Consider the following 288,358-nt stretch of genomic DNA (forward strand, 5'->3'; position numbering starts at 1 on the left):
AACTTCTTATATACGGAGCATCAAGTCTCTCTTCAGGAACTCCGTCTCGATTCAGTGGCAGTAGATCTGGTTCTCAGTACACTTTAACCATCAGTGGGTTTCAGTCTGAAGATGTTGGAGATTGTTGCTATTTGGGCTGTCGTTGTAGTCGGATGTTTAAACAGTGATTTATAGCAGTACAAGAACCTCCTTCAGTCTGGTTAAAGGCTGCAGGTGCAGTGTGCTGGACTGTGATGAGAATAACTAATCCACTAACACAAGAATCATCAACCACAAACGCACTGAATAAAACTAAAACTAAAGAAGTATACAACTACGTTTATAATGATTCAACCTTTATATTTATCATTAAATATGAGCAAAAGTTCATGAGCACGTCTTTTTTTAAGTGTAATGACAGAAACTGATGTTTATGTATTTAGTTACCTTCATAAATGGCATTTTTTATAAAAGTTATAAATGATCATAGATATAGAATAAAAGGTTAAAACATTAGTGATTTTTCATGAACTGGGATTTTATTTTGTGATGCAGACTTGTTTTTTATAGCATGATTTCAAAGCACAACATGAACAAGCAAATGAAATCTGCATGCATAACAATAGAGAGTCAAATGTTTGCAGAAAAATATGAACAAACAAAACCTGTAGCTTCATCAAACACATCATGCAGACAGGAAGTGTTGCTGAAGCTCTACTCTTAGCAGTGGTCAGGGTCCAGGGTTTGAGTGACGGGGCTCTGTCCACTCAGACTGGCCTCACAGCTCACTGAGCCCGCTTTCTCCACTGGTCTGCAGAGAGGCTCAGGGTGCTGCTCCAGCTGTAGCGACCGTCTATCCCCAAGCTTATTGAAACCCCTGGGGATGCTCTGTTTGTCTTCCTCTTTGGATGAAGGGAGGACTGTGAGGGTGGGCCTCAACACACCCACTGGAGGGGAGAAGAGCAACCACAGACATAAGAATAAGTCCTGGAAACAGTGGGGTTTGAGCTTAGACCCAACGCTCTCTAACAAGCAGCTGACTGAAGCCTTAGGCTTCACTGAACTCCCACCCATAAGCAAAACTGCAACTAACTTTACATCTTCTGAACGTTCAGGCACAGGCCATTTGAAAGCAGTGTGCCTGTCCCACAATCCCCTGGGCTCCACTGGCTTTGAGCTGGTGTTAAAGACTCTGCCCCTCCACTGCCTCACACATGTGGACCTGTCAGCCGTATACAGAGGGCCTGCTGATTACCCGGCACTGGAACACCTCGCCAAAGTCCTGTCACAGGTGTGCATGCAAAAATCATGCAATGTCATTTATTGTCGAAAGATATAACTACACAGCAAATCCAGCATGTCCAAATTAACACTGTCGGATTTGATTTCAACACTATTAAAGTGTCTATATGGGTCCACACCAGAGAGTGTTAATTTAACTCTTTTTGGAGAGTTGGTACGTTAACTCTGATTTAGTGTTAAACACCAAATCTGTCTGGAGTTGATAATTTAACACTTGGTGTTAAGAGTTTATATATTAACTCTCAAAGAGTATTTTAGTTTAACTACGTAAGAGTTATCTTCTAATTCATTCTAAAAAATGGGAATTTTACTGTTCTGAACTTCTAGAAATTTCTTTTGGAAATAAACATTTACTAAAAAGACGCAATGGTTTTTGAAAAACATTTATTCTGAACTGTGCACCACAATTTCAAAACATTTTCTGAAAGATGTAACAGTATACATGTTCTCACTTTCATTAGAATTTTGTTTATCAAAAGGTCTGACATGGTAAATGCAAATAACAGCATTCTCATCACTTATTTCTTCAATACAATATGCATGTCCTTCATTCATCCCTTTGTGGAACTTCAACGCACTTCTGCTCTCCCCCATATTCCATCTTCACAAGCATATCCTGTGCGGAGATTGAATAAAAATTAGTTGACACTAATTAATGGCACAAATAATCCAGTAAACAATTGCAGCACAGTAAAAAAAAAAAAAAGGAATCCTCTTTGAGCCATTACTTGTGTAAAGTATTTTCCCAAAAGACAAAGACACAGGCAACAGGTAATACTGAACTAAATGTAAAACCTCAACCTTTTTCATTTTTACCTAAACCGTGTGCACAAAACTCTGGAGGGATCTATGCTAACTTAGAATCCAGTCAGGACGTCTGCTACTGCTGTTTGCTCGTTTTTTTTTAATTTTTTTATTTTTTTTTATGGGCGATCGTTTTCAGGCTTCAAGTAGCACCATTATACCAACATTTCACATTCTAGACATTGTTTTAGGTGTATTTGACCAAAAGTTTGACTGAAAATTCACATGCAAGCTTTTTTCAAGGCTGTGGTATTTGCCCGCAAACAATACCTTTCAGCTAGCTAAAACAGAATATTATGCTATCAGCGAGCAACATGGCTAATGCCTTTCACACAGCTTTGTCTCAACTCCAAAGAGCCACAGAAGTAAAAGCTCATAATAATAATTGAAACAATCTTTGAAAAAATGACTTACCAAGCATGGCAAACAACTCAAATATGTAGAGCAAAATGTTCTGAAACGGCTTCACTTCAGCTTCGATTGGAGCCGTGCTGGGGGTGGAGTCTGTGAATTTACTCTGTTGGTGTCATAGCCCCTCTAGGAGTTCAGAGTTAAGAGGTCAAGAGTTAATGTTTCCATTTTAACACCTCCAGATTTGACAGAGAAACACTCATTTTTAACACTCGATTTTAACTACTATCATTTTACACCTCAGAGTTACATTAAAAGAATGTGACTCTGCTTAGAGTAAAATTAACTCTACTTTTGCAAGGAGACTATTAACACCAAAAAATTTAACACTTTTGAATTTGCTGTGTATGCAATCAGGTTAAGACTTTTGTTTTTTTGCAGGACGAGTGCTCTCTGACCCACCTCAGCCTGCTGCAAATGGGCTGACAGACAGCAGCGTAGCTACCTTGGCGAGGTTTGTGTGTGAGGGCGTCATTTCTACGGCTCAGTTATTACGGCTTTGCCTTTGTTTAAATTGTCACTCTTTACTGGCCTGTTGGACTTTTTATTATAATTTCACAGGTGCCTCTCGTCGTGTCCCACACTGGTGAGTCTGAATCTGTCAGGAAATCTGTCTGTTACATCAGCGGGACTTCACAACATCCTGGCGTCTGTCAGAGAGGCCCGTCGACCACTGACACTTCTAAACCTCGAAGGTATGCATATGTGTGAACTTGGAGATACTCCATGGACATGGAGTTTCACACTAATTCACAATTTGGATTTCTTTGATGTTTTTATCACCTGTGCAAAGTTGTACTTGGCAACAGTTTGTTTCTTGCTATCAGTCTGTTTCCTTTTGACACATTTCTAAGTTTGAACATTTAGTATGTATGCACAGAGGTGTTACATGGTGAGTACACACACAGACATTACAATATAGAAGTGTGGTTTAAAGATAAAAAAAAAAAGATTAGTTGTGAATTAATTTTCCATTTTATGGGGCAGAAAACATTGCTGGATGCTAGCTAATTGGCTACATTTGGATGTCAAATATTTATAGGGGGGGAAATGGACATTATGGATATGAAATAAAATGTTTCTTTGTTGCTTAACCTGCAGGTTGTCAGGTCTCTGGCCCTTGGGAGAGTCAAGATCTGGACAGTTTGTCAGAATTGGTCCAGGATATCCGTCTTTGCTCTCAGGCCCTCAACAAGCTGGACCGACAGACCTTGAAGCAGCGATGGGACAGGACTCAGTCACACGGACACTTTCTCGACCGAAACTCCAAGTGCCTCCTCTCTGCCACCTCCACTTGAGGGTTGCAGGTGTGTTCATAATAAATAATTAATAATGAATTATTAATTTCATAATAATTCATAATAAAAGTGGTCATTTTTATAAACATTTTGTTTAATGAGGCTACACCAAAAAGAAACAAGATAAAAACAAAATAGAGTGACATGGTGTCCACCAACAGTCTGTTGATAGCTTGTGTTTTATGCATTTTTCTCTGCCTTATTTATACATGTAAAGCTCTGTATCTGTATAAAGAGTCTGTGTTAGTGTGTGAGAGGCAGTGTTGGGAAGGTTAATTTTAAAATGTATTCCATTACAGAATACAGAATACATGCCCCAAAATGTATTCTGTAACCTATTCCGTTACGTTACTCAATGACAGTAACGTATTCTGAATACTTTGGATTACTTAATATATTGTGGCGAGTTCAGACAAGGAGGAGACGGAGGTATCGTTTGGTCTTGCTTCCCGTGAGCTAGCCAGGGAGCACAGCCGTTTATAACATTTGCAGAAGAACACACTGCCACTAGCTAACTGCTCAGCGTGGCAACCACAACACACATAGGGCGCCCTCTGACCCCGGAAGGACACACCGTCGCAGCGAGAGGGCGTCACCCGTCACCATGGCAACATACACAAAACATAACTGTACAAGCAGAACCCCGAACAGCCCTGACCCGCTACAATATTATCATGCTTTTTACAACAACGTGAATGTACTATTGCTGTGTGATTTATTACTATTACTGAAGGTCCGCGACTCCGAACTGTAGTAAAGGGACCTCTGACTAATGCTGGGCTCACACTGTGCGATTTTTGGCCCATTTTGAGCTGATTTTTGAGTCGTGCGATCGTTTTGGCGATCGGCCCGATTTTGGCCTTCATCGTGCGTCGTGCATCGTGTAGTATACGTGGGGTAACGAGAAGCGATTGACACCTCACGACCAGCTCCCGATCATCAATCGCTTGGTCGTGAGGGTGTCACCGCAGTTTGCCACACTGCGCACGCGCAAACACAAATGTCAGCGAAAAAGACGGCGTAGCACGGCAGTGCAGCGTGTGATCTGGACACAAGCGAGGGAGGCACAACCTGTAGAACCATCCGAGCCCTTTCGATGTGGCCTCACAAAATTATCACGACCACAACAACCGTGAAAATAGTTGGATCGACACTGCTGCTCAATCACAGCTGCCTGACCAATGTTTTTCATTAGCAATTTAGCAAAGTTGATGGTGGTGGTGTGTCTGTGTGAGTGAAAGACGGAGAGGGAGAGCGAGCGACAGAATTTATGTTATAACCTTCATTTTTATGGACGCACAGTGTGAGCACTCAGGTCGCATCAGAGCATCGGGCCGTATAGTGTGAGACCCTGCATCGTGACCTATGAACTTCTAACCCCTGCGAGTCAATTGTACAGTGTGAGCAGGAGCTGAATCGCGCGACTGAAAAAATCGCACAGTGTAAGCCCAGCATAATACGGCGGGGTCCCTGTCGGCTGGTAGCCGAAAAATAGCTCTACTTTGTTGTGTGGGTCAACTTTTCTTGCGACAGACAGAGAGAGGCGTTGAAAGGCTGCTCCAACGGAACTTGTTGTTTTCGGAGGAAAACACGAACACAGTGTACAGTCGAGTCTTAATAGCTTATGTTAACCATTCCTCGCCGTCAGTCCCCTGACCGTGGTCGGGAGACACGAGGGGAGATGCTTCCTCCAGGGCCGAAGTTTGTCCTCCTTCGGGGTTAACTCCCTTCACTTTTGTGGAGTAGTGAGGCAGACAGAAATCAGCCGAGGCACCGGAGAGTACTGAAGAGATGAGGCTTTAATAACAGTACTGCACACTTTGGAAACACACTGCATAGCCTGTAGCCCGTTAGAACGCTGCTCCCGGTCGCCCTCTACCCATGACACACTCTCTCACTCTCTTTTTCCTCTTTCGCTCCCCGCGTTTCCTTCACGCGCATGCTCACACACACATTACATACACTCCTTACTGCACCCAGTCACACACAAGACAGCAATTCCTGCAACACTACCCCCACTCTAGATGGCAATTAAACAATAATTCCACTCCAGCATTGTAATGCATAAATTTTAAAATTTCTGTGATTGTTCGGTGTTGTCGAGGGTGTGTGTGGGACAAAACGATTCGGTGAGGGGCTAGCTGCAGGTGCATGCTCAGCAACAGTCTCATCTCTGTCTTTTTCTCTGACGACCGCACCATAACAGACGCCTACCCGCTGCCCCGCATCCAGGACACGCTGGAAACACTCTCAACTGCCAGATGGTTCAGCACATTAGACCTCGCATCTGGCTACTGGCAGGTTGAGCTGACGCCTAGAGCACGCAGGGCCGCCGCTTTCTGCACTAGGACAGGCCTCTTTGAGTGGAACGTCATGCCATTTGGACTATGCAATGCCCCGGCAACGTTCCAGCGGCTGATGGACCGCGTCCTGGCTGGCATGCAGTGGGAGACCTGCCTGGTCTACTTGGACGACATCATCGTGCTGGCTAAGGACGTGTCGGGGATGCTGCAACGGCTTGGCCAGGTATTCTATAGACTTCAACAAGCTAACTTGAAACTGAAACCTGCCAAATGCTGCCTCTTTCGCCGCGAAGTTGCTTATCTTGGCCATGTGGTATCCGAGCATGGTGTGGCTACCGACCCCAGCAAAGTTCAAAAGGTTCAGATGTGGCCCACACCTACGTCCATCCAGGAGGTCAGACGCTTCATCGGCCTGGCCTCATATTACCGCCGGTTTGTGAAAGATTTTGCCTCTATAGCCGAACCTCTGCACAACCTGACCAAGAAGAATGCACATTTTCAGTGGCATGCTGAGCACCAAGCAGCTTTCGACAAGCTGAAGTGTCGACTCACCTCTGCCCCTGTTCTTGGCTATCCACTTGACCATGGAGAAATGACACTAGACACTGATGCCAGCGACACTGGCATCGGCGCGGTGCTGTCACAGATGCAACAGGGCGTGGAACGTGTGCTGGCATATGGCAGTCGTAAGCTATCAAGAACTGAACAAAACTACTGCACCACACGACGTGAACTACTAGCCGTCGTGGATTTCACGTCCCACTTTCGCCAGTATCTCCTTGGACAGCCTTTCAAAGTGCGCACAGACCACAGCAGTCTACGGTGGCTAACAAAAATGAAAGAGCCAGAGGGACAATTAGCTCGATGGCTCGAGAAGCTTGCCGAGTACAACTTTGAGATCATCCACCGTCCAGGTCGAGTGCACACCAATGCTGATAGCCTCTCCAGAAGACCCTGTCGCCAGTCTTGTCCATGCAGAGTGCAGGACCCCCCCAAGCATCTCGGGGGGACCAGTCATCAGGCAGTTCAATGCGAGTTGGACTCTGACACCAGCTCCCTGTTGCTGAGTCCGGTGAGGGTGGAGGGACAACCGGCTACTACAGCGGTGTGTCTAGTGGGGGTAAGTCATAACACCACCACACCAGAAACAAAGACTTTAGACCAAACTGCTCTTACAAAGTCAGACATTTTATGTCAAAACACTCCTATCAACACAGTACGGTGGCTGGGAAGTGCAAAGCGCAACAAATTAAAAAACGGCAACAAATTAAAAATCCACAACAAATTAAAAAACGGCAACAAATTAAAAAACGGCAACAAATAAAAAATTCACAACAAATTAAAAAACCGCAACAAATTAAAAAACCGCAACAAATTAAAAATCCACAACAAATTAAAAAACCACAACAAATTAAAAATCCACAACAAATTAAAAATCCACAACAAATTAAAAAACCGCAACAAATTAAAAATCCACAACAAATTAAAAATCCTTGACGGAAAGGGATTGTCTGAAATACCGGAAGTGGAGAGTGATGTCACGAGAGGGGGCGTGGCCAGAATTTTTGGTTGAGGCGCCATGTTTCTCGGCCGAACAAAGCGCTAGCGAAAGAGGAGCAAAAGTACACGGATAACACCAGTTATGGTTCGTACTTGCTGTGCGGTCGGTTGTAAAGTTAGATCGCACGACCGGCAAGGGAATAAGGTTGAAAATGGTTTATCTTTTCATTCTTTCCCCACCTGGAAGCAACATGAGGCAGCTCATGTATCGGATGTTACCAAAAGAAGGCGTCTAGTCTGGATAGCAGCTGTGAGACCAGCTGATATCCAGTTCGATTCCATCTCCAAATATCTGTTGGTGTGCTCCAGACATTTTCATTCCGGTAAGTTATAGATATGTTCATATCACTCTTTATCGGTCTTTTAAGTCTGACATCACTAGCCGTGTCTTGGCTCAAACTCCCAAGAGCACCTGCAGGTCCATAAATCACACGATCACTGTGGCATCACTGAGTGTTGAAAAACTATCTAAAGTCTTTCATCTGTAATAAAATGATCAGCGTTCTGCTCTACCATGTGTAACAATTGAGTTTATCATCCAGGCATCCATGAAGACGAAATTAGCAGGAAGTTAGCTCGCTAGATTCCATCTAAATACAATATAGCATGTCCTAACTGAGGGATTTTGGAAACAAAGTCAAACGTACAGCTCTGCTATCACTTCCAACATAAATGAAGACAGAAAACTAAACAGCAGTGACGTTTGTAGGGTACTGAAGTTTGGCTAGCTGGTGTAAAACGATGTGCTACGTGACCGTTAGCGGCACAGCTATGTTAGCATAATATAAACACTAACTTTTCCCACTTAATAAAAGTTATCGTGAGGATTCTCGGTGGTCAGGAACAACGGCGCTTCGTGTCCATCCCGTGTAGATGTTAGTGAAAAATAACCCCCCTCTTAATTCATCCTGACCAAACTGGTTTCATAAAAGGTAGGCACTCATCAACAAATACACGTAGATTACTTAATTTGATAGACTACTCATACAGTAAAAACCTAGAAACTACAATATTCTCTTTAGACGCAGAAAAAGCATTTGACAGAGTTAACTGGAAATTTCTATTTGCAACTTTACACAAATTTGGTTTTGGATCCTCTTTCATAAACTGGTTAAAAATATTATATAATTCCCCAACAGCTTGTGTTAGAACAAATGACCAGACATCCTCCAGCTTCTGTCTCTTGAGGGGCACCAGGCAGGGATGCCCACTCTCCCCTTCACTATTTGCAATTTTTATTGAACCACTAGCAGCAGCAATTAGACAGAATTCAGTAATTAAGGGCATAAAATGCAAGAACGTGGAACATAAAATCAGCCTTTATGCGGATGATGTGTTACTCTTTCTCCAAAATTCACAAACCAATATCTCTGGGGTGATTGAATTGATAAACTCTTTTGCAAGAATATCAGATTACTCAATTAACTGGTCAAAATCTACAGTCCTACCGATTAATTGCTCCTTCCATAATTCCTCTTCTACACCACTGCAATCGGGAAATATAAAATATTTAGGTATTAATGTTTCTCCCAAGCTTGCAGATCTAACTAAATTAAACCATATCCCACTTTTAAAGAAGGTAGAAGATGATCTGGCTAGATGGAAATGTCTACCCATATCACTCATGGGAAGGGTTGCCGCTATAAAAATGATGGTCTTACCAAAAATAAATTATTTATTCTCAATGATCCCAACTAAACCGCCACAAGATTGGTTCAGATCTCTAGATTCATGTATGTCCAAATTCCTTTGGAAAAATAAACCCCCACGTATAAGCTTAAAAACACTACAAAAGACCAAGGATAAAGGAGGACTAGAACTGCCTAACTTTCAGCACTACTTCTTAGCCAACAGGCTTCAGTTTATCTCAGGATGGCTAAAACATACCCTCTTAGATGAACCTTGGCTAGATGTAGAACAAGCACTCTGCAATAATCTAGAGATCTCAGACCTACCATTTATCAGCTCAAACATCCAACGACATGAATGCTTTAAAAGCATCAACATCAGCTCTTCTCTGACAGCATGGTGGGAGTTTCTAAAATTGACGGCGTCTTCATTAATCCCATGCAAACGTACACCTATCTGGAACAACCCTGACATATTACAAAACAATAATATGATAAACTTTTCAGATTGGAGTGATAAAGGAATCAAATATTTAGAACATATACTAGAAGGAACAGAATTTATTTCATTTGACGGACTAGTTACACAATATGGGATCAACAAGAAAAGATTTTTAGAATATCAACAAATTAAATCCATAGTAAAAAAGAAATTTAAACCGGGTCAAGTTGAACTACAAACACCACCAAGTGTGGTTCAATTTCTTACTCTTAAACCCCCCAAATTACTATCCAAAATATACAGAATGCTTTCTAAAACAGATGAATCAATATCACTTCCTACTGCAAAATGGGAAGCGGATTTATCAGTTAACTTAGACCTAAACTTCTGGTCTCAGATTTGCTTAAAAACCTTTCATCTAATTAGAAATCCCAGTCTTCAATTAATTCAATACAAAATATTACATAGAGTGCACTATACAGGTCATCGGATGTTCAAGATGGGCTTTTCGTCTACCAACAACTGCTCACACTGCCAAACCAATTCACCGGACAATTATATCCACGCTCTTTGGTTCTGTCCACCAGTTCAGAAGTTTTGGCGCGAGATATGTGAAGACTTATCGAAGTGTCTGAAATGTAACATTCCAACTTCCCCCTTAGTGTGTTTGTTGGGCAGCTTAGATAATGTCACTTCAGAAAAGAATATCGCCCATATGGTTTTCACTGCCCTATGCATAGCCAAGAAAACAGTCCTCATGAACTGGAAAAATAAAAATAATCTTAATTCTAACCAAAATAGAAATTATCTATTAGATTACATTAGTCTTGATACAGCCTCTGCCACCACATCAGATCAATTGCTCTGGGCTCCTTTGATCAGCTCCATCACCTAGTGGGGGTGGGGGGTCATAGTTTGGTCCCGCCTTCACTGTTGTGATTGGTGTGGGGGTAGGGACAGGCTTAGGGCGTCGGGGGGTTCCCTGGAGGCATCTTCCTTGGGGGGATCAACCCGGGGTAGCGGTCATGTCCGGTTAGGGGCTCTGTTGGCTCTCAGGTGACTGTTTCCTCGCGGCTGCGTGCAGCGGGGCTAGGGGAGGGTCTGTGCTGACGGACGTGGGTTACTGACCTGGTAGCCTGGCTGCCCCTGGGTGGGTCCGGGATGGGCGTGAGGTTCTGGGGGCGCTCCGTCTCTGGGCTGGGACCCGGACCGGGCCTCGGGGGCTTGGGTCCTGGTTGGTGTGTTGCCGGGGTTGTGGGCGGGTGGGTGCATGGGGGCCCAGCCCTGGAGCAGGGTGCCGCCGGTGCGTCGAGCCACCTGGGGGGCTCTTCAACTGGTGGGGGAGATTGTCACATCTTGCAGGAGCTTTCCTCTCCTCAGGAGCTCCCTCTGCAGGAGGGGGAGATACAGGAGAGGTGGAGGAAGATCTCAGCCTGGGTGTTTATTGTCTTATGTAGTCTGGAAGATGAGTGGATGGTGGGGTGGGTGCAGTTTTCTCTGTGGTGGGGTTGGGTGGACTGTCCCGGGCTCTGTGGGGCCGGGCGGCGCTGCTGCACTGGGCCCGGTCTGGATGGGCCTGGGCCCCCTTTCCCTGGCGGGTCGCGGAGTATGGGGGTGCCTACTGGGGTCAGCGGGGGAGCTGGCCCCAGGGAGGGGTCACTTGCCCCTCCCTTCCTTCCCTCCCCATCTCCAGCTGCCTCCCTCTTCCCGCTCCACCACAACCACCCACACATGCAGGGCCTTGGAGTAGGGGTATGTCACCAGGGTGCAGAGGAGGCTACCCCCCCCCCCCCCCCCCCCCTCTGTCCCCTTCTGGCTGCCTCTGCCTCAATTTTATCCCACAACTTAGACATTCACATTACTCACACTCTCATTACACATACATATAGGATCTTGGGGGTGGGCACGATACACGGAGTCCAAAGTACCATCAGGGTGTACACCCCACCCCTGGCATCGTTGCCCACCTCTCAATTTTAAATACACGTAGACATTGAGGGCTAGCAGGAGGGACCATGCGCTTACCTGCTGCTCTCTGGCAGGTAGCTCCAAGCCCTCCTGGGTTTTAAATGCACCTTAGAACACACATGCATCAACATTACAATGAGCGGGTGGAGGGAGGTTTGGAGTCTTCTCTCACCCCCATTCTCTGCGACCTGCTGGAGCGGGGGGGCTAGGACTAGGAGGAGGAGTTGGCCGTCTGACTGCGGTCTGGAGTGTGGAGCCTTCCTGCTGCTGCGGAGTCGGGGCGGTCTGCCTCCCCCCACCGCAGGGAAAAGGGAAACACCACCTGGGTCTGGGTGCAGTTCCCCCCTCCAGGGGCGGGGGCACCTAGACCCGGTTTGTAGAGTACGCTTGGGGAGTGTGATCGTGTGTACAACGTCTCTTTATGTCTGTCTCCACGTTGGTTGAGTGTGGAGTAAGTGCATATGAGAGCATGAGGGTGGGAATGGATGTTTGTATCTGTGTGTGCCTGTATGTCTGTGTCTATATGTCAGGTTGGGTGTCAGGCGCCACCTCTCTGGGGACATCTCAGGCCCTCCAAGGTTTGGAGGCCTATCTCCCCCTACCACCACTTCCCCTGCCAGTGGCGGACTCCCTCAGACATCGGTGCGTTGGTGGTTCTTTGTGTCCGGGGATGGGCGTCCAGGTACACACCAGCTCACTCCTTGGTGGCCGCTTATCGGGGCCTGGAGCCTGGGGCTCGCTCGGGCCACTTCGGAGGTGGGGTGCCCCCGGCCTCTTGGCCTGGGGCTCGGTCACTCAGGCGCAGCTGGCTGCCGGCGGAGCTCACGGGCACGTCACTGCAACCCCCCCTGGCTTCTGCTCTGCGGCTGCTGAGTGAGCCCTCATCTGGGACTCTCCTCAGCTCTTTCCGGGACAGTGGCGCAGCTGCCCCTCTGTTGGTCTTCCTTGGTCTCTTGTGTTCTGGGGGCCTCTGGATGTCTGGAGTTTTGATCTCCTCCACACCTGCTTCACGCCCTGGAGGACGGGGCTGTGGCCCCCCCACACCCTCTAGCAGATTATTACATGAAGGAACCTTTTAAAAAACAAAAAACAAGCGCGTCCATGCTCACAGGTGTACACACGGGTGATCACACCCACAAACTACACCCTTTTTGGCTCCTACCTCAAAGCACACTGTGTTCTGTTGATCTTATGTGCTGCACAATAATGTTTAACATTTAGTATTTACTGTCATATTCCCATATATCATTGTGATGTTGTTTATTCTATTACTCTTGTTCTCTTCTGCTTGCTTTCTTTTTTCTTTCTCAGCAGGTGATCCAGGTGATTGATATATGCATTTTTTTTTCTCTGCCCGTTCTGTTGGTTTTTGTCTTTTGCCCTTCTCCCCCGTCCCTCTTCTCAGCTGTTTCTCTTTCCCTCTTTCTTTCTCCCCTTCTTTCCCCCAGTCAAGTCTGTCCCGTATTCAGTAAGTGAAAATAAAATAAACAATAAAAGGTGAATCAAATGGACCATTACGGCAAGGCTGGGATGGTCAGTTTGGTAAAGTAAATCCGTTGGGCATCTTTCTTTGCCTTTAGACAACAATTCTGATGGCAAAAGAGCCAAACGGGACAGGCAAAAAAAAAAAAAAAAAAAAAAAGAAACTGTTGGGAAGACAACATGAACATTTTACTTATACTGTATAATCTGCAGATTCTGACAGAAATCTGCATATCCTTTGAAGCACCGCTCCTCTCTAAAATGGCAATAAGGAGGCCATATGTAAATAACAAAATAATTTAAGGCAAAGTCTGAAACAAATCTTTATATTTAAGGGGCATCAGTCAAACAATACTGTTTGGTCTGGGTCTAAACAGAGCGTGTTGTGTGTGACATCTGCTTTTGCATATGTGGGCCACTTTGAGGGTTCACAAAGGAGCGTGTTTGCTGTCACATTTTATTTGTAGTGTGAACAAGCAGACAAAAAAATCGGAATTGAGCATTAAGACCTGTAGTGTGAACGTAGCCATAGTGAGTAGAGTGCATTGATGTGACATTGTTCTGAAGGATTTAGTTATTCTCAGTGGTTAAAGAAATTGCAATTATTTATTCATATTTATTAGAAATAATCCTAATTACATATCTTGCTTCCGTGTTTGTGTCCTGTGTCACAAAAATACATTTTTTACTATAATACATTGATTAATGACCTGCAGAATCTCCTTATCATATTACGTGTCCATAATTGTCACCTAAAGTCAAACTTTATGCTTTCTCCATAAAGTGATTACATACTTTAGTTTCATTTTCTGAAGTCAGGTTTCTGAAAGAGAACAGGCAGATTTGGAATATAACATGCAGCGTTCTATAGATGGATACATAAAAAAAATGGAAAATTACATGTATGTGCTAACTTTCTAAACACTTTGTTACATTTATGATAAATGGATTTGAAAGTAGATAAAACACATTTATGTTGGCCTTGGCTCATTAGTCTTTGTCTTTAAATTAACTTGTAACTTGTATGTTTCAGGTACTGCACTCTCAAAGACTGAATGAACCAGCATTGCAGCCATGGGTCATTGTGAGCATCACAGGGAAGGTTGAAGCTGCCCACTGCACCTGTATGGCCGGAGTCGTGGAGACCTGCAGCCATGTCGCTGTTCTTCTTTTTAAAGTAGAAGCAACAATGCGGATCTGTGGCACAAGGGCTGTTACAGATGAACCTGCATACTGGGTTTTGCTGGGTAATATGACCAAGATACAGCCAGAGGTTGGCCATAAGATAGACTTCTCCTCTTCAGCTGCCCAAAAACTGCTCTGGATCAAAACATAAACAGACCATCCGTATTGAAAGGTAAAAGGAGCCGTCCTCAAAACAGAAAAATCCCACCTGCTACTGTGGAGGAGTTGTCACTGCTATTGGATACTTTGCTGGAGCACAGTAAAGCTGTGGGTTGTGGGAATGACCCATAATGTTTTCTATAAGGGTCTAGATTTATGCCTGAAGTGCACTGCCATGTAAATAATTTGCATTTACTGAATATGTACTGACTGAGTACCACTGTTCAAAAGTTCAATAAAGAAACAAACTAATTTTTGCCTCTTTTTTATTATAGAATATCACATCAGTTACAATGTAGAATCCATGTCATTTATAGTTTATAAAAGACAAAATGTTTACACAAAATCATGACAGCATTTACACGATATCACCCACTACTAACACTACTTAATTTACTATCAATTACTTCAATTTATCTTCTGAAAAATTACCGCTATTTATACAGCACAAGACTTAAGAATATTTAACAGGAGCAAGTTTCATTTTCCCCTGGTTTTACTACCACACTGTTCATCAAAACGGCAGCAAACCTTCACCATCTTATCCAGAAGGGTCACCTCTTCACCCTCACATGGAAGAAGTATTGGCATGGTGGTATGTTTGAAGCAGGTCCCTTGTGTAGCGCTGGAACCCAGTCACGATGTTTCATCCATTTCATTGGCTGGTCTGCTGCAATAATGCCAAATAATTAGCAAGTCTATAAATAGCACGTAGTTCTGCAAAATCACTCATTAGGATGTTTTTTTTTTCTAATTTGCTATGACCTCAGAGTGCATCGAAAAGAAAACTAATAGGCTATCTGGTCTTTAAGTGGTGGCATGACAAATCCTGCTTCCAGGCCTAAAGTAGTCTGCGTTTAATATGGATTTTGTGTTGTTAACATGTTTAATGTTTTGTATTGTCTTCTATTTAATCTCAAAAAACTCCTAAAAACAGTCAGTGATCACTGTTGGCTTCCCACTGCTTCTATCACCACTAATCATTTGAAAGCTCAGTTTTTAAAACCTTACGATGTAGCTACAGCCCAGCCCATGCAGCAGTATATGAATGACTAATCCTATTCATCCTTGTGGATGGATTATCTCAGTTGTTCTCCTGGCTGGAGTTTGGTCCGTTTACAGCATCCTGCGATGCGATTACATTTGTTTCTGACCACCGAGAATCCTCACGATAACTTTTATTAAGTGGAAAAAGTTAGTGTTTATATTATGCTAACATAGCTGTGCCGCTAACGGTCACGTAGCACATCGTTTTACACCAGCTAGCCAAACTTCAGTACCCTACAAACGTCACTGCTGTTTAGTTTTCTGTCTTCATTTATGTTGGAAGTGATAGCAGAGCTGTACGTTTGACTTTGTTTCCAAAATCCCTCAGTTAACACATGCTATATTGTATTTAGATGGAATCTAGCGAGCTAACTTCCTGCTAATTTCGTCTTCATGGATGCCTGGATGATAAACTCAATTGTTACACATGGTAGAGCAGAACGCTGATCATTTTATTACAGATGAAAGACTTTAGATAGTTTTTCAACACTCAGTGATGCCACAGTGATCGTGTGATTTATGGACCTGCAGGTGCTCTTGGGAGTTTGAGCCAAGACACGGCTAGTGATGTCAGACTTAAAAGACCGATAAAGAGTGATATGAACATATCTATAACTTACCGGAATGAAAATGTCTGGAGCACACCAACAGATATTTGGAGATGGAATCGAACTGGATATCAGCTGGTCTCACAGCTGCTATCCAGACTAGACGCCTTCTTTTGGTAACATCCGATACATGAGCTGCCTCATGTTGCTTCCAGGTGGGGAAAGAATGAAAAGATAAACCATTTTCAACCTTATTCCCTTGCCGGTCGTGCGATCTAACTTTACAACCGACCGCACAGCAAGTACGAACCATAACTGGTGTTATCCGTGTACTTTCGCTCCTCTTTCGCTAGCGCTTTGTTCGGCCCAGAAACATGGCGCCTCAACCAAAAATACTGGCCACGCCCCCTCTCGTGACATCACTCTCCACTTCCGGTATTTCAGACAATCCCTTTCCGTCAAGGATTTTTAATTTGTTGCGGTTTTTTAATTTGTTGTGGTTTTTTAATTTGTTGTGGATTTTTAATTTGTTGTGGTTTTTTAATTTGTTGTGGATTTTTAATTTGTTGCGGTTTTTTAATTTGTTGTGGATTTTTAATTTGTTGTGGTTTTTTAATTTGTTGTGGATTTTTAATTTGTTGCGGTTTTTTAATTTGTTGTGGTTTTTTAATTTGTTGTGGATTTTTAATTTGTTGTGGTTTTTTAATTTGTTGTGGATTTTTAATTTGTTGCCGTTTTTTAATTTGTTGCGCTTTGCACTTCCCAGCCACCGTAACACAGACATCTCAGAACAGACAATTCACACTAGAACAGACATATCACACCAGAACATGTCCACTAATACACACACTGTAAAGCTGACTGAGAAAGTATATGTGGCTAAAACCCTTGATACTGCTTCTCTGTTTCATGGTTGGACCATGGGGGAGCTGAGCCAAGCCCAGGACGCTGATGCAGACATTGCACCCATACGCGCCTGGATGGAGGCCAGCAGTGAGCGCCCCCCATGGACTATTGTTTCACCATGCAGCCCAGCAACTAAGACATACTGGGCTCAATGGAAACGGCTCTACTTCAGAGATGGAGTTCTGGTCCGTCGCTTCTACTGCCTTGACGAGACCCAGTTCTATCCCCAAATCGTACTGCCACGTAAGCTACAACCAGAAGTGATGGGCCAGATGCACGAAGGGCCAGTGGGTGGACATTTTGGTGTCGAGAGGACTGTGGCCAGACTACGAACCCGATTCTATTGGTATCACATGAGGGAAGACGTCGCTCTTTGGTGCCGTACTTGTACCAGCTGTGCATCCAGGGCCCGACCCCAGAAGACACCGCAAGCTCCGATGGGAACTGTCCGGGTAGGAGCCCCAATGGAGCGCGTTGCGCTGGACATTATGGGACCACTGAATGAGACAGAGCGCAGAAACCGATATGTGCTTGTGATACAAGACTACTTTACAAAGTGGACTGAAGCCTTTCCTATCCCAGATGAACGGGCTGCAACCGTTGCCGAGGTCGTTGCGTCTGAGTGGGTGTGCCGCTACGGGATACCTCAAGCACTACACAGTGATCAGGGACGCAATTTTGAATCTGATGTGTTCCAAGGGGTGTGCAGTTTGTTTGGCATAGATAAGACTCATACAACGCCATTCCGACCCCAGTCAGATGGCCAGGTTGAACGTTTCAATGCCACTCTCCAGAAGATCCTGGCCTCCACAGCAGAGCGTTGTCATTGGGACTGGGACCTGATGATCCCGTACGCTGTTATGGCCTACAGGGCGACCAAACACAGTGCTACAGGTTTCACCCCGAACTTCATGATGTTTGGCCGAGAACTGAGTGAGCCAGTGGACCTTGTCGCAGGTCTACCTCCTGATCCAGGCAATCAACCCTCAGTTCCAGAGTATGTGCGGCAAATGCGTGAGCGGCTGGAGCTGGCCCACCTCATCGCCAGGGAAGCCCTGGGTGAGTCAGTCAAGCGCGCAAAAAGGCAATATGACAAGAACTGTTGCCACACACAGTATAAGACTGGAGATCCTGTGTGGTATCTCATCAAAGGAACACGTCACGTCAAGAACAAGGTCAGAAAGTTCCTCCCATCGTATGAAGGACCATTCTTTGTCCTGGGACAATTGGATGACCTAGTTTATCGGATCCAGAAGAACCCAAGGTCTAAAGTGAAAGTTGTCCACCATGACCAGCTAAAGCATTATCGCTGCCGCGAGCCACTGGACAATACCTGGGTCCTTGATCAGGCTCATCAGTGGTCCCCTACAGAGGTCCCACCACCAGCTTTAGAAGATGACCCAGCAGACCGTGATCTGGGTCTGCACAGTCTGTTCTCTACTGCAACTGGCAATGGCCCCAGCTCCTCTCAGCCTTCTGTCTCAGTTGCAGCTGATCCCGCTCTGGTTGTGGTTGTCCCATCGTCCCCTTCCCATGTAGACCATGAGAATGGTGGGGGTGTGGTGGGTGAGCCAGACCACCCGGGCCAGCAGTTTCAGCGACCAACTCGTCGGCGCAGAGCTCCAGACCGGTATGGAGTGTGGATCACTTAACTTGGTTTACCTACCATGGACAGTTCCAAGTAGGACTGAAGATTCGGTTCAAGTTTAAATCGTTTCAGCCTCCTATACTGTTAGCTACAATGGTTTAAAAGAGTTATATATATTTTTTTCATTGTTCCAGTGTTTACATTTTTAAAAAAAAGTATCTGAAGGACCTACGGGGTTATCTACATGCACTTATCCATTTGTATTTGTGCCTTCCTAGATGCTAGGATAAGTTGGTTATTCCCGGTCGCCATGTAATAGTTACAATTGTGTAATTTCTTTTCTACTTAACAGCACTTGAAATGCTTTATTTTGCACATGTATGTACACCTTACTTGAGCCAACCTCTTTGTCACTGAAGTGCACTCGTTGATACTATACCTCACCTTATATGCGGTAATGGCTAACACTTTTATCTCCTGTGGGCTCCAAGTGGTAAAGGGGATTGTGTACCAGTTTTATGCATTACAATGCTGGAGTGGAATTATTGTTTAATTGCCATCCAGAGTGGGGGTAGTGTTGCAGGAATTGCTGTCTTGTGTGTGACTTTGTACTGGCTTCGGTTTGGTAGTAGAGCACCTCTTCACCGAAAAGGATGATGCGGCGTTTGCCAAAATCAAGACGTGCTTCAGCTTGAGTGAGGAAGGGATGCCCAAGCAGCATCTCATTTCCTGCTATATCTGCCACCAAGAAATCAACATCCACCTGTCGATTGTTGATATTGACAGGTATCTGGGCTTCACCTAGCACCGGCACGTCCCCAGGTCCCACACCAAGCAAGGTCTCAACAACTGAGGGCTGTAGTGGTGGTCTCACGTCTGGGTGGATGGAGTTGTAGTAGGGCAGCGGCAGCACGCTCCTCCGGGCTCCACTGTCCAAAACAGCACATACCTCCACTTCGTAGAGGCGCATGGGGATACTCATTTCTTGGCTTTGGCACTTAAGGTGGAGCACAGTGGGTTTTGGGCTGTCCCAAGGGCTACTGTTCAATGTTAAGGCCTTGGTGGTTTTGTGAGGGGAAGGGCACTGCTTTTGGACATGGCCCCAACCTTGACAGTTATGGCAGCGAACCCCACTCCTTTTAAAATTTCTGTGATTGTTCGGTGTTGTCGAGGGTGTGTGTGGGACAAAACGATTCGGTGAGGGGCTAGCTGCAGGTGCATGCTCAGCAACAGTCTCATCTCTGTCTTTTTCTCTGACGACGGCAGCTCGGGGCCGGCGTTCAGCTGCGTTACGGGCTCCTTGCTGCATGGCACTGGTTACATAAGATGCAGCCCTTTTAGTGGTTTCGTGTCGGTGGGCTATTTCGTATGCGCAGGCAAGTGTGGCTGGGTGCCTCTCTAGCAACTTCTGTACTATTTCTGCATCACCCAGCCCATTGGTGAAAACTTCAACAGCTATAGAGTCTTGTTCAATCTCTGCTCTATTACCATATGCAACAGCCACTTTCCCATAAATGTCATCTCTGAAAACATGCAGGGCCTCACCAGGTTTACGCACTCGCTGCCTCAGTTCTACAGCAACAGCAGCTGCATGGTCAGAAGAAGGGCCATATGCAGTTTCCAGTTCGTCCACCAGGCGGCGGTAATCCCATTTGGATGAGCGGGGATTTCTGTGGATAATGGCCCCTGCTGCTCCAACTAGGCAGAATTTAAGCTGAGTTGTCATTGTTTTTTCTGACCAATAGTTGGCTTCAGCGCAGCTCTCAAACCTGTGCAGAAATTCCTTCCACGGTGTGGTGCCGTCATATTGGCCCGGACGTAGGGTGGGGACTCTCTCTCTAGTGTCACCGTCCTCTTCACTGTCAGATGGGGGCTGACGGGGCACACAGCGGGTCTTGCCTGGTTTCGAGCGGGGTTTATGCTGTGCAGTGATTTCCCCATAGCTAATGGCTTCATTAAGGCTACTGGAAGGCATACATTGCATGGGTGTATTTAACATTGCGTTAAACTGAGCCGGTGTGCTGTGTACAAAACTGTCCATGTGAGCGGAGGAAAATGGGTTTGAGTCTGGATAGTGGATTTTCATTTGGGGAGTAGGAGCTGGATAATAGTTCATGCTGCTGCCTGTGTTTCTCTCACGGCCGTAGCTGCGGCATTCAGCATCAACGAAGGGATTCGTGCGGGAAAACTGCGGCCGGGCAGGACCATCGGGCGGCGCGAATACACACTCTCCATTAGCGTGTGTGTTAGCACAACTTTCGGCACACAGGAATGGGTTCATATGTTCACATTTAGTCACAGCTCTGTCTCTGTTAGCTTCCCTAATGCTCGCGGCACCCTCGGAGACACTGGTCAGCGATATGAACGGGTTGGAGTAATTGGTCTCAAGTCCGTACTTTTCACGAGAATGGCGAGCAGCGGCCATCGCGAGTTAGCTTAGCTGCGGGCTAATACACTTGTAATTACAGTCACTCGGCTTTATCGTTAGCCGCTTTAGCCTGTCGGTTTTTCTCTGTGCTCACCACTTCTGTAGCAACGTGAGAGGGTCCCTTCGTGGTCGCCAGTGTTAACCATTCCTCGCCGTCAGTCCCCTGACCGTGGTCGGGAGACACGAGGGGAGATGCTTCCTCCAGGGCCGAAGTTTGTCCTCCTTCGGGGTTAACTCCCTTCACTTTTGTGGAGTAGTGAGGCAGACAGAAATCAGCCGAGGCACCGGAGAGTACTGAAGAGATGAGGCTTTAATAACAGTACTGCACACTTTGGAAACACACTGCATAGCCTGTAGCCCGTTAGAACGCTGCTCCCGGTCGCCCTCTACCCATGACACACTCTCTCACTCTCTTTTTTTCTCTTTCGCTCCCCGCGTTTCCTTCACGCGCATGCTCACACACAAATTACATACACTCCTTACTGCACCCAGTCACACACAAGACAGCAATTCCTGCAACACTTACTTACAACTGGGCTCGTCAGGCTCTTCTTGGCTGCAGTGGTTATTATTATATTTACATGCTTCCAGCTCCCGTTTTTGCTCGATGACTGCTCGTACCTTTCCACTCCCCTTTTTCTCCCTCCTAGCGCTCACAGACACATAACGTGTATGGCAGTCCATTCTCCCAGCAGCACGGACTACACTGAACATGATGCTACATTCTTTAGAGCTATGCTTGTAGCATTCTGCCTGTTAGCTTAGCACAACAACAACAACAACGAAAAGGCGCTCTCTCACCCAGGAAACACACAGTCGCAGAGAGAGAGAGCGTCGCCCTGTAACCATGGCAACCGTAACGCTGCCGCCTGGAACAAAAGAACGTAGCTGTCAAACAAAACCCAAACAGTCCTGACCCGCGACAAAATGAAACAGGAAAGTACCCCAGTGTATTCCATTTATTTCAACAAAGTAACTGTATTCTGAATACCACCTTTTTAAACGGTAACTGTAACGGAATACAGTTACTCATATTTTGTATTCTAAATACGTAACGGCGGTACATGTATTCCGTTACTCCCCAACACTGGTGAGAGGTTTTGTGTCACAATGGTCCTGTTTTGTAGGATTTGATAAAAAAAACCCCAAACACAATTAAAGTAACCGACAATGCTATACGTTGACATCGTTCTTTCACTGTAAGACTCAGCAGGCTATGGTGAATAATCACAGTGATTTTCAGGTCTCTTAAGAAATCTATCTAGGAGCTATGACAGTGTAAAGACACCCTGCATTTTTAAATGTGCGGCGACATTTGAATGAGGCGCGTACCAGCAGAGGGAGCCAACGCACCACAAATGGTACACAGCCACAGATGCGCTTTGTGCAATGTATTTGTGACATGCAGGAGTGTCCGCAAAGAAATGTGGATAAGTTGAAAATCAAAAGCTAAAGAGCTCATTCTTGCACTGTTTTGATCAGAGCACTCGTGGGAATGTTCAAGTGTTGAGAATTTGTAATTATAAAGTGAATTAGGGAAAGATATTAGATACTGCCACTGGCTAGATTTCAACCCGGGTCTCTGGCTCCCAAAGCGCGTTCTCCATAATATATTTCAAGCGTTTACCACAACTGAGAGGTGAAAATTGCTGTTTCTTCGTGTTACAAAATGTTCTGTAACTCCAAAAGTACACGGGCTGTCGACATCATTCTTTCACTGCAACAATCAGCATGCTTTAATAAAAATTAAAAAAAATCAAGGCGGTTTTCAGGTCTCTAAAGAAAAATATATCTAGAAGATATGACGAGTTGAAAACGCCTCTGTTACAGAATTTCAGCTGTCATTTTCACTCAAATCTCCATATACTTTGTATGTGGACATTTTTTTTAACTGTGTTGCTTCGAGGCCATTTGCGAGAAAACGGCAACTCCTACAATGATGACAGTGCCATTTTGTGAAAGGCAAGAAAAATACCTATGTTTTGATGTATAATTTGTGTTAATGAAGGCAAAATTGAGCGTTTGTTTGGACATGAAGAAAAGCGTGTTTGGCGGTCCATAGCAACCATAACAACCAATATTGATTGAGGGAAAAGTGATTTTCAGACAGCGGTAAAAGGCAGAGAGAACCCATCCAAGCAAGCATAGCAGGTGAATTTCAGAGCCAGGGATTTTTTTTTTTAAATTTTTTTTATTCAGCACACTTCCCCAATTAATGGTCTGCATGGGATTCGAGCCACTGCCCTCTGAGGCAGTGGTATATTTAAAGTCCACACCGTGCACAGCCACACTTGCAGTAACGGAAATGTAACGGAGTTAGAAGTTAGCAGAGAGTTAGCTCGCTAGTTTCCATCTAAATATAATATACCAGGTTCTGACTGAGGGATTTCTAAAACAAATTAAAAGGCACAGCTCTGCTATCACTTCGGACATACATGAAGACAGGAAAGTAAGCAGCAGTGATGTTTGTAGGGTTACTGAAGTTTGGCTAGCTGGTATATAGTGATGTGCTATGTGACTAGCGAAACAGCTATGTTAGCATAACATTAACACCGTGATGAAGGGGAGCTTTGACGTAATGAGAAGCTTTGAAGTAAGGATAATGAAACTTTGAGAAAAAGACAGTACTGAGATAAAAGTAACATGAGATGTTATGAGGAAATAGGAGAGAAAAGAGACCAATGTGGGGCAGCACGGTGGCACGGTGGTTAGCACTGTTGCCGCACAGCAAGAAGGTCCTGAGTTCAATTCCAACACCAGGCCGGGGTCTTTCTGTGTGGAGTTTGCATGTTCTCCCCGTGTTTGCGTGGGTTCTCTCCGGGTACTCCGGCTTCCTCCCACCGTCCAAAGACATGCAGCTTGTGGGGATAGGTTAATTGGATAACCCAAATTGTCACTAGGTATGAATGTGAGTGCGAATGGTTGTTTGTCCCTGTGTGTTAGCCTTGCGACAGACTGGCGACCTGTCCAGGGTGTACCCCGCCTCTCGCCCTATGACAGCTGGGATAGGCTCCAGCGCCCCCCGCGACCCTGAAAAGGATAAGCGGAAGTGAATGGATGGATGGATGGAAGAGACCAATGTGTGATTAAAGAATAAGAGAATATAAGAGTTATTGGTCAGTTTATGGTTCAATAAGTGTTTGGTCACAAAGTTGAAAAACGTCCTCCTTAGTAAAGACGTTTACTAAGATTTTACTCAGGTGGCGCTGCTGACATTTGTGGCCTCAGGAATAGCTATGATCAGAAGATCATTTTGAGATACACTTGTTTGTGAGTAAAAAGAGTAATTTCGGACGAGGAAGTCCGACAGAAAACACCTGGTGCGGTCAGGATGTTTAAGTGACACAGAATTTCAGAAAATCAAGTCAGAAATGGTTTTGTGGCTCTTGGTAAACTGATTTTGAAGGAAAATCAGTGTTTATTGTGCTGAAGTAACAGATCCAGTGCGGTCTGAAGGGAAGAATCAGCTGTACAATTCTGAGTGTGCAGCGTTGTTGATATTAACAGATCCGGCGTGGTCTGAGGAAAAGAAATAAATCGGTGAATGAAAGAATGAAAAAAGAAAAAAGAAAAAGAAAAAGAAAAGCTAAGAAACTGTAAAATGCTAAAACATGAATTATGAGATTTTGGCAATATATTTAGAACAACAATAGAGGCGCAATGTCTGTTACCAAAAGTATGAAGTAAGCTTACCAACCAAAGTGCTGTTTTAATCCAGATATTAAAAATGCAGAATTATATTTTCTTTATATTTTCCTCCATTACATAAAAAGTCAGTGGTATCATTAAAGTTTGTATAATGTATAATAGTATTAGTTCAAACTATTTTTCTTCTGACTTTGCGTCCCTCGTTGCTGAGAACATAGAAATGATTTCCATAGAGAGGAGGCTTTGCATCATCAGCTGATCCTCCAGAGAACTGAGAAGGTTTATAGTCCTGTGACTTCAACACTGCAGGACTCACATCTGTCAGTCAACACAGCAGAAAGCACAACCACCATGACTCTCATCACCATCCTCATCTGGACGCTGACCTGCTGCTGTTTTACAGGTTCATTCACTCAGCAACATTTCAAACATGATGTGCTGCTTTTTCTCTCATTGATTTCTGCTGATAAATGAATGATTTGTTTCTGTCTGCAGGATGCAGCGGTCAGGTGACTGTGACTCAACCTCCAGTAGTGACATTTACTCCTGGATCTACTGTCACCCTGACCTGTAGGACCAACCAAGCTGTTGGTGGCTGTGGTGCTGGTCAGTGTATGTTCTGGTATCAACAGAAATCTGGACAAACTCCAAAGCTCCTAATTCGACATGTAAGCATAAGTCATTCAGGAACACCATCTCGATTTAGTGGCAGTGGAAGCAGATCTGACTTCTCTATGACCATTAGTGGAGTTCAGGCTGAAGATGCAGCAGTTTACTACTGTAAGAGTGTGCATAGCGGGCCAGTGTTCACACAATGATTTGTAGTCATACAAAAACCTCCTTTAGTCAGACTGCAGAGACTCTGAGCTGTGACTGCAGCTGCTGAAGTAGGAGAGACTCTGACACAGACCAGTGAACACAGAGCAGACATTAACCTCACCAAGCACTAAATAAAGAAATTAATTTAAACACGTCATGTCTATTGAGGCATTTCGAAATAAGAATTTTAAAAACATCTGCTGTGATCAAGTCATTTTCTGTTAACATTACATTACTTGAATAATTACATTACATTCACATGAAGAGTTTTGCTGTTTGTATAAACAGGTGAAGCATAAATGTTTATATTTATATTCGTATTAAGCTACTTGGTAATGATAAAAAAACAATCTGTTTTAAGATTTTTATCATTGTATGTTGCCACCTGTATAATGAATAAAAAACACTGATTTTCTCTTGATCATTGTCAAAATAATGAATCTACAGTTGGGATTTTTTTTATTTCAACACATTTATATCTGAAAGACCAAAGATAATCTTATTCATCATTAAAAGCTGTATTTGCAGTAATAATCATACTATTACCATTTAACAACATCCATACCCACCAGCTAAGTTACATATCACCCTCTAAGTTGATGTTGCCAACTCTGTACAGCAGTGCTGTTTGTTCCAACCTTACAACTCATATTGCTAAGAGTAGCAGGTTGCTTATCTCACACTCAACTCCTGTCTTGACGGTTTATCATCACTGGGGGAGCAAAGAGCCCTGCTGGAGGTGAGAGCAGAGACAAATGAGGACTTTGTTAGTTCAGCTTAGAATAAACACTGAAAATTGATGTGAGGTTTGTCCACCTCTCTCCAAAACTTTCAAATTTCATTTGCATTTTTCTCATGTTTTTTTTTGTTACTTAAGTGCTTTTGTAGAAGAGCGGATTTGAAGGTATAAAATGTCTCTAATCTATTTCTGCTCATCTTTAAAATGCAGCATTGCTGAGTCACAGAGAGCTGCTTGGAGGAGGAGAGAGCAGAGACACATGAGGAGCCTGTTGTGTCAGTTTAGAGTAAAAACAGGAAACAAGTCAAACATTTGCCCATAACCACAGCAAGATTCATTAATAGTTCATTAATATTAAGATAGTTGTTCATGTTGCTGGAAGCCAGCAGGAGAAGTTTTTGACAAGTTGTGGTTCTCACAAAAATCACATGACTGACTATCATTACTGTCAACCTAATGTACGAAAGGAAAAATTCATGTGGTAGGTTAAAGGATCCTGAGGCTACATATGTTTAATTATTTTTATGTTATTCCAGCATCCTTTCTAAGTCTAATAGATAAAATGAACGATAATAAAATTAGATGAATAAATAAATAATTATTTTTATGTCTTACTACTCCTCAGATTTTAAGATTTTCTAATGGACTCACACAGAAAACCTCATTAGGAGGATTTTTCCAATAACTCTGTCATGTTGGGTTTTCTGAGTTGCTGCAGATTATTACTGTCTGTGTTGGCATGATGGTGGAGTGTTCACACAGTAATTTATAGCTTTACAAAACACATCGTTCACTTTGACTGAAGGCTGCAGGTGCAGATTGTTAATGAAGAGACTGATGAGAATAATTGGTCCACTAAAGACAACCAGAGTCATCAAGCAGAAACACAATGAATGAAAGAAATTAAATCAAGTCATGGATTTTAGATGCAGCATTTACTTGAATTTAAATATTTATGTAACTTATGTAAGTTTTTGTTCATGAATAAATTTAACAAACCAGGTAAAAAAATGTTTTCCAAATATGCAACTATTTTTCTAAAGTTGCAAAACCTGCACTTTATACAAAGGAATTGAAGGGAAATGAAAAGTGACCTCACAGTTCTACTTATGAGCCTTATTAATGTTCATCAATTTTCTTTTGTGAGCTGAATAAAAACCTTATTGTCTGCAAAGATGTTTTAATTAACATGAATGTAACACAGTGTTAAAGTGAACGCAGCGAACTGTTGATTTATTTTGGTGTTAAGTTTTGCCAGACATCATCTATTAATATAGATTTATAAAAGTTCTGATACTTGAGACTAAATGTCTTGTTGCTGCAGTTATATTCTTGATAGATTTGTGTACATATAACCACTGATGAGTTTGGTTCCTCCACAAAAAGTCCACCACAGTGATTCAAAGTCATTAAGTGGCTGAACAAACACCTGCTGGACTCTGAACAAGCATCTAACCACTTTTTTCGAATAAAGCTAACATTTTACAACCTCTGTGTTGAAAAAAAAGAGGTTACTACCCAATCATTTTCATTTCTTTTCAAAATGTTTCTATACTAATTCTTAATATTTATTTAATATTTCTTTATGTTATAAAAATGACTTTGAATCCTGATAAAAATGCAAAATCATGGGTTAAAAATGAAAACAAGAGAACTACGAATGTATTAATATTTGTTGACAGAAAAACAGAAACTGTATGTGTGCCAACCAAAGTGCCATTTTAATTCAGATGAAAAAAAAAAGGGATTTATTCATTCATTGTTCATTCAGGATCTTAAAAATGTGATAATAATAATGAAATAATACAAATGATGTAATAATAAGAATGATGTAATAATAATTAATGTAAATCTAAATAATATTGTCCTTCAGAGAAATCGTTTTGTAGTCCTGAAGATGGAGAAGTTTACTCTTGCAGAGCGACTGGGACTGTCTGTGGTCATGATGGTTGAACCTCCAACCACTTTCCCAGCTTAGCCTCAGAGTGCTGCTGCTACTGTAGCAGCCGCTCTTCTCCTCTGTACTCGTCAGGACTTGCATTGTCACATCTGGGGATCCCAGGCCCTGCTGGAGAGGAGAGCCTAGTCTGGATGCTGACCTGCTGCCTGTAATTATTAGCCTTTTTCAGGCTCTTCTCCACAGGACGCCTGTCTTTTTCAGGGACAATCTTCATCCACAAATTCATAAAGTCCTTGTGAAGGGTCAGTTTCTTCATGATTGTTCGCCCATGGTACCTGTGGAAGATTACAGTTGTCATTAATTTTCATTAATTGTGTAAACTCACAGAAAATAAATTTGATGCACTTCAAACCCATTTAAACCCATTTAAAAGTACCCACCTGGCTTCAGGTGCAGCATCCCCTGCCATTCTAGAGGCAGCAATTAGAAACCTTTCAGTGAAGCTTCCTGCTTTCAGGATGACGGCTGCTCCAAGTTTGTCAGTTGTGCAGGTGTTGAGCCGTGCTATTCCTCACTGCGACACAGCGATGGCTGAGCAAGGACAATATTAGACACACAACTCAGTGAACATGATCTCTCTTTCATGTCTTCTAATAAAATCACTACAGCTTCTTCTCTCCTCTTACGTCAGTCCTGTGTTAAACAGAGCGCTCAGAATCCGTCCATGGCTGCAATTTTCCACCATGGCATCAAGCGCCAGATTGACCTCCTGATGAAGAAAGTTGTTGTTGGTCTGTGCAAGCTTCAGCAATAGAGCTCGGCCTGTTGCTTCAACTTCTGGGTCCATTGTTTTCTGGAGCTGAATGTAGAGCTCATCGATGGCATGTATGGCTTCACAGGCTATTGCTGAGCGTTGGTTTTTCACCTAAAATGTGAGTGAAAATCATCAGTTGAGGCTGTAGTATGCACTTGAAGGGAAACTAGCTGCATGAAACACATATAAGAAACATAAAGTGTGCAATACCTCCTCAATGAGGACCAGACACACTTCATGCAGTTTAGTCTTCAGGATGTCCGAGTGGTGCTTTGCCAGAGACTGAATAGTTTGCAACCCCTGTCTTTTCTTAATCCTGTATTTACACAACACAACATTGAACACGACTTCAGGAACACCACAAATAACACAGCCACATTATGCAGCACTGTTTCTGTGCAGTATTTAATGTCTCCTTACTACGTTTCTTACCAGTCGTCTGAAGACAGCAGACTAAAGCTGTGGGACAGGCTCTCTACAGGTGTAGCTAGAGGCGGGAGTTTGACCCTGCCCTCTCTTGGATTATTCTGACTGCACTGACTGTCTGCTTTCTTGTCTGATAATCAACAAGGTTAGTAAAAAGAAACGGTACTTTCTTCTAATTCGAAGCATTGTACATGATGCAGTGATTAATTGTTCATTAAAATCTTTTTAAATAATCTCTTAATTTAAAGTTTGATTATTCAGCATCTTCTACAGTTACTGAGGAAAACCACTTACTGTCTATAGGGACGACTTTTGCACGGCACAGCAACGTCCCAAGCCGAGGTCCTCGTTTTTGCGGTATGGGAACTGTTGGAGGTTTTGGAGTCAAAGGCTTTACTGCAGTAAATGTTTTGGTTGGTACTGTGTGTCCAGGTGAGGTTACAATCCCATCCTGGAAATGCTGCAGTTTTTCCAAAATAGGCCCAAATTTGTCTTTAACTGTCAAGACTCTTATTTCACGAATGACCTTCGTGTCTGTTTAGACAAAAAAATAACTAAATAACTACAAATTGACATCTTACTAAAAAAAACAACAACAATAAACATTTTTCTTCCTGATTTTTGTTTTTCTTCAAAAAAGCATATAAAATGAATGGACAGCAAGAATATGTGTAATTTAGCATTAAAATAGATAATCTACAGTCTCAAATTTTAAAATCTAAACTAACTGATTAACAGCAGGTGTAACCACTAAAGAAAAGCATCACCTTTGAACCGAATTTCTTATATACTGAAAATGAAATCTCTTCTCAGGAACCTTTTCTCGATTCAGTAGAAGTAGATCTGGTTCTCAGTCTTAACCATCAGTGGGTTTCAGTCTGAAGATGTTGGAGATTGTTACTATTTGGGCTGTCGTTGTAGTCGGATGTTTAAACAGTGATTTATAGCAGTACAGGAACCTCCTTCAGTCTGATTAAAGGCTGCAGGTGCAGCGTGCTGGACTGTGATGAGAATAACTGATCCACTAACACAAGACTCATCAACCACAAACACACTGAATAAAAATAAAACTAAAGAAGTATACAACTGTGTTTATAGTGATTCAACCTTTATATTTATCATTAAATATGAGTAAAAGTTCATGACCACGTTTTTTAAGTGTAATGTTTACATATTTGTTGGGGACTTGTAGTAAACTACAAGCACAATCAATCATCCATGAACTCAAAGCTGTTCTGTGGTTACTGACACTTTAATTTTTTTTAGTAGAAATCCATAAATCATTATTTGAAAAAAGTCATTTTCAAAATAAAAACAATAAAGAAATAAATCCACAAACACTTTGTTTGACAATTAAGGCTTGAAAATAACCTGAAATATCTTAATTGGAAAATACTAAAAAGATATGAATTAACATTTAAGAGAAATTTAAAAATATCCACATTTCTACATAAAATTAGATATTTGTAAAACTGAATGAGTTTCTAGGGAAGTTATCTGGCAGACTGTGAGATCAACTTTGTTTCATAAATAATGAAAATGATCAACAACGATCACTGGACTTGATCAAATATCTTTTCAAAATTTTATAAAATATTTTGCAAATGTCCAAAAAGTTGATTCTCTTGATCTGGACGTAGTGTTTTGTGGGAGAAATGTTTCGTCACTCATCCAAGTGCAAATGGTCGTAGTTGGGAAAAGAAAACATTTCTCCCCCAGTCAGACTGCAGAGACAACTGAGCTGTTACAGCAGGAACTGACTGCAGCTGCTGAAGAGGAAGAAAAACAGTTCAGTGAAGACAAAGCTGACACAAAGTCATGTTCTGCACACATTTTCTGAAAAGAAAAACAAAAGTTGGCTGTAGGAACGGCATTGGTCAGCTGGTGAGTTGTGCCAAGTTTCCTCCACGCATGATGTCTGGGATTCAGGTTAAAGCGTTCTTTATTTCATCAGACCAGAGAATTTAGTTTCTCATGGTCTGAGATTCCTTCAGGTGCATTTTTCTGGGGAATCACTATCATCGTGTTATTGGCCAGCTTCACGTCTAAGGCCCTTCTACCCTGATGTCTGAAAGACTCATGGTGGTTTCAGTTCTTCAATATTTGGGAGAATGGAGGCCACTGTGCTCTTTGAGACGTTCAATGCTGCAGAAGTTTTTCTGTACCCTTCCTCACAAAGAGACTGTAACATACAAAATGTGGAAAAAAGGTTTTGACCTCCTAGGTGAAGAACTGAACACAAAAGAAAGGTGTTCACAGTAAGTCAGTGCAAAGACAGTAAACAGAAGTGTGAACAAGGACAAAAAACCCACAATGAAAACATGACAAAACATACAAAGTATAAAATAACCACAAAAAGCCCACATTTATACAAAAATTGCAAAATGGCATAAAACTATATAAGGAAATGCAAATAACCAAACAAGCCAAATTATACAAACACACTATAAAGAAATACATCAAATGCAAAAGGCACAAAATAAGACACAGTCATACAAAACATGTTCAAACAGAAATTATTTTTTTAAAATTAAAATTGATCAGAAGGAAAAAAAATGTGCCCTGCATGGATGTGCAGTCTGCTTTTTGGATCCATGTATAAGAGTCAATTTCATGTGTGTTCTCTTATTTTGACATAAGAGGGCACTATTTGTACAACAGCAATGTACAATATCCACCCAGACTTCATAGGTGCAGGTGTGTGCTCACTGACCCATGCATTAATTTGAATATCTGTCGTGCACCCTGAATGCAAAATAGTTTTCTATAGTTTCAGTATCATATAGAAATGTTTGTCCTTGTGTAAAATGACAATTTTTAATATTTTGCTGGGTGGACAGCTGTCTATACGTGTATAAGCCCGTCTCTCTGAGCTGCACAGCCAGCACAGAAATCTGTAATTACCTCAACTCAGTACTGACAAAATAAGTTAGTGTCTGTTTATTAGATCTTTGTTGTTTCAGCAGAATCAGATCCATACTTGAATTAACACTAACAATCAGTGGAGTTTAGGCTGAAGATCTAGATTACTACTGTGTTGAAACCGATGTGTGAGAACAAGCACATTGGTACAGTTAAAACTAATATCAAATTAAACTGGTTAGGGATTGATGTGCTGCAGCGATGATCTCTTGGAGGAGATTAGAGACAGCACTCCAGAATACTGATTTTTTGGGGGGATTAGATTAACCAGGGGTCCCCAATCCCAGTCCACGAGGGCTGGTGTCCCTGCAGGTTTTAGATCTCACCCTGGGTCAACACACCTGAATCACATGATTAGTTCATTACCAGGCCTCTGGAGAACTTCAAGACATGTTGAGGAGGGAATTTATCCATTTAAGCTATGATAGATCAAGGACATATCTTAAACCTGCAGGGACACCGGCCCTCGTGGACTGGGATTGGGGACCCCGCCATAGACAGAGACCTGACTTTAAAATTAAACATGCAGTAACATATACAACCTGCTAGATTAGTAGTTAGTATGTTAAAGAAAAACACGTTTTACCTCACAGTCTGAGGATTTGGTCTTTTTGAGCTTCAATAATTATTATCAGATGAGTTTACAATCAAACAGCTCTGTGAGGTTTAAGCAAAATGCCAACATCATCATGTTAATGCAATAATAATGCAGTTATTTTCAGGAATTCAAAAAGCATCTGAAACTGAAGAGTGTGTTATAAAAAAATATAAAATATTAAAATATGTTACTCATTCTTTCTCAGTAAAATTTGGGGTCATCAAAGTAACGGCAATACAGTCTGAGAAAAAAATAGCTGCGTGGAGGAAATTAGAGGACAAGTCAAGTTTTTTATTTATTAATTTTTTTCAGAGAAGATACAGTTCATCTGTACATGGTTCAAAATATCAAATACCTGAGTTATGGCTTTTACTATGGAGCATAAACCCCCTTTCTCAGGGCTTTAGAGAGCTGTACAGGACTAAACTATTTAGAGAATTGAGTAATGTTAGACCAGCTTGTTATTCATTCCTTTAAACCACTATTCATATATTTCTTTTTTTCAAAATAAAGTTCAGTTTGTAAGAATAATCAAAATCAATCAGTGTCTTTAGTGTCAGATGTATGACAGTAGGGGAACCATGCAGCTGTTAATGAGCAAATATAATGAAAAGTTGAACGATCCTCTCCTCACATGACCTCTGTGTTTTCTGTTTCATTGGGAGAGGTGGGTGGTTTCCTCCTACAGTGTGTTTTGCACACTTTCATGCATCACTGCTCCTCACAGTTTAAGTTCTGCTGTCACACATGCTCTCATGCACTTCCACTGAAAACTGAGTCAGGATGGTGTTTCCAATGTTGGTTCTTTTGTTAGGCTTTCTGAGTCAGGGTGAGAGATTAAAAAAAAACTAATAATAATATTTCAGGAGAATGTTGTTTGGTGAAATTTACTCAGCTTGTTTTATGAGTACATTCATTCTGAAGTTTTTGGTGAATAAAAATACATTTTAAAATGTTTTTCCTTTCATTTCAGAGTCATTTGCCAATAATTTTCTGACTCAGACTGATGAAGTCAAGTCTGTCAGTCTTGGTGGGACTGTGACCATCAGCGCCAAAGGAAGTTCAGATATTGGTGCTGATCTCAGTTGGTACCTTCAGAAACCTGGAGAGACACCCAAACTACTTATATACAGAGAATCAACTCTCTTCTCAGGAACTCCGTCTCGATTCAGTGGCAGCAGATCTGGTTCTCAGTACACTTTAACCATCAGTGGGTTTCAGGCTGAAGATGCTGGAGATTATTACTGTCTGGGCTACCATGGTAGTGGAGTGTTCACACAGTGATTTAGAGCTGTACAAAAACCTCCTTCAGTCTGGCTGAAGGCTGCAGGTGCAGAGTGACAGACTGCAATAACTGATCAACTCGACACCACAAAAGCAAAAACACAAAGAATCTAAACAAAACTGAAGAAATACACAGCTTTGTTTATTAAAAGAAATACTTAAATATATCTCAATGAACAAAACATCATGTGCAGGTCTGTTAGGTGCCCCGATAGAAACTAATATGTATAAAGAAATATTTCTGTATTTTTATATTTACATACATAAATGTATAAATGTAAATGTATAAATATCTAAGAGAAATATGGAGGTTTGATCAAGTATTTCTATGCAAAGTAATGGAAAAACAATAACACAAAAGTGATTTTTCACAAGCTGCGATGTTATTTTGTGATATAGACTTGTTTTCTCTTTCTCACAGCATGGTTTTAAAGCACAATATAATATAAATAGCTGATGAATTCTGCATTTAGATTAATAGAGTCAAACGTCTGCAGAAATATCGCAACAGAGGAGACATGTAGCTTCATCAAAGTATAAAAAGCTTCACAGGCATGAAATATTGTTAATATATAATAATATAACTTAAATTTGTTGATGATTTTTAGTCATTTTCATAATTTTATTTGGACTATTACCAATTGAAAGACAAAAGATTGTCAAATGAAATAAAGCTATATCAGCAAAAAGAAAAAAGAAAAACACAGAAACTAAAATGTTTCTAAAACATGAATTATGAGATTTTGGCAATATACTTTGGACAGCAATAGAGGTGTAATGTGTACCAATAGTGTGAAGTAAGCTTACTAACCAAAGTGCTGTTTTGATCCAGATATTAAAAATGCTGAATTATTTTTCTGTATATTTTACTCTATTCCATAAGACGTCAGTGGTATCATTCAAGTTTTATGTATAATAGTATTAATCCAAACAATTTTTCTTCTGACTTTGCGTCCCTTCTTGCCTTCAGTGTTTTGAGAGCAGAGAAATGATTTCCATAGAGAGGAGGCTTTGCATCATCAGCTGATCCTCCAGAGAACTGAGAAGGTTTATAGTCCTGTGAGTTCAACACTGCAGGACTCACATCTGTCAGTCAACACAGCAGAAAGCACAACCACCATGACTCTCATCACCATCCTCATCTGGACGCTGACCTGCTGCTGTTTTACAGGTTCATTCACTCAGCAACATTTCAAACATGATGTGCTGCTTTTTCTCTCATTGATTTCTGCTGATAAATGAATGATTTGTTTTTGTCTGCAGGATGCAGCGGTCAGGTGACTGTGACTCAACCTCCAGTACTGACATCTACTCCTGGAAACACTGTCACTCTGACCTGTAGGACCAGCCAAGCTGTTGGTGGCTGTAGTTACGGCCAGTGTATGTTCTGGTATCAACAGAAATCTGGGCAAATTACAAAGCTCCTAATTCGACATGTAAGCATAAGACATTCAGGAACACCAACTCGATTTAGTGGCAGTGGAAGCAGCTCTGACTTCTCTATGACCATCAGTGGAGTTCAGGCTGAAGATGCAGCAGTTTACTACTGTAAGAGTTACCACTACATAAACAGTGCTTATGTGTTCACACAGTGATTTGTAGTCATACAAAAACCTCCCTCAGTCAGACTGCAGAGACACTGAGCTGTTATAGCATGAACTGAGTACAGCTGCTGAAGAGGAAGAAACTGTGACACAGACCAGTGAACACAGATAGATTTGTTTTGGGGTGATTTTAGAAAGGAATTTAAAAAAATCCACAAAGTTACTTTGTCATTGCATTTCCAACTATTTACATGAAGAGTTGGCAAATTATACAAACAGATCAGATTTCTCTTTATATTTATATTCCCATTAAGCTTCTTGATGATTATAAAGCAAAATGATCTGATTTTTCAATACTGTATGAACTCACGTGTATAAACAAAACAAAACAAAAGAAAAACAAGAACAATTTCCTCAACAGTCAAACTATTGACTCTCCACAACACGTTGGTTGAAACCATACGATTTCTACTGATTTATATCAAAGACCAAAAACATTATTAGCAATAATAATCACATTAATTAAAAAAACTGGTAGCTTCATTTACAGTGCATAAGGAAAGTACCCACAGTACTTGTTTTGTATTGTGCCACATTACAGCCTTATTCCAAAATTGAATTAAGTCTTCGATGTCAAAATTCTACACAAAACACTCCATTATAACAAAATGACAAAATGTATACTTGTAATTCTTACTAATTTATTCTAAAAAAAGAAACGGCCTTTACCATGACACTCAAAATTTAGGTCAGGTGCATCACGTTTCAAAAGATAATCTGGTAGATGTTTCTACAACTTGGAGTGTGTGGAGGCAGATTTCTTTTCTCATGTATTAATCACATATTTAATCATATCACATTAGTTATAGTAATATCACTTTCTGACTTTACTGTAGTAAGAACACTCCTGTCACCAGTTTGCATGCATGTGGAATGTTAACACAGTGAGACCATTGTAATGGGAAATGTTAAACAGATAGTGGGACTCCTCCTTATCAGGGATGTAAATCTTTAGGTGACGGCCAAGCAGAAAACCAGGTCATAATTCTCTCTGTGAGGGAGGGGGTATAGCCCCCCCATGAGAGGGGCCAACATGAGTTTGTGGAATATTCTTTTCTGTGTCTCTGTATGTAAGATGTAAGGGCGGTGGCTACAATTCAGAGATGATCCTAGTGTTTCACTGGGATGCTCTCTCCAAATTGCAATGTGTTTATTAAACCCACTTCACATCAAGCTCACTGGGTGTGTTGCAGGTTGTTGTTAAATTTTCCATAACAAGTGCAACTGTGGTAAATTTAGTTGATTGGACATGATTTGGGTGTTGCAGCATAGGCTGCGAATTCTTGTTATATATTTTTTTCAGTTTTAAACAAAAGCTTTTTTTCCTCCACATTGTCATTAAATACATAGAAGGAGCAATCAGGGAATGGACCACAGGAGGGAAACACAGCTGGGGCAAATTAGACCTGACGAGACAAGGAAACGTAAACTGAACACACTAAGATAACAACAGACCTTCAAAGTAAAACAGGAAACACATGACAGTCACGCAAAAACAAAACACTGACAACACCGAAACGTAACACATCATAGCTAAAACAACTAAATTTGGAACCACCAGGACTCTTCGTACAGCAGGCTTCCTGACCAAGAACCTGATAGAGCTTTGTCAGAGGCTATGGAGAGAGAACCACCTTCTACGGCACTCCACCAATCAGGCAAGTACAGCAGAGCGGTCAGATGACTGGTGTGAAGGTTCATCTTCCAACAGGACAATGACCCTAAGAACACAGCCAAGATAACAGGAGTCGCTTCGGAACCACTCTATGAAGCTCCTTGAGTGTCCCAGCCAGAGCCATACTTGAACCTGACTGAATATGTCTGAAGGGATCTGAAAATGGTTGTGCACTGACAGTAGTGATCCAAATTCACTGAACTTGAGGGGAAGAATTTGAGAAACTTTAAAAAAATACTACATCATTACAGAAAAAAAGTAGTGAGCAAAGGCTGTGAATATTTATACATGTCATATTTGCCTTTTTTATTTCATTTTTTAATGCAATTTAATGCAGCCTTTTCTCTCTTCATCATTATGGGGTATTGCTTAGGATTTTAAGGTGAAAATGACAAAAATATGGAACTGAAGCACTGAATACTTTCCAGATGCACTCTGACTCTCCAAGTTGTTGTTGGCAACAGTATAGTAGTGTTGTACCCTGCACACTGGCTCATGTAGAGAGACGGGACTTCCTGTGTTCATTTTGGATGCCCCTGCAACTACCCTCACAGCATAGCTTTTTAATAAGTTTTATTAAAAGGGATTCACTCAAAGAAAGAGTTAGACCACTGTTTCAACCAAACCAAAAACAACCACAACCTAAAATATCCTGGGAAAAGAAAACAAGATACTTAACCAAGTTTCTGGTTTACTTCTGCTGCCAGCACAGACCAGATACTCAGTAGGCGCTCAACACCCAAAGCTGGCCCACTCGCTGAGTCAGCAGTGCTTCACTGGCTTCTATAGTTCTGGGTAGCTGATTGCTGAATGAATACAGTAGTGCACTGGTTCCTCAGGAGAAATGGGTGGCAGCTGAGCTCCTGGAAGAGACTGGGCACACCCACACAACACACAAACTGCTAGAGCTGTAACAAGGAGAAATGGGTAAAAAGCTGGACAGCCTTTCACTCGAGAGTAATAAAGTCCAACCACACGAAGATTTAAAGTACAGCGATATTAAGATAAAACCCATTATTCCAGCATTCTGTCTGAATTTATGTGTGACAAAGAGGAGAAAAAACATTTTTTCACATCAGGACTTTGGACAGTATGTTTTGCCATGTTGCTGCTTATTTTACCATTAGGAAGAAGACAAAAGACAAAAGTGAAACTGTATCAAGGAGAAAAAACACAAAAATAATATGTCAGCTCAATCACATGAACATTCATAATACCTACCCTTTCTACTTTACAAGAACAGATGTGTGTTTGCCTCCTTAAATGTGTTTTGCATGATTTTTATGCCTCATTGCTTCTCAGAGTTTAAGTTTTTCTGTCACTGAGTGTTCATTCACTCACACTGAAAAGTACAGCAAAATGATGTTTTCTATAACTCAGATTGTGATGTTGGATTTTCTGACTCAGGGCGTGAGACTTCAAATGTGAAAATTATATTGTTAGAACAATAAAATTGTCATGTTTTAACCTCATATAGCTCTATATTTCTTTTGCCAAAGCCGTTCTAGATGATGAAGAATTTTGTTTAAGACTGAGTTTAGTGTTTTCCCATGTGATCAGTCTGAACCTGCTCATTGTGTGCCACCACCTGTTTGTAGAACAACCAAGCTAGTTAACGAAGAGACTTAGCTTCCCTTTAAAAAAACACCTGCAGAAACAGCTGCTCCAGTTGGAGCCTCCTGGAGGCTGGGTTTTTTGTGAGTTTTTTCCAAAGACTGTGGTGCTTCTCCTTGTTAAAAAAACAGGTACGGGTTTGATAAAGCATTTATATTTGATAAAGTATTGTGAAAAGGACCAAAGAAAAGTGATTTTTCTTAAGCTGTGATTTTATTTTGTGATTTAGACTTTTTTTTTTTTACAGCACGGTTTTAAAGAACAACATGGATAATAATAGCTGCTCAAATTAGCATGCACATCAATAGAGAGTCAAATGTTTGCAGAGATATTGCAAGAACAGAAACATGTAGCTTCATCAAAATATAAAACACATCATATGCAGACAGGAAATGTTGCTGAAGCTCTACTCTGAGCAGTGGTCAGGGTCCAGGGTTTGAGTGACGGGGCTCTGTCCACTCAGACTGGCCTCACAGCTCACTGAGCCCGCCTTCCTCCACTGGTCTGCGGAGAGGCTCAGGGTGCTGCTCCAGCTGTAGCGGCCGTCTGTCCCCAAGACCTCCAGGCTGGTTGACACCCCTGAGGATGTGCTGGTGCTCCCCACCTTCCAGCCCAAATTCCAGTTTGAGGGGAATCCCCCGGTTGCCAAACACACCACAGTGGCACTACTCTGTTTGTCTTCGTCTTTGGAGGGAGGGAGGACTGTGAGGGTGGGCCTCATCACACCCGCTGGAGGAGAAAAGGTTGAAGATAATCGAGAAAAGAGATACAAATGTACAAACATCTGAATAAATATATAGTCAGTGATTATTGATCAAATCTTTTTTTTATCATGTAGTTAATAACTTGAACCTGTGATTATTTTCATATTTGAAACTGACAAAGCTAAAGCACTCATGAGAATACAGTTAAAACTTCACATCTGTTTCTTTCACTTCCTTTAAACTTAATTTCAAATTGATCAGCCATGAATAAAAACTTGATGTAAGTATACTTAGTAAAAAAAATTTAAGTCGACAAAACATAATTCAATATTTGTTTTTACTTTAAATAAGTAAAAATACATTTTAATTTAAAGTGAGCTAAAACTTCACTATCACAGATTTTAATATTTTAACCGGATAATATTTAAAGAAGCAAAAAACAACCAAAAGAACATTAAAAATTGTTTTCTGTAAATTCAGTTCTTTAAAAGACTGAATGAATATTGATTGAAGAAAAGTTTATTATAAAATTATGACATTGAGTTAATAATAATAATAATCATTGAATTTGATCAAAGTTCTGTTTAATATATTTTAAAAAAATGCTTAATAAATACTACATTTTATAAAAATGACAAATTTCTGGTACTTACAGCCAACGATGAGTTTGGTTCCTCCGCCAAATGTGTACCACAGTGATACAAACTCATTAAGTGGCCGTACAAAAACCTCCTGCACTCCGAACAAACCTCTAACCACTGAAAATTAACCTTTTTGTCATGTAAAACATCACAGTACAACTGATTACATGTAGAAAATGATTTAACTAAAGTGACTTAAAATAATTTAATGAATTCAAATCATAATTATCATAATTGTATTTTTACTAAGAACTGAAAGACAAAACTTAATTTTCACATAAACCTATAGCTATTTTAAAAACAAACAAACACACACACACAAAACTGCTTAAAACAGCAAACAGAAAAACACTTTAAAAATCATGAATTCAGAAATTATGACAATATAATTTTAAAAAAGCTATACAGGTATATTGTATTTGTTGAAACCAAAATCAAAAAGTAAACATACAAACCAGAGTGCCATTTTAATCCAGGTGGTAAAAATACGTAAATCTTTCCAATATATTTTCCTCTATTACATAAAATTATTAATGGTATTAATTCAAACAATTTTTCTTCTGATTCTGTGCCCCACATTGCCCTCAGTGTGTTGAGAGCAGAGAAATGATTTCCATAGAGAGGAGGCTTTGCATCATCAGCTGATCCTCCAGAGAACTGAGAAGGTTTATAGTCCTGTGACTTCAACACTGCAGGACTCACATCTGTCAGTCAACACAGCAGAAAGCACAACCACCATGACTCTCATCACCATCCTCATCTGGACGCTGACCTGCTGCTGTTTTACAGGTTCATTCACTCAGCAACATTTCAAACATGATGTGCTGCTTTTTCTCTCATTGATTTCTGCTGATAAATGAATGATTTGTTTTTGTCTGCAGGATGCAGCGGTCAGGTGACTGTGACTCAACCTCCAGTACTGACATCTACTCCTGGAAACACTGTCACTCTGACCTGTAGGACCAGCCAAGCTGTTTACAGATGGTCTGATGGTGATGAGGGTATGTTCTGGTATCAACAGAAATCTGGACAGACTCCAAAGCTCCTAATAAGACACGCGAAAAAGCTTGAGTCAGGAACACCAACTCGATTTAGTGGCAGTGGAAGCAGCTCTGACTTCTCTATGACCATCAGTGGAGTTCAGGCTGAAGATGCAGCAGTTTATTATTGTCAGAGTTACCACAGCGGTGGGGTGTTCACACAGTGATTTGTAGTCGTACAAAAACCTCCCTCAGTCAGACTGCAGAGACACTGAGCTGTTACAGCAGGAACTGACTGCAGCTGTTGAAGAGGAAGAAACTCTGACACAGACCAGTGAACACAGTAACCTCACCAACTCACAGTTTTGTTTCTTTTTTACATTTCCCTAATAATCACATTGCATTAAGACTTTGTTTGTTTTTTTATTTTTTTTTAAGCTTTATATTCCCAATATCTTCCCATGAAGGCCATGAAGATCATTAAAGCTTGATCGAAGCTTTAACTTGTTGTTGTCAACACTTTTTAGCAGTGATCTCTCTCACACAAAGTTTTCTTCAAAAATCATATTGATCAGAGCAGCAGGCGTGTTCCTTTTCCCAGTGTGAGTTCATGCCCAGCCTCTCTGATCTTTGCATTACCACAGATCTACTTTCAACCAATTCTCATGGCTTTGCGTCGGAGTGCTGTTGTATCAGTAGTTCTGTCAGTACAAAACCTGAAGTACCAAAAGGACAAGCTGTGGTTATCGCAATAAGCTCATGTTTACTATCGTGGGTGTCAGTCTGTCATATGTAAGGAATCATGATCTCATCATCAGATCATGATGAGATTGGACTTAATAACCTTTCCTGCACTGGACACCAGGTTCCTTCTTTGGTTTTTGGGTTATGTCATGTGGATAAAACATGTGCATGTGACAAAACGAAAAAAGAAGTTTAATAGATCATAACAAGTTTAGGTAGTATGTTTTGCCAGCACACCAAAGCCATGTTCCTGTTTTTTTTTCTTAAAAAAATTTTGATTTTCAGCAGATGAAAACACTATGTCACTGTACTGTTTTGGCCTCCGGCGCTGTCGGCCTCCGGGTCGGCCCCCCGAACTTGTCCGGTTGGGCCTTTTTGGACACTGCATGCATCTTGGGTCCTTCTTCCAACTCCACACGGCTCGCCTCGGCAGCCGTGACACTTTCCCTGTCATTGGTTATAATGATATGCCCGATTGGTGTATATACAGAACTTCTTAGAGTGCTTTTGCGCGCGCATATATATATATATATATGCCCAAAAAGCGGCCTGGCAGATGACCGACGATGTGGAGGTGGTAGTAGGGAACCTGAAGGCTGCGTTGCCCCCGCAGCACCAGGCGAGGCGGAGGCTGGACCAGACGAGGCGACACCAAAGCTGAACCAGGCGAAGCTGATGAGGACGCTGAAGCTGGACCGGACGCTGATGAGGGCGCTGAAGCTGGACCGGACGCTGATGAGGGCGCTGAAGCTGGACCGGACGCTGATGAGGGCGCTGAAGCTGGACCGGACGCTGATGAGGGCGCTGAAGCTGGACCGGACGCTGATGAGGGCGCTGAAGCTGGACCGGACGCTGATGAGGCAGCAGCTGGCGAGGATGATGAGGCTGCAGCTGGCGAGGATGATGAGGCTGCAGCTGGCGACTGGACAGGCTCCTCGGGCCCTCCAGCTGACGAGGCAGGAAGCTGGCTAGGTTCTCCTGAACCTCCAGCTGACAAGTCTTGGGGCTGGACGGGCTCCTCGGGCCCCCCAGCGAAAACAGTCTCAGAACCAGTGGGCACTGGAGCCCCTGGCACACACAGGACAGAACCAGCAGGTGTGGGGACCTCTGGCAGGGACAGAACAGAACCAGCAGGCGCAGTGGCCCCTGGCAAACACATAGCAGGCTGCAGCTGCCCAGAGCATTGACTCTGCTCAGGCAGTGACAGCCGGGTGCAGTCCTCAGCTGGGTTCCTAGCCTCCAGGGGTCCAGAGTGGGCTGAGGGCTGAAACTCAGCCTCTGGGGAGGCCCTGGAGTGTGTCACAGTCTCTGAACTGGCCAGCTTTTTAGGAATGATTACATTATCATTAGGTTTGTCTCTCTGCTTAGAACAAACAGATGAAACAGTTCCTTTCAGATTGATTTGACTGAGCTTGTTGTACCGGAGTAGCAAGTGACACAGGATGCAGGGCTAGTGGCTGCTGAACAGGAGGCTGAACTGAGGGTGACTGAAACAATGGTTGGGATGATGACGGTGGTGGAACTGGAGACTGAGCTGGAGGCCGGGCGGCTACCTGAGCTTGAGGCCGGGCGGCTACCTGAGCTTGAGGCCGGGCGGCTACCTGAGCTTGAGGCCGGGCGGCTACCTGAGCTTGAGGTTGCAGTTCAAAAGAATAAACAGTCCTGGTATTATCAGAGCTGGTGTTAATTGTCTCTGGGATATATGCCACAGTTTTAGCAGACCCTGGGTTAGCTGACATGGGTTTAACAGGTTCAGAAGAAACAGAAGAACAACAGCCCTTTGCTTTCACTGAAGTCTTAAAAATGCCAACCTGGGAGAGATCAGTTACCACGAAGGTAGGTAAGCTTTGCGAATCAGCTCCCACTGACACACCCCGAACAACCCCAGAAGAAAAAGTCTCAAAGTTCAAATCGGAGCTGTTATCCTTTTTACTCACCACAGTCGGCCGCTCTGATATCCCAGGGTCCGACTGTGGCGAGGGGCGTCGACGGCTTGAGTGCCGTTTCCCATTTGAAGGCTGGACCGACGGGCCGGGCAGAACACTCTCCGTTGGGTCAGGGAGGGAAGCATGAGTTGCAGGGTGGGTGGTAGCAAGGGGGAGAAGATGAAGCTCGTTCAGAACAAAATTCTGTGTGAGCGGGTGAAGTGAGCTGAGCAACCAGGGGAGACCAGAAACTAAGCGCTGTAGCCGAACAGCTATGCCTTGGCGGAATTCTCTCGCCTCATGCTCCAGCCATAAGTTAATGAATTTGTCTACCGAGTAAATAATGTCCTCCCGGAGCTCCTCGGGCGGGTTGACTGCTGCTGGGTCCATAGTGGCCGGTTCGTACTGTCACGGCTGCCGAGGCGAGCCGTGTGGAGTTGGAAGAAGGACCCAAGATGCAGGCAGTGGATGAAATGCTAGTGAGGTTTATTAACAAAGGTGTAGTGGCAAACAAGCAGTGGGGCATGACAAATAACTGAAGACACCTAAACTGGGAGAACTAAAAATAACAGACCTGGGAGCATACGACAAAGGGATGAGACGCAGACAAGGAACAGGACACCGTAGGACACCGTAGGACACCGTAGGACACCGTAGGACACCGTAGGACACCGTAGGACACCGTAGGACACCGTAGGACACCGTAGGACACCGTAGGACACAGGGTAACGCAGACTGACACGAAGTAACACAGACAAACCAGCAACAGGCAGGAGAACTCACAGGGCTTAAATACACACACCAGTAATCAGGGGATGAGAGACAGGAGGGCAACACGGCTGGGAGGAATCAGAGCTGACGGGACAGGGGAAACGTAACTGAACACACTCACATCAGACAGAGACCTTCACAATAAAACAGGAAACTAACAGACAGAGAACCAGACAGGACACTGAACTTGACAGGCGGACTCATAAGTAGACACAATAACACCATGGACAGACAGAAGGAACACAGAGAAGTGGGAGCAGGCAGGCAAAGAACAGAAACCTAACAAATGGCAAAATCACAACAGAATACATACTCGGAATGAACAAAAGCATAAGGAAACACAAAACACTGAGTCCTCAGACTCAGGACCATGACAGAAAGCGAATAACACTGATTATCTCTTCTTCTTATCTTACCTCACAATTTGTTGTGTATGTGGCTGTATAGCCACAGACCAGTCAGGGTGCCCACCACTATAAGCGCCAACAATGGGCATCCGAATGTGGTCTGAGAAATCACATGTTCTTTTAAATAACATGTGTGTGCATTGCTTAACTGGAGAACACCAGGCACCAGGATGCACTATAGGAGGAAGTGTGATCTGTTTGGGAAACCTTGGGTCCTGGCATCCATGTGGATTCTACTTTGGCACTTACCACCTACCTGAGCATTGTTGCAGGCTTTTCGTAGAAATGATATTCCCTATTCGCTGTGGCCTCTTTCAGCAGGATAATGTGTTCTCCTGCAAAGCAAAAGTGGTTCAGAAATGGTTTGAGGAGCACAACAATGAGTTTGCAGTGTTGACTTTGTCTCCAAATTCTCCAGATTTCAATCCCATCAAAACATGTGTGAGATGCGCTGGACAAACAAGTCTGATCCATGGATGTCCCACCTTACAACTTACAGGAATTGAATGATACAGCAGGACACTTTCAGAGCTCGAATGGAGTCCATGTCTCAACTGTTCAGGGCTGTTTCACCAGCAAAAAATGGGACCAACCAATATCAGGCAAGTTTTTTTCCTGATTGATGTAGTCCTGCTGAAGACAATTCCAGGTCTATATTAAAGGGCAGGAAGAATAAGTCTGAGTTACAGCAGGATGATTATGTTAGTTTAAACGAATCAACACCCCCAAGAATCCTTGAGGGGGGCGGTGTGGCAGCAATTTTCCACACCAGCTTATTAACCAACCACAGACCAAGACAGAGTTTTAATTCAATTCAATTCAATTCAATTCAGTTCAATTTTATTTATATAGCACCAAATCACAACAAAAGTCGCCTCAAGGCGCTTCATAGATACAGAGAAAAACCCAACAATCATATGACCCCCTATGAGCAAGCACTTTGGCGACAGTGGGAAGGGAAAACTCCCTTTTAACAGGAAGAAACCTCCGGCAGAACCAGGCTCAGGGAGGGGCGGGGCCATCTGCTGCGACCGGTTGGGGTGAGAGAAGGAAAACAGGATAAAAGACATGCTGTGGAAGAGAGACAGAGATTAATAACAGATATGATTCAATGCAGAGAGGTCTATTAATACATAGTGAGTGAGAAAGGTGACTGGAAAGGAAAAACTCAATGCATCATGGGAATCCCCCAGCAGCCTACGTCTATTGCAGCATAACCAAGGGAGGATTCAAGGTCACCTGGTCCAGCCCTAACTATATGCTTTAGCAAAAAGGAAAGTTTTAAGCCTAATCTTAAAAGTAGAGATAGTGTCTGTCTCCCGAATCCAAACTGGAAGCTGGTTCCACAGAAGTAGGGGCCTGATGATTTCAAAGCCTGATGCTTAAACATGTTCACCCGGGCTGGAAAACCCCCCAAAAACAGTCTTATTTGTTCACATCTATCATCCACCTGGGCCTTACACAGAGTTTCTGTCTGATTTCTCAGACTTTTTATCTGATTTAGTGCTCAGCTCAGATAAAATAATTATTGTCGGTGATTTTAACATCCATGTAGAAGCTAAAAATGACAGCCTCAACAAGACATTTAATCTGTCATTAGACTCAATTGGCTTCTCTCAAAATGTAAAAGAACCCACCCACCACTTTAATCACACTCTAGATCTAGTTTTAACATATGGCATAGAAACTGAACATTTAACAGTGTTTCCTGAAAACCTTATCTTTTCTAATCCTTTTCTAAGTACAATATTTGATTACACAGCAGTGGAGAGTAGACTTTATCCCAGTAGATGTCTTTCTGAAAGTGCTGTAACTAAATTTAAGGATATAATTCACTCACTGTTATCATCTTCAATGCCCTGTACCAACACTGAGCAGAGCAGCTATCTGAACACTGCTCCAACAGAGGTCGATCATCTTGTTAATAATTTTGCCTCCTCACTAAGTATGACACTGGTTACTGTAGCTCATGAGAAAAAGAGATCCTCAAATTAAAAGTACTTGACTCTATGGTATAACTCTCAAACACACACCTTAAAGCAGATAACTTGTAAACTGGAGACGAAATGGCGTATAACAAAGAAGATCATCATCATCAGGCTGACAAAAAGTCAGAGCGCTGTTGACTCAACCGTTCCTTTAACGTTAACTAGTAATGACTTCAAGAACTTCTTCACAAATAAAATTTGAACCATTAGAGAAAAAAATACTCATAATCGTCTCACAGATGTAACATTATCTACAGCTACTTTCAGTACCATTAATATTCATATAGAGTCTTTTTCTCCAGTTGGTCTTTCTGAGTTAACTTCAGTAACTGCTTCCTCAAACCATCAACGTGTCTTTTAGACCCCATTCCTACAAGACTGCGCAAAGAAGTCCTGCCATTAATTAATGCTTCAATCTTAAACATGATCAACCTGTCTCTAGTAATCGGCTATGTACCACTGGCCTTCAAGCTGGCAGTAGTTAAACACTTACTTAAAAAGCCTTCTCTTGACCCAGCCGTCTTTGCTAATTAGTCTCAGCTTTCTTTCATCTCAAAAATCCTTGAAAGAGTAGTTGTCAAACAGCTAACAGATCATCTGCAGAGGAATGACTTATTTGAAGAGTTTCAGTCATGTTTCAGAGCTCATCACAGCACAGAAACAGAATCTGCTTATAGCCTCCAGTGTTAGAGAGTAATGGAATACATGTACCGGCATCACATATTTAATACAAAATCTGAGTAAATGTATTTTGTTACAGTTACCATTTAAATAGGTGTCCCTCACGCCAACCGGTTGCGGCAGATGGCTATGGCGGGTTTTTTTGTGCCTCTGTTCTGAGCGCACATAAAGAAAACTTGCAAGTGCAAATGTTGCATTTTGAGGAGAAAATGATTTTGAGCGAAGAAAAGTTTAATTTGAGCGAACAAAATTCATTGTTGTGTGCAAGAAATGTATTTCAGTGTTTGCTATTATCCATATACACACATAATAACAGCCCCTCTCTTGCTCAGATCTCTGCTGTGTCCTCACAGACATCTGCAGACCTAAAAGCTAAACAACCTGAAACATGGAAACATAGCTGGAGAGACTCTGGGGAAGAGGAACAGGATGACCAACAGGCATGATACACAGAATGATACGCAGACACTCCCACGAAGAACAGAGGTAACCACGCACTAAATATACACACAAGGTAACAAGAAAATGGCAGACAGGAGGGAGACACAGCTGAACCTAATTAGACAAGACAACAGTGAAGCAAAACCCAAAACACTGAACACTGGACGTGCGTGTTTTAAAAGAGGTAAAAGAGGAAATACAAGACAGAAAGTCACAATTCCCAGAATAAAACTTAAAACAAAAACAGAAAACACTGAGTCGCAGTGTAACTGCTGAAGCTCTACTCTGAGCAGTGGTCAGGGTCAAGTGATGTTTCCAGTAACTCAGGTTATAATGTTTGGCTTTCTGAGTCAGGATGAGAGTTGTTTTATTTGTTTGTTTTTAATTCTGTTTGTGCTGTTCATGTTTCGCTGATTTAACCTGATACATTTTCTGTTTTTTCCTCAAGATTCACATCATTTTAGTCCTCATGTCATGGTCTGGAGTCTGCGACTCCATGTTTATGTTTAGTTTATTAGTGTTCTGTGGTTTTGGTTGCCTTGGGTGTTTGTACTCCTCTGTTTCATGGTTCATGTTCCTATGTTCTGTGTCCCCCAGTCTGTGTTACGTTGGTGGGTTATGTCATTGCGTGTATGTGTTTCCTGTTTTATTGTGAAGGTCTGCGTCTTATGTGAGTGTTTTCAGTTTGCCTCCCTAGTCTCGTCACGTAATCACTCCCAGCTGTGTTCCCCACCTGTGTGTAATCTCCCTGTGTTCTCTGAGTGTATTTAAGTTGTGTCTTCTGTCATGGTAGTTGCTGGTTCGTCTGTGTTGTTTCCCCTCGGTCTCCCTGCGTCTCTCCGTATGTATTTCCCCGGACCTCCCTGCATCCTCGTTTCTGGTTTGTCTTGTTAGTTTACCCAGTTTAGGTTTCATGTTTTGCCACCATTGCTGTTTGTACTTACCCACCCCTGTAAATAAACACTCACCTGCAGCAGAGCTGACGCCTTTTTGGTCCTTTCTACAATTCCACACGGCTTGCCCCGGCAAACCGTGACACCTCATTTCAAAGTTTTTTGCCAAAAGTTTTCTAACTCTGAAGAAAAGCCAAATGGCTGCTCTCTGGGACTCTAAGTGTTTTAAGCCAAGCCTGTCAGGCACTGTGACCATTAGTGCCACAGGGAGTTGCTGGACTTAGTTAGTACCTTTAGAAACCTGGACAGCCTCCCAAACTCAGGAACTCCATCTTGACTCCAAGGCAGTAGATCTGGTTCTCAGTACACTTTATCCATCCGTGATCTTCAGGCAGTAGATGCTGGAGATTATTACTGTCTGGGTTATCATGATAGTGAAGTGTTTACACAATGATTCATGGCTGTATAAAAAATTCCTTCACTTTAGCTGAAGGCTGCAGGTGTAGAGTTTTCAACTGCAATCAGAATAACTAGAATAACCACTTAAACACAACACAAGTGTACCCCCCCACCCCCAACCTACAGACTTCATTTCAGCCACAGTGAAAGTTTTAAAAAGCTAAACGGGATAATAAGTGAACAATCAGCAATTTCCCATCAGCTCAAAAGTATTTTTCATTAAGGCCATTTCAACTTCAGTTTAATAAATAACCACACAGCAAATTCAAAAGTGTTAAATTTTTTGGTGTTAATAGTCTTCTTGCAAAAGTAGAGTTAATTTTACTCTAAGCAGAGTCACATTCTTTTAATGTAACTCTGAGGTGTAAAATGATAGTAGTTAAAATCGAGTGTTAAAAATGAGTGTTTCTCTGTCAAATCTGGAGGTGTTAAAATGGAAACATTAACTCTTGACCTCTTAACTCTGAACTCCTACAGGGGTTATGACACCAACAGAGTAAATTCACAGACTCCGCCCCCAGCACGGCTCCAATCGAAGCTGAAGTGAAGCCGTTTCAGAACATTTTGCTCTACATATTTGAGTTGTTTGCCATGCTTGGTAAGTCATTTTTTCAAAGATTGTTTCAATTATTATTATGAGCTTTTACTTCTGTGGCTCTTTGGAGTTGAGACAAAGCTGTGTGAAAGGCATTAGCCATGTTGCTCGGTGATAGCATAATATTCTGTTTTAACTAGCTGAAAGGTATTGTTTGCGGGCAAATACCACAGCCTTGAAAAAAAGCTTGCATGTGAATTTTCAGTCAAATCTTTGGTCAAATACACCTAAAACAATGTCTAGAATGTGAAATGTTGGTATAATGGTGCTACTTGAAGCCTGAAAACGATCGCCCATAATAAAAAAAAACGAGCAAACAGCAGTAGCTGACGTCCTGACTGGATTCTACGTTAGCATAGATCCCTCCAGAGTTTTGTGCACACGGTTTAGGTAAAAATGAAAAAGTTTTACATTTAGTTCAGTATTACCTGGCTCAAAGAGGATTCCTTTTTTTTTTACTGTGCTGCAATTGTTTACTGGATTATTTGTGCCATTAATTAGTGTCAACTAATTTTTATTCGATCTCCGCACAGGATATGCTTGTGAAGATGGAATATGGGGGAGAGCAGAAGTGCGTTGAAGTTCCACAAAGTGATGAATGAAGGACATGCATATTGTATTGAAGAAATAAGTGATGAGAATGCTGTTATTTGCATTTACCATGTCAGACCTTTTGATAAACAAAATTCTAATGAAAGTGAGAACATGTACACTGTTACATCTTTCAGAAAATGTTTTGAAATTGTGGTGCACAGTTCAGAATAAATGTTTTTCAAAAACCATTGCATCTTTTTAGTAAATGTTTATTTCCAAAAGAAATTTCTAGAAGTTCAGAACAGTAAAATTCCCGCTTTTTAGAATGAATTAGAAGAAATACTCTTTGAGAGTTAATATATAAACTCTTAACACCAAGTGTTAAATTATCAACTCCAGACAGATTTGGTGTTTAACACTAAATCAGAGTTAACGTACCAACTCTCCAAAAAGAGTTAAATTAACACTCTCTGGTGTGGACCCATATAGACACTTTAATAGTGTTGAAATCAAATCCGACAGTGTTAATTTGGACATGCTGGATTTGCTGTGCACTGATGAACACTGATCCTGCTGTTTGTTAGAAAAATTCCAAACATCCCTGATCTTTTGGTACTGCAAAAATTGAAAAATATCTAAACAGTGTGAAGCTCTATAAGTATTTCTATTGATTCTGATCCTGTAATGAACTACTGAGATGATGGTCACTGATAACAGTGTTGACAGATTATATCACTTTGCATCTAGCAATCCCCCCAACCCGCCACTCCCCCCAGCTCTCTCTCTTTCTCTCTCTCTCTCTCTCTCTCTCACACACACACACACACACACACACACACACACACACACACACACACACACACAGGTATTTGTTTGTAGGTTCTGTTTTGAATGCTTGCTGCGCTTCACTGATCCTAAACCAGTTTAAGAAGAACCAGCGGGAAACATCTGTGCAGAGTCTCTGACAGTGAGATTTATCATAATGATGATGATGTTACTGACTTCACTGCTCATCACAATCATGCTCAGACTTCAAGGTGATGAGTGATGTGGTTCTGTGTATTCTCTGTTATGTTGTACTTTACATCACACTGTCATTTTAACAAAGTAACATATTTTAATTTCCAGGATCAGATGCCAGTTCATCTGTGACTCAGTCTCCTGTGTTTAAAGCTGCTGCTTTGGGGGAGACAGTCTCTCTGAGCTGTACAGCCAGTAAAGGAGTTGGCAATGATCTCAGCTGGTATCTACAGAAACCTGGACAGCCTCCCAAACTGCTGTTTTACAAAATCAGCAGACGCCAATCTGGTACTCCGAGTCATTTCAGCAGCAGTGGATCTGAGCCTGAGTTCACTCTCACAATCAATGGAGTTCAGGCTGCAGATGCAGGAGATTACTACTGTATGGGAGCATATGTAGGACAGTGCACACAGTGTTACAGAGTCGTACAAAAACCTCCCTCAGTTACTATTTGCAGTGTTGCAGCTGTGAGCTTCTGATACAGACTCTGACATGCATCACTGGTTCACTGAGTCCACTTTCAGAGGTGGAAACTAAAATATGTATTCATTCCTGATCACATTATTAAGAGTATTTTAAATTAAGTAACACTGTTTAGAATTTGCAACATATTATGCTTATCTCACTAAATTTTGTATTAATTCTAATTTGCTGTGGATAATAAGGTAATATGAAAATCCTTTGTTTATACAGTACATTTTAAATCACAAAGTTATAGGGTGCTTCACATTTTAAATAAAATCAACTTATAAGAAATAAGTTTTCATATCACAGCATACATAAATACATATTTAAAACTAATTGGTGACAACAAAGGTCAAAATTAAACCGCCACATGATCGGGATAACTAAAACTAGCAAAAATTGCAGAAAAATGTATTTGGTTAATTTTATTAATTTGATTAGTAAAATTTTAATATTAATTCTACAGTTTGCCAGAAGGCCACAAAGGGAAGCAAGAGAAGATCTGGTGTTCTTTGATGATACTTTGAGTCAGATTTTTGCAGTATTAATTCCTTGAGAAAACAAGACTGGATGGGCTTGGAGGCTCAAAATTCAAGTCTTAGTCAAAAAACTTGCACAGAAAATTTATCTAGTCATCAAAACCAAATATTGAACCCAGACCCTGTACACAGTTTTTAACTTAATCATCTACTTTGATTTGAACTTAACAATGATTGCATTCCATACATGAAAATGTTGTTTGTATTTGTTTTTTCAGTTTCCTACTAGAGGGTTGGAATCAGGTGTTAAAGTTGGATTTGGGAGGTGGGAAGTTCAGCTGTAGCAGGGCAGCAGCGACTTTACATTTTGCAATATAAGACAATGTTACATTCATGATGGAAATTTTCCAACTCTTCACCAGTATAAAGCTGGATTTTAGCAATCGCCGACTTTGCACACAGATAAGCTTTTAAAAGCTTCTCCCCAAGAACAAAATAAAAGTGATTTTTCTTAAGCTGTGATTTTATTTTGTGATATTTGCTTTTTTTACACCATGGTTTTAAAAGAACAACATGGACATATTAACTGACAAACTTATCATGCACATCAATAGAAAGTCAAACGTTTGCAGAAATATCGCAACAGCAGAAACATGTAGCTTCATCAAACTATAAAACACATCATATGCAGACAGGAAGTGTTGCTGAAGTTCTACTCTGAGCAGTGGTCAGGGTCCAGGGTTTGAGTGACGGGGCTCTGTCCACTCAGACTGGCCTCACAGCTCACTGAGCCCGCCTTCTTCCACTGGTCTGCAGAGAGGCTCAGGGTGCTGCTCCAGCTGTAGTGGCCGTCTGTCCCCAGGACCTCCAGGCTGCTTGACACACCTGAGGATGTGCTGGTGCCCCCCACCTTCCAGCCCAAATTCCAGTTTGAGGTGAAGCCCGTGGTGGCCAAACACACCACAGTGGCACTACTGTGTTTGTCTTCCTCTTTGGAGGGAGGGAGGACTGTGAGGGTGGGCCTCACCACACCCACTGGAGGAGAAAAGGTTGAAGACAAGCAAAAAAAGAGATACAAATGTACAAACATCTGAATAAATATATATTTAGTGATTACTGATCAAACCTTTATTATTTCATAGTGTGTTACAGTTAATAACTTGACCTTGTGATCATTTTCTTATGTGTTGTTTAAATTAGAGACTGCACTTGTGACAGAACAATAAATATATTTTATTTCGGTTATGTAAGTAATGTAAGTACAAAACAAACTTGAGGTAGGCCTAAACTTATTTTCAGAATAATTAAATCTGAGACTTTGTTTCATTGTAAGATTATAACAGTGATGGCAATATAATTGTTTGTTGTTCAGCAGAACAGTGTCCAGTATGTTGGCTGTTATACTTTGTTGCATTTGAAAATAAAAGTTGGGCTGATTTTAACATCATTACAAAAAGTGTTGTTAATTATTTTTAATCATATTCAGGTTACCACAAATAGTTTTTTTCATTTAGTTGAAATTGAAATGTTTGTCAGTAGGTAAACAATTAGTATTGTACAGTCAGAAATATCAAGTTATTCTTAATACTGTAGACTTGCAATGAATAAGTTGTCCTAACATCTTAAAAGGCCAGATGCAGCCCTGCCATTTTCATCTCCTCCCAGACTTGATTTTTCATGTGTTAGGCAAACAGGTTAATTTATAGTACACAACACTGAAATTATAGAACAATTATATTTATAAATAAGACAGAATGCTTAGTAATATGGATCACTGCAAGCTTTATTGGCAAAAGTATGAATCATTAATATGGCAGTTATTAGACACAAGCACATCCAGCTGCTACACATGTCACTGTGTAAGTTACTGTTATCAAACAACTTCATCTGCAAACTTTCAAACTCATATTGATCAGAGCAATTCAATTCAAATCAATTCAATTTTATTTATATAGCGCCAAATCACAACAAAAGTTGCCTCAAGGCGCTTCATAGATACAGAGAAAAACCCAACAATCAGAGCAGCAGGGATGTATCTCCTGCTCCCCCACACTAAGCTCCTGTCCTGGACTTCAGCAGCCCCTCTAGCCCTCACACCGGTTCTTGTGGAAGGACTTGGCCTGCCAGTGGTCATGATGGTTCACCCTGCAGGAGAACACCTCTGCGTTCATCCAGTTGTCTTGGCTCAGCATCAGGGTGCTGCTGCTACTGTAGCGACTACTCTTCTCTTCTTCTAAGCTGTTCAGGACCCCCTCTGTCACCTCTGTGCCATCTACTTCTCATCTCACTTCAGCTCCCTGAGGAGAGTAGCCGGTCAGCAGGCAGGCCAGAGTGACTGGGCCTCCAGAGAGCTTCTCAGAGGAGGGTTGGAGCAGAGAGACTGAGGGTCTGACCATGGGGCCAGCTGGAGGAAAGATCACAGACACACAACAATAGATTAACCTCTACTGCAGGACAGATAGCTGACACAAGACAGTTATGATCCATGACAGAGATTAACAGGCCTGTGGGTTAACTGTATGATGATATTGTGATAAAACAAGGTAGAGAACTAAGAAACTGGAGGATGTAACATTTTAAGAAAGTATAAATAATTAGTGACTGTGCTGCTGCATTTGTTTTCATGATGAGTGTACAGGAAAAGTTTGTCATCTGTTTGTTTCACTTCCTTTTCATCACATCAGACTAACGAACTGTAAACTCAACCGTTAAAGTGCATCTGTATGAAAACTAATTCATTTAGTCTACAGCATAAAATGTTATATCCAACATGGTGCCAAACATTTCAGTGCCATCATCATAAGTCATCAGATCATATTTTCAGTGACAGACAGCTGAGCATTACACAGTTATGATACATGACAGAGATTAACAGCATTGTGGATTAACTGTGTGCATGACACTGTGATCAGACTGAGGAAAGGAGGTTAATAAAAATGTGTTTTCACACTCAATTAAAATCTTTGTTAAAGTTACAATGATAGTAAATGTCTTGTTGTTACAGTTATATTCTTGATGGAAAACAAACAGAGCTGGATTTTGTCATCTGTTTGTTTCACTTCCTTTTTACTACATTATACTGATAAGCTATTAACTCAGAGATGAAACTGTTAATCTGTAATCAAATAAAAGATATTTAAGGCAACAATATTTTTGATCCTGCTGACTGTTTGTATAAATAACTAAAAATCATTTTGCTATATTTTTAATCTCAGATTTTGTGAAAAATTATTTATTAACTAAAAAAAATATTTAAATTTTCAGTACTATATAAACATTTAGTCATGATACTGTATTATAGATTCACACTTTCTGATACCAAGTTTTCAATAACAGCTACTATGACTAAACACGATCGGGCGATCGTGGCTCGAGAGTTGGGAGCTCGCCTTGTAATCGGAAGGTTGCCGGTTCGAGCCCCGGCTTAGACAGTCTCGGTCGTTGTGTCCTTGGGCAAGACACTTCACCCGTTGCCTACTGGTGGTGGTCAGAGGGCCTGGTGGCGCCAGTGTCCGGCAGCCTTGCCTCTGTCAGTGCGCCCCAGGGTGGCTGTGGCTACAATGTAGCTTGCCATCACCAGTGTGTGAATGTGTGCGTGAATGGGTGGATGACTGGATATGTAAAGCACTTTGGGGTCCTTAGGGACTAGTAAAGCGCTATATAAATACAGACCATTTACCATTTACCATATATACATCAAGTAAAACACCCAGAATAAAATTGAATACACAATGTTTAAATACACTCTGATGACATATTTCAAATAGTAATAGTGTAGTATTATGTAGTAATATGAGGGGATTTAGATACTTACAGTGAATGATGAGTTTGGTTCCTCCACCAAAAGTCCACCACAGTGATACAAACTCATTAAGTGGCCGTACAAAAACCTCCTGCACTCTGATCAAGCCTCTAAACGCTGGAAATTAACTTTTTTCTTTATTAAAACTTGTGAATTAACTTCAAAATTTACAAAATTAAAAAGCATTTACTATCAAAGACATTTAACTTTTTCTTAAACAATTTATGATCATTTTTATAGTTTTTCTTCTGCTGGTTGATCCAAAAAAGTTAAATATATAGTTGCCAACAACTGTGGCAGATGTTAAAAAAACCGCTGTCATCTTTTCTGATCTATTTGTCGGTATTCTGTCAGAATCATAATTATTTCATAACAATTCATTTTGATATCAAAAGTATTTCTTCTCACATTGTTTTGTTGTGTGTTGAGAGCAGAGAAATCATTTCCATAGAGAGGAGGCTTTGCATCATCAGCTGATCCTCCAGAGAACTGAGAAGGTTTATAGTCCTGTGACTTCAACACTGCAGGACTCACATCTGTCAGTCAACACAGCAGAAAGCACAACCACCATGACTCTCATCACCATCCTCATCTGGACGCTGACCTGCTGCTGTTTTACAGGTTCATTCACTCAGCAACATTTCCAACATGATGTGCTGCTTTTTCTCTCATTGATTTCTGCTGATAAATGAATGATTTGTTTCTGTCTGCAGGATGCAGCGGTCAGGTGACTGTGACTCAACCTCCAGTAGTGACATCTGCTCCTGGAAACACTGTCACTCTGACCTGTAGGACCAGCCAAGCTGTTTACAGATGGGGTGATGGTCAGTGTATGTTCTGGTATCAACAGAAATCTGGACAGACTCCAAAGCTCCTAATAAAATATGTAAAAACGCTTCAGTCAGGAACACCAACTCGATTTAGTGGCAGTGGAAGCAGCTCTGACTTCTCTATGACCATCAGTGGAGTTCAGGCTGAAGATGCAGCAGTTTATTATTGTAAGAGTCGACATTACATAAACAGTGCTTGGGTGTTCACACAGTGATTTGTAGTCGTACAAAAACCTCCCTCAGTCAGACTGCAGAGACACTGAGCTGTTACAGCAGGAACTGACTGCAGCTGCTGAAGAGGAAGAAACTCTGAAAAAGACCAGTGAACACAGAGCTGACAGTAACCTCACCAAGCACTAAATCTCACACAGATAGATTTGTTTGGGGGTGTTTTTAGAAAAAGGAATAAAAAAAATCCACAAAGTTACTTTGTCATTGCATTTCCAACTGTATTTATATGAAGAGTTGTCAAATTATACAAACAGATCAGATGTTTCTTTATATTTATATTCCCATTAAGCTTCTTGATGATTATAAAACAAAATGATCCGAGTTTTTAAATACTGTATGATCCCACATCTATAATGATTTAAAAACAAACAAACAAAACAAAACAGAAAGAAGAGCAATTTCTTCAGCAGTCACACTATTGATTCTCCACAAAACGTTGGTTGAAACAATATGATTTCTACTGATTTATATCAAAGACCAAAAACATTATTAGCAATAATAATCACATGAATAAAAAAAACTGGTGGCTTCATTTACAGTGCATAAGGAAAGTATCTACAGTACTTTAATTGTTCTGTAATGTGTCACATTATAGCCTTATTCCAAAGCTGAATTAAGTCTTCGATGTTAAAATTCTACACAAAACACTCCATTATAACAAAATGACAAAATGTATACTTGCAATTCTTACTAATTTATTCTAAAAAAAGAAACGGCCTTTACCATGACACTCAAAATTTAGGTCAGGTGCATCACGTTTCAAAAGATAATCTGGTAGATGTTTCTACAACTTGGAGTGTGTGGAGGCAGATTTCTTTTCTCATGTATTAATCACATATTTAATCATATCACATTAGTTATAGTAATATCACTTTCTGACTTTACTGTAGTAAGAACACTCCTGTCACCAGTTTGCATGCATGTGGAATGTTAACACAGTGAGACCATTGTAATGGGAAATGTTAAACAGATAGTGGGACTCCTCCTTATCAGGGATGTAAATCTTTAGGTGACGGCCAAGCAGAAAACCAGGTCATAATTCTCTCTGTGAGGGAGGGGGTATAGCCCCCCCCATGAGAGGGGCCAACATGAGTTTGTGGAATATTCTTTTCTGTGTCTCTGTATGTAAGATGTAAGGGCGGTGGCTACAATTCAGAGATGATCCTAGTGTTTCACTGGGATGCTCTCTCCAAATTGCAATGTGTTTATTAAACCCACTTCACATCAAGCTCACTGGGTGTGTTGCAGGTTGTTGTTAAATTTTCCATAACAAGTGTATCTGTGATAAATTTAGTTGATTGGACATGATTTGGGTGTTGCAGCATAGGCTGCGAATTCTTGTTATATATTTTTTTTCAGTTTCAAACAAAAGCTTTTTTTCCTCCACATTGTCATTAAAGAATATTGTTTCCTTGTTATACAAAGAGACAGTTCCAGACGTTCTTGTTCTAGGGGTGCTTGAAATTTCACACAATATTGAAAGTCCCAATGAGAAGAATTTACTCCATCATAGCTAAAACAACTAAACTTGGAACCACCAGGACTCTTCGTACAGCAGGCTGCCTGACCAAGAACCTGATAGAGCTTTGTCAGAGGCTATGGAGAGAGAACCACCTTCTACAGCACTTGACCAATCATGCCTGTATAACAGAGCAGTCAGATGACTGGTGTGAAGGTTCATCTTCCAACAGGACAATGACCCTAAGAACACAGCCAAGATAACATGAGCCAGAGCCCAGGCTTGAACCTGACTGAATATGTCTGAAGGGATCTGAAAATGGTTGTGCACTGACAGTAGTGATCCAAATTGACTGAACTTGAGGGGAAGAATTTGAGAAACTTTTAAACAATACTACATCATTACAGAAAAAGAGTAGTGAGCAAAGGCTGTGAATATTTATACATGTCATATTTGTTTTTATTGTTTTATTTTTTTAATGCAATTTAATGCAGCCTTTTCTCTCTTCATCATTATGGGGTATTGCTTAGGATTTTAAGGTGAAAATGACAAAAATATGGAACTGAAGCACTGAATACTTTCCAGATGCACTCTGACTCTCCAAGTTGTTGTTGGCAACAGTATAGTAGTGTTGTACCCTGCACACTGGCTCATGTAGAGAGACGCGACTTCCTGTGTTCATTTTGGATGCCCCTGCAACTACCCTCACAGCATAGCTTTTTAATAAGTTTTATTAAAAGGGATTCACTCAAAGAAAGAGTTAGACCACTGTTTCAACCAAACCAAAAACAACCACAACCTAAAATATCCTGGGAAAAGAAAACAAGATACTTAACCAAGTTACAGGTTTACTTCTGCTGCCAGCACAGACCAGATACTCAGTAGGTGCTCAACACCCAAAGCTGGCCCACTCGCTGAGTCAGCAGTGCTTCACTGGCTTCTATAGTTCTGGGTAGCTGATTGCTGAATGAATACAGTAGTGCACTGGTTCCTCAGGAGAAATGGGTGGCAGCTGAGCTCCTGGAAGAGACTGGGCACACCCACACAACACACAAACTGCTAGAGCTGTAACAAGGAGAAATAGGTAAAAAGCTGGACAGCCTTTCACTCGAGAGTAATAAAGTCCAACCACACGAAGATTTAAAGTACAGCGATATTAAGATAAAACCCATTATTCCAGCATTCTGTCTGAATTTATGTGTGACAAAGAGGAGAAAAAAACATTTTTTCACATCAGGATTTTGGACAGTATTTTTTACCATGTTGCTGCTTATTTTACCATTAGGAAGAAGACAAAAGACAAAAGTGAAACTGTATCAAGGAGAAAAAACACAAAAATAATATGTCAGCTCAATCACATGAACATTCATGATATCTACCCTTTCTGCTTTACAAGAACAGATGTATGTTTGCCTCCTTAAATGTGTTTTGCATGATTTTTATGCCTCATTGCTTCTCAGAGTTTAAGTTTTTCTGTCACTGAGTGTCTGAACTGTTCATTCACTCACACTGAAAAGTACAGCAAAATGATGTTTTCTATAACTCAGATTGTGATGTTGGATTTTCTTTTTTTTTTTTTTACTGGAGGAAAGAGGGGGAGAAAGAAAGAGGGAAAGAGAAACAGCTGAGAAGAGGGACGGGGGAGAAGGGCAAAAAACAAAAACCAACAGAATGGGCAGGGGAAAAAAAAAAAAAAAAAAAAGGAAAGAAAAAAAAATGCATATATCAATCACCTGGATCACCTGTTGAGAAAGAAAAAAGAAAACAAGCAGAAGAGAACAAGAGTAATAGAATAAACAACATCACAATGATATATGGGAATATGACAGTAAATACTAAATGTTAAACATTATTGTGCAGCACATAAGATCAACAGAACACAGTGTGCTTTGAGGTAGGAGCCAAAAAGGGTGTAGTTTGTGGGTGTGATCACCCGTGTGTACACCTGTGAGCATGGACGCGCTTGTTTTTTGTTTTTTTTAAAAAGGTTCCTTCATGTAATGATCTGCTAGAGGGTGTGGGGGGGGCCACAGCCCCGTCCTCCAGGGCATGAAGCAGGTATGGAGGAGATCAAAACTCCAGACATCCAGAGGCCCCCAGAACACAAGAGACCAAGGAAGACTAACAGAGGGGCAGCCGCGCCACTGTCCCAGAAAGAGCTGAGGAGAGTCCCAGATGAGGGCTCACTCAGCAGCCGCGGAGCAGAAGCCAGGGGGAGTTGCAGTGACGCGCCCGTGAGCTCCGCCGGCAGCCAGCCGTGCCTGAGTGACCGAGCCCCAGGCCGAGAGGCCGGGGGCACCCCACCTCCGAAGTGGCCCGAGCGAGCCCCAGGCTCCAGGCCCCGATAAGCGGCCGCCAAGGAGTGAGCCGGTGTGTACCTGGACGCTCATCCCCAGACACAAAGAACCACCAACGCACCGATGTCTGAGGGAGTCCGCCACTGGCAGGGGAAGTGGTGGTGGGGGGAGATAGACCTCCAAACCTTGGAGGGCCATGTTGGATTTTCTGACTCAGGGCGTGAGACTTCAAATGTGAAAATTATATTGTTAGAACAATAAAATTGTCATGTTTTAACCTCATATAGCTCTATATTTCTTTTGCCAAAGCCGTTCTAGATGATGAAGAATTTTGTTTAAGACTGAGTTTAGTGTTTTCCCATGTGATCAGTCTGAACCTGCTCATTGTGTGCCACCACCTGTTTGTAGAACAACCAAGCTAGTTAACGAAGAGACTTAGCTTCCCTTTAAAAAAACACCTGCAGAAACGGCTGCTCCAGTTGGAGCCTCCTGGAGGCTGGGCTTTTTGTGAGTTTTTTCCAAAGACTGTGGTGCTTTTCCCTGTTTAAAAGACTGGTACGAGTTTGATAAAGCATTTATATTTGATAAAGTATTGTGAAAAGGACCAAAGAAAAGTGATTTTTCTTAAGCTGTGATTTTATTTTGTGATTTAGACTTTTTTTACAGCACGTTTTTAAAGAACAACATGGATAATAATAGCTGCTCAAATTAGCATGCACATCAATAGAGAGTCAAATGTTTGCAGAGATATTGCAAGAACAGAAACATGTAGCTTCATCAAACTATAAAACACATCATATGCAGACAGGAAGTGTTGCTGAAGCTCTACTCTGAGCAGTGGTCAGGGTCCAGGGTTTGAGTGACGGGGCTCTGTCCACTCAGACTGGCCTCACAGCTCACTGAGCCCGCCTTCCTCCACTGGTCTGCGGAGAGGCTCAGGGTGCTGCTCCAGCTGTAGCGGCCGTCTGTCCCCAAGACCTCCAGGCTGGTTGAAACCCCTGAGGATGTGCTGGTGCTCCCCACCTTCCAGCCCACATTCCAGTTTGAGGGGAAACCCCCGGTGGCCAAACACACCACAGTGGCACTACTCTGTTTGTCTTCCTCTTTGGAGGGAGGGAGGACTGTGAGGGTGGGCCTCACCACACCCGCTGGAGGAGAAAAGGTTGAAGATAACCGAAAAATGAGATACAAAGGTGTAAACATGGGAATAAATATATTGTCAGTGATTATTTTTTTATGAGGTGTTACAGTTAATAACTTGACCCTGTGATCATTTTCTTGTTTAAAACTTTTTGTTCTTTTTTGACCGCAAAGCTCAAGCACTCATGAGAATACAGTTAAAACTTCACATCTGTTTCTTTCACTTCCTTTAAACTTAATTTAAAATTGATCAACCATGAACAAAAAAGATCTAAAGTATTTTTTTTTGCTAACAGAAGTTCACAAAACACCAGTCAATATTTGTTTTTATTTTAAAATTCATAAGTAAAAATACATTTTAAATCAAAGTGAGCTAAAACAAAGTGAGCTGAAACACATTTTAATATTGTAACCAGATAATATATAACGAAGCAAAAATTACCAAAAAGAACATTAAAAAATCTTTTTTAAAAAAATTCACTTCTTTCACAGACTGAATGAATTTTGATTGAAGAGAAGTTTCTTCCAAAATTGTGACATCAATTTAATAATAATCACTGAATTTGAACACAATTCTGTTTAGTAGATTTATTTATTTTTAAAAAAGCTTAATAAATACCACATTTTTCAAAATTAGAAATTTCTGGTACTTACAGCCAACGATGAGTTTGGTTCCTCCACCAAAAGTCCACCACAGTGATACAAACTGATTAAGTGGCCGTACAAAAACCTCCTGCACTCTGAACAAACCTCTAACCACTGAAAATGAACCTTTTTGTCATGTAAAACATCACAGTACAACTGATTAAATACAGATGATTTAACTAAAGTGATTTAAAATTATTTAATGAATTTAAGTCATGATTATCTTAATTGTATTTTTAGTATTAAGAACTGAAAGATAAAACTTAACTTTCACATTACACATATGTATTTAAAAAACACACAGAAAACTGTTTTAACACAGCAACCAGAAAGGCTTCAAAAAATAATGTATTATGAGACTATGACAATATACTTAACAAATATACAGGTATACTGTATTTGTTAATAGCAGAATGAAAAAGTAAGCATACAAACCAGAGTGCCATTTTAATCCAGGTGTACAAAGTATGTAATAATGTTTCCAAATATATGGTATATATGTTCCTCTGTTCTATAAAATCGTTAATGTATTAGTTCAAACAATTTTTCTTTTGATTTTGTGTCACAAAGTTTCCTTCAGTATGTTGAGAGCAGAGAAATCATTTCCATAGAGAGGAGGCTTTGCATCATCAGCTGATCCTCCAGAGAACTGAGAAGGTTTATAGTCCTGTGACTTCAACACTGCAGGACTCACATCTGTCAGTCAACACAGCAGAAAGCACAACCACCATGACTCTCATCACCATCCTCATCTGGACGCTGACCTGCTGCTGTTTTACAGGTTCATTCACTCAGCAACATTTCAAACATGATGTGCTGCTTTTTCTCTCATTGATTTCTGCTGATAAATGAATGATTTGTTTTTGTCTGCAGGATGCAGCGGTCAGGTGACTGTGACTCAACCTCCAGTAGTGACATCTACTCCTGGAAACACTGTGACTCTGACCTGTAGGACCAGCCAAGCTGTTTACAGATGGGGTGATGGTAGTGAGGGTATGTACTGGTATCAACAGAAATCTGGACAGACTCCAAAGCTCCTAATAAAATATGTAAAAACACTCCAGTCAGGAACACCATCTCGATTTAGTGGCAGTGGAAGCAGCTCTGACTTCTCTATGACCATCAGTGGAGTTCAGGCTGAAGATGCAGCAGTTTATTATTGTCAGAGTTACCACTACATAAACAGTGCTAATGTGTTCACACAGTGATTTGTAGTCGTACAAAAACCTCCCTCAGTCAGACTGCAGAGACACTGAGCTGTTACAGCAGGAACTGAGTACAGCTGCTGAAGCTGAAGCGACACAGAACGCAAGGCTGAGGAGCGCAAAAAAAACAAAAACAAACCCCCCACTAATATCATTAATCACTTCATACAGATTCATACGGAGTGTAAAGAACCTAAAGACATCAAATTATTTTATCTTCACATATAATCACCACAAATAAAACATTATGTAATATATAATATAATATAACATTTATTATATCAAATATCACCACGTACAATGGAATGACATACATTTTTTCTTTTGCATTTCACACTATATTGTTGGATAGATTCGTTTCAAAATAGTTTTCAAAATAACAATCTTTTGGTGTACTGTGTATTTTTGTCAAAAAAATCAAATAAAGAAACAATAACAAATGTATTTCTTAAAAGAACACAAAAATCATTTTACTCATAATCTACTCAAATCTCATAACTTTCAAAGATTAATGCTCATGTTCTATCAGCTCAGAGATTTTAACACTAAGATGCCAAAAATTTAACAGAGTTTCAATGATACTGTTATATGGTGATTTTATCACATTTGACCTCTGATCTCACTTTTACATTTCACATCTGTCTTTCTATCCAACTTCAAAAAGCATTATATCTTTACAAAAAGCTTTGTAAAGAGAAACAGAAGGAAATTCAAATATACTCTGGTATGATCTTATTATAATAAGCTCGAGTTATTTATGTCCAATTATATACAAACAATTAACTTTGTATGCTTTGAATTTAAACAGTAATAAAAAATAATCATCATAAATACTATACCCTTAATTGTAAATAGTCCCAAGTAAGTGAGCTGCCTTCTGCCTCTTGCCTTCTTATTATTATTTTTTGTGTTTGACACAAATTTTCCATCCTGATTAGGGTTAGGGTCTGTCTGTGAAGGTTCTCAGTCATCCAGGTCATCGTAGTCTTAGGAGCTTGGAAAAGGAGCTTGACAGTCAGTTCAGGCTGATGATGCAGGAGAATAATGTTGTATGGGAGTGCATGAAGACCCAGTGTTTACGCACAGATAATATATGTTATATAATAAAAAAATACTTTTACTAAGAACTGTAATCAAAATTAAAGATGTACATAGCCAGGGAAAATTAAGCAATCAGAAAATGTTTGAAATATTAGAAAATGCTAAACTATAAAAATATGTTTTCACCAGAGTTTTAAAAAACACTCACAGAATCAGCCAAGCTCATTCAACTTTTAGGTGCTACAATCTGAAAAGTGTCAAAACAGAAACAGATCAGATGATGGTACAAAGTGGGTCCTATAACAAGGTCATAGCAGTACAAACAGGACACCATGGAACTGCAAGGCTTTACATATGAGTAGAAGAATAATTGACTGACATCTCCAACGTTAATTGAGTATTACATGTGATGCAGTTCTTTTATTTTGAAGTCAGTTAAAACAAAACAAAAAAAATCAACCAACCAATCTTATTGTTAGAAATGAATCTCTTTAGAAGGAAATTGTGCTTTAAAATTAAACTTTTTATGCAAACTTTCATTAGAATTGAGTAAATTTGCCTGCTTACATATTTGATTCTGATTTCATAATGCCTCAGTGGTTTTTGTAAATATATTAAAACACGTGGGGTTATGTTCTCTAGTCCTTTGTGTCATTTTGTTGTAAACAGAATAATGAAATGTCTGAATACTGTCTTCCTTCTCATCATTGAAGAAAGACAAAAAAGTTTTATAATATTCTGGATAACTGCAAGCTTTATTGACACAAACATGAATCATTAATATGACAAGTACAATCACAACCAGCTGCTGAGCTGCACATGTCGCTCTTTAGCTTGTTGTTCTTGTCAACACTTTACATCAGTGTCGTTCTCTCACACACAAAGCTTTATTTCCTTCTACAAACAAAAACACATATAGATTACAGAGGCAGGTGTCTTTCTCCTGCTCCCCACACACCCGGCTCCTGTCCTGGGCTTCAGTAACTCCTCTAGCCTTCACACCAGCTCCTGCTCAGGGACTGGGACTGTGTGTGGCCATGATGGATGACCTTGCAGGAGTAAAGCTCTCCCTTCAACCAGCTTTTCTGGCTCAAGGTCAGGGTGCTGCTGCTATTGTAGCGATCACTCTTCTTCTCCTCTGAGCTGGTCAGGACCCCTTCTGTCACCTCTCTGCCGTCCACCTCCCATCTCACCTCGGCTCCCTCTGGAGAGTAGCCGGTCAACAGGCAGGCCAGTGTGGTGGTGCACCCAGAGAGATCCTCAGGGGAGGGTTGAAGCAGAGAGACTGAGGGTCTGACCATGGGGCCAGCTGGAAGGGAGAGCAGGAACACACAAGGAGCAGATTAACTTCTGCTGTAGGACAGAGAGCTGAACATTACACAGTTATGATACATGACAGAGATTAACAGCATCGTGGAAGAAATGGAAAAATAACAATTACAAATAATGACAAAGTTGGAATTTTACATTTAAAGTTGGAATTTTCCCCTAGGTTACACATCTTTTTTTCTAAACCTGCCATAAAAGTAATTATATTGTACAGCATCTAGTTCCTACATTTATTTTCTTAACTGAAAAAAATGAACCGTCTGTACAGACTGCCATCTGTTTGTTTCACTTCAGTTTTACTACCTCAAAGTACTGAACCATAAACTCGCGATGGAACCGTTAAATTGCATCTAAATAAAACTCTTTTATTTTTAAGCCAAGAATGTAAAACCTGTTTATCCAGCTAACTGTTTGTACAAATACATAAAATCAAAGCTTCCTCGTGCTATTTTCAGCCTCAGATTTTGTGAAAAAATATTTATTCACAGATAAATACAAAAAAAACTTAATTAAAATAGATTTATTCAAAATATAATTTTAATTTTCAGTACTATATAAACATTCAGTTATGATACTGTATTATATATTCACACTTTCTGATACCAAGTTTTCAATAACAGCTACTATGACTAAATCCAACCATGTACACATCATGTAAAACACCCAGAATATAATTTAACACACAATGTTTAAATACATTCTGATGACATATTCAAAATAGTAATAGTATAATATTTTGTGTTAATGAGAAGATTTAGATACTTACAGTGAATGATGAGTTTGGTTCCTCCACCAAAAGTGTACCACAGTGATACAAACTCATTAAGCGGCCGTACAAAAACCTCCCACACTCTGATCAAGCCTCTAAACGCTGGAAATTAACTACTTTCCCCAGTAAACTTCACAGTTTAGAAAATATTTATCATAAAAGTGTTTGTGTTCAATTGACTTTCTTTAAAAAAAAAAAAATTAAGGATTGTTTTAATATTTTTCTTGATTAAAAAAGTAAAATCTACGCTTTCCAACCAACCTGCCATTTTAATCCAGATGTTAAAAAGAATCGCTTTTCTGAAGTATTTTCCAGTGTTTTGTTAGAATCATAATCATGTCATAATAATTTATTGTTGCTTCTCACATTTCTTTGTTGTGTGTTGAGAGCAGAGAAATGATTTCCATAGAGAGGAGGCTTTGCATCATCAGCTGATCCTCCAGAGAACTGAGAAGGTTTATAGTCCTGTGACTTCAACACTGCAGGACTCACATCTGTCAGTCAACACAGCAGAAAGCACAACCACCATGACTCTCATCACCATCCTCATCTGGACGCTGACCTGCTGCTGTTTTACAGGTTCATTCACTCAGCAACATTTCAAACATGATGTGCTGCTTTTTCTCTCATTGATTTCTGCTGATAAATGAATGATTTGTTTTTGTCTGCAGGATGCAGCGGTCAGGTGACTGTGACTCAACCTCCAGTACTGACATCTACTCCTGGATCCACTGTCACTCTGACCTGTAGGACCAGCCAAGCTGTTGCTACCTGTGATGGTGAACAGTGTATGTCCTGGTATCAACATAAATCTGAACAGACCACAAAGCTTCTAATAAAACAGGGGAACAAAATTCAGTCAGGAACACCAACTCGATTTAGTGGCAGTGGAAGCAGCTCTGACTTTTCTATGACCATCAGTGGAGTTCAGGGTGAAGATGCAGCAGTTTATTACTGCATGAGTATCCATGTGATAAACAGTGCTAATGTGTTCACACAGTGATTTGTAGTCGTACAAAAACCTCCCTCAGTCAGACTGCAGAGAAACTGAGCTGTTATAGCAGGAACTGAGTACAGCTGCTGAAGAGGAAGAAACTCTGACACAGACCACAGAGCTGACAGTAACCTCACCAAGCACTAAACAAAGAATTAAATTGAGACATTACATGTCTATTGTGGCATTTTGAAAAAAGGATTTTAAAATGATCTGCTGTAATCAAGTCATTTTCTGTTACATCACATTACTTGACTGTATTTACATCAAGAGTTTTGCTGTTTCTATAAACAGATGACTCATAAATGTTTACATTTATGTTCATATTAAGCTTCTTGATGATGATGAAAAGATATTTTCTGCCAAAAAGATCCCATCTTTACCAAAAAATATTTTTTGATACCCTTTTAAAGCTTTTGGGAAAATATTCAGTTCACCAATGAGACAAAAGTTGAACTTTTAGCCAGTTTGCAAGGCAGTAAAACTAAAACAGCATTTTATCAAAAGCACCATACCAATAGTCAAATACAATGATGGTAGTGTGATGGTCTACTTGCAGCTGGTTTGCTGCTTCAGGATCTGGATTAAATGCCATAGTTGATGATTTCTGCTCTCTGCAAGAAAATCCTGAAGAAGAATGCCCAGCCATTAGTCTGTGCCCAACAGCTCAAGAGCATTCAGATTATGCAACAGGACAATGATCCTAAACACTCCAGCAAGTCCACCTCTGAACAGTTAAGAAAAATTTTAAAAAGAATATTTTTGCAGTGGCCAAGTCAAAATCTGGACTTAAATCCAGTTAAGATGCTTTGCTATGACCTTAAACCAGTCATCCATGCTTGAAAACCCTGCAGTGAAGCTTAATTAAAACAAACTGCAAAGAAGAGTTGGTAGAAATTCCTCCACAGAAAGACACATTGCCAGATATCGCAAACACTTGATTGCTGCCAAGGGTGACACAACCAGTTGTTAGGTTTAGGGTGAAATTACTCTTTTACAGAGGACCATGTCAGTTTGGATAACTTTTAAACGAAATCACCATTTAAAAAATGCATTTTTAATATAGCTGGGTTATATCTTGATGCAATATCAATCATCCAGGTAAGAAAATCCCAATAATCTGATTCTGTTCATCTCAGTGTTTGGTGATGTGAAACACGTTAGTGTTACTTCTCAGGATCTTTTTCTTAATTCACTGGTAGTAGATCTGGTTCACAATCAGTGTTGGGTGTAACGCGTTACTAAGTAACGTGTTACTGCATTTAAATTACTTTTCCACTGAAAAAGTAGAGTAACTAATTACTGTTCATTTTTAGGTATTTTAAATACAGTTACTTACAATGTACTTGCGTTACATTGTTAAATAACTAAACTCGCTGAAAATCATTATTTAATTTCAATAATTTATCTTCTAAAGGTAAAAATAAACTCTGCCGCTTTAACATCGCTGTAGTGCAGCTGTACGTCATTTTGCGCCAGTTTGCCGCATAGTCGTATTCTACAGTGGAAGATGTCGGACTCGGCTGAAGTGAGTGTGGTGTTTCGACAGAAGAACGGAGACGGCTTGGTTTGTAATGGAACGTATATATATTCAGCAGTAGTTCGCCATTTTACATCTCTACATACACTTTACTTCTTCTCTCCTTCCATCATTCTTAGTCACAGAGCCCCCTACTGGTAACTGAGTATATGTTCATATTCAGTCCCCCTTGTACAGCAACCCTTCACCATCTTAGCAGTGTATGTAAACACAACATCTCTCCTCATTCTTACAGAATTCTACTACCTCAGTATTACTTACTTAGCATGGCAACATTACTATTTGCACAGAACATTATCAGTAGTAAACTTTGCAACCAGACAGCATTTCAATACCTATTTCACTTATAACATTACTGGGTGTTTGAACTATACCCGTGATCTTAACATACCAATCTTGTTATGGTGCCTAAATCGTCCTTTATAATGAATACTTTTACATTTAAGGTTACTGTAGTAACTTAACAACCTTAAGTCACAAAACTCACAAATAAATCACAGTAAATCAATCCTCTATTATACTTGGACCTCAGAACTAGCAGTATGGAACTTAACATTAGCACCCAACAGCTCAAGCGTGTTATTTTCCCACTTTTTTCTAAACTCATTTCATTACATAATCCTTGGTCCAAGCTGGTAACTGTCTCGGTCTGTTAGGAACAGAAGGTCTTTTAGGAGTTTCTCTTGTGTTATTTTCAACCCCGTCATCAGCCTGCAACGGCTCAGCATTCTCTGCGCGGCAGAGTGAGAGACGGGCTGCATTCCATCTCTTTCCATCACTCAAGATGAAGGTGCTCAGTCCAGTCTGTTGCTGCACTGACAGTGGATCAGTGAACTGTCTCTCTCCCTTCTCCACTCGGAAAGGTTTACGTATCCGCACCCTGTCACCGACCACAAGCTGGGGAGGTTTTGCCCCCCTCTTAGCATCAGTGTAGCGTTTACTCTTACGTTGCTGGTGAGAGACTCTGGCCCTGCATTGGTCATACTGTCCTGTGTCTTTGGGAAACGGCAGGACATTTAGCTTTGTTCTCATGGGTCTCCCTCTGAGAAGCTGGAACGGAGCTGCTCCAGTCGTTGCATGAGCTGTAGCACGGTAATTCTGTAGCATCTCTGTCACGGCGGGCTTCCACAGCTTCTGGGACACCTGTGCAGCCTGAACACAGTCCTTCAGTACTCTGTTGAATCTTTCAACACACCCGTTCGCTTGAGGGTGATACACACTTGTTCTGATGTGCTTAATGCTCCTTTCCTTCAGGAAATCAGCAAAGGCAGATGAAGTGAATTGTGGTCCATTATCTGTGGTAAGCTCACAAGGGTTTCCCTCCCGTGCAAAAACTGAAGACAAGAACCTAATCACAGTGTCTGTAGTAGCTGATGAAGTAAAGGCTACTTCTGGCCATTTGCTGAAGTAATCGACCAGTGTGATGGCAAACCTGCAGTCCTGCGACCCGCGGTCAAAAGGTCCAACAATGTCAACGGCCACATGCTGAAAGGGACCATCTGGGAACTGAACCGGCTGTAGGGGAGCAGGAGCAGTTTTGGCCGTTTTGTCACACAATTGACAGACTGAACACGACGACAGAATCGCATGGACTTGAGTATCCATGCATGGCCACCAGTAAAGCTCTCTGAGCCGCTGCTTTGTGCGAACTATGCCCTGGTGACCTTCGTGTGCGAGGCATATCACCTTTTCCCGCAGGGACCTTGGGACCACCAGACGTGTCCCCCGGAAAACCAATGGCGACTCCACAGCAAGTTCATGTCGCACCAGGAAATACGGCTGCATCTCAGGTGGGAGAGACCTTTTCACCTTGGGCCAGCCTGAGCGGATAACCTGTCGCAGCAGAGAAAGGTCAGGGCAGTCCTCACATTCAGCTTTAAAATCCGTCAACGGTGTCGCTGTCAAGAGAGGAGAAACTTCAGCTATCTCCAAGAGAAGGTCTTTTTCAGCATCAATGTCAGTGTTGGAGTACGTCAGGGGAACCCGTGAGAGGCAGTCTGCGATAACATTCTGAACACCAGGACGGTACTGCACATCATACTGAAAACACATCAACCTTGCAGACCATCGTGCGATTCTCATGCCCGCTCTGTTCATACCTTTGGTGCTGAGAAGGGTAGTAAGAGCTTGGTGGTCAGTACGAAGCGTGAATCTGCGGCCCCATACATATGTACGCCATCTTTCCACCGCCCAGACACAGGCTAACGCCTCCTTTTCTGTGGTGGAGTACTTTCTTTCAGCAGGAGACAGTGTTCGGGAGGCGAACGCCACAACCCGCTCCACTTGATCTGGATGTAACTGTGTCAACACAGCGCCTAGCCCATAGTCTGATGCGTCTGTGGTGACAAAAGCAGGTAAGTCAGGGTCATAGACGGCAAGTGCGGGACTTTCCAGAAGGAGTTTTTTCAGGTTACTGAAGCTCTCATGTGCTGCCTCGTTCCACTGGAGTTCAACTTTCATGTCTGTTTTCAGCAACTGTCGCAGTGGCTCCACCAGTGTAGCATAATCTGGAATAAATTTACTGAACCAGGATGACAAACCCAGGAACGAGCGCAATGCAGCCATATCCTTTGGAGCAGGAGCCTCAGCAATAGCAGTCAGGTGATGTTGGCTTGGACGTAGGCCTTCCTTTGAGATTACATGGCCCAGGAATGTAATGTGTGACTGGCAGAAGGAACTTTTCCCAGCGTTAATCTGCAGGCCGACATCCCTGAGACGTTGGAGAACAGCTTGCAGGCGTGAATCATGCACCTCCTTTGATGTCCCGTAGACGATGATGTCATCCAAGTAGTTGCGAACACCAGGCAGATCTTTCAGGACCGTTTGCATCATTTTCTGGAAAGCCGAAGGTGCTGATGCTAGGCCAAATGGGACACGTGTGAACTGGAACAGTCCCTCATGAGTGATGAAAGCAGTCAGCTTGCGGCTCTCCGGATGCAAAGGTAATTGGTGGTATGCTGAGCTGAGGTCAATCTGGCTGTAGTGAGTGGCACCCGCCAAGTCAGAAAACAGATCCTCCATATGAGGAAGAGGATGGCAGTCAGCAATGATGCTCTTATTGGGTTCACGAAGGTCAACACACAGTCTCAACTCCTTTTTGCACTTTCTGGCCACAACCAAAGGACTCACCCACTCAGCTGCATCGATCCTTCCAATTATGCCAGCTTTGAGTAAGCGAGAGAGTTCTGCTGACACCTCTGTACGTACACTTAATGGCAGGCGTCTCAGCTTTTGGCGTACAGGCTGCACATTGTTGTTTACCTGTACTTTATGGATGAACCCTTTAACACATCCAAGTTGAGCTGGTGGAACAGGATCAACATTGTACACAGCAGACTTCTGGTTAGACGAATCCGGCTCATCTGCAGTTTCATCCTGAATACGGTCCACTTTGCCTCCGACGATGCAGACGTTCAGTGCTCTAATGAGGTCGAGGCCTAATAGCGGGGAACCAGCTTTGACAATGTAGAAGGAAGCAGGAACTTTTTCATTCTGTGCATGCAGCGCAACTGATGCAGGCAGACAACCCATCACAGCCAACTCATCTTTAGCACAAGTAACTAGTTTGACTTTAGGTCGCACCAGTGAACAGTCTGCAAAATACTGTCTGTAGATAGTTTCTGGCAGAATAGACACAGAAGCTCCAGTGTCTACTATCAGCTCTACTGTCTTAGAGCCACCTTGTACAGTTTCAATGTCGACAGTGCAGGTAAGCTTATCTTGAATAGCTGCCATCCTTTTAGCATCTTGCACGCACAGTACTGCCAATTCTGGAACCACTACTTCTCTCACTTCACTGACTGATGACTTACATACCTTGGCAAAATGTCCCTTTTTCCCGCAGTTATTGCATTTTGAAGAAGCAGCCGGGCAGTTTTTATCATTAGCTAAGTGCTTGTGAGAACCACACCTGAAGCACTTCCGCTGCTGCTGCTTTGAACCTCCCCGTTTGCGTTGGTCTGGAGTGCAGCCTTTAGCGGGGCGAGGTCCTCTCCTCTGGTGAGAGTGGGAATTTGCCGCGTCGACTGTCTGAACAGGCGCGGTCGGACACGAGCCGGGTGTGGAGAGTAGAGTAGCGTTTTTGACTGCTGCTTCCACCTGGCTCGCAATAGTTAGAGCCTTATCCAGTGTGAGGTCATCCTCCAGCAACAGTTTGTCTTTCACAACGCTGAGATGAGCATTGGAGATCAACTGATCTCTTATCATTTCACTTTCCATTTGTCCAAAGTTACAAGATGAAGCTAATGCTCTCAGAGCCACCACATACTGAGAAACAGTCTCATCCGCTCGTTGAATACGCTGTCTGAATGTATGACGGCACGCCACGACATTCACTTTCGGCACAAAGTGCTTCTCCAGTGCGCTCATGGTGTCAGCATATGTATCACCTTGCTCCGGTAACGTGTAGAATAACCGCTGTCCCTCCGGGCCCAAGCAGTGTAGCAAAACAGCGCGTTTCCTAGCATCCGGCCATGCGTCTCCCGTGGCATTGATTACTAGCATGTAATTGTCGAATATTTTCCGCCATGTAGTAAATGGAATCGGCGGCTCACCCACATGTGGAAGAAAAGATGGTGGACTCGGAACTGATGCACTCATCCTCGTCGCCAATTTGTGGTGTTTCGACAGAAGAACGGAGACGGCTTGGTTTGTAATGGAACGTATATATATTCAGCAGTAGTTCGCCATTTTACATCTCTACATACACTTTACTTCTTCTCTCCTTCCATCATTCTTAGTCACAGAGCCCCCTACTGGTAACTGGCTGTAGTGAGTGGCACCCGCCAAGTCAGAAAACAGATCCTCCATATGAGGAAGAGGATGGCAGTCAGCAAAAAACCTGGGTGTTATTTTTGACTCTGAGCTTGGTTTTATCCCACATATTAAACATGTAACCAAAATTGGATTTTATCATCTAAAAAATATAGCCAGAGTCCGCCCTATTCTCTCTCGGGCCAACACGGAGATGCTGATGCATGCTTTTATTACCAGTCGCATTGATTACTGTAATGCCCTGCTCTCTGGTCTTCCTAAGAAGAATATTTCAACTTTACAACTCTTGCAAAACTCGGCAGCTCGTGTGCTGACGAAGACCAGAGGGCGGGCCCACATTACACCGGTTTTAGAATCGCTGCACTGGCTCCCCGTGTGTTTCAGGATCGATTTTAAAGTTCTTTTATTGGTTTTTAAATGTCTTAATGGTCTTGGGCCTTCTTATCTCTCAGATCTGCTTTTACCATACGAACCCTCGCGGACCCTGAGGTCCTCTGGTACTGGCCTTTTGATTGTCCCTAAAGTCAGGACACATACTCACGGAGAGGCAGCGTTTCAGTGGTATGGTCCTCGTCTGTGGAACAGCCTGCCGGAGGAGCTCAGGGCCGCAGAGAACGTACATGTTTTTAAGAACAGGCTCAAGACCCACCTTTTTAATTTAGCTTTTACTTAGCGTTTATTTATTTTATGCTTATTTATTCTATCCTGTTATTCTATTATTAATTTAGGATTTACCTAATATTTGTTTGATTTTATTCTTATTCATTTTTTAATCTTCTTATTCTATTTATATTTATATTGTATCCTGTTCTTATTTATTTTATCATTTTACCCTATATATATTGTATTGCGTCATATCTCCAGTGTTTCCTCGGAGGGCGCTCTCTGCACCGGGGCTGTTATTGACCGTGGCTGCTGGGTCTCTGGGGTCCTCTCAGCCTGGCTGGGGGGCTCCTTTGCCTCCCTCCTGCTGTGTGCCCAGCCTGGAGGCTGCGGTCTGTGACCGGCTCCCGGTGCAGACGGCTCCCTGTTATAGTGTTTCCTCACTTGGCTCATGCGAGCCCAGCCCAATTTTTACTCTTTAAGTGTGCGCGTGTGTGTATGTGTGTGTGGGTGGGGGGATATATGTGTATTGAGAGTGTGGGGAGTGAGTTGGAGGGTGGGGTGGGCTGCTTTTAACTATGTAAAGCACTTTGTGCTACATTTTCTCTGTATGAAAAGTGCTTTATAAATAAAGATTGATTGATTGATTGAACTGAGTATATGTTCATATTCAGTCCCCCTTGTACAGCAACCCTTCACCATCTTAGCAGTGTATGTAAACACAACAGTGAGGGCCTGTTTTATGAAATGGAAATATTCCCGTCACTTCACTTTTCTAAAACAAGCAGACAAGAACATTACGGTAATATGTAAGCTATGTCCTGGGGAGAAAAAACTTATCGGCCGCTGTCAATAGCACGAGTAATCTGCTGAAGCACACGGCAGCAGAGATAAAGCCTTCTGAGTGAGCCATCTTCATCATCCATGGATAACACCGCGGCAACTCCTGCTAAGCAGACAAAACTTGATTTCACTTCAGCAACACAGAAAGTGTCTGAAGGTGAGCTTAAGAAAATGATTGCAGGCTACGTTGTGGAAGAGATGCTACCGCTGCGTACTGTAGAGTCTCCGTCTTTTAGGTGCATATTAAACAAAATACCTGTGTGTGGCAAAAAAGCAGCACTGCATGATCGAAAAACGTTTTCTACTTACTTAGATAAGTGTTATGCTGACATGTAAATGGAGCTAAAAGAGACATTCGAGAGTTTGGAATATATTTCCACGACTGCTGACATTTGGACCAGCCATAACAAAAGTTTTCTCGGAATGACGGCACACTGGATTGATCCTTCTACTTTTGTACGAGGACATGCAGCGCTAGCATGTAAAAGAGTTCGAGGGAGACACACATATGATGTCATCGGCAATGAAATCGAGCAAGTACATTCGGCTTATGGACTGAACTCTAAAGTGACAGACAACGGGTCCAATTTTATCAAAGCTTTTAGAATGTTCCAAAAATCAGACTCTGATGAGGAATCGGAAGAAGATGAAGAGGTGACATTTACTGATGTTGAGCAGACCCTCTCCACAGAATCTGAAGGACAGTTTTCTCTCCCTCCACACTTAAGGTGTGCATCACACACACTGAACTTAATTTTTCATGATGTTGAGAAATGGCTTCAAGCAAATGAGGCAAAATTCATCTACAGAAGTGCAACTTCAAAGTGTTCTGCAATGTGGACAAAAGCAAACTGTTCTTCTGTTGCTTCAGAGTTGGTAGATAATTTTTTCAAGAAAAAACTCACAGTACCTGTTTCAACACGATGGAATTCATTTCACGACGCTCTGTCCAGGATCACTGACATTCCCCTTGCTGAATTAAATACTGTCTACACTCAGTTTGGAGTCAAATGCTTCACTGATCGGGAGTATCTGTTCCTAAAGGAGTATTGTATCGTGCTGAAGCCACTCACTGTTGCACTAGACATATTGCAAGGAGAAGAGAACTGCTATTTTGGAATCCTTCTTCCAACTCTGGAGATTCTAGTGTCCAGGACGCTGGCACTACAGGACGAGCTTAAGCTGACAGCATCCCTCCCTGATATCATTGTTAAGGTAATCTATATATAGCCTTACCCTAAAATAAATTTTTGTTTTATTTATCATGCCCTTATGTGAAGTGTCTGATGTATTTTTTTCTCATAGGCGATCAAGGTGCGCTTTTCCTCAATGATGGACAATAAAGAAGCTCTCCTGGCTGCAGTCACTTTGCCTAAATTTAAGTTACGCTGGATCAGAGAAGAAGAGAAAAAAGACATGGTTAGGGCAATGCTTACTATAGAGTGCCGTGGGTTGTCTCTTGAAGACCAACAACCTGCTCAAGATCACAAGAACCCTGCTAACTCCACTGATGACTTTTTTTCATTTGAGGAGGACGACTGTACCTACTCTGCTGAAACAGAGGTGATGGAATATTTGAAATCTGCTGGGTCTGAGCTGGGTGTTCTTAGCCAGTTTCCCAGGATTAAGGCCATTTCACTGAGGTACAACACAGCCACACCATCAAGCGCACCAGTCGAAAGGCTTTTTAGCCTCGGCAATCTTGTGCTTGCACCCAGAAGGAACAGACTGTCAAGTGAACACTTTGAGAGACTTACATTAATGAGATACAACAACTTTTTCAAAAACAACACAGCTAAGTAGTACAAAAAATGTTTTGGAAAACATGAGTGCATACAGCATGCAGGAAATATGGTGCTCATTGGTTTGAGGAAGTTTCAGAGGAATTCTGTTTGTTAACCAAAGTTCAGAGTTAACTTCACTTTGTTGAATCACATGACATGATTACATACATTATGTATGAATATGTTGCTCATTGCTTTGAAAATGTAAAAATTTTAATGTTTACTGCGTGAAATATGTCATGTATAACATTTCTTAAGTTAAGCTGTTTTGTTATTCAGATATGTTGCAGAAAAATATATTTGTTATTCTGGAATTGTGTTTCTTAGCTAAAGAAAGTTACATTCCTTACTAAAAAATGTAATTATTAAAGAATGTTTTTTTTATAGAATGTAATAAAGATGATTCAGGAAGCAAAAAGGCTAAACTATTTCATGTTGACTCGTATTTTTTTTTAAATTATTTATTATTTAAAGAGTTTAATTTCTATTGTTTGTCCACTCAAGGTTTATGGGGATTTTAATAAGTATTTAGTTAAATTACTTATTGAGTAATTAAGTTACTTTTCAGACACAGTAATTAGATAAGTACTTTAAATACAATATTGATTAAGTAATTAGTAATAGTAATTAATTACTTTTTTAAAGTAACTTACCCAACACTGTTCACAATACACTTGAACCATCAGTGGTATTCAGGCTGAAGATGCTGAGTATTACTGTCTGGACTTTCATGGTGTTGGAGTGTTTACACAGTAACTTAGAGTTCCTCTAAATTTTCAGTGTGAAGGCTGCAGGGGCAGAGTGTTGGTGAAGAGACTGTGATAAGATTAACTGGCCCGCAGAACACAACGAGATCAAGCACAAACACAATGAATCTAAATGAACTGGAACAAATTCATAGTTGCATTTACTTTTCATTTGTATCACCGTAATTATTGTGTTTTCAAGTACATGACTGTTTTTAATATAAGTCATTTGAGAGTGGCAGGAGGGAGAGGAAGGAGAGTAGGGCAAGAAAAAAAGAGTTAAAGTGAAAGCTGGTAAAAAAGTAAATAAGATAATAGTTATTTGATTACAAATCTTCAGGGTCCAGACACAGTTTTTCTCAAAACACATCGGGTAACGGGTGTGGATCCAGATGTCAACTTTCAGGTTCCTGGGTTTAGTGTCCGACCATATTGGGTGCCAAATGTCAATCTGCGAGACCCACAACCCTTATATAGGACGTCTGGTTCTGCTCTCTGTTAAAAAAGTTCTAACCTCTGATCCTTCTGAATGAACCAGCTTACATGGCAAAAATTAGCAGGTTAAGAGCCTAAATTTATTGTTAACAAAGAGAATTCACATTCACATATATGGATCCACTGTCACTTTGACCTGTAAGGCCAGCAAAGCTGTTCTAAGGCGGTCTAGTGGTGAAGAGCAGATATACTGGTATCAACAGAAATCTGGAAAGACTCCAAAGGTCCTGATAAAATATGCAAAAACACTTCAGTCAGGAACACCATCTCAATTTAGTGGCAGTGGAAGCAGCTCTGACTTCTCTATGACCATCAGTGGAGTTCAGCCTGAACTCAGCGGAGTTCAGGCTGAAGATACAGCAGTTTACTACTGCTGCAATGCACAATTTCCACTCGGACTCCATTGGTGCAGGTGTATGCTCACTGACCCATGCATTAATTTGAATATCTGTCATGCACCCTGGATGCAAAATAGTTTTTTATAGTTTCAGTATCAGAAATTTTTGTCCTTCTGTGGTGGTATTATGCTGTGGTGTGCTGGGGGAGCAGCACAGCAAAGAAGGACTCGTCCAGGCTGGAAAAACTAATCAGGAAGGCTGGCTCTGTGGCCGGCATGAAGCTGGACACTCTGGTGACAGTGACAAAAAAGGACACTAAAGAAACTGTTGGACATTATGGACAATGCTGGGCATTCTCTGCACACGGTCCTAAATAATCAGAAGAGCCTATTCAGCGACAGGTTGCTTCTCCCAAAGTCAAGAACCAACAGACTTAAAAACTCCTTTGTCCCACACGCCATCAAACTGTTTAACTCCTCATTGGAGGAGAGAGGGTGGAGAAACAGCAGGACAAAGGAGGGTGGGAACAACTGAGCTGTAGTGCTTTTTTTCACTGTGCAATATTTGCAATATTTTTTTCTTATATTCGACTGTGCAATAATCACTGTGCAATAGACTCACTCAAATGTGCAATCCACTGGTAATCTGATTTATCCCTATTATATATTCTGTATTTATAGTATTTATATATAAAGTAAGTATACAAACCAGAGTGCCATTTTAATCCAGGTGTTAAAAATATGTAAATTTGTTTCCTATATATTTTTCTCTATTCCATAAAATTAAAGGTATAATTTCAAAACAATTATTGTTTTGATTTTGTGCCACAAAGTTTCTTTCAGTGTGTTGAGAGCAGAGAAATGATTTCCATAGAGAGGAGGCTTTGCATCGTCAGCTGATCCTCCAGAGAACTGAGAAGGTTTATAGTCCTGTGACTTCAACACTGCAGGACTCACATCTGTCAGTCAACACAGCAGAAAGCACAACCACCATGACTCTCATCACCATCCTCATCTGGACGCTGACCTGCTGCTGTTTTACAGGTTCATTCACTCAGCAACATTTCAAACATGATGTGCTGCTTTTTCTCTCATTGATTTCTGCTGATAAATGAATGATTTGTTTTTGTCTGCAGGATGCAGCGGTCAGGTGACTGTGACTCAACCTCCAGTAGTGACATTTACTCCTGGATCCACTGTCACTCTGACCTGTAGGACCAACCCAGCAACATATTCCAACTGTGGTGATAGTCGTCAGTGTATGGCCTGGTATCAGCAGAAATCTGGACAGACACCAAAACTTCTAATAAAGCAAGTGAGCATAAGTCATTCAGGAACGCCAACTCGATTTAATGGCAGTGGAAGCAGTTCTGACTTCTCTATGACCATCAGTGGAGTTCAGGCTGAAGATGCAGCAGTTTACTACTGTCAGAGTGTTCATAACATAGACAGTACTTGGTTGTTCACACAGTGATTTGTAGTCATACAAAAACCTCCCTCAGTCAGACTGCAGAGACACTGAGCTGTTGCAGCAGGGACTGACTGCAGCTGCTGAAAAAGGAGAGACTGCTGACACAGACCACTGAACACGCAGCTGATAGTAACCTAACCAACACTCCCAAAGTTGATTCTGTTCATCTGGACGTAGCCTTTCAGTGGGACAACTGACTTCTTCACTCTCAGCTGACTGCAGCTTTTTATTCATTCATTTGCATAATGAATGAAACTAGCACCACTGGCGAACAATGTGCTGTGAGGTCTGTTTATTGATCATTAATATGCAAATTGTCATGACCATTGATCAACAGCCAGTGATCAAAGACCATAAATCCATGATCAATGACCACTGCTCTATGGCCATGAGTACCATACACAGAGAATTGGGGAATGGCTGCAATCACAGCACTGTAAGATGATGAAAGATGTACCCTTAGGCTCCCTCCTCAATCCAGAGATGGCTTTTCCCTTTCACGTAAATGGATTCTGTGACTCCACGCTCAAACCAGCATTCATCCCTGTTCAAGATGTGTACATCTTCATCCACTGGCCTGAAGAGTTAGGTCTTCTGTGTTGTGCCATCTGCTTGATATGATGTTCTTCTGCTTCCCTGGCCCCTGTATCTTTGGGGATGATGTTCTCTGATGTGTTGTAGTGTCCCGATCACACCCATTTTGTGCTCCAGTGGATGATGAGAGTCAGACCTTAAATGCTGATCCGTATGCGTTGGTTTACAGTACACATCAGCTTCTAAATGTCTCCCATTACTGATGGAAATCTTACAGTCTAAGAAGGCCAACCTGTCATTTTTCATATCCTCCCTTGTAAACTTGATGTATTGGTCCAACGAGTTAATGTGATCCGTGAATTCTGGTGCGTCCTGCGATTTGATTTTCACCCAGGTGTCATCCTGTGATATAAGGTCCGATCAATAGCATTGCCTTGTTCTAACTGCTTCAGACAATCTATCACCCTCTTCCTGTAACCACATCCTGGGTCTCGTTTCAGGGACTCATTGGTATTTTGTCCTTTTTCTGGAACAAAATACAGCATTGTTATACATTGTGTTTGAAAATGTAATTTGTCTCAGTTGACAATATTAACTCAGTGACCACTTTTTCATTTTGACTCTACAAAAGGGGGAGGGGGGGGGGGGGGGGGGGGGGGGTTACAACCTTATCTCCTCTTACGGTGTCACCTAAAGATTGCTTTAGATGAGAACTAAAGGTTTCACCACCAGTTAAATTAGCCAGAGCCCAGACTTGAACCTGATTGAATATCTCTGAAGGGATCTGAAAATAGTCTATAGCACACAGGAGTATTAGGTTATTATGTACATGTTGTTAAGTTGTCTTCTGGCAACCAATGACTTGAAACAAATGAGCATGCTTTGTTTGCACTGTGCAACAGCACGACAAAACATTACCTGTCCTTTATTAACTGCACAAGAAGTGGTGGTCATTAGCCGCTAGCTATTTGGGTAAAGCTGTCATGGGACTTTAGCTCTTTCCACTGTTTTAGGGAACTAAATATTTCTTTTTAAAGTAAGTTACAGGACTTTGACCTTCCTGGAGGGCTTTTATTTTGTTAAAATCTATCTAATATGCATATCCACATAATTGTGGATTATTATAATTATGATATTCACAAAAAACACACTGTATTGTAAAGAAAATACATTAAGAAACAAATTAGATTAGATTTTTATTTCAAATATGGCAAAAACTGCAACAAAAGGAGCCATGTGAGGCTGCTAAAGGCAACAGCTGGATGAAAAAGAGTACAGGCAACAATAACACATGTACCAGTTGTTACATTGCAGAGGTATTCAAATATAAACACAATAATAAACACAATTGCAATGATTTGGTTCTACATTTTTCTATCATTAAATTATTATGGATTAGGTGCAAAAGCTGTTAATTGCAGATACTTAAATAATAGATTAAGCAACAGCAAATTGTGCCTTGTTTTCAGATGGAGAGCAAGTGGAGAGTGATAGATCAGATGAAGATGAGGTGGAAGGAGGAAGAGAGGCAAAGAGTGATTCACAGGCAGAGCCTAGTTTATTTCCCACTCTTTTTTCAATCCGTTGCCTTGTGGTTCCAAGCGCTGTCACCAATCTTTACATTTTATTATCATCTCATAACACTTGTTTTATCAGCTACCATCTCTCCTATGGACTTTTTTATGTCTGCAGTCTCAAATCAACACAGCCCTTCCCACCAGCACTATCAGCAGCAGGAGCAGCAGCAACCCATCAACAGCAACATTGTACCCCATCAAGTAAAACATAGGCTATGTTTGCTTTGCATTGTCCCCACCTGATGACAGTGATATAGTATGATGCAATTCCATGTTAGATGCTTGATAAATGTGTGTTTTCTCAGCCTGGTCCCTTTTAACTTTAAGCACCCGCCCCTTTAAATATCTCTGCACATACTCCTTATAAAGGTTGGGGAAACCTGCAGTCAGCCTACATAGAAGTAGTCACTGGTATGGGTGACGAAACGTTGCTCCCACTGTAAATGCTACGCCCAGATGAACAGAATGAACTTTTGGGATTTCCTTAACTGGATGATTGAGCATACATGAAGACATCTATGACTCCAAGTTTACAGCAGTGTTGTACCCTGCACACTGGCTCTTGTAGATAGACTGGGACTGCCTAAGGTCATGAGAGATGACCCTGTAACTACTCTCCCAGCATAGCCTCCGGGTGCTGCTGCTTTAGTAGTACCGTATGTCTTCTTCTCTTAAGACTTAAGTGATCAAGAGGAACCCCTCTATCACATCAACTGGCCCACAACCCCTGCTAGTGTTTAGAGCAGAGAAACAGAGTAAACTGAGAAAATCAAAGTTTTCTTTAAAAAGATACTAACTCAAAGAAAGGGCTAGACCACTGTTTGAACTGAAAACCAAAAAACAACCACAACCTGCAATTTGCTGCCAGCAAATACCAGATACTCACTGGGAGCTCAACACATCTCTCCATTAATACAGGCAGACTACACCACTAACACTCATCACCCAAGGCTAGCCCATTCACTGAGTCAGTGGCACTTCACTGCCTTTATACTTCTGGTGGCTGATTGCTAAATGAATGCAGTTGCGCACAGGCTCCTCAGGAGAAATGGGTAGCAGCTGAGCTCCTGGAAGAGACTGGGCACACCCACACAACCTTTCACTAGAGTAATAAAATCCAACCACACAAAGAGTTAAAGTGCAGTGGTATTAAGATATTGGCTATTTTGCTGTAAAGTGGAAGTGGAAGAAAAAAAATTAAGATATAAAAAGAGAAGTCCTTTTTAAAATAAGTCCATGATATTTTGATAAATATGAGTGTCAACCTAGCATGTGAAGAAAAAATTCAGGCAATGGGTCAAATGCCACTAAGTACAGTCTAAGTTTAACTCGGGAATTTATATTCCTTTGTGAAACCCATTATTCCAGCATTCAATCTAAATCTATATGTGACAAAGAGGAGAATTTTTTTTCTCAAGGCTTTGGACAGTATGCTTTGCCATGTTGCTGCTTGTTTTGCCATTAGGAAGAAAACGAAAGTGAAATTCTGCCATGAAGAAAAAACACTTTTCCAAAAAGAATATATCAGCTCAATCACGTAATTATCAATAATATCTACTTTTCTGAATTACAAGAACAGATGTGTGGTTGCCGCCTAAATGTGTTTTGCATGATTTTTATGCCTCACTGCTTCTCAGAGTTTAAGTTCTTCTGTCACTGTTCTGAACTGTTCATTCACTCACACTGAAAACTGCATTAAGTCGATGTTTTCAATAACTCTGATTGTGATGTTGGGTTTCTGACTCATTTTTTTATTCTGTTATGCTGTCAGAGTTTTTCTGATTTAAAATGACGTATTTTGGGATGTTTTTTTCTTAAGATTGAAATCAATTAAATTTTCATTTGCCAGTCATTTGCCAGCAATGTTCTTACTCAAACTGATAAACTAAATCTGTCAGTCTTGGAGGGACTGTGACCATCACTGCACAAGGAGTTCAAATATTAGTGCTATTCTAAGCTGATACCTTCAGAAACCTGGACAGCCTCCCAAACTTCTAATAAGATAAGATAAGATAAGATAACCTTTATTAGTCCCACACGTGGGAAATTTGTTTTGTCACAGCAGGAAGTGGACAGTGCAAAAGTTATGACGCAAAAATTAGAATACAATAAGAATAAATACAGTACACAGCTGTACAGAATAGAATAAAATAATATACTATATACAGTAGAATAAAATAGAATAAAAATATACAATAAGATAAAAATAGAATACGAATGCTATATACAACTGAGTAAAAATACAACGATGCCAGGAAAGATTATTGCACTTAGTGTTATTGCACATGTGTGGATGTGTGTGTTTGTTCAGTTAAAGTCTTTGTTGTGGAGTCTGACAGCAGTGGGGAGGAAAGACCTGCGAAATCTCTCCGTCCCACACCGTGGGTGCCGCAGTCTCCCACTGAAGGAGCTGCTCAGTGCTGTCACAGTCTGCTGCATATACTAGACGATACATTTCTACTCAGGAACTCTGTTTCAGTTTAGAGGCTGTAGATCTGGTTCTCAATAGACTTTATCCATCAGCGATGCTGGAGACTATTACTGTCTGATAGTGGAGAGTTCACACTGTGATTTACAGTTCAGTCTGGCTGAAGGCTGCAGGTGCAGAGCTTTCAACTGACATGAGAATATAGGTATTTGTTTGCAGGTTGTGTTTTGAATGCTTGCTGCGCTTCACTGATCCTAAAAATGTTTAAGAAGAACCAGTGAGGCACGTCTGTGCAGAGTGAGATTTATCATAATGATGATGATGTTACTGACTTCACTGCTCATCACAATCGTGCTCAGACTTCAAGGTGATGAGTGATGTGGTTCTGTTATATTCTCTGTTATGTTGTACTTTACATCACACTGTCATTTTAACAAAGTAACATATTTTAATTTCCAGGATCAGATGCCAGTTCATCTGTGACTCAGTCTCCTGTGTTTAAAGCTGCTGCTTTGGGGGAGACGGTCTCTCTGAGCTGTACAGCCAGTAAAGGAGTTGACAATGATCTCAGCTGGTATCTACAGAAACCTGGACAGCCTCCCAAACTGCTGTTTTACCAAATCAGCAGCCGTGAATCTGATACTCCGAGTCATTTCAGCAGCAGTGGATCTGAGCCTGAGTTCACTTTGACAATCAATGGAGTTCAGGCTGCAGATGCAGGAGATTACTACTGTATGGGACTGTATAGAGGCCCAGAGTTCACACAGTGATACAGAGTCATACAAAAACCTCCCTCAGTTACTATTTGCAGTGTTGCAGCTGTGAGCTTCTGATACAGACTCTGACATGCATCACTGGTTCACTGAGTTCACTTTCAGAGGTGGAAAATAAAATATTTACGCATTCCTGATCACATTATTGAGAAGATTTTAAATGAAGTAACACTGTTTAGAATCTGTAACATATAATGCTTGTCTCACAACATTTCATGAAAAGGCTTTAAATTTGATTAATAAAATGTTAATATTAATTCTACAGTTGGCCAAAAAGCCACAAAGGGAGGCAAGAGAACATGTGGTGTTCTTTGATAATACTTTGAGTTAGATTTTTGCAGTATTAATTACTTGAGAAAACAAGACTGGATGGGCTTAGAGGTTCAAAATTCAAGTCTTAGTCAAAACCAAATATTGAACCCAGACCCTGTACACAGTTTTTAACTTAAATAAAAATCACATACTTTGATTTGAATCAAACAATGATTGCATTTCATGCATGAAAATGTTGTTTTATCAGTTTCCTACCACAGGGTTGTAATCTGGTGTTAAAGTTGTATTTGGGAGGTGGGAAATTCAGCTGTAGTGGGGCAGCAGAGACTCAGCTACATTTTGCAATTTATAAGACCATGTTACATTCATAATGGCAGTTTTCCAACTCCTCACCAGTATAAAGCTGGATTTTAGTTGGTATCTTTATCTTTTGTTTCAAAGGTCAATGATGATCGCTGACTTTGCACACAAATAAACTTTTAAAAGCTTCTCCCCAAGCACAAAACAAAAGCGATTTTTCATAAGCTGTGATTTTATTTTGTGTTTTTACTTTTTTTACACCATATTTTTAAAGTCAACATGGATAATATTAGCTGATAAACTTAGCATGCACATCATTAGAAAGTCAAATGTTTGCAGAAATATCGCAACAGCAGAAACATGTAGCTTCATCAAACTATAAAAGACATCATATGCAGACAGGAAGTGTTGCTGAAGCTCTACTCTGAGCAGTGGTCAGGGTCCAGGGTTTGAGTGACGGGGCTCTGTCCACTCAGACTGGCCTCACAGCTCACTGAGCCCACCTTCCTCCTCTGGTCTGCAGAGAGGCTCAGGGTGCTGCTCCAGCTGTAGCGGCCATCTGTCCCCAAGACTTCCAGGCTGGTTAAAACCCCTGAGGATGTGCTGGTGCTCCCCACCTTCCAGCCCAGCTTCCAGTTTGAGGGGAAACCCCCGGTGGCCAAACACACCACAGTGGCACTACTCTGTTTGTCTTCCTCTTTGGATGGACAGTGAGGGTGGGCCTCACCACACCCACTCTGAACAAACCTCTAACCCCTGAAAATGAACCTTTTCTTATTTAAAACATCACAGTACACCTGATTAAATGCAGAAGAATATTTACCTAAAGTGACTTAAAATTATTTAATGAATTTAAATCGTGATTATCATAATTGTATCTTTAGTTATACGAACCGAAAGACAAAACGTAATTTTCACATCACACATATTTATTTAAATATAAAGAACACTGTTTAACACAGCAACTAGAAAGGATTCAAAAAATAATGAATTATGAGACTATGACAATATAATTAACAACTATACAGATATATTGTATTTGTTGATAGCAAAATCAAAAAGTAAACATGCAAACCAGAGTGCCATTTTAATCCAGGTGTTAAAAATATGTAAATGTTTCCAACATATTTTCGTCTATTCCATAAAATCATTAATGGTATTAATCTAAACAATTTTTCTCTTTTTTTTTGTGCCCCAAAGTTTCCTTCAGTGTGTTGAGAGCAGAGAAATGATTTCTATAGAGAGGAGGCTTTGCATCATCAGCTGATCCTCCAGAGAACTGAGAAGGTTTATAGTCCTGTGAGTTCAACACTGCAGGACTCACATCTGTCAGTCAACACAGCAGAAAGCACAACCACCATGACTCTCATCACCATCCTCATCTGGACGCTGACCTGCTGCTGTTTTACAGGTTCATTCACTCAGCAACATTTCAAACATGATGTGCTGCTTTTTCTCTCATTGACTTCTGCTGATAAATGAATGATTTGTTTTTGTCTGCAGGATGCAGCGGTCAGGTGACTGTGACTCAACCTCCAGTACTGACATCTACTCCTGGATCCACTGTCACTCTGACCTGTAGGACCAGCCAAGCTGTTTACAGAAATTCTAATGGTGATTTTATATTCTGGTATCAACAGAAATCTGGACAGACTCCAAAGCTCCTAATAAGATTTGCAAAAAAGCTTGAGTCAGGAACACCATCTCGATTTAGTGGCAGTGGAAGCAGCTCTGACTTCTCTATGTGTGAGGGGCTGCTAGCCCGGCTATGTAGGGGTAGAGGGGCGCACAGGCTGCCTTGAACGACTAGCGGGTGGTGGGATCTAAGTCCGTAACCCCCTCTAGCACAATTGACCCGGACGCTTACTTCAGTAAGAATGGGGTTAGTTACCTGGCAACAGTAGGCACAAAAGGAAGACTCCAGGCCCGGACCTGCAATGATAGCAGCGCCTGCACACGGAATACTAGCACGGTCCCACTTAACTCCGTTGTCCTGTGCCTAACCAAATAACTCGGGTGCCCCTACTCCAAGGCAACCTGGGTCGGACAAAAGCATTCAACAACGACTTTTTAAACCACGCGGCTCCTTTTATTTATCTGGAGAGCCCTCAAAAAAAAAACCAAACTTGGTTAACAATGTCCACAGGGCCCTGGAGAGCAAAGGGAAAACAGCAAAGAACCTCCCCAGGACCAAAGAAATGAAAGAAATAAAATGAGGTAAAATAAATCGAAACAGACTGGTGAGACCCAGTGTTGGGAGTCCTCGACTCCGCACAACCCACCCTAGTCACAGGAAAAACACTCACAACACAGCAGAACAGTAAAAGTTAACACAGCAATTATCCTGTCTAAAATGGTTGACACAGTCTCATCGCATCATTTACAATGTCCGACACACCAAAGGAACATTTCCAGTCTTTACAGTTTAATCCAGTAAATTGTCTCTGGGGTGGGACGGACAGATAGTTCTAGGGGTAGGTGCCGTTAACCGGAGTTACAGTCTGCTAGGCTGTCCAGAACTTCCACAGCCGGAATAGAATGTCCATTCTCCGGTCCACATCAAAACAAGGAAATAAAACACAGAAACTGTACCTTTGCCCCTCCTGAAATGGAGCGTAATGAACCCACGGGTAGGTGAAGCTTTTACATACAGCCAGCTGAAGCAGGGTGAACAACTGGAGCGTCGTCTGGGTGGCAGGGTACTCCAAACACCGCCGACGTCGGGGCCCAAGATGGCGGTCCCGCGGGCTATCGGATCTACGGCAGTCCCCAGGCCGTGCAAAGCGAGGCCGCCCAATTCCCCTCCCAGGAACTCGCTGGTCCTTCGTCAGACAGCCAGCCGTGCTGTCTCGCTTTCTAAACGTTCTTCGCCGCCAAACTCTACCGGTAACGCCGGGAAACTGAGGCAGATTGGAGGGGAGCGGCCGCTAGCCTTAGCTCTCGATTAGGGTTGCCAACTCCCTGAAAAATAAATAAGGGACACCTCGTGGCCAGGGCCGGGCAACCCAGTTCACCCTTCCCAGTGTGGTGAATTTTGTAGCTCTTTTTTCCATCCATCCATCCATCCATTCGCTTCCGCTTATCGTTTTCAGGGTCGCGGGGGGCGCTGGAGCCTATCCCAGCTATCATAGGGCGAGAGGCAGGATAGCTTTTTTTTTTTTTTTTTCTCTGTGTGTGTGAAATTATTTTTTGACCATTTGACTTGAATTTGATTTAAGCAGATGCATATTCTTTGTGATATGACCATATGGGAAACAAGTGATCATTTAGCCATTTATTTTTAGCTCAAAATGACAACATTAACACAGTAATAATCAAAGTGTTTTTATTGAGTTTTCAGAAAGCATATCATTCATACAGAAAAGCTCGAACTCAAGTCCTACAACACAGTGTAAGACAAAACTATACCCAGACAGAGAAAAGAGAGAGAAAAAAAAAAGGGGGGGGGGGGGGAGTTGCCAGTTATGGAGTAGACGGAAACTCATCTTCAAAATAGGAAATGAAAGGCTGCCAGACCTTAAAGAATTTCTTGGTGTTGCCCTGTATAGTAAATCTGAGATGTTCTAATTTGAGGTGTGCCATCACCTCCTCCACCCAGTGTTTATGGGATGGCGGTGTTGCCTTTATCCAGTTGAATAGAATCAATCTCCTAGCCAACAATGAGGTGAATGCTATTGCCTTCCTCTGAGAGGCTGTTAGTTGAGTTTCCCTCGGTGCCACACCAAAGATGGCTGTCAGAGGCATTGGTTCCATATCTTTATTATAAATGAATGAGAATGTTCTAAAGATGTTAGCCCAAAAGTCTTTCAGCCTGGAACAAGACCAGAACATGTGGCATAAGTTGGCTGGCACCTGTTTACATCTGGGGCAGGTCGGATCGGCCCCCTGGTACATTCTTGCCAGTTTCTCCCTTGACAAGTGGAGTCTGTGTAACACCTTGAACTGTATCAATCCGTGTCTTACATATACAGAAGCAGAGTGTACTAGATCTACAGCCCCTCCCCAGTCAACCTCTGAAATGTCCAGCCCCAATTCTTCCTCCCATTTCCTTCTTACATTGTCCAGGGAGGGGGAAGCCACATTCTCAATATTTGCATATAGTGTGGAGATTGTCCCCTTAGCAGTCGGATCTGTGTCCATCAGCTCGTCTATCCATCCGCTTTGTGGAAGCTCGAGGGAGGGGCAGATAGGAGGGCGTTTCTGTTTTTAAAATGTGATCTGAATTGAGTCCAAATTTTCAAAGAATTAGATACCACCGGGTTGTTTGTGTAAAGATGTTTGCTCAAGGGTAGAGGAGCGCAGACCAGGGAGCGCAGGGACACTGGGCTAGAGACATACCTTTCCATATGAACCCATATTGGGGTTTCATCCTCATCTAACTCTTTGACCCAAAATAACAACTTATGTATATTAGCAGCAAAATAATAGTGCATATAGTTCGGCAGAGCCAGGCCTCCCTCTTCTTTCTGTCTCTCAAGAAACTCCCTTCTTATCCTGGGGACTGTTTTTTTCCAAATAAAGGCAGACGTACATTTGTTCAATTCCTTAAAAAATGATTTAGGAATGAAAATCGGTATCGTCTGGAAATAAATATATTCATGGCATTATATTCATTTTAACAGAATTTACCTTCCCTGCTAATGATAAGGGGAGCGATGCCCACCTTTCCATATCCAATTTTGCTTTGTCCAGTGCAACTTTAAAGTTATAGTCCAGTAAATCTTTATACTTACTAGTTACATTAACACCTAAATATCTGAATCTATCCATTGTATTGCAAAGGGATAGGCCCGGAAAGAAAGTTTCCTCGCCTGTTTATTAATGGGGAAAAGAACACTTTTGTCTAAATTAATTTTATAGCCCGACACCCTCCCAAAATCTTTGATAATACCAAGGGCCACCGGGATACTAATGGCAGGGTTTGACAGGAAAAGGAGGAGATCGTCAGCATATAAGGACAGCCTATGGTTTTGTGTCCCCCTTTGTATCCCTACCAATTCAGCAGCCTGTCTCAGCATCATCGCAAGGGGTTCAATTGCCACATCAAAGAGCAGGGGTGACAAAGGGCACCCCTGTCTTGTTCCCCGGAATAGAGAGAAGGGTTCAGATATGATATTATTCGTTCTCACCATAACCTGGGGGCTCGAATAAATTATTTTAATCCACGAGCAAAATGTTGGACCAAAGCCGAATCTCTCGAGGGCCATAAATAGATAGTAATACTCTATTCTATCGAAGGCTTTGTGTTATCTTCAGCAGTATATACTACATTGAACAGACGGCGGAGATTGCTGGAGAGTTGTCTACCTGCAACAAACCCTGTCTGATCAGGATGTATTATCTTACTTATAACAAGCTCAATTCTAGCTGCCAGTACTTTGGTCAGTATTTTATAATCACATCCAAGTAAACTTACTGGGCGATATGACTCACATTTAAGTGGGTCCTTATTCTTCTTAAGGAGTACAGAGATCAAGGCCTGTGACATTGTTTGGGGCAGAGCTTTTTTATCAAGAACTTCCTTAAATACTCTGCAAAGCAAGGGAATCAGTGCGGGAGCAAATGTTCTATAAAACTCACTTGGGTACCCATCAGGGCCCGGCGCTTTTCCTGTCTTCATACTCCGAATTGCTTTGTCTATCTCCGTGGCAGATATGGGTCCCTCTAACCGATCTCTATCTGCTGCCTCTAGTGGTGGTATTTCAAGGTTTTCAAAAAATTCTTCACTCGGTCCCTATCATTTATTTCTGAGGTATACAAGTCCTCATAAAAAGATTTAAATTGATTGTTAATCCCCTTCTGATCTATAATTTTATTACCCACATTATCTCCTATCTCTACTATCATACCAGCAGTAAAACAGGTCTCTTTCTTAAACAGAAGCCTGTCATGCTTAACTATTGAGAATAAGTAAATCTTTCTTTAAAAGAACTCTGTCCTGCTTAACTTAAAATTATATAAATTAATAGAAAACAATAGAACGAAAAATATTCTTGTAACTGTGCACATATAGTGCATTTAGTACAATTGGCTTCAGTTGAGGTATTATTTCAGCTTTTCTAATGCTAATCAGCTGCTCCTGTTTGTAAACCCACTTGTTCCCATGATTACGCATCATAACTCATCATCATTATTAATCTATGTATTACTTTTATGTATTAGTGATCTATTTGTTGTAATCATCTATCCTTGCAGTTGTTTATTACACAAAATAAATTATATTATCACACTTCTGGCCACATAGCGCTGATATTCACCGCACATGCCCATATTAACCTTAACCAGAGGGTTTAAACAACAAACCAGTGTTTACATACCATATCTGCTTCTGCCGTGGCCTGGTGGACAAAAAATTGGTTAAGGGTTCCCCGAGCTTTCACGCCCCGATCATGTTCTTCATGTGCCCACCACTAGAAGCATGCCTATGGAAAAAGTGCGCCGGCACACAGTGCAGTGCGCTTTAAAGGTGTTATCGTGCATTTTCCCAGCCAGGTGTTTCCCTTTTCCCGCCTTTTTTTTTTTTCTTTTTCTGAGGGGAACAAACATTGCTGCTCTAATGCTGGGCTTACACTGTGCGATTTTTGGCCCATTTTGAGCCGATTTTTGAGTCGTGCGACCGATTTGGTGATCGGCCCGATTTTGGCCTTCATCGTGCATCGTGTAGTATACGTGGGGTAACGAGACACGATTAACACCTCACGACCAGCTCCCGATCATCCGAGCCTTTTCGATGTGGCCTCACAAAATTATCACGACCACAACAACCGTGAAAATAGTTGGATTTACATTGCTGCTCAATCACAGCTGCCTGATCATGTTTTTCATTAGCAATTTAGCAAAGTCGATGGTGGTGGTGTGTCTGTGTGAGTGAAAGACAGAGGGAGAGAGAGAGGCAGATTTTCTGTTATAACCTTCATTTTATGGAGGCACAGTGTGAGCACTCAGGTCGCATCAGAGCATCGGGCGGTATAGTGTGAGACCTGCATCGTGACCTACCAACTTCTAACCCCTGCGAGTCAATCGTGCAGTTTGAGCAGGAGCTGAATAACGTGACTGGAAAAAAATCGCACAGTGTCTGCCCAGCTTTAGGTGTACTGTCGTCCGAGACTTGCACTGCAGTGTCGGCGTTTGTTTCCCTGTTGGCCATGCTTGTTGTTGTGGTCGTCTGTTGTCTTCCGGTATTTTCTCCGTAAGCGACCTTTCCTCGACCAATGAGATGAGCGGTAATCTGAATTGTCATACTCGAATTGTCATAAGTGTGCTGTCAGCTCATTGGTCACAAAGCAGGAGAGGGGCTGGGAATTATGTTTTCCAACAAAGCGTTAATTCCATTAACATTTATAGACTACTTTTGATTCTCACTGTATTACGGGACAAAGTGCGTCCCTTATTAGCTCAATACGGGACGTTTACTTTTGTTTCTAAATACGGGACGATTCCGTTTTTTAAGGGACGGTTGGCAACCCTACTCTCGATTAGCCCCTCTGCTAGCGCTATCTCCGCCGACACTTCGCCCCGACGTTACACCCGTAAGGCCGCTGTAGCCGGAGTCAGAGTGCATACACGGACGGAAACCCAGCCTAGACTCGCTGCGGTACCGTGTACTGTCTCGCTAACCTCCCGTTTATACTTTGTTCGGGTCTCTCCCTGACCGCGGCCCTTTCCTAGCGTCTTCTCTCGTCCGGACACGTGTGCTTTGTTTTGCTCCGCTCGTCTTCGCTCTCACTGCGCATGCCCGTCCTCTTCACGCTAGGTCACTTCCTCTTGGCTGCTTCAGGCTGTAAACAACCCCGTGACCGTTTTCTAAGGGTCGTAAATATGTGCCCTCACATATGACCATCAGTGGAGTTCAGGCTGAAGATGCAGCAGTTTACTACTGTCAGAGTTACCACTACATAAACAGTGCTAATGTATTCACACAGTGATTTGTAGTCATACAAAAATCTCCCTCAGTCAGACTGCAGAGACACTGAGCTGTTACAGCAGGAACTGAGTACAGCAGCTGTTGAAAAAGACACTGAACACAGAGCTGACAGTAACCTCACCAAGCACTAAATACAAATTTACATCTGTATATGAGATGTATTTTGGGGATCATTTTTATTTATTATTTTAGGTTTAGGTTTACAGATCATTAAGCTTTCAAAGGATGCTTTGGCATGTTCCTGCTTTTCTTTCCCATGAGAAAACAGAAAAAAGCTGCTTGCTTTCATGGAAAAAAAAAATTGTTTTTGTTTTTTTTCCAAATAAAGCTGAATGAGAAAAGGATCAGCTTACACATTATATGTACCTGTTCTGTTTCACAACAACAGATGTGTGTTTGCCTATATTTCAAATCAGTTCCATGTCTCTCTCTTATGTCTCTGGTGTCTCTGTTGTAATGCAGGACCGAACCCAGCAGTGACCAAGGTTAGCACAAACCGTTCTACAGCAGGCCAACAGAATTCATCAGTGTGAACTGAAACACAACACTGCAAACTATCCAATATCTTATTTAAAAACTGATTGAAAAATAATAATAATATAATTATAATATAATTAGAACCCTACGTATAAGCTTTGCATTTCTAGTTACTCAAATGACGCTTGCTAAGCAGCCAACAATGAGTTTGGTTCCTCCACCAAAAGTCCATCACAGTGATACAAACTCATCAAGTGGCCGTACAAAAACCTCCTGCACTGTGAACAAACCTCTAACCACTGAAAATGAACCTTTTTTTCATGTAAAACATCACAGTACAACTTATTAAATACAGAAGATGATTACACTAAAGTGAATTAACATTATTCAATTAATTCAAATTATAATTATCATAACTGTATTTTTAGTATTAAGAACTGAAAGACAAAACTTCAATTTCACAAAAAACACACGTACACAAAACTGTTTAAAACAGCAAAGAGAAACGTTTCAAGAAATATTAATTCTGAAACTATGACAAAATAATAAAAACAGTTTTACAGGTATATTGTATTTGTTGATAGCAAAATCAAAAGTAAGTATACAAACCAGCCATTTTAATCCAGGTGTTAAAATATATATAGCTATGTTTTTCTCTATTCCATAAAATCATTAAAGGTATTAGTTCAAAACAATTTTTCTTTTGATTTTGTGTCCCCACGTTGCCTTCAGTGTGTTGAGAGCAGAGAAATGATTTCCATAGAGAGGAGGCTTTGCATCATCAGCTGATCCTCCAGAACTGAGAAGGTTTATAGTCCTGTGACTTCAACACTGCAGGACTCACATCTGTCAGTCAACACAGCAGAAAGCACAACCACCATGACTCTCATCACCATCCTCATCTGGACGCTGACCTGCTGCTGTTTTACAGGTTCATTCACTCAGCAACATTTCAAACATGATGTGCTGCTTTTTCTCTCATTGATTTCTGCTGATAAATGAATGATTTGTTTTTGTCTGCAGGATGCAGCGGTCAGGTGACTGTGACTCAACCTCCAGTAGTGACATCTACTCCTGGAAACACTGTCACTCTGACCTGTAGGACCAACCCAAAAGTTTATACTTGGACAGATGGAGATAGTGAAGTAGCTTGGTATCAGCAGAAATCTGGAGCAGCTCCAAAGTTGGTCATTTACTTGGGTACAAAACCCACAAGTGAATTTTCTTCTCGATTCTCTGGCCGAGGAGATGGAGTGGACGCAGCAATGACCATCAGTGGAGTTCAGGCAGAAGATGCAGCAGTTTACTACTGTCAGAGTGCTCATCAAATAAACAGTGCTTATGTGTTCACACAGTGATTTGTAGTCATACAAAAACCTCCATCAGTCAGACTGCAGAGACACTGAGCTGTTACAGCAGGAACTGACTGCAGCTGCTGAAGAGGAAGAAACTCTGACACAGACCACTGAACACAGTAACTTCACCAAGCACTAAATACTCATCTACACTTCTTTGGGGGAAATTTTTAAACATCTGGTTACACCAATTCACAGTTTTCTTGTTACATTCCCCTAATAGTTACATTACATTCAGATTTTATTGTTTGTTTTTGTATTTTTTAAGCTTTATATTCCCAATATCATCCCATGAAGATCATTAAAGCTTGAACGAAGCTTTAACTTGTTGTTGTCTGCACTTTTTAGCAGTGTTCTCTCCCACACAAAGTTTTCTTCAAAAATCATATTGATCATATTGTTCGTTTTACTTTTCCCACTGTGAGTTCATGCCCAGCTTCTCTGATCTTTGCATTACTACAGATCTACTTTCAACCAATTCTCTTGGCTAAGCCTTGGAGTGCTGCTGTATCAATAGTTCTGTCAGTACAACACCTGAAGTACCAAAAGGACAACCTGTGGTTATCGCAATAAGCTCATGTTGACTATTGTGGGTGTCAGTCTGTAATATGTAAGGAATCATGATCTCGTCATCAGATCATGATGAGATTGGACTTAATAACCTTTCCTGCACTGGACATCAGGTTCCTTCTTTGGTTTTTTGGGTTACGTCATGTGGATAAAACATGTGCATGTGACAAAACGAAAAAAGAAGTTTAATAGATCATAACAAGTTTAGGTAGTATGTTTTGCCAGCACACCAAAGCCATGTTCCTGTTTGGGTTTTTTTCCTAAAACAACTTGATTGATTGTCAGCAGATGAAAACACTGTAATGTCACTTTTTTCATTTAGTGCGACTGCATTTGCAGCCATCACACACACAGGCAGACATTATTTACTTGCTATGCAAAAGGACTGTAAGAAGTTCTGTATATACACCAATCAGGCATATCATTATAACCAATGACAGGGAAAGTGAATAACACTGATTATTTCTCCTTATCTTATCTCACAGTTTGTTGTGTGTGTGGCTGCATAGCCACAGACCAGTCAGGGTGCCCACCACTAAAAGCACCAAGAATGGGCATCCGAATGTGGTCTGATTAATCACATGTTCTTTTAAATAACATGTGTGTGCATTGCTTAACTGGAGAACACCAGGTATCAGGATGCACTATAGGAGGAAACCTTGGGTCCTGCCATCCATGTGGATTCTACTTTGGCGCGTTGTTGCAGGCTTTTCGTAGAAATGATTTTCCCTATTCGCTGTGGCCTCTTTCAGCAGGATAATGTGTTCTCCTGCAAAGCAAAAGTGGTTCAGAAATGGTTTGAGGAGCACAACAATAAGTTTGCAGTGTTGACTTTGTCTCCAAATTCTCCAGATTTCAATCCCATCGAAACATGTGTGAGATGCGCTGGACAAACAAGTCTGATCCATGGATGAGAGTTTTTTTTTATTTGTTTATTTTTAATTCTGTTTGTGCTGCTCATGTTTCTCTGATTTAACCTGATACATTTTCTGTTTTTTTTCTCAAGATTCACATCATTTTAGTTCTCATTTCAAAGTAATTTGCCAATAGTTTTCTAACTCTGTTAAGCCAAGCCTGTAAGGGACTGTGACCGTCAGCACCACAGGGAGTTGCTGGACTTAGTACCTTTAGAAACCTGGACAGCCTCCCAAACTCAGGAACTCCATCTTGACTCCAAGGCAGTAGATCTGGTTCTCAGTACACTTTATCCACCAGTGATCTTCAGGCAGTAGATGCTGCAGATTATTACTGTCTGGGTTACCATGGTAGTGAAGTGTTGCTGGAGTCACCAGCAACAGCATAGCTAAACGGGTGAGATAGCCCTATCTCACCCTGGGTCAACACACCTGAATCAAATGATTAGTTCAGTACCAGGCCTCTGGAGAACTTCAAGACATGTTGAGGAGGTAATTTAGCAATTTAAATCAGCTGTGTTGGATCAAGGACACATCTAAAACCTGCAGGACACCGGCCCTTGAGGCCTGGAGTTCGACACCTGTGACCTAAATCAATGACAATCATTCAGGCAGTAATGCCTGGACTGGAAACAAGCCATCCTTAAAATATTACAACATTCCAGCTCCTGTGTTGAAATGAAAAACAAATGTGTTGTTTAAATTAGAGACTGCACTTGTGACAGAACAATAAATATATTTTATTTCGGTTATATAACAAACTTGAGGTAGGCCTAAACTTATTTTCAGAATAATTAAATCTGAGACTTTGTTTCATTGTAAGATTATAACAGTGATGGCAATATAATTGTTTGTTGTTCAGCAGAACAGTGTCCAGTATGTTGGCTGTTATACTTTGTTGTGTTTGAAAATAAAAGTTGGGCTGATTTTAACATCATTACAAAAAGTGTTAATTATTTTTATCATATTCAGGTTACCACAAATTGTATTTTTTCATTTAGTTGAACTTGAAATGTTTGTCAGTAGGTAAACAATTAGTATTGTACAGTCAGAAACACCAAGTTATTCTTAATACTGCAGACTTGCAATGAATAAGTTGTCCTAACATCTTAAATAAGCTTTACTTAGTTTTTTTGAGTTCTGTGAACTAATTAGATTTTACAGTGCTAGGGAGGTGACAGCTAAGCAGAAAACGAGGTCATAATTCTCTATGTGAGGGAGGGGGTTTAAGGATGGGGCTGATGGTGTATTTTTCCGCAAGAGTAAAATTTGGAGATATTGTCATCCTGCTAAAAGATATAAATACACGACCACAAGCTTCTTTCAGCTTTTCCATTAATTTCAAAAGATGAACACATATTTGATTTGTCCCAGATGTTCAGGCCAGATGCAGCCCTGCCATTTTCATCTCCTCCCAGACTTGATTTTTCATGTATTAGGCAAACAGGTTAATTTATAGTACACAACACTGAAATTATAGAACAATTATATTTAAAAATAAGACAGAATGCTTAGTAATATGGATCACTACAAGCTTTATTGGCAAAAGTATGAATCATTAATATGGCAGTTATTAGGCACACTCACATCCAGCTGCTACACATGTCACTGTGTAAGTTGCTGTTATCAAATAACTTCATCTGCAAACTTTCAAACTCATATTGATTAGAGCAGCAGGGATGTATCTCCTGCTCCCCCACACTAAGCTCCTGTCCTGGACTTCAGCAGCCCCTCTAGCCCTCACACCGGTTCTTGCGGAAGGACTTGGCCTGCCGGTGGTCATGATGGTTCACCCTGCAGGAGAACACCTCTGCATTCATCCAGTTCTCTTGGCTCAGCATCAGGGTGCTGCTGCTGCTGTAGCTACTACTCTTCTCTTCTCTTCTTCTAAGCTGTTCAGGACCCCCTCTGTCACCTCTGTGCCATCTACTTCCCATCTCACTTCAGCTCCCTGAGGAGAGTAGCCGGTCAGCAGGCAGGCCAGTGTGACTGGGCCTCCAGAGAGCTTCTCAGAGGAGGGTTGGAGCAGAGAGACTGAGGGTCTGACCATGGGGCCAGCTGGAGGAAAGATCACAGACACACAACGATAGATTAACCTCTACTGCAGGACAGATAGCTGACATGAGACAGTTATGATCCATGATAGAGATTAACAAGCCTGTGGATTAACTGTATGATGATATTGTGATATAACAGAGGAGAGAAACTTAGAAATTGGAGGATAAAAGGTTTTAAAAAAGTATAAATAATTAGTGAACGTACCGCTGTATTTGTTGTCATGATGATAAAATAGAGATGTGTACAGGAAATATTAAAGTTTGTCATCTGTTTGTTTCACTTCCTTTTCATCACATCAGACTAACGAACTGTAAACTCAACCGTTAAAGTGCATCTGTACGAAAACTAATTCATTTAGTCAACAGCATAAAATGTTATATCCAACATGGTGCCAAACATTTCAGTGGAAGTCATCATATCATATTTTCACTAACAGCTTTACACAGTTATGATACATGACAGACATTAACAGCACTGTGGATTAACTGTGCGCATGACACTGTGATCAGAGGAGAGGAGGTAATAAATAGGAGAACCTAACACTTTAATTCTTGATGGAAAACAAACAGAGCTGGACTTTGTCATCTGTTTGTTTCACTTCCTTTTTACTACATCAGACCAATAAACTATAAACTCAGCGATGAAATCATTAATCTGCAAATAATCAAATGATCTTTAAGACATGAACGATATTATGCTGCTAACTGTTTATATAAATAAATAAAATCAAAGATTCCTTTTGCTATATTTTCAGTCTCAGATTTTGTGAAAAAAATATTTATTCACAGATAAATACAAAAAAACCTTTACTTAAAGCAGATTAACTCAATACATTTCAATTTTCAGTACTATATAAACACAATATATAAACATGATATACTGTATACTGATATGATAATACTGTATTATATATTTAAACTCTTCTGATACCAAGTTTTCAGTATCAGCCACTATGACCAAACCCAATCACATCCCGTGGACCACTGTGAGCAACAGCAGATGTGTGCACCGTGGTCACGCCAGCATCAAATCCATCCAAGTTACATGGTTTATACCTGGTACACCTATCCTATCACAACGTATTATTGTTCATACTGTTGAATGCACAAGGCATTCAGATTCATATCTGAATATGAAAATATATATATTTTTTTATATTTGTGGAATTAATCCAGAAAGATTTCAGTTGAAATAATTTGATTTCATCCAGAGAATATCTAGTTCAAAACCATGCAAATTACCATGATGGCACTTCGGTCCATTACACTGGAAACAGACATGTCACCCAGAGTGTAAAACAAACTAGTTACTGACGGGTATACAAAACAGACTTTAAATAGAAGAACCAATTTAATTCCACACATACTGTTAAGTGATTCAGAGCTGTGCTTACCAGTGGACGAATGGGATTCCAATTGAAGACGAGTCCAGAGAATCACCAGTTCATACGTACACACACACACACACACACACACACACACACACACACACACACACACACACACACACACACACACGTACAGGTCAAACCAAGGGTACATAACAGAGGTGGGACCAAGTCATTGTTTTGCAAGTCTCAAGTAAGTCTCAAGTCTTTATCCTCAAGTCTCAAGTCAAGTCTCAAGTAATGTCAGGCAAGTCAGAGTCGAGTCTCAAGTCACTGGTGTAAAAGTCCGAGTCAAGTCACAAGTCTGAAATTTTGAATTTCAAGTCCTTTCGAGTCTTTAAAAAAAAAAAAACAACGAAAAAATAATGTTGCAGTTATATGCTAAATGTAAATATTAGACCATGTAATTTTAAAATCTGTGTTTTTCTCAACACATGACAAAATAGTGAACTTAGAAAATATACACAAATTGTGAAATTGCACCTCTTTAAAATGCAGCTCAATTAAACCTAGCTCCAAGAATAATTTTCACCGACAGTTCTGAGATAAGCTGCATGTCATTCTTGGATGCGGTTGTAGGACCGGCTTTAAAACCGCATGACAAAAATATCATACACATTAAAAAAAACTGTATCACCAACGTAGCCTGGACAACATTTGCTAGTTAGATGAAGTCAGCTATCTCATCTTAGCATATTTATATGCATATTTATAATTATACGGTTCTTGGAGTGAGTGCATACACTCATGAAGTTTAGTAACTTCAGGTCACTGCAACAAGCCCAGGTACAGTTTACCGACGGATGGGTGCAGGACCTTGAAATGCACCGTGTAGAAAGTAAAGACCATCGTACGTATCATAAGTTTACCAGTCTCACAAATCGTCATCATAAATACACATTCCTTAACCGTTTATTAATAGGACCGTTGAGCTCAACGGTAATTAATTAGTAGTGGAAATAATTTCTGGTAGCATCACAGAAATGTAGCAGTGACAATAATATTGTATGCTGTAATCGTACTGGGCAATTAGTGATACAAAAAACCTGTTTTATCCTGTGAATAAAAGTATATGTTTTTGTCAATGTACCATAATAACAGAAGCGAAACGCAATATTGTGTCAGGACAATTCACTATTTATGCACAATAAATAAAGGAGCATAGCGCGACAATTTCTGTTCAGCGCCAGACTTACTTGTAACCTATATCACCAATTATGTTAAGAAAAATGACGTATTAACTACTAAAAAACACTGACCTTCGTGTAAATGCTTGGAGCAGACTAACCTGTGAGCTGGAGTGTTCTGGGACGTTATATTTGATCTTTGAATGGCTGCAATCCAGGCCATCCGTCGCGTCTTTGTTACTTCGGAAACATGGCTCGAACAATTTCTCTTCAACGACGTAATCCGATAACAACCGATCTCTTTACCCGTCGGCTTCCCGTGGCTGTCATGCGACCGGCTATTGCAGTTAATAATACAACGGCTTCTTGACATTTTTGTGTTTCTTTTTATCGCTGTGATTTCAATTGAAAGCCTGCGTGCGCTAGTACCTCTTGCCACGAATTCCCAGAATCCTTTGCGGTTCTACCCGTGAATGACGTCACATTTTCAATCTCTATATAATATGCGTGTTAAATTTTATATTTGGGGTAAAATATCAAGTCTTTTCAAGTAAACCGGTTCAAGTCCAATTCAAGTCCCAAGTCATTGGTGTAAAAGTCCAAGTCAAGTCACAAGTCTTAGAACATTTTTTCAAGTCAAGTCTAAAGTCATAAAATTAATGACTCGAGTCTGACTCGAGTCCAAGTCATGTGACTCGAGTCCACACCTCTGGTACATAAGTAATCACAGCGTTAACCCTACTGCAGAAATACACTGGTGATCTGCAGCTAATAACAGGGCCTCCTTCCAGTGATGAAACAAAATTAAGAATTGACAAATCAATCATGTATCAGAAGTCAAACATGCAGACACCAAATAAATTAAATCCTCAGTTTAGAGCAGTTGACCTATTTATTAGTACTGTCCACCAGGACAAAGACAAGTGAGCTTCTGGAAAGCCTGTCTGCCTGCCTGCAGAGGGACATAACAGGCTTTCATATAAACCATATACGTCTCAAACACTATTATAAAAAAGGCGACTTAAAAACCAGAGTAATGCACAAAGATCAAACATTGCAGGTCACCGCGAAATTCAAGTCAAGTCTTCTTGGGGACACAATGTTCCTGCTTTTCCGGGCCATCAGGGGAAAACCCCCAAAAGTGATTGATATTGTGAAGACTAACATTTTTTTTCTAGCTAAAGCTCAGTGATTGTGAGCAGGTGATAAACTGCCAACTCTACCTTTTCTGCTTCACATGAACAGATGTGTGTTTGCCTCCTTAAATGTGTTTTGCATGATTTTATGCCTCACTGCTCCTCAGAGTTTAAGTTCTTCTGCTACTGAGGGTCTGAACTGTTCGTTCACTCACACTGAAAACTGCATCAGGATGATTTTTCCAATAACTCTGATTATTATGTTCAGTTTTCTGAGTCAGGGTGAGAGATTTTTATTTTTGTTTTATTTTTTAATTCTGTCTGTGCTGTTCATGTTTCTCTGATTTAAAAAGATCAATTTGTTGTTTTTCATTTCTCAAGACTAAAATCACTTTATTTTTCATTTCAGAGTCGTTTGCCAATAATTTTCTGACTCAAACAGATAAAGCCAAGTCTGTCCATCTTGAGGGGACCGTGACCATCAGTGCCACAGGGAGTTCAGATATTGGTGCTGATCTCAGTTGGTACCTTCAGAAACCTGGACAGCCTCCCAAACTTCTTATATACTGGGCATCAAATCGCTTCTCAGGAACTCCGTCTCGTTTCAGTGGCAGTAGATCTGGTTCTCAATACACTTTATCCATTAGTGATATTCAAGCTGAAGATGCTGGAGATTATTACTGTCTGGGCTTCCATAGTGATAGCACATTCACACAGTGGTTTATAGCTGTACAAAAACCTCCTTCAGTCTGGCTGAAGGCTGCAGCTGCAGAGTGTAGGAGAATATCTGGCTCACTAAACACAACATGAATCATCAACCACAAACACAATATATCTAAACAAAACTACACAGCTTTGTAGTTTTAACTCAAATATATATATTTGCTACAGCCTCTAATTGTTTGGCTTAAAGGAACCCAGCATTTAAAACTGCTGCCATTTAATTCCCTTTTAATAATCGTAACATAGTTATTCACAAAGGACAGACTGTAACAGAAAGATGACTATGAACCAACCATGCAATGGGCCATTAGATTCAGTCTACTCCCATGAACAAGTTCTAGAAAACTAGAATAATAGGTGTAGGATATCTAAGTCGATCAGCAACAGTAGAAAAGTTTTTACAGAAACCCACAATGCCCAAAAACTAATGCAGCTCACGCCTGGATGAGGGCTGGATATGGCACACATTTTAACATTGGATACCCTTCCTGATGCACCCTCATTCAGGGATTTGTGCTATACACAGTCTTGAGCTACACTGTGGTACAACTATAAATCATACAGCCAATATATTAAACCACATTAAACCAACCACAAATTGTTGTTAATACTTTACAGGTGTGTTATCTCATGCACAAAGTTTTAGCTTCATTTCAAATATGAAAACCCACATTGATCAGCACATTAACTGTGTAATGATACTGTGGTCAGAGAGATTGAAGTGAGAAATTGGAGTATCCATCCATCCATCCATCCATCTTCATCCGCTTTATCCGGAGCCGGGTCGCGGGGGCAGCAGCCTAAGCAAAGAGGCCCAGACCTCCCTCTCCCCAGCCACCTCCTCCAGCTTATCCGGGGGAACACCAAGGCGTTCCCAGGCCAGCAGAGAGATATAATCTCTCCAGCGTGTCCTGGGTCTGCCCCGGGGCCTCCTCCCGGTGGGACATGCCTGGAACACCTCATTGGAGTATACTGTGATAATATACACCAAATGTGTTGTTACATCTACTTTTGTGATGAAAACAAAATGAGTACAGGAAAAGTTAAACTTTCACATCTGTTTGTTTCACTTCCTTTTTGCTACTTAAGACTGACGAACTGTAAATTCCTTTAAAGTGCATCTGTATGAAAATTCATTTTTTCAGTCTAAGAGCCTGAATGTCAAAGATTTCAGTCAGAATCCTCAGATAAATTCAGTGTCAGACAGCTAAACACTAGACAGCTATAATATATATTAATAGTGTGAATGACACTATGATAAGACAGAGTAGAGGAGGTCACAAATAGGATAAAGAACATAAAACTTTAAAAATATCTAAAAATTGTATTTCCACATTTACAGTCAATTTAAACTTTAAATCTGTGTGTCAGCTGGATGCTGCCTGTGACCTCCACTCTGCATACTGGCTGCTACATAGGGAGTGGGATTGCAGGAGTATAACTCTTCTTCTTCTTCTCAGCCTCAGGGTGCTGCTGCTGTAGCAGATGTGTGTTTGTCTCCATAAATGTGTTTTGCATTCCTATGCCTCACTGCTCCTCAGAGTTTAAATTCTGAGAGTCACTGAGAGTCTGAACTGTTCGTTCACTCAAACTGAAAACTGCATCATGATGATGTTTCCAACAACTCTGGTTGTCATATTCGGTTTTCTGAGTCAAGGTGAGAGACTTTATTTTTTGTTCAAGTTACTCTGACTCTAACTGGTATATTTTATGTTGCTCTCTTGTCTTTATTTCAGAGTCATTTGCCAACAATTTTCTGTCTCAGCCTGATAAAGCCAAGTCTGTCATTCTGGGAAGTACTGTGACCATCAGTGCCACAGGAAGTACAAATATTGATAATGCTATAAGCTGGTACCTTCAGAAACCTGGACAGCCTCCCAAACTTCTTATATACTACACATCAAATCGCTTCTCAGGAACTCCATCTCGTTTCAGTGGCAGTAGATCTGGTTCTCAGTACACTTTATCCATCAGTGATATTCAGGCGGAAGATGTTGGAGATTATTACTGTGTGGGCTACCATTATGATGGCACGTTCACACAGTGAATTATAGCTGTACAAAAACCTCCTTCATTCTGCCTGAAAGATGCAGGTGCAGAGTGTTGGACTGCAATGAGAATGACTGGTCCACTAAACACAACACAAGCATCCCCCCACCTCAAAATGTACAACACATACAGTACATTAACACAGTAGTGACAACAAAGGTCAAATGTTCTGGATAAATAAACCAATCTGAAAATGGTTGAAATGATAATTTCTGAATTTACTGGATGATACTTTAAGTTTGAATTGCAAAAAACGAATTACATAAAAAACACAATTGCTGGAACTGTTCACGAAACATCAACAGAAAATACTTTTAAAAATGAATATTGATCTCAGACCCTTTGCACAATGTACATGAAGTCTGAGTTAGCGAATCAATCAATCTATTTGATGCTGTTCATGATTATTCAGATGGAGGCACCAGCAGAAATCTAGAGAGGCTGCAAAGCTCTGCATAAAATATGCACACAAAAAACCCTTCCACTTCTAATTTTCTTTACCACTATGTAATGCCACCTGTATTATGAGTGCAGATCTGATCATTTTTAAAAGTATTATATTTTCACCAACTATTTTTGGAAATTTTTTTAAGAGTCTATTTAGGGCTGCTCCTACTTGTGGCCAGTGGCATTAATGTGTACACAGTTCTATGAAATCCAAAATCCAAAACACTTTAATAATATTGTCTTGAATACTGAGAGGAAGGAAAATAAAAAACAACATAATCAATTCATTTCAATGTTGAAACATTAATACTGATGGCAAGAGAAGGATGGTGTACAGGCTTGGTATGCCCATATACTGAGGGTGTGCTGTCTGGCAGAGACCTCAGTCAGTAAGATCTTGACAATAATCCAAGGGAAGCTGGGGATTTTAAATATGAATGGACCCTTTTGGGTAGTTCATTGTAGAACTCCTATCATAGACATGGTGTTAAGTCCCAAAAGGTTGATTCTGTTCATCTGGACGTAACATTTTCAGTGGGAGAAACGTTTCATCACTCATCCAAGTGACTTATTCAGTCTCAGCTGACTGAAAGTTTCCCCAACCTTGTAAAACAGTACATTCGCACAATGACTGAAACTAGGCCACTGAATGAACTATGGGCTGTGAGGTCAGTTCCTTGATCATTAATGATCATTAAGATTTACTTACCTGGCTGATGGAGAGCATGCATCAAGACACATGGTGTTAAGCACTTTTCACAACCAGCTGCTGAGATGAAATCGATATATCAGTCTCTAAGTTAATGTTGTCAGCACTCTCACACAAAAGCTTTGGTTTCTTCGACAGACTTTAAACCTATTATTGCTCATGCTCTCCACACTGTGAGCTCCTGTCCTGGACTTCAGAAAGCCCCTCCACTGTGCACACTGGCTCTTGCTGAGATTCTGGGGGATGATGAGTAAACTGACCCAGGACTATGACAGAATCAAAGTTGCATGATAACCTGATTACCTGAGTTTTAAGTTTAGACTTGAAGGAATTAGGTTGTGCATTGCCCTCTTCTTTTTTAAAAACACACCAAAAATGTCAGTATTTTTATATTTTCTACATTTCTAATGTCAGTCCTCCAAGAAGAGGAGTTTAGAAGTTTTAAAATATCTGTAATTGTCTGTCCTTTTGGTATACAACAAAATAAATGCCAGCATCCATCCATCTATTCGCTTCCGCTTATCCTTTTCAGGGTCGCGGGGGGTGCTGGAGCCTATCCCAGCTGTCATAGGGCGAGAGGCAGGGTACACCCTGGACAGGTTGCCAGTCTGTCGCAGGGCCAACACACAGGGACAGACAACCATTCACACTCACATTCACTCGCACATTCACACCTAGTGGCAATTTGGATTATCCAATTAACCTATCCCCACAAGCTGCATGTCTTTGGACGGTGGGAGGAAGCCGGAGTACCCGGAGGGAACCCACGCAAACATGGGGAGAACATGCAAACTCCAGCATTATCTGAGCCAAATAGAGATGTTTGGATGTGGATATATCAGAGACACAATGGGACCCTGTTGGAACAGTTAAACTGGAAACAAGTAAAAAGTTTGCCGACCTTCAGTGCAAAAACAGTAAGCCATAGGAAGATTCAAAGTTCAGATTGTTGTTTATGTGTATCTAAGACAGTACAAAACCCAAGGCAGGAAAAGTTGTGGTTATCACAACAATCACGATTGGCTATCATTAGTATCAAACTATTGGCCTATGAGAGGGAAATTCATGTGGCAGGTTAAATGATACTGAATATGTTTATTTTCTTCTTGGCTGGGAACCATGTTGGCTTTTCTGAATTGGAGATGATAGTTTTAAAAAAACAAAAATGTCTTTCAGTCTTTCACTGAAGGCTGTAGGTCCAGAGTGTCGATGAAGAGACTGTGATGAGAATGTCCATTAAACACAACACAAAAAGAGTCATCAAGCAGAAGCACAAAGAATAATAAAAAGTGAAACTCATGGTTTTTACATGAAGGATTAACTTACATTTATCTCATAAGAATTATTGTGCAAGAAATATATATTGCAATGACAACCTTGTGCAATAACCTGTAATTTTCTTACATACTTCAGCCAAAATTAGCTTGCTATTTTTTAATAACAATGGTATTACTGCAGATTCTGAAAATGATATTTTGAATATGAAACAAAAAACAAAAATGATTTTTCATGAGCTGTGATTTTATTTTGTGATGAAGACTTTTTTTTCTTTACAGCATGATTTTAAAGCACAATATGGAAAAGATTAGCTGATGAAATCTGCATGCACATCAACAAGAGTCAAACATCTGCAGAAATATCACAACAGAGGAAACATGTAGCTTCATCAAATTATAAAACACATCATTTGCAGACAGGAAGTGTTGCTGAAGCTCTACTCTGAGCACTGGTCAGTGTTCAAGGTTTGAGTGACGGGGCTCTGTCCACTCAGACTGGCCTCACAGCTCACTGAGCCCGCCTTCTTCCACTGGTCTACAGAGAGGCTCAGGGTGCTGCTCCAGCTGTAGCGGCCGTCTGTCCCCAAGACCTCGAGGCTGGTTGAAACCCCTGAGGATGTGCTGGTGCCCCCCATCTTCCAGTCCAGTGTCCAGTTTGAGGGGAAGCCCCCGGTGGCCAGACACACCACAGTGGCACTACTCTTCTTCTCCTCCTCTTTGGAGGGAGGGAGGATGGTCAAGGTGGGCTGCACCACACCCACTGGAGAAGAGAAATGGGAAGTAGAGAGGGGAAAGGCGTTTACAAAAAAGTTACAATTAAAGCAGGTAAAAACAAGTAGATGAAGCTAAAATAGTAAAAGTAAAATCTTTAAATTATTTTCACAATGTTTTACAGTTAACAACTCATCCCCGTCTTATCCCAGAAATGTTATTCTGTTCATCTGGATGTAGCATTTTCAGTGTGAGAAGCATTTCATCATTCATTCATCCAAATGATTTCTTCAGTTTATTGCAGGTTTCCCCAACCTTAGAAACAGTACATTTGCTTAAAGCATCTTACAATACTGTTATTGCAATTATTCCCCGACTTTCTGCAAATGATTCTCATGGCACTGATCAATGGCAATGACAAGTTGTATATTAATGTTTGTGAAACTGACCTCCTGGCCCATTGTTAGTCAGTGTTGCTGGTCATTATGAAAATGGATTCGTGACAAAATATTTCCCCCACTGAAAACTCTACGTCCAGATGAACAGAATTAACTTTCTTGGATTTCCCTACCTAGATAATTGAGCATGCATCAAGACAACCCTGTGACAATTTCTTAAAGTTAAAGTGACAAAATTAAGACACTTGGGTGACTACGGTAAAAACATTGCCATCTGTTTCTTTCACTTCCTTTAAACTACTTTTGAAATAAATGAACCATAAACACAAAGATGATCTGCATTTACTGATGAATTCAGTTTATATTTTTAGAAGTCTATAAATACACTTTTCAAGTAACAGTTACTTTCAAAATTTAAAAAAAAGATGTTACGTTAAATATTATTCTTTGGTGTTACAGTTTGAAAGAGTTGTAATTCCTATGAACATTTTCATAAGAAAATGCTAAAACAAAATTAGGTCATATTAAAGAGAAATGTAAAAATATAGACAATATATACAATCTATCCATTCGTTCTCTTTCTCTTATCCAGAATATGAAAAGAAAGAGAATGTAATTACATTTTCAGTAAATTAAAATACTGGTAGCAATGAATGAGCGTTGAGCTCAGTCAAGTTCAGAAATTAACTTTGTTTTATAAATCATAAAAATGATCAACAACAATCACTGAACTTATCATATGTCTCTTCAGCATTTTATGAAACACGTTTTAAATGGTTCTATCTGTGCAAAGTAAAAATTTATAGTACTTACAGTCAACGATTAGTTTGGTCCCTCCGCCAAAAGTGTACCACAGTGATACAAACTCATTAAGTGGCCGTACAAAAACCTCCTGAACATGAAACTCATTGCTCAAAATCACTTTCATGTTCAGAATCACTCAATACTTTCTTATAAATGACCAAAATGCATACCTTATGTTATATTAAAGTTTTTAATGACATGGTTTAGAAATTATTATTATTTTTTTTTTATGTATTTACCAATTTTGTTAGTTCTACATTTCTACAGCTGAAAATGACTGAACTGCAATTGAAAAGTGTCATATTCTCACGTCTAAGTAAATTGAAACACAAACAATTGTTGAAATAAAATTAACATCATGCCATAAAATCCTATTAATCTTCAATATGTCCTGTAAGCAACTTAAATCCAGGGGAAAAAATTTATAAAATACAGAATGGAACAAAACTTTACCTGCTCTTCTTTTGCTCTAATCTTTTGTTATAATCCATTATCATCATATTTAGTGTAAATCTATGAAGAGTTTCTTCTCATTATTTGTAACTTGTCTTCTGTGTGCTGAGACTAGAAAAAATAGTTTCTATAGAGGGGAAGGTTTGCATCTTCAGCTGATCCTCCAGAGAACTGAGAAGGTTTATAGTCCTGTGAGTTCAACACTGCAGGACTCACATCTGTCAGTCAACACAGCAGAAAGCACAAACACCATGACTCTCATCACCATCCTCATCTGGACGCTGGCCTGTGTCAGAAGTCAGGATTATTTAGAAGTCAGCCAAAACCTAATATAACTCAATGTTTTTGCTATTTCAGTGACCACTGATATATCTGAGGGAACATTTCAGTTATTAGTATTTGTATGTACAAGACTAGTGTTGGGCAAGTTACTTTGAAAAAGTTATTAATTTTGGTACTAATTACTTCTTCAAAAAAGTTACAAGATTCTAAAAGTAATTAATTACTAGGAAAAGTAACTATTGTGTTACTTATAAAAAAAAATGTTTAACCCTCTGGGTTCCAGGGTATAACTGGCCGTTTTTGACTACTTTTAATTTTACCTCCACATTTCACCTCTAAAAACTATTTACTTTGCCTTGTTTGGTATCATTCTTTTCAGCACAACCTCACGTGTCTGAATTTACAGTTATGTTTTCATTGACGTACTGTATTAGCACAACTAATCTAAAATCAGACAAAAAACATAAACTCTGAGTAGAAAAGTTATATTTTTTACTGTAACAACCACAAACACACTAAATGTCACAAATCTCTCACATCTCAAAACTCGCTCACGCTGTCTCTTTTTTCTGCTCTTTCTTTCTCTCTCTCTCTATCTCACCACCACTCCTAAAATTTCCCCCTCTTCCTAAACAAGCAAATGTCATGTTGCCATATCATTTTTTTGATTGGTCGACATTGTACATTTTTCCACCAACATGAAAGTGGTGTTTTTTTGTTTTTTTTGTTTTTTGGTCATAAGCAGAGAGTGCTTGCTAGCGCTGCCCTTGGAGATTAAACGTGACGAAAGTATTTAGGAAAAAACACCGCGAATATATTGTTATCGTGACGCTGGTTTTACAGGGCACTGGTATATAGTACCTTGTTGCTTTGTCATCTTGAAGTGGTCACGTGATTGGTTTAGTAGTACTACTTTATTCTTCCTCAGTAAAACAGCAGCACTCATGTAATTGTTTTGCCCACCTAGCTCCAATTGACGATTATCTCAGATGGTATCTCCAGAAACCTGGACAGCCTCCCAAACTGCTTTTTCAAAATCAGCAGCCGTGAATCTGATACTCTGAGTCATTTCAGCAGCAGTGGATCTGAGCCTTCAGGCTGATGATGCAGGAGATTACTGCTGTATGGAGTGTATGACAACCCTTTATCATGCGCATATTGATAGAGAGCCATACAAAAACCTCCCTTAGTTACTGTCAGTGCTGCAGCTGTGACATGGATGCCTGGTTCATTGAGTCTTCTTGAATCTTTTCTCTCCCCCTTTCCTTTTGCTATTTCTCCAGTTTCTTCTCTTATCTTTTGCCAATCTTTTGCTTTACCCTGTGTCTGGTCTAATATCCACAAGACAATGATATGATTAAACAATACAAAGTAAATAAGTAAAACAAAAACATTAACAAAATGAGCCTACGGCGAGTCTATGGTGGCCCACTTGGGGCAGCAAATATGATTAGCACAACAAAGCATTCAGACCATAATTCTGCTGGACAGGTTAAGAAAATTCCCTGTGTAAATTTATTGGCTTCTTTGTACATGTGGCTGCTGAGTTCTGCAGACACAGGCTATTGAAATTATGCACAAATGCTTGAGTGAAATTGCGTGAGCAATTTTTAAGGAATGGCCTACCAAAATTACTACCATAGTGCATTAATGATTCAGTCAGAAGGTTAAAAAGAAAGCGAAAAAAGAACTGCATGCCTCGCTTGCCTCAGAGTTCATGATTCAACAATAAGAAGGAGACTGGCATCCATGGGAGAGTTCCTAGGCAAAAGGCCGCCAAAAAGAATTCAACAGCTCATCTTTACCAAAAAAACACTTTTATGATACCCTTTTAAAACTGTTGGGAAAATATTCTGTTGACTGATGAGACAATAGTTGAACTTCTGCTCTCTGTTAAAAAAGTTCTAACCTCTGATCCTATAAGTCTTACTCAGTAGGTAGTGCAGAGGTCAGGATGTGGATGAGGGGATTCGCCCTAGTGTCTTTCCTGTTTGCTCTGATATGAAGAAACCTGAGTATCTTTGAAGGTCAAATCTTAACACCATCGTCACACCTGTTATGGCAGCTCCCCTCTAGATCATGGCACTTCTTGTTTCTGGGAGCCTGGACAGCAGGCTCCAAGGAAGGATTTTTTTAATAAGGCTAGGGAAACCAGCAAGAGCAATTTTCACTAATAAAGAATAAAGCTCAGACATTTATCTTTACTGTTTCATTAAAGGTTAAAAAGCAAATGTCATAAACTTAGACTTTAAGTGCAGGAAATTTTATTACGGCGATTTAGCAGGAGAAACATAAAATCAAAATCATGTATTAATGATCACAAAACAATAATCGCTTAAACAATTAAACAGTAACTTAAATTACACTTATCTAACTAATCTACTCTGAACTAATGGTCAGTTTGTTTTTATCTTTGGTGAAGAGGGTTGGAGAAATGATGAGCAAAAATGAGTTGATGACAATCACCCAGCAGGAAAGCAGCTAGGCATCCAGTGGAAATGTGATGTACATCAAGATTATTCTGAGCTGGTCAGCAGGCAGGCCAGTGTGACTGGGCCTCCAAAGAGCTTCTCAGAGGAGGGTTGAAGCAGAGAGACTGAGGGTCTGACCATGGGGCCAGCTGGAGGGAAGATCACAGACACAAAAGATGTAGATGGTTTCAGTCATTATGCAAATATACTGTGTATAAGATTGGGGAAACCTGCTGAGACGGAAGAAGTCACTTGAATGAGTGACGAAACGTTTCTCCTACTGAAAACGCTACGTCCAGATGAACAGAATCGACCTTTGGAGAAGAAGTAGATTAACTTCTACTGTAGGACAGATAGCTGACACGACATAGTTATGATACATGACAGAGATTAACAGGCCTGTGGATTAACTGTATGATGATATTTTGATAAAACAGAGCACAGAAACCGAGAAATCGGTGGATATTAGGCTTTAACAAAGAATAAATAATTGGTGAATGTGCTGCTGTATTTGTTTTCTTGATGATATAATTGAAATGTGTACAGGAAATGTTAAAGTTTGTCATCTGTTTGTTTCACTTCCTTTTCATCACATCAGACTAACGAACTGCATCTGTATGAAAACTAATTCATTTAGTCAACAGCATAAAATGTTATATCCAACATGGTGCCAAACATTTCAGTGAAACTGGATTAACTCAAAAAATTATTTAAATTTTCAGTACTGTATAACCATTCAGTCATGATACTGTATTATATATTCACACTTTCTAATACCAAGTTTTCAATAACAGCTACTACTAAACCCAATCATATATACATGATGTAAAACACCCAGAATAAAATTCCTTCACACATTGTTTTGTTGTGTGTTGAGAGCAGAGAAATCATTTCCATAGAGAGGAGGCTTTGCATCATCAGCTGATCCTCCAGAGAACTGAGAAGGTTTATAGTCCTGTGACTTCAACACTGCAGGACTCACATCTGTCAGTCAACACAGCAGAAAGCACAACCACCATGACTCTCATCACCATCCTCATCTGGACGCTGACCTGCTGCTGTTTTACAGGTTCATTCACTCAGCAACATTTCCAACATGATGTGCTGCTTTTTCTCTCATTGATTTCTGCTGATAAATGAATGCTTTGTTTTTGTCTGCAGGATGCAGCGGTCAGGTGACTGTGACTCAACCTCCAGTAGTGACATCTACTCCTGGATCCAATGTCACTCTGACCTGTAGGACCAGCCAAGCTGTTTACAGATTTAATGATGGTGATGATGCTATGTACTGGTATCAGCAGAAATCTGGACAGGCTCCAAAGCTCCTAATAAAATATGCAAAAACGCTTCAGTCAGGAACACCAACTCGATTTAGTGGCAGTGGAAGCAGCTCTGACTTCTTTATGACCATCAGTGGAGTTCAGACTGAAGATGCAGCAGTTTATTACTGTAAGAGTCAAAATTACATAAACAGTGCTTGGGTGTTCACACAGTGATTTGTAGTCGTACAAAAACCTCCCTCAGTCAGACTGCAGAGACACTGAGCTGTTACAGCAGGAACTGACTGCAGCTGCTGAATAGGAAGAAACTCTGACACAGACCACTGAACACAGTAACCTCACCAAGCACTAAATACTCATCGACACTTCTTTGGGGGAATTTTGAAATAAGGATTTATTTTTAAACATCTGGTTCCACCGATTCACACTTTTCTTGTTTCCTTTTTACATTCCCCTAATAGTCACATTGCATTAAGACTTTGTTGTTTGTTTGTTTGTTTGTTTGTTTGTTTGTTTGTTTATATTTTTTAAGCTTTATATTCCCAATATCGTCCCATGAAGGCCATGAAAATCATTAAAGCTTGATCGAAGCTTTAACTTGTTGTTGTCTGCACTTTTTAGCAGTGTTCTCTCTCACACAAAGTTTTCTTCAAAAATGATATTGATCATATTGTTCGTTTTACTTTTCCCACTGTGAGTTCATTCCCAGCCTCTCTGATCTTTGCATTACCACAGATCTACTTTCAACCAATTCTCTTGGCTTTGTGTCAGAGTGCTGCTGTATCAGTAGTTCTACAAAACCTGAGGACAAGCTGTGGTTATCGCAATAAGCTCATGTTGACTATCGTGGGTGTGAGTCTGTCATATGTAAGGAATCATGATCTCGTCATCAGCAGATCTTGATGAGATTGGACTTAATAACCTTTCCTGCACTGAACACCAGGTTCCTTCTTTGGTTTTTTGGGTTACATCAGGTGGATAAAAACATGTGCATGTGACAAAAAGAAAAAAGACGTTTAATAGATCATAACAAGTTTAGGTAGTATGTTTTGCCAGCACACCAAAGCCATGTTCCTGTTTTTTTTCTAAAAAATTTAAATTTTCAGCAGATGAAAACACTGTAATGTCACTTTTTTCTTTTCCATATATATATATATATTTTTTTCATTTAGTGTGACTGCATTTGCAGCCATCACACACACAGGCAGACATTATTTACTTGCTATGCAAAAGGACTGTAAGAAGTTCTGTATTCTGTATACACCAATCAGGCATATCATTATAACCAATGACAGGGGAAGTGATTGATTGATTGATTGATTGATATACCTTTATTAGTCCCACAAGGGGAAATTTCATAAGGCTGCCGAACTATTGCACGCAATGGCGGCGCCATCTTACCCTCAGACCATACATACATTACACAAAACATCACATGGGGAAGACAGGTCAGAGAGGTATAACAATGGAAAATGCACCACATGAGGAAAGATAAGGAGAAAAAAATAACTCCCCCCAGACTGAGCTCCAACAGGGAGATCAGTTTGAGAACAGAAAAAAACACCTCTGCACATAGCACATGAAAAAACTCTTAATACACCAAAGAAACAAGACAAGCAACAGGGGTGGGTAAAGGGTGAGAGACAGCCAATGTAGACAGTACATCCGGGCCTGCGTGCGCTGGTGTCTTTGATCCACCGTCAGCTTCGGAAGGGAATAAGCGTCGAAGGCGTTTGGAAAGGGAGGGGGGATGAGTGTGTGCATATCAGTGTATATGTATGTGTGTGCGTGTCCAGAGTTCAGCTGAGACAGTGTCCTTCGCCCTGGTAGGCTAAGTAAACAGTCTTCCAGCCAACCCAGGTGGCCTTGCATGGAATGGGAAGAAACAGACTAAAAACAGTCGTTATCAGGGTGTTGCTGTCAGCTCCAGCCTTGAGATCGCAGCTGGCGCCAAAGGGGTATCCGCATAAGTGATGGTGGTTTTTACTTTAGTGCGAACAGCTCATATTAATTTCAAAGCAGTTCTACAGTCCAACACTGGTCTCTCAATCTCCCGTTGGAGAGCCGCGAGTGAATAACACTGATTATTTCTCCTTATCTTATCTCACAGTTTGTTGTGTGTGTGGCTGCATAGTCACAGACCAGTCAGGGTGCCCACCACTAAAAGCGCCAACAATGGGCAAGCGAATGTTGTCTGATTAATCACATGTTCTTTTAAATAACATGTGTGTGCATTGCTTAACTGAAGAACACCAGGTACCAGGATGCACTGTAGGAGGAAGTGTAATCTGTTTGGGAAACCTTGGGTCCTGCCATCCATGTGGATTCTACTTTGGCACTTACCCCCTACCGAAGCGTTGTTGCAGGCTTTTCGTAGAAATTATATTAATTCGCTGTGGCCTCTTTCAGCAGGATAATGTGTTCTCCTGCCAAGCAAAAGTGGTTCAGAAATGGTTTGAGGAGCACAACAATGAGTTTGCAGTGTTGACTTTGTCTCCAAATCCCACAGATTTCAATCCCATCGAAACATGTGTGAGATGTGCTGCACAAACAATTCTGATCCATGGATGCCCCAACTTACAGGAATTGAATGATACAGCAGGACACTTTCAGAGATCTAATGGAGTCCATGTTTCAACTGTTCAGGGCTGTTTTAGCAGCAAAAATGAGACCAACCAATATCAGGCAAGTTTTTTGCCTGATTGATGTAGTCGGTGATTTTAACATCCATGTAGAAGCTAAAAATGACAAACTCAACAAGGCATTTAATCTGTCATTAGACTCAATTGGCTTCTCTCAAAATGTAAAAGAACCCACCCACCACTTTAATCACACTCTAGATCTTGTTTTAACATGTGGCATAGAAACTGAACATTTAACAGTGTTTCCTGAAAACCTTATCTTGTCTAATCCTGTTCTAAGTACAATAATTGATTACACAGCAGTGGAGAGTAGACTTCATCACAGTAGATGTCTTTCTGAAAGTGCTGTAACTAAATTTAAGAATATAATTCATTCACTGTTATCATCTTCAATGCCCTGTACCAACATAGAGCAGAGCAGCTACCTGAACACTGCTCCAACAGAGGTCGATCATCTTGTTAATAATTTTGCCTCCTCACTAAGTATGACTCTGGTTACTGTAGCTCATGTGAAAAAGAGATCCTCAAATCAAAAGTACTTGACTCTGTGGTATAACTCTCAAACACGCACCTTAAAGCAGATAACTTATAAGCTGGAGACGAAATGGCGTAAAACAAAGTTAGAAGACTGCATTATAAGAAAGCCCTCTGTAAAGCTAGAACATCTTTCTATTCATCACTGATTAAAGAAAATAAGAACAACCCAAGGTTTCTCTTCAGCACTGTAGCCAGGCTGACAAAAAATCAGAGCGCTGTTGACTCAACCGTTCCTTTAATGTTAACTAGTAATGACTTCATGAACTTCTTCACAAATAAAATTTGAACCATTAGAGAGAAAAAATACTCATAATCATCTCACAGATGTAACATTATCTACAGCAACTTTCAGTGCCATTAATATTCATATAGAGTCTTTTTCTGCAGTTGGTCTTTCTGAGTTAACTTCAGTAACTGCTTCCTCAAACCATCAACGTGTCTTTTAGACCCCATTCCTACAAGACTGCGCAAAGAAGTCCTGCCATTAATTAATGCTTCAATCTTAAACATGATCAACCTGTCTCTAGTAATCGGCTATGTGCCACAGGCCTTCAAGCTGGCAGTAATTAAACAGTTACTTAAAAAGCCTTCTCTTGACCCAGCAGTCTTAGCTAATTAGTCTTAGCTTTCTTTCATGTCAAACATTCTTGAAAGAGTAGTTGTCAAACAGCTAACAGATCATCTGCAGAGGAATGGCTTATTTGAAGAGTTTCAGTCATGTTTCAGAGCTCATCACAGCACAGAAACAGAATCTTCTTATAGCCTCCAGTGTTGGGGAGTAACGGAATACATGTAACGGCAACGAAGAACAGAGGTAACCACGCACTAAATATAATAATAATAATGATAATGGATTGGATTTATATAGCGCTTTTCAAGGCACCCAAAGCGCTTTACAATGCCACTATTCATTCACTCTCGCATTCACACACTTGTGGAGGCAAGCTACGGTTTGTATACACACAAAAGTAACAAGAAAATGGCAGACAGGAGGGAGACACAGCTGACCCTAATTAGACAAGACAACAGTGATGCAAAACCCAAAACACTGAACACTGGACGTGGGTGTTTTAAAAGAGGTAAAAGAGGAAATACAAGACAGAAAGCCACAATTCCCAGAATAAAACTTAAAACAAAAACAGAAAACACTGGGTCGCAGTGTAACTGCTGAAGCTCTACTCTGAGCAGTGGTCAGGGTCAAGTGATGTTTCCAGTAACTCAGGTTATAATGTTTGGCTTTCTGAGTCAAGGTGAGAGTTGTTTTATTTGTTTGTTTTTAATTCTGTTTGTGCTTCTCATGTTTCTCTGATTTAACCTGATACATTTTCTGTTGTTTTTTCCTCAAGATTCACATCATTTTAGTCCTCATTTCAAAGTCATTTGCCAAAAGTTTTCTAACTCTGTTAAGCCAAGCCTGTAAGGGACTGTGACCGTCAGCACCACAGGGAGTTGCTGGACTTGGTACCTTTAGAAACCTGGACAGCCTCCCAAACTCAGGAACTCCATCTTGACTCCAAGGCAGTAGATCTGGTTCTCAGTACACTTTATCCACCAGTGATCTTCAGGCAGTAGATGCTGCAGATTATTACTGTGGGTTACCATGGTAGTGAAGTGTTTACACAATGATTCATGGCTGCATAAAAAATTTCTTCACTTTGGCTGAAGGCTGCGGGTGTAGAGTTTTCAACTGCAATGAGAATAACTAGTCTCTCTCTCTCTCTCTCTCACACACACACACACACGCACGCACACACACACACACACACACACACACAGGTATTTGTTTGTAGGTTCTGTTTTGAATGCTTGCTGCGCTTCACTGATCCTAAACCAGTTTAAGAAGAACCAGCGGGAAACATCTGTGCAGAGTCTCTGACAGTGAGATTTATCATAATGATGATGATGTTACTGACTTCACTGCTGATCACAATCATGCTCAGACTTCAAGGTGATGAGTGATGTGGTTCTGTTATATTCTCTGTTATGTTGTACTTTACATCACACTGTCATTTTAACAAAGTAACATATTTTAATTTCCAGGATCAGATGCCAGTTCATCTGTGACTCAGTCTCCTGTGTTTAAAGCTGCTGCTTTGGGGGAGACGGTCTCTCTGAGCTGTACAGCCAGTAAAGGAGTTGATGATGATCTCAGCTGGTATCTACAGAAACCTGGACAGCCTCCCAAACTGCTGTTTTACAAAATCAGCAGACGCCAATCTGGTACTCCGAGTCATTTCAGCAGCAGTGGATCTGAGCCTGAGTTCACTTTGACAATCAATGGAGTTCAGGCTGCAGATGCAGGAGATTACTACTGTATGGGAAGATATAGAGGCCCAGAGTTCACACAGTGATACAGAGTCGTACAAAAACCTCCCTCAGTTACTATTTGCAGTGTTGCAGCTGTGAGCTTCTGATACAGACTCTGACATGCATCACTGGTTCACTGAGTTCACTTTCAGAGGTGGAAACTAAAATATGTATTCATTCCTGATCACATCATTAAGAAGATTTTAAATTAAGTAACACTGTTTAGAATCTGCAACATATTATGCTTATCTCACTACATTTTGTATTACTTCTAATTTGCTGTGGATAATAAGGTAATATGAAAATAATTTTGTTTATACAGTACATTTTAAATCACAAAGTTATAGGGTGCTTCACATTTTAAATAAAATCAAATTATAAGAAATACTTTTTTATATCACAGCATACATAAATACATATTTAAAACTAATTGGTGACAACAAGGTCAAAATTAAACCGCCACATGATCGGGATAACGAAAACTAGCAAAAATTGCAGAAAAATGTATTTGGTTAATTTTATTAATTTGATTAGTAAAATTTTAATATTAATTCTACAGTTTGCCAGAAGGCCACGTAGGGAAGCAAGAGAACATGTGTTGTTCTTTGATGATACTTTGAGTCAGATTTTTGCAGTATTAATTCCTTGAGAAAACCAGACTGGATGGGCTTAGAGGCTCAAAATCCAAGTCTTAGTCAAAAAACTTGCACAGAAAATTCATCTAGTCATCAAAACCAAATATTGAACCCAGACCCTGTACACAGTTTTTAACTTAATCAGCTACTTTGATTTGAACTTAACAATGATTGCATTCCATACATGAAAATGTTGTTTGTATTTGTTTTTTCAGTTTCCTACCACAGGGTTGGAATCAGGTGTTAAAGTTGGATTTGGGAGGTGGAAAGTTCAGCTGTAGCAGGGCAGCAGCGACTTTACATTTTGCAACATATAAGACCATATTACATTCGTGATGGAAAATTTTCCAACTCTTCACCAGTATAAAGCTGGATTTTAGTTGGTATCTTTATCTTTTGTTTCAAAGGTCAACAGCAATCGCTGACTTTGCACACAAATAAGCCTTTAAAAGCTTCTCCCCAAGAACAAAACAAAAGTGATTTTTCTTAAGCTGTGATTTTATTTTGTGATTTTTACTTTTATTACACCCTTTTTTAAAGTCGACATGGATAATATTAGCTGATAAACTTAGCATGCACATCATTAGAAAGTCAAATGTTTGCAGAAATATCGCAACAGCAGAAACATATAAAACACATCATATGCAGAAAGGAAGTGTTGCTGAAGCTCTACTCTGAGCAGTGGTCAGGGTCCAGGGTTTGAGTGACGGGGCTCTGTCCACTCAGACTGGCCTCACAGCTCACTGAGCCCGCCTTCTTCCACTGGTCTGCGGAGAGGCTCAGGGTGCTGCTCCAGCTGTAGCGGCCGTCTGTCCCCAAGACTTCCAGGCTGGTTGAAACCCCTGAGGATGTGCTGGTGCTCCCCACCTTCCAGCCCAAATTCCAGTTTGAGGGGAAGCCCCCGGTGGCCAAACACACCACAGTGGCACTACTCTGTTTGTCTTCCTCTTTGGATGGAGGGAGGACAGTGAGGGTGGGCCTCACCACACCCGCTGGAGGAGAAAAGGTTGAAGATAACCGAAAAAAGAGATACAAATGTACAAACATAGGAATAAATATATATTTAGTGATTATTGATCAAACCTTTATTATTTCAGTATGTTTTACAGTTAATAACTTGACCCTGTGATAATTTTCTTATTTGAAACTGACAAAGCTAAAGCACTCATGAGAATACAGTTAAAACTTCACATCTGTTTCTTTCACTTCCTTTAAACTTCATTTAAAATTGATCAACCATGAACACAAAATTGATCTAAATATACTGAGTTAATTTCCTTTTTCTAATATAAGTCGACAAAACATAATTCAATATTTGTTTTTATTTTATAATTCCTGAGTAAAAATACATTTTAAATCAAAGTCAGCTAAAACGTCACTATCACAGATTTTATTATTGTAACCGGATAATATTTAAAGTGAAATGAACCCAAAAAACCATCAAAATTTGTTTTCTGTAAGTTCAGTTCCTTAAAAGACCGAATCAATATTGATTTAAGAAAAGTTCTTCCAAAATGTTGCCATGACATTAATAATAATCACTGAATTTAATTAAAGTTCTGTTTAATAGATTGATTTAAATGCTTAATAAATACTATGTTTATCAAAAATGACAAATTTCTGGTACTTACAGCCAACGATGAGTTTGGTTCCTCCACCAAAAGTGTACCACGGTGATACAAACTCATTAAGTGGCCGTACAAAAACCTCCTGCACTCTGAACAAACCTCTAACCACTGAAAATGAACCTTTTTTTCAAGTAAAACATCACAGTACACCTGATTAAATGCAGAAGATGATTTGACTAAAGTGACTTAAAATTATTTAATGAATTTAAATCATAATTGTCATTACTGTATTTTGAGTATTAAGAACTGAACGACAAAACGGAATTTTCACATTACACATATAAATTTTTTAAAACACACAAAACACTGTTTAAAACAGCAACCAGAAATGCCTCAAAAAAGCATGAATTGTGAAACTATGACAATATACTTAAGAACGTTATACAGGTATATTGTATTTATGATATCAAAATCAAAAATGAGCATACAGACCAGAGTGCCATTTTAATCCAGGTGTTAAAAATACGTAAATATGTTTCCAAATATGTTTTTCTCTATGGCATAAAATTATTAATGGTATTAATTCAATCAATTATTCTTCTGACTTTGTGCCTACGTTGCCTTCAGTGTGTTGAGAGCAGAGAAATGATTTCCATAGAGAGGAGGCTTTGCATCATCAGCTGATCCTCCAGAGAACTGAGAAGGTTTATAGTCCTGTGAGTTCAACACTGCAGGACTCACATCTGTCAGTCAACACAGCAGAAAGCACAACCACCATGACTCTCATCACCATCCTCATCTGGACGCTGACCTGCTGCTGTTTTACAGGTTCATTCACTCAGCAACATTTCAAACATGATGTGCTGCTTTTTCTCTCATTGATTTCTGCTGATAAATGAATGATTTGTTTCTGTCTGCAGGATGCAGCGGTCAGGTGACTGTGACTCAACCTCCAGTAGTGACATCTACTCCTGGATCCACTGTCACTCTGACCTGTAGGACCAGCCAAGATGTTTACAGAGATTCTGATGATGATGATTATGTATTCTGGTATCAGCAGAAGTCTGAACAGACTCCAAAGCTCTTAATAAAATGGGCAAAAACACTTGAGTCAGGAACACCATCTCGATTTAGTGGCAGTGGAAGCAGCTCTGACTTCTCTATGACCATCAGTGGAGTTCAGGCTGAAGATGCAGCAGTTTACTACTGTCAGAGTTACCATGAAATAAACAGTGCTGATGTGTTCACACAGTGATTTGTACTCGTACAAAAACCTCCCTCAGTCAGACTGCAGAGACACTGAGCTGTTACAGCAAGAACTGACTGCAGCTAAGAAGAGGAAGAAACTGACACAGACCAGTGAACACAGTAACTTCACCAAGCACTAAATACTCATCAACACTTCTTCGGGGGAATTTTGAAATAAGGATTTTTTTTAAACATCTGGTTCCACCGATTCACACTTTTCTTGTTTCTTTTTTACATTCCCCTAATAGTCACATTGCATTAAGACTTTGTTGTTTGTTTGTTTATATTTTTTAAGCTTTATATTCCCAATATCGTCCCATGAAAATCATTAAAGCTTGATCGAAGGTTTAACTTGTTGTTGTCTGCACTTTTTAGCAGTGATCTCTCTCACACAAAGTTTTCTTCAAAAATCATATTGATCATATTGTTCGTTTCACTTTTCCCACTGTGAGTTCATGCCCAGCTTCTCTGATCTTTGCATTACCACAGATCTACTTTCAACCAATTCTCTTGGCTAAGCCTTGGAGTGCTGTTGTATCAGTAGTTCTGTCAGTACAAAACCTAAAGTACCAAAAGGACAACCTGTGGTTATCGCAATAAGCTCATGTTGACTATCGTGGGTGTGAGTCTGTCATATATAAGGAATCATGATCTCATCATCAGATCATGATGAGATTGGACTTAATAACCTTTCCTGCACTGGACATCAGGTTCCTTCTTTGGTTTTTTGGGTTACATCAGGTGGATAAAAACATGTGCATGTGACAAAAAAAAAAAAGACATTTAATAGATCATAACAAGTTTAGGTAGTATGTTTTGCCAGCACACCAAAGCCATGTTCCTGTTTTTTTTTCTAAAAAATTTTGATTTTCAGCAGATGAAAACACTGTAATGTCACTTTTTTCTTTTCCATATATATATATATATTTTTTTCATTTAGTGTGACTGCATTTGCAGCCATCACACACACAGGCAGACATTATTTACTTGCTATGCAAAAGGACTGTAAGAAGTTCTGTATTCTGTATACACCAATCAGGCATATCATTATAACCAATGACAGGGGAAGTGATTGATTGATTGATTGATTGATTGATTGATTGATTGATTGATTGATATACCTTTATTAGTCCCACAAGGGGAAATTTCATAAGGCTGCCGAACTATTGCACGCAATGGCGGCGCCATCTTACCCTCCGACCATACATACATTACACAAAACATCACATGGGGAAGACAGGTCAGAGAGGTGTAACAATGGAAAATGCACCACATGAGGAAAGATAAGGAGAAAAAAATAACTCCCCCCAGACTGAGCTCCAACAGGGAGATCAGTTTGAGAACAGAAAAAAACACCTCTGCACATAGCACATGAAAAAACTCTTAATACACCAAAGAAACAAGACAAGCAACAGGGGTGGGTAAAGGGTGAGAGACAGCCAAATTAGACAGTACATCCGGGCCTGCATGCGCTGGTCTCCTTGATCTACCGTCAGCATCAGAAGGGAATAAGCGTCGAAGGCGTTTGGAAAGGGAGGGGGGATGAGTGTGTGCATATCAGTGTATATGTATGTGTGTGCGTGTCCAGAGTTCAGCTGAGACAGTGTCCTTCGCCCTGGTAGGCTAAGTAAACAGTCTTCCAGCCAACCCAGGTGGCCTTGCATGGAATGGGAAGAAACAGACTAAAAACAGTCGTTATCAGGGTGTTGTTGTTCAGCTCCAGCCTTGAGACCGCAGCTGGCGCCAAAGGGGTATCCGCATAAGTGATGGTGGTTTTTACTTTAGTGCGAACAGCTCATATTAATTTCAAAGCAGTTCTACAGTCCAACACTGGTCTCTCAATCTCCCGTTGGAGAGCCGCGAGTGAGTAACACTGATTATTTCTCCTTATCTTATCTCACAGTTTGTTGTGTGTGTGGCTGCATAGTCACAGACCAGTCAGGGTGCCCACCACTAAAAGCGCCAACAATGGGCATGCGAATGTTGTCTGATTAATCACATGTTCTTTTAAATAACATGTGTGTGCATTGCTTAACTGAAGAACACCAGGTACCAGGATGCACTGTAGGAGGAAGTGTGATCTGTTTGGGAAACCTTGGGTCCTGCCATCCATGTGGATTCTACTTTGGCACTTACCCCCTACCGAAGCGTTGTTGCAGGCTTTTCGTAGAAATTATATTTATTCGCTGTGGCCTCTTTCAGCAGGATAATGTGTTCTCCTGCCAAGCAAAAGTGGTTCAGAAATGGTTTGAGGAGCACAACAATGAGTTTGCAGTGTTGACTTTGTCTCCAAATCCCACAGATTTCAATCCCATCGAAACATGTGTGAGATGCGCTGCACAAACAATTCTGATCCATGGATGCCCCACCTTACAACTTACAGGAATTGAATGATACAGCAGGAAACTTTCAGAGATCTAATGGAGTCCATGTTTCAACTGTTCAGGGCTGTTTTAGCAGCTAAAATGAGACCAACAAATAGCAGATAGGTTTTTTTCCTGATTGATGTAGTCCTGCTGAAGACAATTCCAGGTCTATATTAAAGGGCAGGAAGAATAAGTCTGAGTTACAGCAGGATGATTATGTTAGTTTAAATGAATCAACACCTCCAAGAAACCTCGAAGGCGGAGGTGTGCCAGCAATTTATCACACCAGCTTATTAACCAACCACAGACCAAGACAGAGTTTTAATTCATTTCAAAGCCTGATGCTTAAACATGTTTTATTTATTGAATTTTATTGTTTTATTTATATTTTGATATTGCTAGGGATGATGCAATGATCGGGGACCATTCTTCATTTCGTTGTTCTCGTGACAATGACAATAAAGTTTCTGATTCTGATTCTGATTCACCCGGGCTGGAAAACCCCCCAAAAACAGTCTTATTTGTTCACATCTATCATCCACCTGGGCCTTACACAGAGTTTCTGTCTGATTTCTCAGACTTTTTATCTGATTTAGTGCTCAGCTCAGATAAAATAATTATTGTCGGTGATTTTAACATCCATGTAGAAGCTAAAAATGACAAACTCAACAAGGCATTTAATCTGTCATTAGACTCAATTGGCTTCTCTCAAAATGTAAAAGAACCCACCCACCACTTTAATCACACTCTAGATCTTGTTTTAACATGTGGCATAGAAACTGAACATTTAACAGTGTTTCCTGAAAACCTTATCTGGTCTAATCCTGTTCTAAGTACAATAATTGATTACACAGCAGTGGAGAGTAGACTTCATCACAGTAGATGTCTTTCTGAAAGTGCTGTAACTAAATTTAAGAATATAATTCACTCACTGTTATCATCTTCAATGCCCTGTACCAACATAGAGCAGGGCAGCTACCTGAACACTGCTCCAACAGAGGTCGATCATCTTGTTAACAATTTTGCCTCCTCACTAAGTATGACTCTGGTTACTGTAGCTCATGTGAAAAAGAGATCCTCAAATCAAAAGTACTTGACTCTGTGGTATAACTCTCAAACACGCACCTTAAAGCAGATAACTTATAAGCTGGAGACGAAATGGTGTAAAACAAAGTTAGAAGATCATCTTTTTGCTTTAGTTTGCTGCATTATAAGAAAGCCCTATGTAAAGCTAGAACATCTTTCTATTCATCACTGATTAAAGAAAATAAGAACAACCCAAGGTTTCTCTTCAGCACTGTAGCCATGCTGACAAAAAAATCAGAGCGCTGTTGACTCAACCGTTCCTTTAATGTTAACTAGTAATGACTTCATGAACTTCTTCACAAATAAAATTTGAACCATTAGAGAGAAAAAATACTCATAATCGTCTCACAGATGTAACATTATCTACAGCAACTTTCAGTGCCATTAATATTCATATAGAGTCTTTTTCTCCAGTTGGTCTTTCTGAGTTAACTTCAGTAACTGCTTCCTCAAACCATCAACGTGTCTTTTAGACCCCATTCCTACAAGACTGCGCAAAGAAGTCCTGCCATTAATTAATGCTTCAATCTTAAACATGATCAACCTGTCTCTAGTAATCGGCTATGTACCACAGGCCTTCAAGCTGGCAGTAGTTAAACACTTACTTAAAAAGCCTTCTCTTGACCCAGCAGTCTTAGCTAATTAGTCTTAGCTTTCTTTCATGTCAAACATTCTTGAAAGAGTAGTTGTCAAAAAGCTAACAGATCATCTGCAGAGGAATGGCTTATTTGAAGAGTTTCAGTCATGTTTCAGAGCTCATCACAGCACAGAAACAGAATCTGCTTATAGCCTCCAGTGTTGGGGAGTAATGCAATACATGTACCGGCAACGAAGAACAGAGGTAACCACGCACTAAATATACACACAAGGTAACAAGAAAATGGCAGACAGGAGGGAGACACAGCTGAACCTAATTAGACAAGACAACAGTGAAGCAAAACCCAAAACACTGAACACTGGACGTGGGTGTTTTAAAAGAGGTAAAAGAGGAAATACAAGACAGAAAGCCACAATTCCCAGAATAAAACTTAAAACAAAAACAGAAAACACTGCTGAAGCTCTACTCTGAGCAGTGGTCAGGGTCAAGTGATGTTTCCAGTAACTCAGGTTATAATGTTTGGCTTTCTGAGTCAAGGTGAGAGTTGTTTTATTTGATTGTTTTTAATTCTGTTTGTGCTGCTCATGTTTCTCTGATTTAACCTGATACATTTTCTGTTGTTTTTTCCTCAAGATTCACATCATTTTAGTCCTCATTTCAAAGTCATTTGCCAAAAGTTTTCTGACTCTGTTAAGCCAAGCCTGTCAGGCACTGTGACCATCAGTACCACAGGGAGTTGCTGGACTTGGTACCTTTAGAAACCTGGACAGCCTCCCAAACTCAGGAACTCCATCTTGACTCCAAGGCAGTAGATCTGGTTCTCAGTACACTTTATCCACCAGTGATCTTCAGGCAGTAGATGCTGCAGATTATTACTGTGGGTTACCATGGTAGTGAAGTGTTTACACAATGATTCATGGCTGCATAAAAAATTTCTTCACTTTGGCTGAAGGCTGCGGGTGTAGAGTTTTTTTAACTGCAATGAGAATAACTAGTCTCTCTCTCTCTCTCTCTCTCTCTCTCTCTCTCTCTCTCTCTCTCTCTCTCTCTCTCTCTCTCTCTCTCTCTCTCTCTCTCTCTCTCACACACACACACACACACACACACACACATACAAAAACAGGTATTTGTTTGTAGGTTCTGTTTTGAATGCTTGCTGTGCTTCACTGATCCTAAACCAGTTTAAGAAGAACCAGCATCTGTGCAGAGTCTCTGACAGTGAGATTTATCATAATGATGATGATGTTACTGACTTCACTGCTGATCACAATCATGCTCAGACTTCAAGGTGATGAGTGATGTGGTTCTGTTATATTCTCTGTTATGTTGTACTTTACATCACACTGTCATTTTAACAAAGTAACATATTTTAATTTCCAGGATCAGATGCCAGTTCATCTGTGACTCAGTCTCCTGTGTTTAAAGCTGCTGCTTTGGGGGAGACGGTCTCTCTGAGCTGTACAGCCAGTGAAGGAGTTGATGATGATCTCAGCTGGTATCTACAGAAACCTGGACAGCCTCCCAAACTGCTGTTTTACAAAATCAGCAGCCGTGAATCTGATACTCCGAGTCATTTCAGCAGCAGTGGATCTGAGCCTGAGTTCACTCTCACAATCAATGGAGTTCAGGCTGCAGATGCAGGAGATTACTACTGTATGGGAGCATATGTAGGACAGTGCACACAGTGATACAGAGTCGTACAAAAACCTCCCTCAGTTACTATTTGCAGTGTTGCAGCTGTGAGCTTCTGATACAGACTCTGACATGCATCACTGGTTCACTGAGTCCACTTTCAGAGGTGGAAACTAAAATATGTATTCATTCCTGATCACATCATTAAGAAGATTTTAAATTAAGTAACACTGTTTAGAATCTGCAACATATTATCCTTATTCCACTACATTTTGTATTTGCTGTTGATAATATGGTAATATGAAAATAATTTTGTTTATACAGTACATTTTAAATCACAAAGTTATAGGGTGCTTCACATTTTAAATAAAATCAAATTATAAGAAATACTTTTTTATATCACAGCATACATAAATACATATTTAAAACTAATTGGTGACAACAAAGGTCAAAATTAAACCGCCACATGATCGGGATAACGAAAACTAGCAAAAATTGCAGAAAAATGTATTTGGTTAATTTTATTAATTTGATTAGTAAAATTTTAATATTAATTCTACAGTTTGCCAGAAGGCCACGAAGGGATGCAAGAGAACATGTGTTGTTCTTTGATGATACTTTGAGTCAGATTTTTGCAGTATTAATTCCTTGAGAAAACCAGACTGGATTGGCTTAGAGGCTCAAAATCCAAGTCTTAGTCAAAAAACTTGCACAGAAAATTCATCTAGTCATCAAAACCAAATATTGAACCCAGACCCTGTACACAGTTTTTAACTTAATCAGCTACTTTGATTTGAACTTAACAATGATTGCATTCCATACATGAAAATGTTGTTTGTATTTGTTTTTTCAGTTTCCTACCACAGGGTTGGAATCAGGTGTTAAAGTTGGATTTGGGAGGTGGAAAGTTCAGCTGTAGCAGGGCAGCAGCGACTTTACATTTTGCAACATATAAGACCATATTACATTCGTGATGGAAAATTTTCCAACTCTTCACCAGTATAAAGCTGGATTTTAGTTGGTATCTTTATCTTTTGTTTCAAAGGTCAACAGCAATCGCTGACTTTGCACACAAATAAGCTTTTAAAAGCTTCTCCCCAAGAACAAAACAAAAGTGATTTTTCTTAAGCTGTGATTTTATTTTGTGATTTTTACTTTTATTACACCCTTTTTTAAAGTCGACATGGATAATATTAGCTGATAAACTTAGCATGCACATCATTAGAAAGTCAAATGTTTGCAGAAATATCGCAACAGCAGAAACATATAAAACACATCATATGCAGACAGGAAGTGTTGCTGAAGCTCTACTATGAGCAGTGGTCAGGGTCCAGGGTTTGAGTGACGGGGCTCTGTCCACTCAGACTGGCCTCACAGCTCACTGAGCCCGCCTTCTTCCACTGGTCTGCGGAGAGGCTCAGGGTGCTGCTCCAGCTGTAGCGGCCGTCTGTCCCCAAGACTTCCAGGCTGGTTGAAACCCCTGAGGATGTGCTGGTGCTCCCCACCTTCCAGCCCAAATTCCAGTTTGAGGGGAAGCCCCCGGTGGCCAAACACACCACAGTGGCACTACTCTGTTTGTCTTCCTCTTTGGATGGAGGGAGGACAGTGAGGGTGGGCCTCACCACACCCGCTGGAGGAGAAAAGGTTGAAGATAACCGAAAAAAGAGATACAAATGTACAAACATAGGAATAAATATATATTTAGTGATTATTGATCAAACCTTTATTATTTCATGATGTTTTACAGTTAATAACTTGACCCTGTGATAATTTTCTTATTTGAAACTGACAAAGCTAAAGCACTCATGAGAATACAGTTAAAACTTCACATCTGTTTCTTTCACTTCCTTTAAACTTCATTTAAAATTGATCAACCATGAACACAAAATTGATCTAAATATACTGAGTTAATTTCCTTTTTCTAATATAAGTCGACAAAACATAATTCAATATTTGTTTTTATTTTATAATTCCTGAGTAAAAATACATTTTAAATCAAAGTCAGCTAAAACGTCACTATCACAGATTTTATTATTGTAACCGGATAATATTTAAAGTGAAATGAACCCAAAAAACCATCAAAATTTGTTTTCTGTAAGTTCAGTTCCTTAAAAGACCGAATGAATATTGATTAAAGAAAAGTTTCTTCCAAAATGTTGCCATGACATTAATAATAATCACTGAATTTAATCGAAGTTCTGTTTAATAGATTGATTTAAATGCTTAATAAATACTATGTTTATCAAAAATTACGAATTTCTGGTACTTACAGCCAACGATGAGTTTGGTTCCTCCACCAAAAGTCCACCACAGTGATACAAACTCATTAAGTGGCCGTACAAAAACCTCCTGCACTCTGAACAAACCTCTAACCACTGAAAATGAACCTTTTTTTCAAGTAAAACATCACAGTACACCTGATTAAATGCAGAAGATGATTTGACTAAAGTGACTTAAAATTATTTAATGAATTTAAATCATAATTGTCATTACTGTATTTTGAGTATTAAGAACTGAACGACAAAACGGAATTTTCACATTACACATATAAATTTTTTAAAACACACAAAACACTGTTTAAAACAGCAACGAGAAATGCCTCAAAAAAGCATGAATTGTGAAACTATGACAATATACTTAAGAACGTTATACAGGTATATTGTATTTATGATATCAAAATCAAAAATGAGCATACAGACCAGAGTGCCATTTTAATCCAGGTGTTAAAAATACATAAATATGTTTCCAAATATGTTTTTCTCTATGGCATAAAATTATTAATGGTATTAATTCAATCAATTATTCTTCTGACTTTGTGCCTACGTTGCCCTCAGTGTGTTGAGAGCAGAGAAATCATTTCCATAGAGAGGAGGCTTTGCATCATCAGCTGATCCTCCAGAGAACTGAGAAGGTTTATAGTCCTGTGACTTCAACACTGCAGGACTCACATCTGTCAGTCAACACAGCAGAAAGCACAACCACCATGACTCTCATCACCATCCTCATCTGGACGCTGACCTGCTGCTGTTTTACAGGTTCATTCACTCAGCAACATTTCAAACATGATGTGCTGCTTTTTCTCTCATTGATTTCTGCTGACAAATGAATGATTTGTTTTTGTCTGCAGGAAGCAGCGGTCAGGTGACTGTGACTCAACCTCCAGTAGTGACATTTACTCCTTCAAACACTGTCACTCTGACCTGTAGGACCAACCGAGCTGTTTACAGATGGTCTGATGGTGATGAGAGTATGTTCTGGTATCAACAGAAGTCTGGACAGACTCCAAAGCTCCTGATAAGATATGCAAAAAAGCTTGAGGCAGGAACACCATCTCGATTTAGTGGCAGTGGAAGCAGCTCTGACTTCTCTATGACCATCAGTGGAGTTCAGACTGAAGATGCAGCAGTTTACTACTGTCAGAGTTTACATGAAATAAACAGTGCTTGGGTGTTCACACAGTGATTTGTACTCGTACAAAAACCTCCCTCAGTCAGACTGCAGAGAAACTGAGCTGTTACAGCAGAAACTGACTGCAGCTGCTGAAGAGGAAGAAACTCTGACACAGACCAGTGAACACAGAGCTGACAGTAACCTCACCAAGCACTAAATACTCATCTACACTTCTTTTGGGGAATTCTGAAATATTCACTCCCTTTTATCATCTTCAATGCCCTGTACCAACATAGAGCAGAGCAGCTACCTGAACACTGCTCTAACAGAGGTCGATCATCTTGTTAATAATTTTGCCTCCTCACTAAGTATGACTCTGGTTACTGTAGCTCATGAGAAAAAGAGATCCTCAAATCAAAAGTACTTGACTCTGTGGTATAACTCTCAAACACGCACCTTAAAGCAGATAACTTATAAGCTGGAGACAAAATGGCGTAAAACAAAGTTAGAAGATCATCTTTTAGCTTTAGTTTGCTGCATTATAAGAAAGCCCTCTGTAAAGCTAGAACATCTTTCTATTCATCACTGATTAAAGAAAATAAGAACAACCCAAGGTTTCTCTTCAGCACTGTAGCCAGGCTGACAAAAAATCAGAGCTCTTTTGACTCAACCGTTCCTTTAATGTTAACTAGAAATGACTTCATGAACTTCTTCACAAATAAAATTTGAACCATTAGAGAAAAAATACTCATAATCGTCTCACAGATGTAACATTATCTACAGCAACTTTCAGTGCCATTAATATTCATATAGAGTCTTTTTCTCCAGTTGGTCTTTCTGAGTTAACTTCAGTAACTGCTTCCTCAAACCATCAACGTGTCTTTTAGACCCCATTCCTACAAGACTGCGCAAAGAAGTCCTGCCATTAATTAATGCTTCAATCTTAAACATGATCAACCTGTCTCTAGTAATCGGCTATGTACCACAGGCCTTCAAGCTGGCAGTAGTTAAACAGTTACTTAAAAAGCCTTCTCTTGACCCAGCAGTCTTAGCTAATTAGTCTTAGCTTTCTTTCATGTCAAACATTCTTGAAAGAGTAGTTGTCAAACAGCTAACAGATCATCTGCAGAGGAATGGCTTATTTGAAGAGTTTCAGTCATGTTTCAGAGCTCATCACAGCACAGAAACAGAATCTGCTTATAGCCTCCAGTGTTGGGGAGTAACGGAATACATGTACCGGCAACGAAGAACAGAGATAACCACGCACTAAATATACACACAAAAGTAACAAGAAAATGGCAGACAGGAGGGAGACACAGCTGAACCTAATTAGACAAGACAACAGTGATGCAAAACCCAAAACACTGAACACTGGACATGGGTGTTTTAAAAGAGGTAAAAGAGGAAATACAAGACAGAAAGTCACAATTCCCAGAATAAAACTTAAAACAAAAACAGAAAACACTGGGTCGCAGTGTAACTGCTGAAGCGCTACTCTGAGCAGTGGTCAGGGTCAAGTGATGTTTCCAGTAACTCAGGTTATAATGTTTGGCTTTCTGAGTCAAGGTGAGAGTTTTTTTATTTGTTTGTTTTTAATTCTGTTTGTGCTGCTCATGTATCTCTGATTTAACCTGATACATTTTCTGTTGTTTTTTCCTCAAGATTCACATCATTTTAGTCCTCATTTCAAAGTCATTTGCCAAAAGTTTTCTAACTCTGTTAAGCCAAGCCTGTAAGGGACTGTGACCATCAGCACCACAGGGAGTTGCTGGACTTAGTACCTTTAGAAACCTGGACAGCCTCCCAAACTCAGGAACTCCATCTTGACTCCAAGGCAGTAGGTCTGGTTCTCAGTACACTTTATCCACCAGTGATCTTCAGGCAGTAGATGCTGCAGATTATTACTGTGGGTTACCATGGTAGTGAAGTGTTTACACAATGATTCATGGCTGCATAAAAAATTTCTTCACTTTGGCTGAAGGCTGCGGGTGTAGAGTTTTCAACTGCAATGAGAATAACTAGTCTCTCTCTCTCTCTCTCTCTCTCACACACACACACGCACGCACGCACACACATGCGCGCGCACACACACACACACACACACACACACACACACACACACACACACACACACACACACACACACAAACAGGTATTTGTTTGTAGGTTCTGTTTTGAATGCTTGCTGCGCTTCACTGATCCTAAACCAGTTTAAGAAGAACCACCGGGAAACATCTGTGCAGAGTCTCTGACAGTGAGATTTATCATAATGATGATGATGTTACTGACTTCACTGCTCATCACAATCATGCTCAGACTTCAAGGTGATGAGTGATGTGGTTCTGTTATATTCTCTGTTATGTTGTACTTTACATCACACTGTCATTTTAACAAAGTAACATATTTTAATTTCCAGGATCAGATGCCAGTTCATCTGTGACTCAGTCTCCTGTGTTTAAAGCTGCTGCTGTGGGACAGACGGTCTCTCTGAGCTGTACAGCCAGTAAAGGAGTTGATAATGATCTCAGCTGGTATCTACAGAAACCTGGACAGCCTCCCAAACTGCTGTTTTACAAAATCAGCAGCCGTGAATCTGGTACTCCGAGTCATTTCAGCAGCAGTGGATCTGAGCCTGAGTTCACTTTGACAATCAATGGAGTTCAGGCTGCAGATGCAGGAGATTACTACTGTATGGGAGCATATACAGGCCCAGAGTTCACACAGTGATACAGAGTCGTACAAAAACCTCCCTCAGTTACTATTTGCAGTGTTGCAGCTGTGAGCTTCTGATACAGACTCTGACATGCATCACTGGTTCACTGAGTCCACTTTCAGAGGTGGAAACTAAAATATGTATTCATTCCTGATCACATCATTAAGAAGATTTTAAATTAAGTAACACTGTTTAGAATCTGCAACATATTATGCTTATCTCACTACATTTTGTATTACTTCTAATTTGCTGTGGATAATAAGGTAATATGAAAATAATTTTGTTTATACAGTACATTTTAAATCACAAAGTTATAGGGTGCTTCACATTTTAAATAAAATCAAATTATAAGAAATACTTTTTTATATCACAGCATACATAAATACATATTTAAAACTAATTGGTGACAACAAGGTCAAAATTAAACCGCCACATGATCAGGATAACGAAAACTAGCAAAAATTGCAGAAAAATGTATTTGGTTAATTTTATTAATTTGATTAGTAAAATTTTAATATTAATTCTACAGTTTGCCAGAAGGCCACGAAGGGAAGCAAGAGAACATGTGTTGTTCTTTGATGATACTTTGAGTCAGATTTTTGCAGTATTAATTCCTTGAGAAAACCAGACTGGATGGGCTTAGAGGCTCAAAATCCAAGTCTTAGTCAAAAAACTTGCACAGAAAATTCATCTAGTCATCAAAACCAAATATTGAACCCAGACCCTGTACACAGTTTTTAACTTAATCAGCTACTTTGATTTGAACTAAACAATGATTGCATTCCATACATGAAAATGTTGTTTGTATTTGTTTTTTCAGTTTCCTACCACAGGGTTGGAATCAGGTGTTAAAGTTGGATTTGGGAGGTGGAAAGTTCAGCTGTAGCAGGGCAGCAGCGACTTTACATTTTGCAACATATAAGACCATATTACATTCGTGATGGAAAATTTTCCAACTCTTCACCAGTATAAAGCTGGATTTTAGTTGGTATCTTTATCTTTTGTTTCAAAGGTCAACAGCAATCGCTGACTTTGCACACAAATAAGCCTTTAAAAGCTTCTCCCCAAGAACAAAACAAAAGTGATTTTTCTTAAGCTGTGATTTTATTTTGTGATTTTTACTTTTATTACACCCTTTTTTAAAGTCGACATGGATAATATTAGCTGATAAACTTAGCATGCACATCATTAGAAAGTCAAATGTTTGCAGAAATATCGCAACAGCAGAAACATGTAGCTTCATCAAAATATAAAACACATCATATGCAGACAGGAAGTGTTGCTGAAGCTCTACTCTGAGCAGTGGTCAGGGTCCAGGCTTTGAATGACGGGGCTCTGTCCACTCAGGCTGGCCTCACAGCTCACTGAGCCCGCCTTCTTCCACTGGTCTGCAGAGAGGCTCAGGGTGCTGCTCCAGCTGTAGCGGCCATCTGTCCCCAAGACCTCCAGGCTGGTTGAAACCCCTGAGGATGTGCTGGTGCTCCCCACCTTCCAGCCCAGCTTCCAGTTTGAGGGGAAGCCCCCGGTGGCCAAACACACCACAGTGGCACTACTCTGTTTGTCTTCCTCTTTGGAGGGAGGGAGGACAGTGAGGGTGGGCCTCACCACACCCGCTGGAGGAGAAAAGGTTGAAGATAACCGAAAAAAGAGATACAAATGTACAAACATAGGAATAAATATATATTTAGTGATTACTGATCAAACCTTTATTATTTCATGATGTTTTACAGTTAATAACTTGACCCTGTGATAATTTTCTTATTTGAAACTGACAAAGCTAAAGCACTCATGAGAATACAGTTAAAACTTCACATCTGTTTCTTTCACTTCCTTTAAACTTCATTTAAAATTGATCAACCATGAACACAAAATTGATCTAAATATACTGAGTTAATTTCTTTTTTCTAATATAAGTCGACAAAACATAATTCAATATTTGTTTTTATTTTATAATTCATGAGTAAAAATACATTTTAAATCAAAGTCAGCTAAAACGTCATTATCACAGATTTTATTATTGTAACCGGATAATATTTAAAGTGAAATGAACCCAAAAAACCATCAAAATTTGTTTTCTGTAAGTTCAGTTCCTTAAAAGACTGAATGAATATTGATTTAAGAAAAGTTTCTTTCAAAATGTTGCCATGACATTAATAATAATCATTGAATTTAATCAAAGTTCTGTTTAATAGATTGATTTAAATGCTTAATAAATACTATGTTTATCAAAAATTACGAATTTCTGGTACTTACAGCCAACGATGAGTTTGGTTCCTCCACCAAAAGTCCTCCACAGTGATACAAACTCATTAAGTGGCCGTACAAAAACCTCCTGCACTCTGAACAAACCTCTAACCACTGAAAATGAACCTTTTTTTCAAGTAAAACATCACAGTACACCTGATTAAATGCAGAAGATGATTTGACTAAAGTGACTTAAAATTATTTAATGAATTTAAATCATAATTGTCATTACTGTATTTTGAGTATTAAGAACTGAACGACAAAACGGAATTTTCACATTACACATATAAATTTTTTAAAACACACAAAACACTGTTTAAAACAGCAACGAGAAATACCTCAAAAAAGCATGAATTGTGAAACTATGACAATATACTTAAGAACGTTATACAGGTATATTGTATTTATGATATCAAAATCAAAAATGAGCATACAGACCAGAGTGCCATTTTAATCCAGGTGTTAAAAATACGTAAATATGTTTCCAAATATGTTTTTCTCTATGGCATAAAATTATTAATGGTATTAATTCAATCAATTATTCTTCTGACTTTGTGCCTACGTTGCCTTCAGTGTGTTGAGAGCAGAGAAATGATTTCCATAGAGAGGAGGCTTTGCATCATCAGCTGATCCTCCAGAGAACTGAGAAGGTTTATAGTCCTGTGACTTCAACACTGCAGGACTCACATCTGTCAGTCAACACAGCAGAAAGCACAACCACCATGACTCTCATCACCATCCTCATCTGGACGCTGACCTGCTGCTGTTTTACAGGTTCATTCACTCAGCAACATTTCAAACATGATGTGCTGCTTTTTCTCTCATTGATTTCTGCTGATAAATGAATGATTTGTTTTTGTCTGCAGGAAGCAGCGGTCAGGTGACTGTGACTCAACCTCCAGTAGTGACATTTACTCCTGGAAACACTGTCACTCTGACCTGTAGGACCAGCCAAGCTGTTTACAGATTTGATGATGGTGATGATGCTATGTACTGGTATCAGCAGAAATCTGGACAGGCTCCAAAGCTCCTAATAGAATATGCAAAAACGCTTCAGTCAGGAACACCAACTCGATTTAGTGGCAGTGGAAGCAGCTCTGACTTCTCTATGACCATCAGTGGAGTTCATGCTGAAGATGCAGCAGTTTACTACTGTCAGAGTTACCATGAAATAAACAGTGCTGATGTGTTCACACAGTGATTTGTAGTCGTACAAAAACCTCCCTCAGTCAGACTGCAGAGACACTGAGCTGTTACAGCAGGAACTGACTGCAGCTGCTGAAGAGGAAGAAACTCTGACACAGACCAGTGAACACAGTAACCTCACCAAGCACTAAAAACTCATCTACACTTCTTTTGGGGAATTCTGAAATATTCACTCTCTTTTATCATCTTCAATACCCTTTACCAACATAGAGCAGAGCAGCTATCTGAACGCTGCTCCAACAGAGGTCGATCATCTTGTTAATAATTTTGCCTCCTCACTAAGTATGACTCTGGTTACTGTAGCTCATGTGAAAAAGAGATCCTCAAATCAAAAGTACTTGACTCTGTGGTATAACTCTCAAACACGCACCTTAAAGCAGATAACTTATAAGCTGGAGACAAAATGGCGTAAAACAAAGTTAGAAGATCATCTTTTTGCTTTAGTTTGCTGCATTATAAGAAAGCCCTCTGTAAAGCTAGAACATCTTTCTATTCATCACTGATTAAAGAAAATAAGAACAACCCAAGGTTTCTCTTCAGCACTGTAGCCAGGCTGACAAAAAATCAGAGCTCTTTTGACTCAACCGTTCCTTTAATGTTAACTAGAAATGACTTCATGAACTTCTTCACAAATAAAATTTGAACCATTAGAGAAAAAATACTCATAATTGTCTCACAGATGTAACATTATCTACAGCAACTTTCAGTGCCATTAATATTCATATAGAGTCTTTTTCTCCAGTTGGTCTTTCTGAGTTAACTTCAGTAACTGCTTCCTCAAACCATCAACGTGTCTTTTAGACCCCATTCCTACAAGACTGCGCAAAGAAGTCCTGCCATTAATTAATGCTTCAATCTTAAACATGATCAACCTGTCTCTAGTAATCGGCTATGTACCACAGACCTTCAAGCTGGCAGTAGTTAAACAGTTACTTAAAAAGCCTTCTCTTGACCCAGCAGTCTTAGCTAATTAGTCTTAGCTTTCTTTCATGTCAAACATTCTTGAAAGAGTAGTTGTCAAACAGCTAACAGATCATCTGCAGAGGAATGGTTTATTTGAAGAGTTTCAGTCATGTTTCAGAGCTCATCACAGCACAGAAACAGAATCTGCTTATAGCCTCCAGTGTTGGGGAGTAACGGAATACATGTACCGGCAACGAAGAACAGAGGTAACCACGCACTAAATATACACACAAGGTAACAAGAAAATGGCAGACAGGAGGGAGACACAGCTGAACCTAATTAGACAAGACAACAGTGAAGCAAAACCCAAAACACTGAACACTGGACATGGGTGTTTTAAAAGAGGTAAAAGAGGAAATACAAGACAGAAAGTCACAATTCCCAGAATAAAACTTAAAACAAAAACAGAAAACACTGGGTCGCAGTGTAACTGCTGAAGCTCTATTCTGAGCAGTGGTCAGGGTCAAGTGATGTTTCCAGTAACTCAGGTTATAATGTTTGGCTTTCTGAGTCAAGGTGAGAGTTTTTTTATTTGTTTGTTTTTAATTCTGTTTGTGCTGCTCATCTTTCTCTGATTTAACCTGATACATTTTCTGTTGTTTTTTCCTCAAGATTCACATCATTTTAGTCCTCATTTCAAAGTCATTTGCCAAAAGTTTTCTAACTCTGTTAAGCCAAGCCTGTAAGGGACTGTGACTGTGAGCTTCTGATACAGACTCTGACATGCATCATTGGTTCACTGAGTCCACTTTCAGAGGTGGAAACTAAAATATGTATTCATTCCTGATCACATCATTAAGAAGATTTTAAATTAAGTAACACTGTTTAGAATCTGCAACATATTATGCTTATCTCACTACATTTTGTATTACTTCTAATTTGCTGTTGATAATAAGGTAATATGAAAATAATTTTGTTTATACAGTACATTTTAAATCACAAAGTTATAGGGTGCTTCACATTTTAAATAAAATCAAATTATAAGAAATACTTTTTTATATCACAGCATACATAAATACATATTTAAAACTAATTGGTGACAACAAGGTCAAAATTAAACCGCCACATGATCGGGATAACGAAAACTAGCAAAAATTGCAGAAAAATGTATTTGGTTAATTTTATTAATTTGATTAGTAAAATTTTAATATTAATTCTACAGTTTGCCAGAAGGCCACGAAGGGAAGCAAGAGAACATGTGTTGTTCTTTGATGATACTTTGAGTCAGATTTTTGCAGTATTAATTCCTTGAGAAAACCAGACTGGATGGGCTTAGAGGCTCAAAATCCAAGTCTTAGTCAAAAAACTTGCACAGAAAATTCATCTAGTCATCAAAACCAAATATTGAACCCAGACCCTGTACACAGTTTTTAACTTAATCAGCTACTTTGATTTGAACTTAACAATGATTGCATTCCATACATGAACATGTTGTTTGTATTTGTTTTTTCAGTTTCCTACCAGAGGGTTGGAATCAGGTGTTAAAGTTGGATTTGGGAGGTGGAAAGTTCAGCTGTAGCAGGGCAGCAGCGACTTTACATTTTGCAACATATAAGACCATATTACATTCGTGATGGAAAATTTTCCAACTCTTCACCAGTATAAAGCTGGATTTTAGTTGGTATCTTTATCTTTTGTTTCAAAGGTCAACAGCAATCGCTGACTTTGCACACAAATAAGCCTTTAAAAGCTTCTCCCCAAGAACAAAACAAAAGTGATTTTTCTTAAGCTGTGATTTTATTTTGTGATTTTTACTTTTATTACACCCTTTTTTAAAGTCGACATGGATAATATTAGCTGATAAACTTAGCATGCACATCATTAGAAAGTCAAATGTTTGCAGAAATATCGCAACAGCAGAAACATATAAAACACATCATATGCAGACAGGAAGTGTTGCTGAAGCTCTACTATGAGCAGTGGTCAGGGTCCAGGGTTTGAGTGACGGGGCTCTGTCCACTCAGACTGGCCTCACAGCTCACTGAGCCCGCCTTCTTCCACTGGTCTGCGGAGAGGCTCAGGGTGCTGCTCCAGCTGTAGCGGCCGTCTGTCCCCAAGACTTCCAGGCTGGTTGAAACCCCTGAGGATGTGCTGGTGCTCCCCACCTTCCAGCCCAAATTCCAGTTTGAGGGGAAGCCCCCGGTGGCCAAACACACCACAGTGGCACTACTCTGTTTGTCTTCCTCTTTGGATGGAGGGAGGACTGTGAGGGTGGGTCTCACCACACCCGCTGGAGGAGAAAAGGTTGAAGAGAACCAAAAAAAGAGATACAAATGTACAAACATAGGAATAAATATATATTTAGTGATTATTGATCAAACCTTTATTATTTCATGATGTTTTACAGTTAATAACTTGACCCTGTGATAATTTTCTTATTTGAAACTGACAAAGCTAAAGCACTCATGAGAATACAGTTAAAACTTCACATCTGTTTCTTTCACTTCCTTTAAACTTCATTTAAAATTGATCAACCATGAACACAAAATTGATCTAAATATACTGAGTTAATTTCCTTTTTCTAATATAAGTCGACAAAACATAATTCAATATTTGTTTTTATTTTATAATTCCTGAGTAAAAATACATTTTAAATCAAAGTCAGCTAAAACGTCACTATCACAGATTTTATTATTGTAACCGGATAATATTTAAAGTGAAATGAACCCAAAAAACCATCAAAATTTGTTTTCTGTAAGTTCAGTTCCTTAAAAGACTGAATGAATATTGATTTAAGAAAAGTTTCTTTCAAAATGTTGCCATGACATTAATAATAATCACTGAATTTAATTAAAGTTCTGTTTAATAGATTGATTTAAATGCTTAATAAATACTATGTTTATCAAAAATTACGAATTTCTGGTACTTACAGCCAACGATGAGTTTGGTTCCTCCACCAAAAGTGTTCCACAGTGATACAAACTGATTAAGTGGCCGTACAAAAACCTCCTGCACTCTGAACAAACCTCTAACCACTGAAAATGAACCTTTTTTTCAAGTAAAACATCACAGTACACCTGATTAAATGCAGAAGATGATTTGACTAAAGTGACTTAAAATTATTTAATGAATTTAAATCATAATTGTCATTACTGTATTTTGAGTATTAAGAACTGAACGACAAAACGGAATTTTCACATTACACATATAAATTTTTTAAAACACACAAAACACTGTTTAAAACAGCAACCAGAAATGCCTCAAAAAAGCATGAATTGTGAAACTATGACAATATACTTAAGAACGTTATACAGGTATATTGTATTTATGATATCAAAATCAAAAATGAGCATACAGACCAGAGTGCCATTTTAATCCAGGTGTTAAAAATACGTAAATATGTTTCCAAATATGTTTTTCTCTATGGCATAAAATTATTAATGGTATTAATTCAATCAATTATTCTTCTGACTTTGTGCCTACGTTGCCTTCAGTGTGTTGAGAGCAGAGAAATCATTTCCATAGAGAGGAGGCTTTGCATCATCAGCTGATCCTCCAGAGAACTGAGAAGGTTTATAGTCCTGTGACTTCAACACTGCAGGACTCACATCTGTCAGTCAACACAGCAGAAAGCACAACCACCATGACTCTCATCACCATCCTCATCTGGACGCTGACCTGCTGCTGTTTTACAGGTTCATTCACTCAGCAACATTTCAAACATGATGTGCTGCTTTTTCTCTCATTGATTTCTGCTGACAAATGAATGATTTGTTTTTGTCTGCAGGAAGCAGCGGTCAAGTGACTGTGACTCAACCTCCAGTAGTGACATTTACTCCTGGAAACACTGTCACTCTGACCTGTAGGACCAGCCAAGCTGTTTACAGATTTGATGATGGTGATGATGCTATGTACTGGTATCAGCAGAAATCTGGACAGGCTCCAAAGCTCCTAATAAAATATGCAAAAACGCTTCAGTCAGGAACACCAACTCGATTTAGTGGCAGTGGAAGCAGCTCTGACTTCTCTATGACCATCAGTGGAGTTCATGCTGAAGATGCAGCAGTTTACTACTGTCAGAGTTACCATGAAATAAACAGTGCTGATGTGTTCACACAGTAATTTGTAGTCGTACAAAAACCTCCCTCAGTCAGACTGCAGAGACACTGAGCTGTTACAGCAGGAACTGACTGCAGCTGCTGAAGAGGAAGAAACTCTGACACAGACCAGTGAACACAGTAACCTCACCAAGCACTAAAAACTCATCTACACTTCTTTTGGGGAATTCTGAAATATTCACTCTCTTTTATCATCTTCAATACCCTTTACCAACATAGAGCAGAGCAGCTACCTGAACACTGCTCCAACAGAGGTCGATCATCTTGTTAATAATTTTGCCTCCTCACTAAGTATGACTCTGGTTACTGTAGCTCATGTGAAAAAGAGATCCTCAAATCAAAAGTACTTGACTCTGTGGTATAACTCTCAAACACGCACCTTAAAGCAGATAACTTATAAGCTGGAGACAAAATGGCGTAAAACAAAGTTAGAAGATCATCTTTTTGCTTTAGTTTGCTGCATTATAAGAAAGCCCTCTGTAAAGCTAGAACATCTTTCTATTCATCACTGATTAAAGAAAATAAGAACAACCCAAGGTTTCTCTTCAGCACTGTAGCCATGCTGACAAAAAATCAGAGCTCTTTTGACTCAACCGTTCCTTTAATGTTAACTAGAAATGACTTCATGAACTTCTTCACAAATAAAATTTGAACCATTAGAGAAAAAATACTCATAATCGTCTCACAGATGTAACATTATCTACAGCAACTTTCAGTGCCATTAATATTCATATAGAGTCTTTTTCTCCAGTTGGTCTTTCTGAGTTAACTTCAGTAACTGCTTCCTCAAACCATCAACGTGTCTTTTAGACCCCATTCCTACAAGACTGCGCAAAGAAGTCCTGCCATTAATTAATGCTTCAATCTTAAACATGATCAACCTGTCTCTAGTAATCGGCTATGTACCACAGGCCTTCAAGCTGGCAGTAGTTAAACAGTTACTTAAAAAGCCTTCTCTTGACCCAGCAGTCTTAGCTAATTAGTCTTAGCTTTCTTTCATGTCAAACATTCTTGAAAGAGTAGTTGTCAAACAGCTAACAGATCATCTGCAGAGGAATGGCTTATTTGAAGAGTTTCAGTCATGTTTCAGAGCTCATCACAGCACAGAAACAGAATCTGCTTATAGCCTCCAGTGTTGGGGAGTGTTACAGGAAAAATGATTCTATGTTTCTTTACCTTCTTTTAAATGTACAAAGATGCCCTTTGTCTATGGTTAGATTAGTTTAGAATTATCCTTTTAGACTTTCCCAGCAGACATATTGTTTTGGGACATATTGTTTTAGATTGTTTTATCTCTCACAGCTTTCTCCCAGCTCTCTGCTGACGAGACTAGCGCCACATATGGAGTTGTTTATTTTATCTGTTTATTATTTTTCTTATCCTGTTCTCACTGTCTTTTCTATAAAAAGTGCCAAGCCTCTGTTCACGACGTGAGTTGTTCTCAGCAGCTCACCCGTGTACACGTTTAGCAAAGAAAGTAACTTTGTCTCATTGTGTCTTTATTTCTCCTGGGTTTTTTACAGAGTTTTCCCCCAACAGGGAGTAACGGAATACATGTACCGGCAACGAAGAACAGAGGTAACCACGCACTAAATATACACACAAAAGTAACAAGAAAATGGCAGACAGGAGGGAGACACAGCTGAACCTAATTAGACAAGACAACAGTGATGTAAACCCAAAACACTGAACACTGGACGTGGGTGTTTTAAAAGAGGTAAAAGAGGAAATACAAGACAGAAAGCCACAATTCCCAGAATAAAACTTAAAACAAAAACAGAAAACACTGGGTCGCAGTGTAACTGCTGAAGCTCTACTCTGAGCAGTGGTCAGGGTCAAGTGATGTTTCCAGTAACTCAGGTTATAATGTTTGGCTTTCTGAGTCAAGGTGAGAGTTTTTTTATTTGTTTGTTTTTAATTCTGTTTGTGCTGCTCATCTTTCTCTGATTTAACCTGATACATTTTCTGTTGTTTTTTCCTCAAGATTCACATCATTTTAGTCCTCATTTCAAAGTCATTTGCCAAAAGTTTTCTAACTCTGTTAAGCCAAGCCTGTAAGGGACTGTGACCGTCAGCACCACAGGGAGTTGCTGGACTTAGTACCTTTAGAAACCTGGACAGCCTTCCAAACTCAGGAACTCCATCTTGACTCCAAGGCAGTAGGTCTGGTTCTCAGTACACTTTATCCATCAGTGATCTTCAGGCAGTAGATGCTGCAGATTATTACTGTGGGTTACCATGGTAGTGAAGTGTTTACACAATGATTCATGGCTGCATAAAAAATTTCTTCACTTTGGCTGAAGGCTGCGGGTGTAGAGTTTTCAACTGCAATGAGAATAACTAGTCTCTCTCTCTCTCTCTCTCACACACACACGCACGCACGCACACACACACACACACACACACACACACACACAAACAGGTATTTGTTTGTAGGTTCTGTTTTGAATGCTTGCTGCGCTTCACTGATCCTAAACCAGTTTAAGAAGAACCACCGGGAAACATCTGTGCAGAGTCTCTGACAGTGAGATTTATCATAATGATGATGATGTTACTGACTTCACTGCTCATCACAATCATGCTCAGACTTCAAGGTGATGAGTGATGTGGTTCTGTTATATTCTCTGTTATGTTGTACTTTACATCACACTGTCATTTTAACAAAGTAACATATTTTAATTTCCAGGATCAGATGCCAGTTCATCTGTGACTCAGTCTCCTGTGTTTACAGTTTTTTACAGACGCTAGGACACATTTCGCAATACTTAGGTCACGTTTGCAAAACTCCTCACACAGTGAGCACAACAGAAGTCTATGTGGGCTAAACTGAGGACCAGTTATCATTGTTTTGGCACAAAATGCATTCAATGACTACATCTCTCAAATTTCATGAATCATCTTCTCACTCAGACACAACAACTGCCAAAAACCTTTGTACGTACAGGACATTTTGCATGTGCTTACATACTGTTTTCAAAACTGTTAAACTCATGGTCAAAACAATAACACAATGCAAAACTTGAAAAGACAGCAAAATCCAACAGCAATATTTTATTGAAACATATTTTCACTCTAAAAATGCAGTTTAACCAGCCACAGCTGATTCTCATTGTAGATGAACATCTACACGGGTGTTACTCCTTCACTTTTTCAACTCCTTCAATTCTGGCAGCCAGAAGATTCTTTCCTAGGTGTATTGCCCTAGATGACATAAGATGTGATGTGGATGAGAACCTGTGGCCAAATGGAGGAGACCGAGTAGATTAGCATTACTATTGTATGTGTATCAGTGGATGGTGTGTATACAAATCCTTGTATTTTGGGATTACTGGTGGTGGTCAGAGGGCCCGGTGGCGCCAGTGTCCGGCAGCCTCGCCTCTGTCAGTGCGCCCCAGGGTGGCTGTGGCTACAATGTAGCTGCCATCACCAGTGTGTGAATGTGTGCGTGAATGGGTGGATGACTGAATGTAGTGTGAAGCGCTTTGGGGTCCTTAGGGACTAGACAAGCGCTATACAAATGCAGGCCATTTACTTAGTGCAAAAACATAAAAATACATAAACAAATATTAACGAATTCTGCATGATGTCTGATTCATTCCAGTAACATATATTGAAATCATAAACAGAGATGTGTCCTTGTTTTACACAGGAAAACACTATGTAATGCTACATGTTGTTAGTGTTTTTTAGGTCATTGTTTTGTGGGTGACAAAGTGTGTTTGTCGGCTGTCAACCTTTGCTAGTGTTCTGGAGGAATGTGTTTATTTGAGACCTGAATGAAGTGTTTTGGTAGTTGTAGTGCATTTTGAATGTGAAATGAACTGCTTTGCCAAGCTGAGGGTCAGTTAGGAGAATTGTGTGAAGAGTTTTGCAAAAGTGACCTAAGTATTGAGAAATGTGTCCTAGCGTCTGTAAAAAACTGTAAAGCTGCTGCTTTGGGGGAGACGGTCTCTCTGAGCTGTACAGCCGGTAAAGGAGTTGATGATGATCTCAGCTGGTATCTACAGAAACCTGGACAGCCTCCCAAACTGCTGTTTTACGGAATCAGCAGCCGTGAATATGGTACTCCGAGTCATTTCAGCAGCAGTGGATCTGAGCCTGAGTTCACTTTGACAATCAATGGAGTTCAGGCTGCAGATGCAGGAGATTACTACTGTATGGGACTGTATGACGGCCCAGAGTTCACACAGTGATACAGAGTCGTACAAAAACCTCCCTCAGTTACTATTTGCAGTGTTGCAGCTGTGAGCTTCTGATACAGACTCTGACATGCATCACTGGTTCACTGAGTCCACTTTCAGAGATGGAAACTAAAATATGTATTCATTCCTGATCACATCATTAAGAAGATTTTAAATTAAGTAACACTGTTTAGAATCTGCAACATATTATGCTTATCTCACTACATTTTGTATTACTTCTAATTTGCTGTGGATAATAAGGTAATATGAAAATAATTTTGTTCATACAATACATTTTACAGTTTTTTCTGATTGCTTAAGCACATGTTATGTAACTATTGGCTAATTTAGCAAAACTCTACACACAAATAAAACAACCTGTCACCCAATTATCCAAACATTTTAGTTCCCTTGCAAAAGCAAACACAGCTAGATTAACTCTTCACACCTTTGTAAAAATGGTGTTTCCGTATCAAACAGTACACACAAGCCATCATCTACTAAGCACACAATGCGCCAACTGCACACCGATGGTATGAATACAAAACACATCTGGCGTTTGCCTTCCCTGTGCACAAGGTAGGCTATGTCAGTTTGAGCTCATACTTCTGTCATAGATCCATAAGCATGGAGGGATCCAAACTTCAAGTACTGGTGTTTATTCAAACACATCAAAACAAACACAAGTGTTTATTTCCAAGTATAGGATTATTTGCAATTGCCATAATGACTATATGGGTTACGTGGTCTGCAGTGAACATGCTTCCTCTGCCCCCTCCTCGTCTTCCTCTTGCTCCTCCTTGTCCTTGTCGTCCTCTTCATCCTACTTCTTCACCTCCACGTCCTCTTCCTCGGCCTCCTCTACTTCTCACTCTTTCTGCTCCCACCATTGTACTCCGCACACACAGCTTACCTGTATTATAGTGCTTAGGCTGATTGCAAAGTGAACGAATTATCTAAGAAAGTTTTCACATGTGAAAGTGTGCCAGACAGTTGGCAAATTAGTGTTAATGATAGCCATACATGTGTATACTTTTGCTAGGAGTGTGTTGGAAATTTGGAAATTGAGTGTTGTGCAGTGAATTGTGCCTACAGTCTTGCAAAGTGTGTGTTACAAAATTGCAAACTGAGTGCAAAGCAGTTTTTGTGCTTTTAGTTTTGCACACTCAGTGAGTGGTTTTGCTATACGTCTGACTAGTTTTAGAAATTGTGCTACAGGAATCACAGTTAGTGTTTAGGCATTCGGTAAAAACTGTAAATCACAAAGTTATAGGGTGCTTCACATTTTAAATAAAATCAAATTATAAGAAATACTTTTTTATATCACAGCATACATAAATACATATTTAAAACTAATTGGTGACAACAAAGGTCAAAATTAAACCGCCACATGATCGGGATAACGAAAACTAGCAAAAATTGCAGAAAAATGTATTTAGTTAATTTTATTAATTTGATTAGTAAAATTTTAATATTAATTCTACAGTTTGCCAGAAGGCCACGAAGGGAAGCAAGAGAACATGTGTTGTTCTTTGATGATACTTTGAGTCAGATTTTTGCAGTATTAATTCCTTGAGAAAACCAGACTGGATGGGCTTAGAGGCTCAAAATCCAAGTCTTAGTCAAAAAACTTGCACAGAAAATTCATCTAGTCATCAAAACCAAATATTGAACCCAGACCCTGTACACAGTTTTTAACTTAATCAGCTACTTTGATTTGAACTTAACAATGATTGCATTCCATACATGAACATGTTGTTTGTATTTGTTTTTTCAGTTTCCTACCACAGGGTTGGAATCAGGTGTTAAAGTTGGATTTGGGAGGTGGAAAGTTCAGCTGTAGCAGGGCAGCAGCGACTTTACATTTTGCAACATATAAGACCATATTACATTCGTGATGGAAAATTTTCCAACTCTTCACCAGTATAAAGCTGGATTTTAGTTGGTATCTTTATCTTTTGTTTCAAAGGTCAACAGCAATCGCTGACTTTGCACACAAATAAGCCTTTAAAAGCTTCTCCCCAAGAACAAAACAAAAGTGATTTTTCTTAAGCTGTGATTTTATTTTGTGATTTTTACTTTTATTACACCCTTTTTTAAAGTCAACATGGATAATATTAGCTGATAAACTTAGCATGCACATCATTAGAAAGTCAAATGTTTGCAGAAATATCGCAACAGCAGAAACATGTAGCTTCATCAAAATATAAAACACATCATATGCAGACAGGAAGTGTTGCTGAAGCTCTACTCTGAGCAGTGGTCAGGGTCCAGGGTTTGAGTGACGGGGCTCTGTCCACTCAGACTGGCCTCACAGCTCACTGAGCCCGCCTTCTTCCACTGGTCTGCAGAGAGGCTCAGGGTGCTGCTCCAGCTGTAGCGGCCGTCTGTCCCCAAGACCTCCAGGCTGGTTGAAACCCCTGAGGATGTGCTGGTGCTCCCCACCTTCCAGCCCAAATTCCAGTTTGAGGGGAAGCCCCCGGTGGCCAAACACACCACAGTGGCACTACTCTGTTTGTCTTCCTCTTTGGATGGAGGGAGGACAGTGAGGGTGGGCCTCACCACACCCGCTGGAGGAGAAAAGGTTGAAGATAACCGAAAAAAGAGATACAAATGTACAAACATAGGAATAAATATATATTTAGTGATTATTGATCAAACCTTTATTATTTCATGATGTTTTACAGTTAATAACTTGACCCTGTGATAATTTTCTTATTTGAAACTGACAAAGCTAAAGCACTCATGAGAATACAGTTAAAACTTCACATCTGTTTCTTTCACTTCCTTTAAACTTCATTTGAAATTGATCAACCATGAACACAAAATTGATCTAAATATACTGAGTTAATTTCTTTTTTCTAACATAAGTCGACAAAACATAATTCAATATTTGTTTTTATTTTATAATTCCTGAGTAAAAATACATTTTAAATCAAAGTCAGCTAAAACGTCACTATCACAGATTTTATTATTGTAACCGGATAATATTTAAAGTGAAATGAACCCAAAAAACCATCAAAATTTGTTTTCTGTAAGTTCAGTTCCTTAAAAGACCGAATGAATATTGATTTTAGAAAAGTTTATTCCAAACTGTTGCCATGACATTAATAATAATCACTGAATTTAATCAAAGTTCTGTTTAATAGATTGATTTAAATGCTTAATAAATACTATGTTTATCAAAAATTATGAATTTCTGGTACTTACAGCCAACGATGAGTTTGGTTCCTCCACCAAAAGTGTTCCACAGTGATACAAACTGATTAAGTGGCCGTACAAAAACCTCCTGCACTCTGAACAAACCTCTAACCACTGAAAATGAACCTTTTTTTCAAGTAAAACATCACAGTACACCTGATTAAATGCAGAAGACGATTTGACTAAAGTGACTTAAAATTATTTAATGAATTTAAATCATAATTGTCATTACTGTATTTTGAGTATTAAGAACTGAACGACAAAACGGAATTTTCACATTACACATATAAATTTTTTAAAACACACAAAACACTGTTTAAAACAGCAACCAGAAATGCCTCAAAAAAGCATGAATTGTGAAACTATGACAATATACTTAAGAACGTTATACAGGTATATTGTATTTATGATATCAAAATCAAAAATGAGCATACAGACCAGAGTGCCATTTTAATCCAGGTGTTAAAAATACGTAAATATGTTTCCAAATATGTTTTTCTCTATGGCATAAAATTATTAATGGTATTAATTCAATCAATTATTCTTCTGACTTTGTGCCTACGTTGCCCTCAGTGTGTTGAGAGCAGAGAAATCATTTCCATAGAGAGGAGGCTTTGCATCATCAGCTGATCCTCCAGAGAACTGAGAAGGTTTATAGTCCTGTGACTTCAACACTGCAGGACTCACATCTGTCAGTCAACACAGCAGAAAGCACAACCACCATGACTCTCATCACCATCCTCATCTGGACGCTGACCTGCTGCTGTTTTACAGGTTCATTCACTCAGCAACATTTCAAACATGATGTGCTGCTTTTTCTCTCATTGATTTCTGCTGATAAATGAATGATTTGTTTTTGTCTGCAGGATGCAGCGGTCAGGTGACTGTGACTCAACCTCCAGTACTGACATCTGCTCCTGGATCCACTGTCACTCTGACCTGTAGGACCAGCCAAGATGTTTACAGAGATTCTGATGATGATGATGCTATGTACTGGTATCAACAGAAATCTGGACAGACTCCAAAGCTCCTAATAAAATATGTAAAAACGCTTCAGTCAGGAACACCAACTCGATTTAGTGGCAGTGGAAGCAGCTCTGACTTCTCTATGACCATCAGTGGAGTTCAGACTGAAGATGCAGCAGTTTACTACTGTCAGAGTGCCCATGAAATAAACAGTGCTTATGTGTTCACACAGTGATTTGTACTCGTACAAAAACCTCCCTCAGTCAGACTGCAGAGACACTGAGCTGTTACAGCAGGAACTGACTGCAGCTGCTGAAGAGGAAGAAACTCTGACACAGACCACTGAACACAGAGCTGACAGTAACCTCACCAAGCACTAAATACTCATCTACACTTCTTTTGGGGAATTCTGAAATATTCACTCCCTTTTATCATTTTCAATGCCCTGTACCAACATAGAGCAGAGCAGCTACCTGAACACTGCTCCAACAGAGGTCGATCATCTTGTTAATAATTTTGCCTCCTCACTAAGTATGACTCTGGTTACTGTAGCTCATGTGAAAAAGAGATCCTCAAATCAAAAGTACTTGACTCTGTGGTATAACTCTCAAACACGCACCTTAAAGCAGATAACTTATAAGCTGGAAACAAAATGGCGTAAAACAAAGTTAGAAGATCATCTTTTTGCTTTAGTTTGCTGCATTATAAGAAAGCCCTCTGTAAAGCTAGAACATCTTTCTATTCATCACTGATTAAAGAAAATAAGAACAACCCAAGGTTTCTCTTCAGCACTGTAGCCAGGCTGACAAAAAATCAGAGCGCTGTTGACTCAACCGTTCCTTTAATGTTAACTAGTAATGACTTCATGAACTTCTTCACAAATAAAATTTGAACCATTAGAGAGAGAAAATACTCATAATCGTCTCACAGATGTAATATTATCTACAGCAACTTTCAGTGCCATTAATATTCATATAGAGTCTTTTTCTCCAGTTGGTCTTTCTGAGTTAACTTCAGTAACTGCTTCCTCAAATCATCAACATGTCTTTTAGACCCCATTCCTACAAGACTGCGCAAAGAAGTCCTGCCATTAATTAATGCTTCAATCTTAAACATGATCAACCTGTCTCTAGTAATCGGCTATGTACCACAGGCCTTCAATCTGGCAGTAGTTAAACAGTTACTTAAAAAGCCTTCTCTTGACCCAGCAGTCTTTGCCAGTTAGTCTTAGCTTTCTTTCATGTCAAACATTCTTGAAAGAGTAGTTGTCAAACAGCTAACAGATCATCTGCAGAGGAATGGCTTATTTGAAGAGTTTCAGTCATGTTTCAGAGCTCATCACAGCACAGAAACAGAATCTGCTTATAGCCTCCAGTGTTGGGGAGTAACGGAATACATGTAACGGCAACGAAGAACAGAGATAACCACGCACTAAATATAATAATAATAATGATAATGGATTGGATTTATATAGCGCTTTTCAAGGCACCCAAAGCGCTTTACAATGCCACTATTCATTCACTCTCGCATTCACACACTGGTGGAGGCAAGCTACGGTTTGTATACACACAAAAGTAACAAGAAAATGGCAGACAGGAGGGAGACACAGCTGAACCTAATTAGACAAGACAACAGTGATGCAAAACCCAAAACACTGAACACTGGACGTGGGTGTTTTAAAAGAGGTAAAAGAGGAAATACAAGACAGAAAGCCACAATTCCCAGAATAAAACTTAAAACAAAAACAGAAAACACTGGGTTGCAGTGTAACTGCTGAAGCTCTACTCTGAGCAGTGGTCAGGGTCAAGTGATGTTTCCAGTAACTCAGGTTATAATGTTTGGCTTTCTGAGTCAGGATGAGAGTTGTTTTATTTGTTTGTTTTTAATTCTGTTTGTGCTGTTCATGTTTCTCTGATTTAACCTGATACATTTTCTGTTGTTTTTTCCTCAAGATTCACATCATTTTAGTCCTCATTTCAAAGTCATTTGCCAAAAGTTTTCTAACTCTGTTAAGCCAAGCCTGTAAGGGACTGTGACCGTCAGCACCACAGGGAGTTGCTGGACTTAGTACCTTTAGAAACCTGGACAGCCTCCCAAACTCAGGAACTCCATCTTGACTCCAAGGCAGTAGATCTGGTTCTCAGTACACTTTATCCATCAGTGATCTTCAGGCAGTAGATGCTGCAGATTATTACTGTGGGTTACCATGGTAGTGAAGTGTTTACACAATGATTCATGGCTGCATAAAAAATTTCTTCACTTTGGCTGAAGGCTGCAGGTGTAGAGTTTTTTAACTGCAATGAGAATAACTAGTCTCTCTCTCTCTCTCTCTCTCACACACACACACATGCACACGCACACATGCACACACGCACACGCACACACACACACACGCACACACACACACACACACACACACACACACACACAAACAGGTATTTGTTTGTAGGTTCTGTTTTGAATGCTTGCTGCGCTTCACTGATCCTAAACCAGTTTAAGAAGAACCAGCGGGAAACATCTGTGCAGAGTCTCTGACAGTGAGATTTTTCATAATGATGATGATGTTACTGACTTCACTGCTGATCACAATCATGCTCAGACTTCAAGGTGATGAGTGATGTGGTTCTGTTATATTCTCTGTTATGTTGTACTTTACATCACACTGTCATTTTAACAAAGTAACATATTTTAATTTCCAGGATCAGATGCCAGTTCATCTGTGACTCAGTCTCCTGTGTTTAAAGCTGCTGCTTTGGGGGAGACGGTCTCTCTGAGCTGTACAGCCAGTAAAGGAGTTGACAATGATCTCAGCTGGTATCTACAGAAACCTGGACAGCCTCCCAAACTGCTGTTTTACCAAATCAGCAGCCGTGAATCTGATACTCCGAGTCATTTCAGCAGCAGTGGATCTGAGCCTGAGTTCACTCTCACAATCAATGGAGTTCAGGCTGCAGATGCAGGAGATTACTACTGTATGGGAGCATATGTAGGACAGCGCACACAGTGTTACAGAGTCGTACAAAAACCTCCCTCAGTTACTATTTGCAGTGTTGCAGCTGTGAGCTTCTGATACAGACTCTGACATGCATCACTGGTTCACTGAGTCCACTTTCAGAGGTGGAAACTAAAATATGTATTCATTCCTGATCACATCATTAAGAAGATTTTAAATTAAGTAACACTGTTTAGAATCTGCAACATATTATGCTTATCTCACTACATTTTGTATTACTTCTAATTTGCTGTGGATAATAAGGTAATATGAAAATAATTTTGTTTATACAGTACATTTTAAATCACAAAGTTATAGGGTGCTTCACATTTTAAATAAAATCAAATTATAAGAAATACTTTTTTATATCACAGCATACATAAATACATATTTAAAACTAATTGGTGACAACAAGGTCAAAATTAAACCGCCACATGATCGGGATAACGAAAACTAGCAAAAATTGCAGAAAAATGTATTTGGTTAATTTTATTAATTTGATTAGTAAAATTTTAATATTAATTCTACAGTTTGCCAGAAGGCCACGAAGGGAAGCAAGAGAACATGTGTTGTTCTTTGATGATACTTTGAGTCAGATTTTTGCAGTATTAATTCCTTGAGAAAACCAGACTGGATTGGCTTAGAGGCTCAAAATCCAAGTCTTAGTCAAAAAACTTGCACAGAAAATTCATCTAGTCATCAAAACCAAATATTGAACCCAGACCCTGTACACAGTTTTTAACTTAATCAGCTACTTTGATTTGAACTAAACAATGATTGCATTCCATACATGAAAATGTTGTTTGTATTTGTTTTTTCAGTTTCCTACCACAGGGTTGGAATCAGGTGTTAAAGTTGGATTTGGGAGGTTGAAAGTTCAGCTGTAGCAGGGCAGCAGCGACTTTACATTTTGCAACATATAAGACCATATTACATTCGTGATGGAAAATATTCCAACTCTTCACCAGTATAAAGCTGGATTTTAGTTGGTATCTTTGTATCTTTATCTTTTGTTTCAAAGGTCAACAGCAATCGCTGACTTTGCACACAAATAAGCCTTTAAAAGCTTCTCCCCAAGAACAAAACAAAAGTGATTTTTCTTAAGCTGTGATTTTATTTTGTGATTTTTACTTTTATTACACCCTTTTTTAAAGTCGACATGGATAATATTAGCTGATAAACTTAGCATGCACATCATTAGAAAGTCAAATGTTTGCAGAAATATCGCAACAGCAGAAACATGTAGCTTCATCAAACTATAAAACACATCATATGCAGACAGGAAGTGTTGCTGAAGCTCTACTCTGAGCAGTGGTCAGGGTCCAGGCTTTGAATGACGGGACTCTGTCCACTCAGGCTGGCCTCACAGCTCACTGAGCCCGCCTTCTTCCACTGGTCTGCAGAGAGGCTCAGGGTGCTGCTCCAGCTGTAGCGGCCATCTGTCCCCAAGACCTCCAGGCTGGTTGAAACCCCTGAGGATGTGCTGGTGCTCCCCACCTTCCAGCCCAGCTTCCAGTTTGAGGGGAAGCCCCCAGTGGCCAAACACACCACAGTGGCACTACTCTGTTTGTCTTCCTCTTTGGAGGGAGGGAGGACAGTGAGGGTGGGCCTCACCACACCCGCTGGAGGAGAAAAGGTTGAAGATAACCGAAAAAAGAGATACAAATGTACAAACATAGGAATAAATATATATTTAGTGATTATTGATCAAACCTTTATTATTTCATGATGTTTTACAGTTAATAACTTGACCCTGTGATAATTTTCTTATTTGAAACTGACAAAGCTAAAGCACTCATGAGAATACAGTTAAAACTTCACATCTGTTTCTTTCACTTCCTTTAAACTTCATTTGAAATTGATCAACCATGAACACAAAATTGATCTAAATATACTGAGTTAATTTCTTTTTTCTAACATAAGTCGACAAAACATAATTCAATATTTGTTTTTATTTTATAATTCATGAGTAAAAATACATTTTAAATCAAAGTCAGCTAAAACGTCATTATCACAGATTTTATTATTGTAACCGGATAATATTTAAAGTGAAATGAACCCAAAAAACCATCAAAATTTGTTTTCTGTAAGTTCAGTTCCTTAAAAGACTGAATGAATATTGATTTAAGAAAAGTTTCTTTCAAAATGTTGCCATGACATTAATAATAATCATTGAATTTAATCAAAGTTCTGTTTAATAGATTGATTTAAATGCTTAATAAATACTATGTTTATCAAAAATTACGAATTTCTGGTACTTACAGCCAACGATGAGTTTGGTTCCTCCACCAAAAGTCCACCACAGTGATACAAACTCATTAAGTGGCCGTACAAAAACCTCCTGCACTCTGAACAAACCTCTAACCACTGAAAATGAACCTTTTTTTCAAGTAAAACATCACAGTACACCTGATTAAATGCAGAAGATGATTTGACTAAAGTGACTTAAAATTATTTAATGAATTTAAATCATAATTGTCATTACTGTATTTTGAGTATTAAGAACTGAACGACAAAACGGAATTTTCACATTACACATATAAATTTTTTAAAACACACAAAACACTGTTTAAAACAGCAACCAGAAATGCCTCAAAAAAGCATGAATTGTGAAACTATGACAATATACTTAAGAACGTTATACAGGTATATTGTATTTATGATATCAAAATCAAAAATGAGCATACAGACCAGAGTGCCATTTTAATCCAGGTGTTAAAAATACGTAAATATGTTTCCAAATATGTTTTTCTCTATGGCATAAAATTATTAATGGTATTAATTCAATCAATTATTCTTCTGACTTTGTGCCTACGTTGCCTTCAGTGTGTTGAGAGCAGAGAAATCATTTCCATAGAGAGGAGGCTTTGCATCATCAGCTGATCCTCCAGAGAACTGAGAAGGTTTATAGTCCTGTGACTTCAACACTGCAGGACTCACATCTGTCAGTCAACACAGCAGAAAGCACAACCACCATGACTCTCATCACCATCCTCATCTGGACGCTGACCTGCTGCTGTTTTACAGGTTCATTCACTCAGCAACATTTCAAACATGATGTGCTGCTTTTTCTCTCATTGATTTCTGCTGATAAATGAATGATTTGTTTTTGTCTGCAGGATGCAGCGGTCAGGTGACTGTGACTCAACCTCCAGTAGTGACATCTACTCCTGGAAACACTGTCACTCTGACCTGTAGGACCAGCCAAGCTGTTTACAGATTTGATGATGGTGATGATGCTATGTACTGGTATCAGCAGAAATCTGGACAGACTCCAAAGCTCCTAATAAAATATGCAAAAACGCTTCAGTCAGGAACACCAACTCGATTTAGTGGCAGTGGAAGCAGCTCTGACTTCTCTATGACCATCAGTGGAGTTCATGCTGAAGATGCAGCAGTTTACTACTGTCAGAGTTACCATGAAATAAACAGTGCTTATGTGTTCACACAGTAATTTGTAGTCGTACAAAAACCTCCCTCAGTCAGACTGCAGAGACACTGAGCTGTTACAGCAGGAACTGACTGCAGCTGCTGAAGAGGAAGAAACTCTGACACAGACCAGTGAACACAGTAACCTCACCAAGCACTAAATACTCATCTACACTTCTTTTGGGGAATTCTGAAATATTCACTCTCTTTTATCATCTTCAATGCCCTTTACCAACATAGAGCAGAGCAGCTATCTGAACGCTGCTCCAACAGAGGTCGATCATCTTGTTAATAATTTTGCCTCCTCACTAAGTATGACTCTGGTTACTGTAGCTCATGTGAAAAAGAGATCCTCAAATCAAAAGTACTTGACTCTGTGGTATAACTCTCAAACACGCACCTTAAAGCAGATAACTTATAAGCTGGAGACAAAATGGCATAAAACAAAGTTAGAAGATCATCTTTTTGCTTTAGTTTGCTGCATTATAAGAAAGCCCTCTGTAAAGCTAGAACATCTTTCTATTCATCACTGATTAAAGAAAATAAGAACAACCCAAGGTTTCTCTTCAGCACTGTAGCCAGGCTGACAAAAAATCAGAGCTCTTTTGACTCAACCGTTCCTTTAATGTTAACTAGAAATGACTTCATGAACTTCTTCACAAATAAAATTTGAACCATTAGAGAAAAAATACTCATAATTGTCTCACAGATGTAACATTATCTACAGCAACTTTCAGTGCCATTAATATTCATATAGAGTCTTTTTCTCCAGTTGGTCTTTCTGAGTTAACTTCAGTAACTGCTTCCTCAAACCATCAACGTGTCTTTTAGACCCCATTCCTACAAGACTGCGCAAAGAAGTCCTGCCATTAATTAATGCTTCAATCTTAAACATGATCAACCTGTCTCTAGTAATCGGCTATGTACCACAGACCTTCAAGCTGGCAGTAGTTAAACAGTTACTTAAAAAGCCTTCTCTTGACCCAGCAGTCTTAGCTAATTAGTCTTAGCTTTCTTTCATGTCAAACATTCTTGAAAGAGTAGTTGTCAAACAGCTAACAGATCATCTGCAGAGGAATGGCTTATTTGAAGAGTTTCAGTCATGTTTCAGAGCTCATCACAGCACAGAAACAGAATCTGCTTATAGCCTCCAGTGTTGGGGAGTAACGGAATACATGTACCGGCAACGAAGAACAGAGGTAACCACGCACTAAATATACACACAAAAGTAACAAGAAAATGGCAGACAGGAGGGAGACACAGCTGAACCTAATTAGACAAGACAACAGTGATGCAAAACCCAAAACACTGAACACTGGACGTGGGTGTTTTAAAAGAGGTAAAAGAGGAAATACAAGACAGAAAGTCACAATTCCCAGAATAAAACTTAAAACAAAAACAGAAAACACTGGGTCGCAGTGTAACTGCTGAAGCTCTACTCTGAGCAGTGGTCAGGTTCAAGTGATGTTTCCAGTAACTCAGGTTATAATGTTTGGCTTTCTGAGTCAAGGTGAGAGTTTTTTTATTTGTTTGTTTTTAATTCTGTTTGTGCTGCTCATGTTTCTCTGATTTAACCTGATACATTTTCTGTTGTTTTTTCCTCAAGATTCACATCATTTTAGTCCTCATTTCAAAGTCATTTGCCAAAAGTTTTCTAACTCTGTTAAGCCAAGCCTGTAAGGGACTGTGACCGTCAGCACCACAGGGAGTTGCTGGACTTAGTACCTTTAGAAACCTGGACAGCCTCCCAAACTCAGGAACTCCATCTTGACTCCAAGGCAGTAGGTCTGGTTCTCAGTACACTTTATCCACCAGTGATCTTCAGGCAGTAGATGCTGCAGATTATTACTGTGGGTTACCATGGTAGTGAAGTGTTTACACAATGATTCATGGCTGCATAAAAAATTTCTTCACTTTGGCTGAAGGCTGCGGGTGTAGAGTTTTCAACTGCAATGAGAATAACTAGTCTCTCTCTCTCTCTCTCTCTCTCTCTCTCTCTCTCACACACACACACACACACGCACACACACACACACACACACACACACACACACAGGTATTTGTTTGTAGGTTCTGCTTTGAATGCTTGCTGCGCTTCACTGATCCTAAACCAGTTTAAGAAGAACCAGCGGGAAACATCTGTGCAGAGTCTCTGACAGTGAGATTTATCATAATGATGATGATGTTACTGACTTCACTGCTGATCACAATCATGCTCAGACTTCAAGGTGATGAGTGATGTGGTTCTGTTATATTCTCTGTTATGTTGTACTTTACATCACACTGTCATTTTAACAAAGTAACATATTTTAATTTCCAGGATCAGATGCCAGTTCATCTGTGACTCAGTCTCCTGTGTTTAAAGCTGCTGCTTTGGGGGAGACGGTCTCTCTGAGCTGTACAGCCAGTAAAGGAGTTGATGATGATCTCAGCTGGTATCTACAGAAACCTGGACAGCCTCCCAAACTGCTGTTTTACAAAATCAGCAGCCGTGAATCTGGTACTCCGAGTCATTTCAGCAGCAGTGGAGCTGAGCCTGAGTTCACTTTGACAATCAATGGAGTTCAGGCTGCAGATGCAGGAGATTACTACTGTGTGGGACTGTATGACGGCCCAGTGTTCACACAGTGATACAGAGTCGTACAAAAACCTCCCTCAGTTACTATTTGCAGTGTTGCAGCTGTGAGCTTCTGATACAGACTCTGACATGCATCACTGGTTCACTGAGTCCACTTTCAGAGGTGGAAACTAAAATATGTATTCATTCCTGATCACATCATTAAGAAGATTTTAAATTAAGTAACACTGTTTAGAATCTGCAACATATTATGCTTATCTCACTACATTTTGTATTACTTCTAATTTGCTGTGGATAATAAGGTAATATGAAAATAATTTTGTTTATACAGTACATTTTAAATCACAAAGTTATAGGGTGCTTCACATTTTAAATAAAATCAACTTATAAGAAATACTTTTTTATATCACAGCATACATAAATACATATTTAAAACTAATTGGTGACAACAAGGTCAAAATTAAACCGCCACATGATCGGGATAACGAAAACTAGCAAAAATTGCAGAAAAATGTATTTGGTTAATTTTATTAATTTGATTAGTAAAATTTTAATATTAATTCTACAGTTTGCCAGAAGGCCACGAAGGGAAGCAAGAGAACATGTGTTGTTCTTTGATGATACTTTGAGTCAGATTTTTGCAGTATTAATTCCTTGAGAAAACCAGACTGGATGGGCTTAGAGGCTCAAAATCCAAGTCTTAGTCAAAAAACTTGCACAGAAAATTCATCTAGTCATCAAAACCAAATATTGAACCCAGACCCTGTACACAGTTTTTAACTTAATCAGCTACTTTGATTTGAACTAAACAATGATTGCATTCCATACATGAAAATGTGGTTTGTATTTGTTTTTTCAGTTTCCTACCACAGGGTTGGAATCAGGTGTTAAAGTTGGATTTGGGAGGTGGAAAGTTCAGCTGTAGCAGGGCAGCAGCGACTTTACATTTTGCAACATATAAGACCATATTACATTCGTGATGGAAAATTTTCCAACTCCTCACCGTATAAACCTGGATTTTAGTTGGTATCTTTATCTTTTGTTTCAAAGGTCAACAGCAATCGCTGGCTTTGCACACAAATAAGCTTTTAAAAGCTTCTCCCCAAGAACAAAACAAAAGTGATTTTTCTTAAGCTGTGATTTTATTTTGTGATTTTTACTTTTATTACACCCTTTTTTAAAGTCGACATGGATAATATTAGCTGATAAACTTAGCATGCACATCATTAGAAAGTCAAATGTTTGCAGAAATATCGCAACAGCAGAAACATGTAGCTTCATCAAAATATAAAACACATCATATGCAGACAGGAAGTGTTGCTGAAGCTCTACTCTGAGCAGTGGTCAGGGTCCAGGCTTTGAATGACGGGGCTCTGTCCACTCAGGCTGGCCTCACAGCTCACTGAGCCCGCCTTCTTCCACTGGTCTGCGGAGAGGCTCAGGGTGCTGCTCCAGCTGTAGCGGCCATCTGTCCCCAAGACCTCCAGGCTGGTTGAAACCCCTGAGGATGTGCTGGTGCTCCCCACCTTCCAGCCCAGCTTCCAGTTTGAGGGGAAGCCCCCGGTGGCCAAACACACCACAGTGGCACTACTCTGTTTGTCTTCCTCTTTGGAGGGAGGGAGGACAGTGAGGGTGGGCCTCACCACACCCGCTGGAGGAGAAAAGGTTGAAGATAACCGAAAAAAGAGATACAAATGTACAAACATAGGAATAAATATATATTTAGTGATTACTGATCAAACCTTTATTATTTCATGATGTTTTACAGTTAATAACTTGACCCTGTGATAATTTTCTTATTTGAAACTGACAAAGCTAAAGCACTCATGAGAATACAGTTAAAACTTCACATCTGTTTCTTTCACTTCCTTTAAACTTCATTTGAAATTGATCAACCATGAACACAAAATTGATCTAAATATACTGAGTTAATTTCTTTTTTCTAATATAAGTCGACAAAACATAATTCAATATTTGTTTTTATTTTATAATTCATGAGTAAAAATACATTTTAAATCAAAGTCAGCTAAAACGTCATTATCACAGATTTTATTATTGTAACCGGATAATATTTAAAGTGAAATGAACCCAAAAAACCATCAAAATTTGTTTTCTGTAAGTTCAGTTCCTTAAAAGACTGAATGAATATTGATTTAAGAAAAGTTTCTTTCAAAATGTTGCCATGACATTAATAATAATCATTGAATTTAATCAAAGTTCTGTTTAATAGATTGATTTAAATGCTTAATAAATACTATGTTTATCAAAAATTACGAATTTCTGGTACTTACAGCCAACGATGAGTTTGGTTCCTCCACCAAAAGTGTTCCACAGTGATACAAACTCATTAAGTGGCCGTACAAAAACCTCCTGCACTCTGAACAAACCTCTAACCACTGAAAATGAACCTTTTTTTCAAGTAAAACATCACAGTACACCTGATTAAATGCAGAAGATGATTTGACTAAAGTGACTTAAAATTATTTAATGAATTTAAATCATAATTGTCATTACTGTATTTTGAGTATTAAGAACTGAACGACAAAACGGAATTTTCACATTACACATATAAATTTTTTAAAACACACAAAACACTGTTTAAAACAGCAACGAGAAATACCTCAAAAAAGCATGAATTGTGAAACTATGACAATATACTTAAGAACGTTATACAGGTATATTGTATTTATGATATCAAAATCAAAAATGAGCATACAGACCAGAGTGCCATTTTAATCCAGGTGTTAAAAATACGTAAATATGTTTCCAAATATGTTTTTCTCTATGGCATAAAATTATTAATGGTATTAATTCAATCAATTATTCTTCTGACTTTGTGCCTACGTTGCCTTCAGTGTGTTGAGAGCAGAGAAATGATTTCCATAGAGAGGAGGCTTTGCATCATCAGCTGATCCTCCAGAGAACTGAGAAGGTTTATAGTCCTGTGACTTCAACACTGCAGGACTCACATCTGTCAGTCAACACAGCAGAAAGCACAACCACCATGACTCTCATCACCATCCTCATCTGGACGCTGACCTGCTGCTGTTTTACAGGTTCATTCACTCAGCAACATTTCCAACATGATGTGCTGCTTTTTCTCTCATTGATTTCTGCTGATAAATGAATGATTTGTTTTTGTCTGCAGGAGGCAGCGGTCAGGTGACTGTGACTCAACCTCCAGTAGTGACATCTGCTCCTGGATCCACTGTCACTCTGACCTGTAGGACCAGCCAAGATGTTTACAGAGATTCTGATGATGATGATTATGTATTCTGGTATCAGCAGAAGTCTGAACAGACTCCAAAGCTCCTAATAAAATGGGCAAAAACACTTGAGTCAGGAACACCAACTCGATTTAGTGGCAGTGGAAGCAGCTCTGACTTCTCTATGACCATCAGTGGAGTTCATGCTGAAGATGCAGCAGTTTACTACTGTCAGAGTTTCCATGAAATAAACAGTGCTTATGTGTTCACACAGTGATTTGTAGTCGTACAAAAACCTCCCTCAGTCAGACTGCAGAGAAACTGAGCTGTTACAGCAGAAACTGACTGCAGCTGCTGAAGAGGAAGAAACTCTGACACAGACCAGTGAACACAGAGCTGACAGTAACCTCACCAAGCACTAAATACTCATCTACATTTCTTTTGGGGAATTCTGAAATATTCACTCCCTTTTATCATTTTCAATGCCCTTTACCAACATAGAGCAGAGCAGCTACCTGAACACTGCTCCAACAGAGGTCGATCATCTTGTTAATAATTTTGCCTCCTCACTAAGTATGACTCTGGTTACTGTAGCTCATGAGAAAAAGAAATCCTCAAATCAAAAGTACTTGACTCTGTGGTATAACTCTCAAACACGCACCTTAAAGCAGATAACTTATAAGCTGGAGACAAAATGGCGTAAAACAAAGTTAGAAGATCATCTTTTTGCTTTAGTTTGCTGCATTATAAGAAAGCCCTCTGTAAAGCTAGAACATCTTTCTATTCATCACTGATTAAAGAAAATAAGAACAACCCAAGGTTTCTCTTCAGCACTGTAGCCAGGCTGACAAAAAATCAGAGCTCTTTTGACTCAACCGTTCCTTTAATGTTAACTAGAAATGACTTCATGAACTTCTTCACAAATAAAATTTGAACCATTAGAGAAAAAATACTCATAATCGTCTCACAGATGTAACATTATCTACAGCAACTTTCAGTGCCATTAATATTCATATAGAGTCTTTTTCTCCAGTTGGTCTTTCTGAGTTAACTTCAGTAACTGCTTCCTCAAATCATCAACATGTCTTTTAGACCCCATTCCTACAAGACTGCGCAAAGAAGTCCTGCCATTAATTAATGCTTCAATCTTAAACATGATCAACCTGTCTCTAGTAATCGGCTATGTACCACAGACCTTCAAGCTGGCAGTAGTTAAACAGTTACTTAAAAAGCCTTCTCTTGACCCAGCAGTCTTAGCTAATTAGTCTTAGCTTTCTTTCATGTCAAACATTCTTGAAAGAGTAGTTGTCAAACAGCTAACAGATCATCTGCAGAGGAATGGCTTATTTGAAGAGTTTCAGTCATGTTTCAGAGCTCATCACAGCACAGAAACAGAATCTGCTTATAGCCTCCAGTGTTGGGGAGTAACGGAATACATGTAACGGCAACGAAGAACAGAGGTAACCACGCACTAAATATAATAATAATAATGATAATGGATTGGATTTATATAGCGCTTTTCAAGGCACCCAAAGCGCTTTACAATGCCACTATTCATTCACTCTCGCATTCACACACTGGTGGAGGCAAGCTACGGTTTGTATACACACAAAAGTAACAAGAAAATGGCAGACAGGAGGGAGACACAGCTGACCCTAATTAGACAAGACAACAGTGATGCAAAACCCAAAACACTGAACACTGGACGTGGGTGTTTTAAAAGAGGTAAAAGAGGAAATACAAGACAGAAAGCCACAATTCCCAGAATAAAACTTAAAACAAAAACAGAAAACACTGGGTCGCAGTGTAACTGCTGAAGCGCTACTCTGAGCAGTGGTCAGGGTCAAGTGATGTTTCCAGTAACTCAGGTTATAATGTTTGGCTTTCTGAGTCAAGGTGAGAGTTTTTTTATTTGTTTGTTTTTAATTCTGTTTGTGCTGCTCATGTTTCTCTGATTTAACCTGATACATTTTCTGTTGTTTTTTCCTCAAGATTCACATCATTTTAGTCCTCATTTCAAAGTCATTTGCCAAAAGTTTTCTAACTCTGTTAAGCCAAGCCTGTAAGGGACTGTGACCATCAGCACCACAGGGAGTTGCTGGACTTAGTACCTTTAGAAACCTGGACAGCCTTCCAAACTCAGGAACTCCATCTTGACTCCAAGGCAGTAGATCTGGTTCTCAGTACACTTTATCCACCAGTGATCTTCAGGCAGTAGATGCTGCAGATTATTACTGTGGGTTACCATGGTAGTGAAGTGTTTACACAATGATTCATGGCTGCATAAAAAATTTCTTCACTTTGGCTGAAGGCTGCAGGTGTAGAGTTTTTTAACTGCAATGAGAATAACTAGTCTCTCTCTCTCTCTCTCACACACACACACATGCACACGCACACATGCACACACGCACACGCACACGCACACACACACATGCACACACACACACACACACACACACACACACACACACACACACACACACACACAAACAGGTATTTGTTTGTAGGTTCTGTTTTGAATGCTTGCTGCGCTTCACTGATCCTAAACCAGTTTAAGAAGAACCAGCGGGAAACATCTGTGCAGAGTCTCTGACAGTGAGATTTTTCATAATGATGATGATGTTACTGACTTCACTGCTGATCACAATCATGCTCAGACTTCAAGGTGATGAGTGATGTGGTTCTGTTATATTCTCTGTTATGTTGTACTTTACATCACACTGTCATTTTAACAAAGTAACATATTTTAATTTCCAGGATCAGATGCCAGTTCATCTGTGACTCAGTCTCCTGTGTTTAAAGCTGCTGCTTTGGGGGAGACGGTCTCTCTGAGCTGTACAGCCAGTAAAGGAGTTGATGATGATCTCAGCTGGTATCTACAGAAACCTGGACAGCCTCCCAAACTGCTGTTTTACAAAATCAGCAGACGCCAGTCTGATACTCCGAGTCATTTCAGCAGCAGTGGATCTGAGCCTGAGTTCACTTTGACAATCAATGGAGTTCAGGCTGCAGATGCAGGAGATTACTACTGTATGGGAACATATAGAGGCCCAGTGTTCACACAGTGATACAGAGTCGTACAAAAACCTCCCTCAGTTACTATTTGCAGTGTTGCAGCTGTGAGCTTCTGATACAGACTCTGACATGCATCACTGGTTCACTGAGTCCACTTTCAGAGGTGGAAACTAAAATATGTATTCATTCCTGATCACATCATTAAGAAGATTTTAAATTAAGTAACACTGTTTAGAATCTGCAACATATTATGCTTATCTCACTACATTTTGTATTACTTCTAATTTGCTGTGGATAATAAGGTAATATGAAAATAATTTTGTTTATACAGTACATTTTAAATCACAAAGTTATAGGGTGCTTCACATTTTAAATAAAATCAAATTATAAGAAATACTTTTTTATATCACAGCACACATAAATACAGATTTAAAACTAATTGGTGACAACAAGGTCAAAATTAAACCGCCACATGATCGGGATAACGAAAACTAGCAAAAATTGCAGAAAAATGTATTTGGTTAATTTTATTAATTTGATTAGTAAAATTTTAATATTAATTCTACAGTTTGCCAGAAGGCCACGAAGGGATGCAAGAGAACATGTGTTGTTCTTTGATGATACTTTGAGTCAGATTTTTGCAGTATTAATTACTTGAGAAAACCAGACTGGATGGGCTTAGAGGCTCAAAATCCAAGTCTTAGTCAAAAAACTTGCACAGAAAATTCATCTAGTCATCAAAACCAAATATTGAACCCAGACCCTGTACACAGTTTTTAACTTAATCAGCTACTTTGATTTGAACTTAACAATGATTGCATTCCATACATGAACATGTTGTTTGTATTTGTTTTTTCAGTTTCCTACCACAGGGTTGGAATCAGGTGTTAAAGTTGGATTTGGGAGGTTGAAAGTTCAGCTGTAGCAGGGCAGCAGCGACTTTACATTTTGCAACATATAAGACCATATTACATTCGTGATGGAAAATATTCCAACTCTTCACCAGTATAAAGCTGGATTTTAGTTGGTATCTTTATCTTTTGTTTCAAAGGTCAACAGCAATCGCTGACTTTGCACACAAATAAGCCTTTAAAAGCTTCTCCCCAAGAACAAAACAAAAGTGATTTTTCTTAAGCTGTGATTTTATTTTGTGATTTTTACTTTTATTACACCCTTTTTTAAAGTCGACATGGATAATATTAGCTGATAAACTTAGCATGCACATCATTAGAAAGTCAAATGTTTGCAGAAATATCGCAACAGCAGAAACATGTAGCTTCATCAAAATATAAAACACATCATATGCAGACAGGAAGTGTTGCTGAAGCTCTACTCTGAGCAGTGGTCAGGGTCCAGGCTTTGAGTGACGGGGCTCTGTCCACTCAGACTGGCCTCACAGCTCACTGAGCCCGCCTTCCTCCACTGGTCTGCAGAGAGGCTCAGGGTGCTGCTCCAGCTGTAGCGGCCGTCTGTCCCCAAGACCTCCAGGCTGGTTGAAACCCCTGAGGATGTGCTGGTGCTCCCCACCTTCCAGCCCAAATTCCAGTTTGAGGGGAAGCCCCCGGTGGCCAAACACACCACAGTGGCACTACTCTGTTTGTCTTCCTCTTTGGATGGAGGGAGGACAGTGAGGGTGGGTCTCACCACACCCGCTGGAGGAGAAAAGGTTGAAGATAACCAAAAAAAGAGATACAAATGTACAAACATAGGAATAAATATATATTTAGTGATTATTGATCAAACCTTTATTATTTCATGATGTTTTACAGTTAATAACTTGACCCTGTGATAATTTTCTTATTTGAAACTGACAAAGCTAAAGCACTCATGAGAATACAGTTAAAACTTCACATCTGTTTCTTTCACTTCCTTTAAACTTCATTTAAAATTGATCAACCATGAACACAAAATTGATCTAAATATACTGAGTTAATTTCTTTTTTCTAATATAAGTCGACAAAACATAATTCAATATTTGTTTTTATTTTATAATTCCTGAGTAAAAATACATTTCAAATCAAAGTCAGCTAAAACGTCACTATCACAGATTTTATTATTGTAACCAGATAATATTTAAAGTGAAACGAACCCAAAAAACCATCAAAATTTGTTTTCTGTAAGTTCAGTTCCTTAAAAGACCGAATGAATATTGATTTAAGAAAAGTTTCTTCCAAAATGTTGCCATGACATTAATAATAATCATTGAATTTAATCAAAGTTCTGTTTAATAGATTGATTTAAATGCTTAATAAATACTATGTTTATCAAAAATTACGAATTTCTGGTACTTACAGCCAACGATGAGTTTGGTTCCTCCACCAAAAGTGTTCCACAGTGATACAAACTCATTAAGTGGCCGTACAAAAACCTCCTGCACTCTGAACAAACCTCTAACCACTGAAAATGAACCTTTTTTTCAAGTAAAACATCACAGTACACCTGATTAAATGCAGAAGATGATTTGACTAAAGTGACTTAAAATTATTTAATGAATTTGAATCATAATTGTCATTACTGTATTTTGAGTATTAAGAACTGAATGACAAAACGGAATTTTCACATTACACATATAAATTTTTTAAAACACACAAAACACTGTTTAAAACAGCAACCAGAAATGCCTCAAAAAGCATGAATTGTGAAACTATGACAATATACTTAAGAACGTTATACAGGTATATTGTATTTATGATATCAAAATCAAAAATAAGCATACAGACCAGAGTGCCATTTTAATCCAGGTGTTAAAAATACATAAATATGTTTCCAAATATGTTTTTCTCTATGGCATAAAATTATTAATGGTATTAATTCAATCAATTATTCTTCTGACTTTGTGCCTACGTTGCCTTCAGTGTGTTGAGAGCAGAGAAATGATTTCCATAGAGAGGAGGCTTTGCATCATCAGCTGATCCTCCAGAGAACTGAGAAGGTTTATAGTCCTGTGACTTCAACACTGCAGGACTCACATCTGTCAGTCAACACAGCAGAAAGCACAACCACCATGACTCTCATCACCATCCTCATCTGGACGCTGACCTGCTGCTGTTTTACAGGTTCATTCACTCAGCAACATTTCAACCATGATGTGCTGCTTTTTCTCTCATTGATTTCTGCTGATAAATGAATGATTTGTTTTTGTCTGCAGGATGCAGCGGTCAGGTGACTGTGACTCAACCTCCAGTAGAAACATTTACTCCTGGAAACACTGTCACTCTGACCTGCAACACCAATCCAAAAGTTCAAACCTGGACAGATGGAGGTAGCAGAGTACACTGGTATCAACAAAAACCTGGACAAGCACCAAAACTTCTTATTTACAATGGTATAAACAAACCATCCAGTGGTGGAGTTCCAGCTCGATTCAGCGGAAAAGGGAATGGTATTGATGCTGCTCTGACCATCAGCGAAGTTCAGGCTGAAGATGCAGCAGTTTACTACTGTCAGAGTGCTCATCAAATAAACAGTGCATGGGTGTTCACACAGTGATTTGTAGTCATACAAAAACCTCCTTCAGTTAAACTGCGAATATACTAAGCTGTTGCAGCAGGAACTGACTGCAGCTGCTGAAAGAAACTCTGACACAGACCACTGAACACAGAGCTGATGAGTGCTCAAAGACTTTAAGCAAGCAATAATAATCATTATTTACTATATTTCTGAAGTGTAATTTATAGAAAGATATTTTGAAGAATTAAAGACACCACATAACTAATTTTATGTTCCCATTTAATCAGTACAAAATTAAACAATTCTTACTCGAGTACACATTTCAGTTATTATAACTGAAAACAAAAACATTTTCCACTATCAAATATCAACAGATATAAAAGATGTGGCAATCTAAATGTCACACTATTTCTTTTCACTGATTGGTTTAGGATTCCCAATAAAATAATAAAAATAAATAAATAAAACTCCACAGCCTCACACAGAAGACTCAGACATTTCTTTTTAATGCTTGTGAAAGATTTACAAGCAATACAGTTATAACCATCAAAATCTAGACTTAGTGAATCTGATAAATCTTTTTCTGTGAGGTTTCTAAAAATTTAAGAAAAAAATTACAATAACAAATTAATTTTCTATGTTAGGAAATACAGTAAAAATCCTTGGAATAACTTGGATGATCTTATAATATTTGACCCATTTCAAAGCATAATGCTTGTGTGCTTTCAATTCAAAGTTATTTCTTATTAAGATGCAACAAAAACTCAAGTATCACTGATCTTATGTAGGGTGTGAACAGTCTGATGTTATACGAGTTTTCTGTGATTTTGGTTTTTAACAGGTTCATCAGGTCACTAATGTAACAAAGCTGAATAATTATTTCACTTTGCATTTCACACACAAATTTTCTCTCCTCGTGCAAACACGATATTGGTTTGACTGTATGGGTTTTGTTTTGAATGATTGCCAGTTTTACCAGTTTAAGAAAAGTTCATCTTTAATCATCAGTGATATACAGGCTGTAGATACTGGAGAGTGTTTTGCTGACTGTAACCTCACTAAGTACAAATTACAGATTTAGGTTGATTGATTGTATTACATGAATTTTGTCTGAATTTTGAAATAGGGATTTTAAAAATTCTTACACCAAGTTATGTTCTGTTCACATTTCCTGACAAAGGTGGCTGTTTAAATATAATAATGATAATAGTAATAATAATATTAAAGGTCATGTTACGTTTACAATGTAACATGACCTGTAAGATTGCTGATCATGCTAAAAGTATGTCCAACATGTTCCAGCAGTTCCACCATGACTCCCATCACCATCCTCATTCACACTCTGACTTACAACTGTTTAATAGATCAGAAATACTTTAAACACAGAAAATAATTTCATCACCAAAAACCCAGATTAGCGCTCATATAAATTCATAAATTTGCAGGCACTATGTTAGTCTTGCAGATATAAGCATATTTTTGGCGTTAAATAAAGACATAGTGCATTATCATTCATCACAATGTTCAGTCAAAATTTAATTTTACAAATTTGAGGCAAAAATGTAAGTGCATAAAATGAAATTGTATGCAGATACAAGTGCATCTATTTTCTTTTCCAATCCAGGGTGGTGAGGAAATGTTTGCAGAATATGCCTGCATTTGTAGCTGTAAAAAATACTTTTACAATTTTTACTAGTTGTTTGAGTTAGACCTACTCACCAATCACTGATCGTGCACTGTGACACAATCAAAAATTAACTCTCACTTTGTCGTAATTTCGCTTAAATTCACAAGAGGGCAGTGTTGACGTAAACTAGGATTGCAAAGGGAAGGTAGGGGTCTGCTCGAAAAAGTAACGTTTTCCATTTGCGACACAGGTGAGTGCAGATATACGGAGGTGAAATACACCAAGCGTTACAAAAGCAAATGCACAGCGTGTGAGGTCTTGTGCAGGATTTCTTACTTGGAGTGTGTGACTGAACTGGTGATTCCACCATAAGTTAAACAACCACAAAATATTTGCTGGAGGCTTAGTGGAGCTTCTATTACGTTTTTACAATAAAGAGGTTTCCGCGTTCTTACGGGAAGTTGATCTTTGGTCAGTGCGGAAGGGAAGTTTAACTAGTCTACGTTCTAACTAAGGTGCTTCCAGGCGCACGTCATTTTATCAGATAGATTGTCCTTACTTTGCATAGACCCACAGAGGCTTCGCGATTCATTTATCATTATGTCATCTTTGCTTTAACGCATCCGCACCTGGCGTCGATTACTGCGCACTCTCTTCTCTCGGCTTATATAGGCTACTCTGAAAATGAGTGATCCGAGAACAAACTGTTTAAAAACAGCACTTCAGTTGACTTCTCAACTAATGTTGGTAGGTGAGACTTTTTCAGCCTTGCTACAGTTTTTACTGTATTATCTTGTATTCTCCTTCCAATCATATTACCAAAATTAACTTTATTAGAGTGATTAATAGGGTTTTTACTTTTGCCAAGTGTTGATTCTTTCTTCTGTTTAAAATAGTAAATACAGTATTTTAAAAAAAAGCTACTGATATAAAAGATGTTGTTTGCGATTTTACATGTAAACCTTAGTGCCGAGTCACATGTCACGCGACAGAGAAGGTCATGTGAGAAACAGGAACTACAGAAAAATCAGAGTAAGGGAGAGTGGAAGATTTATTATTATATTTCTTTTTATAATCATGCCTGTTAAAAAACGTATTTGTACATTTTAACAGTCCATGTTTACTTCCCTTTATTTTATTTTATTTTATTGTTACACAGTGCAAACCTATGATTAGTTCTGTGGTAACTGTATGAGTTTTTTAACAAAGTTAGTAACATAAAAAACAAGCTACACACCTGAGAACAGTAGAAAGAACCAATGCTCTCCTCGTTCTTCAAATAATTCATTTTAAGCCATTCATATTTGAATTTTCCTCTGAATTTCCTAGACAAAAGAATAAGGAACATGTATAACTGCTGTGAGTTATTTTTTAAATTTGATCATACCTCTGTGATTTTCTTGAAACAGTGTTGAATTAAATTAACGCACAGTTATAACAGCTAGGGTAAGCCAACAGCAATGCATCAGTGGGTGGAAGGTTGCCAGCTGAATTCCAAGAACTATGATGTGAGGCATGTAGCCCAACTGGTGTAGTAACACTTCTGTAGCTGCTAGGTTAGAAAGCTTCCAGGTGAAAATAGGTTTGAACAAAGTATCTTGTAAAAGAAAGAGTTATTCTCTTTGGACACGTTGTTGTGTGTACGATGAAACCAGAAGAGTTGGCAGATATTGAGCTTAGCAAAGATGGCTTGGCAAAACAGGAGACCTCTTACTAAGTTATTGTCATAAAGAAAAGATGTGTGGTTATCTGTGGTGATAACCCATGAAGCTGTATATAGCATGTGTAAATATAACTTTTATAATTTCTTATTCTAATTTATCAGGCAGTGGGGATACTGGTGTGGCTGAATGGAGTTTACCTGCTGATAAAGTATGGAGAGAATAGCCGCTTTTTTTCAGAGTCCTACATGACCCTGACAGTTTTGGTCATAGTCACTAGTGCTGCGTTGCTATTGGTCACCGGATGCCTCGGCTCCTGGGTGAGCCTCAAGGATTCCATCTGTCTACAGGGACTGGTGAGGCTGTCAGTCTGTTTGTGACTGTGATTATCTCTATGTGTATGTAGTGTTTGGAGTTTACATAAAAAAGTGTTTTCTTCTCCAGTTTGTTTACCTCCTAGTTGTGGTCTTTTGTGTGAAAAGTACGGCTTCAGCACTGGCTTATTTCCACTCAGTGACGGTATGTAAGATTACTTAAAAATTAATAAGCATTGGACAATTGTGCTTTCATGATAAAAGAAGATTATTCTTGGGATAAAGAGGCATATGTGTTTTTGCTCCTTGTCTCTTCCAACTTTTTCTTTAGCTGGATACAGAGATGGCTCCCTTCAGTGGAGTGTTTGAGAACTACACCGGCAGCAGCGAGGACTCCAATTCTCGATCTGTGGATGCTATGCAAGAGGAGGTTTGTACTTTAATATGTCACATGGACATGACTATGAATCCCTACAAAAGCTTTTTTTTTTTGTTGTTGTTGTTGTAAAACTTGTGTAGCTTGTGCAGCAGTAATACTAAAACAACAGCTATATCTTCTAAATAGATGATGTTTTAAAAATCAAAATATATAATCTTTCCTTAATGGAAATTTTCACTCAAGAGGATATTTAGGTATTGACTGAAAGCGTCCCATAAGATGCCTATAAAGTGCTATAATTTTCAGCCCTGATCTGCTTTACCTCATCCAGAAAAATCAGGCTTAAAGTAAGTTGTCCATAATACATGGACAAATGTATTATGGTCAGATATAATACATGATATATTAAGAAATTCTAATAAAAAACAAATCCTGTTCATACTCATGTCAATCAAATATAATATATGTACATTTTGACAGTTTCCACTGTCTTTTACTAACTTGTGGTGATTTTTTTTGGTCTCCGTTAGCTCAAATGTTGTGGTGTGAAGAACTACACGGACTGGCTGGAAACCACCTGGTTTAATAAAAGTGGAGGGCTCAGGTTTCCTTACAGTTGCTGCAACGTTACTTTCCCCACTTGTAATGGCACTGTTTACCAGCCATGGCAAATTTACACACAGGTAGACATGTGCATCCTGATAAATTCATCAAGCTTCTTCATGAAGGTTTGATTAGACCCATATGATTCTCTGATTTTCTTGTTCATTGACTCAATCTTTCAGGGCTGCCAAGAGGAGCTGTCGAAGGTCATACAGTTTGCGCTGAAAATGGACATGTGGAGCTCCCTATTAGTTTATGTGGTGGAGGTTTGAAAGACTTTAAACATTTCTGAACTGCATATTGTGTATACATTGCATATAAAATGCACACCTGAAAGAAAAATGAAACACTGGGAGACTGTTATCATGAGAGCAAGCTTTAATCTTATCTTTAATTTTAGTTTGGCCAAATATTTAGCACAATATCTAATATGTAAATTCAATTTTATTTATACAGCGCCAAATCACAACAACAGTCACCTCAAGGTGGTTTATATTGTAAGGGAGACACTATAATAATACATACAGAGAAAAACCGAACAATCATATGACCCCCTATGAGCAAGTACTTTGGCGACAGTGGGAAGGAAAGACTCCCTTTTAACAGGAAGAAACCTCCAGCAGGCCAGGCTCAGGGAAGGGTGGCCATCTTTCTTCCACATGCCTTGGAAGAGAAAAAGAGATTAATAACCAGTATGATGTCAGAAAATAGACAAATGCACAACAAAATTTCCAAAGCCTGGACTGACATATTGAATTGACCTATTTTGTCAAACAAAAAAATCTAAAATCCAACTCAATTAGTAGCAACCTTTTAACATTAAGGACTGTTTACAAAGATGTGCTGCCAGCTGGATGCCGAGTAAAGCTCAACAACTTTCAGGTCCTAAGCTTGTGACATTGGAAATAACATTTCACTGCGCACCATTATCACTGCCTGTGTGGAAGTCCATTTGACATATAGTGTTATTTATTCCATTGGCAAAATAAAAATGTTGTTTAAAGCAGTCGTTAAAAACATGAACAATAATTTGATAGTTTTTTATTAAAATCTTTAAAATGTGTCACATTTTAATGAATATTTAAACTTTTCACACTCCATTTTCTCTACATCACACATGTTAACTAAGGTGGTTAACAACATAAAAGCTCATCTGTTACAATGATGAATCCACCTAAACATCTTCTGCATCATGCAATTTATAAATGGTTTTACTTCATTTAGTGGTGTTAGATTGAGCTTTGAATCATAAATTCTTACACATGTTTAACACAGGCTGCAGAAGGTGATTATTTGCCAATAACCAAAATCCTGCTCTTTTTCTTTCTTCTCCTGCAGATTGGGTTGTTTGTGATGGTGAAACAGCTCATGAGAACAAATAGATCTACGAGGTACCAAGTACTGGAGAAAAACTAAAGATGCTCTAATGGATGGAAGATCACTACACTTTGAATAGATATAGTTCAAATGTCAAAACTATTGAGTCATTTGCCGGTACACTATGAAACATGTAAAACTGGAGAAAGTCGTTTTGTGTAATACATGTACAGATGTCTATTGTTATCACTGGATTGTCTGTCACCAAAAGACTGACAGTTTTTTGCAATAAACATTAGAATCAGAATACTTTAATAATCCCTAAAGAACTTATGTAATTATGTAAACATACTGCAGAACTGGCCTGTGTGGACTTCTGGCCTGACAAAATGTAGGCAAAGATGGGGCAAAGGGCTTAGAGATATATCCTAAATTAGGTTTGATCAATATGAGTTACTGTCAGACTTTTTTTGGCCTACAGAGGGCTGGCACATTTCTGCTATAGCTCTCTCAAGCAATATTTGTGTTGAGTGTGTGTGGTTGAATTGTGGTAAGTTTGTATCTTGATTGTCAGTGCATTACTGTATGTGGAGAATTCCATCACTGCCTGTGTAATAATGTTTTGTTATTAGACTGAAAGTGGTGCATACAGAATTACTTTATAAAAGAAATATAAATGAAGTGGAAACTAATTGTATACTTTACATTGCATTTAGCAATTTAAGCTTCTCTGCACTGATATTCACATGTGATCCCTATCCCTATGGTCACTAAATTGTGACATGGACTTTTAAGATATAATAATATTTTTCAACAAGTCAACCAACAAACTATTTTTCGTTTTCCTTAAGACCCAGAGAAATATTCACCCTTTGCCAAAACCTGGGGTTTGTCCATTTGATGTAGATGAAAAATAAACCTAATGATGCCATTGTTGGAAAGCCAAATTATTATTTTATTTTCTATTTTATATAGACGTGCCTTTAACAATAATGCCCTCTGATCAAAGAAGCTTGGTTATCCCTTATTTATCAAGTGCCTCATCATGTGAGCCAAGGTGTGAAAAAAGGTGTGGATCATTACCACCAGATGTTTCGGCTGAACCACTGTGAGATCCTATCATGTGATCTATTGAGGTCACCTGACACAGGAATGTAATGTCATGTATTTTTTTTTTAATACTGTATAGATTTTCCTTACTAATTTACTTTTTGCTGCAAATGATTAGCTATTTCAAACTCCACTAAGTAAAAAAGGGCAACTTTTCTGAAAAGTTTTTATGTTGGATTTGCATGCTGGGAATTTAGTTACTTGTACTTCTTAATCCTATACTCCCAGTCATTTGTCTGAAATGTCCGAACCTGTCAAAATAAACAATTTGGTTTTCCAGTATAGTAAGCCAGGTGAGAGTCATTTTAAATTATGTTAAGCAAGCAAAGAAAAATGCTCAAAATGCTCAAAAAAAGAAGGGGAGGAGAGGGCAGTGTGAGTGTAGTGCTAGGACTTTGGATGTGAGCAGCGCTGGAAATTAGCACAAAACATGAAGTTCTGATGGATGAGTAGCTTGTGTTTTTGTACTCATACTGTAATAGTTTGTGTGTGTGTGTGTGTGTGTGTGTGTGTGTGTGTGTGTGTGTGTGAGAGAGAGAGAGAGAGAGAATATGAGATGCTGTGTTTTAGGGCCCAAGAAAATATCTGCCTGTAGCAATTTTTCATTACGGCTTGGGGTCAGTTTTTGTGGGAAGGTTATAAGGTTTATAAGCCAATAAGACTCCCTAATGTCAAGTATTTATTTTAAAGGGTTAAAAATGGAAAATAAAAATACACGTTACCTCCTTACAAAGATGTTTTAATGATAATATTATTAATAAAAATATAATAAATAATAAAAAACATAGATAAATATAATTACAAAATTGGAAGGATTGATGTTTATTATCATTGTTGATGTTGTTGTTGTTATAATTATTGCTGAATTTAGAATTAAGTCGAAATTTCGAGATAAATCGTGAAATATTATTTTGAGATTAAATCTCAAATAGTATAGGAAAAAAATCTAAATTATTTTAGTTTATTTTCAAAATAGTAATATAATATTTCTTTTTTCGCATACTCCTCGGTAATCTCTTCATCTCTAGAGTATTTGTGTTTTTATGTGTTGCAGCATGCCTTTCATGGGGTCCGGAGTTTATTCAAATTAATCATATCTACAGAGGAAATATTTTTAGCTTTGATCGAACTAGCCATACTGGATGCGGATCCCGCCGTCGTCTCCTGCAGAGGCGTGCCGATTTAACAGCTCGTCTTTCAGATCCGTGAGGGGGCGTGGCTGTTTCCGTCACTTAGCTTCGTTCTGGGTTCCTTCGTTACGTGAGGCCGACTTGGAGGGAAGTGGACGTTGCCAAGAAGAAAAGAAATAGGCGAAGGGAGCAGAAACAGCAAAAAGCACCACTTAAAAGCTGGTAAGAGCTTTCATGGTAACAAATGCTTCCACGGAGTCGTCTAGCCTTTGCTTCGATATTTCGACGTGCAAAGGTTTGTCAAAGGCAAATGACTGCCATGCCGCTTTCGCGGCCTGTATAGCTGTTGGCTAGCGTTAGCCTCTGTGGCCTGTTAGCAGGCCGCTGGGGTTTCGGCACAGGGACAGAAAAGCATTCATGTGACGCTCTCAAAAATGGGGCAGCGGTGCTTTGTGTTAGCTATCCGGCGTCGGTGTCACTTTACTTTTCACATTGCGACCTATTACGGACCCTTATAACATTTAAGTTAGAATAAGAAATTTACCTTCTGTTTGCTAATCCCGATGTACACATTTGTCATCGTAATCATTGTAAGCACAGAAAAGCGTGGAGTATGCAGCTCACTAGTTTGCTAATGCTATAAAATTTTGCTAGCCGGGCCCGTGCACGTTTCCGATTTAGATTTTGAGCTCGCGAGTCGATGTGTTGTTCACCCGTGTGTTTAAAACAAAAGTGCAGTATTAAAGCGGAGTCACTGTAGAAATTAATCTAAGATTTCTCAATAGTGCTTTTTTTTTTTTTATTTTAGCCGCGTTAAATAGTGAGCACAGTAGCTCGCAGTTCCCTTGTTCTTGGAAGCTGTTCATTCAAATATTGCACATTCAAATTCTGATCTAACGCTGCTGCTACATCAGCTCCGCTCCATATCCGACTGGATAATATGGAAAAAAAAAATACTAGTGCGCTAGCCCAGTTTTTCATCAGGATTACTTGTGTTCATTGAAAAGATGTAAGAGCGTCTTTAATTGAAACTTTCCATGCTTTAACAGTTAATATTCAGCAACTGCTCTAAAACGATTTATCTTGCACGGCAGTTCGGCTTGTCTGGACTCTTTAAGTTGTTATGTGGTGAATAGTTGTTGTTTTTTTTTTGTATTCCCTTACCCCTGTCTTTGCAGAGTCAACAAACCATTTCTGTTCTCACAATAGTTTGGTTTTATTTGGAGGTTATGTTAGGAAAATAAAATTTGATCCAAAAGTTATCTATCCGTTTCCTATAAAAGATGTGTTTCACAGGAGATAAGAGTGGGATTGGCTGGTGACCTCCATGTATGCCCATTTTGTGAGACCCAATGTTTAATCAATCAGAATCAGAATACTTTATTGATCCCTGGGGGAAATTATTTTTTGTTACAGTGCTCCATTTTAAACCAACATTAAGACAAGACAGACAATACACTAACTAAGAATAACTTTACTGCTAAACTATATCTATCATATAGATAGATAGATATGAGAGAGAGAGATGCATTTAATGTAAAATTAATTGCACTTTTTATGGTCTCTTTACACAATGTGCATACCAGTCCAGTTTGTGACTTCATTCATAGGCGCCCCATGTGAGAAACAAAGTAAACAGGAGAGCATTTAAGCTGGGAGAGCTGCCTCCTTTAAAGCATTATAGACAATCTGGTAGCATGATTTTTCAAGGAATTTGTAGAGCTTTAATGTCCAATATAGGGCTGAACGATATATCGCATTTGCGATAATATCGCGACATGATCAAGTGCAATTTTCTAACCGCAAAGGCTGCGATTATACTCTGGACATGTCCAAATTCATGGGCTGCATCCTCCTGAGGCCGCATTTGTAGACCGATTACGTCACAGCGACGCGCCGAAGGCTGTCCAAATTACTACCATATCCCAGAATTCATAGCGCGGCCCAGCCAAACTCCAGTTTCCAGCAATGGCGGCCGCTACTAAGTTTTAAAATTACTCATACTAATCTTTCTGGGTCACAAAATAAACTTTTAACATATTTTCAGGCGAGAAAGTAGTTGTGTAAACATCAAATATCTGCTCGGTTTATCAAGATATCCCATATTTGCAAAAGTGCTTCGACGTTTTCAGAGGCGTCTGCTACCCACCAGCTCGACAGCTAGCCGGGAGCTCGAGGGTTACTGATGCGGCCGAGAACGGCACAACTCCCGGCACATCATTTTCAGATCACCGCGGAGTTTCGCTGCTCGGGTTAAACGTAATATATAAGTCACTTAGACAACCTAAAAATGTTATTGTTGGGCTTTTTTCAGTGTTTTGTTTGTTCGTGAGTAAATCGGTTTGGCTGAGATTAAAGTTATTAGATTAGATAAAATAAAACTTTATTAATCCCCCGGGTGGGTTCCTCCTTGGTTTTCACACAGCTGACTAAACGTCAAACAGAAAACTTATTAAACAGAAGTATGAGACAGTCGAGAATTTACGCCAGTGTCTGGTTATATTTTAGATAGCAAGAAGCAGACGGCCGAGTTTATTAAACTCCACCGAGACAGCGGTGACGCTAATCAGAACTAGACCGTCCAATTTCACGCCTTTAAATTTTAAAGGCGTGTTTGTGTGTGTGTTTATACAATTGCTATTATGTTTGCACTTTATGTGTAATGTTACTGACTGCAGAGATCAGTAAGATGTGTGTATTTTTTATTTATTAGTTTTATTTATTTAATATTATTTTTTAATTGAATGACTGTCTAGTAGTTCACAGATGTCGAAAAACTGAGTGTGGTAAAGCCACTGATTTTTTTTTATGTATATTTCTGCAATCTGCACATTGTACTGACTTTCATTTTAATGTTTACACCAGGGTTCCTTGTCAGCACTTTATGCTCAGATGTTTGTAAGCTAAAAATAAACTGTGTATGTTCAAATATACTGTTGTGATTGAAGAAGTTAAATAAAAATGTCAGTCATCAATTCATGCATCACCTCATGTCATCATAACAGAGGTCTGTCTTCCAGGAAAGAACAGTTTAAAATTAATGTAATATAGTATTGGCCATACTATATGATGTATTGCTTGTCTTTGTTTAATAATACAGAAGACAAAGACCTTAAAAAATAATCGCATATCGCATCGCAATCGCAATATTGGGGCAAAAAATCGCAATTAGATTATTTTCCATAATCGTTCAGCCCTAGTCCAATACAAGGTTCTGTATTATAAGATGTGCTGCATCTTAATGTCATCTTGATCAGATTGTAGGTTTAAGATAAGATAAGATAACCTTTATTAGTCCCACACGTGGGAAATTTGTTTTGTCACAGCAGGAAGTGGACAGTGCAAAAGTTATGAGGCAAAAATTAGAATACAATAAGAATAAATACAGTACACAACTGTACAGAATAGAATAAAATAAAATACTATATACAGTAGAATAAAATAAAATAAATATACAATAAGATAAAAATAGAATACAAATACAAATACTATATACAACTGAGTAAAAATACAACGATGACAGAAAGGATTATTGCACTTAGTATTATTATTGCATGTTATTTGCTTGTTGAGTTGCCCTGACGTTGTTTGATATTTGTTTTTTCTCCGCGTAGCTTCAGGAGCAGTGAAGTGTCTTCATGGCAGTTCGTCGAGGACACATTAAGTATATGAAAGTGAGTACGAATGCCAGCTTTCATTTCAGTGAGTACTGTAGTATCTGACCATATTGTTTGGCAGTATGGTCAGTGTACAACATATTAATGGCATCAATTACAACTTAAAGCAAGTTGGCTGTTATATAGTAACAGCGTAACAAGTTTGTAAAAGATAATAAAAATCCAAAAGGCACACTGCAATTCAAGCAAATAATCAAAAGTTATCAGCCAGACACACAAACAATATTATGTAGCTGAAATATTGACTCTTGGCCCAATCGCATTTCAGTCTTCAACTAGTGTATTCTGTAGTGCGGGCTGTGAAAACAACAATTGAATTGGTATTTTAAAAAAATAATTTTAAGACATTTTCTAGTCATCTAAAATAATGTTAGTCCTATCAAATGTGTCATAAGACCACATTGCAGATAATTCGTGTTAGACATAATCATGAGGATTAACGTTAGGTACCAGCTTTGTTATGTTTTTAAAATGTGCATATTCATGTTAGCTTAGTGTAAATCACTGCTTTGACATAGGTAAAGTTTACATCCATTCACATCTTTGTCTAATATATTTGGGATTATGACTTAATTGTATTCCAGTATTTACTATCCTTTCTAGACACTTACAAGCAGTATGAATGGTCTTGGCCTTTTTGACCAGAAAGTCCCAGGATTAATGAAGTTAAGGGAACTAAAGTGTGAATTCAAAGTCTCTTTTGCACCTAACAATTGGTGTCTCTACTGTACTTGACAGACTGGGATATAAAGTGAATCACACACAGGAAAGTTGAAAAGTTGTTTGGTAGGTATTTGGCATTTGCTTTCTATTACAGTTTCGGCTTCCGATGATTACAGAAACAAACAAGAAAAATCACATTTCTTTTCATACTCTCTTGTGGGAACCTGGTCTGCTGTGTGCTGTCACTCAGCCTGTGGCTGCCATGCAGATCACCTGAGACAAGTTTGCTTTAGGCAAACAGGGACCACTATTTCTCTTTAGGTGACAGGCTTTATGGTCAAAAATTGCCACGTTATAAGAGTCATGGACTTTGAATGATGGATAATTAAACTTCAAATAAATCTTCTGAAAAAGACACATGTTTTAAGTCCGGTAGATGGATAAGTGATGGATAACTAAGATTACCGTGTTGACTACAATAATCAGATTTTACTTGGCGTGACCTCCTTTTCTTATTAACCGTATAGTTGAAAAGGAGGCATCTGGATCTTGTACAGGAGCTTTTTGTTCATTTGGTGCAAACCTTTTTTTTTTTTCTTTAATTCTAGTAACTATCAAAACTGTCCAGTATGCCCACTATTATTACTAATTTTTACTGCATCATTTTGTTTAATAAATAGTTCAAAATCTAAAGGTTACTACAGGTCACGTACTTGCAGTTAACGGCCTGGGGTAAACTTCCAAATGACCGTCTTCTGTAAGTAATTAAATCGGTTTCAGCAGCAGTTCTGTTCTACCCAACGTGCTTACCTTGTTTTGTGTTTTCGGCCCACCTGGCTGACTTGCAGGAGGTGTATGACATGTCGAACGGTTATGAAGACCACATGGGAGGGGATGAGGGGAAGGATGCCAAGACCAACCTGATCGTGAACTACCTCCCTCAGAACATGACGCAGGATGAGCTGCGGAGCCTCTTCAGCAGCATTGGGGAGGTGGAGTCTGCCAAGCTAATAAGAGACAAAGTTGCAGGTATGCAAAGTTTTGAAGCAATAAATCATGTCAGATCAGATCCAAACAAGATCTTGGATTAAATAGAAAAGGATTCCTGTTAGACTTGGCCAAAAATACATGCTGTGGCATTGCCAGACCATGTCGAGGTGGAGATTTGTCTTATAATAATTTTATTTATTTGGACGCTGTTTATTAATGGCCTGTTTTCTGCCCTCAGTGATTCTGTAACTTTTATTTGAGAGATCTCCCAAATTTATTTCCTGCCCACGCTGGGAAGTAGTTTCCTGAACATTTTTGATTATCATAGCCTTGTTTTATTGATTCCAACCAGCCCAGCCCTGTTTAATTGTTTATTCTAGCATGCAATGTTTGAGATTTGTTTTTATTTTTAATATTTATTTGTTTGCAGATTTTTTTGAACTATAAAACGTTTTTTTGTTTTATTTTATTGTTTTCCTTTTTTTTCTCTAGGCCACAGTTTAGGGTACGGATTTGTTAACTATCTTAACCCTAGTGATGCAGAAAGAGCTATCAGTACACTGAATGGACTAAGGCTACAGTCCAAAACTATCAAGGTAACGTGCAATAAGGTGTTCTACAATTCTCAAAGCAAAGATGTTATGTCATTTAACTTTGCTGTGGCTCTTGTGCTGTCCGCTATCTAGCTAGTACATGTCAGCCCGAGGAAAGAAATACTGCTTTTAACGCTCACTTACTGCCCTATCTTATAAGTCTCTGGTGTTTGACTTTAATTCAACTTATTTTATTTGACACATTCTGTCACAGTAAGTGTATTAAATGTATTTAATTTTCAAAATGATCAATTTGATTTCTTTTTTATCACTGTAATGTTCTGTTGCTTCTGATCCTCCCCCTCACCCATTTTTGTTTTATTTATTTTTTTTACTCAGACCAAAAACTTGATGTCTAAAACAACCAGATTATTTTGTAGTTTTTTAATCCAAAATGTTGCTTTCTGATGGACAGACACAGCAGTGTTCAGCTGAATAAAAAGATGTATAAATATGACCAAACCACTGCTATATTAATCTCTGTTCAATCAAACTACTGTTTAGATGTTTTACTTTGGCAATTCTTTTTCAATTTCTGCATGCATATCAGAGTTTTAATCAGGCGTTTGTTGCTTCCTGTCGTCAGGTGTCATATGCACGGCCCAGCTCGGACACAATAAAGGATGCTAACCTGTACATCAGCGGACTTCCCAAGAACATGGCCCAGAAGGACGTGGAGGACATGTTCTCACGTTACGGGCATATCATAAATTCCCGGGTACTTGTTGATCAAGGTACAGGTACGCAAGGTGAATGGCTTCCTTGCTTTTTTTTTCCAAAAATTTTGTTGAAATTAAATAAACAGTTTGTTTTTACAAAGTGATATCAGTTACTGCTACGTAGCTAAATGCAGTTCATGCGGCTTGTATCGGAGTAGGTGGTTACAGCTGCTCTCTCAAACCTAGGTTCATCCCGTGGAGTGGCTTTTATCCGTTTTGACAAGCGTGCAGAAGCGGAGGAGGCTGTCAAAAACCTAAATGGTCAAAAGCCACCAGGAGCCTCGGAGCCAATCACAGTAAAATTTGCAGCCAACCCAAACCAGGTGAAGAACACACAGCTCCTCTCTCAGCTCTACCACAACCAATCCCGACGCTTTGGAGGACCCTTACACCACCAGGCACAGCGGTTTAGGTGAGGGAAGAGCTACATACATATAAACTGAATGGTGCTGATGCTTGAAATGCTACCATTTTTATATTTCATTGATTATCTAAGAAAAAAAAACAATAATCAGTCACGTTATCATTCTTAGTAACAGCAAGTATGCTAAATACTCTCACTTTCAGGTTTTCTCCCATGGGTGTCGATCACATGAGCAGCATGGGAAGCGTCAGTGTCCCTGGAAACTCCACCTCTGGCTGGTGCATCTTTATATACAACCTAGGCCAGGACGCAGACGAGAGCATCCTGTGGCAGATGTTCGGTCCCTTTGGTGCCGTGACGAATGTCAAGGTCATCCGAGATTTCAACACCAACAAGTGCAAAGGCTTCGGCTTCGTTACCATGACAAACTACGAGGAGGCCGCCATGGCCATCGCCAGCCTGAATGGCTACCGGCTTGGAGACAAGATACTGCAAGTGTCCTTTAAGACCAGCAAGGGCCACAAGTAGAATAAGCCGGACAATCAGGTGTAGAAGAAAGCGGGAAGTAACCCATGTCAGGCTTTTATTGCAGAAAGCTTAAGTTTTCAATGTTAGACACACCAGTTTCAGTTTCATCATATTCAGAGTTAAGTGACATGTTCACTCTTCTGCACCTTTGTAATTGTCTCAAAAGTGTCTAAGGTTTTCTTTTCTTTTCTCCATTGTTGTTTGTTTGGGGTTCAAGGACACTCAATTTTAATTTGGAGTGGATGGAGAGGCTAAAATCCCAAATTACCACCAACATTTTTTTGTGAAACTTATCTCAAAAACTAAAATCCTGTCTATATGTGTTGCATGTAAAGCTGTAGGAACTGCATAAAGGAGGCAAACCAATGATTCTTAGCAGTGCACTAAAAACAAACAAATCAGAACATTGTAAAAGATCCCAAGTGTGAACTTTTCAATGAATGATTTGGTGTAAAGATAGGGTTAAAGACTGCCCTCCCCCTTTTAATGAGACAGTTTTACTGCGGAAGAGCAGTGCTCTGTCCTGGTTCCTCATCACAAGTAGAAATAGATGCCTTAAACGATCATACAGTGGACATCCAGTAGACCTTTTAACTACTCACTACTACAAGTCAGTCTAAGAGCATAGCACTTTTAGCCAGCCAGCTTTAGGTTGCTCTGTATATCAGTCTTTTTGATGGTAATCTATTACTTCTGTATACCTTCCAGGCAGGTTTAAGAGTTCTTAAAAGAAACAGTGAGCCCTAGAAGGGAAATGTTTGTTTTGTTATCCATATGTAAAGTGTCTTTAATTATAAGTTGTTTGATGCGAGTTGCAAATGAACCCCAGTCAGTGAGTCACAAATTAAAATGGACCAAAGGCAGGGAGAGATACTGATAACCTCGCAAGAGTTTTTCTAAGCAGATGTTCAAGATAAATATTTTGGAGCCCAACTGATACTGGATTCTCATTGGCCAATGTTTGGGTTTTTTTTTTTTTTTTGTTCACCATAATCTGCAGATACTTAAAACCTCTGTGATTAAGCTGAGATTTACAGGTATCAGCTGAGCTCTAGTTATTAATTTTTTTCTTTTGTTCTTTTGATGAGGTACTAATTATTTACACATAATACTGATTCTTACTGAGAGCAATGCCACTAGCTGTTTGCTGATCTGTTGATTTTTGTTTTGTTTTTTTCCTTTTCCTTTTGAGTTTATTTTCTTTTGATTATATTTCTTTGTAGATTCATACAGTTTTGTTACCGTATTAAGTTACAAACTTGTTTTAACGAGTGCTTATCTCGAATGGCCTTTGTTATGGATTTCAGTTTAGATTTAATTTTCTTCCTTTCTTTTGTTTTGCTTGTTTCCCTTTGAACATAAACCATTAAATTTTGTTTTGTTTTGCTGCAAGTTTTGTTTGGTTTGTTTGTTTGATTTTTTTATTTTATTTACCCTTTTAGAATTGTTTTTCAGTTTTGTTTTATTTCCCTCGGTAGCAAATTTAGAGCGCTCCTAACACTTATCAAGCAAAAGTTTCTTCACTGGAAGCTTTTACACTTTTGAGATGTTAACAACTTATGGACCAATGTAGGTTGAGAGGATTTGATGCTACTTAAACAAAACCGATATTTTAAGGCAAGTAAGCATCTGTTAGATGTTTTCCACAATGATTTTTGAAACATGACACAAGTTTAACTGCAGAAGAACAGCAAACTGAATCAGTCTGTTGGCACTGCTGATAGTTTTGCTGCCTGTAGTTAATCCGATTTCAGTATCATCAATAGACATCTGGCTGTATGAAGCTGCTTTTAATATCTGGCTGTTAGTTTTGTATTCACACTAAATTGTCCACTTGTCAGTGTAGGTATCTAATGAAACTAGTGATTGTACACAAGCTAGTTTCCATATTTTAACTAGAAGTGTCAAAGATTTAGGCTTTTAAAACCAAACGCACTGCTTTGATCTTTAATGGAGATTACTTTTTACCACATGGCTTTGTTCACCTATTAGTAAAAGACTCACCCAGTTAGAAAAGAACTATGTCCACCTTTGTGTATGTTTCTTTAAAAATGCCGTTAGCATCGGTGCTGCAGTTGTTCTGATTCAAGCTCAGCAGGAGTTAAAAAGCATAACACTTGGAGATGTATTTCTAAGAATATACTTGGCTACAAAACTTGTTCAAAATTTTTCAGATTCTGTTTTAAAACTGTTTTTCTCCCTCCCCAGCAATAATTCAGCTGACACTTGAGAATATAGTTAAAATTGTCTGGCCCATCATAAAGGAATGCTCACATTGTGAGCTTGAAACTTTGGTCTTATTGTGCATCTTGATTTAGTATCTCCATGTTGTTATTATTGTGTCAGGATCCTTAACTTTGTGCAATATTTCATGACTTGCTCAGTGCAGGTAATAGACATTTGTTATAGTCATCGACTGTCATTTTGGGTTTTTTTAAAAAATATATTAAAATTTTCTATTGACGTTACTGTGTAGTTATGTTGGCAGTCTAGTTTGGTTTGCATGAAAGGTGCAAGTGCGTTTAAGGGGCAGTGAAAATAAACTGCATTCCGCCTTAATTTATAAGAGGAAATAGTGTATTTTACATCAGAGGAGGCGCATTTATTTATTTGACAGTGTTTGTGGTCATACTTGATACTTATTGCAGTGTTTTTAATGGATTGTTTTGTTTTCTTGGTTTTGAACACTTTTGACACTAAGCTGAAGTCCGTTAAATGTCTTCTAACATTTCAATAAAAACATGGTGGCTTTAAAAAAAAAAAAAAAAAAAAAAAATTAAAGGAAAATTAAATGTGTATTTAGAAGCTTGTTGTGGATTTGATCTACGTGATTCTCTTGAAAAAAGATGAGTAGATGTGCACTTGCACTTTTATGTACATGTTACTGAAGTTAGTGTTGCTGTGATATGACAGTATTGTTGCACATTCTTGGAAATCTGGAGATGTGATTTAATAGTAGACTTGACATGTAGATCGGAGTTGGAACCTTCTGCAACCAGATGGTGGGGACAGTGAGCAGAGTCTATCCTGAAGCTTATTTTTTCTGCAGCTCTTTGTCTCAGTTTTCCTTCAACTTTAAAATTAAAGCCAAAAATTGAGTTTTCTAAAGTAGAATATGAATATACAATTTCAGACACCTACACATATTTAAAACAAAAAAAACAAAACAAACAAAAAACAGCTTCTTCAAAATGGCTTGGAAAGGAAAGAGAAAATTGAAACCAGTCTGGCTATTCTGTTTTTAGTGACTTTGGAATGCTAAAAACTCTTTTATTCAGATATAAATAGCTAAGTTGTAGCAAATTGTCATTTCAAGCAGGACCCTTTTTCTGTTTTGAGACTCGCATCCTTTTCAGAAGAACTCGCACTTGTGAGCGATGATGTTTGAAAGCTTGAAGTGAAAACTTTTCTTGGCAGTGAAATATGGTACAGGATGACCAGCATACAAGACAGTGCATGGGCTCATCCTGAACAACAACCAGCTAGAAGAATGCCAGAAATGGTGGTTTTATTTTACGTTTTTACTCCCCAGGCCTTGGTTTGGATGGATATGGTCCATTTTGAATTCGAATTACCAAAACGTAAAGCATTGTCTTTGTCTTTTTGTTATTTAAATAATAAAAATTAAACCAAAATGCTGAAATGGTGTTTGTGGAAAATTGAAAGCGCATCCTTACTGCGGGCGAAGCCGCTGCTGCACGCCGGAAAAGAGGCGTCATTTCCGGCAGGTCTGTCCAAGCAGCCCGCTGTTTTCCAGCAGAGGTCAAATGTGAAGCAAGGGCGCCACCCGGTGGACAAATAAAAAAATTACAACTCTAAGGCCTGTAGTCCAAAACGAAACCTAAGCTGGAGACCTGACGATCCCTTTGACCGTAATTTTTCTGGCGTGAAAAATAGCGTTTATAATGGAAGTCAATGGGCCCAAAACGGTCCCTAGGGTGATCAGTGTGAGTATTTTTGCTGCTCAGCCGTGTTAGGCTGATTTAAGAAAATCAGACTGGAATTTTAAATATTTTACAAAAACGAAGCCGTTTGGCAAGTTTGGCTATATTACACCCAACACAGTGAAAATGGCTTTCATGCGAACAAACAAAGGGACCCAAAAAGGGCCCAGTATGACACAAGGGTTAAGGTGGTTATGCAAGCTGTTGAATCACTGGGTGCACTTAGTTTTTCACACACTGCTTCTGCATTTTGGTTTAATTTTGGTTTAATAACACTGTAATATGCCATGTTGTTGTTCATCAGAGGTTGTATTCAAAGAATTTTAAGATCTCCTGAAGGACCAGATTATGTAAAAACTTTATAACTGACAGATGCTATACTTTCTTTTTACCTTGCCAAGTATAATCCAGCATGTATCATGAGCACTGCATATACTTAAGCTCAATAGTCTCTGAGGTTAATTATTAAAATAAAAACTTTCACAGCACTGGTATGTAGCAGGTTTTTATTAGAAATGAACACAAAATTAAAAGCAGTGGTATAAAAACACAGATTATGCTATAATTTTCATTTGCTAGGGATATGTTGGTATATTTCTTAATTTTGCTTTAATATTTATGCATAAACACCTTGTCTAACAGAGAGAAAGCCCCTGTTCTGTTGCTCTTTGTCTATTAGCTCCTTATAACATTCAAGTCTTTCAAGGTCTCAGCATTATTGTCAAAAATGAGGCAACGTTAAGGCATTTCAAAACCTAGACTTAAGTTAAAACTGCAGTCATGTTTCATTATGACGGGTCTACTGTGGATTTTAATTGTCCCCCTGGAACTGATAAACACTGATCTCCATCCAATGCATGTCATCGTGACGTATGTTCCTGTCTGCAAGTGCATTCAGACAATGTGGCATTCAAGATTTAATAAAATGCATCTCCTCACATCTCTCTACATGCAAAGCTGAATAGAGACATGCTGTTTTGTACATTGTATCAAGTAGTACAGGTTTCTGCATGGCACAGGCTTTGAGTGAACTTTTAGAGCCTCCGTTAGTGCCTTTGTAGGTGCATCTACGTGCTGTAGAAGGCATCGTGTAAAAGTGTCTCAGACTTGACAGAGGTTGTAGCAGGGCACGGGTTTCTCCAGCACGTTGTCTCCATCCACTTCAAACACATAATCGCAGCGATGTGTGATCAGCGGAGCATCAGACAGTGCCACGCTGTCTCTCTGTAGGGAAGATGACAGCGGTAGGTCTACAGTTAGTTCAAAGGTAGGAGGTGTTGGGGAGGACTGATGTGTTTTCATTTCCCATTGCCAAGTTTGACATTATATTTGATTTGTAGTTCAAAATAATTACAGCATGTACCTTACCTAGGTACTTATGGACCAAGGTTTCTCTACTGAAGGGCAGGTGGTTTAGCACCAGCCGCTTCTCCAGCTCTTTAAAGCTCACTTTCTCTTAATTGGCTGCCCCTCATAAACAAAGGGATGAACAGCAGGTGGGTGGGCCTTCTGTCCTCAGCAGAACTGCTTATATACCAGAGCTTCTAAGACCTTATCATGTGGCCGGCCTCTCCAATTGTCTAACGGGGTCTCCTAACTGTTCCAGGCTATGATTTTAAAACCAGAGGTGATCATTGTTTATTCCGTCCAAACTGAACCAGATTTCTCAGTCAATCAGATCAGCTGACTCTGTTATTTCTTTCAAACGATTGCTGAAAACTCGATTTTTTTGTTTGCTTAATCTTTCCCCCTTCATTGTTGGCCATAGTTTGCAACTATTTGCATGTATGTGTGTATGTTGGAATGAATGTATGTCAGTATGGCTGATTATGTGTCTGTATGTATGTTTAAACATGTACACGTATCATCAATATGTGGCTTTATTTAAACTGCACTTTGTAACTCTGTGTTTTTAAAAGTGCTATACAAATTGTTGTTGTTATTATTTAAGGATAAATACCTGCAAACTGAGGTTGCAGACTCTTGTTTCTAGTTCATTAACTATATACAGGATTGGATTTTGGGAGAATTTTTGAAATCTTTCATTTATGTGAACTTTGATATATACTAACAGAAACGGTCCTTACCCGTTCTTTATTGGCTACAGCAGCAGAAGCAGCGGTTGCTGATTTATCAAAGTCCTTCTTGCATATATGAGCCATAATCCCAGCAGCTAAGGCATCACCCAGAACATTGATCATTGTCCTGAATCGATCACTGATGAAATGAGAGGGGAAAAGTTCATCACAAATTGACCAATTTAGCTAAATACTAAGACTTACTTAAAGATAATAACTTTTGTGGGACTTACAGCACCCAGTCAATGGCTACAATCAAGGAGATGTCAGCAGGTGGTAAACCCACAGAGGTCAGGACAATCACCATTGTAACCAAACCCGCTTGAGGTATCCCAGCTGCTCCAATGCTGGCTGCGGTTGCTGTTATACTGATGAGACAGAGGAAAAGATGTTAGGGAAACAGAAAAAAAAAAAAAAGGGAAACAGATTTTCAACACAAGGAACTTCTCAGGGGAGCATCTGTTCTCAGTATTTATTCTCACCTGATAGTGACCAGCTGGCCAAAGTCCAAGTCATACTCGTTGACTTGAGCTATGAAGATGGCTGCCACTGCTTCATACAGGGCTGTTCCATCCATGTTGATAGTGGCTCCCACTGGAAGCACAAATCGAGCAATTTGCCGGTCAACTCCACAGTTCTCCAGGAGACACTTCATAGTGATTGGCAGCGTGGCTGAGCTGCAACGAAAGAAATCAGAGGATATAAAAGGATGTCAGGTTAGTCAGCAGACTTCAATCTGAACCAAGGACTGGTAAAATGTCCTAGTTAGAAATGTAGAAAGATCTACATTGGTGGGATATAACACATAAAAATGTCTGTTTTCTCTTACCTTGAAGATGTAGCTAGTGCAATGACAAGAGCCTGCAGCAACCCTCTGATGAAGGTGAATGGATTTTTGCGGGTAAAGAAGAAATAAAAGAGAGGCAGCAGGATGAGGCCATGCACGAAGAGACCACACAGGACAGTGATGAAGTACATGCCCAGCTTCTCCCCCAGATGGGCTGGGTCGTGCATGTCCAGGATCTTTCCTGCCACCAGGAACACAATGCCGAAGGGAAAATACCTTCAAAGAAGAGAAGATAGAACATGAATTACATTCATTTTCTTACCACGTTGACTCCTGAAAATATATGAAAGTTTTTTTGTTTCTTTCTGAGTGTGTGTCCCTACAGGAAAGGATTTCCATCCTGACCTTAACCCCAAACAACTCCACTGGGATTATTTGAGACATCAACTGTGATCCAGCATCAGTTTGCTGACCTCACTAATGCTCTTCTGTCTGAATGGGAGTAAATCCCATGTTGTATGCTGCCAGGCATCAGAAGAGTGCCAGCTGTTATAGCAGCAGGCTGAAGCTCATAGACGTGACTTTACATGTTCAAAATCACATATTGTACACATGGATACAATCAGTCTTTGAAGCTCCAAGTTTTTTTCTGACGTACATGCATGGTGCCTGTGAGTTGCCTGATGTATTTACCTATGAGTTTGTAGCACTAATTTTATATAGAATGGTAAATGGTAAATGGCCTGTATTTGTATAGCGCTTTTCTAGTCCCTAAGGACCCCAAAGCGCTTTACACATCCAGTCATCCACCCATTCACACACACATTCACACACTGGTGATGGCAAGCTACATCGTAGCCACAGCCACCCTGGGGCGCACTGACAGAGGCGAGGCTGCCGGACACTGGCGCCACCGGGCCCTCATAGAAAGAGTCCTCTTTGCTCCATTCATATAACTGTATTTCAAGTGTCAACTCATGTCCAATGAGAAGCTTTGAGGTCACTTTAGATACACCACTGAGTTTTCCTCGAATCGCCATGAGATCTATTTTTGGATCTAATCTGGCTCTGCTGTGTGAACTTTGTGTAGTCTGTCTTTTATTATATGCATGTGCGTGATACAGTAGCGTGTATCTGTGTGTGTGACAGAAAAAGAAACAGGGAGACAGAGAGAGTGCAGCCTTACCACATAGCAGCATTGATGATCTTCATGACACACTCGTTGATGCACTGGCACACATTGACGAGTGGTGTGCCACGTTCCCCCATTTTCCCCAGCAGCAGACCTGAGAACAGATAACACAGTCGCACAGTTGTTTGTTAATAGTTGTGGTGCAACCTTCTTATCCCGATAAAGAAAAAAAGACTTTACAAAATTTAACTAACTGCATAGTAGTTAGTTGGTTAGTCATATAAATAAGCTATAAGGCAGAGCAGCTCTTGCTTTGCTGACATTGCTAATAAATCTCAAATTTTTAGCTCCTTTTAGTGAGTCTCCATGATCTGTGAGAGTACAATATTTCAATTAGAAAATACTGTACTTTTGAATTCCACTTCAGGTATTCAATATTATGATCAGAACTTCAGTACTTTTCAGACAAAGTTGTAAAAAACATAAATACCACAATGCATTGCTGCAAATTAAAACTAGTCTACAAAATCTTTTGCTTGTGCCACATTGCAAAATAAAGAATTTTTTTAAAACCACACCTTCTTGTGCCCTTTCAGATGTTCAGATCCAATATTATGCACTTAGTGGATATAATTTACTTGTTCAACACATCCTTTTTTATTTCTTTTTTACTGTTGTATTAAACTTCCCATAACTTATTTTCCTTTATAGAGAGAACTATACAACTGAACTGTGTAAAGTAATTTTACTTTCTCTGCATATATGACATCGGCCAATGCATCATCACATTTACTTTTGAAACTTTAAGCACATTATGCTGATAATAGAGACATTGCTTCTGATATCAAAAGTCATTAGTTTATCACTTTTGAAATGGAGACATGTGGAGAGATGGCATGAGACAGCCTGCCAGTGCAAAAGTTGTTATGTCCTGTAATATAACCAATGCAATAATGTATCTATGCATTTGCATGGTCAGCATGTAACTTATTTATGAGCTTGAATAGGCTGGCTTATTTTAAAATCCCATGGTTATTGTTATATAAAACATTAAAGTTGAATGGTGATTGTCTTACCCATTGTAGCTGAGAAGATGACAATCCCCAATACATTCATGCCTTTGCATGTACTTGGGACAATCTTATACTTGATGTCAGGTGCAGGGGTGATCTCCAGGAAGACTGGATGACCCAGGCGAGGGTCGTGGTAATCGGGCATGACGTATACATAGTTGGCCTGAGACACTTTTGCGTCATTGTTCTGTACAATGGGTACCAAATCTGTCCGGTACTGGCACGAAATGAAAGAACAACCATATAGATCTTTTACTACGGGCATCTTGAAATTTGAATATTTGAAATTTGAATAATATTGCGCAGTTCTCAATCAGTAACTCCATGTTGTCGACTCACCTGCTGAAAAGTTGCTTCAATCAGGTTTGATGGGATCATGTTCCTGCAATGTACAATAAAAAGAAAGAAGCCATATGATCACATGTGTAGGATGATATACAGTTCAACTGATGGCAGCTAGATCATTTACTTGTGTGTGACAGATTCTGAAATGATGGTCAGCACTTATTGTTGACCTTAAAAACAATAATGGGTTGTGTTAGACACCAAATAAGCACGGATGAGAAGTGCTTGGATTGCTCGGGTAAAAGAAAAAAGCTTGCCGCAGGTGATTTTCTATAATTCTTTTACAACTGGCCTCATTTATGCATCTACTGGTAAATAGCATGAAAAGCTAGATACTAAATGTGTGTGGTGAGACAGCTTTTTTGAGTTTTTAAATATTTTAATCTTATGTTTGAAGAAAGTATGTACTGTTTGTGATGGTTTTGAGGGTGAAAAACATATTAAAAACAAATTGTTAGTATTTTTTCAGTATAACTATTGGGATGCACAAATACAGTTTTTCACAGTAGAAATCTTCAGAAGCTTAAAATGTAAAAATATGCAATGGGTATGTAAATAATTAGGCTCAAATCATCAATTAAAAAGTGTCATGGTGTTCAGTTATTGAACATTTAGACTTTGTTATAATAACATCAATGATTAACCAGCAATTATACTGTAACCCTTATAAATAAAACACAGTCTCACTTTTGTTTACAGTAGGAAGTTCTTGTAGATGGTGAATCTAACTGCTAGTACTAAAAATGAAATTGCATATTTTGCATCATTTTGTAAAATAGATCAACTTTAAAATGAGCCAGTAGAATATAAAAAGCACCTCGAGTGGCTTGAACAGTACTGCCATTTCTCAATTCTCTTGCTTCTGGAGTATGTTAACTTTTGATACTTCCATTTATTCTTACAATAATAAGTTTTACATAGCGGATATTTATTTAGCCCACTACTTGTACTCATATGTCATCATATACCGTAAATGTCTCCAGTGGCCGAACTCATTAAAGTAAAATAGTTTCCTAGATTTAATGAGTTTTTATAAGAATAGTGAGAAAAACACAGGTTACGTTTTCACACAGTATAACAGCACAGAGAGTTTCACATGTTAAGGTTGATGGAAGCTGAACAGGTAGAGCCAGCATCATCAGACTGTTTTTATTCAACCTGCGTCAGTGACACTGGCACCAAACACATAAGACGACTGAAATGCGCACCTCACCACAGCTCTCCAGTTTAATCTCATTTAAGAATAAGCGGATCTTTGACATGAATGGCCCTTCAATAAGCCTGAGCCTGTACAGGAGTACAGGTTCAATCTAACAAAGTGACTCTGCAGTAGGATCTTCTGAGAAAGTGTCAGCTTAAAGAGTCACAATTAACTCTTTCCCTATTCTTAGTCAAGCTGCTGCAAGGGTAGTGACATTGCAACAATGCTACAAGGATTTTAAAGGATGATGTTAAAGCTTATCATTTAAATTCTGTGTTAAAAATCCCTCCACTGTTGCCAGAAACAGTTTAATATCAAATGTAAATTAATGTTTTGATGAATACAGATTTCTGCAAAGCTCTCATGTCTTTCTGGAAATCTAACCTATCTGAGGAGATTTTGTGATTGACCAAACCTGAATGAGGGTTTTTCTGCATATTAATAAAGTACTGCTTGTGAGAAATATGATTTTCCAAATAATACCAAATTAAGTCGTTTTCTACTTATTTGTGTATTTATTTATTTTAGTTTGAGATTAATTAAGGAATATGAAACAGATATAAGAGAGATCACTTTACCGGGAGCTCTAAGAGCTGATCTTGTGAAATGCTCTATTAAAACACACACACACACACACACACACATATATATATATATATATATATATATATATATATATATATATATATATATATATGTATATATATATATATATATATATATATATATACATATTTTAGGGGTGCAACGATATTCGTATCGATATTGAACCGTTCGATACAGTGCTTTCGGTTCGGTACGCATATGTATCGAACAATACAACATTTGTAATTTATTTTATCAATTTTCCTTCTGACGATGCTGTCTGTGTTGAGCGCTCAGTGAATCTGTGTTCGACTACTCCGCCTAGGCTGCACTGTCGAGCGCAGATCCACTGAGCGCTCCACACAGACAGCATAGTCAGGAGGAAGAGCGCAGGGCAAGCTAGCGAGACAGAAGTTAAGCTCTCAGCAACATGGACCTCCCCCACTCTCATTCAGATCTGGCGTTTGGAATTATTTTGGTTTTCATGTGACGTATGACCCTGAAGGTAAGCGAGTCATGGACTAAAGTAAAACAGTATGTTGGATGTGCCATGCAATGCTCAATTACATTGGTGTGAACTAGTGTGTTAGCGCAGTTAGCTCGTTAACGTGTTGGCCGTCTAGCCCCATGCACGGAGCGATCGGTGGTAGCTCGTTAACGGAGATTTGCCGTGTTGTGGCGTTAAGGTCATTTCAACGAGATTAACCTGAAAGCACTAGTGGGAACACAACGAATATGACTGCACATTTACGCCGACATCATCCTAGTGCAAAGACAAAAACAACAAGCATGCTACTAACTTTAGCCGAGTCATTTAGACAGCTGTTAGCACATGATTCTCCTTATGCTGCTGAGAATATAGCCCAGAAGAAGCGGATAGTATAGCTTTTATTTTGGAAAGAGCCATTTCTCTGTAATAAACTCTCTTTTCCAAAGATGAGTGATTCCTCAATCAGATACAGGGCTTGCAATATCGCTAGCCCGACGTCCCGGAGCTAGCGATTTTTTCAGTCGGGCTACCAAAATCTATCTCTTCCCTGCCCGTCGGGCTATTGTAGGAAAAATATATGTCAATGCTTTTGCATTCTTTCAGAAATGTAGCTGGGTAATTATGTCATTGGCATCGGTGAGCCACTGTCAATATGTGACATATTGAAATCGCGTTTGAATTTGCGCTTGTTTTTTTGCTTTCACTTTGCAATCGTGCGAACTGTGTATAGAGAGCGACAGCACTGATCTGTGAGTGATGATAATTTGTGCACCAATTCCTCTGACATCGTCTTATTAATCGTTAGCTTACTATGCAAACATGACAAGTGAAATCTCCTGCAGCAAGCTTAAACATGTGAGAGGTTGATCGCGCAGAGAATCGCTGAGCTTATGTGAGTGCGTGTGTAAAAGCAGCAGGAGAAGTTATGACAAATCAGACTATAAGGCAAAAAGAAAGTGCAGCTTTATGGTTTCATGGACAAAATAATTTCTGTGGCTGCAATATGACGAGCTAAATAACCAGGGCTGCACATAAGTGGTCCGCAGGTGCGCATTCGCTGTCAAAATAAAAAACACGCACAAGGGTTAGGGTTAAATTTAAAAACTGTACTTTTGAGTTAAAATATATATTTATAATTTTAATAAATGACAAATTAAAAAGGCATGAACATTTTTTTTGTATCGAAAAAATATCGAACCGTGACACCAAAGTATCGAACCGAACCGTGAATTTTGTGTATCGTTGCACCCCTAATATATATCTATATCTATATATATATATATATCTATATATATCTATATATATATATATCATCACCCAGCACGCCCCTGCGGGCGGTTTATCCTTCAAGTTCGGGTCCTCTACCAGAGGCCTGGGAGCTTGAGGGTCCTGCGCAGTATCTTAGCTGTTCCCAGGACTGCGCTCTTCTGGACAGAGATCTCCGATGTTATTCCCGGGATCTGCTGGAGCCACTCGCCTAGCTTGGGAGTCACCGCACCTAGTGCTCCGATTACCACGGGGACCACCGTTACCTTCACCCTCCACATCCTCTTGAGCTCTTCTCTGAGCCCTTGGTATTTCTCCAGCTTCTCGTGTTCCTTCTTCCTGATATTGCTGTCATTCGGAACCGCTACATCGATCACTACGGCCGTCTTCTTCTGTTTGTCTACCACCACTATGTCCGGTTGGTTAGCCACCACCATTTTGTCCGTCTGTATCTGGAAGTCCCACAGGATCTTAGCTCGGTCATTCTCCACCACCCTTGGGGGCATCTCCCATTTTGACCTCGGGACTTCTAGGTTATACTCGGCACAGATGTTCCTGTACACTATGCCGGCCACTTGGTTATGGCGTTCCATGTATGCCTTGCCTGCTAGCATCTTGCACCCTGCTGTTATGTGCTGGATTGTCTCTGGGGCATCTTTACACAGCCTGCACCTGGGGTCTTGCCTGGTGTGATAGACCCCAGCCTCTATGGATCTTGTACTCAGAGCTTGTTCTTGTGCTGCCATGATTAGTGCCTCTGTGCTGTCTTTCAGTCCAGCTTTGTCCAGCCACTGGTAGGATTTCTGGATATCAGCCACCTCCTCTATCTGCCGGTGGTACATACCGTGCAGGGGCCTGTCCTTCCATGATGGTTCCTCGTCTCCCTCCTCTTTCTTGGGTTTCTGCTGCCTGAGGTATTCACTGAGCACTCGGTCAGTTGGGGCCATCTTCCCAATGTATTCTTGGATGTTCCTTGTCTCATCCTGGACTGTGGTGCTGACACTCACCAGTCCCCGGCCCCCTTCCTTCCGCTTAGCGTACAGCCTCAGGGTGCTGGACTTGGGGTGAAACCCTCCATGCATGGTCAGGAGCTTTCTTGTCTTTATGTCAGTGGCTTCTATCTCCTCCTTTGGCCAGCCTATTACCCCAGCAGGGTACCTGATCACGGGCAGGGCGTATGTGTTGATGGCCCGGATCTTGTTCTTACCATTCAGCTGACTCCTCAGGACTTGCCTGACCCTCTGCAGGTACTTGGTGGTTGCAGCCTTTCTAGCGGCCTCTTCATGGTTCCCATTTGCCTGCGGGATCCCCAGGTACTTGTAACTGTCCTCTATGTCTGCAATGTTGCCTTCTGGTAGTTCTATATATATATATATATATATATATATATATATATATATATATATATATATATATATATATATATATATATATATATAAGAGAGAAAGCTTGCTGAAAAAGTAATTATATACAGAGTTTGCATCTCTGTTAATGTTCACTGCAACAATATACAATTTAGATTCAGATTGCTGCTGAGTAATTTGCCATTTTTTATTTTTATTTATTTTTATTTATTTTTTTTGCCAAGCACATCCTGCTGACACAACTGCTAGCTTTCATCCAGCAGCATCAGCATTTTAAAATGTCCTGATTCAGTGAAAAATCTTATAATTCGTTAGATAATCTCTGGTGCCATTGTAGAGATGATATGTTTGAACGCCAGATATGGCATGGTTTGCTATGAATAGTAGTGTGAATAGATGAAAGACTGAAATCTTTTGTTTCTGTGTGAATGTTAACCTGATGAGGTCCAGCAGAGCATCAGCGGAGGTCATAACAGGCCCTGAATGTGAATGGTGACTGTCTTTTTCAGAGCCGGTCCCTGGGTGAACGATGATAACCAGCACGATACCAACGATGACAGCAATGAAGGTCGTCCACAGGTAATAAGTGATGGTCAGGACTCCCAGACGACCGCTTGCCTTGGTGTCCATGGCTGACAGGCCAGACATAAGACTGGATAGGAAAGTAGAAGAGGTGTGATTATGGATGTTGGCTTTACGAAAGACTGGAACTGAAGTAGATTTGAATTAGTTGTTTGTTTTTCTAAGGCTGCAGATTTTCAATAGATGAAGTGACATTTAACTGGTGGTATTCAAACTGAAGTGGAGCAATAGGAAATATGACATCCAACACATGTCCCAGACCAAATTCAAAGCCAGCATCTCAGCTCTTGAATGACTGTACCATTAATCTTTGTGACCAGGACATTCCACACCTCTAAATTCTGTAAAAATATTTCCTTCAAATATATATTTGATTTAAAAATCAAAGCTATCGTTTACCTGGAGGTGATAAGTGGGAGAATCAACATCTTCAACATCCTCATCAGCAGTTCTCCAGGGAATGAGAAGTACATCTTGGCCTGTTAAAGACAGGAACAGTTAAGCTTTGGACTTGGTTTTTTTTTTTTTTTTTTTGGGGGGGGGGGGCTGCAATGAGCTCAATACAGTTAAAAAAAATCATTATTTACAAGAAGTATGTACAGAATATGTCACCTGTTGTAGTGTAGTGTAGTCAGGTTAGGGGTAGACACTGGACAGGTTGCTACCTCATTAGATGGTCAACACACAGAAAAAAGGAAACCACACACTATCGTATCCAGACTTAACCCAATCTTAGAATCACCAATAAATTACATTTAGGTTTTAAAATTAATTTAGTTAATCTAACGTGGATGGCTTTGGACTGTGGGAGGAGGTCAGAGTAACTCTCTGAGCAGAGAGAACATCCAAACTCTGCTCTTGCATAAGTCACATGTAGTAATTTTGATTAATATTAAATTCTTAATAATAAAGAAAGTTAGTATTATGCTTGTGTTTCACAGATTCTTTCACTGATCATTGGATGGAAATAAAAATGTACTTTTAGAGCATTCCTGCTACTAGACAAGATTACATTGAGGATCCACACTGGACACATAAGCTTCTCAGTTTAAGAGCGTCTTACATCACAGTGACTTCATGGTTGTAGTCTGTAACCTTGAATGAGACATTGCTACACATGGAAATAAAATCATAAATACAGGCTGGAAAAAAACAAAACATTGAGAGAAATTCAGTATGGAATGACAGACTAATTCATTCATTTTCAACTACTCCTGGGAAACAAACTAAACTTATTGAATCTGGAAATTGTGTTTATTGTTTATTTTATATTATGAGGCTCAAATAATGGACAAGTTATTTCTTTATACCACTGTATTTGAAAGGAAACAGATTAATTTTTCTTTCTTTTGGTGAATCAAACCAATAACATTTCATAAACTCCATAAAACTGATTGAATCCTGGGTTATTTCACATACACAAAGTTGCATATAATCCAGTATTGATATTTAAAATTTTTTACAGTTGTTCAGTTGTTTATGCTTATCTTCTCCTCTTACCTCTGAACTGATTGTCTGTGTCTGTGTTCTTTCTCATTATTGCATAACGGACCTTATCTACAGCCTCAGTGCAGACATGTCAACATGTCAGGAGTACTCATTGCCTATTCCTTTTATCCTAACTGGAGTTATCCTAACTAATTTGTACATATTCTGGACAACATTCTAATGTAACGAATGTCTGTTAGAGCCTAAGTGAGTCACTTTGTCTTAGTTTGATTTTCTCTCTATTCATACATTCATCCATTAATTCATACCTGTGTGGAGAGGTTGAATGACCGGAGTATAAATCCAAGCACACAGCCGGTCACTACCGCAAAGACCGAGAGTGTCAGCAGACCATTCCTCTTGCAGTAGTCCTTCACGTACGCCCTGACTTTCAGAGACACTATATTTTCTAATAACTTCTGCAGACATTCCATCCTGATTCAGGCTCAGTCTGTATCCCAGCAAATCCCCCCCACCCCCGTCGCTGGCAGCAGATATCCGAATCTCTTGATGAGTGAGAATTGTCGGTATGTATCTCTCGAGATCCACGGCAGAGGAGAGCAGGTGTACCTGAAGAAATGTGGGTCCTGTTTAACTCTGAGGAGCTCATCCAGTCTGAAGGAGGAAACGTTGGCTGACTTGTTCCTGGTAAAGCAGTGTCTAAAAGGATTATCCCTATCCCATGCGAACAAAGTCTCCTTTAGAGACACTCAGGCTTATTAAAGAGGCTAAAGGTAAGCTCATTATGAGTTATGAGGTCTGGACATACACTGGGTAGCTTTAATGTCATGATTTGTCACTTAAACTAGTAAATAATACCATCTTGGTACAAAAAGAAGCTCAAATTAGTTTGTAGTTGAAGGCATGAACTTTAACCCTGCAGGCTGTGAAGGAAAAGATGACCACTCTCACACTAGCATGGTTTACACACTACAATCTACACTGTTATTCAAGCAGAATTAAATTTATAGCTAGTGACACCAGATTGATCATATAAAGAATTTAAAGGAAAAATATAAAGTATTGTCTTATGCAGCGGGAAACTAGTGATCAATACAGCTGAGTACTCTGAGCTACCAGCTGTCTGTTGTAGTGTGCTGTTTGCATGCTGTTTTAATGCTTTTTGTTGATGTCTGCTAATCCTTTTAGTCCACACTGACCTGGAAAGAGATCCAAATTTGACACTGAGCATTCTAACAATGTCTTCCTACATTACCTTTAACCAGTCCAATAGCATTTAATCCTTGGACAATGCACGCAGTAAGATTAGTGGATGGAACAAACAGCAAACAAATACTTACTACTTATCTATTTATCTCTGCTTTTAAATCTTAATCCTCCAGCCAAAAGCCCCAAATTACTTTCAAATGCATCATACACTAACATTAACAAACAATAACTATTATTCTTATTAAAAATATAATTTTATTTAAATATTTACAGAACCATCAGTGCTAAAACCTCAGCGTGGGTGTAAAACCTCTTATAAGTGAAGCGAATAGCAAACCACCCCATAGTGTTTGTGTATGAATTTGTTGCTTTGTTAGCTGTCACCACTGTATCATCTAGAAACAATTTTATTTTATATATATATATATTTATATATATTTCAGATGATCAGAATCAAATATTTAATTTAATGTATCTTTAAATAAGAAATGTATACTTAGTGAGGTTACTGCCAGCTCTGTGTTCAGGGGTCTGTGTCAGAGTTTCTTCCTCTTCAGCAGCTGCAGTCTCTGCAGTCTGACTGAGGGAGGTTTTTGTACAGCTACAAATCACTGTGTGAACACATCAGCACTGTTTATTACATGGATACTCTGACAATAATAAACTGCTGCATCTTCAGCCTGAACTCCACTGATGGTCATAGAGAAGTCAGAGCTGCTTCCACTGCCACTAAATCGAGTTGGTGTTTCTGAATGTCTTATGCTCACATGTCGAATTAGGAGCTTTGTGGTCTGTCCAGATTTCTGTTGATACCAGTACATACACAGACCATCACGACAGCTAGCAACAGCTTGGCTGGTCCTACAGGTCAGAGTGACAGTGGATCCAGGAGTAGATGTCAGTACTGGAGGTTGAGTCACAGTCACCTGACCGCTGCATCCTGCAGACAGAAACAAATCATTCATTTATCAGCAGAAATCAATGAGAGAAAAAGCAGCACATCATGTTTGAAATGTTGCTGAGTGAATGAACCTGTAAAACAGCAGCAGGTCAGCGTCCAGATGAGGATGGTGATGAGAGTCATGGTGGTTGTGCTTTCTGCTGTGTTGACTGACAGATGTGAGTCCTGCAGTGTTGAAGTCACAGGACTATAAACCTTCTCAGTTCTCTGGAGGATCAGCTGATGATGCAAAGCCTCCTCTCTATGGAAATGATTTCTCTGCTCTCAACACACTGAAGGCAACGTGAAACAACTGAAGAAAATATTTACATTGGGATTGCAACTAAGGTGTCCATGGCTGCAATTGATACGTTTTATTTTGAGTGTGATTAGTATGAAATCTAAAGTATAGAAAATTGTGATTTTTTTTTTACTTTACTTTAAATTTGCTTTGTTAGTAGTCAGTATTGAGAAGCATTTTGTTAGATGCTCTGTTACAAAGACAGTAATTGTTTCTATTTCCAGTTTGTAGATTGTCAAGATATTATCTTTATTTGTAGGAAAATTATTTTGTTCTTTTTAAAGCATTTTAGATTAAAACTAGCATAAATGTAGCCGTTTAGATTAAGTATTGGGGTAGCAGACATTTTCTAAGTGCTTAGATACTTGTTCTGAGTGCAGGCGGTTTTTGTGTGGCCACTTAGTGAGTTTGTATCACTGTGGTACACTTTTGGCAGAGGAACCAAACTCATCGTTAACTGTAAGTACCAAAAACTTTTACTTTGCAAAACATGTAGTATTAATAATACTACATATACTAATAATAATACTAATTAATGAACTTTAGATTTTTGTATGTTGCTAATAATTAAGGTTAAATTGAAAAAATGCTGATGTCACAAAATGAGAAAAAAACGTATTCTTTCCAAGCTGCAGTTAAATTCATTGAATCAATGAACAATTATCTATTTTCATCATACTTTATATTTTTTAAAAATATTTAGAAAAGTCAAAATAAACTAATAAATTAAAAATGTAACACTGCAGAAGAGCAGCTGTAATATTTTAGCTCATTATTTCAATATCTGCTTATTTTTAGATTTAAAATGTGATCCGTAGTTTTGCCAAATTAAAAAAGTGATTTTTTTAGAGTAACTGCAGATCATCTTGGTGTTCATGGCTCATTAACTTTAAATGTAGTTTAAAGGAAGTGAAAGAAACAGATGACAAAGATTTGACTGTTCACATGAGTGTTTCAGCTTGGTTCATTTATATGTAGGAACATTATCTCAGAGATGAGTTATTCACTTTGAAGTATTATTCAATAGATATAGGAATAGATTACCATATAACTGCCTTTCAAAGTTTCTTCACCTTTTTGACTCTCTCCTCTCTCTGCGCTGTCTCCTCCAGTGGGTGTGTTGAGGCCCACCCTGACTGTCCTCCCTCCTTCTAAAGAGGAGGAGAAGAAAAGCAGTGCCACTCTGGTGTGTCTGGCCACTGGAGGGTTCCCCTCAGGTTGGAAGCTGGGCTGGAAGGTGGGGGGCTGTAGCCCATCTTCAGGGCTGTCAAACAGCCTGGAGGTCTTGGGGACAGATGGTCGTTACAGCTGGAGCAGCACCCTGAGCCTCTCTGCAGACCAGTGGAGGAAGGCGGGCTCAGTTAGCTGTGAGGCCAGTCTGAGTGGACAGAGCCCCATCACTCAAACCCTGGACCCTGACCACTGCTCAGAGTAGAGCTTCAGCAACACTTCCTGTCTACAAATGATGTTTTCGAATCTACAGATCTCTGTTCCAGTGTGTCTGTAAAACTATGTTTGATCTTTCGAGAAATGTTCATATTCATGTTCTGCTTCTTGCCCACTATAATAAGCAGTGTTGGTCAAGTTACTTGAAAAAAGTAATCAGTAACTAATTACTGATTACCTCCCCAAAAAAGTAATCCCGTTACTTTACTGATTACTTATTTTCAAAAGTAATTAATTACTTAGTTACTTTTTAAAAACACGATTTACAACCTGAAGAGGTGATAAAGCGATAGATCTTTCAGCCCAATTCTACTTTTTCTGCATAATCCATCATACAAAATGTAATCAAATGGAAAAGTCTCTTTTTAAAACTTGTTTTATCAGTTTTAATCTTTTAACTTTATGCATCAAGCAAAAATTTAATTATATGCAACATTCTCTGACTGGAAGAAATTTGTTTTAAACCTATTTAAACCTATTTTCTGCACATTCCAGCACATAAAATAAAATATTTTTTTGTGTTTACACTCAGTCTTTCAAATAGATGCAAGTAAAACACAGCAGAAAATAAATAAAGTCAAATACTCAGCGGTCATTTTGCTCTATTTTCACCTGTAAAGCAGGACTGCGGTAGGCGGAGGTTTACCCTGGTGCAGGTGTGCCGCAGCGGTCAGTGGAAGAATCCGCGAGTTTCTCTGAGTTTCCCATTACGTGCTTGCTTGGAAGTTTAGGGGGTTTTTTCGCTGTAAAAAGAAGTTTTCTTCCCACACACAACGGACACTAATGTTTTTGTCACTTTTTATGGAATCAAACTCAAAGTAAGGTCAGTACTTCCACGCTTTAAATGCTGCATGCTCATACTCTCTCCTGCATTCCATATATGATCCATTGTTGATCTGCACACAGCTGTTGTCACGAACGTCGCACTTGCTTACTCACTGTCATGAGACATTCTCGCAAAAAATCACGGTTGCAGTAACGCAGTAACGCAGCGTTCCTACGGGAAAGTAACGGTAATCTAATTACGGTTTTTGCAATAGTAATCCCTTACTTTACTTGCTACTTGAAAAAAGTAATCGGATTATAGTAACGCGTTACTTGTAACGCGTTACTGCCCATCTCTGATAATAAGGAATGTAACTTACAGCATGAAATAAAAGTACAATAAAACACTGTGTTTGTATTTAGTTAGTTTTTCAATAGAGCTTTTATGTTTAATTATTAAACCTTATGCTGCATTGTGAATCTCATACTTTTGCGCAACAGAGTTAAAGATAAAGATTAACATGTTCATTATATTATACTTACAATAGCGGTAGGGGAAAATTATGGGGATGTAATATTTTTTTCTATCAATGCATCCATCGCAGCAGCCATGTTTTAGAAAAGATAAATGGTAAATGGTAAATGGCCTGTATTTGTATAGCGCTTTTCTAGTCCCTAAGGACCCCAAAGCGCTTTACACAACCTGTCATCCACCCATTCACACACACATTCACACACTGGTGATGGCAAGCTACAATGTAGCCACAGCCACCCTGGGGCGCACTGACAGAGGCGAGGCTGCCGGACACTGGCGCCACCGGGCCCTCTGACCACCACCAGTAGGCAACGGGTGAAGTGTCTTGCCCAAGGACACAACGACCGAGACTGTCCAAGCCGGGGCTTGATTAAATGATATACATTTTTATGTTAAAACTTCTTATTATAAACTTTTATTTTGTGTATGTGTTTGATGACTCTATTGTTGTGTTCAGTGGACCGGTTATTCTCATCACAGTCTCTTCACTGCACTCTGCACCTGCAGCCTTCACTCAGACTGAAGGAGGTTTTTGTGCAGCTCTAAATCACTGTGCGCATACTCCACCAGTATGCACACCCATACAGTAATAATCTCCAGCATCTTCAGCCTGAAACCCACTGATGGTTAAAGTGTACTGAGAACCAGATCTACTGCCACTGAATCGAGACGGAGTTCCTGAGGAGCGAGTTGATGCTTGATATATAAGAAGTTTGGGAGGCTGTCCAGGTTTCTGAAGGTACCAACTGAGATCAGCACCAATATCTGAACTTCCTGTGGCGCTGATGGTCACAGTCCCACCAAGACTGACAGGTTTGGATTTATCAGCCTGAGTAAGAAATTTATTGGCCAAGGAATCTGAAATGATAAACAAAATTAAATCTGATTAAAAAAAAACCTTGATAATCACCAGCGAAGATTACGATAAAACTAAAACATTTAAATGAAAAAGTTAATAAATGTTTAGAAATTCTCACCTTGCATTAGAAAACCCAACACGAGAGTCAGAGTTGCTATCAACATCATCTTGATGCAGTTTTCAGTGTGAGTGCATGAAAACAGTTCAGACTCTCATTGAAAGGAGAACTTAAACTCCAAAGATCAGTGATGCATAAAATCATGCAAAATGCATTTGGGCACATCTGTCCCTGTGAAACTGAGAGAGGGGGGTGTAAGATAACTCTGCATATCCCTGTGGACTGAATATGCAGAAATGTGACTTCCCACTTCCATGCCTGTGGCTTTCTTATCTTTGCAAGATTACCCAAGGAAGCCAAGGAAGGTCTTTTCAACCATAGATAGTCGCAGACTGCCCTCTGCTGACAATCCAAATTCACAACAACTCTTGGTAAATGTCCATGATCATGTGTATCAGTTAATCTTGGTGCTTCATCCGTGACGTTAGAAACACTGCAGAGACCAAGATTGTATCGCAACAACAGTGTTCCAAGCTTTAAATGTTCATGTATGAGTTTTCAGTGGCTCCTAGATTACCATTAGTCATTAATATCATGTCAAAATCCCAGTATTACATCTCATTCTATAAACCAAATTTAATGAGTCAAGAAACTGGTTGGTAAAACTTTTCTGCAAAACTCTGAACATCTTCTCTTGCAGCCAAACACATTTTTTGTAGTTTTCCCATTGTGATGTATAATGATAACCACTGAAGGCAGAATTTCAACACAGCTTATCAATCATTATTGATAACCATTATTTCTTGAACAAACATCTCTAAAATTGTTGCATTTTGTTGCTACTGATGTGATGAAACTAATGTGAGTGAGTTCAGAGTAAAGGCAAATCTGAGCTGAAGGTGGATCCAGAAATAGATGGAAACCATTTGAAAGAAATGATGAAGATGAAGACGGAGACAAAGATCAGGAACAGCAATTTCAAATGAAATTTTTGTAACCATGTTGGACTATATTTTTGCACATGCAATGAAAACCCATATGAACAGAATTCAAAAAAGCACTGGCCATTTTATTAAGTACACTGGATGCCACAGCATAACACAAATCTCTCAAGACACAATGATGGCAGCTACTCACTGTATTTAGGCACGTAGTCATGTTCAAGATGATCTGCTGAACTTCAAACTGAGCAGCAGTTAAATCAGGTGATTTAAGTGACTTTGAATTTGACACAGTTGTTTGTGCCAGCTGTTTGTTCTGTTTCCCACAAAGAAATTTCTAGGGTTTACAGACAATCATCTTATGATCTGAAAAAGAGAAAATGCCCAAGGAAGGCAGTATCAATGTGTTTGTTTTCTTTATTTGCATGTTTTTTTGGGAGTTTTTTGATACCAGAGTTCAAAGGAGAATAGGATAGGAAAGCAACAATAATTCAAATAATCATTCATTACAACTAAGTAATGCGGAAGCGATCCTTCAAACCTTGAACCAGATAGACTGCAGCAGTGGAAGGCCACACAGGATGCATCTCCTGTCAGGTAAGAACAGGAAACAAACTATAATTCACCAAAACTAAACAAAATAGGATTGGAAAATGTTTGCTGGTATAATAAGTCTCGATTTCTCCTGTGATATTCGGATAGTTTGGTCAGAATTTGACATACACACATGAAAGCACAGTTCCACACTGGCTTGTATCAACAGTTCAACCAGTGCCAGTGATGTACAATAATGATACGAGTGATATTTTCTTGGCATATGTTGGTCCCCACATCTTTATTATTTTTGTAGAACTGAAACAAGCAGAGTTCGGAAAGACCTGTGTTACAATTTGTGAAAACTGTTCTTTTATTTACATTTTGTGAAGTATTTGAAATGGTGTGTAATGAATCTGTTATTATTTTTGGCTGGTTATTTGTATTATCTAATGACTGTTTTACAGTTTCTCACTTAAAGCAGTTCTCAAAAGTGTAATGCAGATTTTTAAGCTCCTCATTCAAATTTCCTCTTCAGTCACATCCCAAAGTTGCTCTACTCGACTGAGATGTGATGACTGAAGGTATCATGAAGTACTGTGTGCCAGGCAGTGGACCCAAATGCAGGACTCGCCCGACAGACTTTATTAGCTGGTAAATGGCAGACTTAATAAAGAGCTAGGTCTTCTGCTGCTGTAGCCCATCTGTGCCATGTGCGTTCATAGGTCTTCTTTTGCATACCTTGTTTGTAACAAATGCCTATTTGAGGTGCTGTTGCCTTCCTATCAGGTCAAGGTACTCATTCTCCAATGACCATGAGATGAACAAGGTATTTTCACCCGTTACCGCTCACTGACACTTTCTGTTTTTCAGACCATTCTCTGTATTGGATTAACGAGCAGTTTAGAAAGATCTGAGTTATATGTCCTGAACAATATTTGTTTTGTACTTTGGTTGTTTGCTGTAAGGTTTTGTCTACTCAGATTGCTGTGACTCACCTTGTAAACACACAGAAATCCATGGGTGAGGTGGTTTTTGTTACACAAATGTAAAGCTGCGAGGCTGCAGGCAGTGGCTACTTCCACTGTTACAATAATTATTTTCTTTTATAAAAAACACGACTGGTTTTTATTATATAAAAGTTTCAAACGCTTTTTAAAAGTTTTCTTTCACTTCAACAGCTTATTGCAGGTTTTTAATATATCTTGGTTGCCAACATTGAAATCACAAGATTTCAATGTTGCATAAACACCCTTTTTCCTAAGAATCAAGACCTGCCTAGACAAGTACACTCTACATACAACTTTTATTGTCATAAGCTACTGGAATCAAGAGTCAACACTGAGATATTAAAGTTGTTCTCAATCACTTTGGTGTAATTCTCACATCAGGAGCATCACTCTTACTGTTCTTAATGCAGTTTTAAAAACCGTTAAGGCATTTTAACTGACTCATCCTTGCAAAAGGCTAGTACATCACTTCATCTCTGTGATTACTGAATAAAAACCTTGAAATGACACAATTATGCAACTATATGCATCAGAAAACACACAAAAAAAATATACAAACTGAGAACATAGCACCAATTACTGTGTAGTCCAGTAAAGTCATGCTAGCAAGATTCAGCAACCACTTTATTAGGTACAACAGAGTACTTCGAGCTGAGAGGGAAACAGTGACCACTTGTTATAAACAAGGTATGCAAAAGAGCATCTCTGAACTAAAAACACATCAGACCTTGATGCAGATGGGCTACAGCGTCAGATGACCACACTGGGTGTCACTCCTCTCAGCTAAGAACTTTAAACTGAGGCTACATTTTTCACAGAAATTGCGCAGTAGGAGACTGGGCGGGGGGCTGTATTCAAATGACCTCCCCAATCACCAGATCTCAGTCCAGAAGAGCACCTTTGCCACGTGGTCAAAGTTTGAATGAAAACGTGAGCGCAACTGTGTGATGTTATCATGCCAATATGAAGAAAAATCTCTAAGGAATGTTTCCAGCACCTTTTTGAATCTAATTCACAAAGAATTAAGGCAATGCTGAAGGCAAAAAGCGGTCCAGCCCAGCATTACCAAGATGTACCTAATAAATTGTTTGAAGAGTGCACATCTATGTAATATATGCTTATGTGTAATTAACATTCCTTTAATGTGCACTGGTGACACAAGAGTATGTGTTTCTTTTTGTTTCAATAAAACCTCTTCTGAGAAAATGTGTTTGTATTTGCTTTCAGTTGAAGGGCAACTTCACTGCTACCACTGACAGTGACTGGCCTTACTCTTTCTTACATTGCAAGAACTTTTTATACATGTATACAGCTTTTTAGTATATTCTGGTTAGCAACAGAGAGACGTTTTCTGATAGAAATGTAAACACCTCATGCAGATTTCCCAGGTTTTTCTTAAAAATTCTTACCTGCCTGGACAAGTGTACTGTCCAAACAACAGTTAAAGTCATAGGCCGCTACGATCGAGAATTAGTACGTTTATTAGCAGTGTTGGGGAGTAACGGAATACATGTATCGCCGTTACGTATTTAAAATACAAAATATGAGTAACTGTACTCCGTTACAGTTACCGTTTAAAAAGGTGGTATTTAGAATACAGTTACTTTGTTGAAATAAATGGATTACACAGCGGTATTTTTCCTGTTTCATGTTGTGGCGGGTCAGGACTGTTTGGGTTTTGTTTGACAGCTGTGATGTTCTGTTGTTCCAGGAGGCAGCGTTACGGTTACCATGGTTACAGGGTGACGCTTGCCCTCTCTGCGACTGTGTGTTTCCTGGGTGAGAGAGGCCTTTTTGTTGTTGTTGTTGTTGTTGTTGTTGTTGTTGTTGTGCTAAGCTAATAGGCAGAATGCTACAGGCATAGCCCTAAAGAATGTGGGCAGTGTAGTCCGTGCTGCAGGGAGAATGGACTGCCATACCCGTTATGTGTCTGTGAGAAAAAGGAGAGTGGAAAAGTAGAGCTGTCATTGAGCAGAAACGGGAGCTGGAACCATGTAAATATAATAATAACCACTGCAGCCAAAAAGAGTGCCTGACGAGCCCAGTTGTAAGTAAGCTATTAAGACTCGACTGTACACCGTGTTTGTGTTTTCCTCCGAAACAATAAGTTCCGTTGGAGCAGCCTTTCAACGCCTCTCTCTGTCTCTCGCTAGCAAAGTTGACCCAGACAACAAGGTAAAGCTAGTTTTCAGCTATGAGCCGGACACAAACCTGACATATTAGCCAGAGGTCCCTTTACTACGGTTCGGAGCCGCGGACCTTCAGTAATAGTAATAAATCACACAGCAATAGTACAGTCATGTAGTTGTAAAAAGCATGATAATATATTAAGTAATCCAAAGTATTCAGAATACGTTTCTCTCATTGAGTAACGTAACGGAATACGTTACAAAATACATTTTGGGGCATGTATTTTGTAATCTGTAGTGGAATACATTTTAAAAGTAACCTTCCCAACACTGTTTATTAGTGTGCATGGATACACACTGATAAAACTTAGTAAACAGTCAAGCCTTGTAAGTCAAATATTAAATTCATCCGGTGTAACTGCAGAAGTGGATGTGTGGGGAAATTAAAGCATTTTAAGGATGATAGCGGCTCAACAGACTTCTTTTTTTTATTAGTAAAATTAACATTTAAACAAAATGCACCATATATTACACATTCAGAGAATAAACATTCCTTACATATTAGCAACTTTCATACATAGGAAAAAGAAAATATAAAGATGGGGTCACATAATTTAACAGATTATTAACTCACTAACGGCCCAACAGACTAGCAATGTTTCCTGGACCTCCAAATGACTGAGCTTCTTCAAACGTGGGCAGCACAAACCGTTTATTTCATCAACTGTAGCGGCCAGCTTTTGTCAGTCGAGCTTTGTGATTGGTCAGACACATCCAGGCTCCTCCCCTCTGCCACCACAGCCCGGTGGAGTCATCGGACACCCTCACAGCGCCAAGTTTTTGGGCAAGTTATCAAGCAAAGGTTAGTAAGTAAACCGCCCGTTTTCTTGTAAACTCCTCGAATTTGGGGTCATGTAACATTTGTTTTGTCTTCTGTACGGTTTTGTTTCGGTCGCAGGCTCGGGAAGGCCCGAAAATGAGTCACTTTAAGGAGCGCTTCGTGACTCTGCTCCATGAGAAGAACTTTGTGACTGATCAGTTGGCAACACTGGAGCAAAAAACGGGAGTGAAGAGAGAGTATATCGCCTTGGGTATGTTAACAGCTCACGAGAATAAACGAACAGCTAGCTACACAAATGTACTTTAAAACACTGGAGGTGTTTATTAACTTTTGCTTAGGAGTTACCCCTCTCCTCCAATACTTGGCACAATATTCGTGTTAAACAAGTATGCCAACGTTAGCTTTTTAGCTGGTAAGCTGTCACTCAAACGGAAACTGGCACACAGTTGTGGTTGCAGTGTTCGTGAGTAGTAGATGTTTCATATCCTCCCTCTCTCTGTTAGCTTGCTCATTTTATTTCTCTCTCATGCAAGAATACCAAAGTTCATCCAGCTCAGGCCCTAATGCTTCACTACTGCGTTTGACCTGGTTTAAAAGTACAAACACACACACACCTATATGTACACACACAAATCTATTTCGAAGCGTTGCTGCTGAATGAACTGCTTCTAATATTTGAGATCCACCACCAGCTGATCTCAGGGGTATTTTTATCATGTCCTGAAATATCCAGGGTCAGAAATGGAGGGAGATTCTAGGGTGACTGGTTATACAGCTGCAAACAGATCCACTCCTTTATTGCAAACAGCGCCCCATACTCCTTAGCAGTTTTGTTTTGACGCTACTTTGTAGTCAGTTTGCACAGTTAAAGTCAATAAATGTCAGACACCTCAGGCAAGGTTGTGCTTAGGATGCCACTCAGCTACAGGAAACACCAGGGTGACCTACATTCAAACTCACTGTCTTTACTCTCAATTGATCAAAAACGGTTGTCTGTTCATGGCAGAACAATGGCATGTCTTCAGGATAACCAATTTCAAGGTCGCAAAGGATGAGAATCTTTAGTACTGTATGTGAAGTGCGTTGTTTGAATACTACATACTAAAACCTGAATACAGGCAAAGATAAGAAGTTCTAACAAACAGTACTCCAACATAAGTAAAAATACAAAGATGACTTTAAAAAAGTACATTTGGTGACTAATGTTGATAATTGAAGGTTTAAAAATCTCTATCACCAATATTTCATCAGCAGATTTATTTTTATGTAACAAATACTACATATTTTGGGAAGGATCCTTCAAAAGAACTATGGCTTTTATATATGTGTATACACAAAACAAAACATGTCATACTTTTTCATTAATGTAAAAAAAAAAAAAAAAAAATTAGACGCAACATTTCAGATCTATACACACGTGTAGCATAGAAAAGCCAAACGTTGCAATCAAATGAGATATTAAGCACAAGCTTTTTTTGTAGACTTTTTTGGGTTTTACTGGAAGTGGTTAAGCATTAAACACATGGCAGTAAGCCTTAGTAAGAACCATGTTGGGCATGCCTGCTGTTGTTGTATGGGCTTATATTTTCATATATATATATATATATATATATGTATATGTGTGTGTGCAAAAAGCCAGTAGTATAAGTAAGGCGATTTTGTACTCAACTTGATGTTGAACACCGTCTATCTCAAGTACTTCAGAATATTCCAGTTACACAGTTGCTCTCAAAAGATTGATAAAACAACCGCTTGCACAGACAGTTGCTGTCAGTCAGTCTTTCTGTTTTAGATCTACATGCAAGTACATCCATGTTTTGTTTTGTTTTCCCACACCCTCCAGCAGACTGAATTGCAAAACAAATACTCTGGACTGTATGTAAACACTTCTACCTGTCTCTACCCTATAATTAATTAATAGAACCGTACAGAGCAGCCAAATTATACCATGCCCTGTCCTGTTTGCAGAAATATCTGCTTAGCATCTGGCCAATTTGTAAGTGCCGTTATAATGCTTACTTGATATTACGTCCACATTTTGGGGTAAAAATGTGTTGTACACTGAAAAACACTTGAGTACAATAAATTCTTTTCTGATTGCTCACTTTAATGTACTGGACTTCACTTTGATCTGAGCTAGTTCAAGAACCAAGCTTTGCAACTGTGTGCTGTTTAGCTGAGAGACATCTCAAGTTCATGCTGACTCCTGCAACACTCTGAAGTGTGAATACTAATGTGCTGACTGGAGTAGAGATGCCTCAAGTCAGCTGTGTGCAGCCAGTTGACTGGGTGTTAGTAGTTGTGCATAAACGTCACATTTTTAAAGTCAACTTCCACCCCTCACCCACTGTACTCATAACAATGGGTCTTTGTCATCATTTGAAATTAAGTCAAACTGGATTTTTAGCTGACCTTCAAAAATTATGTAAAAAAGACTTTTGAGTCATTCATCACAAGATCACACATCTATGTAATGACTTCTGTGCACATTTTCAGTTGTTCCACAACAAAGATGTTAATGAATATAGATACACAATCATGGTCTAAGAGAAATCCATGAGTTTCTTTGTCCTATTATTTACTGCTATAATAAAAATCAAACAGTTGTGGTTTCATTATTTATCCAGTTTCTTAACTACTACATTTCAGGGTTATGAAGTAATGACTCTATGTAAGCTGTCAAAATCTAGTGGGGAAAAAAAGCATTTTCTTTATTGATGGCACATTGGTTTGAAAATTACCATATGCTGTTAGTGCTTTGTGCTGCAGCTGGTGTGTTTATTTACACTGGCCATTGTCTGTAACCTAGCCTGGGGTCTTCGCTGTCAACCGGTTCTTCCAGTTTGGTCTTCATTAGGGAGAGAGAGAGAGACAGGGCGTGAGCTGGATAGGCTGGGATCAGCACAGATATTTGTATATGAGCTGTGACAAACAAATGAGATGTAAAGAGCAGGCAATGGTTACAACAGGATCATATGCTTTTAGTGCTTTTGATAATATATGACCTTTTATATTAGCTGAATTTAAATGAACAGTTGAGTTTTGCATAAATTTTAATAGTATATTGAAGTACTGACATCTACAGTACCTTGGAGATTACACAATATTTGTTTTTGTTCTGTTTTACATCAACTCGCAACGGAGTCACCTTAGTTACATTTTATACTGACTCTCTGTGTGTTAATCAACTCTGCATTGCTGGAAACTCCACCTGCCTCTGAAAGCTACCACCCGTTCATCCCCGCAGAGATCCGTAGCAGGGATATAGTATTATTAATGTATTTAGTAAGCAGTAACTGGGCTACAAGCAGTGTCCCAATATTCCTCGTTTGTTTTCTTGACAATTTTGTGGTAGCAAATATTTTTATGATTAAAAATATTGCAAGTGCACATATAAATATGTTACAGGGATGAGAGGTGACCCCACTTGGCTTGTTTTTTCAGGTTTACATGAATAGAGTTCCTACGAAATTTTGATAAGATGTTATTTAAAACTCAGTGTTAAAAAAGCTGAAGAAATATTATTGGGAAAATCTTGAGTATGTGACAGAAATTGGTAGGTAAACCTTTGCATGCTAAACTGTAGTGTGTATCTGCTGTTTGTTAATTGAATTCAAAGTTACCAGTTGGCAGTTCTGTAGTATTTCTGGTTTTTCAGTTACATGTTTATTATCTTTATTCATGGCTATATCATGCCTTAATGCTGTGTTCTAGACCATATTATATTATCCATATACCGTATTTACTTTTTAGCATGGCAGAGAGTAATTTCGTGCCAGTCAATAAATAAGGAACTTGAGTCATTTCCACTCAAAGTCAGTCTGTTTCCTTAGACACAAAGTATACACACTGAATTGGGAAGTCATGTTTTTAAGATAGTGATTGAATTGTAGTTTCACATACTACACACTATCATAAACATATTATTTTAAGTTGCATAAAACCTGTGGTGTTGTGGAGTCTATCATGCCTGAGGTGTGTAGGCTTGAAGTTTATACTTTCATGTGGCTTAATGAGCTTTGAAATGTATTTTAAAAAAATCCACTCTTGTTTTGGCTGCATTAATATCAGTGTTTGGTGTGTGTTCAGTGCTCCTCCTGATCCTGGTACTGTGTTTTCCTCATATCCTGCTGTGAGACACACAGTAATGTAGCTTGACATTAGAAGTGTTTGTAAAGTAACTGGATAACCTCACACTCCCCTCCCTGTCGCGCCGTCTGCTCTCAGCTCACTGCCGCCTCTCGTGTTTCTCTCTCTGCAGGATTCCTGAGTTTTGTTGCGATATATCTTCTGTTTGGATATGGAGCCTCACTACTCTGCAACCTGATTGGATTTGTCTATCCAGCATATTTCTCGTATGTATGACATCTGTTCAAAAAAATGTCCACTCTAATATATGAACACTTCTTTTAGAATCCAAAGTTCAATGTCAGCCCAACCCAAGACTGCTATTACTAATACTAATTATGGCTTTTTCAAGGTAGTCAGTCTGATAATACCAGTTTATATCTGTGTTACTGATGTGTTTTAGTGGCATGCTGCATTGTTAATCATTAAATATCCTTGATAAGACTAGTGCTTTACCTGCCGTTACATGAAAAAAAGAACATGACAAAAGTCTATTTTGCCTCTTGTATTTAACAGACTTTTAGAGATTGCTGACCATTTCCTATTCTTTCAGTGTTATTATGAAAAGTGTTACACCCCAGCCCAGGGAAAACTGGCGTGCAACATAAGAAAAAGAAAAATAAGGAGAAATGCCCCCACACTCCCTGCTCTCAAGGAAAAATGGCTTCTCACGCCTACTAAGCTGCTGCAGTGAGAAAAAGTATCGACAACTATTTACATCTATATACGACAACTATTTACAACACGGGGGAGATCGCGACCTTGACAAACCGAAACACAGGGCTTAAATTTTTATTTAGAAAAGCATTTGATTAATTTCTTCTTATGCTGTTTTTATAGTTTTATTGTTTTACATTGTTTTATTTACTGTTATATTGTTTTTATATTCCCATTTTCTGTGTCGTAAAGCACTTTGTGATTTTTATCTGTGAAAAGCGCTATATAAATAAATTTTACTTACTTACTTTTTACTTAAATACATAGAGGGAGCAATCAGGGAATGGACAACAGGAGGGAAACACAGCTGGGGCAAATCAGAACTGACGAGACAAGGAAGCGTAAACTGAACACACTGAGATAAGACAGACCTTCAAAGTAAAACAGGAAACACATAACAGTCACGCCTACAACAAAACACTGACAACATCGAATCGTAACATTTCCCCCCACCCAAAAATCAAACATTTAAACCCCAAATGAAATGTTTGATTCATGACCAGCGCATAAGCCACCGGTTGCTGTTCTGCAGGCGACGCTGATGGCTGGGTTAGATTAAATCAGTGTAAACATGCATTGCTTGCATGCTTGTGTCTATGTTGAAGCATGTATGGGGCATTGTAATTTCTTTACTTCTTACTGGCTGTAAAATTAGGTTTTTCTATCTGATTTTCTTTCCTACAGGATTGTTTCTTTGTATAACTGAAGCTCAATAAGACAATAATGCGGGAAAAGAAAAAGCTTTACTAAAAAAGGCTACATTGGAAAATAGGTTTGTCTAACTTTGCTAAAGAATTTATTTTTACATAGAAGAATTTTGGTGTGGGATGATACGGTGGGCAGTAACTCATTCAGTGTACATATTGGCATAAATTCTGATATTCATACTGTTGACCAACTTTCAGCTCACCAAATCACATCATGCATGTCCCCATGAGACCACCTGTACTACAGCCACAAATGTTTGTAGAAACTAACAGAGCTGCATGTAAGAACGTAAATGTCTGATGGAGTTCACTCACATGTGCTGTACCAATGTACCTGCACATGTGATGTGACAATAAAAGTGATTTGATTTGATTTGATTTGAGTTAAACAGTCTTTATCAGCTCTCTAATACAAAGTGATGTGCAGTGATTTGCACTGATGGGAGAGAAGCACAGATAATAGTTGAATTTGTGGTTTTCAAGTGGTCATCGTATGTACCTTCTGCTTCTGGCAGCATTCTGGACTAAATGAAGCTGCTTCCAGTAGTGAATTCATCTCCAGCTCTGTGTTTGGGAAAGGGCAACTTGAGACAGTGTCTCTAAATGTTTTGGGGTTTTTTCCCCTATAGTTCATGTAGCTTTGCAGAATATTGACCCTCTCCTTTCGTGAATTTCTTGTTGTACAGTGCTGCTCATTGTCACATTCGCATAATATCATCTTATCAGGTTTAGAGTTTAGACTTTTAATGTTAATGTACCATGGATGTCATGACCTCATCAGTCTCTTGTTCTCCTCTCCATTCAGTATTAAGGCCATCGAGAGCAATATTAAGGAGGATGACACACAGTGGCTCACCTACTGGGTTGTTTACGGACTCTTCAGCGTTGTTGAGTTCTTCTCTGACATCTTCCTCTTCTGGTTCCCCTTTTACTATGCTGGCAAGGTAGGCTGACATTTTAATATGGTTTTTGTGGTTATATTGGACATTATCACTGTATGCAGCTGACACTGGCCCAAGTCTGCTCACACTGTCATGCCATAGATAGTCATACTGTCTTGAATTACATAAGGGCAGATGGCTTTTCTTTTACAGTAGCCAACACCACCCTCTTGTGGATATTTTGTGTAACTGCTAAATAAAGACTGCACTATGCAGAAATGCTTTTACCAAAAAAAATAATAACAATAATAATATGACATCATGGAAACAAAAAGCCACCATACTGATGAAACACTGTGGTCTTATTGTTATGATGATTTTGGCTCACCTTCATTAAAACACTATGTTTATATTGAAAACCTTAATCCCAGTATACATTTGTTGATTGAACTTCAATCAACAAATGTATAACCCTTCATTATCATTTCATTATATTATATTCATAAAATGTATAGCTCTCCCTTTTATTATAACAGAAAATTTGCTCTTTTTACAGTGTTTGTTCCTCATATGGTGTATGGCTCCAGTAACGTGGAACGGCTCCGAAATCCTGTACAAGCGCGTGATCAGACCATTTTTTCTGAAACACCAGGCCACCATGGAGAGTATGGTCAGCGATCTGAGTGCCAAGGCTAAGAACATAACTGAGACCGTCACAAAGGAGGGTGAGCCCTTCACAGTGTACATGCAAGTACAGCCACGTTTATACTCTGCATGTATCGCAGCAACACATTAATACACCAGACAAACTTGTGCATGACCACACAGTTTCACACTGTCAGAATATATCCTCATATACAGCAGTCTTATATTTTTCATGTATTTTCTATAAAATATTATTGGGTTTTTTTTTTCTGTTCTGTTTTGTCCTTCCCTGTATTTTTCATCAGCTGTTAACCGGGCCCTCAACCACGAAAAGGACCAGTAAGAAACATGGGAAAGCTGAGTGACAGGAAATATGTGATTTCACTATTGGATTGTCCTACTCCTCCTTCTATGACACTCTGGTGACTGGTTTCCATCCTCTCTTCACATCATGGAAGTGTCACACTTCTAAAATAAATAAAGCCGTTTTTACTTCTACATCAGTTTACTCCTGTTGGTACTGCTAAGGCAATCGGTGAAACTGTGACCTGTTTTGTGAGCTTTTCTTTTTGTTTGTTTTAGTGTGACAAAATATGTTAACATAAAAGAAAAATACAGTTTTATACCTTCAAGTACTCTGTGGGCATGTCGGCAGTGTTGTCTAACTGAGCCACTAGTGACAGAAAACCAAGGTTGAATAACAGTATAGTTATAAAAGCAGGTTACCCTAAGATGTGTTCTTTTTTTCTCTCTTTTTTTTTAAAATTCACAATCAAAACTGGAACACTTGGGTCATTGATGTCTTCTTGCTTTTACAAGCTTTATTTTTGTTTGTGCAAAGCAGAATTTAAAGCTTGTTATGAAGGTTCTCAGTCTTTAACTTGACTTCTATGTTTTTTGATGTCTTAATTTATCACCTTGTAATGATGAAGCAATAAAACTGGACCCCTGCGTCTGTCTTTACTATCTGTTTCTTTGAGAATCCCTTTTCCAATCACTTCACATAGTGCCAAATGGGATTTTATTTGTTCTGGATTGCAACATTCACGCAACAGTGAATTTTATTTTATTTATTTTTTTTAGCAGAGGTAGTGAATCGAGGAAATTGTGCCACTGGATCTGTACCCGGTGAGGATTTTGGACTTTACAGCAGTATATATCTTTTTTTAATATAGAATTTTATCTGCAGTAATTTTAAAACTGGCGTATACCTACCTAAGATTTACACATGTTTACCAGTTTCTCATTTGTGTATAATAACTTATAGTGTAATTTCAGATCAGAGGTCACATAAAATGTTATTTAATGTTTTTATTTTAGGGTTTGTTGCAGGGAAAATACCACTGTCACAGTCTTTTTATTACTTGATCTTTTGACCTGTCCCCTGTAGTACATTTACCAGCTTTCAGATAGCCAAACCACCCATGCAATAATTTGTGTTTTCCTTTTTATTCACGCTTGAGGAGCTCTGAATGGGAGTTCCTTTGTGATTGTGCGCTGGATATAATTCTTTGGAAATGGTGGATGGAGCCAGTGCGGTGGCCACACTCCACCTCAGGGAGAAAGGAAGGAACCCATCTGGAAATGGCTCCTGTGAAGATGTGCCTGTTGGGTGTTTTGTTGTTGTGTAGTCCCTCAGCCGATGGGTTATTGATTTAACAGAAATGGGACCAAGACACCGGTTATTGCACTTTGTTGCTGTGTGGTTTGAGAAAAGGCTTTTTATTGAGTGTGAGGGCTGTAATGGCTTAGGACAGTGGAAGAAGAGCTAAACGGAAGGAGACAAAGCATGTGTTGTACATTCACGAATCTTTCTCAACCACCTTTGTGTTTTCGCAAAAAAATCATAAATGTGAATTATTTGTCACGTAGCTCCACTAGAAGGTTAAAGCTTTCGCTTACTGCTATACTAACTTACTCCTGTTTGCATTGCTGCATACAGGTAGAAAGTACTAATGAAAATGTGCCATAAATGTCAACATCTTCACACACTTGTAGGCAGGTCTGATTGTTTTGAAGTCTTGTTTTAGTTTTTTGGTTTGGTCTTGTCTTCTGTTTAAACCACCTCCTCCTCCTCCCTGGTGTTTTCCTCATTATCTCCTCTCCCCAATCGATGCTGCTTGAAAGAACCACGCACGTATGGATCTGCTTCTCCCCGCTCTCCCAAAGCATCTGTAGTTCCCCTTCTTACCGACAGAGGGGGACAAAGACAAGACCTTGCAGATGGAGTTGGTGAGTCATACAGCGAGACCGTCACGTACAGACACCACAGCTCAAAACAAGGCTTGGTCTGACTTGGCCTTGGACCTATATTACCGTGAAGTAGATGCTTATTCACACTTAGCTGTGATGTTACCTGACACTGTCAAGCGGATATTGACATGGGTTGATGATTTATTTAGACTTACTGTTATATCGATGCGTGTTTGTCATCACGTCATTCATTTTTCCATTCTCCACGCTCTGGTTAGCTTTGTATTATACACACCAGTCTACTGCATTCATACGTTCACGGCGCTCTCCACGGTGCTGAAACACAAAGGGGTCTCTGTCCGTGGTGCTGAAACGGCATCGAACGCAGGATTTTCTTTTTCATTAAAATCTTTCTGTGTCACTTTAAATATATTTGATTCCATTACAGCTAGCTCTATAACATCACTGACTTAATATGCCAGCTTCACATACCTTTCCTCTAAGTGATACAGGACTGATTTGGATGTAATCTTTGCATAGCTTATGTTAAATGTTAGCTTATGTTAAGGATTCTTTGTGTCGATGCCAGCCGAATATTAAATGAAAACCCTGGCCTAATAAATCCAACGAGTCTGACATTTTTCATCTTGCAATTTCCATCTCAGGACTTCAGCAGTCTGCAGTTTTTCATTTATGCGGCCCCAAGTCAACGGGAAATGCCACAAGTCTGCCATGGCCCTGGGGATGTCTGAAGGCTACAATATATTTGTCTCTGGCTGAGACGTTTTGAAAGAAATGGGGCCCTTGTTGGTTTATATTTTTGACCATAAATTGCATTTCACCCATTAATTTAAATATGATTTGTTGCTTAGTGGTCACCAATGAGTCTATTGGTGACCACTCCAGCTATTAAAAATATATTATATGCATTGATCCATATGTATCTCTATGCAGTGATATATTCTTTATTCATATATTTCAGTGCAATTTCTTTCCATTTTGGGGGGCAGGTGGTTGATTACATTTAATCAGATTCCCACACATCCAGCCTTCACAGAATATTTTTAAGAGGAAGACGTTTTAAAATAACTTATTTTGCTGGCATCCAACCACTAGGAAGTGTATGAACCGAAAGAAAATCAAGTGTGGATAGAAAAGGGAGAGAGCATAGCACCTCCCACGTCCTATGTGCGAGAAAGAGAGAGGGAGAGACTGACAGAGAAAGAAATAGAGAGAGGGAGAGAGAGAGTCTGCTGTGGTGGTGTTGGGAATCGGACGACATGAGCTCTACATGAAACGAGTAAAATGCTCTAAGACGCTTTCGGCGTTTGTCTTTCATCCTTCCGAACCAAGGACGAGCCAGAAGCGGAGCCGTTCTTCACGATCAGGTATCGAGATGCTCCTCAGCCTCCACATCTTACATAGAGATCAGATGTTGGTATTCAGTGGCGTAACCGCGGTCCTTCTGGCTGGCTGGCTGTTATGCGCACACGATTCCTGCTGCTCACGGCCAACCCGGGACAGCAAATCTCACTTTCTGCATCCATCTCGCCGCTGTTGTATCACAAGTTACATTTCTGCTCGCTAACCTCGGTCGTGTCAGTTGCAAACTACTGCCTGTATCCTCGTACAGCCATATTGGCAGTAAGCAGGAGAGGGAGATGGAGAGGGAGGGCAAATATATGAAGGTATTGGGGTTGTCATATTGCTTTGAGGAGTAAGGGAGGTGAGAGGGAGAGGGTTGGGAGGAGGGGGCTCGCTGCGACTGCGAAATGATGGCAGCACTGCGAGATGGCGATCCTCCGGTATTTATGAATGAACCACGCAGAGTAGGGTGGTCTGTAATGGCGTTGCGCACAAATCTGCGGAACCACGGCAAGCCCTCTCCCGCCACCGCTTCCTGACTACAATCGAGGCGGAGAATGCACGTCAACATTAATGCACATACACTAATGACGCCAGCGTGACGAATAAAGCTCGATTTCTGTGGCAAATGCTACAGTTAATCCTCCATCTGCATTTGTGCTCCCCCCTGGATCTGTGATCTTAGTTGTGGGTTTCAAGACTGGAAAGGAGATCCACCGTGAAATGTAAAGGAGCTGTGAATCATTTAGGTCCCCCGTGCGCCGGCGCGTGTGTGCGTGCTCGCACGCATATATGTGAACTTCCTGTATGAGTTTAACACTGCCAGTCATGATTGTATGTGTGTGTGTGAGAGAGAGGGAGAGAGAGATGGAGAGGAGAGCAGAGATGTATGGCAGTAAATCCTGTGAGTAAGCTTTAAAGTGTGTGGTTGAGAGTAGTTAGAGATGCAGACTGCATTAAAGCATTGGAGGAAAAGTGGACATGTAGGGGGAGTGTCCTGCCTGTCTGCCTGCCTGTCTGTCTCTCTTGAATGGCCACGGTTCAGTTGCATAAGAACATGTCTCTCTGCTGAAACAGGACAAAGAAGTGATTCAGTGGTAACAAGCAAAACCAAAGCGAGTTTATGAAGGTGATGATGTTTGAGATGAGTATGGGAGTGGATACTCAGTGGTGATGATGATGATGATAAAGGACCAGTAAAAACACAAGTCTAATGTGAAAAAAAATCCATAAAAACCTAAAAGATCCAGAAACAACTGGATGACAGGAAGGTTGTTAGCTGATAAAATCTGAGTAAAGAAAGTTTATTCAGAAAAAAAAACCCTCTCTACTACTATTGTGTAATGTTTCATCCATGGACTGGAGCCTGTGTGTGGTTGCTGTGTGCTGGATGACTGCCATTTGTCAGTGAATGAAACAGTGAGAATTTGAACTAGTTTTTCAGAAAGCATATGTATGCTCAGTGAACAGTTTACAGCTAATTAAAAGATCAATTATGAATCATTTTAGGCATCTTTTTCATCACATTTGAACCCTTCTGTGGTGTCTTAAATTTACCATTTTATGAAATGGTCATTACATGAAACTAGAAAAAATCTATAAAATATAACATTTGAAGCTTCATTGAGAAATCAGCAAGCGCCATATTATGAAAGAAAACGTGGCAGCAGAGGCTTTATCTTCACCTGCTCATTTATAGTCTGTCTGTTGCTTTGACAGCACAAGTCTGGTCAAATGCACCATCCCCGCTGAGTACCTCTGAACTATATATGGCATAGTGTCTTCTTTAATATTGGAAAATATCAATGCTAAAGCATTTTAGCTCTTCTGAAAGCATAAGCTCAGCTAAAAGATTTATATTGTCTTACTTATTAATATCATTAAGCAGAACTGCCTGAGTCTTGTGAATAACTAATCATGGCCCAGAATAGCTGCCATGGTCATTTAAGCACACTGCAACCTGTAGTATAACCAATATTTTGATTACACTTTTTTCTCACATATCAGCCTTTCAATGCCATCCATCTTCAACGCTCCTAAAAAGACATATATTTTTCTACAATTTGAGGTTTTAGATGAGGAAAAGTTAAAGGTCAGTTTCTTATAATCTCAACTGCGTCATGTCAGCATCACAAGCAGTCTGGACTGGAAAGCCTGTGTTGTTTCCTCCTTTAACCATCTGCGTTGTTATCAAACCTGGATCAGCTACTTATAAAAAAGAGAAAGAAAAGGGGGAAAAAACTATGTTCGGTTGATCTTGCCAGTAGAAACCATGGAGCCAATCCAAAACTACCAACCCTGTCACCATCTGTCACTGCAGGCAGGATTCTGCAGCACACTCCACCGGTCTGCAGTTAGTGCTTCAGTCAGGTCAGGGCCTTTACTGTGTCTAAAAATAGTCTTTCTTGAAAAAAATAAACCTGTGCACATTATGGCAGCTTTGAAAACGAGCTTAAGTGTTTTGTCACAGAGTCAGAATCTCAGTTTCTTTATTTTTTCCTCGGCTGAATTGCTGTGCGATTAGCCAGGTGCCTGTGTGTCTCCCAGATTGCCAGGCTGATGTATTAACAGGGTTTTACAAAGAGGCCAGACGGAGCAATCCATGGGTTCCCCCGGTCACACTAATACTCAGCGCAAGTAAACACTCAAAGACTAATTACACAGAAATGTGTGTAAAAGTGCTGCATAGCAACAGCATGATTAAGATTACAAATGCTGGTTACAGCTCAGGAATGAATCACCCTGAGAGGGAAACATTTTCCTCTTAAATTCTTTTTAAAAGTGCACATTTAGATATATTAAGGAGAAAGTGCAGGTAGAGGGGTGTTTATGTTAATCACAACCATTACCAAATCAGTCATAGTAGTATGGCAGCTTAAATGAATGCTTATCATCTCTCAAAATGCAAAGCTCTTTGGCTTATGTGTGAGGCTATCGCCATAAAACTGCTATGTGCAATAATCCAGACATTGTAAGTGTATATGTGTTTTCTTAAAACTTCTGAAAAAATGTTTTTCATTATTTGTATTTTAAATGTTTCTGTGAAATCTAGGGTTATTTTAATGACCTCTTCTAATGATATTCTGACTTTGGATAGTTAGAGTAGTCATGTTGGTCGGTAATAAAGCATCTGAGCATTTTTATTTCCTTTCCTACTCACTCAGAACAGGTCTGCACAGTGCACCCCACCTTGATGAACTTATGCCAAGGTGAGAAATTTGGGTGCTCTGATGAGTCCTTTTTGAACTACACACAGGCAGACCTTTACAGTTTTGTGGCTGAGCTGATGTTCCCGTGGCTCTATGTTAGTGTCAGTTCACACTGAATCAAAGAGATGCTCCGGGGATATCAGAGGGCCTCAGGGTACGTGTAGTCTTATACAGAGACTGCTGGTAACTTAAGTCCTGGGAATTGGGTCAATGCAGAGCTGGCCACAAGCACAGAGGAGGTTAAGCTCAATGATTAGCTACTAAGCCAAGACCACAGGGCGTTCAATCTCTTGGACAGTGTAGCACACACGCTCCATGCACGAACGGTGCCGTCTGCCCAGTCACAGTATAGACTGACAGGGGTGATACCTGTAGTCATACATAAATCATTTACATTGAGTCTAAACTGAACTTTATCAATTACCATCTGTATCATTTGTGATACATGAGTTTTTGTGAGTTTTTTTCCCCCCTGAAAAATATGCATAAATTGCACAATAATTTTATAAGCAATAAATTACACAAAGTGCCAAATGTAAGGACATCAACACAAATTAAAATCCACATATATGTCAGACAGTTCAATAACTGTTCAATAACTTGGTTTTGTTTTGGGGGGGGGGGGGGGTCAAACAGAAATTTTTGGCAATTATTTCATGGTTCAGGCATTACGGGGTTAAAACAAATTTTCACTTGGACAGTAAAAGTTTTTTACAACCACATACTTTCATACGGGGAACTACTTACTTGCTTTCCTGACAAGAACTAGATAGGAACATTAATGCCAAACTTAGAAGTGTCCATTGAATATAAAACTGGAGCCAGGAGGCAGTTCATTTAAAACAAAGCCTACAAGCAGAGAAAAGCAGGTCACAAAATTTACTATGTTTGCGTAAATTGCACAAAAACTACGTAAGCCTTTTTTTCTTGGCTTGGCCGAATAACTCTCCAAACTTAGATGGAGTCAGGCTAACTGTCTTCTCTCATTTTCAGTCTTTGTGCTGAGCAAACTGGCTTCTGGCTGTAGCTTACCCTGAGAAAGGTATTGTTATTTTCATCTAACTCTCAACAGCTAATATCAGAATTCTCCAACCTAGTCTCCTAACTTCAAAAATGCACCGTCATCTAACTAAAGTGGCCTTTTTTCATCCAACAGAATCAGAAGAATCAGTGTTTGGATTCACTGGAAGGACAGTAGCTGTATCAGGGGATAATAATCCAGAAAGTAAATAGAGAAAACTGCATATTCTTAATTCTGTGCAAAGCACCACACATAATATTTTAACTTCTATGGATGCCCTGTCTGTGCGTCATCATACTCCAACAGACGCACACACGGACAGTAAAGGTGACAAAAATATGCAGCTTCGTCAGTCTCTTTTTAGGAAACTTATGGAGATGAGTTTTCACATTCAAGAGCTGTAAATGAAATCCAACAGAGACTCTAAGATAAACACATTCTGCAGGCTTTCCATGTGTGTGTTTTAGCAGGTGTGAGTGTGGCGAAGCAGAAGCGGCGACGGCATGCCTGAATGTGTGAGACTGAATCAAAATTTATAAATCGAACCTCTACTGTCTGCTCAAACCTAATGAAAACACCCGTGTCTAAAAATTGCCTCGCCAAGAGCACAGATTACATCCCGTGGCAAAACGCACACATACATACACACTTTTGAAAAGACCTGAGCTGATGTGTGCACCGAGAACAGGGAATCTTCTGCTTCACTGCACAGAGGCAGACACACATGACGCACACACGCATTCATACAGCAACTGACAGGCTGAGAGCTTAAGAAACTTTGTGTAGGTTTCACTGTGGCCAGAAAAAGACAAAATATTTCAGGCTGATAATCTGTTGATCCTGTAAAACACTCATTGCCAAATAGCGGTGTATTCTCAGCATTCCACTATGCACAGCCTGATTAAAATCCTTTCTCTACAAGATACCATGGGACCGCTTTGTGGGTGTCTATTTAATCACGCTCTTGATCTGTTGAATGGCATTGTGTTTGATGTTGGTTAATGCGCTTCCTTTGTGCCGCTGCATAAGTGGCTCTCTTGAGGGAAATTATGTGCATATTTTTGTTAAAGGTGACATTTCCTTGCTCGCTCTGTGAAATAAACGAGTGGAGAAGGCTGCGTTGCAGCTATTTTCTGGCGGAGAAGAGCAGAGGCCTCCTTGGTCTGTGCCAAATGCTATCTGCTAATGGAGTTTGGCTGCACTGATGCAGATGCATTTATAGTATACCATTAATTCATTAAAGAACTGCAGTCCTCTCATTTCAAATAAAACCAGAGAAGAGGATGGGGGAAAGGAGAGAGACTACTTGCGTTTGGGAAGAGTGTCATAAATCTCAAAAGCCTGGTATCAAGGACAAATGGTGAAGGAGCGGAAGTACAGTATGTGTGCCACTGTGAGGTTGCACCTGTGTGTGTAGTTATAGTTGCTGACAGAGGGAGGGAGAGAGATAATTATAGCTCAGGTGAAAAGTGGGGGAGGTTTTGATGAGCAGGATCTTTGTCACAGAGCTAAAATCCACATCCAAAGAAACCAAACAGACACCAACCGCGGCAGGACAACAGACTGACGGGGCCCACAGAGACTGGGCCCCATCGATTAAAACCGGAGCGGCTTTAGTTTATTGATCAAACACCATGGAGACCTGGGGAGTGACAGATCAGCAAGAGGAAGTTTAGGTAGCAGCTCAAAGAAAGGCTAAAGTTGCGGATAAGTAAAGAGAATATTTAAGAGTTTATCAGAGCATGCATGTATCAGATGCACTGATATATCAGCTTCAAATCAAAGACATCATACCTGTCTGTGTGGCTTTGTCTAGATAGGTGGCTGAGTGTGGATCTTTGTGGATTTTTGTGATGGTGTTTGCTGCAGTATTTCATTAAAACTAGATCTGGTTTATTACCAGAAACTAGTAACTTGGGTCCTATTTTTGCAGCAGTCACCATATTTTCTCCCTGTAATAATAATACTATACTCTTCACATTGCTGAGCTCTAGAAACACTGCTGCACTAACCAAACTGTATACTTTGATTATCATTCCACAGTTTGCAGATGACTCCTTGGTTCTGTATTTAAATGGCATTTCCGACGCACTGTGAGATTAGCTCTATGTAACGTGTTTGAGTTAAACCGTTGGCTTGTTTCTGGGGTGTTTTCTGTTTCGGGCCTCTTGGAGGCAGCAAAACAAAATGAAAACAAAGCAAAGTCAAATGCAAGTCAAATATTTACACTGTTTTTGTTTTGGTCTCTACCAGCTCCAGAGGGAAATATCAGATTCCCCCAGGAGCTAAATGCTCCACTGTGTTCACCAGATAGGTGCGAACATTGTCAGTCTGCCATTTGGTGCCTGCTGCCACCACATACTGCACAGATTAGAGCAGGAAGCCAGACTGTACTGCAACACTCATGCCAGTTTTACATAATGAGTTAAAAGATAGATGAAGATGCTAAAATGCTTTGCAGATCTGAGATGGACTGCAGAGTTGTGTGTTGTATAAACAGCCATTTTAACCACCAGTAGGAGAAATATAAACTGTAGCAGCTTTAAAGACGGCAGCATTGTCTCAAGAATTAACTGTAATAAACAATTAATCCTCTCTAGATGCCAAATTACATCCAAGAAGGCCAAAATAAATTCACTTAGAAATTGGCTTTTTAAACTATGTTGAGGCATCATTCCTGCTTAGGTGTGTGTCTGTAATTAAGCAGGTTAAGCAAAAATCACTGTGCAGCTTTGACAGCTACATGGCAATTTTTAAAGTGTTACCTTTTTTTCATCACTGACTGCCTCATTAAAGCTAAGAGTAAGGCACTGTAGATGACTATTGTTTCTGGCAATTTTACAGCAGCGCCTTGTAGTTATGTTGCACTTAAGAGTTGTAAAGGTTAACATGACCCTCACTGCACATGTTTTCATTACCGCAGCCACGGTCTGAAAGAGAAATACGACAGACTTGAAGTCCCAAGAGGTTAAACTTCAGTCATGCATCCCTCTATCTAAAAAATGCAGTTTCAAGTTTATCACCCTTCTGAAGTATCAAGAGAGCCATTAGGGAAGATTTTCTGCTTCTTCCAGACCCGAGTAAAACAGTAGCCACAGGCTCACCTGAAAATTAAACTGTGGTGGTGTTCTCAGCAAGCTATGAAGCAGTCTTATACATCACACATGCTTACAGCTGAGAGACGGTCTATAAAATTCAAGAGGCACTCCCCAAATCCTCATTTATTTCAAACTCGTGGACTGATATTATCTAGAACCCAGCAAAGCAATTACAGGCACCCTGCCATCAATAGTGGGTTCCTGCAGTGCAAGCATGACAGAAATCCACTTATTCCATATGGTATTGATGTCGATTTACTGTTTTCATTATGACTGCAGCTTAGAGAGCAGCATGATCACAGCTGATAGAATATCTTATTACGGAACATTAAAGCACGTTTAGCACCAAAGCGGATAAATAATGCAACAGATACGATGTGCAATCATGTGCAGACAGCGCAAGCTCTCACAAAGATAGCAGTAGATTCTGTGCGAGGACATTGTTTAGATGCATATGCATGAGCTGCAGCAGGTAATGTTAGGAGTGATTAATTGTAGAGTCTTTCACAGTTTGATGACCGAGGATGAAATCTGCTGTGAATTATGCAATGCAACACTTTCTTTAAAGCCCTGAGCTTTGTGTTGTTTTGTAAAGCAAACACTAAACCTGGACTCTTTTCAAATTTTTAATACCAATAAAACAACCTAACAAGCACTGGCCACTTGCAGCAGCAAAGCTGCAAATGTAACACTGACAGGTGTAACGCTGAAGCCAGTTTGGCGTGAATCAGTATGCCTTTGTGATGTGTTTAGCCAACTGGTGAATTCAAATCCAATAGTCCATCTATTTTCTCAAATAGATTTCTGTGTTTACCCTTCACACACAACTGGTTTTCATCTTTTTACTTTTAATTCAATTCACTTGTATTTGTACAGCACCAAATCACAACAACAGTTGCCTCGAGCTGCTTAATTTGTAAGGTAGGTAGACCCTACGATGGCTTTAGTTGCTCTGACTCACTCTGTTTGGATCCATATTAGTGGTAGGCACAGTGATCGGTGTTAGCCATGCGCAGTGTTTTGTTCTTTGAGGCTTCTATGTTGGCTTGATGATTAATTAGAAAATGCGGGATTGTTTTTGGGGCTGAAACTGAAGAACCGTGACTATGCGAAGGGTATTGATTAGGGAAATGTCTGCATGAGGTGAAACACTTGGATCATTACCAAACTCATCTTTTCTAATTTGTATTCTGGCTCATAGTCAGACCACGAAAGATGGAGTGTTTTAAAACCCACTGGCCTGAGGTTAAGTTCTGCCAGCATATACTCCTCTTGTTCTGCTTCATTAAACAAAAGCTCCAGATTTTCTCTTAGAATCTTATCTTCTCATGTTCCCTTTCCTAATCTCATAGGTGTAAGACTATCTTAAACCCGAGGGGACAGAATGCCAGAACAGAGCAACGACTATCGTGTGGTGGTGTTCGGTGCTGGGGGAGTGGGGAAGAGCTCCCTGGTTCTGCGCTTTGTGAAAGGCACATTCAGGGACACCTACATCCCCACGGTGGAGGACACCTATCGCCAGGTGATCAGCTGTGACAAGAGCGTGTGCACCCTCCAGATCACAGACACAACAGGCAGTCACCAGTTCCCTGCCATGCAGCGCCTTTCCATCTCTAAAGGCCACGCCTTCATCCTGGTCTACTCGATCACAAGCAGACAGTCCCTGGAGGAGCTCAAACCCATTTACCAACAGGTGAGGAGTGTTTGTGTGTCTTTGGATGGCTGAGCTTGTTTAATCGCGCTGGGCTTTTATACTGAAACGTTTTTCTGCATTGTACTAAATATAAAGAGCAAAAGTAATGATGCTGTCTGGGGTAATCTGTATTGCATTAGTTCCTCAACTTTGTCACTGGTGATGTCTAAACCACAAATGCTTTCATTTGTAATGATGTATTCTCTTTGGGTGCTAAAACTACAAGCAAAATTCCCAGAAAATAACAAATCAAATCCATTTGCTTGCCTTTGCAGGTCCTGGCTATAAAGGGCAATGTTGAGGCTATCCCAATCATGCTTGTGGGAAATAAAAGTGATGAGACCCAGCGAGAGGTGGAAACCAAGGACGGAGAGGCCCAGGCCAACCAGTGGAAGTGCGCCTTCATGGAGACATCAGCTAAGACCAACCACAACGTAACCGAGCTCTTTCAAGAGCTGCTAAACCTGGACAAGAAGAGGAACATGAGCCTCAACATCGACGGCAAGCGCTCTGGGAAGCAATCCCGTGCCGAGAGACTGAAGGGCAAATGCAGCGTGATGTAAAATCCAAGAGAGGAAAGGAAAGGGAGGTGGAGGTGGAGGTGAGAGAGGGAGATGAAATACGGAGAAGTAAAGAAGGAGGACGCCAGACACCAAACGCATCATACAGAGCAACAAGGTTTTTGACGGCAGCGGGGTTCTCATCATCGACACGCTCCTCACAAACACAACTTACATACAGGAAACGTTTCAGTTCGGAGCATAAATCCATGCACATCCTTAACGGGGAAACAGGTGAGTGGGATTGAGATGACAAGTAGTGCGTGACACAGATGAATACAGAAATGGCAGGGGTGTGGACTTTGTATCCTCCAAGTGTCACAAAAACCTGGATGGAGCACTCTTCGAGAACTTGGGTGAGAGTACTGACCACGAAGACCAGAAGTCCATAAAAACGCAAGAGGTTTCTGATCAGTGCAAAATCTTAGATATCTTCTCTCACTTCTGCACCTCCCTGCTCAGCTCACACTTCACCCTTCTCATCTTTTTCATACCCTCTATTATATCGACTGTAGAGAAATGTAATGTACAAGTAAGCGAGTTCCAAAGCTCACTCATCTGGTAGAGACCCTGTTGTAAGTGACTGAGGTGTCTATCATGCTAGTACAAAGAGGACTCAAAAGTTTGACACTGCTAGCATGAAGCATCACAGCAAAAAAACAGATCACCCAGCCACACCCCAAGGACTTTGATGTATATAAATATGGGATATTTAGATATATTCCATCCAGTCTGCACATCCTCAGCCCCAACTAGTATATGATGTTGACTCAAGTTTGATGCTCTGAAGCTCAATTTTCAATTGCCATCGTCATATAAAAACACTTCTTTGCGTTTATCCCCCAAATGCTTATGGTAAAAGGTCATCTATGAACCCTCGAAATGTCCTCATCTGATGTGGAGAAACATCCAGCGGCAGGGGCTTCACGCATGCCATTGATACGACGCAACAATCCTTTTAAGACTCTCATCAAGTGTAGAATAACTCTGGCTGAAAGGAAGCTGGACTCTCATTGAAACATGAAACAGAAATACGAGTCTGCCTTGCCTACGAGGTTAATACACTTAGATAATCATTGCCAAGCTGGTAAGATGAAAGAGAACTTTTGGTTCTGAGAATGTCAGTTTGCTTTGGCACTTTTCATGTGAGAGTTTCTCTTTTTGCCTTTTTTTTCTAGTTTTCTTTATGATGCTCTTATAAAGTTACATTTAAACACATCTCCTTTAACAAAAAGCACACAGGGGAGAAAAGGCGGAGGGTGGATCTTTAAAGCTCCATGCAGATTGTCCAGTGCACCCTGATGCATCTCCGTACACTCATCACCTGTAACTCCAGGCATCAGGAAACAGAATGGGTCACAGAGATGTGCAGACACAACACGCACATGATGCATCCATGCAAAAAGAAAAGAAACACACACACATTTAGCTCTCTGATAGTCAATCTGAGTAACATCGTTGACTGAGTACATGAAGAAGAACAGGGCTCACTCAGCCTAAATGCCCTCACATTGCACTTTATATCACCATACACAATTTTATTTGCCATGTTTCCACCTACATGTGTATTAATAATTATCTCTGTTGTGCTGTATGTCCAAAGTGCATATATATATATATTTAATATATATACCCTTTTTTTCATGTAGGACCTCTAAAATTGTACACAGTGTATACAGAGCAGCCAAAAGCACAATACTTTTTTCCAACATATCTAATTCTATTTTTTTGTTTGTTCTTTTATTGTATTTGTGTGCAGTTTCCATCCTTAGCTTTCATTCAACAGTCCTGAACATGGATTGCATAGGTAGCATGGTCACAGGTAGCTCTCTGTCTTGATGTATGGCGCTTTATTTTGTCTGGTTCTTGGCACAATGAGGTTGTGGTTCTGCTGAACAACAGGGTATCGTGATGTGACCGGTTAGCTGTGGACACAAAGAGCGTAAACGTTATGTAACATCAACCCCCACACCACCCCCACAGGATCACAGGTTGTGGGACGACGATGAGGGGTCAGATTATTTGTCTGCTTTTCTCCATCTCTCAGGCGGTTTTGACAACAATTAGCGTGGCGGATAATCTGCTCCTGTACTGTTAAACCCAAAGACACAGATGATAACCCCTTTTAACTGTGTGTTCATTTCTCAAGAAAAAAGGAAGAAAAAAGAGAATAAGCACAGCAACTAGTCTCGTCTGTCTCCTTCGCTGTCTTTATGTGTGCAGCAGGATCAACAACTGGGCACTTTAGGGTAACATTTTACTTGAAGACTTGCTTATTAATCAGCGACGCCTCATTCATAAGCACCGTGTAAAATGTCCTACCTTTATCATTCATGCCCACAAACCACTATAAAATGATTTCAGACGTGTAGATAAGCAGATGGAAATTCAGCGAAATGTTCACAAGAGCTTCAAGTAAGATGTTACCCATGTAAAGAAATACTGTACCCACTGTCTTTCTGGGAAATGTTGTTACAGTAGAAGGTTTGGTGTTGCTATGTACTGTAATATACGGCTTAATAACGATACTCATGATCTATTGTATTTGACGCATCCACTCTTCAGATCTATCAATCAGATAGCACTAGCAAAATGTGAATATGTAACTAAAAGTTCCACTCCAGGCTGTAATTTTGTTTTTCTGTTTATTTTGAAAGCTGAATGAATCTGTTGTTATTACTGTGTTGTACTTTGCACTAATGTGAGGTCCTGTTAAACCCAAACATTTATATTGTAAACATACCCTTTACTTGTTAGATGCCAGGGATGCTCACTTGTACTCTCTTATTTTCTTTTTTGAAAATCTGTTTAAATTCCAAAAACAAGATGTGTAAAACAGATATATAAGTTGTATTTTAATCACTTTCTTTTCTTTCTTTTTTTTATTAATTCATTTATTTTTAACCTGCTCTATATAGATAGAGTGCAATCTACGGGTTGTGGCCATTTGACGAGCTAAAATTTGAAAAAGAAAACCTTAAAAATCGCCTGCAATGATTTTCAGACCGAGTTCTTTTCTGGTCTGACGCAAAGCCACCGGCAGTGTTGCACACGCTGCATAGATATCAGCTTGACACGTCTGGTTGCCAGATTGTGTGCGCATGTTTGTGCAAGCTGCTGTTCTGCTGACGTTAACAGGAGACTGTCATTGTTCATGTTCCTGCATGGAATATGATACAACAGGGAAGGAAAAACAACAATGAGGCAGCGTGAGAGAGCACTATGGACAACAGGGGCCTGTGCTATTAATAGACATAGAGCAAATATATGAAGTTCAACTGCACTAGCCGTGGCCTGTATAAGAATCGTTCGAGCTTTCATGTGGGAGCCGTTGAAAGAAGACGTTGTGCTTGTGGAGTGTGTGAGCTATTGAGTTTGTGGATTGTGTGAGTTAAGTGCTCGCAAGAATCAGGACAGACACTTCTGCCCCTGTCCCTCCATGGCGTGTCTCATCTCATTTATCCATGAACCATATTCCCTGTTCTGTGTGTTTAACCGGGAGTGCATTCATGTACATGCACATTCATCCACCTTATTTATATATATTGTTTTCACGTTAATTCACTCCGGCCTGCACGGGTGTGTATGTGCGCGTGCTTGTGTTGTTGCTGCTGTTGTACAATCTCATGAAGTGTCTGTCAGATGTTTGCAGCTTTCCCGTGGAGAGTGCCTACACATTCTGCATGAGTCATCCTGCACAACACACACCCCCTATACGCACACACACTAGTATATAAATCAGGCATGGAGCTGAAATAGAATGACTGCATGCCCTCGGTTGCACACACACATACACACATATTACATTCACACAGGCCTTGTCAGTGAAACATCATTTGCTCTCTGGCTGTTTTCCGCTGTTGTACCTCTGTTAGCGTTACTTCTGCATAAATCCGCATAAATTGTGAGCCGTTTTCATATTCATTCTGTGTGTTTTTGCTTGATGTTTGCACTTACTGAAAACCAACCCTCCTCGCATCTGATTGTAGATAGCTGTAAATATTGTTCAAAGGTTTCAGAGAAGCGAAGGGAGAGCGTGCAGATAAAGGATGCCGTGGTGGGAGCGCGCAGTCTCCTGCGCATTCTTTGTATAGTCAAAACCTCCAATCAGAAGTAGGACAGTTAAAGTTTTCTTCATGTGAAAGCTTTACGTTGGGCTTTTTTTTTTTTTTTTTGTATGCTGTAGCAAGAGAAGCACTGGCTTTAAAGGAGGAACTCTATGGAGACCAGCTATGTTAAAGGTGACTAAATGATAAGTTATAAAATGAATAATCATACGAATGGATGCAGAAAGATGTAATTGAACCATGAAATTGTGGAACTTGGTGGATATTTTAAATTTAGAATAATTTTTGCAATTCCACACTCTTCTTTAATTAAAAAATGCTGCAGGTATTTTCATTAAAATGTTGCTTGTACGATGATATTTTCATGGTTAAATTACACATTTAGTCTTAATATTGTTGGTATGATCACTTATTTTATGACATCAAATATACTTATTGCCTAGTAACAGCTATAGTTTGGGCCTCCATAGATAACTACATTGGTGGCACAGATTGTTGTGTAGGACCAGGTAAAGTTTACTTGAGTTGTTTGCCACCAGTGAGGTCACAGGGTACTTTCTGTTCATCTTGCTGAGGAGTCTCATACAATAAAGGGAGTGGGGTTCGGATTTGTTCTTCTGTGGCTGCAAGGGAAACCTCAGACCATGTGAAGCTTAGAGAATGAGCACTAAGTTAAACCTTTATACTCAAGAAAAGCTGTGGTTTTCTGACACACCAGGCTTTTTGTTACCAGCGAGGGGCAGGTTGTGCTCCTGTCCAGCAGGGCTTCATGCCACAGGAGCTAAAGGAAATCGGTACCGGAGGATCAAAATACAAAAGAACTCCCACTCTTCCTGCCAATCACTCAGGCTCACCCCTTTACATTTCATCTGATCGCCTCAGATCCTAATGAGCAGTATACGGCGGGGAATTTAGCCTAGACTTTGTGGGTAACGTAGTTTGGTACTATCGAGACGCTCTGGCCCTTCATTCCTGCATGGTCCCTATTGGTGTTCCAGCCAGCATGAGAACAAGGACACAAACTGTGAATCATCTTTGTATTTTTTAAATAAATTCCTCTGCAACATTTATGGCTTTGGTTTTGTAAATGGGTTATTTCTTTTAAGCTCTCATTGTTTTTGTAAATGATTTTTCTTTGGTTCTTCTTTTTTTCGTTGGGATTTTTTCATTTGACTAATTATAATGTATAGATATTTATTCTAGCAATAGTCTTCCTATTAAAATATACTGTGCTGATGCATCCTCTGAATAACTGAAACTAACATATATAAATATATATATATATAAATATATATATATACATAGAGAGAGTGTGAGAGAGAGAGCGAGAGAGGTGATAATAATAATCAAATCTGCAAAATGATTTTCTTAATAAAAATATGAACTGAGGAGTGTTTCGTGTCATTTTTTTAAACATTCTCACCTTTTGCTTGCCGTTTGTATCCATGCAGTGATGTGGATCTTAGAAAATCAGTGATATTATGGTCAGCCACTTCAGTCCAAAGCCTTAGGGAAATCACGCAGGATAAATACACATAAGGGGCAACAGGGTAACAAGGAACAGGTGGACATACAAAAGGGAGGGGAAAGAGCAAAGACAGGAAGTAAAAACTTGGCAGAGAAAAAATAAAGCAGCCTTCAAAATAAGAGAGGAAATAACTGAAAGAATTAAAAGCATGCTGTAGAAACCCTCTGTGTAAGCATTATACGATACAGCATATTCCTTGAGGAAGCATATGTGGATATAGTTTAGGGGGGTTTACCCTGTAAAATGTACGATATTTAAAAGGGAGAACATTGTGTGCAATATTTCCATCTTATCTAACATACAAATAGAAAAACGGCTTCCATATGCCTCATTTTTCATTTAAGAGTACTAAAACACTTACTATTCAGTTACATTTACAGTAGTGGGCCAATATTTTCCCACAATCCTTTGCCATTTACAGTACATTACTGTTAAAACCTACTACAATATATTGCTGTTTGTGTTACATTGTAGATGCTAATTAAATCACAGGTTACAGTGCAGCAATCTTCTCTGCTTGTTGACTAACATTCATGTAAAAGCTCTGCTGCTGGCATGACTTTGGAAGGGGTTTATTTCTTTTCAGCGACTCTCAGTGATTCTCTTTGATAGTTCTTTTTTCTCATTTTTTAATTTTAAAATGTTACTATAATAATTTAAATTATTTTCCCAACTCGGGATCGTTGACTTCTTTCACCCATGTCGTGCTGCCATGACATGCAGACTCTTTACAGTTTATTAATTCATCACACAGAGATACTGGCTTCCCCCCTACTCTTTCTTTCATTCTCTCTTAACCCTCCAACATCTGCTCGGAGATGCTGTGCCCGGCACGGTTGCTATGGAGACAGTGTGACGTTGACGGTGGTTGTCGCATCAGTGTGGTGTGACCCTGGTGGCGGAGATGCGGCGACAGGCGGGTCTCCCATCCTGCTCCTGGGGTGGATTAAAAAACATGTCATTCCCCATGAAGGCCAGTGTGGCAACCCCTCTGCTGGGTCTTAATTAGACAATTATCGTGTCCGAATACACACATAAAAATGAAACACATGAGACACCCTGGGAAAGTCTGTGTTTCCGTTTGGGTCTAAGATTAGGCTGCAGGAGTACACGTGGCATACGACAAAAAAAGGTGTGGGTGGGTGGATGCCACCTGTCGGCCTGTGAACATCTTTAAGTGGTGACTCATGGGCTTCCACCGCGGATTTCTTAGAAAATGAAAAGTAGAATCCAGTGTAACCTATGCTGCTTCCTCACACACAGGATGGAGAGGGAGGGAGGGAAGCACGGGGTCTGAAATGGAAGAGAGAAAAATGAAGAGGGAAGAGAGAGCCAGCAAAGGGAGAAAAGGGGGAGATGAGAAAGGTGAGGAAATGAAAGGGAAATGTATAGGCATCAGCATAATTTCACTGGTCTCTGGAAACGAGGCCAATGCGGTACTCTGTGTGAGATATAAATAGCTCTCCTGTGTTTATAATAAGCAGGAAGGAAATGGTTGCTATACAACCACTGAGACGTATATGCGCATCAAAACCAGAATATAGATCAGAATTTCCATCTCCATCAGCACCACCAGGGTTTAAATGGACTAAAACAGAGAATTTTTGTGTAAAAATGAGATCCTGCACACATCAGACCTTTTCCCTCTTAACGCAGTGAAACCGGCTCATGTTCAGCCAACAATCACGGAGCAGATGCAGCGCTTTTTAGCTCTGTGTGGAGGAGTGGACTACAGCTTGGTGGAAACTGAGTTTGCGTGTTTGTGGGGCCTGCCAGGAATAGAAGGAGAGGCCCACACCTCTCTTGAGAAAGTCAGAACAGCAGATGGGTCAATGGCGCCATCACGTGGTAACACAACGCACCGGAGTCACGCAGTCGTTTTTACTGTAATGTAGGTACACAAATCCAGATGTGCATGCCACTAGCTGTTATCTCGTGTCCTTGGGGAATACTGGTGGGAAATGAACAAGCCAGTGGTCTTTAAGAGGACACTATCTGTTGTCCGAACGTGTATTTATTATAGAAGTGGTGTGGGTCGTGCACTGCAGTCTTTATTTAACGCATTTGACATGACTTAAAGTATTTTCTACCACAAAGAGAAACACGGTCATTACCATTTCTGCAAACAAAACTAAAGTATAAAAAGTATTAAATTATTATTCATTTTATTTATGAAGTGAAAATAGTAATTCGGATTTTATGGCATTTCTTTATTTATCTGCAATCTGCAAACGGCAGAAAATTTACAGCAAATAAAAGGTCAGATTAGATTGGCCCAAAGTTCCTAGAAACTGAGATTTGGTCATCATTGTAAATATTATTATTATTATTATTATTATTATTATTATTATTATTATTATTATTATTATTATTATTATAATAACACTGAGAGGACGTAAAGAAATGCATTTTAACAACATTTCAATGGGGCTTCAGTTCGTGCAAGTGCCCATTCTACACTTTACAATACAGGAGTCACTAGGAGCAGCCGTCATTTTATACATGACTTGCATTATTTATTTATTTGTGAACGTATATCTGGCAAATCTAGTCTGCCATTTAAAATTCTGTTGTTTGGAGGATACTTTCCCAGGGTATATATAGCTATAGATCATTAAAAATGCTTCCTTGGGAGCCCCTTGCTAAATCTGCTGTCACCCCATCGGATCGAGGGAGGGAGAAGGAGAGAGGGAGGAAGAGAGCAGGAGGGGGGTAGAGGAGTGGACAGGCACTGGTAACGGAGGGGGAGGCGTTTGGCTCGGTGAAAACGGGGAGTGAACGCGCAGAGAGTGTGAGAAACCAGCGGATCTGGCCCTTTAAATCACCAATACAGCACATTCGGAGGTGAGTTTGGAGATATTTGGCTATTTTTCTCCCCGTGCATAATATTTGTAGCGCCTCTGTGTGCTGCTGCAGCCCCGCATTCTCGCAACTGAGGGCGGCTGCAGCGAAAAGGGGGCTCGTCAGTGTCACGAATCCGGATTTCCCCAGCCCTTTGCCGGCAGAGAGGGTGGGGAGGACCGGGGACAGGGTCAGTGGAAGATTTCCTTCAGCTCGGCTGGACTCTGAGGACGCACGAGCCACAGTAACATGATCTTATATGCCGAAGTAGGCCGTATCAATTTGCATAATAGCGGAATATAACGGCATGCGCTCCGGTCTTGTGCTCGTTGTCGCTGGATGGGTTTATATTTGCCGGAGCTTGCCTCCCTCAAAACATGTCACCACCCTGCTCCCACGGCTAACAATCAGGGCCTATTTGCAGACCCGGAGCGGTGTAGTCTGTTATTCACTGGGATAAATATATCTGGCTTTGATATGTGCACTGTGTTTGCGCTCCCGTGCGTATTCGTCTGTATGTTGGCTCTGTTGAGTCTATGCGTTTAAGTGTGTGTGGTACGTGGATAGCCACGGGAGAGAGGACATGCTGTTCTATCCATCAAAATGCCCGCATTGTGCTTTCACACGGTAGAGCAGCGAGCAGGCCCTATAGCAGAGGACATGGCTTCGTACTGTAGGCCCGATCAACGCTCAGGAGCTGCTTGGATCAATAAGGATTGATGCAGTTTTGCGCGTCTTGAGAGCCTCTGTGTGCTCGCTGGTTGAGGCCTGTCCAGCTCTGGTGGTGTTTATGTTGACCAGGCCGAATCAAATGATCAGCTTAGCGTATATGTTTTGCTTCTGCTAAGTAGAAAGGCGTTCAGTTTGGGGCAAGAAGGGAGAGATGTGGCTGTGTTGGGGGAGAATTTCGTCTGCTGTTTTTAAAGGCTTCTCTTCTCTCGGCACGGTATGCGCCATAGCAAAAAGTTTGAAAAATCAACAGGCTGAGGAAATTAAAGAACTAGGTTAGTAGTGTCTATGAAGTGATAAATGAGTCATTTAAGTATATCTGGTACTTTATTTTGTATGCAGCGGCTCTGCCAGTTGAAACCACCGTGGTTCACCCACTTGATAGAACAGAAAAAAGCACACATTTATGTTTCAAAGGAACAGCAGCTTATAACTAAAGAGGATGCAAGTGCTGCCTTGTCCTTTAATGTTAGCATGTTTGTGTCAAAGGCATGCATCAGCATGTGAACAATCCCTGCAATAAGTCTTATAGAGTTGAGTTTTTATTATATTCATATGCATATACTCTGCGCTTGGCTTCCAGTGATGCTGCACGCTGTGATTTAGGAGCATTCATTAAATCCTGACAGATAATGAGAAGCGTAGAATGTGTTGTGAGGGAACAGGTGTTTGTCTCTGTTTATTTGCACTTGTTATAGACACATCTGAGGGTTATCTGTTTACACAGCCATAACCAAGGGACTCACCCCCCATTGTTGGACAGAGGCCCATGTGTGTACATTATATTTTAGTTCTGGGGTCAGTATTGGGCACTTGTGGTTAAAGGGGAAAAAAGAAATCTAGTGCCAAGTAAGGCTAGGGTCAGTATTTCTGTCTCTTACAAGCAGTTCATTTAGGAAGATTCATGTGCCACAATTTGCCAAACATGATGCCTTTTTTTGCTATCTTCAGTTTCTATGAATATGTGTACTCCTAATTGAAATCAGTGCAACTCTCAAGTCCTGTGAGTGTCTAAAGGAAAGAAATGAAGATATGTTGTTCCTGAATTAGGATTTGGGTTCAAGATTCAAGATTAGGATTAAAAATTAGAATTTGGATAGAGGAAAATCGGCAAAAAGCCGCATAAGTCTGTTAATGCCAATGTGCAGGCAAAGGCAGAATGAGAATTTGTTCAGGTGTTACAGTGGTAATCTCTAGCTTCATTCACTCTCTCTCTCTCTCTCTCTCTCTCTCTCTCTCTCTCTCTCTCTCTCCCTCTCTTACACACACACACACAGCTCTAATTACAGACATGAATCTCTGAAAGACTCCACAGCAGGAGTAATTAAAGCAGGACTCTCCTCCTTAGAGAGGGAGACAGACAGAGACACAGACTGAGAGACCCGGTGGTAACATGCTCGTTGTGATGTATTTGAGGTATGTGTTGTTCACATCTACAGAAGCAAGTTTCCTGCTGTGTTAATCTGAAGGTTTGTAGTGATTTAAAATGAGTTTGGGACCACCCCACCCTCCATATGACAGAATGTCCCACCACCCATTCAGAAAAGTGCTCTCACAGGTGCTTTGTGAAAGAAAAGGAGGTTGCGATGATGGATATGATAGTTAATGGATATGATGAGTATGACATTTTCTTGTGTTTGAAGTAGCAGCTGTGTCATGGTAATATTTTTTATTGCAGTTTTCATATTTGCAGTCGTTATCTCACCTTTAGTTTTTATTGCTTTGCTAACTCATTGCTAAAACAGTAAAACCTCTCTGTATGTGGAGATGTGGAAAAATTGAAACCTATTTGTAAAAGCAAACAGAAGCAAACATTTTGAAATGTGTATGACTACTGAACTGCCTGTTTATAACGTAGCTTTATCAGCAGGCAGCTCACTTGTTTGCCCATTCTTCTTTTACACAGAGACAAGCCAATGTAAGCTCAGCCGCCATCCAGCTCTGTAACTGTGACTGCCGTTCCTGCACTGCTCAGACCGCCTCCATCCATTCATATTAGTGTTCAGAGGGAGTCCTGTCTGCACACCATCAGCCAGGTAATACTCTGTTTGCTGTGGTCACTGTATCACGTTCCACATTCCTAGGCTGCTTAATCTGCAAAGTATCTTAAACTCGAATTTTCTTGTGAATTACCCAGTGGACTCAGGAGTCCCTGAGGCAGTGGAATGTGGAATGAATTTATTTGAATGTCTGGATCACAACATTCTCAATCCCAAAGATCTCACTGAGGTTTATTACAACAACCTAATGGTGTATTCCTATTTCAACATGTTGTTTGTGCAGTGTGTGAATTACATTCAGAAGACTAATATCAGATGCTGATGCGTATTAGCATCTTTAATATAAGGGCTTTTATTTAATTGCTTTTTTGTTAAACATCAAATTCATTTTTGGTTACATTGTCGTTACACTGTTGCTTTCAATCGTCATATTATGAATTAAAATGCTGCTATGTTTCACTCTAAATTTCTGCTGCACTACTATGTAGTCACCTCATGGTGGTGCTATAGCGCTCCAGCTGACGTTCCACACAATCCTCTTAACTGATTTAAATTTATGACCCATAACACTAAAAAGGGAATTTAAGCCATCATTTCATTTCTGATCTAATGGCAAAAAACCAAAAAATATTACACTCTTTGTTGTGCTTTGTTTATATTTGATCCTCTGCAGGCTTTCTTTTTTGTTTGCTTTTGTGCGATTCATTTAGCAGTGCTATAAAGGACAGTTTCAGGGAATAATCAGGGAATTATCTAGTACTTAAATTCACATCTCTATTAAGTATACATGAAATTAATGTTTCTTGGTCTCTGACAAATCTAGTGAAGTAAACCAAACACAACTCATTCTGTTTTTTCACTCCTTCAGTTTTCTCCTGTGTTGGTGTATTCTCATGGATCAGTATGTCTACCACTAATAATATCGCCCAGGCCAGGAAACTGGTGGAACAGCTGAGGATTGAGGCAGGGATTGAGCGCATTAAGGTAAAACAACCGTTTTCTGCTGTGTTAGCAAATGTGAGTGCGTAATTATTCATACACATTTAACTGCTCTCCCTCTCTACTCATTCTTGTTCCCCCTTTGCTGCTTCTTCCTTCATTTACCCTTACAACTTTATTTTTTCTTCTACCTCCAATGCCCTCATTTTAAATTTCGCACCTTCTTATCTATCCCCTTTTTTGCCTTCCCCCATGCCCTTCCTCCTTTTCTCTCCCTCCCCCCTCTGTCCGGTCAGGTGTCTAAAGCAGCAGCAGACCTGATGAGTTACTGTGAGCAGCACGCTCGTAGCGACCCTCTGCTGGTTGGTGTTCCCACCTCTGAAAACCCTTTCAAGGACAAGAAACCTTGCATCATCCTATAGCTGCTTCCTGCTTCTCCTACCCCTCTCACGCACACACACACAAACACACATTCTCACACACTCTTGCACATACATATACACACTAACACATAAACGTATACTTTTGCCATTTAACTAGATCCCCGCATTTACCAAGACACACCTTGGAGCAGCCATGTCTGATCTTACAGGGCTGTCGAGCATCCACACACACACAGAAACACACACGCTCCCAGAATCGCCACTCTGGAAAAGCGCCATACACCGGAGCAACAGCTAGGGGAAGGGTATGCTGCGCTCACAGTGGCTGAGATCAGTATATCACTGAGTATGATCCAAGGTGCTTTGGTATTATTCACATATGCTGGTGAATTAACTACAAGTTTCAGCTAAAATTGAAAAGGGATTTGGACATTAATGATCGATAGGAAATCAGCATTTTCTTTTTTTTTTGTTATCGTGAAATGAGGTGTTGGTTCAAAGATGGGTAGCTGTGCCATAGGCAGGCGGTGGGAGGATGCATGTGCAAAAAAACAGAATGAGTGGTAGGCGCTAGGCCAATTGTGCCAAACTGGACCTCGTGTCCCATTAAAAGTTCAATAAATGCTTCTTTTTCTGTGGGAGATTTTTTTTTTAAAAAGTATGAAAGCTTCATTCTTGGGTCATTTTGGAGCAACTGGCTAAAGCCTTTGCCTTTATCAGGCCATAGCATGTTCCCACCCAAACCTGTATCAACAGACCTTCTCTGCCTGTGGCCTCACAATGGCTGCCTGCAGCCTTTGGCCAAGCCTCCAGCTGTGCCAACCTGTACAAAAATTCCTTTCTAGATGCTGATCTGCTGTCACTGATTCCACTGCGGCTCATGATAGCCGCCACGGGCTGATGTCTAAGCTGATCCCAGATCTGCACCTATGAGAGCAAGCAGTGAACGGCTCTACACAGAACTCAAGCTATTAACTGCAGACGTTTACTGCATTTTTTCTTAAGAAATACTTGTTTGTGAACTCAATGTACGTTTTAGATATTTTGTTGAAGCATTACTTAACAGATAGGACAATATTTTAAATTTTTTTAGATCGTTTTCTTTTCACGTAGGTGTTGCCCCTGGCGGATCAGGTTTGTTTTCCTGCTTGCATTAATGAAATAACAGGATATCTGGTTGTAAGCCAGGGGTAATACCTAACCAGATCTACTGTACATCAAGCCTCCCTGTGCTTTACCCCAAGAGAGGGCGAGGCCACAGAATGATCACATCAGAGAATCATTCTGTAAGGGACTGCGAGGCTGGAGGAGATGACCCAGACATAGAAAGTAAAAATGAAGGTGCCCTCTTCCCACCCTCTCAGCCCATATATATTTCGATTACTAGTTCTTGTAGGGTGAATAGAACGAAAATGAGAGGAGTGGGTAGTCTGAAAATAAGGAGTCACCTCTCTGTTCAAGGGGTTTACATCTTGTTTTAATGCTTTGCAATTATGGCTATTAATCAGATTACCTGCCTTCACCAGTCTAAAGGTCCCAGTTTCCCCAGCATAAGAGCTCACTCTGATGTTATCCCAGCTTGGTCACAGGCTGGATCAGTAGGAGCTGGCAGTCTCCTTTCTGTGTCCCTCCATCCTCGTCTCCTCCACAGCGCTCCTCCTGTCTGACAAACCAAACTTGATTGTAAAAACTGAAACATGAAGAAGAAAAAAATCAAGTTAATTAAGAGAAAAAAAAAACTAAGTGTATAAACTTTCTTTCAGACATGTGCAGAAGTGATAAGTTGAAGAGTAGCTGTTTTGGCTTTCTTTTTTTTCTTTTTCTTTTTTTTAAGTTCTCTTCTTTCTATGGAGTCCATGGAACCTGGTCAGTTGAGTATTACCCTGTACAGTGTTTGTAAGATACAAACTCAGAACACAGATTTCCCCTCTGTGGATGTTGGATTTTTTTAGTACTACTTATTCTGTCAATCAGGATCACGTCTGTCCTTTGCTTTTTCCTTTTTTACGTCAATCAGGTTTTAGAGGCCTGCGATAGCTGAGGTTGGTTTCGGCCACATATAAAACCGATGAGGATGAAGTAATGTACCGGAAACAAAAGCTGTGTTTGGTTTAGAGTCATGCCCCGTAACAAGATGAATCAACATCGGACCTCATTACGGTGGTGCAAAACCAACCTCCTGATCTGACCTTTAACACCAAAGCTGTCCTTGTTTTTTTTAGTTTTTGTTTTTTTGGGGGCAACAGGCATCTAGACCAACATGCAACACACACCTACATCCTGTGCTTTGGGTGCTTTTCAAGCTTGAATGATGTTTATCAGAGGTAAAAGGTTAATAGCTGTAAGGAGAATTGGTGAGAGAGGGGATCTTCCTTCCATCATATTTACACTTTAGCATTTAGCCGAGGGTGGGATCATTTGGACATGGCTTATATCTGCTGACAGAGAGTCACAAGGGTTCGTCCTACTAGTTTTCTGCTTTCATGTCACTTAGGTCAGTGTGACCCAGCTGCTATACAGACTTTGGAGGTGGGTGGAAAGAGTTGTTTGCATCCACACGTGCTCATGCGTACCTGGGAATGTGTGGGGTTTAGACAAATCGGCATTAGAATAATTGTAATTGTTACCTTTAGCAATCTCAAACTGTGTGAAAGGGAAAAAAAGAGAATAAGCATATTTCCCAAAATGTCAAATGATTCCTTTAAAAATTCAGCTTTGTGATTAATTACCAGTTTAAATCGCTGCTTAGCATCTGTGTTTTTGCACTGTAGCCAATGGCTTATGATACAGACAAAGATAGAAGTATAGAGAGCAGGAGCTGGAGAAAGGCCATAGAGAGGGTGTGCAAGTGTGCGTGCGTGTGTGTGGGTGCTTGTGTTTGGTAGCTGAAAAGGGATGATTTGGCAGAGCAGTAGGTGGAGAGGAGAAAATAGAGGAGCGTGCAAGTGTGTGCTCGTGTGCATGGTCTGTGTGTGTTTGTGCGAGTGACACAGTGCGTAAGAACGAGCAGTGCCTCCAGTGCTGCAGTGTTAGACTGTAATGTTATAGTACTGCAGTCCTGCAGTTCTAGGTCAGGGTTAGTCTGACCAGAGGAAAGGTCATGTGATACCACAAGTCAGAACAACATATATGGCTTGCACTTCCTCCTTTTCTCACTTAATCAGTCTGCATATTTTGAAGAGTGAAAAGGGGGATTGTGTCACAGGCTAAAACTGATCAGGTGAAATGTGGCAAAACAAATAATTTCATTACCACTAACGTAAGCCTTGGATACGTAAAGGAACATGTTGACATTTGAGGAAATGTGTATATTTGCTTTCTCCTGCAGCTGGTTAGCTTACCTTAAAGACAAGAAACAGGGAGAAAGTCCTCTGTTCACCTGCAAAAAAGCTCTTTTAAAGTTCTCAGTCAAGGTGTTATATGACTTTGATGTTTTGCCATTATCACAGTGAGCCATAGAGGTGCTGGTAGACAGGTTTTGTTGCTGCTAGCCTGGCTGTTTCAAGCTGTTTATCTTTATGCTAAGTTAAAGCAGGTAGCCCTAGAAGCAGATATGATGAAAGGGATGATTGAAGAGATTAATTAGGCTGATATAAATAAACGGTGCTCTTTTTTTTTAAGGAACTACCTAAAGACATGTGATGGCATAGCAACAGTATTGGCTTAACTATACGTACTTATTTGGCCTGGGTTTGCTTATCAAGGACCTGAACTATTCTAAGATGAAAGAACTGATTCCCTGTCAGTTTACAGGAATGTGATAAACACTTTCGTTTCATTTCTTTGCAAGCTAAAGTGAAAGAGAATTCTTGCTGCAGAGGTTTAACACAAGGAAACATACATGCATAACTTATCATCAGACAAATGCACATACACACACACAACCACACGCACAGATGTCCTGGTATTGCCAAGCATATGCTATTTTTTTTTTTTTATTACTATCATTCCATCCATGGTTGGGCTTCAATCAGAGACACACAGCTTGGATTGCTGGTTTGTCTGATTGATTGGTTGTTAGTTTGCCTTATAGTGGTGTATATCATGTAAATGCTGGACTTGGAGGTGGGGGGCAGTCTTAAACAGTCTTAAAAGTGGAACACACGGCTCAAAGTGGAAATTTACTGGTGTTGTGCGCAAAAATGCAAGCCTCTCGAAATTCATTTCAAGCTTGGTGAGGAGAGCCGAGGCTCCTCCCTGTTGGACTTTCATATCAAGCTTCTCTGATTTGGCTCCGATCCCTTCCTGAGAATCATCTTTTGTGCTCTGATCTCCTGTGTATGCATACAGTATATGTATCTTTTTGCCTTGATTGACTATGAAGAAAATATATCTATTTTTTGTAACTGTTCTCTGATGTGCCATAACTCATGTTTTCTTGCACACTGTTAATATTTTGTGGATATTGCTGTTTAAAAAAGATGATATTGAGAAGTAGATAACATTAATAAAAAGATGATATAATAACAAACTTTTCCTGTATTGTTTTTTTTATTTTGTTTTGATGTTAACATCAGTGTATTTCAAGTTTACTGGGCAGATCACAAACATCAGATACAATACCAGTATGAGCCTCGCAGAGCTGCTGGTATAGCTGCAGAATATTAGTGTTTTTGATTATTATCTGCAGTTTATTGGTTTAAAAATGCAACTGCAATTTACAATGCACTTGCAGAAACATGCTCTCTGGCCTACTTGGTATACGATGTGCAGCGCATGATGCATGTAAGAGAATGCATCAAACAGAGTAAACAAAGAGCAGAGCTAGGTAAAAGTCTCCCAGTTTGGTCATTTCACAGGAATTCCATTGTTGTAGCCGTCTCAGGCCTTCACTGTGCCCTTTGGAGTGTGCTTTCAACCGTTACAAGCTTGTCTCCAAGTTTCAAACCATACTTCCCATGACCCTTCTGCAAGTCACAGCCAATCGGATTTAGGCTGGATGAGCCACGGCCTTTGAGAAGACACTCCCCTCACCAGTCACTACCCTGTGTGATTGTAAACAAGTGTGAGGTCCATGTGCCTCAATATGTTCCTCTCTCCTCTAGCAGCAGACAGGGCTGTGAACAGCCATGTGAGAGCAGAGGGTGGAATAGATTGCAAAGCAGAGGGAAGATCCTGAGATTAAGCAGAGATAATAGAGGGATCAGAGGCTTCACCCACACACACGCACAAACACACATTATGTTATTTGCATGCAACATTGTTGCAGGGCTTTAGCTGCAATATATAATGCAAAACGTACATTTTTAAAAGATTCTTGTTATGCATGTATGGAATCTGGCTAGGGAATAAATAAAAACACTTGACACGCAGGTAATGCGTCTTTCCTGTAATGCTTCATTACTTCCTGACTTGTAGGGACAGTAGGTCTGCATGAGCTTGTTATGCTTGTTTTAGTGAGTTTCTGTCCCCACCCCAGTTTCATTCTCACTGACTTATGCTCACGACAATAGAAGGGGCTGGCAATGACAAAGACTTTGCCCTAAGTGTGCATGCATTTTCCATGACTTCAGCCCGAATGTAAACTGTAGTTGCGTGACTCAGCAGGTTCCATGACGCACACATGGCTTTTGTTTTGAAATCTGAGCAGAAGCCCCAGGAACAAGAAGAATTTATGAATAAAATAATTTATTTACTTAGATAACAGAGCACAAAATAGATTACAAATAACTACAAAAAAACAATACAATCAATAAATTAACAGTGTAGCCACTTTACATTAGTTATTTATCAGAAAGGCAGCACTCTTGAAGGCACAAAGAAGTTGATATTTTTACAATACATTTAAAGCTGATCTGTCCGGATCAGACAGCACAGGCGTTCTGCATCATTGGGAATTTCGGATCCTGCCTAAATTTTTTCATCCTCGGAGTCTCTTTACATTGTTTTTTCTTTTGTTTCTTCTGGTGTCAATAGGTCCTGTGTGTCTTTAACATTATTTCCATTTCAGTTTCCATGGTGACAATTCCCCAGCAGCTTTCAGCTGCTCATTTTAAGAATGCACACCCAGTCTTTTCTACAGAAAAATACAAGTATTGTAAATGCATACCACACATAGACATACCACACATACAAACACACACCTCTCCTCTCCTTTTCTGGGACTCTCCCAGGAATGTCTGGTACAGTTTCAGCACTGCAACATTCCTGTCCAGTCAAACAAACAAGACTTCCAGGTATAAGATGGGTGTGGATGTGTTCCTTTCAAAACTACTACTCCTCTTAATGTTTACTATGTCACACCCCATAGACATTGTGAGCACCCAGAGAGCAACACAAAACAGATTGTGTTTTGATGGCATTGTAAAAACATTGTGACTTTTCTCTCTGTATCTTTTGCACAAGTACAGATTCTAGAAACCAGTGTCCAGTCCAGCTGTTTCACTAGTCTTTGAGTGGGAGTCCATGGTTTTGCTGGTCATTAAGGATAGTGGACTGGAGCGGCTACACTCCAGGTCATCCCTGCTTGAGCATAAAGATCCTTCAGTGTATCAGTATCTGGCCACAAAAGTTCCTGTATGCAGACCCTTCAGCGTTCCTGCAGGACTAGTTCAGGCACCCACTGGTCAAGGCGCCGACTCTCCTGGCAGTAGGTCCCCACTTCCTGCAGTCTGCAGTGCTCTGCCTGAGGATTCTGTGTGGGAGAAAAAAAGAATCATGTCCAGCGTTCAATTTGAATTGAACCTGCAAAGTAAGAGTAAAATTCACAAGGCGATGAGAAAGAAAAGGTGCAATATCTTAGCTGAAAATTGTGCATGAAAAAGATCACCATCTGCCTTTCAGTTACATAAGAGGTAGCCACTATGCTGAGTCAACACACCGTAACCAGCATGCAGTGAAGGTCTCTGTGCTCTTCCTGGTTCCTGTTGGCATCCACAGCTCCCAGCAGCCGCTGGAGTCGCTGAAACCCAGAGACTCGCAAGATGGTGATGCCGCTGTCGCAGCAGAAGGACTGTAGCAACGTGAAGTGGATCTGCAGCGCCACATCATTTTCATCGTCGGCTGCCAGCACGCATAGCACCACGCTGTCTGGATCTCTGAGGGGGAAGAGAAAAGAAGAAAAATGAGGAAAAAACTGAATTCACATGTCTGGGGGTGATCAGTTTGGGCAATGAGAAGAGAAGCACAAACCAAAATTAATACTTTCAACTCACACATTAAGAAGCTTGGCTGATTCATAAATGCCAACAGTGAGACAGCCTTGTTTCTGAGCAGTTACCAGCAACTCCTCCAGAGCCAGACCTACAGACTGCATCCTAAGGGATAAGGACAGGACAGTTAGCCTTTTGTATTCTGCAATATGACAAAACATTAGTGGTATTAAATATATGCAGCACTGCTTCAAAAATCCCCCCTCTTCCATATTAACTGAATTAAAAGTCGTTAGAACACTGAAATACACGCTCAGATCAGTTTCATTATCAGTTTCATGCATGGGGATGATTGTGGTGATATAAAACAAGCCATAAATGCGCATTTTACAGTTTCAAGGAATTTCGCTGCATGTTGTGCAACGTGCATGCGTAGTATTGTGTATGCCAGTACAAAGATATTAATACTGAGGTCTTATGACTCATAATAATTCATGCATAATCTCTGGATTTTGGCTTTTATGCGGGTGTCAAACTTTGACAGCACAGAAAAGATTGTAACATTTTATGCACCCAGATGTTAAATAACAGAAAGTCTCTGCGTTCCAGTCTCAAATCAAAGCTTTCCAAAAAGCACTTTAATTACATCAGCCTAAGCAATCCACACAACGGAGGGGTCAAAGGACGATCAACATACCCTTCCAGCACATGATCACGCACATGCACATGCTGAACCAACATAAAAATAGAGCTGAAGCAAGAAATCTTACTTGTTCTCGATGGAAGCAAAGCTTTCTTCGGGAATCATGATTGCAAATTAAAAACCGATCCCACTGCGTAAATGCGTGACAACTGCCGGTGTACCAAAGTTATGCCAGTCTCTTCTGCGTTTGTTGTTGGCAACGTTGCGTCACAGTTTTATAGTGAAGCTGGAAGGTGGGCGGCACCGAAACTAGGCGAGTTTTGCAATTGGCTCAAAGGAAAACCAACATATTTTCTTGTCATGTGGCCTCGTGGGTTTGTATGGTTACAGTGAGTGATGACTTTACGGGACAAAAGTACACTTGTCATTCTGACATAACTGATATTGTGCATAAACAAATACATGCATCTGTTCAAGTGAAATGGTCCAACTAGCTCCCGTGTTGGACTATGAGATAAAATTGTGTAATAAGAGATCACCTTTTCATAACAACGTCTTTACAGGACTGATGTGATTATGTAATTATGACTGACATCTAGTGGCTGAATGAAGGGGGAACGTCTATGTAACCCTCCTACTACTGAAAGACTGCAGTCATGCATATAAAGCAAGCAAGCAATTCGTGAAACTATATCATCAGTAAAAATGGACCTAGAGTCAAATTTGCAATATGTAACAAACTGAAATAAAGCATATGATAAAGCACATTGACTTTCTCTGTTTTCCTTTATTTTTATTTTTTTACACAATAAGAGCAGGACAAGGATGAATATATTTGCAAATTAATATTTTCAGAATATCCAAGTTAATTAAAATAAAAGAAGTGCACACAACAGACTCTGCTTCTAAGGATCTGAAACTCAAGTTGACTTAAGGGTCTACCTCAAAGCTGATCAGGACCCATGATTGGATCACGTGGCATCTGTTAATGACTTTAATTAAGCTCAATGATTTTAGCTTCAGAGCGCAAAAATATAGCACTTTGATCCAGTGGCTTTTAGTTGAGAGAAAGCAGCATGCAACGTGCTGGCACATCTTTGCAGACATGAAATGAACAGTGAATATTTATAAATGTTTTTACTGTTTCACTCATGAAACAAATATAGTTTCAGTTTGCCCACAATACAAGGGTTTTACTTTAAGATCATTTGTTGCAACCCTCTTGGAGAACCTAATTAATTGATCATTTTGAAAAGGTCTGAATTGAAATGGTTTGGGATGCTTATATGTTTTGGATTTCAAATAATCTGATGTTCTTTGTGTTCTTGATAATCAGGGCGGGAAATATCACTGGATCTGTAAAGCTCCATCTGATCATTCCCTTCCTGAATTTCAGCCTGGTTCTCAAAAAAGCTGTCTGCAAAGTTCAGCATGTGCTGCACAGCACCAAACAGTAGAGTGTCAGTGTCCTGGTCCAGGTCCAGCTCCTCACTGTAGTTCTTCACCGGCAGTATACAGGATAACGGGATGCCCAGAGCCTCACTCAGCTCACGCGCCTGATTACACAGATTAAATGAGCATTATTGTCATGTCAAATTTTGACCTGCTACTGTAAATGCATCTAAAAACATCACCTTCTTCTGGATGTAAAAACTGCGATAAACATTCTTCAAGTCTTCCGCCACCAGTGGACAGGCCTCGTCTACTTTAGTCATCAGCAACAGCTGAGGAATTCCTTTGAGGGACCGGAAATACAAATCATGACTGAAACAGTTTACTGACACCAAGAAAAGGTTTACCCTTTGTTGTATTTCCCTAATATAGCCTTACATATTTACATATACATAAAACTGCCTGCTGCACGTGCTGTTTTCAATGTTTTCTAAAAAAAAAAAAAAAAAAAAAAATCAAAAGATTTTCTGCTGACCCAGCTGATTAGTCTTTCTCCGGATGGCACAAAGTTTTTCCAGCATTTTCTGGCTGAGAATAGAGACCTTGCAGGTGTCGACCACATAAACCACACAGTGAATCCTGTCACTCAGAGTCACATGCTTCTGATAGCCAGGAGCATCTGTTAGGATAGGGCCAGATGTGCTAAACTGAAGTACAAAAAAACATAGTTGTTACTTATCAATCAGCTGCCTACGTTTTTTGTATTTAATCATTTACTATTTAATCAGTTAACATGAAATGCACCTGGTAGCGATCCTTGATGTGACCTTTATAGATGTTGACCAAGTCCTCAATGTCCAAACCACCCTTTTCCTCCAGCCCCATTGTGTCACAGAGGATCAGTGGGACGACGCAACCACCTTTCCCTGCCTTGATGGTGTAAGCGCGAAACTACAGAAAAGATAGAAAATGTCATTTAATGGGAAAACACTGTACATTACAGGTAGAGCATGCAGATTCAGTTATACAAAAAGTCCTGTGCCAGTACCTGAGTGGTCACACTCTCCCCCGCTGTGCCAGCGATGGCCTGGGAAGTCATGTTGCCTCGAAATGCTGAGTTGATGGAGTTAAAGAAGCTGGACTTGCCTGCTCCAATCGGGCCTACCAACAACACACGGGCTTGGTGTACTGTTTTGATGTCAGGCTTATAGTTCAGGATGGCCTTCATCAATTGCTGTTTTTGTCTAGAAGAAAGAAAATGTACCCACACCACCCAGAGTGCAAGCACAAAAGGTTTACATGATGACAAGCTAAAAAAGATATGACATAACCTTATACTGATGATGAACATATGATGAACAATTTAGTTTTTCTTAGAATTACAAAATCCAAACATAAATTTATATATTTTACACAAACACCACCAATAACTGTGCTGCAGGTTTCTACATACTCAGCTGTCCATTTGATGTTCCTCCAGGGCTTGGGCAAGAGCTCTTCTAGGTCTATAAGTGAAAAATCGATTAATAAGAACAGGATCACTTTTTAATCATATCAATATTAATTCTCTAAAAAGTGCACAGTAAAATTACAAGCCTTGGTTTAAGCATAAGCTCATGAGTGCACGAGGCCATTTCTGCAAGTAGATGAGCACGTTTCTTAATGGTCATGAAATGTCTGTTTTGAAAGTATAACCATGGGAGACATCTTTTTAATTCTATAAAACTCAGGGATTACTTTTACACACCTTCAACTCGATACACCTCAAACTCTGTCAGTGTCAAGTCATTTCCATGCATATCTGCAGCCTGAAAGTTGAAGCCTGTGCCTGGATTTGACTGCACTTCAGGTTTGTCATCATGCAAGAAAACCAGAGCACCGTAATTTGGACCGGTGCCTCCATCAGTGAAAGCACACTGCCCGATGATAGCTGCTACCCTCAGTGGTTTGTTTCTCTCAGCACTGATACTGTAGAGAAATGTCTTCTCATCATTGACACCCTCTCCACCTTGAGTGTAATCTTTGGAGGTGTAGGCTCCATAGATGAACCCAGCAGCATTGTAGGCTACAATAACGGTGGGCCCTTGATTGTCACAGTGTCTGTGGAAGACATTAGCAGTGAACCCATGGATGCTGGCTTTGTGGAGCAGATGGAGTCTGACACGACCGAAAAGAGAGAGGAGCTGCTTCTCCTGATCCTTAGACAAGGCGGATTTCATTGCTGCCATGATGGGAAATCACCTGATGATGTAGACAGATCAGATCAAGTTTAACAAGTTATCTCAGAAAACCACAACTGCACATGCATCCTGTGACCATTTATATAATATGTTATTAAGGGTTTTTTGTTTTTTTTTAATAAAATGTCATGTAAACCTGCAAGTGAATCATCCCACTCCCACCTTACTGAAAACTCTTTTGCTTGTGAAACACTTTCTTTTTGAAGGGCACGTTTGCTGTCTTTCATTAAAACATGTAAAATACAATCACCACCAGTCCACATAGCAAAATTGGTATGGCCCAGATCTGGCCCACACAGTGTGCTTATACATGGCCCACATGCTACAAAGAATGACGGGCCTTTGGTGGCCCACATCTGGGGCCTGTGCTTCGTACCGCGCTAAGTGAGTTAGCTGGATTAGATTGTTGACGATTTCGCGTGATCCTGGATCGTTCGGTTCCCCGAAGCCTATCCGGGACTTGCTGTCATAGCAACAGTGCCGTAAGCGTAAACCTGCTGGGGAGCAGGTTTACTTTATGTAAACAGGATTAGATCGCGGCCACGCAGGTATGTCCGCTTCATTTATACGAAAGCAACAGCGATATTCCACCACTGTTTCACCATAAATAAATAACATCAATGTAACTAAAGATAATGCAGCACTTGATCCTTTTATTGATTTCACACAGATACATACAGGTCATTCCCTAAAAAAGGGAAATGTACTATTAACATTCTATTACATGTATGTGATTATTACAGATGTAATTCATATTTCAGAGTAGTAATTGTAAATTACTTCGTGTAATCAAGATGAGAGACCACGGCTATAAAAGCGAAGGTGGATTTGGGAAGCCTGTCGCAGTCATATCCTGTCCGTTTACGCGAGCAACCCATTGCGGAAGGTGCAAGATTGATAAGGAGAGTCCTCAGAATTCAGCGTATATTGCGGGACAGACAGGATCCTTTAGCTCAGCGCGACAGTGTGCTCATAGAGAGATATCGATTTTCCCGTGAGGGTATTATTTACTTAACCAACTTGTTGACGAGGGGGTGCAGGACCACCACCTGTCTTTTTTTTTTGCTCTGCCCTTTTCTTGGTTGCTGTTATGAACAAACAAACAGAGTATTCCAGGGTCTCTTTCCAAGAGACGACAAGCAATATAAGTGATAAATATTACCATTCTGTAGAATATTCTTATATTTCACTTTTACTTGTTCCCATGTTCTAGTGGGTCCTGTTGTGGCTCTAATGTGAAAGGGGATATAATATAACATATTATAATATAATATAATGTAATATAATATTGGATAATATGGTGTGATGTGATAAATCTACCCTACCGCCTACTGGTGTTGGCCAGAGGGGCCGATGGCGCAATATGGCAGCCTGGCTTCTGTCAGTCTGCCCCAGGGCAGCTGTGGCTACAACCGTAGCTGCCTCCACCAGTGTGTGAATGTGAGAGTGAATGAATAGTGGCATTGTAAAGCGCTTTGGGTGCCTTGAAAAGCGCTATATAAATCCACTCCATTATTATTGTTATTATTGGATTACTTACGAGTTTAATTTGTCAGCAACTTTCTGCCAGCCCTCTCTCCTTGCTTTTGCAGCCTTTGCAGTGTTCCCTTGCGTTTTAATTAAACTCTGAAACTCCTGAAATCCCTCACTCAAGAGTTCTTGCTCTGCTGCCGAAAAATACCGAGCGCGCTCCTTCGCCATTTTCGCCAACCAATCAGCGGGTTGCCGATCAATGTTTCTACTATCGATGCGTAGCCCCTTTTACGAATTTGCGTGTCATCCTTGCGCAGGGGCCATGCTAATCTTCTCTGTATCGTTCCAATTTTAGTATATGTGCTACCGAAGTAGCCCCTTTTACGGCACCCAGTGATCGCACATTACTTCATCCAGCTGTACTAATCGTCAACAGCAGGTGTGTTCGGGGAACCGGATTAGCGCGCTCACGGTTAGCGCGATGGTTTGGTCTTGGATGTTTCATTTGATCTTGGATGTAGTAAGCGACGTACGAAGCACAGGCCCAAAGAGAAACTGAAAGTAAAACCACCTTCAAGAAACCCGCTGAAGTGATAAAAGTCATACTTGCAGCAGAAAGATGCACACTGTGGATGAAGTTAGATGTTATCAAAACAAACTCACCTTCAGAAGACAAACTGATGCAGGAAAAATACAGTCTGTGGCACGCCGCAGTGGTTTAATGTGTTGTGGAGGTTCAAACAGGAATGAAAGTAAAAGTAAACCTTTTTTCTTTGTCCCTGTTGTGATTGGTCACATTGTAAAGGCTGTAAAATGAGTGCAACCAATAAGACTTGACATGAAACATGATTCTTCTGTGATACTGAGTTTTGCAGTTCAGTCTAAAAGCTATAAAAGCGTCTTTGATGATACACCGAAAGAAATACAGTTATGAGGAATATACAGTATAATGAGCCTTATGAATAAATTATTCAATTAGTATGTATTTGTTCCTTTATTCATGTGTATTTTAGTCATTTTCAGAGGGTTTTTTTTAAGTATAATCAAATTCAGATGCATACACATACATACAGTATTGTGCAAAAGTCTTGAGTTACTCCTCTTTACACTTCGTCTTCAAGGAACCACACCTTGTTGATTTTTTTTTTAAGCAATAGTTTTCCAGGCAAAAGACTTTTAAACTTTTTCCTTTGGACGTTGGCTGCTTTTCCTCTAAAAAACAACCTTGTAGGTTTACCCCTTCCCCAATAACAACCTCAGTCGTGATTCCCTGTCCTGTTTTGTTCCTGAAAGACAAGTCAGTGAAAACCAAATTCATTTTTAAACTCGCTGACTTTTATGGCAACATATAGCAAAATCAGCAGAAATAAGAAACAGACTGCCTATACGAAAAGTGACCACACCGTACATTTACTGACTTAATCCAGGGGTTGTTACTATGTAATAAGATACTTTGGTTGATCTTGTGTTATGCAGTATGCTAAATTACAGTTCTTTGTCTCTTTTAATCAAAATTTTATAATCCTAAGTATGTAACACCATCCAAAGCATTTCCAGAAATATAAAATTAATTAAAATGTAGCTACAATAAGCAAAAGTGGGTAATTTGTTCTATTGTGTTGTAAGATTATGATAATTTGATTCAACATCCACAGGGCAACTCTCAGCAGACCTTTGAATGGTGATGCACATTCTTTATTCATACATTGCTCACTGCCCTACAACCCACACATTTGACATTGTTATTGTATGTTCTTACAGACAATTACAAAGTGACACTTTCCCATTGCTCACAACACCTTGCTCTGCCCTGTCTCCCACAGTGCTTTGCTCTCTTGCTTCATGAATATCATGAATGAACAACAACATACAGTACATTTTTTATACATGCAGGACACATACACATAGTTACAATTCACTTGCAGGTTCAAGTAGTCAATCGTTTAAAACCTCAAACTGGCGCCATTTTGCAGAAAAAAGGCAGTCATGAGTTGTTATAAATTAGCACTGGACATCATTGTAACATTATTGGGATGAGTGACGAGAAATAAATCATTTTTTTCTCAAGTATAATAAGAACTTATGACTAGTTTTTATAGCGTCTTTAAACAATTGGAAAAAAAACGTGGATTTAAAAAGCAAAATGGGTTGTTGTGTCTTTGTGATCATTTGCTTTGGTATTAATCAAACTCTGCATTCCACATGCACATTCATGTGACAGGAACAGAGAGCACTGATGATTTCTTACACATCCCTCCATGGATTCGTGGATATCTAGTCTGGGCTCAAGTAAAAGAAGGACCTGTCACTGTGACTACACCAGTTTTTATGATGTGCAGACGCAATAAAAAATCAACACTTACTATTGAGAGACTGCACTGACGGTACTTTGGACACATTTCCTTGTACTTTGCACTTCCCTTGCAATTTCTTTGGCCTTTTGTAACGTCTGTGCAATTGATTTAATTAGTTAAGAATTTTTTTTTTCAAGAACAATTTCCTTGAGGGTAGAGCTGCATTTAAATATTTACCTTCAAAAGTGATAAATTGCGCATTTCTGTGTAGCCAGATTGGATTTAATGTCTCAGTTATAATAATTATAATCTAGATATGCATTGAATATGTTCTTTATTTTCCCTTTGTTTTGTTTTGGCTTTTTTAAAACTATTTTCAAAATGAACAAGAAATAAAAATTTTAAATGAAAAGAATTTTGTCACTATATTAAACAAAGTGCCCTGTGTACTGTAGTCTACTTTATTAAAACTGTTCAGTATTAGGATGGAGTGGGGGGTTGGGTGCTTTCCACCTTTGGGATGTCTTCACTGTTTAAATACAATCTGATTGTTAAGTAATTCTTATTTACACTCTGGCAAGCCTCTCTACAACAGACCGTGTGATCATATCCACAATCCAAATACATATTAACAAGTCTGAGCCTCACACGCTTATGATCATAAGCATTTTAACTGATTACAATTGCAGGACTAATATTAATATCACGATTGCTGTAATGCTGTTAAATTTAATCTGGTACTCTAATCCCTTCTGGCAGATTTGCACACTCATTTTCAGTAATCTCAGAGTCAGTAATTGTCATTTTCAGTATTTCTGAGAGTCTGTTTGCTCAGCACAGTTGACACTGCCACCAATGTGGCGTAATACTTTTTTAAAGCAGTTAAAACACAAGCGCAGCAAACATCACATGTACTTACAGTGCTCAGAACAAAATGCTTTACCACTCAATATGAATATTTGTTGTTGGACTCTCATTGAGAAATGAATGATCAAATAAGTCTAATTAAAAGAAAAATAAACAAATGCACGGCTTTCATAATTAATAGTTTGCACACTTTCACCAGTTGCATGTAATATGGATAAATGTTGTTAGAAAGCTGTTAATGCTAAAAGCAGCAAAACGGGCCCAGGTACACAGCACAAACTACGATCACGTTTCAGTGCAAGCCTACACAAAGTGCCATTGACCCCGTGTATATTATTTTCAGTAATCTACAGCATCAGCTTTCATGTAAATCTACATTTATGCAGGCTGACATGCTTCTCTTGCAGCCAGTATGACCTCCTCTCCTGTTTTGCATAGGGTCATGGGTCAGTGAAGTCATGCATTACCCCCGGAGGGAAGAGATCTAAGGGCCCCTCGGTGCAACAACACCCTAAAGGAAGTGTTATACCAGGAAGAGTGAGGCAAAAGCCTCATATCGTTATCTACTCAGTCGTGAACGTGCAGAAAGAGTTGCACTTTTTTCCGTAATATTTGTTTCTAACTTCCTATTCTGTCACTCCATCAGTCCTCAAGCTCTCTACCTTAATGTCACAGTTTAATTTAGCCCAGGTCCACCTTCCATCCTCCAGGCTGCAGATCCTAGTTTGTCTCAGAACTCTATTTTGCAGGCGGGGAAAGTTTCATCCTGCATGGCAACGGTGCTGTTAGATCCCAGGACAGTGATTCCTAGTTCACGCTGTTTGTCCAAGGTCTGCTGGTACCACTCCTGCATCGACACCGATTCGAAGGTAGGGATCACTGTTACCTGGAGAAATACAAAAGGCCGCCTTTAGCCATTCAGTAATAGCTGATGATTTTAGCATTTGGAGGGATCTACAGAGTGTGGTTTGGGATTCAGTAACAGCCCAATTTTCATGGAAATGATCTCTGTGATTGCATTTTACATTTTCTCATTTTGGGGGAAAAAACACTTACATAATAATCTACTGTATAATGTTTCTACCTGCATAGAGTCTGGCCATGATATCTTTCCATCCAGCAGAGCATCCAGGGTTTGCCTCATTAGTTCCTCCCGCTCCGGGCTGTCACCGCTGATGATGTAGCAAGAAGAGCGAACACACTTGAAGAAGTCCACACTCACTGTGGGAGAGGAGGCTCCAGAGGGGGTATAAGCCAGGTCCACATACACACTGACTTCCCCAGCAGAGGTAGCCTTAGAGCCTGTGGCCGAAAGGAGAGGAGAAATTACAGCCTAATAGCGCTCATACCGAGACACAACACTTAAATGTTGAAGTTGCCCTTAAATTACGCAGGGCAAGAGAAAAAATCCCACTTCACAGCTCATACCTGGACTGGACGAGGATTTTGCTGGTGCTGATCGAGTGCTGGTGGAGGGGGTACGAGCTAAAGAGACGCTTCCTTTTGTGACTCCACTTTGGCTCCCTGTCCTGCTTTTCCCTGAGCCTGATTTTTGGGAGGCCTCAATGACCTGATCACAAAAAAGATCAAATGTAATACAAAGTTCAGTGGTAGATTTTGTTTAAATAGATTATGATTTAGACAATTTTATGGCCCAAATTTTTAAAGTAATAATTAGGTTACGCTTTACAAATAAAAATAACATGAGTCAAAAGGTCCACTTTGAGTATTTTGATGGGTTTTATGAAGTAACAGAAAACATTTTGTATCATATCAAAATGTCAGATATGTTGAAGCAGCCATTCATATAATAATCATTTTTACTCTTATAAAATAAAGACACAGGCTTTAACCTGTGGCCAAAACCAGTTGCGCTGATAGTATAATTAATCTTTCATATATTTTCATAAATCACATATTTTGCCTTCAATCTAGCAGACGAGATAAATTCAGTAATTACTCGGACCTCTTTGTGTGACAACACAACAAAATAATTCAACCTGTCTTCAGCTTAGAAATACCACAATCCACCTGAAGCCACAATAAAGCTCATACATGATCTTAACACAGGCATGTGTTTCTGCTCACGAGACAAACTCACCCCTGCAAGTTTTTTTCCTCGCATGCCCGTGGCTTTTGCTCTCTTGCCATGAACATCTGAGTCAAACTGGGGAACTGGCATGGAGGCGTCAGGATGTGGAGGCAGAGGTGGACTGTCCCTGAGAGGTGCTGGAAGAGGGTCTGGCGGCAGAGCCTGATGGGTTAGGATGTTTTGTGGAGAATTAGAAGGCTCGCTACATGACTCATCCTCATCCGAGTCCAGAGCTCCGTCAGCAGTGGTGGACGGGCAGTCCTCAGTGCAGACAGGGGCGTTTGAGTCACTGGGTGACGTGTCCTTGGTGTTGTTATTGTTGTTGCCGTGATGATGCGGAGTAAAGGCTCCTCTGGAGGCCTCGCTGGTGCCTGAGCCGGAGTCGGGCTGTTTAAAATGTTTAAACTCACAGGGAGAAACCAAACACAGGTCTACATCATGACCTGAAGCCTCGAAATGAAGTGTGCTGGGAGCCAAAGGTCGTGCTGCCTCTGAACTCTGACCTAAAGATTTGAGAGGCTTCTTCATTTGTAAGGACATTCCTGCATAGTGGCTGCCATTGGAGTGAGAGTGATAAACGCTGTCATCGCCCTCTCTCTGGCTCCCAGTGGTTGGTCCCTGCTCAAAGGACATGGACAATGATTCATCTACCTCTGTGGACTGAGGTGAGCTCACCTCTGCTGGCATGGAGTGTGTAGTGGTGGTGGCAACAGAGGGAGACGGGTCTGAAGAAACTTCCTTAAGTGTCCCCAAAGGAAGAAAACTTAAATGCTTCTCTCTGGGATGTGTGGGGTTCTCTGGAGTGCTTTTAGGATGGCATAGCTGCCCCTCACTTTGCCTGGATGACCCATTTGGCTGGTTAACATCAGCAGAATCTAGGCTACCCTGGGCTTGTAGCCGGCTAAGAGCAGACCTGTTGCACCAAACATCGTCTGGGGACAAACAGTAAGGAGTGTGGCCTGCGCTGTTGGGCCGTGAGTCGGGGGACGCTGGTTCTACGGTCTCCTCGTCGGGGCTGACAGGAGCCTGGTTCTCTGGAGAGGATCGCGAGGGTGGACTATATTTCAAAGCCCCATCAAGAAGCGTGTACTCAGTTGGAGTTAAGTCTAACTGGACTGTACGCTCATTCTTTGGTGCCTTGTTCAAAGGAGATGGAAATCCTACAACCTTTGCAGGTTTTGTAGCATTTCCAGGCTGGTCTACAAGGCTTTTCTGCAAGTCTGTATCAGCTCTCTCACCACTTCCAGGCATATGTTGCACTCCATTATCACCACTCCCTCCACTACCTGCTGCTTTTTCTACTGATCTGTCAGCTGTTTCATTACAAGTGTCTTCTTGGCTCAGGCCTCCTAGGCTCTTTTCATTTTCTGGATCACTGCTTTTCTGCTTATCTACCGTTTCCACCTGTGCCTCTTCTCGTTCGATTTCCTCCCTCAGCTTAAGAAAATCAGCTGTCATATCTTCAGGGGTAGACATTTTGGAGCCACAGGGATTTTCCTCGGGGTCCATTTTTTTATTTTCCTGCTCAGTAACAGTGCACTCTGGATCAAGGATTTCTGGCACAGCTCTAGTGTCAGATTTGGCTGAGTCATTATTTGGCAGTGCACTGTTGACATGCAGCTTCTTGCTATCATTTGCTTCCTTTCCTGGTAGCTTTTTTGCTTTCTTCTCTCCTATTTTAGAGTCATTCTTTGCTTCTTTTTTGAGCTTCATTTTATTTTCGTTCTTTAATTTGGAGGGAACACCATCCTTCTTGCTCTGACTGTTCTTTCTAGCTATGCTCCCTTCTTTGTTGTCAGTCTTCTCCTCTTTTTTCCCATCCTTTCCTCCTCCTTTTTTGGAAGTATTCTTCTCTGCTGCTTTATCCTTTATGCCTGTCTCTTTTATTTTGGTTTTATCAGTCTCCATCATGCCAGTTCCATTTAATGCTTTTCCTTTTTCCTTTGAAGACACATCCTTACCATCTCCACGCTCTTTCCTTTGTTTGTGTGTTCCCTCCTTTCCTTGTGACTTGACACTGTCCTGGCTCTCTGTCCTCTTGGTCTTTTTCTCTTCTCCTAGTTTCTCTAAGTCTCCCATTGTCACTGTGGGTTTCTGGAGAAAGGCCAGCCCCTTTAGCTTTTCCAGCCCCTGCAGCAGCTTTGCCTGTGGGGTAATGCCAGGGAAAAGCACCCTGACCACCTTCTCTTGAGGACACGCTGGATGCCACACAAGCAGAGCACACACAGAGGTGAGGGCGGTGAGAGGGAGAGTTTGGGATTTAGATGCTGATGATACTCCATCGGGCCAATTTTGCATGAATGTCTGGTATTCCTGGTTGTTTTTGCCTGGGTTTAGTATGTATAAATCCAGCTGTCCCACTCCCATCTTTTGGAAAAGGGTTAAGGGCTCAAAGGGGACTCCTTGCGGTCGAAACATTGGTTGCGGTCTGATGTCTAAATTCTTTAACAGCTGTAGGGTTAGAGCAGCCTGCTGGGTGCTCTTCAGTACATTGTCCACACCTGACAGGAGAATAATGATAACTTGTATAACCAATCAGTCATATCATTGTTTTTAGCAGTTAAAAATGTCATGAGATAACATGCACAAGTAGATGTTGTTGGTGCTTGAACATTACACTGATTGCTCAGTGCAAAACAAAACAGAAAGTAAATAAATGAACAAATGATATTAATATAAATGCATTTATCAGAAAAATGATTGATAGCTGATATTAACAGTTTGGTTATTTTTTCAATTTTTACTCTATTGTTGTTTTATTGCAGCACTCACAGGGCTGTTGTTCCACCTGCAACCTGCTGGGGGCATTAAAGAACACAACCCCAAGCTCTGGAGAGATGAGCTTCTTACACGAGTCCTCTGTGGAGCAGTATAAAGAAAGAAAGAGAGCCACAATGTGTTATTTCAGAAAATGAAACAAATAAAGAGAGCATAATTTACTCATTATCCCCTGTTATGCTACCTATGACGTCAGTTCTCAGCTCCTGCTCAGCCACCTTCCTCTCCAGGAAGGAGACGACACCAGGGAGGTTCTCTGTCCCGACATGCGTCAACAAAACAGCATCAACTCTGTCGAGGTGGCGGACCAGCTTCCAGAAGCAGGCCTGAGAGTCCGAGCCTCCGTCCACCAGCACCGTAAACCCGTTAACGGCAAAGAAGGCACAATCACCACGGCCAGCAGGGAATACGTAACAGCAGGGGCGGGACAGCTTGAGGAAACCCACAGTGGTAGGAGGCGGCAGCAGGTCAAAGGGGGAAGAAGGACAAATGGTGCAAGAGATGAGTGACGTGAATTTCCCCAGAGCTTCCATCGCAGGCAGCACCTCTGGGGGATTGATGCAGAGACTGAAAGGACCTTGCAGGGGCTGGTTTTCCACAAGAGTCTTTCTCCACTGGCCAATGTTGGGACAACTGAGGGTCAGATGGATCCTGCTGGGTGGAAGTGAGGAGGCAGAGCTCTCCTGGTCAAAAGACTGAAGAGAGACAAGTTCCCAGCATTATATATACAATTTTTAATTTTATCCTTCACAATTTACAGTAAAGTCGCTCAAAGCTATATCTTAGTCATGTCAGTGGATAGCGCCTCACATTTATTAAACAGGCAAATTTATGGGATGGTCATTTTAAATGCTGATCATATTATGTGATTATGATTTTTATAAAAAATGAGAAGATACTAAATACTGGTTGGGATCTTTATAAACTCTCAATATCAGGATCATCCTCAATAATACATTACAGCCCCGTTTTTAAAGTATCATTTGGATGTTAGGTCAAACTTCACTGTTGTGAGAACTTGATGTTTACCCTTCACTGCAAATTTTAAGAGTTTTGCACTATTTATTAAAAGATCATTTTTCAAGACCACAGTCCAGGAACTCTTAACAATTTTCTGACCCTGAAACTGAAAGAATGATCAGTAATATGAGAAGATAATCATTAGTCACTGCTCTGAATTAAGCCTGGATTTGTAGGTGGTAATAAAGGTTTACTTTAAAACTGTACTATTGTTACATGTATAATTTTAAAACCTCTGTGTGTGCTTGAAAACATGATGCTTGTTTTTAAGCGTGTACTCTTAACATATTCTGATATGTTCCGGTCATTTGGGCTTCAAGGTGTGGCAAGTTTGTGCATTCAGAATTATAATTGCAACTTTGTGGTTAGGTGTATACCTGTTCTGTTAAGATTTGTTTCAGTTGGTATGGTGAAAACAGTCCTCTGTTAAAAAGCACGTCTCCGCTTTCCTCCTCACTCAGGCCAGCCAAGATCAGCAGCTTATGAGCCGATTCTCTGGACAGGAACGCAAACACCTGACCAGGGAACAGAAATGGAAAAAAATCAGGCCTAATCGAAAGTCAACAGAAAAGCAGTGAAGATAAATGTAAAAATATAGATGGAGAAAAATCAAAGAATAGTAAACAGTACTGTGAAAATGCATGAAATACTCTTAGGCAGGCTTTCTTGTAATTTCTTTAAGAAATGTTCTGCAAGTATCTTGAAAGAAATTCAAATCACCTGGTTAGTGCAAAAAAAAAAACCAAAAACCAGTATTTTATGAATATCAAGTTGTCTTAACTTTGGTATTATTTGTAGGTTTGACTAAAGAAATTGGAACAAATGTTGTGTTTTATAACAGACTGCTAGTAATGAAGTGCCTGAAGATACAATTTAAAATAGGCTCTTTTCTATATTGTCTGTTATGTATTTACACCAAACCGGTTCATGTCTTGAATTAGGTGTTGTTTTATGCTTGAATGATTCATAAATCAGCATTAAATAGCTTAAAAAGATCTTCTGAAATGCTCAGGTACAAGGATGGACCAAAAATGAGTGAAAAGGCAATGTCAATGTCAAAAAGACAAACTGTATAAGAGCTTCAGAAATCCTGGAGAACTATTGCTCAAGACTACTTTTTTTTTTAAACTATAAGACAGTTTGGTTCCTTGGAAGCAAATTATAAAGAAATGAAGGGTCTCTCAAGACATTTGCACAGCTCTGTACATCAAATGTCACACATGTCACAAAGATGTCACACCCTTGTTTAGCTGTTTTGTGATTACATTCCAGGATTACTCCATAACAAAGTAAATGAGTAGCTACAGGCCTCATTTTTACCATGCAAAAAAATGTGTATATTGAGTATAGACCAATCAGCCACCACATTTAAAACGCTGATAGTGTTTATCACTGATCATCTAAATGCAGCGCAATGTTGTGAATTGAAATCTTGGATTTGAATTTGTTGCCACTTTGAATTCTTTGTACTTTTTTTAACTTTATGCACAATCTACTACATGGTTATTTTTATTTTTGGAGTCTTGCGTTTAGGTCACAATCGTGCAAAAACATAACAAAGGTAACATGTCTGTGCCCCGATATGACAGAGCTGTTATATTAGGTTAGGTTCCTCTGAAGGCACATGCATAACTGCACAATGGTCTTCATCAGTGTGCAGTTATGACTTCGGTCAGTTTGAAATTTAGAGCAAAACGTAAATGCACCGCAAAAAATATTCAACAGATTTTCAGAAATGCAGTATATTATCATAATAGCCAGGTATTTCTCAATATGATGGAGAGGCAAACTTTTGTGCATGGAAGAAAATGTAATTGATTGAGCCCCAACATCCCCTCTCTGGTCTGTGTTAGGCCAGAAATAGTCAATAACAGCCACGGCCAGACAGCCGGGGAAATGTTCCAAAACCAGTGAACTGCCACATGGCCCTTTTATCTACTGACTGGTGTGCAAACGTGTTGGACTGTCTGTGCTTCCACATGACAAATTGTGTGCTAATTGGATTCTGGCAGTGATGATTTGAGTTAATTGTGTTTTAGAGCATGCCGGTGCTTTTGATATGAACACGAGGTGACATACGAGGTTAGCGTTTTTCACAGAAAGCTCAACAAATCTGGATCCCACGTAAAAACAGGGGAATAGTGTTTAAAGTTTGGGGGAAGAGGGTGAGTGTTTTGGTATATTGCACCTTGCTTTGAGATGTTGCCTATTATACATATTATACTACATACAGTAGCCCAGTTATAGTGTGGAAGTATTTGAGATAATAATGTTGTAATTTTGCATAGTTATTCAAGGCATCTACAGCCTAATGAAAATAATGTACATGTATAAATTCCTGTTGCACCTGCTTAAACATAGTGATGGCAATAAAACAACAATTCATACATTTGGGAAATTATTATATTCAACTTATTTCTGAATAACTGAATCATTTTAACACAGCATCATTTTGTCAGCTGCCACCCGAGGATTTATCCCCTCACCTCTGAATGAACCTGGTCCTGAGATGGACTGATCACCACCTGAGTGTCCAACACTCTGGTACAGTGACGTAGACACTTATGCCCTGAAGAGGCAGAGAGAAAAATAAGAAGAGATATAAAGAGAAGGACAAACAGACAGCCACAGGGATGCAAACAAGAGGGAGATAAGCCGACAGGTCCGAGCATTGAGTGACAGACTGGAAGCAAATAGGAGAAGAGCTCAAAGAGGAGAAAGTGAACTGGGCTAATCGGACGGGTGATTGACTCACTGGGTGAAAAAGAGAAAGTAAGAAAAGTGGAACAGCTGAGTCAGAAGGATTGTCTGAGGAAGAGATGCCAAGTTTCCTCAATCTGAGAAGGACATCCAGTCTGAGAGGCTGGACTGGGTGAACAGCTAAGAATACAGAGGCGTACTTAGCCGACTGGAATTTCATGACCCAAATATGAACAAATGTTTCTCAGTCTTTTTACACAAAGGGAAACAGAAAGGGCTATTTTCCCTACATGACATTTTGCATAATTCAACCAAACATTTAAAATTCTGGGAGAATATGTCTTTTCCTTTCCTTGACAATAATTAGACATATATCTCTGTTTCTGTACACTAAAAAATGAAACTACAAACACCATCTGGCTAACTTAGCTTAGCATAAAGACTGGAAATGGGAAAATGACTAATATTTCTGTAACACATGTAAAAATTAGAAAATAGCATCACATATCACATAGCATGTGAAGGCTGGGAGCAGTGACTTCCTGGAGTCTCCACTGGTGGTTAATGTAAAACCTCAACATGCTGATTCACCACTCTGGTAAATGTGAGGGCTCAGGAGGCAGGATTGTTAGTATTATTAGTATTATAGCAAGATACATAGTTTTGACACTGAATGCAAGTGAGTGCTATTGATTGTTGTCTAACTTTTGGACAAGAAATTAAATAAATGCATGCCTCACACTATTCATTTCTGTAGTCGATCTTATTATGGAAGCTATACTACAGTGCAGGCAACCTCTCTGGATAGACAAATGTCTGCTCTTGACCATTTTCATCACTTCACTTTACACGGATCAGCTGTGACACAACTGTTTAATTCTTTTTGTCTGTCTTTTTTCCTGTGCTCAGCTGTCCTTAATTGCCAACCATACAGAGAGAACGAGAGGTGGCAAAACTTGGCTGCAGGTTTCTATTGTTTTCTGTGTCGTGGGCCCACCCATGCTCAACAATCGCCCTGTCTGGCTGCTTGTCCACTTTCCTTCCTTCCTTCCTTAGTGACCCCAGATTGGCTGAGCTGAAATATTGCCATGGCAATGGGAGTTTCCCCAGTAGGGCCAAAGAGTTTGGCAAGAAAGATGACTTAAATCTTACCTGCACTCTTGAAAGATGCCGTGTGATGGGAGAGGAATTCTTGGAGGTAGAGGTTCAGGTTACAGGATTTTAAGTCCACATCCCATGACCGAATACCTGACAGCAAGAAAGTTAGAGGCTATACTGTCACATGGTGCAATGTGATAAAAGCCTACACATGTCCAAGTATTCGCAAAATATTAAAACTGGCTGTTATAATCGTAGCTATCCCATAGTATATTTTATTTCAATATTTAATGCATTCAACCAAATCTGCTCTCTCTTTTTAACATAGTACAACGAGTATCATTGTATCTTGCAATCTGTCATATAAACACGATAAAGAGTCTGTAGCATTTACTTTCAGCTAATTATACACATTAAATACAGAATGTACCATCTTATATTGTACATGTAAATGTATTTTCTGTTTTTAGCTGACAAGTGAGGAGAATTTGAGGTTTTTCTTTGAAACACGTGACAGTCAGCTGAATGTGGTTGGCTTTTAGACTGCTAAAGACACATGATGAAGACTGAAAAACTGGAGGACACTATAGCAGATGATTTTCCCAATCTGTAGGACAAACAGTTGTTAAATTATTATTTTTATGATTAACCGATGAAGAAATTATCTTTAGCTACAGATGTACATTCAAAAAACTGGGCTGTTTGTTCAGTTCATGAAAAGTTGATGACATTTTTGAAGTACATAGCTTTCACCAGAGTGTAATGAAATGTTAATTGGCCCAGTTAGCTACAGTGCAGGAATATGAGTCAGTCTGTTTTTCTATCTGTGTCTGTCCTCGTGGTTTCTCTTCAATTTCCCTATCTATCCTGTTTTACATGAACTGTCTGCTACACATGCTGGCTTCCATAAAATGTCTACAGCTGCAAAACAGCAAAGCAATAAAACATAGACTGTAATGGATCGTTATGAGTACGCACTGTCTGGTCTGCAGCATCCACAATTACAGCTGTGCATAAATGCACAAAGGTTAATGGGACATCGCTTACAAGTGGCTGTGTGTGGACTGAAAATCCCCGGCGCAACATTTCCCTCAAAGCTTGTCCTTACATAACTAAAAACTAAAACTGAGGCGAAAGGCAAAGCACCCACTCCAGACAGCTTTTAATTATAATGTGTCCGGAGGGATGAGGGGGTGATGCTGATGGTGGAGTGTCGCCAGATGACGCATCCTCGGTCAGTACGGTGGGGAAAAATTGCATAAAAAAAACTGCAGTGTGCTCAGTATATCACCGCAAGTGATGATTTGGGCAAGAAGAACTTGCAGGAAGCTGTTTTTTTTTGTAATACAATTGTATAGGAAAAAGCAAAATGGCATACAGCAGCTATTGGACGCGGGCTGAAATAAACCTACCTCGCTCTATCTCCCTGCTGATGTGTTCCGTCTGCCTGAGGCGAGCGGTCCGTCCGATTATGATGAGCAGGGAGTATTTATGGAGGCAAAAGTCGAGGTTTGCGGTAGCGGCGCGCTTCGGCTCCTCCTGGACCTCCCTCTCCAGCACCCGGCTGGACGCCATGTTGGAAAATTGCGCTTCTATGTGATGTCATTGAAAAAGCCTGACAGCGCCTTTTATTACAGGGATGACAGCTGCTGTGCTGGAATTCAGCCGCGCATCAGTGAATGGGCAGGAAGAGGCTGAATTATTGATCACACGTGGCAAAGGGATCAATATCTATTTTTATTAATCGCCGATCCCATTGTAAATTACTTCCATGTATATTTTATAATATCCCATGCAATATTATTACCGCAAAGGTGCAGCAGTAACACTCTACAGACCCTTGAATTCAAGTTCATTTATTGGTATTTTCATCTTACAAATCTATTTATAAACTAACTGTGCGGTATTTCCAACAATCAGGGGAAAAGAAATAAATATAGTAAAATATTATGACCAAAAAAAGTCTTCCACAAGATGCCGCAATGATTAACACAATGATGTGACACAATAATTAACACGGACGAGAGAAATAAAAATTAAAACGACAGACTCACAAAAACTCTTATTCATAACAGTCAATGTTTATAAAGGCAAAAAAAAAGTCACATTCTACAGCATTTTATTTTCTATCACAAATGTATTGAACAGTAGAAGCAGACCTTCCTGTCATTTCTCACATTCATCTTTTTTTATCAGCCCTGAACTCTTTCGTTATTTCTTGTACTTCTGTTATCTTTTTTTTCCTCATCACAAACATTTCAGAACATAGAAGTTACAAGTAGTCCCCCGTGGACAGCTACACAGCGTGCCAATACGCGCGCCTTTACGCACGGCGCACGGCTCCCCTGCGTCACACTGAAAGGGTAACATAAAATTAGTACACTGTAGACAAAACATTGTAAATTTTTTGCGATTTATAGAATTTAAAAATCTTGATTAGATAAAAACAAACGTCTAAAAATCCTCATTTTTTTCTGACTGTTGTAAATTCAGAGAATCTTAAATAAGAAAATGAAATCTAACAGGTTTCGTGCTGTTTTATTTCTCATTTGTCTGCTTACCGAAGGTAACCATCCATGCTTTTTCTCCAAGGGCATCTCTTTGCTCCTCAGCTTCTCCAGAACTTCTTGCAATGCGTCAATCTGCACAGGGGGGGATAAAAAGTCATATTATCAAAAAACGTTTACTATGGACTTTGTTTTTAAGAAAATTGTTGTTCAAATAATTTAAATACCCTAAATACAGAAAAAAAATCAACATCCTTCTTTATACAAATTAAATCGACTTAACCCACATCCCCAACAAAAGCTCTCACCAAGTCTTTCTCTTGTTGAGTTTTCAGGGTGAAATCCAGTGAGCGCGTCTCCAGTGAGGAGTCCTCTGCGCGAACGAGGTACAGGTAGGCGTAGCAGCAGGCGACCGCGAGGAGGAGAGTCCGCGCACTGACCATTGTGTTCAGACACATAAAGGAGGAGTCCTTCTCTTTAGCGGGTGGAGCTCTTTTCCAGTAGACAAACGCTTCTTTGGAGTGTTGAGGATGGATGTCTTTTGTCCACAGAAACTGTCTTTATAGGCTCTTTGCAAGTGCTGCTGACATCAGCCAGTCTTTGAAATATTCATGGAAACTTTGACATGGATGACACTGCTCGGCACCTTTGCATCTTTAACAGGAAGCGATAAGAGAAGATGAAAGCCAAACGTCGATGTGAGACATTAAAATTTGTGAAAGTGATGATGAAACCAAAGAGTAATTAAACTCCTTTATCTAAAACTTTTTATCCCAGTCTTCCAATCAATTTCAGTTAACTGATCCCATTGAATTCCCAACAAATCACATTTTTTTCCACCTGTTTCTGTGGCCTTTTTGGTTAATCACATATCTGACTCACTGATGCGTCACATTGATGTGTCAGAATCAGAGTGAGAAATCAAGTAAAACAGCTAATCTGCATTTTGATTGCACAGTTATCGAAATAATAAAACAACAAAAAAGACAACAACAGAATTGTTTCCAATTTTTGAAAGTGGTGTTTTGCAAAGCCCTGATAATTTCACTGAAAAATACAATTTACTGCGTAAAATGCACAACAAGGAATCCACTGGGGAGATTTTATGACTTGCATTTGACACTATAAATTACAGATTACCAATGAAAAGGTTAGGAATTTACAATATTAGCCTAATGGGATAGCACACTCGTGGCCACAGTTATCTTGATGATAAGGGTCAGTATGTGCAAACAAAATATCTGTTTTGGTGTAATTTAACTTTTTTCTTTCAAGTTTGCTATTGGTGAAGTCTAATAAATGTGCTCTCATTCAGAAAGTAGACCCTAAAAGGGTAGTTCTAAAAATTTAATGCTTCCATCTATACATGGTGTTGTCTCATTTTAATTCAATTCTTTGTCTTTAAAAAATAGTAATAATAGCAGAAACAAAAGTCCTTAATCTTAAAGTCAAACTTTATTCATATCTTATTCTTATTTAACGATCTGCCCTTCTGATGTCACTGCTGTTCTGCAAAGTTTAAATCAGACAGGCTGACCAACACAGAGACCAATATGTAATCAAGATACAATTTCCTTTTGTAGGAATAACCTTAACCCTCCCCTTACCCTCCCAAGAGTAATGGGAATGAATATGTGAGGCTGTCAGGCTTCTGTTTACACACCAAACCATATTACTGACCCCCATATCACTGACAAATCGTTTTACGCCATTTACCATGCTGGTCATGATCCCTTTCACTATGTTGGGGGGAAAAAAAGACAAAGCAGACAGCACCTGAGGGCCCTGTTCAATATATAAAGCTTATATGAGTCATTCAGGTAGAATGGCAGCAAAAGATAAAGGGATTTGGGGGGTTTGAAGGAGAGAACTGTAAAAATCCAAGTAATTCAAGTCGTTATACATGTATTTCCCTTGACAATGATTTTTTTTATAATAAATGTATTCAATATCCATTGTTAAAATATTTTGTTGTTGCTGTTGTTTCTCACTTTTACCGCGCGGGGGCGAGCGCAATTTGGAGGAGGGAAGCAATTGAACAAGCAACCGGAAGCTTATCTTGCAGTTTACAAGAGGTGTTGCGACTTTCCAGCGTTTTTTTTCTGTACGTTTGGGTAACAGCAACAGTAAAAAATGTCCGAAAGAAAAGTATTGAATGTAAGTATATGAACTCTAAAACTGGTACTTCACTGCTGTTATTAAAATACTATAGGACCAGAGCAGGTTGGCGTTAGCATTGAAGCTAAGTGTGGCGTTTTTTATAGTTTCTGTTTAATTTAACTAAAAGCTGGTAGGTAGCGTTGCTTTTTCAACTACTGTTACTACGATAGTGTGTATCAAGACTATATTGTAATAAAATTAGACATTATTAGTCTAATGGCTACAAGTTTGTAAGCTAACCTATGTGTTTTGCTATCCACAGAAATACTACCCTCCGGATTTCGATCCGTCCAAAATCCCGAAGCTAAAGCTCCCCAAAGATCGTCAGTATGTGGTCAGATTGATGGCTCCATTTAATATGAGGTATGCTTGTCTTACCCACGTATATCTAAGAAGTTGTTTCCTGGTTACACTTCTGAAGTTTAACTTTCTTACAATGAAATGCAGCTAATGTTGTAAAGGATGCTGTTATGAATACACAACCAAACAACATGCGAGAAGGCGAACAAAAACGCCCCCTGGAGCGTTATGAATGGACTGGTACCAACAGTTGTGGTCAGACATATACACTCATCATAGGCATGACTGTCATGGTAATTCTGGGCTTTTAATGAACATGCAAAACAATCTTTAGATCACATTCACCCACTCAGACACAGCCACTGTAGTAACCTGGGACCTCATGACTGTTTGCATACTTCGGTTCACATCAGTTTCAGAGATTTAACAAATAGGATTTTAAACAGTGGGATGTGTTTAAAAAAGTAACATCTACTCTTTTTAATAACTCTGGTAAATGACCTTCATCCAGCACATAATAATAATCTTTTAACATTTTTTCCAGTTTCAGAAAAAATGAGCGTATATCATGCTCTTGGAATGACTATATGACACAAACATTGTATTTTTCAAGTTGTTGGAGAAGGTAGAGCTGTTTTAGAGCTTTCTTTCCAAATAGAGACTTCCAGGTCCAGTTTATTCATGGCCTTAACATATATATTTCTGCTTTTTAGTGACTTAAGCGTACAGTGTTAAGGTTATTTCTAACTGTCAAAGCAGGAATCTTGGTTGGTTTGGTTTATATGAATGTAAGTCTATTCATTAGATATATGGCTTATTTGCAGTAAAACAGGGTTGCTGCTCACTTATAGGACCTTTTTTTGGCTTCTCTAAATTACTCCTGTCACTACAGTGTCATCATTTCTTCTACTTTGCAGGTGTAAAACATGCGGTGAGTACATTTACAAGGGGAAGAAGTTCAATGCACGCAAAGAGACCGTTCAGAATGAGACCTACATGGGACTGCCTATCTTTCGTTTCTACATCAAATGTACCCGCTGTCTTGCTGAAATTACATTTAAGGTAAGTGTGAATGATCTGATCATCGAAGTTGCAAGAGATATCTCAGAGATATCACTTATATTGGGCATAAAATACCCGTTGACAATGCTATATCTTATGATGACGTCATAGACTGACCCAGAGAACACAGACTACGCCATGGAGCATGGCGCAACGCGGAACTTCCAGGCAGAGAAACTCATTGAGGAGGAGGAGAAGAGAATCCAGCAGGAGAGGGAAGAAGAGGAACTGAACAACCCCATGAAGGTTAGTGTTTTAAAAGTCATCCTCTGTTCTTACTTAAATTGGCACATGAAACACAGAATGAATGGTTTCCCAATCCTCGACCAGGTGCTGGAGAACCGCACAAAGGATTCAAAGTTAGAGATGGAGGTTTTGGAGAACCTGCAGGAGTTGAAGGAGCTGAATCAGAGACAGGCTCTGGTGGACTTTGAGGGAATGATCGACCAGTACAGAGAGATGGAGAAGAGGGAGCGGGAACGGGAGAAAGAGGAGGATGAGCGTGAAATGAAGTGAGTTGTGCATGCTCAGAAAAATTGTCTGATTTTTTTTTTGATTTTTTTTTTTTGAACAATCTCAAGCATGTTTCATATTTAATTGAAAATGTTTTTTGCTATAATATCTAATACATAGCTAGATGTATATGTGGAAATTTAAAATTACACTGTGCTTTGTTCAACAGGGAGATGTTGGATCGTGCTCTCGTGAAAAGACTCAGAGAGTCTGACTCTGATTCAGAAACAGAAGAAGAGAGCAGCAGCAAACAGTCAAACAAGTCCAGCTCAGACAAACCAACAGACATCCTCACTGCTGACAAACCAACAGAGGCAGAGGTCTGTATAGCCACCCACATGTGACATATCTAAATATCTGTCAAGATTATTTAGTCATAATCCTCAAGGTTTCAGTGACTGCCTCTTCATTTTCCTGTTTTACCTCCAATGTTTCAAAGTTTGAATAAAGAACTATGATTTTCATTTTATAGTTTAGAGTCTGGAGATCAATATATTGAGCTGGGTTTTCATAAACCCAGTCACCTAACACAGACCTCTCATGACACATGTGAACGTGATCCAGAAATATGGCCATCTTCTGTGGCCCAAACCTAGCTTAAAATTGACTGAGGCAAAGTGAAAAGCAATAATGCTGAAAAGGTTTTCGAGTGAGCAACATATTCTTCCATCCAGACCATGTCTTTCTGGGAGAGCTTTGCATATTTCAGCAAGACAATGCTGCATCTATTACAACAGCATGGCATTGTAGTAGAAAAGTCCAGGTGCTGAGCTGGGCTGCCTGCATTCATCAGTGGAAAACATCTGCACAGTCATGAAATGAAAAATATGCCAAAGACTGCTGAGCAGCTAGAATCTCTTATCAGACGAGAATGAGAGAAAATTCCTCTCCTAAAAGTCCATCAGCTGGTTGCTAACAAACTATTGTTAAAGACGAGGTGATACTACACAGTGGTTTTCAGTTTAAATGTTAAATATGATGTTCTGTTTTCATTTACATACTTTCTCAGCTTCTTTGGAAGAGGGTTTATATGTAAGGTTGTGGCAGTTAAGGCCAGTGACTTTCACAATGCTCATTGTCTTTAAATACAGAATTCCACAATCACAATGTACTTAATGAGAATTTTCTATGTGTTGCTGACCGAAAAGCTTTGGGCTGTGTTTTCCTCATCCTTTCTACAGGGAGCTTCAGCTGGAGGAGCAAAGAAGGCCAAGGTGGAGAGCTGGGAGAGGAGTGTCGGGACGCTGGGTGGTAAAGGAGCATTAGGTTCACTGATTGTCCGAAAGAAACCAGTAATGACTGTGAGCAAACCCAGTTCAGTAACGGAAACTGCTGCTCCTATCTCACAGACAGGTAACACATCGTTATCCTGCACACTTTGGCCTCTTTTATTTGAAGTCTCTGGCATTTTGTACTTGACTTTTGTTTTTCTCTCACCAAACTATGTCCTTCGTGTTGGTACTTGTTCACATCTTTAATCAAAAGTTAGCTTTTTCTTCATTGTAAGATAGTCTTTGTTTGTCTTGTTTTTCAGATTCAAAGCCAGCGATGACAGACGCTTCTAAACCTGTCACCACACAAAATGGGTCATCATCCCTCAGCCTGTTGGGGGCGTATTCAGACAGTGACAGCAATGACAGCGAATGAGAACAAGATGACTCAAGTGACTGACATACAACTATATGTATTGTGCAGAAAGGAATACAGTGCTTAAGCCCTGTTTGTAATGCTGTACAGATATTGAAATCTCATATAAATCAGCTTAAGGATTCCCCCCCCCCCGTTCTTTAAATCCAGTCAGATCCACAGAAAAATGGGTCTGTTTGTCCTGTGACTATACCACCTGTATATTTTAATGTTTATTAAAATTTCTGTACTGTTTGTATGTAGCATTTTTTTTTTTTAACTCCGTGTCTTAAAAGCATATTATAATGCTGGTGTTTCCAAGCCAGCAGAGAAACATATGTGCAACATATTGGGTTATTTCTCAGCTTGTCCTTGGTCTTGAGGTCCATGCCCTAAACGCACCACCAAAGAGCCATCCAGGTCCAGGAGGGGGCATCCTAATCTAGTCTCCAAACCAATTCAACGGACGTCTTTCATTGTGGAACAGTAGAAGTTCTGCTCTTGTAAATGAACAAGCTCCCCACCTTGCCTCAAAGGGAGAGCCCAGACACCCTTCAAAGGAAGCTCATTTCAACATTTGACCACAAAGCCAAGATAAGTCAGTAAATCAGTAATCCAAATTCATTTGTGTAGTTTTTTTCCCCCCCTCTGCAGACAGGATTAACTGGATTTAACTTTCATTTCATATACATAAGCTGGCTCCACCTCAGGCAGCCAGCATTATTAAAAATCAAAATGCATAATGTAGTCTAACTCAGAGCCCAGAATAAATTAAGTAGTTGTGGAATTGTTCCAGGGTGGAATTATTGTACAGCATCTTTAATGATTTTTGTTAAACAAAGTTGCACCTTAGCCATACTTTTCTGCTAGCCATCAACAAGCTTCTGGCAAGATATTTGATCACTGTTTTTGGTAGAATTAGTGCAGTGAATTTTGTTGATTTCCTCACACCAACCCCGCTTTTAAGCATAGTTCACAAATTTCCAGCGGGACTGAGGTTTACTTTGGGAAGGCCGTTCCAGAAGCTTAATTTTAGCCTGCTTTTTCCGTTCCCATAGGACTGTTGTCCTATGGGAAAGCTAGACCCAACTGTGTCTAGCTTTTGAGTTGAGGTGAAGTAGAAGAATGTGGAGGTAGGCCTAGTTCTTTGCACTTTGTGAAATGAACTAGTTCAACTGACAGCAAAACAGCTCCAGAGAATGAACCACCATCATTTACATTTGGTACCCTACAGTGTTTTTATATTTGAAAGTCTCACCTCTGCTCCTCCAAACATACCTCTTGTAATTGTGGCCAAATCGGTCAGACTTTCTCTTGCCTGACAATCCATTTTTTTCTCCAGAAGGCATTTGACTTGTTCATGTGGTCAGCGTCACATTTCAGTCAAGCTTGAAGGTGTTGATTTTGGAGTAGCTGCGTCTTTCAGCACCCTCTCCGTCTACAGATATGTAAAACTGTCTTCGCTGTGGACCGTGACACTGTGTTTCAACAGTTTCCAGTTCATGGCAGGCATGAGCCCAGGTGCTTCTTGGGTTGTTTCTAACATCTTAACCAATTTTTTTCTCATCTGAGGATGACAATTTTGGTCTTCCTCCAGTCCTTGGCGATTACGTACAGCTGTTTGAAGTGAAATCTTGGAATATGCAGTTATTTTGAAGTGGTTCCGAAATACCTTTGCCTCTTCTATGTAATTTTCTTTCTTATTTTCACTGAGTTCCTTGGACTTTTCTATTGTTATGAGAATTGGTCAATCCAATGTGTGCTGTCAAATAAATCCTTTATATGCTGGCAAAGAGAAACTACCAGATGTAGTCGATTGTGATTACCAATGAGAACTTAATAGGCCATGGCCAGTTACTAGATGCTGTAGAACCTTCAAACACCACTTATTAAAATACATGGTGAGTGCATTTATATATTTAAGGCTGTATGTCTATTTTTGACCCAGTGTGGATTAGAAAAAGCAAAAATAGATTAAAAATTTTCACCCAATTTTTGTTTTTAAAAATAATTAAAGTTGTATGCAGTACAATCATTTAAAGCCCAATTCAAATTTCAAAGATAATCTAAAATTTAGCATATGTGAACAATGTAGAAGGTTAAAGTTCACAGTGATACGTCGCACACTCTTCAGTGTAGAAAACAGATGAAAAGCAAAATATTCCACGATGGCGGGGATTATTTTTGAAAGAATGAGGATTATTCACAGCGCTGCATCTTAAACAGTGGATTAGGCAGGGTTCGTATGACTTTAATGTCGACTCACAAAAATAATGAACAAATAAATAAATAAATAAATGTGTGTCCCCTCCCCTTTAATCCAGTCCGCCGTGGCTGTGTGGTGTGTCGGAGACGGTCTGCTCCAGTGTCTCCTCTGGTCCGGCTAGCATTAGCTGTCTGACCTGCTTGGCTCCGAAGCAAATTTTAGCGATTGCATATGTTTTACTTTGAGGCTGGACAGCATTAACACTAAAACCCGGATGGTAACCACAAAGACATAACTGGAACGGGTGACCGTCAATGCAAAGAAAAAGGGTGAGCCTAAAGAAGTAACGTTAGCAGAAACTGACGGTAGCTGCTACTCGGCTAACTTAGCTTAGACATGTTAACACTGCAGTGACTCATATTTAACTGCACAGCTCAATACTCCAACTCATAACTTCTTAAACTAAATGAAGTAGGATTCGTTAGCTGTTAAGCTCTTTAAGAGTATTTTTTTAGGAGGGAAATGCTACCCTTAATCCAGTGTTATGAGAAAGTGATTGATTGAACACCTTTAATTTACAACCTAATGCTAACTAGCGATTGTCAGTGGACGCTGAGATCTGCTTTGCTGTTTATTAAACCAGAGGAAATCTTATGCAAGCTAACCACACGGGTTTAAGATTAGGGGTTAATCTTGCCTAACCTGTTGAGTATATTGTTGTAACAATAGCTCTCTGTTTTGGGGGTGACTTTGTCAGGGAATATAAGATAAGATAACCTTTATTAGTCCCACACGTGGGAAATTTGTTTTGTCACAGCAGGAAGTGGACAGTGCAAAAGTTATGACGCAAAAATTAGAATACAATAAGAATAAATACAGTACACAGCTGTACAGAATAGAATAAAATAATATACTATATACAGTAGAATAAAATAGAATAAAAATATACAATAAGATAAAAATAGAATACGAATGCTATATACAACTGAGTAAAAATACAACGATGCCAGAAAAGATTATTGCACTTAGTGTTATTGCACATGTGTGGATGTGTGTGTTTGTTCAGTTAAAGTCTTTGTTGTGGAGTCTGACAGCAGTGGGGAGGAAAGACCTGCGAAATCTCTCCGTCCCACACCGTGGGTGCCGCAGTCTCCCACTGAAGGAGCTGCTCAGTGCTGTCACAGTCTGCTGCATGGGGTGGGAGACGTTGTCCAACAGGGATGACAGCTTAGCCGCCATTCTCCTGTCACTCACCACCTCCACTGGGTCCAGAGGGCATCCTAGAACAGAGCTGGCCCTTCGGATCACCCTGTTCAGTCTCTTCCTGTCCCCAGCAGAGATGCTGCCGCCCCAGCAGACCACACCATAAAAGATAGCAGAAGCCACCACAGAGTCATAGAAGGTCTTCAGGAGTGGGCCCTCCACCCCAAACGACCTGAGTCTCCGCAGCAGGTACAGCCTGCTCTGCCCTTTCCTGTAGAGGGCGTCTGAGTTATGAGTCCAGTCCAGTCTGTTGTTCAGATGAACACCAAGGTACCTGTAGCTGTCCACAGCCTCAATGTCCATACCCTGGATGTTCAGTGGTTGCAGTGGAGAATGCTTGTGCCTGCGGAAGTCTACCACCAGCTCCTTGGTTTTACTGGCATTGATCTGGAGGTAGTTCAGCTGGCACCAGTCCACAAAGTCTTGAGTCAGTCCTCTGTACTCCTTGTCGTCCCCATCAGTGATGAGGCCGACTATTGCAGAGTCATCAGAGAACTTCTGCAGGAAGCACTGGGTGGAATTGTGGGAGAAGTCTGCAGTGTAGATGGTGAAGAGGAACGGAGCCAGAACCGTTCCCTGTGGGGCCCCCGTACTGCAGACGACCCTGTCCGACACACAGCCCTGAGTCCTCACATACTGTGGTCGGTCGGTGAGGTAGTCCAGGATCCAGGTAGTGAGGTGATGGTCCACTCCAGAGTTCTCCAGCTTGTCCTTCAGAACCGAGGGAAGAATGGTGTTGAAGGCACTGGAGAAATCAAAGAACATGATTCTCACAGTGCTTCCAGCGGTCTCCAGGTGAGCGAGGGAACGATGTAGGAGGTGAATGACGGCATCATCCGCGCCAATGCCAGGCTGGTAGGCAAACTGAAGTGGGTCCAGTGATGAGCTTGTTAGGCGCCGAAGCTGAGCCAGGACCAACCGCTCCAGGGTCTTCATCAGGTGGGATGTCAGAGCCACCAGCCTGTAGCTGTTGAGGTCCTTGGGGCGTGAAGTCTTTGGCACTGGTACAACACAGGAGGTTTTCCAGAGCTGTGGGACTCTTCCCAACCTCAGGCTCAGGTTGAAGAGGTGCTCCATCACCCCACACAGTTGGTCCGCGCAGGACCTGACGACCCTCGAGCTGATGCCATCTGGGCCCGCTGCCTTCTTGCCATTAATCCTCCTCAGTTCCCTCCTAACCTGGGTGGTTGAGAGAGACAGGCTGGAGCCTTGTGTTGAGTGTGTATTGGATGCTGTTGTTGGGGGTGGGGGGGAGTGAGCAGGGTGAATAGAGGAGGTGTGAAGTGTCTGAGGTGTCAGAGGTGGAACAGCAGCAGTGGGGGTGGGTGAGTCTGCAGCCGATGTTGTAGACTGTCTCATGGTTGAATCAAATCTGTTGAAGAAATGATTCAGTTCATTTGCCCACCTCACATCCCTCCCAGGCAGAGAGTTCTGCTGTTTGTGGCCTGAGATGGTTCTGAGGCCTCTCCAGACTTCACCAACGTTGTTTTGCTGAAGCTGGTTCTCCATCTTCTGCCTGTAGCTGTCCTTCCCATTCCTTATAGGTCCCCTCAACTCTCTCTGCACCCTTTTCAACTCCTCTTTGGATTTGAAGGCCCTCCTCTTCTGCTTGAGGACAGCTTTAATTTCTGGGGTAATCCAAGGTTTGTTGTTGGAGAAACACCGTACAGTCCTGGTAGGTACGGTGTTATCCACACAGAAATTAATATAGTCAGTAATGCATGTAGTAAGGCTGTCGATGTCCTCTCCATGGTCGTCACAGATCACCTCCCACACAGTCGACTCAAAACAGTCCTTAAGAGCCTCCTCGCCCTCCTCTGACCATCTCTGCACTGTGCGGGTGGCTGGTGGCACCCTGCGCACTAAGGGCTCATACACAGGGACAAGGTGCACCAGGTTGTGGTCAGATTTGCCCAGGGGAGGGAGAGGTGATGAACTGTATGCCTCTTCAGCATTGGCATACAGTAAGTCCAGTGTTTTATTGTCTCTGGTTGAGCAGGTCACATACTGGGTGAAGGTGGGCAGTGTGGAGTCCAAAGAGGCATGATTGAAGTCCCCTGATATTATGAGAAGGGCTCTCGGAGATTGTGTTTGCAGTCTGCTGACCACTGAGTGGAGAGTGTCACAGGCTGCATCCGCGTTGGCCGAGGGGGGGACATACGCTGTTATTGCGATAACATGCGAGAATTCCCGGGGCAGATAGTACGGACGCATGCTAACGGCTAACAGCTCAATGTCTCTGCTGCAGAGTTGTTCTTTCACAGTGATGTGCCCAGGGTTACACCATCTGTCGTTCACAAAAACTGCCAGTCCCCCTCCTTTCCTCTTACCGCTCTCTCTCGTCCTGTCCGCTCGCAGCATCTGAAATCCCGGTAGTGTCACGCTTGTGTCCGGAGTTAGCGGTGTTAGCCACGACTCCGTTAGCATCATGATGCTACATTGCCGGTACTCCCTCTGTGACCAGGTTAGCGACGTGAGCTCATCCATCTTATTGGGCAAAGATCTTACGTTTCCAATGATTACAGAAGGAAGAGATGGTCGATAACGTCTCCTTCTCGGGCGACGGCGCTCCTTCCCAGCACGACACCCCCGTCTTTTCCTCCTCAGCTCGCTGGGAATGTCGGGTCTGTCCGCCGGCAGTACCGCTGCGGGACGCAGCGCTAACAGCTGATCCTTAGTTATAAAAAATTACGAGAAGAAAAGATAAGAAAGAAAGAAACTCAGAATGAGCAGAGCTGCTGTAACAGGCTGCCGCACATGGGGGGCGCCGGAAACAAAGGTGGAAGAAATTTGTGCAGATTTGTGCATTTCTGTTAAGTAAGATGGTGCAGCTGAAATAGCCAATTTAATAATCACTAAACAGTCCCTACAATGTGATATTTACTACTTCATCCCCACAGATCCATGGCAAAGTGGCTGAAGGACTACCTGAACTTTGGCAGCAGGCGTGATCCTCCACAACCCCCGAGACCAGATTACAGCGAGAGCGAGATTTTGAG

General features: G+C 40.0%; 14 protein-coding genes, 1 non-coding gene, 10 pseudogenes and 4 gene segments (V, D, J or C); 11 read left to right on the forward strand and 18 right to left on the reverse strand.

Moving 5' to 3' along the window:
- Nucleotides 1-25,037: 25,037 nt before the first annotated feature.
- On the forward strand, nt 25,038-25,504 carry LOC146612221 (putative non-functional immunoglobulin kappa variable 6D-41 pseudogene; annotated as a pseudogene).
- A 13,983-nt stretch (nt 25,505-39,487) lies between these two features.
- On the reverse strand, nt 39,488-41,165 carry LOC146612222 (Ig lambda-3 chain C region pseudogene; annotated as a pseudogene).
- Nucleotides 41,166-53,520: 12,355 nt separating this feature from the next.
- On the reverse strand, nt 53,521-57,181 carry LOC146612223 (Ig kappa-b4 chain C region-like). The segment is given in 3 exon segments: nt 53,521-53,843; nt 56,623-56,727; nt 57,145-57,181. Coding segments are annotated over 3 exon segments (465 nt in total).
- A 5,037-nt stretch (nt 57,182-62,218) lies between these two features.
- LOC146612224 (Ig lambda-3 chain C region pseudogene) lies at nt 62,219-63,943 on the reverse strand (annotated as a pseudogene). The gene is made up of 3 exons (XR_014904925.1): nt 63,907-63,943; nt 63,222-63,326; nt 62,219-62,575 (listed from the first exon to the last, which is right to left on the reverse strand). The product of XR_014904925.1 is annotated as an Ig lambda-3 chain C region pseudogene (transcript).
- On the forward strand, nt 63,942-64,420 carry LOC146612225 (Ig kappa chain V region BS-5 pseudogene; annotated as a pseudogene).
- Nucleotides 64,421-66,447: 2,027 nt separating this feature from the next.
- On the reverse strand, nt 66,448-68,106 carry LOC146612226 (Ig lambda-1 chain C region-like). The segment is given in 2 exon segments: nt 66,448-66,767; nt 68,049-68,106. Coding segments are annotated over 2 exon segments (378 nt in total).
- A 28,201-nt stretch (nt 68,107-96,307) lies between these two features.
- On the forward strand, nt 96,308-207,647 carry LOC146612227 (immunoglobulin lambda-1 light chain-like). The gene is made up of 6 exons (XM_085342479.1): nt 96,308-96,359; nt 96,452-96,745; nt 104,385-104,672; nt 148,115-148,122; nt 206,620-206,671; nt 207,325-207,647. Exons 1-6 carry the CDS (start codon nt 96,308-96,310, stop codon nt 207,645-207,647), a joined length of 1,017 nt encoding a protein of 338 aa, XP_085198605.1.
- LOC146612228 (Ig kappa chain V region 3374-like) lies at nt 106,307-106,745 on the forward strand. The segment is given in 2 exon segments: nt 106,307-106,355; nt 106,435-106,745. Coding segments are annotated over 2 exon segments (360 nt in total).
- LOC146612229 (Ig kappa-b4 chain C region pseudogene) lies at nt 109,618-111,217 on the reverse strand (annotated as a pseudogene). The gene is made up of 2 exons (XR_014904950.1): nt 111,103-111,217; nt 109,618-109,940 (listed from the first exon to the last, which is right to left on the reverse strand). The product of XR_014904950.1 is annotated as an Ig kappa-b4 chain C region pseudogene (transcript).
- Nucleotides 122,357-124,046, reverse strand: LOC146612230 (immunoglobulin lambda constant 2 pseudogene; annotated as a pseudogene). Its single transcript, XR_014904951.1, has 3 exons — nt 124,010-124,046; nt 123,332-123,448; nt 122,357-122,692 (listed from the first exon to the last, which is right to left on the reverse strand). The product of XR_014904951.1 is annotated as an immunoglobulin lambda constant 2 pseudogene (transcript).
- Nucleotides 131,509-133,183, reverse strand: LOC146612231 (immunoglobulin lambda constant 2 pseudogene; annotated as a pseudogene).
- Nucleotides 137,556-139,269, reverse strand: LOC146612232 (Ig lambda chain C region pseudogene; annotated as a pseudogene).
- LOC146612233 (immunoglobulin lambda constant 2 pseudogene) lies at nt 142,625-144,299 on the reverse strand (annotated as a pseudogene).
- On the reverse strand, nt 151,175-206,055 carry LOC146612234 (immunoglobulin lambda-1 light chain-like). The gene is made up of 6 exons (XM_085343511.1): nt 206,004-206,055; nt 205,597-205,911; nt 158,375-158,416; nt 157,416-157,734; nt 152,164-152,249; nt 151,175-151,523 (listed from the first exon to the last, which is right to left on the reverse strand). Exons 1-6 carry the CDS (start codon nt 206,053-206,055, stop codon nt 151,201-151,203), a joined length of 1,137 nt encoding a protein of 378 aa, XP_085199637.1. The 3' UTR covers nt 151,175-151,200.
- On the reverse strand, nt 163,412-165,125 carry LOC146612235 (Ig lambda chain C region pseudogene; annotated as a pseudogene).
- Nucleotides 174,102-177,790, forward strand: tspan37 (tetraspanin 37). The gene is made up of 7 exons (XM_085343682.1): nt 174,102-174,164; nt 175,243-175,434; nt 175,523-175,597; nt 175,724-175,822; nt 176,302-176,454; nt 176,557-176,640; nt 177,713-177,790. The coding sequence occupies exons 1-7, from the start codon at nt 174,102-174,104 to the stop codon at nt 177,788-177,790; spliced, it is 744 nt and encodes a 247-aa protein (XP_085199808.1).
- On the forward strand, nt 180,049-188,629 carry elavl1a (ELAV like RNA binding protein 1a). Of its 5 annotated transcripts, none has more exons than XM_085343676.1 (7): nt 180,049-180,153; nt 183,546-183,605; nt 185,108-185,300; nt 185,754-185,857; nt 186,441-186,603; nt 186,760-186,985; nt 187,141-188,629. In XM_085343676.1, the coding sequence occupies exons 2-7, from the start codon at nt 183,570-183,572 to the stop codon at nt 187,463-187,465; spliced, it is 1,047 nt and encodes a 348-aa protein (XP_085199802.1). In that variant the 5' UTR covers nt 180,049-180,153; nt 183,546-183,569; the 3' UTR covers nt 187,466-188,629. The 5 variants fall into 5 exon arrangements, with proteins under 5 accessions (XP_085199802.1, XP_085199803.1, XP_085199804.1 ...); XM_085343677.1 differs by having other exon boundaries at nt 186,441-186,594; XM_085343678.1 differs by having other exon boundaries at nt 185,120-185,300.
- slc1a8b (solute carrier family 1 member 8b) lies at nt 192,511-204,235 on the reverse strand. 2 transcript variants are annotated; one of them, XM_085343675.1, is made up of 11 exons: nt 204,071-204,235; nt 202,713-202,792; nt 202,168-202,383; nt 196,819-196,861; nt 196,483-196,696; nt 195,461-195,560; nt 194,317-194,550; nt 193,970-194,164; nt 193,721-193,855; nt 193,466-193,626; nt 192,511-192,629 (listed from the first exon to the last, which is right to left on the reverse strand). In XM_085343675.1, exons 1-11 carry the CDS (start codon nt 204,233-204,235, stop codon nt 192,511-192,513), a joined length of 1,662 nt encoding a protein of 553 aa, XP_085199801.1. The 2 variants fall into 2 exon arrangements, with proteins under 2 accessions (XP_085199801.1, XP_085199800.1); XM_085343674.1 differs by having other exon boundaries at nt 196,483-196,744; nt 196,801-196,861.
- Nucleotides 207,648-209,505: 1,858 nt separating the features above from the next.
- On the reverse strand, nt 209,506-209,984 carry LOC146612239 (Ig kappa chain V region 3381-like). The segment is given in 2 exon segments: nt 209,506-209,816; nt 209,936-209,984. Coding segments are annotated over 2 exon segments (360 nt in total).
- A 5,304-nt stretch (nt 209,985-215,288) lies between these two features.
- On the forward strand, nt 215,289-223,358 carry LOC146612240 (receptor expression-enhancing protein 5). Of its 2 annotated transcripts, none has more exons than XM_085379246.1 (6): nt 215,289-215,351; nt 215,448-215,580; nt 219,592-219,685; nt 221,688-221,826; nt 222,320-222,510; nt 222,714-223,358. In XM_085379246.1, exons 2-6 carry the CDS (start codon nt 215,466-215,468, stop codon nt 222,718-222,720), a joined length of 546 nt encoding a protein of 181 aa, XP_085235372.1. In that variant the 5' UTR covers nt 215,289-215,351; nt 215,448-215,465; the 3' UTR covers nt 222,721-223,358. The 2 variants fall into 2 exon arrangements, with proteins under 2 accessions (XP_085235372.1, XP_085235371.1); XM_085379245.1 differs by having other exon boundaries at nt 222,320-222,488.
- Nucleotides 223,359-234,678: 11,320 nt separating this feature from the next.
- On the forward strand, nt 234,679-235,550 carry diras1b (DIRAS family, GTP-binding RAS-like 1b). The gene is made up of 2 exons (XM_085342631.1): nt 234,679-234,987; nt 235,263-235,550. Exons 1-2 carry the CDS (start codon nt 234,679-234,681, stop codon nt 235,548-235,550), a joined length of 597 nt encoding a protein of 198 aa, XP_085198757.1.
- Nucleotides 235,551-243,925: 8,375 nt separating this feature from the next.
- On the forward strand, nt 243,926-252,430 carry gng7 (guanine nucleotide binding protein (G protein), gamma 7). Of its 2 annotated transcripts, none has more exons than XM_085343509.1 (4): nt 243,926-243,986; nt 246,619-246,748; nt 247,581-247,696; nt 247,948-252,430. In XM_085343509.1, exons 3-4 carry the CDS (start codon nt 247,616-247,618, stop codon nt 248,071-248,073), a joined length of 207 nt encoding a protein of 68 aa, XP_085199635.1. In that variant the 5' UTR covers nt 243,926-243,986; nt 246,619-246,748; nt 247,581-247,615; the 3' UTR covers nt 248,074-252,430. The 2 variants fall into 2 exon arrangements, with proteins under 2 accessions (XP_085199635.1, XP_085199636.1); XM_085343510.1 differs by lacking the exon at nt 243,926-243,986 and adding an exon at nt 244,056-244,250.
- Nucleotides 252,431-253,688: 1,258 nt separating this feature from the next.
- Nucleotides 253,689-256,003, reverse strand: LOC146612243 (growth arrest and DNA damage-inducible protein GADD45 beta-like). The gene is made up of 4 exons (XM_085343508.1): nt 255,896-256,003; nt 255,189-255,290; nt 254,855-255,071; nt 253,689-254,668 (listed from the first exon to the last, which is right to left on the reverse strand). The coding sequence occupies exons 1-4, from the start codon at nt 255,931-255,933 to the stop codon at nt 254,564-254,566; spliced, it is 462 nt and encodes a 153-aa protein (XP_085199634.1). The 5' UTR covers nt 255,934-256,003; the 3' UTR covers nt 253,689-254,563.
- Nucleotides 256,004-257,049: 1,046 nt separating this feature from the next.
- On the reverse strand, nt 257,050-261,589 carry LOC146612244 (interferon-induced protein 44-like). Its single transcript, XM_085342661.1, has 8 exons — nt 261,537-261,589; nt 258,908-259,401; nt 258,614-258,665; nt 258,209-258,404; nt 257,965-258,111; nt 257,696-257,867; nt 257,403-257,503; nt 257,050-257,324 (listed from the first exon to the last, which is right to left on the reverse strand). Exons 2-8 carry the CDS (start codon nt 259,386-259,388, stop codon nt 257,067-257,069), a joined length of 1,407 nt encoding a protein of 468 aa, XP_085198787.1. The 5' UTR covers nt 259,389-259,401; nt 261,537-261,589; the 3' UTR covers nt 257,050-257,066.
- Nucleotides 261,146-261,251, reverse strand: LOC146612245 (U6 spliceosomal RNA). Its single transcript, XR_014904966.1, has one exon. It is a non-coding gene; the product is annotated as a U6 spliceosomal RNA (small nuclear RNA).
- Nucleotides 261,590-264,667: 3,078 nt separating the features above from the next.
- LOC146612246 (microtubule-associated protein 1S-like) lies at nt 264,668-275,297 on the reverse strand. 2 transcript variants are annotated; one of them, XM_085342776.1, is made up of 11 exons: nt 275,135-275,297; nt 273,777-273,872; nt 272,411-272,493; nt 270,302-270,439; nt 269,089-269,599; nt 268,899-268,985; nt 267,514-268,627; nt 266,136-267,465; nt 265,463-265,604; nt 265,119-265,336; nt 264,668-264,920 (listed from the first exon to the last, which is right to left on the reverse strand). In XM_085342776.1, exons 1-11 carry the CDS (start codon nt 275,295-275,297, stop codon nt 264,765-264,767), a joined length of 4,038 nt encoding a protein of 1,345 aa, XP_085198902.1. In that variant the 3' UTR covers nt 264,668-264,764. The 2 variants fall into 2 exon arrangements, with proteins under 2 accessions (XP_085198902.1, XP_085198901.1); XM_085342775.1 differs by having other exon boundaries at nt 266,136-268,627.
- Nucleotides 275,298-275,969: 672 nt separating this feature from the next.
- LOC146612247 (cocaine- and amphetamine-regulated transcript protein-like) lies at nt 275,970-276,687 on the reverse strand. Its single transcript, XM_085343025.1, has 3 exons — nt 276,538-276,687; nt 276,284-276,364; nt 275,970-276,077 (listed from the first exon to the last, which is right to left on the reverse strand). The coding sequence occupies exons 1-3, from the start codon at nt 276,685-276,687 to the stop codon at nt 275,970-275,972; spliced, it is 339 nt and encodes a 112-aa protein (XP_085199151.1).
- A 1,579-nt stretch (nt 276,688-278,266) lies between these two features.
- Nucleotides 278,267-282,132, forward strand: yju2 (YJU2 splicing factor homolog). The gene is made up of 8 exons (XM_085343097.1): nt 278,267-278,386; nt 278,652-278,752; nt 279,607-279,751; nt 279,863-279,997; nt 280,082-280,263; nt 280,434-280,584; nt 281,446-281,617; nt 281,799-282,132. The coding sequence occupies exons 1-8, from the start codon at nt 278,363-278,365 to the stop codon at nt 281,909-281,911; spliced, it is 1,023 nt and encodes a 340-aa protein (XP_085199223.1). The 5' UTR covers nt 278,267-278,362; the 3' UTR covers nt 281,912-282,132.
- Nucleotides 282,133-284,241: 2,109 nt separating this feature from the next.
- The window catches only part of shda (Src homology 2 domain containing transforming protein D, a), a 9,597-nt gene continuing 5,480 nt past the window's right edge, over nt 284,242-288,358 (forward strand). The window contains exons 1-2 of the mRNA XM_085342850.1: nt 284,242-284,425; nt 288,260-288,358. The exon at nt 288,260-288,358 is cut by the window's right edge and continues 151 nt beyond it. Of these exons, the coding sequence (XP_085198976.1) occupies nt 288,264-288,358 (95 nt within the window). The 5' untranslated portion in view covers nt 284,242-284,425; nt 288,260-288,263. The remainder of the gene's footprint in view (nt 284,426-288,259) is intronic.

This window comes from Diplotaxodon limnothrissa, linkage group LG19 (assembly GCF_057381915.1).
Source record: "Diplotaxodon limnothrissa isolate DT_005_m linkage group LG19, D_limnothrissa_male_GT1.1, whole genome shotgun sequence".
Taxonomy (NCBI): Eukaryota; Metazoa; Chordata; class Actinopteri; order Cichliformes; family Cichlidae; genus Diplotaxodon; species Diplotaxodon limnothrissa.

Bases quoted from the DNA above. Each gene is read 5' to 3' on its own strand.
- diras1b (XM_085342631.1), top strand. From the start codon at position 234,679: ATGCCAGAACAGAGCAACGACTATCGTGTGGTGGTGTTCGGTGCTGGG. The intron at 234,988-235,262 runs GTGAGGAGTGTT...TTGCCTTTGCAG, and splicing joins TCAAACCCATTTACCAACAG to GTCCTGGCTATAAAGGGCAA.
- LOC146612246 (XM_085342775.1), bottom strand. From the start codon at position 275,297: ATGGCGTCCAGCCGGGTGCTGGAGAGGGAGGTCCAGGAGGAGCCGAAG. The intron at 268,986-269,088 runs GTAGCATAACAG...ACTGCTCCACAG, and splicing joins GCTGAGAACTGACGTCATAG to AGGACTCGTGTAAGAAGCTC. The intron at 264,921-265,118 runs GTAGAAACATTA...GTATTTCTCCAG, and splicing joins CATGGCCAGACTCTATGCAG to GTAACAGTGATCCCTACCTT.
- LOC146612234 (XM_085343511.1), bottom strand. From the start codon at position 206,055: ATGACTCTCATCACCATCCTCATCTGGACGCTGACCTGCTGCTGTTTT. The intron at 205,912-206,003 runs GTTCATTCACTC...TTCTGTCTGCAG, and splicing joins GACCTGCTGCTGTTTTACAG to GATGCAGCGGTCAGGTGACT. The intron at 152,250-157,415 runs GTAGAGCTTCAG...AGGTTTGTTCAG, and splicing joins GACCCTGACCACTGCTCAGA to AGTGCAGGAGGTTTTTGTAC.
- elavl1a (XM_085343676.1), top strand. From the start codon at position 183,570: ATGGCAGTTCGTCGAGGACACATTAAGTATATGAAA. The intron at 185,301-185,753 runs GTATGCAAAGTT...TTTTTTCTCTAG, and splicing joins AATAAGAGACAAAGTTGCAG to GCCACAGTTTAGGGTACGGA. The intron at 186,604-186,759 runs GTGAATGGCTTC...TCTCAAACCTAG, and splicing joins TCAAGGTACAGGTACGCAAG to GTTCATCCCGTGGAGTGGCT.
- LOC146612243 (XM_085343508.1), bottom strand. From the start codon at position 255,933: ATGATTCCCGAAGAAAGCTTTGCTTCCATCGAGAACAA. The intron at 255,072-255,188 runs GTGAGTTGAAAG...CTTCCCCCTCAG, and splicing joins TCAGCCAAGCTTCTTAATGT to AGATCCAGACAGCGTGGTGC. The intron at 254,669-254,854 runs GTGTGTTGACTC...TCTCCCACACAG, and splicing joins TTCACTGCATGCTGGTTACG to AATCCTCAGGCAGAGCACTG.
- slc1a8b (XM_085343674.1), bottom strand. From the start codon at position 204,235: ATGGAATGTCTGCAGAAGTTATTAGAAAATATAGTGTCTCTGAAAGTC. The intron at 194,551-195,460 runs GTAAGGCTGCAC...TCTTCTTTGAAG, and splicing joins ATCATCAATGCTGCTATGTG to GTATTTTCCCTTCGGCATTG. The intron at 192,630-193,465 runs GTTCACATAAAT...CCCTACAGAGAG, and splicing joins TTCTGTTAGTATATATCAAA to ACAGCGTGGCACTGTCTGAT.
- LOC146612247 (XM_085343025.1), bottom strand. From the start codon at position 276,687: ATGTGTCTGAACACAATGGTCAGTGCGCGGACTCTCCTCCTCGCGGTC. The intron at 276,365-276,537 runs GTGAGAGCTTTT...CCCCCTGTGCAG, and splicing joins CTCAACAAGAGAAAGACTTG to ATTGACGCATTGCAAGAAGT. The intron at 276,078-276,283 runs GTAAGCAGACAA...TTACCCTTTCAG, and splicing joins AGCATGGATGGTTACCTTCG to TGTGACGCAGGGGAGCCGTG.
- tspan37 (XM_085343682.1), top strand. From the start codon at position 174,102: ATGAGTGATCCGAGAACAAACTGTTTAAAAACAGCACTTCAGTTGACT. The intron at 174,165-175,242 runs GTAGGTGAGACT...CTAATTTATCAG, and splicing joins TGACTTCTCAACTAATGTTG to GCAGTGGGGATACTGGTGTG. The intron at 176,455-176,556 runs GTAGACATGTGC...TCAATCTTTCAG, and splicing joins CATGGCAAATTTACACACAG to GGCTGCCAAGAGGAGCTGTC.
- yju2 (XM_085343097.1), top strand. From the start codon at position 278,363: ATGTCCGAAAGAAAAGTATTGAAT. The intron at 278,387-278,651 runs GTAAGTATATGA...TGCTATCCACAG, and splicing joins CCGAAAGAAAAGTATTGAAT to AAATACTACCCTCCGGATTT. The intron at 278,753-279,606 runs GTATGCTTGTCT...TCTACTTTGCAG, and splicing joins ATGGCTCCATTTAATATGAG to GTGTAAAACATGCGGTGAGT.
- LOC146612244 (XM_085342661.1), bottom strand. From the start codon at position 259,388: ATGGCAGCAATGAAATCCGCCTTGTCTAAGGATCAGGAGAAGCAGCTC. The intron at 258,405-258,613 runs GTATGTAGAAAC...TCTTTCTTCTAG, and splicing joins AACATCAAATGGACAGCTGA to ACAAAAACAGCAATTGATGA. The intron at 258,112-258,208 runs GTACTGGCACAG...TCTTTTCTGTAG, and splicing joins GGGAGAGTGTGACCACTCAG to TTTCGCGCTTACACCATCAA.
- LOC146612240 (XM_085379245.1), top strand. From the start codon at position 215,466: ATGAGTCACTTTAAGGAGCGCTTCGTGACTCTGCTCCATGAGAAGAAC. The intron at 215,581-219,591 runs GTATGTTAACAG...CTCTCTCTGCAG, and splicing joins GAGAGAGTATATCGCCTTGG to GATTCCTGAGTTTTGTTGCG. The intron at 221,827-222,319 runs GTAGGCTGACAT...CTCTTTTTACAG, and splicing joins CCTTTTACTATGCTGGCAAG to TGTTTGTTCCTCATATGGTG.
- gng7 (XM_085343509.1), top strand. From the start codon at position 247,616: ATGTCTACCACTAATAATATCGCCCAGGCCAGGAAACTGGTGGAACAG. The intron at 247,697-247,947 runs GTAAAACAACCG...CTGTCCGGTCAG, and splicing joins CAGGGATTGAGCGCATTAAG to GTGTCTAAAGCAGCAGCAGA.
- LOC146612227 (XM_085342479.1), top strand. From the start codon at position 96,308: ATGACTCTCATCACCATCCTCATCTGGACGCTGACCTGCTGCTGTTTT. The intron at 96,360-96,451 runs GTTCATTCACTC...TTTTGTCTGCAG, and splicing joins GACCTGCTGCTGTTTTACAG to GATGCAGCGGTCAGGTGACT. The intron at 96,746-104,384 runs GTGCTCATCAAA...TTTTCATTTCAG, and splicing joins AGCAGTTTACTACTGTCAGA to AGTCGTTTGCCAATAATTTT.